Source organism: Bos indicus, chromosome 18, assembly GCF_029378745.1.
Source record: "Bos indicus isolate NIAB-ARS_2022 breed Sahiwal x Tharparkar chromosome 18, NIAB-ARS_B.indTharparkar_mat_pri_1.0, whole genome shotgun sequence".
NCBI lineage: Eukaryota > Metazoa > Chordata > Mammalia > Artiodactyla > Bovidae > Bos > Bos indicus.
Window position 1 is genome coordinate 63,142,253 of NC_091777.1, and position 228,030 is coordinate 63,370,282.

General features: G+C 45.3%; 7 protein-coding genes, 1 long non-coding RNA gene, 1 other non-coding gene and 4 pseudogenes across 18 annotated transcripts; 1 reads left to right on the plus strand and 12 right to left on the minus strand.

Annotated features, from left to right (window-relative positions):
* Positions 1-8,055: 8,055 nt before the first annotated feature.
* On the minus strand, positions 8,056-44,387 carry LOC139176997 (leukocyte immunoglobulin-like receptor subfamily A member 6). The gene is made up of 17 exons (XM_070770261.1): positions 44,093-44,387; positions 38,323-38,622; positions 32,077-32,211; positions 31,940-31,975; positions 31,479-31,763; positions 30,926-31,225; positions 30,652-30,696; positions 29,266-29,442; positions 14,797-14,861; positions 14,592-14,715; positions 14,455-14,490; positions 13,994-14,278; positions 13,442-13,741; positions 13,143-13,187; positions 9,953-10,084; positions 8,586-8,638; positions 8,056-8,506 (listed from the first exon to the last, which is right to left on the minus strand). The coding sequence occupies exons 1-17, from the start codon at positions 44,241-44,243 to the stop codon at positions 8,366-8,368; spliced, it is 2,610 nt and encodes an 869-aa protein (XP_070626362.1). The 5' UTR covers positions 44,244-44,387; the 3' UTR covers positions 8,056-8,365.
* On the minus strand, positions 16,043-25,294 carry LOC139177216 (uncharacterized). 4 transcript variants are annotated; one of them, XR_011561717.1, is made up of 5 exons: positions 25,158-25,294; positions 25,021-25,056; positions 24,560-24,844; positions 17,656-24,306; positions 16,043-16,173 (listed from the first exon to the last, which is right to left on the minus strand). It is a non-coding gene; the product is annotated as an uncharacterized lncRNA (long non-coding RNA). The 4 variants fall into 4 exon arrangements; XR_011561716.1 differs by having other exon boundaries at positions 24,420-24,844; XR_011561714.1 differs by having other exon boundaries at positions 17,656-20,880; positions 23,565-24,844.
* On the minus strand, positions 38,617-39,596 carry LOC139177215 (leukocyte immunoglobulin-like receptor subfamily A member 6). Its single transcript, XM_070771769.1, has 3 exons — positions 39,474-39,596; positions 39,337-39,372; positions 38,617-39,160 (listed from the first exon to the last, which is right to left on the minus strand). The coding sequence occupies exons 1-3, from the start codon at positions 39,505-39,507 to the stop codon at positions 38,757-38,759; spliced, it is 474 nt and encodes a 157-aa protein (XP_070627870.1). The 5' UTR covers positions 39,508-39,596; the 3' UTR covers positions 38,617-38,756.
* An 8,930-nt stretch (positions 44,388-53,317) lies between the features above and the next one.
* Positions 53,318-67,707, plus strand: LOC139177219 (NACHT, LRR and PYD domains-containing protein 7-like). Its single transcript, XM_070771777.1, is given in 7 exon segments — positions 53,318-55,266; positions 55,665-55,836; positions 59,349-59,519; positions 61,161-61,331; positions 61,998-62,168; positions 65,254-65,421; positions 67,187-67,707. Coding segments are annotated over 7 exon segments (2,868 nt in total). The 5' UTR covers positions 53,318-53,555; the 3' UTR covers positions 67,491-67,707.
* Positions 61,778-61,850, minus strand: TRNAG-CCC (transfer RNA glycine (anticodon CCC)). The gene has a single exon. It is a non-coding gene; the product is annotated as a tRNA-Gly (tRNA).
* A 1,561-nt stretch (positions 67,708-69,268) lies between the features above and the next one.
* NCR1 (natural cytotoxicity triggering receptor 1) lies at positions 69,269-79,892 on the minus strand. 7 transcript variants are annotated; one of them, XM_070771772.1, is made up of 9 exons: positions 79,727-79,890; positions 79,609-79,644; positions 79,148-79,432; positions 76,786-77,064; positions 76,464-76,517; positions 75,895-75,942; positions 73,436-73,554; positions 71,945-72,001; positions 69,269-71,684 (listed from the first exon to the last, which is right to left on the minus strand). In XM_070771772.1, the coding sequence occupies exons 1-9, from the start codon at positions 79,758-79,760 to the stop codon at positions 71,643-71,645; spliced, it is 954 nt and encodes a 317-aa protein (XP_070627873.1). In that variant the 5' UTR covers positions 79,761-79,890; the 3' UTR covers positions 69,269-71,642. The 7 variants fall into 7 exon arrangements, 6 of the variants coding, with proteins under 6 accessions (XP_070627873.1, XP_070627871.1, XP_070627875.1 ...); XM_070771770.1 differs by having other exon boundaries at positions 69,269-72,001; positions 79,727-79,891; XM_070771774.1 differs by lacking the exon at positions 71,945-72,001.
* Positions 79,893-90,626: 10,734 nt separating this feature from the next.
* On the minus strand, positions 90,627-102,140 carry FCAR (Fc alpha receptor). Its single transcript, XM_070771778.1, has 5 exons — positions 101,432-102,140; positions 100,528-100,563; positions 96,188-96,472; positions 93,865-94,152; positions 90,627-91,081 (listed from the first exon to the last, which is right to left on the minus strand). Exons 1-5 carry the CDS (start codon positions 101,463-101,465, stop codon positions 90,852-90,854), a joined length of 873 nt encoding a protein of 290 aa, XP_070627879.1. The 5' UTR covers positions 101,466-102,140; the 3' UTR covers positions 90,627-90,851.
* A 3,143-nt stretch (positions 102,141-105,283) lies between these two features.
* On the minus strand, positions 105,284-126,368 carry LOC139177221 (killer cell immunoglobulin-like receptor 2DL5A). Its single transcript, XM_070771779.1, has 8 exons — positions 125,577-126,368; positions 125,319-125,354; positions 123,797-124,081; positions 121,683-121,982; positions 120,980-121,030; positions 117,136-117,240; positions 107,253-107,305; positions 105,284-107,154 (listed from the first exon to the last, which is right to left on the minus strand). Exons 1-8 carry the CDS (start codon positions 125,608-125,610, stop codon positions 107,008-107,010), a joined length of 1,011 nt encoding a protein of 336 aa, XP_070627880.1. The 5' UTR covers positions 125,611-126,368; the 3' UTR covers positions 105,284-107,007.
* Positions 126,369-127,346: 978 nt separating this feature from the next.
* On the minus strand, positions 127,347-135,122 carry LOC109571857 (putative killer cell immunoglobulin-like receptor like protein KIR3DP1; annotated as a pseudogene).
* Positions 135,123-159,413: 24,291 nt separating this feature from the next.
* LOC139177224 (putative killer cell immunoglobulin-like receptor-like protein KIR3DX1) lies at positions 159,414-167,715 on the minus strand. Its single transcript, XM_070771788.1, has 9 exons — positions 167,553-167,715; positions 167,375-167,410; positions 165,983-166,249; positions 164,807-165,106; positions 163,161-163,460; positions 162,853-162,903; positions 161,991-162,108; positions 161,182-161,234; positions 159,414-161,071 (listed from the first exon to the last, which is right to left on the minus strand). Exons 1-8 carry the CDS (start codon positions 167,584-167,586, stop codon positions 161,183-161,185), a joined length of 1,158 nt encoding a protein of 385 aa, XP_070627889.1. The 5' UTR covers positions 167,587-167,715; the 3' UTR covers positions 159,414-161,071; position 161,182.
* A 12,303-nt stretch (positions 167,716-180,018) lies between these two features.
* LOC139177225 (putative killer cell immunoglobulin-like receptor-like protein KIR3DX1) lies at positions 180,019-183,221 on the minus strand (annotated as a pseudogene).
* An 8,152-nt stretch (positions 183,222-191,373) lies between these two features.
* On the minus strand, positions 191,374-201,083 carry LOC139177227 (putative killer cell immunoglobulin-like receptor like protein KIR3DP1; annotated as a pseudogene).
* Positions 201,084-208,266: 7,183 nt separating this feature from the next.
* Positions 208,267-217,162, minus strand: LOC139176998 (putative killer cell immunoglobulin-like receptor-like protein KIR3DX1; annotated as a pseudogene).
* Between the last annotated feature and the right edge of the window lie 10,868 nt (positions 217,163-228,030).

The following is a 228,030-nucleotide window of genomic DNA, read 5'->3' on the forward strand; positions in this document are numbered from 1 at the left end:
CCCTGTCGTATTCCCTTCCCGATCTTGAACAGCCAGTTGTTTCATACAGGGTTCTGACTGTTGCTTCTTGACCTGCATGCAGGTTTCTCAGGAGACAAGGCCCCCTGCTGCTGCTAAGTCACTTCAGTCGTGTCCGACTCTGTGCAACCCCACAGATGGCAGCCCACCAGGCTCCCCAGTCCCTGGGATTCTCCAGGCAAGAACACTGGAGTGGGTTGCCATTTCCTTCTCCAATGATGAAAGTGAAAAGTGAAAGTGAAGCCGCTCCGTCATGTCCAACTCGCAGCGACCCTAGGGACTGCAGCACCAGGCTCCTCCATCCATGGGATTTTCCAGGCAAGAGTACTGGAGTGGGGTGCCATTGCCTTCTCCCAAGGCCCCCTAGATGACTGTAATTGCAGTCAAGCTTGAGAACCACTGCTTAGAACCTTCAGCTGTTGATCAGCTGCCTATCCCATCGAACCAGATACATTAAAATCCATCCACATTTCACGTTCAATGTAAATAACACAAGAAGTGCATCAAGAAACAGGTTCATCAGTTTTACACTATTTCATAAAATATTAATATTTACAATATTAATTTCTATAGATTTATATTAAGACTTCAAAATTTTGTGTTTTGAAGCCTTCATCTTTTAGAACCAATATATCTATATGTCCATCTCTCTCTCCCCACCTCCGCCTATCTGCTCAAAATTGAAATCTTACGGTGAAAACAATATACTATACAATAAATTGAATACAATAAAATAGCTTAACATACTAAAGTAATATTTTAAACATGTAATATTGACCATGCTTGTAATGTAAAATTTTCTACTTTTCAATATTGTATTTAATAATAAATAAATGATAAATGGTTAAAAAAAAAACAAACAAAAATTTTCTAATAGCCATGACAAACAAGTAAAAAGAACTAAATAAAATTGCTTTTTATAATATATCGACTCCAATATATCCAGAGTATTATTTCAACTTGTAGTCAATATAAAAACAACTGAGATATTTTCCCTTCAACATTTGGTACTGAGGCTTCAAATCCGGTATTTCATACTGGGAGGACATTTAAGCTTACATTAGCCACAGTCCTTGCTTTCAATAGCCACATGTGTCTACTGGCCACCGTATGGGTTAGGTCTGGACTAGAGGACAGGAAGGGGACCTCTGGCTTTAAACATTTTTTTAATTATTATTTTTGGATGTGCTGGGATCTTCATTGCTGTGTCTGGGCTTTCTCTAGTTGGGGTGAGCAGGGACTACTCTTTGTTGCAGTGTGTGGGCTTTTCCTTGCAATGGCTTCTCTTGTTGCAGCTCATGGGCTCTAGAATGTGGGCTCAGCAGTTGTGGCACACGGGCTTAGTCACTCTGTGGCATGTGGGATCTTCCCTGACCAGGGATTGAACCCATGTCCCCTGCATTGGCAGGTGGATTCCTAACCACTGGATCAACAGGGAAGTCAGGGACCTCTGGCTTTAAAAGAAAGGAGGTTCAAGGGATTCAAAGGTTTGGATGTCCTCTGAGCCTCAGTTTTGTGACGTGGGCTTTCCCTTTACCTTAAACCCAGAAAAGGAGAAATTGTACTTTATGCAGACCCTGAAACACTGTAGTCAGAGGCCCTTCCACACAGGTCAGGTAAGCCATATTAGTTAATAATGTGATACATAATAAACCTTTTAATGGCTAAATATTTTAGCTCTTTTAGATACTGTGAACTAGCCGTTTTGCAAAAATATATTTTTTTATGTAAGATTTTATAGACATGGAAAAATGAGGCAATGAATACTTTAAAGCAGATTTATTTTTATAGAAAGGTTATATCCTCCTGATTCTGTATCCTGCTGTTTCTCCTTAAAACTATATCCCTAACATTTCCACCTATGTCTCTATTCATATCTGTATCCATAGATGTGTGCACTCAGCAGCTTCAGTAGTGTCCGACTCTTTGAGACCCATGGACTGTAGCCCACCAGGCTCTTCTGTCCATGGAATTCTCCAGGAAAGTATCCTGGAGTGGGTTTCCATTTCCTCTTCCAGGAAATCTTCCAGACCCAGGGATCGAACCTGTGTCTTTTGTGTCTCCTGCATTGACAGGAGGATTCTTTTACCACTAGCATCACCTGGGAATGCCCTCAGACATCTATAGATATCTAAATAAAATGTATGAACATGAGTTATATGTAGAATCATGTGAATGACAAATGGAAAACTACTCAATCATTTAAATTATGCACATGCACATATAAAAATACATTCTAAACAATAGATTATCATAATATGTTACATGTATAATATACTATATACAAAATAAATATATAAACATGAATATTCAAATATATGCATATATAATTCTTTCTATGTTAGTATATATAATGTGTATAACAGATATTATATAAATACATAAATCTATGCATGATTTAAGTAACTGAAGAGTTTTCCATTTGGTCATGTACATAATTATCTTTATTATTCCCAAGATCTTATTCCCGAGATCTGCTGCTAAGTCACTTCAGCCGTGTCCGACTCTGTGCGACCCCATAGACAGAAGCCCACCAGGCTCCCCAGTCCCTGGGATTCTCCAGGCAAGAACACTGGAGTGGGTTGCTGTTTCCTTCTCCAATGCATGAAAGTGATAAGTGAAAGTGAAGTCGCTCAGTCGAGTCCGACCCTCAGCGACCCCATGGACTGCAGCCTACCAGGCTCCTCCATCCATGGGATTTTCCAGGCAAAAGTACTGGAGTGGGGTGCCATTTCCTTCTCCGTCCCAAGATCTACCTTTATGTAATTTTTGTGTTTGGGTACATGTTCGTGTGTGCATACATATGCTTCTAACTGCGTGTTTGTGAGTGCGTGTAAAAAACAGAAACCTCAATTAACTGGAGTTGGGAGAGACCAGAAGGGGGCGCTCCCACACCCTGAGCTGATAGCTCAGCATGATAGGAAGAAGGAAGACCCCCTCTTCTCCGTAGCAACTCAACCAATGAAAAGCCACGGACTGTTTACTACAGACCTCCAGCTTCCTGCTGCTGCTGCCAAGTCGCTTCAGTTGTGTCCGACTCTGTGCAACCCCATGGACGGCAGCCCACCAGGCTTCACCGTCCCTGGGATTCTCCAGGCAAGAACAATGGAGTGGGTTCCAGCTTCCTCAGTTCAGTTCAGTTCAGTCGCTCAGTCGTGTCCGACTCTTTGCGACCCCATGAATCGCAGCACGCCAGGCCTCCCTGTCCATCACCAACTCCCGGAGTTCACTCAGACTCACGTCCATCGAGTCAGCGATGCCATCCAGCCATCTCATCCTCTGTCGTCCCCTTCTCCTCCTGCCCCCAATCCCTCCAAGCATCAGAGTCTTTTCCAATGAGTCAACTCTTCGCATGAGGTGGCCAAAGTACTGGAGCTTCAGCCTCAGCATCATTCACTCCAAAGAAATCCCAGGGCTGATCTCCCCCAGGTCCCTAGTCCCCTCTATAAAAGTGGTCTTCTCCTGCCCTTTGGGAACATGGGTCCCCGTGGTCATAGACCCTAAACTGCAATTCTCTAATTCTGAGTAAACACATTTTTGCCATTGAAATAACTGGCAGCCTATTTGTTCAGGTTAACATGTACGGTTTTCCTCGCCCCTGTTTTCTTTTTTTAAATTTATTTTTAATTGGAGGGTAATTGCTCATTTAAAGGACACTGAACTGAGAATTTCCTGGGAAAACAGTTCCATGTGGTGTAATGACCTCCTGAAGTCAAGTTTCTAAAATGGATTTGTGAGTCAAAAGTGACCCACATCTTCAGTTCTGAGACACATTGCAAACTGCTCTCCAGAAATTGACGCTTCCCCCAACTTCTTCCTCTGACTCAACCACAGGAACCAGTCAGGTGGTGCAGCTTCTGTTTGCCACCTTCTGGGAAGCTCTGAAATCTACTTCTTCCTTTCTGTGTGGGCTCAGATCTGACCTCTGACATGGATTCCCTCCATCTTTAAAGAGCTTCGCTTCTTTCAGTTCCTCCCCTCCTGTCCAGTCTCCATGGTGACTTCCAGGAAACTCTTTCTCACATGCAGTTCTGATCTTGTCACTTCTCTATTCAAACCGCACCTTGATTCCCAATCCCCCTTTCTGTAAAATCCAGACTGAATGTAATTTTCAGGATTTGTTTGAATCTGGTTTCAGCTAATTCTTTTCTCTTTTCACATTTCTATCCACTTGGTGCTCAACCCAAGCAAAGTTTTGTGGTTCCTAACATCATGAGAAACGCTGGGCTGGAAGGAGCACAAGCTGCAATCAAGAATGCCAGGAGAAATATCAATAACCTCCGATATGCAGATGACACCACCCTTATGGCAGAAAGTGAAAAGGAACTAAAAAGCCTCTTGATGAAGGTAAAAGAGGAGAGTGAAAAAGTTGGCTTAAAACTCAACATTCAGAAAACAAAGATCATGGCATCTGGTCCCATCACTTCATGGAAAATAGATGGGGAAACAGTGTCAGACTTTATTTTTTGGGGCTCCAAAATCACTGCAGATGGTGACTGCAGCCATGAAATTAAAAGACGCTTACTCCTTGGAAGAAAAGTTATGACCAACCTAGATAGCATATTGAAAAGCAGAGACATTACTATGCCAACAAAGGTCTAGTCAAGGCTATGGTTTTTCCAGTGGTCATGTATGGATGTGAGAGTTGGACTGTGAAGAAAGCTGAGCATTGAAGAATGGATGCTTTTGAACTGTGGTGTTGGAGAAGACTCTTGAGAGTCCCTTGGACTGCAAGGAGATCCAACCAGTCCATTCTGAAGGAGATCAGCCCTGGGATTTCTTTGGAGGGAATGATGCTAAAGCTGAAACTCCAATACTTTGGCCACCTCATGCGAAGAGTTGACTCATTGGAAAACGCTCTGATGCTGGGAGGGATTGGGGGCAGGAGGAGAAGGGGACGACAGAGGATGGCTGGATGGCATCACTGACTCGATGGACATGAGTCTGAGTGAACTCCGGGAGTTGGTGATGGACAGGGAGGCCTGGCGTGCTGGGATTCATGGGGTTGCAAAGAGTCGGACATGACTGAGCGACTGAACTGAACTGAACATGTGGGGCAATGTTGCAATAACTTTTAATCAAAAGTTACAATAACTTTTTATCAAAGGGATGGTGGGTTTTTAAATTTTCACTTTAAAAATAGAAGTTGTGTATATAATATATAAGGTGTACATAATGATGGGGGTTCCTTTGGCGGCTCAGTGGTAAAGAATCTGCCTGCCAATGCAGGTGACTCAGGTTCCATCCCTTTATGTAATTTTTGTGTTTGTGTACATATTTGTGTGTGCATACATATGCTTCTAATTGTGGGTCGGGGAGATTCTCAGCAGAAGGAAATGGCAACCCACTCCAGTATTCTTGCCTGGGAAATCCCATGGACAGAGGAGCCAGGTAGGCTACAGTCCATGGGGTCACAAAAGAGTCGAACATGACTTAGTGACTAAACAAGAATAACAACCACCACGTGATGATGACTGAATACTGGGATTATATCTTCTCTCTGCATTTTATGCCCACAGGCCCTCTGTTATGGTCCCTGTGACTGATTTCTGTTCATCCTAATTCCCATGACCCCAGTTTTAAAAATCACTTCCAGATAACCTGACTCAATGCACGTGTCATTCTCCTGTTTCTGTAAATAAAGATTTACTGGAACACAGTCATGCCATTCCTTTACATATCAACAGTCTGCTAACTGCTGCATTACATCACAGGTTTGGAGCCTTGGCTGCTTATGGGAATAACCTGGGAGACTTAAGGAATTTTACTACTGGGGTCCCATTCCAAGAGATTTTTCCAGGGGGTGGGAGAATGGGGAATCTGGTTCCCAGGATTTAAAATAATTCTTTAATTGATTTGAATATGTAACCAAATTTGAAATCACAGTACCAGAGTCACATCTCTTTAACTGGGTGTGTCTTAATTGTCTGTATTAGAAATAAGTGGGAATTTTTATAAATGATAACCATTTCCTGAGTACTGTCCTTGGTTGGCTGAAGAAGCCATAGAACCAACCTTTAATCCTCCTCCTCCATGCCCTCTTCCCATCCCAATAATTCTTATTGAAACTGAAGTTTTGGAACATTTGCAGTAAACCAGCAGCTGAAAGATGTTTTCTTCGAGGGCCAAAGAGTAAATATGTTAGGTTTTGAGAGCCATCTGGTCTCTGCTGCAATTCCTTGATGCTACAGGAATTACAGCGGGGGAATAGCCACAGGTAATAAGTAAATCAACGTGCTTGCCTGTGTTCCAATAAACCTTTATTTGTGGAGGTTGAAGTCTGAATTTCAAATAGTTTTTACATGTCATAAAATATTACTTTTTTCATCCTATTTGGGGTCCTTTGGGCTTCACGGATATGGTTATGGCTAGTTGGGCTTCCCCTGTGGCTCAGCTGGTAAAGAATCTGCCTGCAATGTGGGAGACCTGGGTTGGGAAGATCCTCTAGAGAAGGGAAAGGCTGCCCACTCCAGTATTCTGGCCTGGAGAATTCCATGGACTAGTCCACGGGGTCTCAAAGAATCGGACACAACTGAGCAACTTTAACTTCACTTCAGTGCCTTGATTGTGGTGATGATATCATGTCATTTGCATTTATCCAAACTCATCAAATAGTACCCACTAAATATGTGCAGTTCTTTCTAAATCAGTTATACCTCACCAAAGCAATTAAAGTATTCTTTTGATTTTTTCAACCATACAAAATGCAGTGGTGCTGACTGTTGTAAAACAATGTGAATGTATTTAATGTCATTTAACTTTATACCTAAAAACTTTTTTTTTCTTTTTTATTTAGCCATGCCCTGCAACATGCAGGATCTTAGTTCCCCAACAAGGGACTGAACTCATGACCCCTGTCGTGGAAGTGTGGAATCTTAACCACTGACATCCAGTAGGTCCCTAAAAATGGTTAAAAAGGTAAATTTTGTGTCATGTGTATTTTAGCTGCTCGGTCATGTCCAACTCTTTGCGACCCCATGACTGTAGCCTGTCAGGCTCCTCTGTCCATGGGATTCTCCAGGCAAGAATACTGGATACTGGAGTGGGTTGCCATGCCCTCCTCCAGGGGATCTTTCCAGCCCAGGGATCAAACTCAGGTCTCCAGCATTGCAGGTGGATTCTTTACCTTCTGAGCCACCAGGGAAAAAAGCAAAAAAAAAGTATTGAAAAGTGTAAAAATGTAACATGTATGGAACAAAACTGGTGACTTGCCAGGTTTGACCTGTGGGTTCTAGTTTATTGACCCCTGCTAGACAACAAACTCTTCAACAAGAGGGATGGTTTTAGGATCTTTCCTGTGCCCCTACATATAGTCAATTTGCAAAATAAAGCACCAATCATACAGAAACAATGTGAGTGAGAGTATTTATCTCTTAGGACTTATCTGAACTGGAAACCCGATTTCAAATTTATTTTCATGGACCTTCAGTTAATTGGCACCCATTAGCCTCTAAGTGGAGACTTTTAGAGAAAACGTCAAAAAACTATCAGAATTTCCTGTCACTCACTCAAGACTCCTGATAGATTCCGTAAAAGCCAATGTTCAGTCCTTTCTCATTCCTTTATATAGATTCAAATTTTCATCTGGTATATTTTTTTCTTCACTTAAAGAACTTCCTTTAGTATTTCTTATAGTAGGTTATGAACATTCTCAGCTTTTGTTTTCAGAAGGCTGTAACATAAAACCTGGTACCCAAGAGGATTTAAGTACACTTACTTATTAATTAATCCCCTTCATGGATCACAGCCTTGTCATGGCAAAAGAAAACCAACCCTGAATATTCACTGGCAGGACTGATGCTGAAGCTGAAGTTCCAATACTTTGGCCACCTGATGGGAGGAGCCGACTCAATGGAAAAGACTGTGATGCTGGGAACGACTGAGGGCAGGAGGAGAAGGGGACGTTAGAGGATGAGATGGTTGGATGGCATCACCGACTCAATGGACATGAATCTGAGCAAACTCCGGGAGACAGTGAAGGACGGGGAGTCTGGCGTGCTGCGGTCCATGGGGTTGCAAAGAGTCGGACATGACAGAGACTGAACAACAACATTTAATTAATGAATAATGAAGACTTACAAAACATTACCCTGTCACTCTTCTGGTGACTTCAGAGGGTCTCAGGAACTCCTGGGCAACTAGAGATTCTGGGACTGACTGGCTGATGTTGCTGAGGTCTCTAGATTTCCGGGTGTGTGTGTGGGGGCGCATCAGGACCTTCTGAGGAATGTGGGCTCCCTCAACCAGGCTGACTGTTAGGTTTGGAGCCTCAGTTCTAGAGGAGGGAGCTACCAGAGGTAGCTGTGAGTTCTGCTGCCCAGATGAAGTGCTGGCCCTGGTGCCTGGCTTATTTGAAGGCCAGCGTCACATACTCGCTGCTCTGGGTCTGTCTGGGCACCCAGGAAGGGGTCCCAGCTGTCCCCTGGTGGGGGACATGGCAGGTCACCTGGGAATAGGTGACGTCCTGTGGGTCTGCAGCTTCAGAGGCCTGAGGAAGGAAGGGAGAATATGAGATGGGGTTGTGACAGGAGGCATCCAAGGGACAGTCTAGGGGAGGAAGCCCTCACCTGTCCATTCACCCAGCCAGCTGCCTCTGGGTGTCCCTCTTTCCTCTCAGCATCTAGAGGGAAAGGGGAGGTTGTTATGGACCGTGTATCTGTGTCCCCACTCCCCCTTCCCCCAGATTCATCTGCTGCAGTGGGGACCTGCACGTGATGGTGTTTGGAGATGGTGCCCCTGGGAGGAACTGAGGTTTTGATGGGGTCCTGAGGGTGGGATTCTCATGGTCAGCCAGAGCTCTTGCTCACTCTCTCTGCCAGGAGAGGTGACCATCTGCAAGAGAACCCTCACCAGGAACTGAATCCCAGCACCTACATCTCAGACCTCCCAGCCTCCAGAATTGTCAGAAATGAATGCTGGATGTTTGAAGCACCTGGTCTATGGTGTTCTGTTAGAGCAGCTCGAACAGACAAAGAGAGGGTCATTTCTTAAAAAACTGAAGTACTGTTGAATGTACAATATAAGTTACAGGTATACAGTATAATGATATACAGTTTTAAAAGGTTAAACTCCGTTTATAGTTATTATAAAATATTGCTTTATTCCCCATTTTGTTGTTGGGGCACTTGAAATCTTTTTTTTTTCCCCCTAGTTGTGGCATGTGGGATCTAGTTCCTTGACCAGGGATCAAACCTGTACCCCCTGCATTGGGAATGTGGAGTCTTAGCCACTGGACCACCAGAGAAGTCCCATCCTTGTAGATTATTTTATACCTACTAGTTTGCACCTCTTAATCCCCTACCCCTTAATTGCCCCTCCCCTCCCCATTGGTCACTGCTAGTTTGTTCTCTATATCTGTAATTTTAAACACAACATTATAGCCTCAATATTTCTCTTTGTCACTAGAGGTGTTTCCTAAACAATTTTTTAAATGGCTACGTTAGTTGTAGCATTGTGTATAGTTTATATCTTCTGTTTTATGACACCATTTTGGTATATGGGTTATATACTGTTTTATGACATTGTTTTGTAGTATTGTAAATAATGCCATGGTGACTATGTTTGTGAATTCGTGTATCCTTCCACCAGCAGCTTAAGAGAGTGTTTACATCTCATCTTCCCCGATTGAATTTTCTCATTTTTCATCTTTGATAATGAAAAACGACACAGCAACAACAACAACAACAATCTCGTGAACATAACAAAGAGAGGGTCATGTTTTCGGGAGGGTGGCTGTCGATTCCCTCCAGCCCTGTCGTCTGGAAGGCAGTTACCACAGTCACAGTGTGAACAAGCAAAACAGCCCACCCCTTATTGCTTCTCGACCCCTCAGCCCCTCCTCCTCCCCCAGCAAGTGCCCTGCCCCATTTCCCCAGTGGGATTTGCGTCCCAGGGATCTCTGCACAGGCTCCCCCTCCTGCTGTCAAGAACCTACTGTTTTTGGCTTTGCGAAGACAGTAGAGGATGAAGAAGACAAGGAAGACTAGGAGCAGGAGACCCACGGCCACCGGGACACCGATCCAGATGCCTAGGCGTTTGTCTTGGGAGGCTAGGTTGCCAGACGGGGCTGCAAAGAGGACATAGTGCTGGAGCAGGCACCCTGTGTAAAGAGCCTTCACACACAGCATGGTTTCTGAGTATTTCCTCAGACCCCAGCACAATCCCCAAGCTCAGAATTGCTGACCCCGTTTCTTAGAAAAGGAATGAGCTTTGACCACCTCGTTTGCTTGCTGCATGAAGTCATAGATAACAGAGCACTTGGAGGGATGTCTTTGGAGATCCAGTGCTGAAGACTTCCCCTTCAATGCAGGGGGTGCTTGTCCCATCCCTGATCGAGGAGCTAGGATCCCACATGCCTCATGGCCAACCCCCCCAAAAAACATAAAACAGAAGCAACATTGTAACAAATCCAATAAAGATTTAAAAGAGAAGCCACTCAGAAATGGAAATTTGTATCCTTATAGAGACCAGCACATGATGACACACAGATCAACCCCCCGCCCACCTGTGTTTTCCTGTGGCCCTCGAGCTCAGAATAGACTTACATTTAAAAACTGTAATCCAATAATAATAATAATAATAATAAAAAGAAAGAATGAAATTTGCGACAAGTGCAAACGAACTGAAATTCAAGCTTCAGTGCCTGTATCTATCGTTTCATCAGAGCTCGACCTCGGCTCACTTGCTTCTGCATATTGTCAGTGGCTGCTTTTGTGCACAGGGTCAGAGTTGAGCAGTTGAGAAAGAGACCAGCTATCCGGCCACTGAGTAACTGGCCTATTACAGGAAATATTTACTGACTGCTGGCGCGGAGGAAGCACAGCTCAGAAAAGAGCCAGCGGTGGTGAATCAAGAATATGGTGTTAGCCAAGCTCAGGGGAGGGCTCATTCCAAGAACTGACTTGAGCCATCATATGGAAATGTGTAGGAAAAGTATGCATTTCATTACACAAAAGCAACCATGGACAACAAAAAGAATTCTTTCTGTGTTGGCTAGATTCCAATACAGAAAAAAAATATATGTTTTTAAAAACAAATAGGCTGTGAGGTGGATAGAGCACACGTTTCACACCCCCATCCCCCCACCCCGCCCCCAGTTTTCCAATCAAGTTTCTATCCATCTCATAGGTGATAGGGCCCAAATGGGGTCTCATTGATAAGGCAGCTCATTATGTCGACCTCGAAAACAAAGAATAAAGTTTCACAGCAATCTGTGAGACTGACCAAATTGCCCATATGGCACCCTATTATCTCACTGGTGCCCATCTTCTCAAAGCTGTGAGACCACCAGATTCCAGACCTCTGGCTACATGACCATCCCTTCAGAGAATTTTTCATTGGTGGGGTATAAAAAGGACTCCGTAGGAAAGGGAGGAGGCTGGTTCTCCTTAAGAGCCAGTCACCCCTCTTTTCCCTCTAATAAATTTCCTTTTCTTGCCTGACTGCCTGGTTCACTCTCTTTTTCTCTGCACTCGCCTTAATTCTGGTGCTGAAACCCAGGAGGGAAGATCCGCTGCAGCTGGGTGGGCTCTTCTCCCAAGCCCACCTCCGGTGGTCCCCTCTTTTGCCAAGAAACTGAGACGAGCTCTGGGATGGGACCCTCCACTTGCCTTGCTGGACTGACATCCACATACCGGCCTGCTTTTCATCCATCGGTTACAAGGGTGAGTGAAACCCCATCCCCTCGGATCCTCTCTCTCTCTCTCCCCACGGCCCTCGGGCCCTCGGCCTTGTGCCCCGTCTGACTTTGAAATAGGGGATGCCCATTTCAAAGCAGACTATTATTACTCTCTGAGAAAGTCCTGAGAATGGGGGCACCTTTTCTCTTGGACCCTTTTTTCTCCTCGCTTTCTTTTGCCCTTGTCTAACCTCTAGGAGGGCATGGTCAACTCAAGAGCAAGGAGTCCAAGAGCAAACCCTCCTCTTGAGGACCCCTCCAGTTTTGGAAGCTCCTTATAGGCATCTGTCTATGAATGGCCCCCCCCAATACACACACACTCATGCACGCACACACACACAGTACAGACTCTGAGACATGTCTTGGGACAGGAAGCAAGTTCATACTGCTGCTGCTGCTAAGTCGCTTTAGTCGTGTCTGACTCTGTGCAACCCCATAGACAGCAGCCCACCAGACTCCCCCATCCCTGGGATTCTCCAGGCAAGAACACTGGAGTGGGTTGCCATTTCCTTCTCCAATGCATGAAAGAGAAAAGGGAAAGTGAAGTCGCTCAGTCGTGTCCAACTCTTTGCGACCCCATGGACTGCAGCCCACCAGGCTCCTCCGTCCATGGGATTCTCCAGGCAAGAGTACTGGAGTGGGGTGCCATTGCCTTCATCTAAGTTCATACTAAATTCTTCTCAAGACGTAAGAAAGAAGTGACAGTGGTCACAACCACTGCCTTAACCCAACAGACCTTAATCCTGTACAGAAGGAAATGAGGCTCAGAGGAGGGGAAAGACATTGACAGGGAATTTGTTGTAGGAACAGCTCTCATAATCTGTGTGTACTCAGTGCAGTCTAGGGATGAAGTCACCAGAGAACAAGGTTATCTGATCATCTGGATTATTCTGAGCTGATATTGAGAGACTAACCCTTCTGGGAGAGAGCTCCGTGGAAAATGAAAGTGAAAGTGAAGTCATGTCCAACTCTTAGTGACCCCATGGACTGTAGCCTACCAGGCTTATCCGTCCATGGGATTTTTGAGGCGAGAATACTGGAGTGGGTTGCTATTTCCTTCTCCAGGGAATCTTCTCCACCCAGGGAATGAAACCAGGTCTCCCGCATTGTAGGCAGACGCTTTACTGTCTGAGCCACCAGGGAAGTCCAGAATATTGTCAATTACGGATCACTGATAAATGAATTTTAGAATACTGTCAAATATGGATCACTGATAAATGGTATCTATGGATCCTATTGGTTTTATCTGCAATCTGTAGACTGTCTAATCTTCTTTCCCTTAGGAAGAGCAGCCCCACCTGCTATATCTGTGTTCTCCATTCCCCAAGACATCAGAAACCTTCTTAAAAAGCTGGCCCTGTCTGTAGTAAGCCCCGTTCCACTCCAGGTTAGAGAGAAGGGAATATAGAATCTCTTTTCAGTTTTCCACCTAAACTCAGTTACTCACCAGTTGAACATCTGGGCTGTGGGCTGCTGGGAGAGTCAGTAGTTCCTGAAAACAGAGGTGAAGTGGGAGAGGTCTTTCTTATTTCCGCTCAGTCAGGCTCTCACCTCCCAGAGTCCCAGGGACCCACACGACCCGTCCCCAGCCCTTCCCTCAGAGATGCGTGTCTAAGCTGATGGTGCTCACACCTCCCCCCCCACCCCCCGCCCCCCTTGCAGTCCTCTTCCCCAGCCAGTGCTTTAACCGCACAGAGTCAGCCCCCAGGGCGGGGAGCAGGTGGGTGGTCTGGGTTTCTTCCTCACCTTCAACCTGAAGCTGCAGTGGGTCACTGGGCTGAGACCACACATAGGGGTTGTCTCGGAAGGCACCGTAACATCTGTAGGTCCCTGCATGTGTGGAAGAGACTGGATTCATGAGGAAGATGGTCTGGCGTCCTCTGTCCTGGGGGATGGAGCTTTGGTTCTGGGTGATGTGATCTCCATCTTCTTTGGTGAGGATAAATACATCATGGTTGATATTGGAGAAACACTGCAACTTCACATTCTCCCCTGGAGCCACCACTGTGCCAGCCATGCTGGACAGGGAGGGCTTGTCATAAGCTCCTAAGAAAGAAGGAAGTTCAGCGATGAAGGGAAGGGTCACGTAGGCACTGTCCCTTTTGTCCCCTGGGAGCAGATGTGGCTCTGGTCTCTCTCCCCTCCTCGCCCCGCTCACCCTTGAGGAAGTCTCTCGGCATCATCCCTGAGACCTCCCCAAGGACAAGGCTTGGTCCTCCTGCTTCCTGTCCCCAAAGCCTGGTCCTTCCCTCGGCAGAGGGGTCAGTCCCGGCTCCGCTGCCTCTGTGTCCCCCTCACCGGTCATCACCAGCTGCAGGGGGTCACTGAACTGGGACCAGTGGCCTCCTCTCTGATAGGAGCAGTGGTACAGCCCTGTCTTGTCAAATGTCATCTCTGCGATACTCAAAGCGTTGGTCTTCCTGGACGTGATCTGTTCCTCTTTGTCCATGGGCTCAGGACTTCCCACTCTTGATATCCTGTACCTCTCAGCTCGTTTAGGTCCTTGACACAGGAGGGTCACATGACTCTTCCATGGAACTGTGGATCCAGGCAGAGCTGTCATAAGAGGCGGGGGGAGATTTCCTAGAACACAGGGAACAGGTAATAGACACACAAGCGTTTCTCCCTCCACCCTTCTATTTCTCCCCCTCTTACAGCCCCTGCTCTAAAGTCTGAGTCCCCTCTTTCCAGCGGCCAAGAGACTTGATATCTGGCTTAAACCCTGCTTGGTCCTCAGGAGTATCACACAGAACACTCACCCTTCTGTGCCCAAGTGCTCTGGCTCAGACACAACCCTAGAAAGAAACACCCGGTAAGGACAGCTCAGCCTTAAAGAACCACCAGCCCTGCCCTCCTTAGCCATCTATTTGTACCCAACCCTCTCTCCCCAACTGACCAAGACAGAGCAGCGAGGGAGGAACCATGGACATGATCCCACGTTCAGGCTGCCCACTGGCCTCAGCCCTGCTCCTCTGATGAAGGGCACACTGCTCTGTCGAGTGACCCACACTTACAGGAAGCTGTGCAGTTGCTTTCAGTTCTCAGCCCTGTAGTGAAGGCAGTTCACATCCTCTTCCTCCTGGGTTGGGAGTGGGGCATACAGACGTCGCTGACACCATGAAGACACTGTACTGAACTTCTCGTCTGTGGTCATACTGGGTCATGGCTGGGTGGAGAGAACCGTGGTGTTGGGTTGAAACTTCAGAGGCCTGTGGCTCAGGAGGGCTTCCCTCAGGACTGAGGAGATGACGGAAGGTTCCAACTCAGAACAAGAGGTTGTTGTTGTTCAGTCACTCAGTCGTGTCTGACTCTTTGAGACCCCACGGGCTGCAGCATGCCAGGCCTCCCTGTCCGTCACTGTCTCCCAGAGTTTGCTAACCCTAACCTCCATGTCAAAAGGGACACTGCCCCACTCCAGTACTCTTGCCTGGAAAATCCCATGGACGGAGGAGCCTGGTGGGCTGCAGTCCATGGGGTCGCGAAGAGTCAGACACGACTGAGCGACTTCCCTTTTACTTTTCACTTTCATGCATTGGAGAAGGAAATGGCAACGCACTCCAGTGTTCTTGCCTGGAGAATCCCAGGGACGGGAAAGTCTGGTGGGCTGCCGTCTATGGGGTCACGCAGAGTCGAACACGACTGAAGTGACTTAGCAGCAGCAGCAGCAGATGTGGTGAAATTAAGGGTCTTGGGTGGGAGCTTATGGCAGGTTGTCATGGGGGGGGGGTGCCCCAGGTAGTCACGGGTCTTTTTTAAATATAATTTTATTTTTATTTATTTATTCATTTGGTTGCTGCTCATAGGCTTAGCTGCTTTGCAGCCTGAGGGATCTTAGTTCCCTGACTGGGTATCAAACACACATCCCCTGCATCGCAGGGCAGATTCTTAACCACTGGACCACCGGGACGTCCCCAAAAGTGTTCGCTAAAAGGGAAGCAGGAGGGTGGGGGTGTGTGAGGCAAGAAGGGAGGAAGGAAGCAGAGGTCAGAGAGGAGAAGAGGCGCTCCCCTCCTGGGTCTGGAGGATGGAGTCCAAGACAGGGAGCACAGGCAGAGTCTAGAAGCTCGAAAAGGCAAGAACACCAACGGGAAAGTAGCAAGTAGTGCAGGCTTGGGGACAGGGTTTAGACTTCTGCTCTCTAGAACTGAAAGAGAATTCACAATGGGCTGCTCTAGTCCACGGTGCCTCTGGTATGTTGTTTCAGGTTCGACAGGAAACGAGTAAACTGCTGCATTGGATGGGTGACCCAGACAGGGCCCTGGAACCGCCGCCCCCACAAGTGAGCACAGTGCTTTGATGCCAGCGGAGGGTCATCGGTGCTTGTCAGTCCACTGGGGTGGGGGCTCATCTGACTTCACTGAGGGACCCCCCCCGGCTGCACCAGGCTTCAGCCAACAGGATGACCATGACCAGGAGAAGCAGGGCAGCCAGGCTCAGGCGGACTTGAGTCTCCACGGAAGGATGCCAAGCCGTAGGCGCTGAGAGAGAGGAGGTAGAAGGGCTGATTCCCGTTGGTGGTTGTTGATTAGTCACTCAGCTGTGTCCTTGTGACCCCATGGACTGTGGCCCACCAGGCTCCTCCATCCATGGGATATCCCAGGCAAGGGTATTGAGTGAGTTGCCATGCCCTTCTCCAGGGCATCTTCCTGACCTGGGGATTGAACCTGGATCTCCTACTTGGCAGGTAAATTCTTTACCACTAGCTACCAGGGAAGCTGTCGATGCCTCTAAAGGACCCTAAAACTCAAGCTCATTTCTGCAGACCTCTGGACCTGGTGGGAAGCCTGCCCAGCCCACTCCCTCGGGGTAAGCATTAAACAGCTTTCTTTCCTCCTGTCATTATGGGCACTGTGCTGATACTGGACTTCTGGAGTCAAGAAAGACAGGACTGGGGTGTTGGAGGCTGCCAGTCCCTGCCCAGAGCCTGGCCTGCTCCTCGCTCCGTATCTCCTGTGATTTGACCATTCCCCAGCAGCAGACATGCTGGCCTCTGTTACCCATGGGCTCCTGAGTGGGTCTCTACGTCTGGGTCTTGGCCCAGGGCTGGTTCCTCTGTGTGTCCTGCACTCTCTACAAGGATCACCCCCTGATTTCATCCCAGTGTTTGTTAAAAACACACCCATGAGGGACTTGCTTGTTGAGCCCTCTTCTAAACCACTAGCCCCTTCTGTCAGTCTTGTTCTGTTACACTGTGTGACTCTGTTTTTCCCAATCAGTCATTATGTGACACATTTTTATTCTAACAAAAATGAAAATACATATAACACATGTATTAATATAGTGTATATAAATATTTTTCTGCAAAGCATATATGATATTTAATAATAGTTACATACATATAAAATACATATATATGCATGGAGTTCCCTGTAGCTCAAACAGTAAAGAATCTGCCTGCTATGCGAGAGACCAGGGTTCAATCCCTGGGTCAGGAAGATCCTCTGGAGAAGGGAATGGCAACCCACTCGAGTGTTCTTGCCTGGGAAATCCCATGGACAGAGGAGCCTGGTGGGCTACAGTTTGTGGGGTCACAGAGTTGGACACGACTGAGTAACTAACACACACATATATCCATATAATATATAACATATACATCTGCATCCATGTGGTTAACACTCGAGGTCAGAGAGAAGGGAACACAGAATCTCTTTTCAGTTTTCCACCTAAACTCACTCACCAGTTGAACGTCTGGGCTGTGTGCTGCTGGGAGAGTCAGTAGTTCCCGAAAACAGAGGTGAAGTGGGAGAGGTCTTCCTTATTTCCACCCAGTTAGGCTCTCACCTCCCAGAGTCCCATGGACCCACATGGCCTGTCCCCGGCCCATCCCTCAGAGATGCGTGTCTAAGCTGATGGTGCTCACACACCCTCCCTCTTGTGGTCCTCTTCCCCAGCCAGTGCTTTAACCGCAGAGTCAGCCCCCAGGGCGGGGAGCAGGTGGGTGGACTGGGCTTCTTCCTCACCTTCGACCTGAAGCTGCAGTGGGTCACTGGGCTGAGACCACACGTAGGGGTTTTTGCGGAAGGCACCGTAGCATCTGTAGGTCCCCACCTGTGTGGAGGAGACTGGATTCAAGAGGAAGATGGTCTTGAAAGGTTGTTGTTGAATCACGCGAATACACCGGGATTCTTGGCCCCTGGAGGAGAAGAATTCAATCCGGGGCCAGAGACGAGGCTTGATCGCTCAGAGCTTTTGTGTAGTAAAGTTTTATTAAAGTATAAAGGAGATAGAGAAAGCTTCTGACATAGGCATCAGAAGGCGGCAGAAAGAGTACCCGCTTGCTAGTGTTAATAATGAGGTTATATAATCCAAAGAATGTCTGGAGGTTGTAAAGACCTCCTCCGACCTACTCCCATAATTTACATTTTAAGATAACACTGTCCTCAGGCAAGATACGTCCTTGTAAAGACCAGGTATACTCCCATAATTACTATTTTAAAATAACAGAAGGTTGAATCCAAAGACTGTCGTTAGGCAGGATACATTATTGGTATATAATCCTAAGGAATGTGGAGAAAGAAAAAAGTTTGTCCTTTCTTCCTCCTTGAGAATTTCAGACCCCTCTCTCCTTGGGGACCCCTAGACTCCCTATCAACCTGCCTAGGAACTGACTCTCTCATTCCCCCCTTGTCTTTTAGGAGAATTATGTTGCCTACGGAAAAGGGGCATCGTTTTCGTTCCATAACTGCTTCCGAGCTGACAAGGGGCGTTGTCCCTAAATTGGTGAGGCAACATATTCTCCTAATCCTCATATTGAGGATATCTGATCCAGGGGCCCCAAATAGTAGTTGGAGGAAGCTACAGCAGTAGCAGGAGTTTGAGCAACTATTTGTAACTTAAAAGCTTTCATGCGGCTAGAAACAAATCCAGTTATACAATTACAGATGCAGGGAGCAAACAGCAAGAACAAAACAACCAGAATCAAAATTAAAAGTCACAGTATGTCCATAGTTAAAGTGCAAAGTGTTGCACCAGTCCATTTTAAGGTTGGTAAATGTCATCAGATGAAGAAGAGGCATCGCATGTGATTGTTGTCGAAGGTATTCACAGACTTGGAGAAAGTCTTTTCCTTGAAGTGGGGATGTCCACCACGGGAAGCCTTCCACTGACGAAGAGGGGAGCGCTCCGCAGACCCAGCAGTTAGACCGATTGTGGAATGCAGCATAGGAGTGAGCCCAGGACAGGAATATATTGTCTTGAGGATCCAACGGCAGACTCAGGATATTTGGAGTCAGCAGAAGTAAGCTCACATAAGTTATCAGGCCCATCCGCTGCCCTGTGCTTAACTCTAGAGCTCGGGTCAGGGCCACAAGCTCCGCTAACTGAGCACTGGTTCCCTGGGGGAGAGATTTTGCTTCCAAAACCTGTTCAGCAGTCACCACGGCATAACTTGCTTTACGCTTTCCATCCTGAACAAAAGAACTGCCATCTGTAAATATTTCCATGTCAGGATTGTCTAATGGGATATCCTTTAGATCCTCCCGAGCTGCATAGTTTAAAGTTAGGAATTGAGAACAATCGTGATCAGGTGTTTCATTTTCCTTCTCAGGAAGGAAAGTGGCAGGATTTAAATTTCCACAAACTTTAAGTTTAGTTACTGGTCCTTCTAACAACAATGACTGATACTTAAGAAGCCTACTGTCTGTCATCCAAATATTAACCTTAGAATTTAAGATTCCACTCACATCATGAGAAGTCAGTACAGTAAGGTTTCGTCCATTAATTATTTTTAAAACTTCAGGTGCTAATAAAGCCGCTGCCCCAATTACTCTTAGGCAGTGGGGCCACCCACATGAAACTACATCTAATTCTCTGCTTAGATAAGCAATAGGTTGCTGGTGAGGCCCTCGGGGTTGTGTCAAAACTCCCAATGCCACACCTTTTCTTTCAGTGACAAACAAATTAAATTCTGACCCTGTGGGCAAGCTCAGAGCTGGAGCTTGCAGGAGAGCAGTCTGAAGAACCTTAAAAGCCTTTTGAGTTTCTGGAGACCAAACCAGTTTGTCGGTTTGGGCCTGCTGAGTTTCAGCTATAAGTTTATATAAAGGCCGGGCAAGTTTCCCCATAACCCGGAATCCAAATGCGACAGTAACCTGTGATTCCCCAAAATCCTCTCAATTGTCTTAAAGTCATAGGTAGGGGGTGATTTAGTATAGGTTTAATTCTCTCAGGGCCTATGGCCCTAGTCCCTTCTGATATGATTAGGCCCAGATATCTAACTGATTGTTGACAAAGCTGAGCCTTTTCTCTTGATGCCTTGTAACCACAGTCTGCCAGAAAGTTTAAGAAATCTTCTGAGGCTCGCGAACAAGCTTCCTCTGTCTCAGCACAGAGCAAAATATCATCTACATATTGTAACACCACTGCTTCAGAGCTATTAAAATTTTGTAGATCCCGTGACAAACTTTGTCCGAGTAAGTGAGGACTGTCACGAAATCCCTGGGGCAAAACTGTCCAGGTTAACTGAGAAGCTGGCTGCGTAGGGTCTTCAAAGGCAAATAGGAATTGACTTTCTTCCGCCAAAGGCACTGAATAGAAGGCATCCTTTAAATCAATTACTGAGAAATATTTGGCCCGTTCAGGAATTTCAGACAATAGAGTATAAGGATTAGGCACCACGGGGTGTAAAGGAACTACAGCCTCATTTATTATTCGTAAATCTTGAACTAGTCTCCATTTACCATTTGATTTCTTTATACCCAAAACAGGAGTGTTGCAAGGACTGTTACAGGGAATTAATAGTCCCTGCTCCTTTAAATTTTCAATGATGGGTTTTAACCCTTCTTTAACTTCAGGTTTCAGTGGATACTGCTTCTTATGTGGAAATACGTGTGGGTCTTTGAGCTTAACAACTACAGGAATAGCATTTTGTGCTCGACCCACAGATTTTCCATCAGCCCATACTCTAGGATTTACATTTTGTTCAACTAAAGGGAGAGAAAGGGAGGGCTCCATATTCATGAAAACAGAGGCATGGACCTTGCTCAGTATATCCCTTCCCAAAAGGGGTGAGGGAGATTCTGGCACAATCAGAAACTCGTGTGAAAACAGCACAGAATCCCAGTTGCAAGATAAAGAATAACTGAAATAATACCTTTTGGCTCGTCCAGACAGTCCCATTACGGAAGCGGATTGGGAAGAAAGTGGGCCAGGGTCTTCAGTAAGCACAGAATAAGTTGCCCCAGTATCTAAAAGGAAATCGACGGATTGGACCCCCACAACTATTAATACCCGGGGTTCCTCAGGTGTAATTAGGACGGGAGCTTGTGTGGGGACCCCCGGGCACCTTCAGTCCTGATTGTCTTGAGAGTCCGACCCCGGAGACCTACGCCTCTGGGGGCAGTCTCTCTTCCAGTGTGGTCCTTTGCAGACCGGACATGGAGCCGGGGGCGGCTTAGATGCCTGAGGGCAATCCCGCTTGAGGTGCCCCTCCTTTCCACAGCAGTAGCAAGCCCATCCCTTTTAACCTGGGCCCCTCTGGGCATTTTTCTCAGGCTGTTTAAGAATGTTTTTCATAGCCATGGCGAAGGCTTCCGCCTTTTCCTTTGTCTTTTTTTGCCTTTCTTTCTTTTCCTCGTATTCCCTACTATAATAGACTGTCTGAGCCAGTTGTAACAGAGTATCTAAAGACTGATTTGGTCCATACGCCTGTTTTAATAGCTTACGGCGGCTATCTGGAGCCGACTGAGTGAGAAATCTATCCTTTAAGATCACTTTTCCCTCTTCACTTTCGGGATCAATCTCAGTGAATCTGCGAAGGCCTTCTCTCAGTCTATCTAGGAATTTACCAGGAGCTTCCTTCTCCTCCTGTTCTATGTCTGCCAATTTGCCGTAGTTTAAAGGCTTAGAACGCGCCTGCCTAAGTCCCTCAAGAATACATCTAACAAAATGACTCTGATCCCATCTTCCTTTAGCTGTGTTGTAGTCCCAGTCTGGTTCTATAGTTGGGACCGCCTGATTCCCAGTGGGGAGGGCCCCTATCTCGTTCTCCCTCTTCCCTACTGATTCATTACCAAGCCATTCATCTCCATAAGCAACCGCTTTTCCCAAAACTCGAGTCTTTGACTCGGGAGTCAGCGTTTGTCCCAAGATATACATCACATCCTTCCAAGTGAGGCCATAAAGCAAAGTAACACCCTTAAAAGCTCTGATATATTTTTCTGGGTCCTCTAAATAGTCTCCCAGATCCTCCTTGATTCTTTGTATTTCTTGACAAGAAAAAGGCTTATTAACTCTCACAGACTGATTATTTCTCCCTGTGGGTGTTTCATAAAGAGGCAACAGCTTGTGTGGCTGTTCCTCAGTCTCTCTGGCTGCTCTGCGCATATGATCCCAGGGATAGATTGGAGAAACCTGTTTTTCCTCTTCTTTTTGTCTCCTGTCCTCCATCTCATCTCTTACTTCGATGGTCTGAGTTTCTACTGAAACCAGAGTAGTCTGAGGTCGTACTGAGACAGGAGTTGTTTGGACCTCCATGTGGGCAGTTTGAATCCCAGTTTGGAGTCCCAGGTACAGGGGCAAAGTAAGAGGATAGGAGGGAGCTGAAGGTTTCACGCCCAAATCTATACCCTTAGGACATAAGTTTGGCATATTTCACAGAGAGAAAAAGGGCAACACATATGCTACTTCTACCCATTTCCCTTGTTCCTTACAGAACCGGTCTAATTGTAGAACAGTATTATACTTAAGAGACCCTCCAACTGGCCACCATTTGCCGTCCTCCAATGGATACTGTGGCCATGCAGTATCACATAGGAAGACCAGGTGTGTCTTCTTTAAGCCCTGGGGATCAAATCTATCCCAGTTTTTCAGGATAGAGTTCAAAGGAGTGAGGCTGGCATTGTTAGCTCCCATCTGTAAGAGAGAAAAAAAGCGACCAGCGCCATTTTTTCTACCGGAGGCGTCCCTCCCTGCTCTAGATGGGGGTGTAGACAGACGTTACACCAAAAGCTTTTCCTTCCTGGTCGGACTTAGTCTGTCCCTTACCAACGCAGGGGCCGTACTCGTCCCTCCCGGTTCTACCACCGAGATGGGGTGGGGATGTACCAGGGGTAGACTTGATAGCATCCCTACTTGACGTCCAGCCCTTCACCCTTAACCTTGCTTGCCTCTGATGTCACCCGGGGTGAATCAGAGTAACCTTCCGGAATGCCTCCCAAGCTAAGACCGCTGTAGGAAACATTCATCACCTGAGTGCCTGTGCACGACCCTGAGTATTTCCTGACCACAATAAGACCGACGCGAACATAAAACTGAGATGTTCTTTCCAAGCATCACCACACCACTATAACAGCCTCTTCTGATCCACTAAGAGCTGGCATTACCAAAGAAAAAAACCCATCGCAGTCCCAATCTGAGTAACCTTTAACCTCAGAGATGTTCTGGGAGCTAGAGCTCCATCTAGCTTCCGAACTTTAGATTCCTAGTGAGGCTAGACACTTTCTTGACTACCAATCCAAGTTTGGGACCTAAGCCACAGTACACAATAACAGTATAGATCACAAGTCCCTTGAAAGTCTATGATCCGATAGATTAGGTTAGTACTTCTAATTCCCAAGGAGTTATGAAATGGTCAAAGAGACCGAAAAGTTTGACCGAGAAAGGAGAGTTCGGTCCACACGCTTTGCCCATTTCTGGTCGGTTCCCGAAGGAGACATTGGATGCCTCTTGGCATTGGCAGGTCGGCATAACGCCCCAACAGGTTTCTGCCATAAGCCCTATGAGATCACCGTGGAACCGCAGAGCAGGGCTCTTTACTTGTTTCACGCAGTGCATGCCATTCATTCACACAAGCACACGGTAGAGTTAGTAAAGCATAGCAGAAAACGTGTTCGCTAAGAGAACAAAGAACTAAAGCTCCAAGCATCCTTACCTTTTCCAGAAGGATCCCGGACGAGCCCCCAAGATGAAAGGTTGTTGTTGATTCACGCGAATACACCGGGATTCTTGGCCCCCGGAGGAGAAGAATTCAATCCGGGGCCAGAGACGAGGCTTGATCGCTCAGAGCTTTTGTGTAGTAAAGTTTTATTAAAGTATAAAGGAGATAGAGAAAGCTTCTGACATAGGCATCAGAAGGCGGCAGAAAGAGTACCCGCTTGCTAGTGTTAATAATGAGGTTATATAATCCAAAGAAGGTCTGGAGGTTGTAAAGACCTCCTCCGACCTACTCCCATAATTTACATTTTAAGATAACACTGTCCTCAGGCAAGATACATCCTTGTAAAGACCAGGTATACTCCCATAATTAACATTTTAAAATAACAGAAGGTTGAATCCAAAGACTGTCGTTAGGCAGGATACATTATTGGTATATAATCCTAAGGAATGTGGAGAAAGAAAAAAGTTTGTCCTTTCTTCCTCCTTGAGAATTTCAGACCCCTCTCTCCTTGGGGACCCCTAGACTCCCTATCAACCTGCCTAGGAACTGACTCTCTCAGTCTGGCGTCCTCCATCCTGGGGGGTGCAGCTTTGGTTCTGGGTGACGGGATCTCCATCTTCTTTGGTGAGGATGAATACATCATGGTTGATTTTGGAGAAACACTGCAACTTCACATTCTCCCCTGGAGCCACCACTGTGCCAACCACACTGGAGAGGGAGGGCTTGTCATAAGCTCCTGAGAAAGAAGGAAGTTCAACGATGAAGGGAAGGGTCACATAGGCACTGTCCCTTTTTGTCCCCTGGGAGCAGACGTGGCTCTGGTCTCTCTCCCCTCCTCGCCCCGCTCACCCTTGAGGAAGTCTCTCGGCATCATCCCTGAGACCTCCCCAAGGACAAGGCTTGGTCCTCCTGCTTCCTGTCCCCAAAGCCTGGTCCTTCCCTCGGCAGAGGGGTCAGTCCCGGCTCCACTGCGTCTGTGTCCCCCTCACGGGTCATCACCAGCTGCAGGGGGTCACTGAACTGGGACCAGCGGCCTCCTCTCTGATAGGAGCAGTGGTATAGCCCTGTCTTGTCTGTTGTAACCTCTGCAATACTCAAAGTGTTGGTCTTCCTGGACATGATCTGTTCGTCTTTGTCCATGGGCTCAGGACTTCCCACTCTTGATATCCTGTACCCCTCAGCTTGTTTAGGTCCTTGACACAGGAGGGTCACATGACTCTTTCATGGAACTGTGGATCCAGGCAGAGCTGTGAAAGGAGGCGGGGGGAGAGTTCCTAGAACACAGAGAACAGGTAATATACACACAAGCGTTTCTCCCTCCACCCTTCTGTTTCTCCCCCTCTTACAGCCCCCGCTGTAAAGTCTGAGTCCCCTCTTTCCAGCGGCCAAGAGACTTGATATCTGGCTTAAACCCTGCTGGGTCCTCAGGAGTATCACACAGAATACTCACCCTTCTGTGCCCAAGTGCTCTGGCTCAAACACAACCCTAGAAAGAAACACCTGGTGAGAACAGCCCCGCCTTAAAGAACCACCAGCCCTGCCCTCCTTAGCCATCTATTTGTACCTAACCCTCTCTCCCCAACTGACCAAGACAGAGCAGTGAGGGAGGAACCATGGACATGATCCCGTGTTCAGGCGGCCCACCGGCCTCAGCCCTGCTCCTCTGATGAAGGGCACACTGCTCCGTTGAATGACCCACACTTACAGGAAGCTGTGCAGTTGCTTTCGGTTCTCAGCCCTGTAGTGAAGGCAGTTCACATCCTCTTCCTCCTGGGTTGGGAGTGGGGCATACAGACATCGCTGACACCATGAAGACACTGAACTGAACTTCTCCTCTGTGGGCAAAGTGGGTCATGGCTGGGGGGAGAGAACCATGGTGTTGGGTTGAAACTTCAGAGGCCCGTGGCTCAGGAGGGCTTCCCTCAGGACTGAGGAGATGACTGAAGGTTCCAACTCAGAGCAAGAGGTTGTTGTTGTTCAGTCACTCAGTCGTGTCTGACTCTTTGAGACCCCATGGGCTGCAGCATGCCAGGCCTCCCTGTCCATCACTGTCTCCCAGAGCTTGCTCCCTCTCGTGTCCATTGCGGTTAGACAGGGCTTTCTTTATTCTGACACTGTGGAGAATACACATATCCATGTCTATCTATCATTATCTGTCATTTTATTGTCTACTTATTTATCATCTATCAATCATGCGTTTATTATCTATTGATCATTTATTATCATCTACCTGCTGCTCCTGCTGCTAAGTCGCTTCAGTCATGTCCGACTCTGTGCAACTCTGTATGGCAGCCCACCAGGCTCCCCCATCCCTGGGATTCTCCAGGCAAGAATACTGGAGTGGGTTGCCATTTCCATCTAGCTACCATTTATTTGTCTAATTCTATCATCTATCTACAGCCTTCCATGGTGGCTTGTGGTGAAGCATTGCCTGCAACGCAGAGGACGTGGGTTCTATCCATGGGCCGGGAAGATCCCCTGCAGCAGGAAATGGCAACCCACTCCAATGTTCTTGTCTGGAGAATCCCATGGACAGAGGAGCCTGGTGGGCTACAGTCCGTGGACTCAAAAAGAGTCCGACACTACTTAGGGACTAAACAACAGCAACAATAATCACTTATCTATATCTACCTCTAGATGTCATTTATCTATTAATAATCTGTTTGTATCTATCTACCATCTATTCATTCTCTACATTCTATCAAGCAATCATCTATTATTTTATTTTAAATATCCAGTTATTTGTGTGTTTATCTGATGGTACCAGATTTTACTTGTGGTCCACGGAATCTTCAGTTGCAGCAGGCAAACTCTTAGCTGCCACAGGTGGGATCTAGTTCCCTGACCAGAGACCAAGCCCAGGTCCCCTGAATTGGGAGCAAGGCGTCTCAGCTACTGGACCACGAAGGAATTCCCTATTTTTATTTTTTAAGACAGCCTGGAAATAGACTATTTTATTTATTTAACTTTGGCCATGCCCTGTGGCATGTGGGCTCTTAGTCCCCTGGCCAGGGTTGAACTCATGCCCTCTGCATTGGAAGCATGGAGTCTTAGCCACTCGACCACCAGGGAAGTCCCTATCTATCGTTTATACATATCATTTTTTGCTTACTTATCTACCTATCTGTCAATGTCTAATGTCCTCTATTTTGTATCATTTCTCTCCCTCCTCCCACCTCTTTCCCTCCATCCAGGGCATTGAAAGGGAATCCCGAGAAAATCTCCATCACTGCTTTCTAGGAGAACCATCTCCAGATGCTTTGTTTAGCTTGTCTTTGCTCTCAAGTTACTTGGACTCAACGGTTTGGAGGAAAGATTGTAAGAGAGGATCACTGAGTTCTAAAACCCACTGTCTGTTTTTGCATGGCCTCAGGATTTTTAAATGACTGACAAAAAACCCAAAGAAAATTAGCCTTTTGTAACCCATGAAATGAGTTAAAATTCACATTTTGCTTTTTCAAACTAAGTTTCAGAGGATTATGGCCTTGCTCATAAGGTCATACATCACGCTCCTGCTTTTGTGCTGTATGTGCGCTCAGTCAGGTCTGACCCTTTGTGTGACCCGTGGACTGTAGCCCAGCAGGCTCCTCTCTGTCCATGGGAATTCCCAGGCAAGAATACTGGAGTGGGTTGGCAGTTCTTTCTCTAGGGGGTCTTCTTGACCTAGGGATTGAATGTGGGTCTTTCCCATCTCCTGCATGGGCAGGTGGGTTCTTCAGCCCTAGTGCTCCCTGGGAAGCCCTTGAGAGCACAACTGAGTGCCTGCAAAGAGAGCGAATGGCTCACTATATACTTACCGCTTTTCAGAACTCAGCTGTCATTTAGAACATGACAGGGACACCTAGCCGACTCTGAGAAGGCATTCAGAGAAAACACCCAAGGAAAGTTAGGTCTATGCTGACACAGAGAAAGAGGTAAGGAACAGGCAGAAGGAGGGGACATTGGTGAGGGAACAGCAGCCAATGGCAGCCAGCTGAGTCGAGTCTTGGGGCAGAGGTGAGACGGAAGAGCACGTGATCAGTTAGTGTCTCTGTTTTTCTGTGAAGTATCCACGGAGGTTTAAGTGCAAGGGTATTTATTATTTACTTAAACAGCTTGGAGCTAAGAAGTCGCCAAACTATTTCATCAGCTCAACTGTAACAGGGGGTGAGTTAGCCTTTCTGTGATTTTGTTGTTTTAGTCTCATGCTTTGAAAGCTGTTTCTTCTCAGAAACAAAAAACCAAACCCCAAACCCAAAGAGGAAAAATTGCTAACATCACAATTATCTGTGTAACTTAAATCCCCAAACCAACCAACCAATATGAATGTTCATGCTTTTATACTTGCTTTCTGCTGCCGCTAAATCCCTTCAGTCATCTCTGACCCTGTGAGACCCCATAGATGGCAGCCCACCAGGCTCCACCATCCATGGGATTTTCCAGGCAAGAATACTGGAGTGGGGTGCCATCGCCTTCTCCACTTGCTTTCTAGAATTTTTAAATTCCGCAGAGTGGGACACGCCTGAGCAAGTTTCACTTTCACAAGGGCTATATTGAAGGAAAAACATTCAGCATTTCTAGCCCTAGATCCATTTCCCATCCTGCAAGAACAACCACTCTAAGGAATTTACACATTACACATAAGCAAAATTTATTAAGTATCATCTCTGTTTGAATCACATCCTGTTCTAAAGTGAAAAGAGTGTTAAAACATTTATTCCCAAGTACTTCCCTGGCAGTCCAGTGGTTAAGACTTCATCTCTCAATGAGGGGCTGTGAGTTCAAATCCTGGTCGGGGACCTACGATCCAACGTGCCGCATGGCCCAAAAAACCAAAACGTAAAACAGAAGCAAAATTGTAACAAATTCAATAAAGACTTAATATTAAAGCAAAACAAAAACCCATGCGTATTTCCGAGTGTCTTCTGTGAGACAGTGCATAAAAGTAAGGATTTCTGGCTCAAAGATCAGACTCAGTGATCTCCAGGAGGCAGGGTGAGTAATATCCTCTAATTACAGTGTTGCAACCCTACCCAGAACATCCATGTCAAAAGGGACACTGCAGATGTGGTGAAATTAAGGGTCTTGGGTGGGGGCTTATCGCAGGTTGTCACCGGCTGGGGGGGGGACAATGTAGTCACGTGTTCTTTTTTTAAATACAATTTTATTTTTATTTATTTATTCATTTGGTTGCTGCTCACAGGCTTAGCTACTTTGCAGCCTGTGGGATCTTAGTTCCCTGACCGGGCATCAAACACACATCCCCTGCGTGGCAGGGCAGATTCTTAACCACCGGACCACTGGCAAGTTCCCACAAGTGTTCGTTAAAAAGGAAGCAGGAGGGTGGGGGTGTGTGAGGCAAGAAGGGAGGAGGGAAGCAGAGGTCAGAGAGGAGAAGAGGCACTCCCCTCCTGGGTCTGGAGGATGGAGCTCCACGACAGGGAGCACAGGCAGAGTCTAGAAGCTCGAAAAGGCAAGAACACCAACGGGAAAGTAGCAAGTAGTGCAGGCTTGGGGACAGGGTTTAGACTTCTGCTCTCTAGAACTGAAAGAGTTCACATTGGGCTGCTCTCATCCACGGTGCCTCTGGTACGTTGTTCAGGTTCGACAGGAAGCGAGTACACTGCTGCATCGGATGGGTGACCCAGCCAGGGCCCTGGAACCGCCACCCCCACAAGTGAGCACAGTGCTTTGATGCCAGCGGAGGGTCATCGGCACTTGTCAGTCCACTGGGGCGGGGGCTCATCTGACTTCACTGAGGGACCCCCGCCCCACCTCCCCCCTCCCCGGCTGCACCAGGCTTCAGCCAACAGGATGACCATGACCAGGAGAAGCAGGGCAGCCAGGCTCAGGCGGACTTGAGTCTCCACGGAAGGATGCCAAGCGGTAGGCGCTGAGAGAGAAGAGGTAGAAGGGCCGATTCCCGTTGGTGGTTGTTGATTAGTCACTCAGCTGTGTCCTTGTGACCCCATGGACTATGGCCCACCAGGTTCCTCCGTCCATGGGATTTTCCAGGCAAGGGTATTGAGTGAGTTGCCATGCCCTTCTCCAGGGCATCTTCCTGACCTGGGGATTGAACCTGGGTCTCTTACTTGGCAGGCAGATTCTCTATCACTGGGAGAGTCAGCTACCCACCAGGGAAGCTGTCCATGCCTCTAAAGGACCCTAAAACTCAAGCTCATTTCTGCAGATCTCTGGACCTGGTGGGAAGCCCGCCCAGCCCACTCCCTCGGGGTAAGCATTAAACACCTTTCTTTCCTCCTGTCATTATGGGCGCTGTGCTGATACTGGACTTCTGGAGTCAAGAAAGACAGGACTGGGGCGCTGGAGGCTGCGAGTCCCTGCCCAGAGCCTGGCCTGCTCCTCGCTCAGTATCTCCTGTGATTTGACCTTTCCTGCAGCAGACACGCTGGCCTCTGTTACCCGTGGGCTCCTGAGCACGTCTCTACCTCTGTGTCTTGGCCCAGGGCTGGTTCCTCTGCCTGTCCTGCGCTCTCTACAAGATCACCCCTCTGATTTCATCCCAGTGTTTTTTAAAAGTACACCCACGAGGGACTTGCTTGTTGAGCCCTCTTCTAAACCACTAGCCCCTTCTGTCAGTCTTGTTCTGTTACACTGTGTGACTCTGTTTTTCCCAACCAGTCATTATGTGACACGTTTTTATTCTGACAAAAATGAAATTAATATAACACGTGTATTAATACAGTCTATGTAAATATTTTTCTGCAAAGCTTATGATATTTAATAAGTTACATATATATAAAATACATATATATGCATGGAGTTGCCTGTAGCTCAAACAGTAAAGAATCTGCCTGCTATGCAGGAGACCACGGTTCAATCCCTGGGTCAGGAAGATCCTCTGGAGAAGGCAATGGCAACCCACTCCAGTGTTCTTGCCTGGGAAATCCCATGGACAGAGGAGCCTGGTGGGCTACAGTTTGTGGGGTCACAGAGTCGGACACGACTGAGCAACTAACACACACGTATATCCATATACTACATAACATATACATCTGCATCCATGCAGTTAACACTCGAGGTCAGAGAGAAGGGAACACAGAATCTCTTCTCAGTTTTCCACCTAAACTCAGTTACTCACCAGTTGAATGTCTGGGCTGTGTGATGCTGGGAGAGTCAGTAGTTCCTGAAAACAGAGGTGAAGTGGGAGAGGTCTTCCTTATTTCTGCTCAGTCAGGCTCTCACCTCCCAGAGTCCCAGGGACCGACATGGCCCGTCCCCGGCCCGTCCCTCAGAGATGTGTGTCTAAGCCGATGGCACTCACACACGCGATCCTTTTCCCCAGCCAGTGCTTTAACCGCACACAGTCAGCCCCAAGGCGGGGAGCAGGTGGGTGGACTGGGCTTCTTCCTCACCTTCAACCTGAAGCTGCACTGGGTCACTGGGCTGAGACCACACGTAGGGGATGTTGAGGAAGGCACCGTAGCATCTGTAGGGCCCCACCTGTGTGGAGGAGACTGGATTCAAGAGGAAGATGGTCTGGCGTCCTGCGTCGTGGGGGACGGAGTTTTGGTTCTGGGTGACGTGATCTCCATCTTCTTTGGTGAGGATAAATACATCATGGTTGATTTTGGAGAAACATTGCAACTTCACAGTCTCCCCCGGAGCCACCACTGTGCCAGCCATGCTGGAGAGGGAGGGCTTGTCATAAGCTCCTGAGAAAGAAGGAAGTTCAGCGATGAAGGGAAGGGTCACGTAGGCACTGTCCCTTTTTGTCCCCTGGGAGCAGACGTGGCTCTGGTCTCTCTTCCCTCCTCGTCCCCCTCCCCCTTGAGGAAGTCTCTCGGCATCATCCCTGAGACCTCCCCAAGGACAAGGCTTGGTCCTCCTGCTTCCTGTCCCCGAAGCCTGGTCCTCCCCTCGGCAGAGGGGTCAGTCCCAGCTCCACTGCCTCTGTGTCCCCCTCACCGGTCATCACCAGCTGCAGGGGGTCACTGAACTGGGACCAGCGGCCTCCTCTCTGATAGGAGCAGTGGTACAGCCCTGTCTTGTCAAATGTCATCTCTGCGATACTCAAAGCATTGGTCTTCCTGGACGTGATCTGTTCGTCTTTGTCCATGGGCTCAGGACTTCCCACTCTTGATATCCTGTACCCCTCAGCTTGTTTAGGTCCTTGACACAGGAGGGTCACAGGACTCTTAGCTGGAACTGTGGATCCAGGCAGAGCTGTGATACGAGGCGGGGGGAGAGTTCCTAGAACACAGGGAACAGGTAATAGACACACAAGCGTTTCTCCCTCCACCCTTCTGTTTCTCCCCCTCTTACAGCCCCCGCTGTAAAGTCTGAGTCCCCTCTTTCCAGCGGCCAAGAGACTTGATATCTGGCTTAAACCCTGCTGGGTCCTCAGGAGTATCACACAGAATACTCACCCTTCTGTGCCCAAGTGCTCTGGCTCAGACACAACCCTAGAAAGAAACACCTAGTAAGGATAGCTAAGCCTTAAAGAACCACCAGCCCTGCCCTCCTTAGCTGTCTATTTGTACCCAACTCTCTCTCCCCAACTGACCAAGACAGAGCAGTGAGGGAGGAACCATGGACATGATCCCACGTTCAGGCTGCCCACCAGCCTCAGCCCTGCTCCTCTGATGAAGGGCACACTGCTCCGTCGAGTGACCCACACTTACAGGAAGCTGTGCAGTTGCTTTCGGTTCTCAGCCCTGTAGTGAAGGCAGTTCACATCCTCTTCCTCCTGGGTTGGGAGTGGGGCATACAGACGTCGCTGACACCATGAAGACACTGTACTGAACTTATCCTCTGTGGTCATACTGGGTCATGGCTGGGCGGAGAGATCCGTGGTGTTGGGTTGAAACTTCAGAGGCCTGTGGCTCAGGAGGGCTTCCCTCAGGACTGAGGAGATGACGGAAGGTTCCAACTCAGAACAAGAGGTTTTTGTTGTTCAGTCACTCAGTGGTGTCTGACTCTTTGAGACTCCACGGGCTGCAGCATGCCAGGCCTCCCTGTCCGTCACTGTCTCCCAGAGTTTGCTCCCACTGGTGTCCATTGCGGTTAGACAGGGCTTTCTTTCTTCTGACACTGTGGAGAATACACATATCCATGTCTATCATTATCTGTCATTTTATTGTCTACTTATTTATCATCTATCATCTATCAATCATGAATTTATTATCCATCGATCATTTATTATCATCTACCTGCTGCTGCTGCTGCTGCTAAGTTGCTTCAGTCGTGTCCAACTCTGTGCAACTCCAGAGACGGCAGCCCACCAGGCTCCCCCATCCCTGGGATTCTCCAGGCAAGAATACTGGAGTGGGTTGCCATTTCCACCTAGCTACCATTTATTTGTCTAATTCTATCATCTATCTACAGCCTTCCATGGTGGCTTGTGGTGAAGTATTGCCTGCAACGCAGAGGACGTGGGTTCTATCCGTGAGCCGGGAAGATCCCCTGCAGCAGGAAATGGCAACCCACTCCAATGTTCTTGTCTGAAGAATCCCAGGAACAGAGGAGCCTGGTGGGCTACAGTCCGTGGACTCGAAAAGAGTCCGACACTACTTAGGGACTAAACAATAGCAACAATAATCACTTATCTATATCTACATCTAGATGTCATTTATCTATTAATAATCTGTTTGTATCTATCTACCATCTATTCATTCTCTACTTTCTATCAAGCAATCATCTATTATTTTATTTTAAATATCCAGTTATTTGTGTGTTTATCTTACCACACCAGGTCTTAGCTGTGACCCACGGGATCTTCAGTTGCAGTAGGCGAACTCTTAGCTGTCCCAGGTGGGATCTAGTTCCCTGACCAGAGACCAAGCCCAGGTCCCCTGAATTGGGAGCAAGGCGTCTCAGCTACTGGACCACGAAGGAATTCCCTATTTTTATTTTTAAGACAGCCTGGAATAGACTATTTTATTTATTTAACTTTGGCCATGCCCTGTGGCATGTGGGCTCTTAGTCCCCTGGCCAGGGTTGAACTCATGCCCTCTGCATTGGAAGCATGGAGTCTTAGCCACTCGACCACCAGGGAAGTCCCTATCTATCGTTTATACATATCATTTTTCGCTTACTTATCTATCTATCTGTCAATGTCTAATGTCCTCTATCTTTGTATCATTTCTCTCCCTCCTCCCACCTCTTTCCCTCCATCCAAGGCATTGAAAGGGAATCCCGAGAACACCCCCATCACTGCTTTCTAGGAGAACCATTTCCAGATGCTTTGTTTAGCTTGTCTTTGCTCTCAAGTTACTTGGACTCAACGGTTTGGAGGAAAGATTGTAAGAGAGGATCACTGAGTTCTAAAACCCACTGTCTGTTTTTGCATGGCCTCAGGATTTTTAAATGACTGAAAAAAAAAAAAAAGAAAATTAGCCTTTTGTAACCCATGAAATGAGTTAAAATTCACACTTTTGCTTTTTCAAACTAAGTTTCAGAGGATTATGGCCTTGCTCATATGGTCATACATCACGCTCCTGCTTTTGTGCTGTATGTGCGCTCAGTCAGGTCTGACCCTTTGTGTGACCCGTGGACTGTAGCCCAGCAGGCTCCTCTCTGTCCATGGGAATTCCCAGGCAAGAATACTGGAGTGGGTTGGCAGTTCTTTCTCTAGGGAGTCTTCTTGACCTAGGGATTGAATGTGGGTCTTTCCCATCTCATGCATGGGCAGGTGGGTTCTTCAGCCCTAGTGCTCCCTGGGAAGCCCTATGAGAGCACAACTTAGTGCCTGCAAAGAGAGCGAATGGCTCACTATATACTTACCGCTTTTCAGAACTCAGCTGTCATTTAGAACATGACAGGGACACCTAGCCGACTCTGAGAAGGCATTCAGAGAAAACACCCAAGGAAAGTTAGGTCTATGCTGACACAGAAAAAGTAAGGAACAGGCAGAAGGAGGGGACATTGGTGAGGGAACAGCAGCCAATGGCAGCCAGCTGAGTCGAGTCTTGGGGCAGAGGTGAGACTGAAGAGCACGTGATCAGTTAGTGTCTCTGTTTTTCTGTGAGGTATCCACGGAGGTTTAAGTGCAAGGGTATTTATTATTTACTTAAACAGCTTGGAGCTAAGAAGTCGCCAAACTATTTCCTCAGCTCAAGTATAAGAGGGAGTGAGTTAGCCTTTCTGTGATTCTGTTGTTTTAGTCTCATGCTTTGAAAGCTGTTTCTTCTCAGAAGCAAAAACCCAAACCCCCAAACCCAAAGAGGAACAGTTGTTAACATCACAATCATCTGTGTAACTTAAATTCTCCAAACCAACCAACAAATATGAATGTTCATGCTTTTATACTTGCTTTCTTCTTCTGCTGCTGCTAAGTCACTTCAGTCCTGTCCGACTCTGTGCAACCCCATCGAGGGCAGCCCACCAGGCTCCCCCATCCCTGGGATTCTCCTGGCAAGAACACTAGAGTGGGCTGCCATTTCCTTTTCCAATGCATGAGAGTGAAAAGTGAAAGTGAAGTCGCTCAGTCGTGTCCAACCCTCAGCTACACCATGGACTGCAGCCTACCAGGCTCCTCCATCCATGGGGTTTTCCAGGCAAGAGTACTGGAGTGGGGTACCATCATCTTCTCCACTTGCTTTGTAGAATTTTTTTTTTTTTTCGGTGAACAAGGCCCACACTTTATTTTCCAAAGTAGTTTTTATACCTTAAGTTTGCTTTCTAGAATTTTTAAATTCTACAAAGAGTCAGACATGCTTGAGTGACTTTTACTTTCACAAGGGCTATATTGAAGAAAAAAAAAATCAGCATTTCTAGCCCTAGACCCATTTGCCACCCAGCAAGAATAACCACTCTACAGAATGTACATATTACACATAAGCAAAGTTTATTAAGTATCATCTCTGTTTGAATCACATCCTGTTCTAAATTGAAAAGAGTGTTAAACATTTATTCCCAGGTACTTCCCTGGCAGTCCAGTGGTTAAGACTTTGTCTCCCAATGAGGAGGCTGTGGGTTCAATCCCTGGTCGGGGACCTACGATCCAACATACTTCGTGGCCAAAAAACCAAAACGTAAAACAGAAGCAAAATTGTAACAAATCCAATAAAGACTTAAATATTAAAGCAAAACAAAAAACCTGCTTGTTTCAAAGTCTCTCCTGTGAGACAGTGCATAAAAGCAAGGATTTCTGGCTCAAAGATCAGACTCAGTGATCTCCAGGAGGCAGGGTGAGTAACAGCCTTCTAATGATAGTTTTGCAGAGCTACCCAGAACCTCCATGTCAAAAGGGACACTGCCCCACTCCAGTACTCTTGCCTGGAAAATCCCATGGACAGAGGAGCCTGGTGGGCTGCAGTCCATGGGGTCGAGAAGAGTCAGACACGACTGAGTGACTTCCCTTTTACTTTTCACTTTCATGCATTGGAGAAGGAAATGGCAACCCACTCAAGTGTTCTTGCCTGGAGAATCCCAGGGACGGGAAAGTCTGGTGGGCTGCCGTCTATGGGGTCACACAGAGTCGAACACGACTGAAGTGACTTAGCAGCAGCAGCAGCAGATGTGGTTAAATTAAGGGTCTTGGGTGGGAGCTTATCGCAGGTTGTCATGGGGGGGTGCCCCACTAGTCACGGGTCTTTTTTAAATATAATTTTATTTTTATTTATTTATTCATTTGGTTGCTGCTCACAGGCTTAGCTGCTTTGCAGCCTGCGGGATCTTAGTTCCCTGACTGGGCATCAAACACACATCCCCTGCATCGCAGGGCAGATTCTTAGCCACTGGACCACCGGCAGGTCCCCATAAGTGTTCGTTAAAAGGGAAGCCGGAGGGTGGGGGTGTGTGAGGCAAGAAGGGAGGAAGGAAGCAGAGGTCAGAGAGGAGAAGAGGCGCTCCCCTCCTGTGTCTGGAGGACGGAGCTCCACGACAGGGAGCACAGGCAGAGTCTAGAAGCTCGAAAAGGCAAGAACACCAACGGGAAAGTAGCAAGTAGTGCAGGCTTGGGGACAGGGTTTAGACTTCTGCTCTCTAGAACTGAAAGAGTTCACATTGGGCTGCTCTCGTCCACAGTGCCTCTGGTATGTTGTTTCAGGTTCGACAGGAAGCGAGTACACTGCTGCATCGGATGGGTGACCCAGCCAGGGCCCTGGAACCGCCGCCCCCACAAGTGAGCACAGTGCTTTGATGCCAGCGGAGGGTCATTGGCGCTTGTCAGTCCACTGGGGCGGGGGCTCATCTGACTTCACTGAGGGACCCCCCTGGCTGCACCAGGCTTCAGCCAACAGGACGATCATGACCAGGAGAAGCAGGGCAGCCAGGCTCAGGCGGACTTGAGTCTCCACGGAAGGATGCCAAGCCGTAGGCGCTGAGAGAGAGGAGGTAGAATGGCTGATTGCCGTTGGTGGTTGTTGATTACTCACTCAGCTGTGTCCTTGTGACCCCATGGACTGTGGCCCACCAGGTTCCTCCATCCATGGGATTTCCCAGGCAAGGATATTGAGTGAGTTTCCATGCCCTTCTCCAGGGCATCTTCCTGACCTGGGGATTGAACGTGGGTCTCCTACTTGGCAGGTAAATTCTTTACCATTAGCTACCAGGGAAGCTGTCCATGCCTCTAAAGGATCCTAAAACTCAAGCTCATTTCTGCAGACCTCTGGACCTGGTGGGAAGCCCGCCCAGCCCACTCCCTCGGGGTAAGCATTAAACACCTTTCTTTCCTCCTGTCATTACGGGCGCTGTGCTGATACTGCACTTCTGGGGTCAAGAAAGACAGGACTGGGGCGCTGGAGGCTGCCAGTCCCTGCCCAGAGCCTGGCCTGCTCCTCGCTCAGTATCTCCTGTGATTTGACCATTCCTGCAGCAGACACTCTGGCCTCTGTTACCCATGGGCTCCTGAGCGGGTCTCTACCTCTGGGTCTTGGCCCAGGGCTGTTCCTCTGCATGTCCTGCGCTCTCTACAAGGATCACCCCTCTGATTTCATCCCAGTGTCTGTTAAAAATACATCCACGAGGGACTTGCTTGTTGAGCCCTCTTCTAAATCACTAGCCCCTTCTGTCAGTCTTGTTCTGTTACACTGTGTGACTCTGTTTTTCCCAACCAGTCATTATGTGACACATTTTTATTCTAACAAAAATGAAAATACATATAACACATGTATTAATATAGTCTATGTAAATATTTTTCTGCAAAGGATATATGATATTTAATAATAGTTACATATATAAAAAATACATATATATATACATGAGGTTCCTTGTAGCTCAAACAGTAAAGAATCTGCCTGCTATGCAGGAGACCAGGGTTCAATCCCTGGGTCAGAAAGATCCTCTGGAGAAGGGAATGGCAACCCACTCCAGTGTTCTTGCCTGGGAAATCCCATGGACAGAGGAGCCTGGTGGGCTACAGTTTGTGGGGTCACAGAGTCGGACACGACTGAGCAACTAACACACACGTATATCCATATAATATATAACATGTACATCTGCATCCATGCGGTTAACACTCCAGGCCAGAGAGAAGGGAACACAGAATCTCTTCTCAGTTTTCCACCTAAACTCAGTTACTCACCTGTTGAACGTCTGGGCTGTGTGAGGCTGGGAGAGTCAGTAGTTCCCGAAAACAGAGGTGAAGTGGGAGAGGTCTTCCTTATTTCGCTCAGTCAGGCTCTCACTTCCCACAGTCCCAGGGACCCACATGGCCCGTCCCTGGCCCATCCCTCAGAGATGCGTGTCTAAGCTGATTGCACTCACACCTCCCCCCCCATTTCGGTCTTTTTCCCCAGCCAGTGCTTTAACCGACTAGAGTCAGCCCACAGGGCGGGGAGCAGGTGGGTGGACTGGGCTTCTTCCTCACCTTCAACCTGAAGCTGCAGTGGGTCACTGGGCTGAGACCACACGTAGGGATATTCGCGGAAGGCACCGTAGCATCTGTAGGTCCCCGCCTGTGTGGAGGAGACTGGATTCAAGAGGAAGATGGTCTGGCGTCCTCCGTCGTGGGGGACGGAGCTTTGGTTCTGGGTGATGTGATCTCCATCTTCTTTGGTGAGGATAAATACATCATGGTTGATTTTGGAGAAACACTGCAACTTCACAGTCTCCCCCGGAGCCACCACTGTGCCAGCCATGCTGGAGAGGGAGGGCTTGTCATAAGCTCCTGAGAAAGAAGGAAGTTCAGCGATGAAGGGAAGGGTCACGTAGGCACTGTCCCTTTTTGTCCCCTGGGAGCAGACGTGGCTCTGGTCTCTCTCCCGTCCTCGCCCCGCTCACCCTTGAGGAAGTCTCTCGGCATCATCCCTGAGACCTCCCCAAGGACAAGGCTTGGTCCTCCTGCTTCCTGTCCCCGAAGCCTGGTCCTTCCCTCGGCAGAGGGGTCAGTCCCGGCTCCGCTGCCTCTGTGCCCCCCTCACCCGTCATCACCAGCTGCAGGGGGTCACTGAACTGGGACCAGTGGCCTCCTCTCTGATAGGAGCAGTGGTACAGCCCTGTCTTGTCTGTTGTAACCTCTGCAATATTCAAAGTGTTGGTCTTCCTGGACGTGATCTGTTCGTCTTTGTCCATGGGCTCAGGACTTCCCACTCTTGATATCCTGTACCCCTCAGCTTGTTTAGGTCCTTGACACAGGAGGGTCACAGGACTCTTAGCTGGAACTGTGGATCCAGGCAGAGCTGTAATACGAGGTGGGGGGAGATTTCCTAGAACACAGGGAACAGGTAATAGACACACAAGCGTTTCTCCCTCCACCCTTCTGTTTCTCCCCCTCTTACAGCCCCCGCTCTAAAGTCTGAGTCCCCTCTTTCCAGCAGCCAAGAGACCTGATACCTGGCTTAAACCCTGCTGGGTCCTCAGGAGTATCACACAGAACACTCACCCTTCTGTGCCCAAGTGCTCTGGCTCAGACACAACCCTAGAAAGAAACACCCGGTGAGAACAGCCTAGCCTTAAAGAACCACCAGCCCTGCTCTCCTTAGCCGTCTATTTGTACCTAACCCTCTCTCCCCGACTGACCAAGACAGAGCAGCGAGGGAGGAACCATGGACATGATCCCAGCTTCAGGCTGCCCACTGGCCTCAGCCCTGCTCCTCTGATGAAGGGCACACTGCTCCGTCGAGTGACCCACACTTACAGGAAGCTGTGCAGTTGCTTTCAGTTCTCAGCCCTGTAGTGAAGGCAGTTCACATCCTCTTCCTCCTGGGTTGGGAGTGGGGCATACAGACGTTGCTGACACCATGAAGACACTGAACTGAACTTCTCCTCTGTGGGCATACTGGGTCATGGCTGGGGGGAGAGACTCATGGTGTCGGGGTTGAAACTTCAGAGGCCCGTGGCTCAGGAGGGCTTCCCTCAGGACTGAGGAGATGACTGAAGGTTCCAACTCAGAGCAAGAGGTTGTTGTTGTTCAGTCACTCAGTCGTGTCTGACTCTTAGAGACCCCATGGGCTGCAGCATGCTAGGCCTCCCTGTCCATCACTGTCTCCCAGAGTTTGCTCCCTCTTGTGTCCATTGCGGTTAGACAGGGCTTTCTTTCTTCTGACACTGTGGAGAATACACATATCTATGTCTATCTATCATTATCTGTCATTTTATTGTCTACTTATTTATCATCTATCAATCATGCATTTATTATCTATTGATCATTTATTATCATCTACCTGCTGCTCCTGCTGCTAAGTCGCTTCAGTCCTGTCAGACTCTGTGCGACCCCATAGACGGCAGCCCACCAGGCTCCCCCATCCCTGGGATTCTCCTGGCAAGAACACTAGAGTGGGCTGCCATTTCCTTCTCCAATGCATGAGAGTGAAAAGTGAAAGTGAAGTCGCTCAGTTGTGTCCAACCCTCAGCTACACCATGGACTGCAGCCTACCAGGCTCCTCCATCCATGGGGTTTTCCAGGCAAGAGTACTGGAGTGGGGTACCATCGTCTTCTCCACTTGCTTTCGAGACTTTTAAAATTCTACAAAGAGTCAGACACGCCTGAGTGACTTTTCCTTTCACAAGGGCTATATTGAAGGAAAAAAAATCAGCATTTCTAACCCTAGACCCATTTGCCACCCAGCAAGAACAACCAGTCTAAGGAATGTACACATTACACATAAGCAATGTTTATTAAGCATCATCTCTGTTTGAATCACATCCTGTTCTAAATTGAAAAGAGTGTTAAACATTTATTCCCAGGTACTTCCCTGGCAGTCCAGTGGTTAAGACTTTGTCTCCCAATTCGGGGGCTGTGGGTTCAATCCCTGGTCGGGGACCTACGATCCAACATACTTCGTGGCCAAAAAACCAAAACGTAAAACAGAAGCAAAATCGTAACAAATCCAATAAAGACTTAAATATTAAAGCAAAACAAAAAACCTGCTTGTTTCAAAGTCTCTCCTGTGAGACAGTGCATAAAAGCAAGGATTTCTGGCTCAAAGATCAGACTCAGTGATCTCCAGGAGGCAGGGTGAGTAACAGCCTTCTACTGATAGTTTTGCAGAGCTACCCAGAACCTCCATGTCAAAAGGGACACTGCCCCACTCCAGTACTCTTGCCTGGAAAATCCCATGGACAGAGGAGCCTGGTGGGCTGCAGTCCATGGGGTCGCTAAGAGTCAGACACGACTGAGCGACTTCCCTTTCACTTTTCACTTTCATGCATTGGAGAAGGAAATGGCAACCCACTCCAGTGTTCTTGCCTGGAGAATCCCAGGGACGGGAAAGTCTGGTGGGCTGCCATCTATGGGGTCACACAGAGTCGAACACAACTGAAGTGACTTAGCAGCAGCAGCAGCAGCAGATGTGGTGAAATTAAGGGTCTTGGGTGGGAGCTTATCGCAGGTTGTCATGGGCAGGGGGTGGTGCCCCATGTAGTCACGGGTCTTTTTTAAATATAATTTTATTTTTATTTATTTATTCATTTGGTTGCTGCTCACAGGCTTAGCTGCTTTGCAGCCTGTGGGATCTTAGTTCCCCGACTGGGCATCAAACACACATCCCCTGCATCGCAGGGCAGATTCTTAACCACTGGACCACCGGCAGGTCCCCATAAGTGTTTGTCAAGAGGGAAGCAGGAGGGTGGGGGTGTGTGAGGCAAGAAGGGAGGAAGGAAGCAGAGGTCAGAGAGGAGAAGAGGCGCTCCCCTCCTGGGTCTGAAGGACAGAGCTCCATGACAGGGAGCACAGGCAGAGTCTAGAAGCTCGAAAAGGCAAGAACACCAACGGGAAAGTAGCAAGTAGTGCAGGCTTGGGGACAGGGTTTAGATTTCTGCTCTCTAGAACTGAAAGAGAATTCACAGTGGGCTGCTCTCGTCCACAGTGCCTCTGGTACGTTGTTGAGGTTCGACAGGAAGCGAGTACACTGCTGCATCGGATGGGTGACCCAGCCAGGGCCCTGGAACCGCCACCCCCACAGGTGAGCATAGTGCTTTGATGCCAGCGGAGGGTCATCGGCGCTTGTCAGTCCACTGGGGTGGGGGCTCATCTGACTTCACTGAGGGACCCCCCTGGCTGCACCAGGCTTCAGCCAACAGGACGACCATGACCAGGAGAAGCAGGGCAGCCAGGCTCAGGCGGACTTGGGTCTCCACGGAAGGATGCCAAGGGCTAGGCGCTGAGAGAGGAGGTAGAAGGGCCGATTCCCGTTGGTGGTTGTTGATTAGTCACTCAGCTGTGTCCTTGTGACTCCATGGACTGTGGCCCACCAGGTTCCTCCATCCATGGGATTTCCCAGGCAAGGGTATTGAGTGAGTTGCCATGCCCTTCTCCAGGGCATCTTCCTGACCTGGGGATTGAACCTGGGTCTCCTACTTGGCAGGTAAATTCTTTACCACTAGCTACCAGGGAAGCTGTCCATGCCTCAAAAGGATCCTAAAACTCAAGCTCATTTCTGCAGACCTCTGGACCTGGTGGGAAGTCTGCCCAGGCTACTCCCTCGGGGTAAGCATTAAACACCTTTCTTTCCTCCTGTCATTACGGGCGCTGTGCTGATACTGGACTTCTGGAGTCAAGAAAGACAGGACTGGGGTGCTGGAGGCTGCCAGTCCCTGCCCAGAGCCTGGCCTGCTCCTCGCTCAGTATCTCCTGTGATTTGACCATTCCCGCAGCAGACACGCTGGCCTCTGTTACCCATGGGCTCCTGAGCGCGTCTCTACCTCTGTGTCTTGGCCCAGGGCTGCTTCCTCTGCCTGTCCTGCGCTCTCTACAAGGATCACCCCTCTGATTTCATCCCAGTGTCTGTTAAAAATACACCCACGAGGGACTTGCTTGTTGAGCCCTCTTCTAAATCACTAGCCCCTTCTGTCAGTCTTGTTCTGTTACACTGTGTGACTCTGTTTTTCCCAACCAGTCATTATGTGACACATTTTTATTCTAACAAAAATGAAAATACATATAACACATGTATTAATATGGTGTATGTAAATATTTTTCTGCAAAGCATATATGATATTTAATAATAGTTACATATATAAAAAATACATATATATACATGGAGTTCCTTGTAGCTCAAACAGTAAAGAATCTGCCTGCTCTGCAGGAGACCAGGGTTCAATCCCTGGGTCAGGAAGATCCTCTGGAGAAGAGAATGACAACCCACTCCAGTGTTCTTGCCTGGGAAATCCCATGGACAGAGGAGCCTGGTGGGCTACAGTCCATTGGGTGGCAGAGTCGGACACGACTGAGAGACTAACAGACATATACATCCATCTAATATATAACATATACATCTGCATCCATGCGGTTAACACTCCAGGTCAGAGAGAAGGGAACACAGAATCTCTTCTCAGTTTTCCACCTAAACTCAGTTACTCACCAGTTGAATGTCTGGGCTGTGTGCTGCTGGGAGAGTCAGTAGTTCCTGAAAACAGAGGTGAAGTGGGAGAGGTCTTCCTTATTTCTGCTGTCAGGCTCTCACCTCCCAGAGTCCCAGGGACCCACATGGCCCGTCCCCGGCCCGTCCCTCAGAGATGTGTGTCTAAGCCGATGGTGCTCACACACCCTCCCTCTTGTAGTCCTCTTCCCCAGCCAGTGCTTTAACCTCACAGAGTCAGCCCCCAGGGCGGGGAGCAGGTGGGTGGACTGGGCTTCTTCCTCACCTTCGACCTGAAGCTGCAGTGGGTCACTGGGCTGAGACCACACGTAGGTGTTGTCGCGGAAGGCACCGTAGCATCTGTAGGTCCCCGCCTGTGTGGAGACTGGATTCAAGAGGAAGATGGTCTGGCGTCCTCCGTCCTGGGGGGTGCAGCTTTGGTTCTGGGTGACGGGATCTCCATCTTCTTTGGTGAGGATAAATGCATCATGGTTGATTTTGGAGAAACACTGCAACTTCACAGTCTCCCCTGGAGCCACCACTGTGCCAGCCATGCTGGAGAGGGAGGGCTTGGAATAAGCTCCTGAGAAAGAAAGAAAGAAGTTCAGCGATGAAGGGAAGGGTCAAGTAGGCACTGTCCCTTTTTGTCCCCTGGGAGCAGACGTGGCTCTGGTCTCTCTCCCGTCCTCGCCCCGCTCACCCTTGAGGAAGTCTCTCGGCATCATCCCTGAGACCTCCCCAAACACAAGGCTTGGTCCTCCTGCTTCCTGTCCCCAAAGCCTGGTCCTTCCCTCGGCAGAGGGGTCAGTCCCGGCTCCACTGCCTCTGTGGCCCCCTCACCGGTCATCACCAGCTGCAGGGGGTCACTGAACTGGGACCAGCGGCCTCCTCTCTGATAGGAGCAGTGGTACAGCCCTGTCTTCTCAAATGTCATCTCTGTGATACTCAAAGTGTTGGTCTTCCTGGGCGTGATCTGTTTCTCTCTGTCCATGGGCTCAGGACTTCCCACTCTTGATATCCTGTACCCCTCAGCTTGTTTAGGTCCTTGACACAGGAGGGTCACAGGACTCTTAGCTGGAACTGTGGATCCAGGCAGAGCTGTGATAAGAGGCGGGGGTAGATTTCCTAGAACACAGGGAACAGGTAATAGACACACAAGCGTTTCTCCCTCCACCCTTCTGTTTCTCCCCCTCTTAGAACCCCCGCTCTAAAGCCTGAGTCCCCTCTTTCCAGCGGCCAAGAGATCTGATATCTGGCTTAAACCCTGCTGGGTCCACAGGACTATCACACAGAACACTCACCCTTCTGTGCACAAGTGCTCTGGCTCAAACACAACCCTAGAAAGAAACACCCAGTGAGAACAGCCCCGCCTTAAAGAACCACCAGCCCTGCCCTTCTTAGCTGTCTATTTGCACCCTAACCCTCTCTCCCTGACTGACCAAGACAGAGCAGTGAGGGAGGAACCACGGACATGATCCCGTGCTCAGGCTGAGGGGTGGCCTTGCTGATGCTGAATGGACTTGTTAGAAGAGACACAGCCCTCCAGGAAGTAAGGTTGTGGCCCACTCGTGAGAACAAAGGCAGTCAGCGTCCTCTTTCCCCCTACTTCCTCTGGGTGAGGCTTGAAGTTCTGTCCTTAAGAAGACGTTCATCATCTGTACTTCAGCCTGAGGGATCTTTCTTGTATCATGTGGCATGTGGGATCTGAGTTCCTGGACCAGAGATCAAACCCACAACCCCTACATTGCAAGGCGGGTTCTTAACTGCCACACCCCCAGGCACGTCCAATCACCTTTGCATCAGATTATCACTGGTCTAATCTGATTCCTCTCTTTCTTCGCCAATCCCCTGTCAGCATTTTAATCTTTACATAATGCAAGGGGTAAGAGACTCTCAGTGTAAACACAGGAGGGAAATAAATTCCGCTGTGGGGATTGCTCTGAAATCTCAAGTGTATTAAGGGCCCTGGCCTCTTAACGCTGCATTCCAGTTCTTTGTATGCAAATCTGGGGGAGTGTTGAAGAGTTCCCAAAGCTACAATCACATGGTATATGGAAATTGTCCAAAACAGACCTTGGTAGAGAGATCATTGCAGAGTCACTAGGAGAGCAACTCTTCTGCCCTTTCCTGTTTGCCCATTCTGGTTTTCCCCAATCCTAGAAGGACCTATGAGTAATGACAGAAATGAAATCACTAGCCAATTTAACCTAACTGCTGATTTACGCTCTACTGAATGCCCACCGTGTCTTGCCAACCCTGTATATTCTTTTCCAGATTAAAGGAAGAATGAAGAATTTTTAAAGAGTGACTAGCTCTCTACTCCCTTAGGGATCCCTCAGGCTGATCACACGGGCAAGATAACTTCTGAAGAAAAATTGCATGGGAGTCCCTGGTGGTGTAGTGGTTGGGATGTCACCTTCCAATACAGGGGCTGTGGGTTTGACCTCTGAAGGGGGTAGCTAAGATCCCATTTGCCTTACAAAGCAATATTCCCTTTCTACCAACACTTGCCTCTCCAATACATTATTTTTAAACATATTGTTTGATGTGGACCATTTAAAATGGTCTTTAGTGAATTTGTTACAATATTGATTGTATGTTTTGGTGGTTGTTTTTGGCCATGAGGCATGTGGGATCTCAGCTCCCTAACCAGGGATGGAACCCACACTCTCTGTGTTGGAAGATGAAGTCTTAACCACTGGACCAGCAGGGAAAGCCCTCCAGTACTGGTTTTAGAGTGGAGAGCAGCTGAATCTGAGCTTGGTAACAATTATTCCACCATCCCCACCCACTTCTGCAATATTCCCAACCTTATGTCAGCATTGATTATCCACTGGTGTCAATTTTGAACCTAAATGAGATACCCACACACCAGGTGGCTCAGTGGTAATGATTCTGCCTGCCAATGCAGGAGACACAGGAGATGCAGGATCGACCCCTGGGTCGGGAAGAGCTCCTGGAGGAGGAGATGGCAACTCACTCCAGTAGTCTTGGCTGGAGAAGCCTATGGACAGAGGAGCCTGGCTGGCTGTATAGTCCATGGGGTCACAAAGAGTCAGACGGGACTGAGCGACTGAACACACACACACACACGTAAGGTTAAGTCACGACTTTGTTCTTAAACTTTCATTCTGGCTGAACCGAACTGAATAGTTATGGCACCTATTCTGGATACACACATACCATTGATTTAAAGTATTCCCTATTATATTGTCATAATGCTATCTTTGCAAAAATCTAAGATAACTTAAGACACCCTGGGCTTCCCAGGTAGCTCAAACAGTAAGGAGTCCGCCTGCAATGCAGGAGACCTGGGTTCAATCCCTGGAGTAGGAAGATCCCCTGGAGGTGGGAATGACAATCCACTCCAGTATTCTTTCCTGCAGAATCCCATGGACAGAGGAACCTGGTGGGCTACAGTCCCTGGGGTCACACAGAGTCAGACCGGAGTTAGCACGCATGAACAGACACACGTAGTCACACTGTAGATCTAAACCTTTTCCAGTTGCAATTCCCTCAGGACTTAAAGGCTACCGTGACATGGCATACAGGTTTTATTACAGGGATTGGACTTGACTGTGATCACAGAGAAAGAAATTTGTGGAAGGCCACTGTGACAGCATCTGTGGTCCTCCTGATGTCATGAAAAGTCAGGCAGACTGGGAGCTGAGAGGCGAACCTGGGTGTGTGTGGCAGGGGGCAGCGGGGTAGATCGGGTCAGAACTGGAGCGCTCGAGAAAACCAGTGTCAACCTGTCCATCTCTGGCTCCTGTCTCAGTGAAGCCTAGGGCTCTTTATCATAGGTCTTCAAAAAGGCGGCACAGGTGCTGGCCTCGTTGAAGGAGCTGGGGGAGTTGGAGGCACTGGGCTTGGCTGTGGGCTCGCACCAGTGGGTGGGCCGGCAAGTCCATATAAGGTGTGTGGGCTGAACACAGGCCCCCTGGGTGTGGTCACATTCAGCATCTGGGTGTCAGCAGGCCCGCAGCTTCACTTCCACCTTCAGTGCCTTGGGTCAGTTCCTGTTGTGGTTGCTCCTAACCCAGAGCTGGAGGGGGAAGAAAATTCTAGGAAATGTAGTACAAATTTAGCTAAACTAACAGACAGGAAAGCCACAGTCACGGTTTCTCATCAACCTGGCTTCCAAAACACATCCTTTAACCATACTCTGGGCTTCCCCGATGGCTCAGTATGTAAAGAATCCGCCTGCAGTGCAGGAGACACGGAGATGCAGGTTCGATCCCTGGGCCAGGTAGAGCTCCTGGAGGAGGAAAATGGCAACCCACTCCATTAGTCTCACAGGAAACATCCCAAGGACAGAGGAGCCTGGCGGGCTACAGTCCATGGGGGGCACAAAGGAGTTGGACACAACTGAACGACTAAGCACAAAAGCACACAACCACACTTCCCTTTTGGATACAGACATGGAAAAACCAGGGTTTCACTTGACATGATAATGCCAGTATTCTTCATACTGCTGGAAGCATGCCAGTCATCCCCCAGTAGAGGATACAATGGCTTTTATCCATCGTGGGGTGAGGTTCAGTCCTTTCCTAGTCAAGTCATGCTCTTAGTTTGGTAACCGGTCAGGTATCAGAATCACTGATGTTTGTGGCTTTGACCAGTGTCTCCCTTTTCCCCACCTCCCCAGCCCCTGGGAACCACCGTTCTACTCTCTTGTCTCCACAAGTTCAACTTTTTTTTTCCTATTCTTTTTTTTAAAAATTTTAATTGGAGGCTAATTACAATATTGTATTGGTTTTGCCATACATCAACATGAATCTGCCATGGGTGTACATGGGTTCCCAATCCTGAACCCCCCTCCCACCTCCCTCCCCATACCATCCCTCTGGGTCATCCCAGTGCACCAGCCCCAAGCATCCTGTATCCTAAGATTCCACATATAGGTGATACCTTTCACCATGTGACTTTCTCTGTCAGGCTTAATTTCACTTAGCAGAATGCCCTCCAGGTTCATCTATGTGGTCACCAATGGCAGCATTTGGAGACCCAAATTAGAAGAAATTTATTTCTTTTTCAACTTTTTATTTTGTATCGAGGGTTACAGCCAATGAACACTGTTGTGATCATGTCAAGTGGATAGTGAAGGGACTCAGCCTTACCTTTACACGTATCCGTTCTCCCCCAAGCCCCTCTCCCATCCAGGCTGCCACCGAACAGGGAGCAGAGTTCCCTGTGCTCCACAGCAGGTCCTTGTTGGTTCTCCATTTTAAATACAGCAATATGTATATGTTGATCCCAAACTCCCTAACTATCTTTCCCCCAGTCCCTCCCCGTGGCCACCATAAGTTCATTCTCCAAGCCTGTGAGTTAGAAGCAGGTGATTTAGATGGTGGGTTTTATTTCTCCTTCTCAGGGTAACAGTCCTGCCTTGTCTGTGACCTTCACCTGCCTGTTTACAGAGACCCACGGCCTGGCTTAAGTCAGTTGTAACAGCACTGGACATGCTGTTGAAGTATTTTGGAATTGTGGCTTCTTATCAACTTAACCAGTGCTATGTTCTGGCCAAAAGAGTTCCTCTTTTGAATATCCGACCACCTTTGTGGGCTTGGTCTACCCTCCCCAAACTCAATTATTCAGAAGGCTGTTTAATTGCACCCCTCTCCCCTGCCACCCACGAGTTATATGAACTTCGGGATGTTAGCTGACATTTCAGTCTTAATTTCTTCACTCGTAAATGAGAATGTTCAGAGCCCATGTAGGGTTATGGGATGATTAAATAAAATCATGTAAAGACTGGCTCACAACACATATGATTCCAAGGATATATATGGGATTGTATTTTTTCCAGTGGGTTTTCTGAATTCTGAAATATGTGTGTGCATGTGTGAGAAACCGGAAAAGACCCTGATGCAGGGAAAGATTGAAGGCGGGAGGAGAAGGGGATGACAAAGGACCAGATGGTTGGATGGCATCACTGACTCAATGGACATGAATTTGAGCAAGCTCCAGGAGATGGTGAAGGACAGGGAAGCCTGGCGTGCTGCAGCCCATGGGGTTGCAAAGAGTCGGACATGACTGAGCAACTGAACAAAGACAGCAACAAATGTGTGAGTAAACAACTATATACTTGGTGATTTAGTTGGTTAGTTAGCTATTGGCCTTAGCTAATAGTTCAAGGCACTGACTGACAAGCCTTATTGTCTTGATTTGAACCCTGGATCAGCCAATTATAATCCTATAGCTAATTGAGCGTTACTTAAAAAAATGTTTTTTTTTTGGCTGCAATGGTTGGCATGTAGGATCTTTGTTCCCTGACCAGGGATAAAACCAGTGCCCGCTGCATCATTGGAAGTCCAGAGTTTTAACCACTGAACCACCAGGGAATTCCCCTGAACATTACTGTTTAGCATTCAAAAGACTGAAATAATCATAGTAACTACTTCATAAATTTTATGAGATTTAAAGGGTGTAATATGTGCAATGTTGTTACAATGGTTCTAAGCAATAGTTTGTTCCACAATTTTATTGTTATTAACAAAATAATAGTTTTATTATTAATAAAAATTAATACTATTATTAATTTTCATTTAAAAACCAATCATTGATACTTCCCTTTAATTATACAGGCTGTTAAACCATCCTTTAAAATGCTGAATGGCACTGCAGGCCATGGCTAACATAACCTGTTTTGGTAGCTATTAGTTTTCTCGGGCATTTGTTTAATTTGCACAGCTGTCATCTCTCCTAGGAGTACATGAACGTGTCCCCATTCTTTATGAGATAGGCTTCCAATAAACACCATTTTTGGTTTAATTTGTACCCACTGTTTATTGGTGAAGTTAATTGTCAATACATTGACTGGATTTGTATTTCAACATTTCTGAATCATAAGTGTGAGTGTTGAAAAGAAGATGAGAGATGCAACTTTTTACAGAGTGAAAGAGAAATACATTCTCAGCGTTTGTATTGTACGTGTGTGCATAGAAACATCGAATTGCCAGATACTGCTTATAAATAGTAGGTTGATACATGGCAAGATGGGATTTCAATTCCCATTTGCTTAGGCTTATTGATTGATAAGACTAAACAAAATACTATGTAGTTTATTTTGTGGGGAAACAGAAAGAAACGTTGACAACAGTAATCAAGGCTTTTCTCCTATGTTTTGAGTGAAAATATCCAGAAAGTCTCTGGCCAAAGATCTTCCAATTTCAGCAAATCAGGGCAAAATAGAAAATACTTCTTACACACACACACACACACACACACACACACACACAGTGTGTGTGAAGTGATGGATGTGCTAGCTTGATGGCGGTGATTATTTCACAGTGTAAACATATATCACATAGTACACCTTAAATATATAAAATGTCTATTTGTTAATTATGTTTTCAAAAGCTGGTAAAAAAAACCCAACAAACCTGACTCATGAAAAAAAATCATCAACAACAACACAAAGACCAGAAAGAAACTTGTGTGCGTGCTTAGTTGCTAAGTCAAGTCTGACTCTCTGCAGGCCCACAGACTGCATCAGGCTCCTCTGTCCATGGGATTTCCCACAAGAATACTGGAGTGGGTGCCATTTCCTTCTCCAGGGGATCTTCCCGGCCCAGGGATTGAACCTGGGTCTCCTGTGGCTCCTCCTTTGGCAGGGGGATTATTTACCACTGAGCCACCTGTGGAAGCCACAAAGAAACTATATGGGACTAAAAATAACCGTGTACATGTGCAGTTGGGGCAAATTCTGGACAAAAGAAACAAAGAGACCCAAAAGCCCAACTGCCAATTTTGAAGAGCCTGGAGCAAAAGCAGAGTCCTGTGTCATGCCCCCTACACTCAACACCTCCTTAGAAGGGGCCAAACCATGCAAGCTGCCCCTCCAGCCTGACCCCTGGACACCCCTACCCTCTCCCCATATAAGGAACCAGCTCACCCTCCCCTCCTCAGGAATAAGCAAGCTGTCCAGGGAAACTGTTTCCTGTTCTCACTTCCCCCTGCTGCAGCAGGGACCCTGGTTAAGCCATGCCTGAATTACCTGTCTGGCTTCTGATCAGTTTCTGTTAACTGCGGAAGGTCAAGGACTCTGGTGGATGTAAGAATCACCTGAGGAAGCCTCCTGGCTTCCTAAAGCCCCACCCCAGACCAATTCAATTAGGATCACCAAGGGTAGGACCTGGGTGATTGCAATGTGAGTCGAATTTTCAAGATTGAGAACAAGCCACTGTTGGTAGGAGGGCCATTTCACCCTGGGCAGGAAGTCCAGCCCTCACCCTGGGGCCTGTGGGCCAATCCCAGAGCATGGGCTGGCGGGGGGGCTTTTCTTATTGGAGATTTCATTTGTGTGAAATACCCACAGGCTGCAACTGAGTCCTAGCTGGAGGGAGGTGAGTACCGACTCTCCAGTCTGTTTCTCTGTCTTGTCTTTTAAGTCAGTGGCGATTATTGGTGGAGTCTGTAGCACTGAACATTGCAAGCTTTAATGGCTGGCATGAGGCTTTTATTATTTTTTGGCCAAGCAGCAGCCTGTGGGATCTTGGAACCCATGACCCCTGTAGTGGAAGCACTGAGTCCTAACCACTGCAGTGCCAGGGAAGTCCCTTAGAAGGATTTTTTGAAGTCCTCAGGCTGAACTCTCTCTTTATTAGGTGGAGAAAAGACTTGGATGGGGGTAGCTGCCAATGACTTCCTATGGAATTTTCCCCCTTCTGGTTGTCTTGCTTTAATTGGCACATTTCAGGTGTGGTGATGTTTTTCGATTATTGTGCTCCTCTGATTTAGCATTTTAGCATGAACATTTTAATTTTTTTTAAGTTTTTTTTTTGATGTGGACTATTTTTAAGTCTTTATTGAGTTTGTTACAATATTGCTTCTGCTTCTTTTTTATGTTTTGGTTTTTTTGGCCATGAGGCGTGTGGGATTTTAGCTCTCTGACCAGGGATTGAACCTGCAACCCCTGCATCAGAAGGCAAGGTCCCAGTCACTGGACCACCGGGGAAGTCCCTGCATGAGTGTTTTTATGTTAAATATCTTTTATGTTAAATAATGATCATGAGCCCTTATCATACATTGTGTTTTGAAATATTTTGCATAATAAATCTTCTGATTGGGTGTACCTCCACCCCACCCCACCCCACCAAGTACTTACTAAACTGTGTTTTTCATCTTGTGAATCATCCCTGAGTGTTGCCCATTTAATGCAGGAGGATGTAAGGATTTTTGTTTATTTCCTTCTTGTTTCACTGAGGCTTCCCTGATAGCTCAGTTGGTAAAGAATTCACCTGCAATGCAGGAGACCCTGGTTTGATTCCCGAGTTGGAAAGTTCTGCTGGAGAAGGGAAAGGCTATCCACTCCAGTATCCTTGGGCTTCCCTGGTGGCTCAGCTGGTACAGAGTCCTGCAATGTGGGAGACCTGGATTCGATCCTTGAGTTGGGATGATCCCCTGGAGAAGGGAAAGGCTACCCACTCCAGTATTGCGGCCTGGAGAATTCCATGGACTATATAGTGCATGGGGTTGCAAAGAGTCGGACATGACTGAGCGACGTTCACTTCAATGAGGAAATGTCAGTGATTGAGAGCACAGATTTTTGAGTTAAACTCCTGGATATAATCTTGGCTTCAACTCAAGCAACTGGGAGAACCTGCGTCTTTGTTTCCCTATGCCCATGATCCTGTAACTAATATTTATCATAATCACCTGGAAGGTTTGTTAAAAACAGTTTCCTGAGCCCATCTCCAGGGTTACTGATTTTATAGGCCTGGGATAGGGCCTAAGAGGAGAAGGGCATGGCAACCCACTCCAGTGTTCTTGCCTGGAGAATTACATGGACACAGCAGCCTGGTAGGCTATAGTCCATGGGGTCGCAAAGAGTTAGACACGACTGAGCGACTAAAACAACAACCATCATTCTGGGAACAGGGTCTCTATCATCAGAGATGTCTGCAAAGAACATGGGTGGAGGACAGTGGGAGAAACCAGCAGGACTTGGTGCTCAGAGTCTGCCCTGAGTCCCATCGTCTCTGCTGGCCCCCCAAACGATGCTTTACCAAACATTTGCTTTTCCATCTTCACCTGTATTTCCCTCCTCCCCTTTGAGTTCAAAGCTATTACCTTCAGCAGCCTCTTTTTGTTTAAGCTGAAGATAATTTTTAAGTGGAGGGTTTCAGCCATTTTGTTGAGTTAATTCAGTTTTCCTGGGTTCTCGTTCTTGTTATTAAAATGCTTTTTTTATTCTCTTGTTAATTCATCTGACGTCAATTTAATTCTTAGACCAGTCAGAAGAACCCAGGAGAGGGGAAGCCCATTTCTTCCTCCCTAATGCTGGTCCTTTACAGTATGAATGTTCCAGTTGAGTATAATCACTTTCACCTCAATGCTCTTCCCTTGCACATCAGTACAGGAGAAGAGGAGATACACAAACACGATGGAGAAATTCTCCGTCTGGAAGGATATACTGTGGTCAGGAGATGACGGTGGTTTCCACTACAACATTACCCAGAGAAGCCCCAAGCTGATAACATACCTGAACCCGCAGGCACCCACACAGTCCACCCCACTCACGATGGTGCTGTATGGTCCTGCTGGCGTCGGGAAAACCACACGGGCCAAGGAGCTGATGCTGGACTGGATGCAGGATGACCTGGCAGAGACCTCCAACTCTGCCTTCTACCTCAGCTGCAAGGGGCTCAACCACAGGCGGACGTGCACCTTTGCAGAGCTGATATCTGCCAACTGGCCACATGTGCAGGAGGACATACCGGCGATCCTGGCCCAGGCACAGAAAGTCCTGCTCATCCTCGATGGTTTTGATGAGCTGAAGGTCCCCTCGGGGGCACTCATCCACGACATATGTGGCGACTGGAAGAAGCAGAAGCCGGTGCCCGTCCTCCTGGGGAGTTTACTGAAGAGAAAGATGCTACCCAAGGCCACCTTACTCATCACCACCCGACCGGGAGCCCTGAGGGAGCTGCGGCTCTTAACAGAACAGCCGCTCTTCATAGAGATGGAGGGGTTCTTGGAGGAGGACCGGAAGGCGTATTTCCTGAAACACTTTGAAGAGGAGAGTCAGGCCCTGCGAGCTTTCAACTTGATGAAGAACAACGCGGCTCTGTTCCAGCTGGGCTCGGCGCCCTCCGTGTGCTGGATGGTCTGCACCTGCCTAAGACAGCAGATGGAGAAGGGGGAGGACCCCGCCGCCACCTGCAGGACCACCACGGCCCTGTTCCTGCGCTTCCTCTGCGGCCGCTTCACCCCGCCGCATGGCGGCGGCCCCAGGCGGGGCCTCCAGGCTCCGCTCAAGCCCCTGTGCCTCTTGGCTGCTGAGGGCGTGTGGACGCAGAGCTCTGTGTTCGATGGGGAAGACCTCAGGCGACTTGGCGTGGACCCGTCTGCCCTCTGTCCTTTCCTGGACGGGAATATTCTCCAGAAGAGCGAAGACGGTGAGGCCTGCTACTCTTTCATCCATCTCAGCGTCCAGCAGTTTCTGGCCGCCATGTTCTATGTGTTGGAGCCAGAAGAGCAAGAGGAGGAAGGGCTGGGCGGCCGCCGGTGGCACATTGGGGATGTGGGGAAACTGCTGTCCAAGGAGGAAAGGCTGAAGAACCCCAGCCTGACCCACGTCGGGTACTTCCTGTTTGGCCTCTGCAACGAAAGAAGGGCCATGGAGCTGGAGACGACTTTCGGCTGTCTGGTATCAACGGAGATCAAGCGGGAGCTACTGAAACACACACTGATGCCCCATGGGAAGAAATCCTTCTCGGTGACGGACACGAAGGAGGTTCTGAGCTGTCTGTACGAGTCTCAGGAGGAGCAGCTCGTGAAAGATGCCATGGCCCATGTCAAGGAGATGTCCATTCACTTGATGAATACATCCGAAATGATGCAGTCTTCCTTCTGCCTTAAACATTGTGCCAACTTACAGAAGATCTCACTCCAGGTAGGAAAGAAGATATTCCTGGAGAATGATCCCGCATTGAAATCAGACCCTCAGAATGAAACGTAAGAACTCAGTTGTTGTTGTTGTTGTTTTACTTTCCTGGTTCTCCCATCTTCAGCTTCACACTGTTTTAGGAAGAGGACAGAGTCTCCTATGACTCCTTCTGGGTTAGGGTCTGAGTTCTCACTGAAATTTCTTCCTGCCGCGTCACCATTAAAGCTGAGAAACACGATATTCAGATGAGGAATGGGGGCTTTGGAACCTTACTTTTAGTGTCATTGTTGACATGTGGGCTCGCATGTTCTAGACATCTCATATAATTTCCTCCCCTGCCAGTTCTTTTCAAAAATTTTGTTTTCATAAATAGTCACCATGCCATCCATTACATCCCAGGGCTTTGTTATCTTACAACCAGATGTTTGTACCTTTTGAAGAGCTCACCATTTTTTCCACCACCCCTGCCCTTTTGTTGATGGTTCTCTTTCATAGACTTTCCTGTCTGCTTTTCTCCTAGGTCACAGCACGACCATCATTCTCTCCAACTCTGGGCAGATCTCTGCTCTGTGTTCAGTTCAAATGAGAACCTGAACTTTCTGGATGTGAAGGAAAGCTTCCTGAGTCACTCCTCGGTGAGGATTCTTTGCGAGCAGATAACCCACGTCACCTGTCATCTCCAGAAAGTTGTGTAAGTGGCAGCTGATCCTGCAGTTCAGTTCAGTTCAGTCACATCTGACTTTTTGCAACCCCATGGACTGCAGCACACCAGGCCTCCCTGTCCATCACCAACCCCGAGAGTTTACTCAAACTCATGTCCATTGAGTCAGTGATGCCATCCAACCATCTCAGCCTCTGTTGTCCCCTTCTCCTCCTGCCTTCAATCTTTCCCAGCACTGGGATCTCTTCCAATGAGTCAGCTCTTTGCATCAGGTGGCCAAAGTATGGGAGTTTCAGCTTCATCATCAGTCCTTCCAATGAATATTCAGGACTGATTTCCTTTAGGATGGATTGCAATGGGCATTTAAAATGTGAAAGCAGTATTGGAATGTCAAATCAGGCTCCATCCAGTCAGGTGGTCAGAATACAAAGAATTGGAATAGTTGCCTAAAAAAAAAAAAAAGATGTACTTATTTATGGCTATCATGGGTCTTTGTTGCTGTACAGGCTTTCTCTAGTCGTGCAGATTGGGGGCTTCTCATTGCAGTAGCTTCTCTTGTTGCAGAGCATGGGCTCTAGAGTGCAGGCTCAGTAGTTGTGGTGCGTGGGCTTAGTTGTCCCATGGCATGTGGAGTGTTCCTGGACCAGGGACCAAACCTGCGTCCCCTGCACTGGCAGGTGGATTCTTGACCACTGGACCACTGGAGAAGTCCTCCATGCAGCCTTTAATGGTCCATATGTTCAAGGAGTCTGTAACTTATTTGCTGACTTATAGTCCATAACTTACTGTAGCTTGAATGAAAACTGTGTATGGAAATGCAAATGACTACATGGGGATATGGTAGGAAGTGATTTATTTTTTTTCCAGAAAAAGTCAGGCATTGAGGAGGAGGAAAAGCTGTGTGTGGACTTAATGCTGAAAGAAATAAAGGACATAATACTGTCTGAGAGGAAGAAAATTCTCTCTATACTTCTGGCTGGTTGGAAAATGAAATTGATATGAGACAGATTAGGAAAAGAAAATCAAACATTTAATAGCATCTATACATGGGAGAGACCCAGAAAAACTGAGCAACTACCCCAGTGACTGAAATCTTCATGTTAACTACAACCTTCTGTTAAAGAGAATAAAGGATGATAAGGGTTGTGGTTTGGGACTTCAAAGGGGAGGAAGGCAAATCACTTGGAGATGGAAATCAAATGTTTGGTAGACGAAGGATCAGATCTGTATCTCCTGCATTGGCAGGTGGATTCTTTACCACTGAGCCACCAAAGGAAGCTTGGTTACAGGAACAGAACTATCTAAATTCTTCAGGAAGTTAGGGGAAAGATCAAAATGTCTTCCCAAGTGTTTTCAGTTCTTGTTTATTCTCAACTTGAAATAATCTTCACATCAAAGAGACATTTTGGGGTGACAAATTTTGTTCCCCTACAATAAAAAAAAAGGATAGAGAGAGTTTCTCAGAAGATCAGCATAAGCAAAGAGCATCAAACCCTTTACCATCGAATTCCATCTTCCTTCTCATCATCATATACTGCTTCCCCTAGTGGTCTGTCCTTCTCTTCTTTCCACATATCACTCCATTGACTAATTCTACAAGTAAGTTCAGTTCAGTCACTCAGTCGCGTCTGACTCTCTGTGACCCCATGGACTGCAGCACTCCAGGCTTCCCTGTCCATCACCAACTCCTGGAGCTTGCTCAAACTCATGTCCATTGAGTCAGTGATGCCATCCAACCATCTTATCCTCTGCCATCCCCTTCTCTTTCTGCCTTCAATCTTTCCCAGCATCAGGGTCTTTTCCAAGGAGTCAGTGCCTCACATCAGGTGGCCAAAGTACAGGAGTTTCAGCTTTAACATCAGCCCTTCCAATAAATATTCAGGGTTGATTTCCTTTAGGATTGACTGGTTTGATCTCCTTGCAGTCCAAGGGACTCAAGAGTTGTCTCCAGCACCACAGTTCAAAAGTATCAGTTCTTCAACATTCAGCTTTCTTTATAGTCCAACTCTCACATCCATACCTGACTACTGGAAAAAATCATAACTTTGACTAGATGGACCTTTGTTGGCAAAGTAATGTCTCTGCTTTTTAATATGCTGTCTAGGTTGTCATAGGTTTTCTTCCAAGAAGCAAGCGTCTTTTAACTTCATGGCTGCCATCACCATCTGCAGTGATTTTGGAGCCCAAGAAAATAAAGTCTGTCACTGTTTCCATTGTTTCCCCATCTATTTGCCATGAAGTGATGGGACCAGATGCCATGATTTTCATTTTCTGAATGTTGAGTTTTAAGCCAACTTTTTCACTCTCCTCTTTCACTTTCATCAAGAGGCTCTTTAGTTCTTCTTTGCTTTCTGCCATAAGGGTGGTGTCATCTGCATATCTGAGGTTATTGATATTTCTACCGGCAATCTTGATTGCAGCTTGTTCTTCATCCAGCCTGGCATTTTGTGTGATGTACTCTGCATATAAGTTAAATAAGCAGGGTGACAATATACAGCCTTGATGTACTCCTTTCCCAATTTGGAACCAGTTTGTTGTTTCATGTCCAGTTTTAACTGTTGCTTCTTGACCTGCATACAGATTTCTCAGGAGGCAGGTCAGGTGGTCTGGTATTCCCATCTCTTTCAGAATTTTCCACAGTTTGTTGTGATCTACACAGTCAAAGTCTTTGGGTTAATCAGTAAGGCAGAAGTAGATGTTTTTTTCTGGTATTCTCTTTGCTTTTTTGATGATCCAATGGATGTTGGTAATTTGATCTCTGATTCCTCTGCCTTTTCTAAATCCAGCTTGAACATCTGGAAGTTCATGGTTCACGTACTGTTGAAGCCTGGCTTGGAGAATTTTGAGCATTATTTTGCTAGCGTGTGAGATGAGTGTAATTGTGCAGTAGTTTGAGCATTCTTTGGCATTGCCTTTCATTGGGTTTGGAATGAAAACTGACCTTTTCCAGTCCTGTGGCCACTGCTGAGTTTTCCAGATTTGCTGGCATATTGAGTGCAGCACTTTCACAGCATCATCTTTTAGGATTTGAAATAGCTTAACTGGAATTCCATCACCTCCACTAGCTTTGTTCTTAGTGATGCTCCCTAAGGCCTACTTGACTTCTCATTCTAGGATGTCTGGCTCTAGGTGAATGATCACATCATCATGGTTATCTGGGTCATAAAGATCTTTTTTTGTATAGTTCTTCTGTGTATTCTTGCCACCTCTTCTTAATATCTTCTGCTTCTGTTAGGTCCATACCATTTCTATCCTTTATTGACCCCATCTTTGCATGAAATGTCTCCCTATCCCAATCTTGACTTATGACTTATCCTTGTACTTTGTGTTCCCAGCACCATCCATCTACAACACACAAAACAGAACCCCTTCTTTTTATATTCCCTATCCCCAGGTCAGGAAGATTCCCTTAGAGAAGGGAATGGCTACCTACTCCAGTATTCTTGCCTGTAGAACCCCATAGACAAAGGAGTCTGGCAAGGTAGAGTCCATGGGATTGCAGGAGTCGGACACAACTGAGTGACTAACACTTTCACTTTCAGGATTAAAAATGTCTCTCCTGCCAGTGCTTACCGGGACTTCTGTCTGGCTTTCATTGGTAAGAAGACTCTGACACACCTGGTTCTGGAAGGCAGTGTCCGTGGTGATAAGATCCTGCTGCTGCTGTTGTGTGAGATCCTGAAACATCCTAGATGCAATCTTCAGTATCTGAGGTAGATCTCATGTCATTGCTGTCCTCAGCATAAGGATGCTGTGAGTTCTGAACAAAACAGCAGATTGCTATGCTGATCGGGCACCATGCTAAACAGGGGAGCATATTCCCAGATATTAATAGAATATTGATGGTATGTCAGCCAATAATCTTCCCCCAGCCAGCTAGTCTTCTGGACTGACTAGTAAGCCCTGAATGCAAAGAAACACTCAGAATTTCATTAAATTAGAAAAAAAATCTATTACTCTGTTCAGTTCAGTTGCTCAGTTGTGTCCAGCTCTTTGTGATTCCATGGACTGCAGCATGCCAGGCTTCCCTGTCCATCACCAACTCCAGGAGCTTATTCAAACTCATGTCCATTGAGTTGGTGATACCATCCAACCATCTAATCCTCTGTTGTCCCCTTCTCCTCCTGCCCTCAATAAATGATGTTTCTAAGTGGATTACCAAATCTTCAAAATGACAAATGGCTGGTACACAGTCTCCTAGTTTTGCTTATTGACTTGAGACACTTTACATTTTGCCTTGTATTCAAATTATTTAAGTTAACTTACAGTGTCCTTTTTATAGGTTAAACTTTGAGGGAGGAAAGGCACTGGTTTTTAAGAGCTCCAGGTTTACTTATGACATATATTCTAGTAGGCAGAGTATGGATTGATTATATTCTTTATTTGATTGACCTAAAAGGTATCCTCTCTCCCCAAAGTACAGATGAAAGAAAAAAAGAATATTAAAAAGTTCAACTAACTTGTGAACTTGAGCAAACTCTGGGAGATAGTGAAGGACAGGGAAACCTGGTGTGCTGCAGTTCCTGAAGTCTGAAAGAGTCAGGCATGACTTACCGACTGAGCAATAACAACAAAAACTTGTAAATATTGCGAATGTAGTAAGGGGCAGAGCCATGATTCAAACAAGCTTGTCCTAAAGTCCTGTATTCTGATCTGTATCTACAAGAGCAGCTGAGCTTCAGACCCCATGTGATGGATTAATGGATTGCCCCGATGTTCTCTAAAATAGCTGTATCATATTCATTTTGATCCACAGAAGTTTCCAATTATTCTGGCAACACAAACTTCAAACTTTGGACCCAGCTGCCTAAGTATTCAATTGTTCTTCCTTGTTTTAGTTAGCATATTCCCTAATAACTTCTGAAGTTGAAGTTTGAGTATCAGGCATCAACTTTTTTCTATTAGAATCATGTTTAAATTTAAGTGGAAGGTGAGAATATATGGATATGTGTCATTGATTCATTTTGTCATACAATAGACTAATATAACATCATAGAGGCCACTATATTCTAAAAAAGATTGATTAAAAAATATTAAGTGGAATTAGGACAGACTTAGTTCAAGAAAAATGATGATGTAAAAGGTGGGGTTTGAGAAAATAGCAGACCACGTTGGCAAAACTTCACACAGAATTGTATCATGGAGTTTCTCTCTTCTTAGCGATGAGGCTGTGTGCTGACCCAATGGGCATGGAGATACTTGAGGAAACAAAGGAGCTCTGTTTCAGGCCAGGGTTTGACACGTGTTGGAGTAGAATGAGATGAGAGTCAGAGGTAGAGTCTTCAGGGAAGGATAATAAGCTGACAGGGTCTCTGCCCTCCCAGAAGAATGACTTGCCCCCATTTATCCCACAGGTTGGGGTCTTGTTCTGACACCACTCAGCAGTGGGCTGACTTCTCCTCGGCGCTCAAAGTCAACCAGTCCCTGAAATGCCTGGATCTCACGGCCAGTGAGTTCCTGGATGAGGGTGTCAAATTGCTGTGTTTGACTCTGAGACACCCGAAGTGCGTCCTGCAGAAATTGTCGTAAGTCCCTCTTTTCCCGGGGAGCATCTTCATCTTAGGTCTGGAGTCACATAGAGAAGAGCAGTGGTAAGACCAGACTTACAGGGCAAATCTTATGGGACTTCTTACTGGGGGAGAGCCCTGATTCCCTTTTTTGGTCCCAGGTGGGTGATGCATGCTTAAAAAAAGTGTGTGTGTGTGTGTGCGCACAGTTATGTCTGATTCTTTGCAACCAATGGACTATAGCCGACCAGACTCCTCTGTCCATGGGTGTTTCCTGGCAAAAATACTGGGGTGGGTTGCCATGCCCTCCTCCAGGGGATCTTCCAAGGGATAAAATCCACGTCTCCTGCATTGGCAAGTGGATTCTTTACCACTGAGCCACCAGGGAAGCCCACATTTAAAAAATATTATTAATTAATTAGGCTGTGCTAGGTCTTAGTTGCTTACAGCGTGTGGAATCTTAGTTTCCTGACCAGGGATCGAACCCGGGCCCCTAGCATTGGGAGTGCAGAGTCTTAACCACTGGACCACCAGGGAAGTTTGCCTGCTTTTCTCTCATTCCTGGTCCTTTGGGCTTTGATCACTAGCATAGGATAGAGCAGGTGGGGACTCTCAAGAAGGGCTGTCAGCTGAGAAGTTTGAACTTTGGAAATGTCTTACCACGTATGTGGTGCTTTTTCACAGGTTGGAGAACTGTCAGCTTACACAAGCCTGTTGTAAGGAGCTGTCTTCTGCTTTGATTGTCAACCAGAGGTTGACCCACCTGTGCTTGGCCAAGAATGACCTTGGGGATGGCGGGGTGAAGATTCTGTGCGAGGGCTTGCGTTACCCTGAATGTCAGCTGCAGACTTTGGTGTAAGTCCCTGCTGGCTTTTGTGTGTGTGTGTGTCTGTGTGTTGTATGTATACATACACACCTGGATTCACGTAGGACAGACCCTGGAGCACTTGATAATTCCTCTTGAATGAAAGCAGCAAGATCCTGGTGGAAATTAGGAAAAGAACAGGTAGAAACAGATGCTAATGCCTGCATGTTTTTAAAGAGTAAGGTTGACCTGCCAGCCTCTTTCTCCTGAGAATTCAACATAAGCAGTTAATTCTCAGGCCTGATGTTCTGTGTATATTCTGAAAATTCGCATGAAATCTGCCAGTAATTAGGAGTGGATTGAGCTACACAGTAGGGTTTAAGACTGGAAAGCAGAATCAGAAATTCAGTTTATAGTGACAGAGAGAGAAAAGGAAAATGTCATTTCTCCCTCAATAGTGTTCATTAGAAGAATATAAAACTTCCTGTATGATGTCACACAGATTGCTGTTTTTTTTTTAATTTTTAAGACTTCATCATTTTCATTTTTAAAAATGTATTATCATTTTCATTGTGATTACTAATTTTATTGTAAGACTGCTTAACATGAGATCTAGCCTCCTGGATTTTTACTTTTAAACTTTATTCTATATTGGAATATCGCCAACTAACAATGTTGTGATAGTTTTTTTCGAAACTTTTTATTTCATATTGGGGGTTATAGCCAATTAACAATGCTGTGATAGTTTCAGGTGAACAGTGAAGGGACTCAGCCATACATACACATGTATCCATTCTCCCAAACTGCTCTCCCATCTAGGCTGCTGCACGACACTGAGCAGAGTTCCCTGTGCTGTACAGTAGGTCCTTGCTGGTTGTCTGTCTTAAATATTGCAGCACTTACATTAGACTTTCCTATTCTAAAGGCAGAGTTGATTTAGGTGTCTAATCAACAAAAAATGTCTGATACTTAGTACTTACTGTGCATCAGGTATTCTACTAAATTTTACAAGAATTAAAATCCTTACAAGCACATGCCATCAGTTCAGTTCAGTTCAGTCGCTCAGTCGTGTCCGACTCTTTGCGACCCCATGAATCGCAGCACGCCAGGCCTCCCTGTCCATCACCAACTCCCGGAGTTCACCCAGACTCACATCCATCGAGTCAGTGATGCCATCCAGCCATCTCATCCTCTGTCGTCCCCTTCTCCTCCTGCCCCCAATCCCTCCCAGCATCAGAGTCTTTTCCAATGAGTCAACTCTTCGCATGAGGTTGCCAAAGGACTGGAGTTTCAGCTTTAGCATCATTCCTTCCAAAGAAATCCCAGGGCTGATCTCCTTCAGAATTGACTGGTTGGATCTCCTTGTAGTCCAAGGGACTCTCAAGAGTCTTTTCCAACACCACAGTTCAAAAGCATCAGTTCTTCGGCGCTCAGCCTTCTTCACAGTCCAACTTTCACATCCATACGTGACCACAGGAAAAACCATAGCCTTGACTAGATGAACCTTTGTTGGCAAACTAATGTCTCTGCTTTTGAATATGCTATCTAGGTTGGTCATAACTTTGCTTCCAAGGAGTAAGCGTCTTTTAATTTCATGGCTGCAGTCACCATCTGCAGTGATTTTGGAGCCCCCCAAAATTAAGTCTGACACTGTTTCCACTGTTTCCCCATCTATTTCCCATGAAGTGATGGGACCGGATGCCATGATCTTCGTTTTCTGAATGTTCAGCTTTAAGCCAACTTTTTCACTCTCCACTTTCACTTTCCTCAAGAGGCTTTTTAGTTCCTCTTCACTTTCTGCCATAAGGGTGGTGTCATCTGCGTATCTGAGGTTATTGATATTTCTCCCAGCAATCTTGATTCCAGCTTGTGCTTCTTCCAGTCCAGCGTTTCTCATGATGTACTCTGCATATAAGTTAAATAAGCAGGGTGACAATATACAGCCTTGATGTACTCCTTTTCCTATTTGGAACCATTCTGTTGTTCCATGTCCAGTTCTAACTGTTGCTTCCTGACCTGCATATAGATATAGTTACCTTTATTTCAGTTGTGCTGATATTAGCTAATTAGAAAACCAAAGTTTAGTCACTGAGTTTGCCCATGGTCACATCTTTGTACATCGAGTTGTCAACGATCATTATCTTAAAAACATAAAGGCATTGTTTGACCAAACCTTCATTTTGTAGGCTGTCAAAACTGGGAATTTTAGATTTTGCTTTGGCTCCTCTCCCCAAGCTCCCCAGGTTCAAGTATGAGTTTTTTAGGGTCTCACACAGTACAGAGCATGGCATCTTTTGGTCCAGTTACCATCCACCTGCTCATTGTCTTGTCAATTCAGACTCTGTTGCTATTACGCCATGCTTGGGGCACAAGGTATTCAGGGGAGATCTGTCTAGTTGTATCATGGGAACACCTTTCTCTGTGGTCAGGAGGATTTGTAGGCATCTAAGCTTCTTGGTGAGTCTACAATGTTTTAATGAGAAACACAGCCTCTCAAAGTCAGGAATGTGAAGATTTTGGTGTACTGAGTTATGCTGGGACAAATACAGGGCTTGAAATAAAACACGAGACAAGGAGCATGGAATCCCAAAGACCTGATTGTGCAGGAAAGAAAGGAGGCTTCACATTCTGTCTCAGATCTGTCTGAACCCAGATCCCTTCACCTGCATGACATGCTGTCATGGAAGGAAAACCTGTATCTCGGGTGTGTGTCTTTTTCTCCAAAATGAAAGGGGGCAGATGAAGGCCAGCTGAACACTCTACCACCTAGGCAGGGTGGAAACACTCATCATTCCATGCGTGTTTTTTTTTTTTTTTTTAATGCATTAATTTGGCTGCATCATGGAGCGCAGGCTCCATAGTTGCAGTGTGGGGTGGGAGGGCTAGTTGCTCCACAGCATGTGGAATCTTAGTTCCCCCGACCAGGGATCGAGCCTGTGTCCCCTGCATTGCAAGACAGATTCTTCTTGGGCCATCAGGGAAGTCCTTCCATTTGCATGTCTTTATGTACAAGCTTACCCGAGAGCATGTGACTAGACATAGAAAATAAGTATTAATAGCTGGACGTAACTGCCACATCACAGGGTGTATGTCACAGAGGGATAATCGAATTTCTTCATACAACTGTCTTGGCAGACTGCGTCATTGCAACATAAACAGACATGGCTGCAAGTACATCTCAAAGCTTCTCCAGGGAGACTCCAGCCTCACCAGCCTGGACCTGGGTTTCAACCCCATAGCCACCGGACTGTGTTTTCTCTATGAAGCTTTGAAGAAACCAAATTGTAACCTGAAATGTCTAGGGTAAGTTGTTTTCTTCATTTTAAAGATGTTTGAAAATATTTTTGGTTTTTCTTTTTTGCCAGCAGTGAACAACTGAAATTTTGTCTTTTCATGGCATTATGGCTCATTTTCTTTCTTTTTTTAAATTATTGGAGTATAGTTGATTTACAATGTTGTGCTAATGTCTACTCTACAGCAAAGTGAATCAGTTACACATATATCCCCTCTTTTTTAGTTATCTTTTCCCATATAGGTTATTACAGAGTATTGAGTAGAGTTCCCTGTGCTATATCCAGTAGGCCCTTATTATCTATTTTATATATAGTAGTGTGTCTGTATCAATACCAAGCTCCCAATTTAAACCCCTGCAGCCTTCTTCCCCTCTGGTAACCATAATTTATTTTCAATATCTGTGGCTCAACCTCTGTTTTGCATAGGCCCTTTGGTACTATTTCTTTGGATTCCACATAAGCATTATCATATGATATGTCTTTCTCTGACTTGCCTCAGTCAGTGTGTCATAGAGATTATGCCATTGTCTCTGAACTAGTCTGTGGGTTTTGATTCTTGATTTCCTGATGTTGGGTCTCAACCCATCACCCTTAGATGTTTTTTAGCTTGCAAGCCAGGCCACAGCACGTGTGTTTCAAGACACAAAAGTTCCTTGGGTCACTGTGGATAAAAATCTGAAGGTTTTTTTGTGTTGGCTTTTTTTCACTTGGGTTTTTTCATAACAGCTTTCAGAAAAATCCAAATAAACTCTTTTGGCCTACCCAACATAATAGCCTACAAAAGTCTATGTGCTCAGTTCCTAAGTTGTGTCTGAATCTTAGTGACCCCATGGACTGTAGCCCACCAGGCTCAGACTCTGTCCATGGGACTTCCTAGTCAAGAATGCTGGAGTGGGTTGCCATTGCCTTCTCCAACAAGAGTCTATGGGATCCTATAATTAGTTATGAGCCACTCTTTCTTTTTTTAAATTGTTTATTGAATACTTTAAAACTTTTATTTTTAATTTGAGGATAATTGCTTTACAATATCATGTTTGTTTCTGCTATATATGAACATGAATTGGCCATAGGTATATATATGAACCTCCCTCCCACCTGCTAGCCCATCCCACCCCTCTAGGTTATCACAGGGCACCGGATTTGAGCTCCCTGTGTCATATTGTATATTCTCACCGGCTGTGTAATTTTACATCCCGTAATATACGTTTCAATGCTGCTACTCTCCATTCGTCCCATTCTCTCCTTCCTCCACTGTGTCCACAAGTCTGTTCTTTGCCTGCGTCTCCATTGCTGCCCTGCAAACAGGTTCATGAGTACCACATTTCCAGATTCCATATATATCGATGTGTTAATATACGATATTTGTCTTTCTCTTTCTGACTTACTTCACTCTGTGTAATAGTGGGCCATTCTTTCTGCTGCCCTGTGAACTTGGCATCTCAGCTACACTGACTTCCACCTGCTCAGTTATCATCATGGTTCACTCTGTATTCTACTTCTTTTTTCTCATATCGTCTTTCCAATGTGGAATTCATGGACTACCACCAATCTACCTAACCCTCCTCTGTTTTAATAATCCTATTTATTTTATTCTAATACCGTTATCCCATCTTCAAGACAACATGACCTGATGTGGCTAAAATAAGCTCCACGAAGAGAATAACGTTCATGTCTTCCCTACTAGGTCCCCAGGGAGTAAGGGTGTGCCTGGCCACCCAGTAGGTTCTCCATTAAGAACACGCTTACATGAGTGGCTTTCTCTACTTCCTCTACAGGCTCTGGGGCTGCTCCATCACCCCTTTCAGTTGTCAGCATCTCGCCTCCGCTCTAGTCAGCAGCCGGAGCCTGGAAACACTGGACTTGGGCCAGAACGCCTGGGGACAGAGTGGCATCGTGGTGCTCCTTAAGGCTTTAAAACAGAACCATGGCTCCTTAAAGACGCTTAGGTTGAAGATGGACAAATCTACCGTGGAAATCCAGAGGCTGTTGAAGGATGTGAAAGAGAACAATCCCAGACTGACCATCGAATGCAATGATGCCAGAACAACCAGATCCTCATGTTGTGACTTCTTTTCCTGAACGCGCTGAGATATTTCTCTTACGTGTCCCCAAAGGGGGTGACCCGATATCTCTAAGACATCTCGTTCATGAAGGCCAGAATGCCACATGTCAATCACTGGATCAGAATGTAGAACTAAACACTGGGTTTTCACTCTCTGGTTTCTGGGAATATCCACACAAGTCACATACCCACTTGATGTTAAAATGTTCTCTCTCACAAGGATAATAAAAGGCAAGGCACTTTGTTTGATGCTGTATTTATTCACACACCCAACAGCTTACTTAGAGTAAACTTCATTTCTGGCATACTTAGTCTAGGAAAAAATATTACAAAGTTCAGAGATGATTATGTGCGTTCCTTCTGTTTTTCTTCCCTATGCCTGTGTGCTCAGTCGTGTCCGCTCTTTATGACCCCATGGACCTTAGCCCACCAGGCTCCTTTGTCCATGGGATATCCCAGGCAAGAATTCTGGAGTGGGTTGCCATTTCCTCCTCCAGGAAATCTTCCCCACCCAGGGATCAAACCTGCATCTCCTGCATTGGCAGGTGGATTCTTTACCACTGAGCCACCAGGGAAGCCCCCATAGTAACTTTAAGACTTTTGGATACCAGTATTTAGTGGGACATGTCTAGGTAAGGATTTCAAGGGAATAATGATGGAAGAATTGAGTATGGATAGGAGTGCTCAGGTTATTTGAGGCAAGGCTGATTGAGTCCAAATTCAGCCTTCTTCCTGAGTACAAAGCTCACAGGTAGGATTTACATTTTTATTTTTTTATTATTTTTTATTTACTTTAATTGGAGTAAGCCAGAAAGAAAAACACCAATACAGTATACTAACGCATATATGTGGAATTTAGAAGGATTTACATTAAAAAAAAAATGATACAAACATAATCAAGGGAAGTTGTGTTGGACAGTGTCTGGGTCACACCCTCTGCTGGGCATTTTAAATACATTATGATGGACACTTTGTGGCACTTCATCCCCCTCCCAGCTATCTTGTTATTTTTATCTATTTATAAATAAGGAAACAGTAAGAGGACTCAATGACCCTATATGGCATGGCCTCTGAGAAGCAGGCTGAGTTTTGAAAACAAAGTTCTTACAAATTGGAAAGCCTGTGGCTTGTCTTATAGCTCACTTTGTGCAGAAAATTTTAAAAAGTCTTATGGAGTTTAGGACATTGAAGATTAGTGGTTCTCACTAGGGGACCCAGGGATACTGGGCAATGTTTGTAGGTATTTTTTGTTGTTGTTACAACGAGGGGGCGCTCCTGACATTTAGTGGGTAGATATCTCACCATGCACGGAACAGCCCCACCACAACAAAAAACTACCCTCTCCCCCGAGAATTTCAATAGCGCTGAGATTGAGAGAGCCTACAGTCTAGCCATTCATTGCTATAGAATAAGACAGTGGTCCTCAACTAAGCCTGATTTTGCCATGCCCCCACCCCAATCTGGCAAGGTCTGGAGACTTAAAACATTGTGGGGCAATGCACATCACATCAACATTACCATTTTCATCATCTTAAAGTACACAGTTGAGTGGCATTCTGCCGGGGTCCAGCCCCGGCTGATCCAGGGTATTCGAAGGAGAGATGGCATAGGCGACCTATATATTTAAATATTTATCAAAGATATAAAGAGTAATAGGATGAGGATAGCTCAGTAGGAAAATTCAGTGAAGAAAAGAGGCTGAAATAAGGATAGCTCAGTGAGGAAATTCAGTGGAGAAAAGAGGCTGAATAATTCAGCCAGAAGGTGAGAGAAAGAACGACATGGGGAGACCAAGTTTCAGTGAACAAGGCCCACACTTTATTTTCCAAAGTAGTTTTTATACCTTAAGTTATGCAGAGAAGATAATGGGGGAAGGGGTAGAGTCATGCAGCAAGCCAGGCTTTCTTCCTGCAAACTTATCATATGCAAAAGCTTAGGTGATTTGCATCATCTTCTGGCCTGGAGGCCTGTTAACATTTTAAGACCCTTTCTTCAGAAAACTTATTTTTCTCTAAAGGTGACTGGTCAGGAGCCACCCTCCAAAAGCATTAGATAAAGTTGGATTTCTACAGAGCAAAGGTGTGGTGGGCTATAACAAGAAAAAGAATTAACTCAAGGGTCCCAGGTTACAAACATTAAAGCTACTATTTACACCAATTATATTAATCAATACACTGCCAGGGACACAGCAGGTAAGGGATATGGAAACTTAGCAGCAAACATTGGCCCAACAAGTGAAAATCCCTTCACCAATACAATTTCTAATCAATCTTTTAACTGCTCAAAGGAATCTGTATTTAGACAGTTTAGAACATCTCCTGCCTCTCACAGTTGGGAGGCTCTGAGCAACTGTGGCCGGAACTCACATGTGGCCGGAAAAACCTATTCAGGCAGGCTAGAGGACTTCCAAAGGAGTTTGTAGGTTGAAACACTGTCACACCCAGGAATTTTTAACTGGAGCTGTAAGCTAACTCTTTTTTCAGAGAGAGGTAGTGGGGGACAGCCCCCCGTTAAGTCAGAGGTGTAGGTGAAAGCACAAAGCAGAAAGTAGGCAGACTCTGGTTTTGGGGGTAGATGCTCGAGAATTTCCAGGGAGACTCCTGAGGCTTGATCCTGCCTTTGCGTATGCCAGGCCTCCTTCCTCAAGACCTTTGCCAGGGGCGGAGCTCGCTCTGAGCAGCATTCAGGGTGTTTACACCATTGTGACCATCACCACCATCTAGTTCCAGAATGTCTCAGTTCAGTTCAGTTGCACAGTCGTGTCTGACTCTTTGCAAACCCATGGACTGCAGCACACCAGGCCTTCCTGTCCATCACCAACTCCTGGAGTTTACTCAAACTCATGTCCGTTGAGTTGGTGATGCCTTCCAACCATCTCATCCTCTGTCATCTCCTTCTCCTTCTGCCTTCAATCTTTCCCAACCTCAGGGTCTTTTCAAATGAGTCAGTTCTTTGCATCAGGTGGCTAAAGGATTGAAGTTTCAGCTTCAGCATCAGTCCTTCCAATGAACACTCAGGAATGATTTCCTTTAGAATGGACTGGTTGGATCTCCTTGCTGTCCAAGGGACTCTCAAGAGACTTCAACACCACAGTTCAAAAGCATCAATTTTTTGGCGCTCAGCTTTCTTTATAGTCCAACTCTCACATCCATACATGACTACTGGAAAAACCATAGCCTTGACGTCTACATCTCCCCAAAAGGAAACCCTATACTGATTCATCTACTTTGTCTCTACGAATTTGACTACTCTGGATTTTGGTGGGAGGTCACAACTGGCTCTGCTTTGAGCTTCTCTTGGGCACAGACCAAGGGTGCTGTGAAACCTTCTACAGCACACACCACAGCCCCACAACAGTCATCACCCAGAGGTTGAAAACCCCACAGCAGAGGGAGACTGAGCGTTGTCTTCAGGATGTCGCACCTCCCACGGGTCCCCGGTTGGGTAGAGATCTAAGTGGGGGCGTGACTCTTCCTTCCACAGGCGTTAAAAACCTCAGCCTCATGGTATTACATGGGCTTCTCCCTCTCCATCTGGTTCCTCTCCTGGACCCCTCCCCCTCAGCCTCAGTCCCATTGTAGCTCAGCTCTGCTGGGGCCAGAGGACCGGGATGGTTCCAGAATCATGTCTCCTCCTCTCACCCTCCTGCTGAGCCTTAGTGAGTCCCAGAGAGAAGGTGGGAGCCCCTTGATGCCTCGAAGTGGAGGCAAACTCTTGACTTTGGGGTTCACCTCACCAGGGCTCTCTTCCAGGGCTCTGTGTGTGAGCCAGGAGATCCAGGTTTGGGAAGGCGAGTCCCTCCTCTGAAGTTATAATTATTTAACTCTCGTTTTGCACAAGGTGATGGCAAACGGCAAATCTGGGGTTCAAAAGTCGCTTCTGGGTCCTTCTCTGGTGGTGTTAAGCATGTTAAGAAACTGCCCTCCAATGCAGGGGATGTGGGTTTGACCCTTGGTTGGGGGACTGAGATCCCCATGCCACAGGGCAACTAAGCCTGCGCACCCTAGAGCCCGTGCTCCACACCTGGAGATGCCTGCGAGCCATAACAAAGAGCCCCTGTGCCACAGTGAAGACCCAGTGCAACCAGAATGAAAAATAAAGACCCCTGGGCTCACCTTTCAGTCGGGTTTCCCCTGGCTCGCTCTGTCCCAGTCATGCAGGGTGTTCTGTCACTCCTCTGCCTCGAGCCCTGCACCTCTGGTGGTTTCTGCCTGGGGGGTGAGGGTCCGGGAGGCGCTTCAGTGTTTCACGTGGCCATCCTTCTCAGCACAGTCAACACATTCTCACCTAGCTGACCACTGGATCTCATGGAGGTCCCTCCCCCATCACAGCCACGTTCTTCCATCACCCCTATTTATATCCTTCCAAGCCAGGGTTTCTTAACCGGGTAGTTCCTCAGTTTGTCCTCAGGGGGACATTTGGCAATGTTCATGGAGACTTCTCCCATGTGGCATGGTGATAAAGAACCTACCTGCCAATGCAGGAGATGCAGGAGATACAGGTTCGATCCCTGGGTTAAGAAGATCCCCTGGGGAGAAGGAAATGGCAACTAACTCCAGTATTTTTGCCAGAAAATCCCATGGAAGGAGGAGCCTGGTGTGCTCCAGTCGATGGGGTCACAAAGAGTTGGCCACGACTGAGCACACATGCACACTCGACTCAGCTCATGGAGGTTTTCTGGTTGTAATAGGTTAGGTGGGTGGTGGTCTGGGTAGATAGTGGATAGAGGCCAGGGGTGCTGCTCAACACCAAGCTCAGGACAGTCCCTGCTATGGGCTAAATTATGTCCCCCTCAAATATACATATTGAGGCCCTAACTACCCGCCCCCCACTTCCCCATCCCCACCCCTACCCACACCAATGTGACTGTAATCAGAAGAGAAACAGATTTTGGCATCTGATTGTAGAGAAATCAAAACCGTGGTGTTAAATGAAGTCAACCCAGACTTGTGTCCAGAGAAACACTAAGTCCGCCATAGAACCTCAAAACTCTGGCCATGGAGAGCCCCCCAAACCCAGTGGTGTAGGGAGAGTCCGAGTGAGTAGGAGGAGGGGTCAGAGAAAGCCAGTGAGGTGATTTTTTCAAGGAGGAAGTGGTCATATATAATTAACAGAAGAGCAAAGATAAGGGCTGAGAGGTGTCCACTGAGAGTTCCAGGAAATTTATTAGGTTACAAAAACAGCTTCAGAGGAAGTGAGGGGTGAGAACCAGTTTCTAGTGGTTGAGGACTGAGCCTGAAGGGGTAGAGTATAGCCTTGCCCAGGTGGGTGATGTGTCAGGGCGATCAGTCACCCCATCTACAGACCAGGAAGAGTGGAAGGGGGTGGACCTTCTCCGAAAGATCATATCCATGCTCTGAAGATTTTGTTCCTGTTCCTGACTCAGGGTGAGAGAACTCTGGTACTGATGGTGATGTAATACTGTGGAGCGCTGATAAATTCCTAGAATGAGGACTTCCCTGGTTAAGGCATCACCTTCTAAAGCTGGGGGTGTAGGTTCGGTCCCGGGTCAGGGAGCTAACATCCCACATGCCTTGAGGCCAAAAAATAAAAAACATAAGACAGAAGCAATATGGTAACAAATTCAATAAAGACTTAAAAGTGGTCCACATTAAAATTAAAAAAAAATCTGTAGAATGATATCATGAGCTTATGCATTACTGAGAAGGAGTTATCAACCCCTCCTTTTGGCCAATGGAAGGTGAAAACAGAAAGGACATAGTTTGCCTCAGGAACACAGATGTTCATGGAGCTCAAATTCCGTCCTTTCTCCCTGCCTCCTGATTCTGCAGCGCACCTGTTGTATGAGATGGGATGAAGAAAGTAGACAGGAAAGGCAGACCGGAGATCCTGTCTTATTGTTGTAATTGGGAAAATGGAAGAAACTGGGGGTAAACAAAGAAGGAAGAGAGGCTGAGCTGAGGGAGGAGAATGAGATGCCCTCTCAGTCTTCAAAGCTCACCTTTCCTGATCTCCATGAGACCAGCATCAACCGGCAGAAACGGATCTCCAAGCACATGGGCGCCTTGAGAAGTGAAGATGGGTTACACTGGTCCTGGGCTGGAGTGATGAATGCGCCCCCTTAAAAATATAGATTTTGTTGGGATTGTTCAGTCGCTACGTCATCTGTAAATCTGTGGCCCCATGGACTGTAGCATGCCAGGCTACTCTGTCCTCCACTATCTCCTGGAGTTTGCTCAAATTCATGTCCACTGAGTCAGTGATGCCATCCAACCATCTCATTCTCTGCTTATCCTTTTGCCTTCAATCTTTCCCAGCATCAGGGTCTTTTGCAATGAGTCAGCTTTTGCATCAGGTTGCCAAAGTATTGGAGCTTCAGCTTCAGCCTCAGTCCTTCCAATGAATATTTGGGATTGATTTCCTTTAGGATTGATTGGTTTGATCCTAAAGTCCTTGCTGTCCAAGGGATTCTCAAGCATCTTCTCCAAAACCACAATTAGAAAGCATCAGTTCTTCAGTGCTCAGCCTTCTTTATGGTCCAACATAAAGGTATATTTAGTAAAAATGAGAAAGAAAGGAATCTTCCCATTTTTTTTTACAATAAGGATGGACCTTGACAGCATTATGCTAAATGAAATAGATCAGAGAAAGACAAATACTGTGTGATATCACTTAAAGTTGGAATCTAAAAACAAAGCCAAGCTTGTAGAAACAGAGAGCAGAATGGTGGTTACTAAAGACTGGTGGGTGGAGGAAATGGAGAGATGACATTTAAGGGAATAAACTAGTAGACGAGTAAGTTCTGGAGCCCTAATGATCAGTATGGTAATGATACACCACAGTGTCACATGATAATCATAAAACTTGCTAACAGACCAGATCTTAATTATTCCAAGCACAAAAAAGAAATGTTGATAATGTGATGTGAGAGAGGTGTTGGCTAACACTATAATGGCAATTGTTTCACAATAGATTAATGTATCAGATCAACAGATTAAATGCCTTAAACCTACAGAGAGTTCTATGTCAAAAATATTTCAATTAAAAATTTAAAAACACTTTTAGTTTGGGATGACAAAGGTTCTCTGAAGTCTGTGGATGTTGCCCCAAATGTATCCTTTTCATATCACACCTGTCATGGTTCATCTACAATAGCAATGGGTGGGACTTCGCTACTGGGTTGTTACCTCTTTAGCTCTTAATCCTATTGATAAATATGCATTTTCTGTACTGGTGGTTAAATATTTTGAATGTCTCTCATCTGCAGAGACAGCAAAGAATAAAGAGGGATAAATAGCCAGGATGTGGAAGCAACCTAGATGTCTGTCGACAGATGAATGGAAAAGAAGTTTTGGTACATATATACAAAGGAATATTACTCAGCCATAAAAAGGAATGAATTTGAGTCAGTTCTAATGAGATGGATGAGCCTAGAGCCTGTTATACAGAGAAATAAGTCAGAAAAAGACAAATTTCATATAGTAAAGCATATATACGGAATCTAGAAAAAATGGTACTGGTGAGCCTATTTGCAGGGCAGGAATAGAGATGCAGACACAATGGACATGTGAACACAGCAGGGGAAGGAGAGGGTGGGACGAACTGAGAGAGCAGCACCAAAATGTGACTACCATGTGTATAAGAGATCCCCAGTCGTAATTTGCTGTATGATGCAAGGAGCTCAATATGGTGCTCTGTGACTACCTAGAGGAGTGGGAGGTGGGAGGGAGGTTCAAAAAGGAGGGGACTTATGTATACCTATGGCTGATTCATGTTGATGTATGACAGAAACTATCACAACATTGTAAAGCAATTATCTTTCAGTTAAAATTAGATAAATTTATAAAAAGAAGTAAGGATAAAGACAAAAGGAAGAAGGAAATATTCCCGTGGCCGTGATGTTAAAGCTGTTTTCAGGAAAGATGGGGGTGGTTGAAAATTTGGCTTGCAGGAAGGAAGCACAAGAGTCCTTTGAACCTGGAAGAGACAACAGGCTTGGTCTGCAGGAGAAACGTGCCATCTTCATCTTCCTCCTGCCCAACTGCACGCAGTCCTCCCTTAGTTCTCTGCAGCAACTCCCTTCCTCCATGGGTTCCACACGGAGCTCCCACAGCCCAAGATTGGGGCCACTTTCAGCTCCACCTGCGGCTGCTGGGTCTCTTGATCATGTTTCCAGGGCTCTCTGTGCTCGGAGCCTTCTCTTGCACCCCCGACGTGAAGCCCTATGGGCTCTCTCTTGAGACTTTCTCCTGTGAAGCCAGTCTTCAAGCAGGAACCCCATGAGGGCCACTAGGACCAGGACAGCCAGGCCAAGCCGGATGAGATTCTGGATCATGTGATTCCAGAGGAGATGGTCTGGGTCAGAAGAACAGAGCAATTGCTCATGGGGAGCTACCAAGACCACCTCACCCCATCTGTCTCCCCTTTACTAAGGGCCCACAGCCCCTGCTGCCAGCTTACCTTTCTGCGATTGGGTCCCTGTGGTTAACTCGTAGGAGTCCCAGTAGTCTGCAGAGAGTAAAGAAAGTGAGGAAAAGAGATGGTGTGACGGACTTCCCTCGTGGTCCAGTTACTAAGATTCCATGCTCCCAGTGCAGGGGGCCTGAGTTTGATCCCTGGTAGGGGAACCAGATCCCGTTTGTCCCAACTAAGAGTTCCCTGATGCTTGGAAAGGTTGAGGGCAGAAAGAGAAGGGGACGCCAGAGGATGAGATGGCTGGATGGCTTCACCGACTCCATGGACACAAATCTGAGCAAATCTGGGAGATGGTGAAGGACAGGGAAGCCTGGTGCGCTGCAGTCCATGGGGTTGCAGTCAGGTTGGACCTGACTAAGTGACTGAACAGCAACGACTTTGACTATAGGTTATGAGTGCCATCCAAGCAAGGGTCTTCGTCTGGTTGGCTGACAGAAATGCAGTTCATGGCTTGCTCTGTGCACTCAAGGGATATTGTGAACGAATGCCAGCTTTTTAGTGTGGTTGGGAGGCTTTGAGTCCTTCCCCTGAGTTTAGAAGTATCTGTTACTCACCAGAAGAGGTGTGCTCAGTGGGTGCGAAGGTGGTGTCCCCGGCATCTCCTGGCACTGGAGACAAGGAGAAGATCAAGGGGTCTGGTCTTCCCACCTATTCCCTCCCCCATCCCCGATCCTCCATCCTCCATCTCTGTGGCAATGGTCCTCATGCTCTCGCTAGCTCCTGGACCTCTGGGAATCGATGTGGATGAGAGCATTGGTGCAAAGCACCTTCTCTGCATCGCCCCACCTGCCTCTCTGCTGCCATCCTCATCGCTGTTTGGTGGTCACTTAGAGATCCAGAAAGGACATGGGGCAAAATTGGGGGGGAGGTCCTCACCTTTGACCAGGAGCTTCACAGGCTTGCTGGGGAAAGACCATGCATGGTTGTTGTAGGAGCCAAAGCATCTGTATGTCCCTCCATGTGCTGGGGTCACAGGGCCCAGGTGGAACTCTGCCCGCAGGTTCCCGTATCTGAGCTGGGGGCGGCTGGATCGTCCCTTCTTGAGCAGGAAGAACGTGCTTGTAGCTGTTGCCAGCTGGCAATGGAAGGTCACATTCTCTCCTGAGGTCACCTCAGACCTGGGTTCGACTGAGAGCGTGGGTGTATCATACAGTCCTGTGAGAGAAGGTGGCGAGTAGGTTAAGAGTATCTTTTTTGTTTTTTTTTTGGCCACGTGCCACATGGGATCAGAGTTCTCCCACCAGGGATCGAACCCAAAACCTTTCCACTTGAAGGGTGGAGTCTTCACCAATGGATCACCAGGGAAATCCCAGTACAGAGCATTTGTATCCTGCTTGCTGCATCTCCTAGCGTCCCTCTAGTCCTTAGGGCCAGGATATCACTGCTTGGAATCTTGGTCTCTTCTTCTATTTCCTAGATTTGTCTTGGTCATGGACACACCCTCCCTGAATTCTCCCTTAAAGACTGAGACAGTCCCTCCACCAGCTGCCAAGAGAGTTAAGAGGAATCTCTTTCTGGGAATTTTCCTACATCAATGGTCCTCAGCATTTGGTCCTTGGGACCAGCAATGTCAGCATCTTGGGGAAGCTTGTTAGAAAGGCAAATTTCCAGGCTCTATCCCCGAACTATTGCATCAGAAACTTGGGGGAGGGGCAGCCACCTGTGTTTTAAAATCTTTTTGGTGGGACTTCCCTGGTGGTCCAGTGGTTGAGACTCCGCCTTCCAGTGCAGGAGGGTGCAGGTTCTATTCCTGGCTGGGGAGCTAAACCCCATATGCCTCGTGGTGGCCAAAAATCCAAAACATAAAACCCAAAGCAGTATTTTAACACATTCAGAGAAGACTTTAAAACTGGTCCACATTAAAAAAAAATCTTTAAAACCTCATTGCTACTTTTAGTTGTAGTAAAATATACATAAATTTACCACCTTAACTATTTTTAATTGTATAATCCCATGATATTAAGTACATCCACATTGTTGTACAATTGTCATCCTTGTTAATCCCCAGAATGCTTTTCATCTTGCAAAACTGAAACTCTATACGTTAAACATTAACTTTTCATTTCCCCTTTCCCCAGACCCTGGCAACCACCATTCTACTTTATGCCTTTGAATTTGACTATTTTAAGTACCCCATTTAAGTGGAATGTACACTTACTGATCCTTTGATGGTGGGCTTATTTCACTCAACATAACATCCTCAAGTTACCAAGTGTCAGGATTTCCTTCCTTTTTAAGGCTGAATAATGTTCAGTTGTATGAATAGACCACATTTTCTTCATCCATTCATTCACTGGCAGGCAAACTTGTTTCTACCTTTGTCTGTTGTGAATATTGCTTACATGAATGTGGGTCTACTAAAGTCATCTGCGCTTCTGCAAGTCCAGAGGTGACTCTGATATTGATTTAAACTTGAGACCCACATCCCTCAATGGAAGGGAACCACCTGACCCAAGATTACCTGGCCACCTCAATCCTAATTACCTTGCTTTTTCCATACTGCCATTTCACCCTCACATGCTGTGTAGCTGATTTGAATTTCCTGACTTTGACTCATAGTCTGTCTTCTGCTAGAACCCAAGAACCACAAAAGCAAGACTATTTGTCTGGAATCCCCCTAGGAGTGGTTCTCATCCAATCCCTGCCTGATAGGAACACAGAGCTTCTAGCCTCAAGACTACGCTGAAAGGCCAGCCAGGTCCAGAGTTCCACATTTGTTCAGTTGAAGTCTCTGTACTTAAATTTTTTATTTTTTTAAAAAATTTTGGCCATACCACATGGCATGCAGGATCTTAGTCCCCTGTCCAGGGATTGAACTCTCATCGCATGCATTGGAAACATGGAATCTTAACCACTGGACTGACCACCAGGGAAGTCCCTGAGGTCTCCCTTGGAGTTGCACTGCTGTTCAATTGCCCTTTCTGTGAGCAGTGAGGGCCTGTGCCCCTCACTTATCACAGGTGCTGTTTTTAAGGACACTCCATGGTGATTCCCTCTGGGCACAAACATCCATCTTAGAGTCTCTTTTCTGAAGAACTAAAGACCAATCTGCTTCTAGGACATAGAGACAATTCTCTAAAGATAACCCCATAGGCATTAACCAACCCCCTGCATTGCCCCCGAGACAAACTAATATCTGAGCAAGGCTTGGGAGAGATGGAGGGAGACGAGCAAGTGAGGACTTTCTGGAGGACTCAGGTTGATGAGATGACCTATAGCTGCACCACGGGACAGTTACCTGTTACCACCAGCTCCAGAGGGTCGCTGAGCTCTGACCAGAGCTCCCCACTTCGGTAGGAGCACCTGTATTGCCCTGCGGTGTGAGAGGTCATGGCTGGGATGGGGAACTTCACCCAGTTCATCACTGGGGATGACTTCGGTCTCTTCAAGGCAGAAAGGCCCCCCTCAAAATGCAGTTGGTATTCCATGGCCTCGCCAGCTCCCCGACACCCGATGGTAGCCGATCTTCCCTTTGGGATCATGAAACTCGGTCTGACCCAGATGGCAGGTTTCGAGAGCATCTCTGGAAGGGAATCAGAGGCGGGAGTTCCCAAGAAAGCCCCCTTTCCAGCCTACCATCCACCCAACTGCTGGCCGTGAGCCTTCCTAGCCAGTCAGAGTCCCTGGCCCTTCCTCTAGCTGTTCTCAAGCAGATACAGTGGCTGAACCTAACTTGGAGGCTTTGAAGGAAGGACTTACGCTTCTGGGTGCTGCTCCTCTGGCTCAGACCCAGCCCTGGAAGACAGGAATGATGAGATATGTTGCCCTATCCGTGCTAGACCCCTCAATTCCAGCTCTCTTCCACGCGAGAACTCACCAAGGACAAGAAAGACAGCAAGTGTGGAAGGCATCGCTCAGATTCTGCCTGGTAAATGTGGACAGCTGGGTGGAGATGGAGCCCCGCGGGCCAGGGGGATGCTCAGGATGTGGTGAGTGAAGCTCGGGAGCAGTCGCCCAGAAGCTTTCACACCAACTTGTTTACTGATGATTCAAAGGTCTTCCTCTACCTCTGGCCATTGGCAGTAAGGAAAAGACGTAGTTCCCATGATGCATCTGAGTGTATCTGTGGTTTCTAACTAGAGCCTCTGACCATGGTCTGGTTCCTGGCAGAAACTCATTTCTAGGTCAACTGGTAAATTTTGAAATGGGGACTTTATGCCCAGGGAAGGCATAGGGCAGTGTACAGAGCAAAACCCTTAAAGTCATTTTAAAAATATGTGTTTGACTTTGGCTCCTCTGTGTCCAGCATTCATGTGCTGGGATGTTAATTGGTTTCATCAGAGTGATAGAGGGACTTCTCTGGTGGCTCAGTGGTTGGGACATCACATTCTGACATGGAGGATGTGGATTCCATCCCTGGTCAGGGAGCTATGATCCATGCCACATGCCACATGGTCAAAAAACCAAAATATGGAACAGAAGCAATATTGTAACAAATTAAAAAAAACTAAAAAAAAAAAAAGAATAAAATGATAAAACTGTCTTCTTCAGGTTTATTACAATGTTTTAATAAAATACTATTTTAAGCAAAAATATATTTTTTACATAATGACATTCCTTTAGCCTTCTATAAAGCAGAATATTAAAATATTAAGTACATTAATATATTTTAAATGCAAAATGTGTCCATTGTTCTTTTTTTAAGGGTCTAAATAATTTTTAAATAAATAAGTTATTTAATTGAAGTATAGTGAAGGAAATGGCAACCCACTCCAGTATTCTTGCCTGGAGAATCCCAGGGACAGAGGAGTCTAGTGGGCTGCTGTCTATGGGGTCACAGAGTCAGACACGATTGAAGCGACTTAGCAGCAGCAGCATAGTGGATTTGCAATATTCTATTAGTTTCAGGCATATAGCAGTGATTATAGTCCATAATAATTTATTACAAGATAATGACCATAATTCCCTGTGCTATATAGTCTATTCTCTTTTTAATATTATTTTCCATTATGGTTTATTACAGGATATTGAATATATTTTCCCTGTACTATACAATAGGACCTTGTTGTTTATCCACCCTATATACAATAGTTTCTAATTTGTATTTGTTTTATTTATTTATTTTTTAAATTTTATTTTTAAACTTAACAATATTGTATTAGTTTTGCCAAATGAGAAAGATAAACACTGTATGACATCACTGATATGTAGACTAAAAAATAATATAAATGAATGTATAAGCAAAACAGAAGCAGACTCACAGATAATAGAAAATAAACTTGTGGTTTCCAAATGGGAGAGGAAAGTGGGTAGTCACAAATTAGGGATTAGTTTGTATCCCTTACTCCCATATCCCTAATTTGTGACTACCCACTTTCCTCTCCCATTTGGAAACCACAAGTTTATTTTCTATTATCTGTGAGTCTGCTTCTGTTTCGCTTATACATTCATTTATATTATTTTTTAGTCTACATATAAGTGATGTCATACAGTGTTTATCTTTCTCTGTCTGACTGATCTTACGAAGCATAATGCCCTTGAGGTCCATCTATACCGCTGCACAAGGCAGAATTTCATTCCTTTTTATGGCTGAGTAGAGATGTTCAAGCTGGTTTTAGAAAAGGCAGAGGAACCAGAGATCAAATTGCCAACATCCGCTGGATCATCAAAAATGCAAGAGAGTTCCAGAAAAACATCTATTTCTGCTTTATTGACTATGCCAAAGCCTTTGACTGTGTGGATCACGATAAACTGTGGAAAATTCTAAAAGAGATGGAAATACCAGACTACCTGACCTACCTCTTGAGAAACCTATATGCAGGTCAGGAAGCAACAGTTAGAACTGGACATGGAACAACAGACTGGTTCCAAATAGGAAAAGGAGTACGTCAAGGCTGTATATTGTCACCCTGCTTATTTAACTTATATGCAGAGTACATCATGAGAAATGCTGGGCTGGAAGAAGCACAAGCTGGAATCAAGATTGCTGGGAGAAATATCAATAACCTCAGATATGCAGATGACACCACCCTTATGGCAGAAACTGAAAAGGAACTCAAAAGCCTCTTGATGAAAGAGAAAGAGGAAAGTGAAAAAGTTGTGTTAAAGCTCAACATTCAGAAAACGAAGATCATGGCATCTGGTCCCATCACTTCATGGGAAATAGATGGGGAAACAGTGGAAACAGTGTCAGACTTTATTTTTTTGGGCTCCAAAATCACTGCAGATGGTGATTGTAGCCATGAAATTAAAAGACGCTTACTCCTTGGAAGGAAAGTTATGACCAAGCTAGATAGCATATTGAAAAGCAGAGACATTACTATGCCAACAAAGGTCTGTCTAGTCAAGGCTATGGTTTTTCCAGTAGTCATGTATGGATGTGAGAGTTGGACTGTGAAGAAAGCTGAGCACGGAAGAATTGATGCTTTTGAACTATGGTGCTGGAGAAGACTCTTGAGAGTCCCTTGTACTGCAAGGAGATCCAACCAGTCCATTCTAAAGGAGATCAGTCCTGGGTGTTCTTTGGAAGGAATGATTGTAAAGCTGAAACTCCAGTACTTTGGCCACCTCATGCAAAGAGTTGACTCATTGGAAAAGACTCTGATGCTGGGAGGGATTGGAGGAAGGAAGAGAAGGGGATGACAGAGGATGAGATGGCTGGATGGCATCACTGACTCGATGGACATGAGTTTGAGTGAACTCCGGTAGTTGGTGATGGACAGGGAGGCCTGGCGTGCTGCAATTCATGGGGTTGCAAAGAGTTGGACATGACTGAGCGACTGAACTGAACTGAAGTATTCCATTGTACGTGTATATACCCCATCTTCTTAATCCAATCATCTTTTGATGCGCACTTGGGTTGCTTCTATGTCCTGGTTGTTGTAAGTAGTGCGGCTATGAACATTGGGATGCATGTATCATTTTGTTTCTTTTGCATTTATTTCTGCCCTAATTATTAAGATTTCTTTGCTTCTACTAACCCTGGGGTTCGTTATTTCTTCCTTTTCTAGTTGCTTTAGGTGTAGAGTTTGGTTATTTATATGACTTTTTTCTTGTTTCTTGAGGTAAGCCTGTATTGCTATGAACCTTCCCCTTAGCACTGCTTTTCCAGTGTCCCATAGGTTTTGGGTTGTTGTGTTTTCACTCATTTCTATACATATTTTGATTTCTCCTGTGATTTTTTGTTTACTCAGAAGTGTGTTATATAGCCTCCATATGTTGGAATTTTTAATAGTTTTTTTCCCCTGTAATTGACATCTAATCTTACTGCATTGTGGTCAGAAAAGATGTTTGGAATGATTTCAACTTTTTGAATTTACCAAGATTAGACTTACGGCCCAGGATGTGATCTATCCTGGAGAAGGTTCCATGTGCACTTGAGAAAAAGGTGAAATTCATTGTTTTGGGGTGAAATGCCCTATAGGTATCAGTTAGGTCTAACTGGTCCATTGTATCATCTAAAGTTTGTGTTTCCTTGTTAATTTTCCATTTAGTTGCTCTATCCATAGGTGTGAGTGAGGTATTAAAGTCTCTCACTGTTATTGTGTTATTGTGAATTTCCCCTTGTGTACTTGTTAGCATTTGCCTTACATATTGTGGTGCTCTTATGTTGGGTGCATATATATTTATAATTGTTATATCTTCTTCTTGGATTGATCCTTGGATCATTATGTAGTGTCCTTCTTTGTCTCTTTTCATAGCCTTTACTTTAAAGTCTATTTTATCTGATATGAGTATTGCTACTCTTGCTTTATTTTGGTCTCCATTTGTGTGAAATATCTTTCTCCAGCCCTTCACATTCAGTCTGTATGTGTCCCTTGGTTTGAGGTTGGTCTCTGTAGACAGCATATATAAGGGTCTTATTTTTGTATCCATTCAGCCAGTCTTTTGTCTTTTGGTTGGGGCATACAACCCATTACATTTAAGGTAATTATTGGTAAGTATGATCCCGTTGCCATTTACTTTGTTGTTTTGGGTTCGAATTTATACACCCTTTCTGTGTTTTCTGTCTAGAGAACATCCTTTAGCATTTGTTGACAAGCTGGTTTGGTGGTGCTGAATTCTCTCAGCGTTTGCTTGTCTGTAAAGCTTTTGATTTCTCCATCATATTTTTTTTAACCATTTATCATTTATTTATTAGTATTATTATTTTTTACTTTATAATATTGTATTGGTTTTGCCATACATCAACATGAATCCACCATGGGTGTACACGTGTTCCCCATCCTGAACCCCCCTCCCACATCCCTCCCTGTACCATTCCTCTGGGTCATCCCAGTGCACCAGTCCCAAGCATCCTGTATCCTGCATCGAACCTCATATTTGAAAGAGATTCTTGCTGGGTACAGTCGTCTGGGTTGTAGGTTTTTCTCTTTCATCACTTTAAATATGTCCTGCCATTCCCTCTGGCCTGAAGAGTTTCTATTGAAAGATGAGCTGTTATCCTTATGGGAATCCCCTTGTATGTTATTTGTTGTTTTTCCCTTGATGCTTTTAATATTTGTTCTTTGTGTTTGATCTTTGTTAATTTGATTAATATGTGTCTTGAGGTGTTTTGCCTTGGGTTTATCCTGTTTGGGACTCTCTGGGTTTCTTGGACTTGGGTGACTATTTCCTTCCCCATTTTAAGGAAGTTTTCAACTATTATCTCCTCAAGTATTTTCTCATGGCCTTTCTTTTTGTCTTCTTCTTCTGGGACTCCTATGATTCAAATGTTGTCCCAGAGGTCTCTGAGGTTGTCCTCATTTCTTTTAATTCTTTTTTCTTTTTTCCTGTCTGCTTCATTTATTTTTTTTTAAATTTTTTTTAAAAAAATTTTATTTTATTTTTAAACTTTACAATATTGTATTAGTTTTGCCAAATATTGAAATGAATCCGCCACAGGTATACCTGTGTTCCCCATCCTGAACCCTCCTCCCTCCTCCCTCCCCATACCCTCCCTCTGGGTCATCCCAGTGCACCAGCCCCAAGCATCCAGTATCGTGTATTGAACCTGGACTGGCGACTCATTTCATACATGATATTATACATGTTTCTATGCCATTCTCCCAAATCTTCCCACCCTCTCCCTCTCCCACAGAGTCCATAAGACTGATCTATACATCAGTGTCTCTTTTGCTGCCTCGTACACAGGGTTATTGTTGCCATCTTTCTAAATTCCATATATATGCGTTAGTATACTGTATTGGTGTTTTTCTTTCTGGCTTACTTCACTCTGTATAATAGGCTCCAGTTTCATCCACCTCATTAGAACTGCTTCAAATGTATTCTTTTTAATGGCTGAGTAATACTCCATTGTGTATATGTACCACAGCTTTCTTACCTATTCATCTGCTGATGGACATGTAGGTTGCTTCCATGTCCTGGCTATTATAAACAGTGCTGCGATGAACATTGGGGTACACGTGTCTCTTTCCCTTCTGGTTTCCTCAGTGTGTATGCCCAGCAGTGGGGGAAACAATTCCATTCACGATTGCAATGGAAAGAATAAAATACTTAGGAATATATCTACCTAAAGAAACTAAAGACCTATATATAGAAAACTATAAAACACTGGTGAAAGAAATCAAAGAGGACACTAATAGATGGAGAACTATACCATGTTCATGGATTGGAAGAATCAATATAGTGAAAATGAGTATACTACCCGAAGCAATTTATAGATTCAATGCAATCCCTATCAAGCTACCAACGGTATTCTTCACAGAGCTAGAACAAATAATCTTACAATTTGTATGGAAATACAAAAAACTTCGAATAGCCAAAGCTATCTTAAGAAAGAAGAATGGAACTGGAGGAATCAACCTACCTGACTTCAGGCTCTACTACAAAGCCACAGTCATCAAGACAGTATGGTACTGGCACAAAGACAGAAATATAGATCAGTGGAACAAAATAGAAAGCCCAGAGATAAATCCACACACATATGGACACCTTATCTTTGACAAAGGAGGCAAGAATATACAATGGATTAAAGACAATCTCTTTAACAAGTGGTGTTGGGAAAACTGGTCAACCACTTGTGAAAGAATGAAACTAGAACACTTTTTAACACCATACACAAAAATAAACTCAAAATGGATTAAAGATCTAAACATAAGACCAGAAACTATAAAACTCCTAGAGGAGAACATAGGCAAAACAATCTCCGACATACATCACAGCAGGATCCTCTATGACCCACCTCCTAGAGTATGGGAAATAAAAGCAAAAATAAACAAATGGGACCTAATTAAACTTGAAAGCTTCTGCACAACAAAGGAAACTATTAGCAAGGTGAAAAGGCAGCCTTCAGAATGAGAGAAAATAATATCAAATGAAGCAACTGACAAACAACTAATCTCAAAAATATACAAGCAACTCCTACAGCTCAACTCCAGAAAAATAAATGACCCAATCAAAAAATGGGCCAAAGAACTAAATAGACATTTCTCCAAAGAAGACATACAGATGGCTAACAAACACATGAAAAGATGCTCAACATCACTCATTATCAGAGAAATGCAAATCAAAACCTCTATGAGGTACTATTTCACGCCAGTCAGAATGGCTGCGATCCAAAAGTCTACAAGCAATAAATGCTGGAGAGAGAGCATTGCCCCAGGGAGAAAAGGGAACCCTCTTACACTGTTGGTGGGAATGCAAACTAGTACAGCCACTATGAGATGTCTATGGGTTTGGTGTGACTTTGGGCAGCCTGTATATTGAAGCTCAGGGCTATGTTTCTGCATTGGTGGAGAATTTGCATGATATGTCTTGCTCTGGAACTTGTTGGCTCTTGTTGGTGCTTGGTTTCAGTAGGTATGGAGGCTTTTGGATGAGTTCTTATCAATTAATGTTCCATGGAGTCAGGAGTTCTCTGGTGTTCTCAGGCTTTGGACTTAAGCCTCCTGCTTCTGGTTTTCAGTCTTATTCTTACAGTAGCCTCAAGACTTCTTCATCCATACAGCACTGATGATAAAACATCTAGGTTAATGGTGAAAAGATTCTCCACAGTTAGGGACACCCAGAGAGGCTCATAGAGTTACATGGAGAAGAGAAGAGGGAGTAGGGAGATAGAGGTGACCAGGAGGAGAAGAGGGGGAATCAAAAACGTGGGAGAGCAATCTAGCCAGTAATCAATTCCCTATGTGCTCTCCACAGTCTGGAACCCTCAGAGAGGTTCATGGAGTTACATAGAGAGGAAAAGAGGGAAGGAGATAGAGGTGACCAGGAGGAGAAAAGGGGGAATCAAAAGGAGAGAGAGAGAGATCTAGCCAGTAATCAGTTCCCTAAGTGTTCTCCACAGCCTGGAACACACAAAGAGATTCACAGAGTTCGGTAGAGAAGAGAAGGGGGAGGGAGGAGATAGAGGTGACCTGGGGGAGAAAAAGGAAAATCAGAAGGGGGAGAGAGTAATCAAGCCAGTAATCACACTCCTAAGTAAAAATGGGTACTGAAGATTGGATTCTTAAAGGTACAAAATTGATAACAAATACCAAAAAGCAAAGGTTAAAAATCTAGAGTAGAGGTTAGACTCTCAAAAATACACTATTAAAAAAACAAAATAAAATCACAAAATTATAAAAAATATATATGAAGTTTGCTTTAAAAATAGTTTTTTTTTTTTTTGCAAGGTAGTAGTTCAGTTCAGTTCAGTTCAGTCACTCAGTTGTGTCCGACTCTTTGAGACCCCGTGAATCACAGCATGCCAGGCCTCCCTGTCCATCACCAACTCCTGGAGTTCACCCAGACTCACGTCCATCGAGTCAGTGATGCCATCCAGCCATCTCATCCTCTGTTGTCCCCTTCTCCTCCTGCCCCCAATCCCTCCCAGGATCAGAGTCTTTTCCAATGAGTTAACTCTTCACATGAGGTGGCCAAAGTACTGGAGTTTGTAGGTTGTAAAAATGAAAATTAAAGGATTAATTGAGGACTTAAAAATAAGAAAAAAATTTAAATAAAAAAAATGTTAATAGTAAAAGTATATCTAAGAATTTCTCTGGAGCTGTTGTGGGCAGTATGGGGACAGTTCAGTTTCAGATAGTTCATTGTTCCATCTTTAACTTCTCAAGATTTATAGGCCCCTTTCAATGTATTTGGTTGTAACTACAGGGTTTTAATCTGTTGCACCTGTCACTTCCAAAGCAGTTCCCTCTGTTTATTTTGGCTTCTTCTGTTTTCAGGTCTCTTCAATGTCTAATTTCTGCCCTGACACAAAGGGGCAAAGGTGGTCACTTATTTAGGCTCATTTGTTCAGGTGTGCTGTGGGGAGGGAGGAACACTGCAAACAAATATCACTGGCGTGTATGGGGAGTGCTCGCAGTGTCTGGGCCACACTGGGTTTGCCCCGCTCATGGCGTGTATGCTTTCCCAGTCTACACTGCTCAGTCTCCAGGTTGCTCTGCAAGGGAACTTTCTGAGGTGGACCTTGGGTTGCGTGCACTTCCCAGGTCTAAGCCGCTCAGGTTCAGGTTCTTGGGTACTTCACAAAGGCGCAGACTCTGCTGGGCCTGTGTTTTGTGCCGTTCCCAGGTCCGAGCAGCTCAGGCAACCAGGTGCTTGGCAAGCGCAGTCTCTTCAGGTGGGGGATGCATTTTATCGCCTACCCCATCCCAGCTGCTTGGTTTTCTGGGTGCGCAGTGGGCGCGCCTTCTCAGGTGTGCTGTGTGTCTCTTCTGGGGAGCTTATCTCTGGCTGCGACCCTGCCGGCACATGTCAACCGTCCAGAATCCCAGGTTTTGGTTAGCAACTGGGAGCTTTCTCACAGTTTGGTAGAGGATGCCATCTCTGGGGCCAAGATTGCCCCTTTCCGGCTCTGGGTGCCCCCCCCGCCTCCCTCCCTGCCTCTGGCGGGGGATGGGCCGGTCCGCAGCAGGCTAGCTCTCCTCTGGTATTCGCTCAGTCCTTTGTTCTGAGAGCAGGCCAGCAGTGCCCTGCTGCTGCTGCTGCTGCTAAGTCGCTTCAGTCGTGTCCAGCTCTGTGCGACCCCATAGACGGCAGCCCACCAGGCTCCTCCGTCTCTGGGATTCTCCAGGCAAGAACACTGGAGTGGGTTGCCATTTCCTTCTCCAATGCATGAAAGTGAAAAGTGAAAGTGAAGTTGCTCAGTCGTGTCCGACTCTTAATGACCCCATGGACTGCAGCCTACCAGGCTCCTCTGTCCATGGGATTTTCCAGGCAAGAGTACTGGAGTGGGTTGCCATTGCCTTCTCCTAGGTTAGGGCTTTTCACGGGATAGTTCTCTCTCTCTCTGGCTACCACACAGTTTGTGTTGCTATCTCACATTAGCTCCCTCAGATTTCCCTCTGGGCATTCAGGCCCAGTCCTTACCCTAAAAAATGCAGCCCACGCCTCCCTGTCCAGCCCCTGCTTGCTGGTGGCAGACGAGGGTGTCTGGGCTACTTTTCTGCTGGGAGTTGCCATTAGGCACATCATCTGTGGGTTTTATTTATTTTTTCCTGCTGGTTATGTTGCCCTCTGAGATTCCAAAACTCCCCACAGACCTGGCAGTGAGAGGGTTTCCTGGTGTTTGGAAACTTCTCCTAAGACTCCCTTCCCGGGATGGGTCTCTGTCCCTAACTGTTTTGTCTCTCTCTTTGTCTTTTTTTTTTTTGGCCTATCTCCTTTCAAAAACAATGGGCTGCCTTTCTGGGTGGCTGATGTCCTCTGCCAGTGTTCAGAAGTTGTTTTGTAGAATTTCTTTCCATGAATTTGTGGGGGAGAAAGTGGTCTCTCCATCTTATTCCTCCACGAACTTAGGACCCCTCTAATCCTTCTCAATGCTTGAAAAATCCCAACTGTATTGAGATATAATTGACATACTCATACATTTACCATCTAAAGTGTATAATTCTATGTTTTTAATTATATCTCCACAGTCACTCAACCATCACCACAATCTAATTTCAGAACTTAAAAAACCCCCAACCCCCCAAAAAACCCTATTACCCACTATCACTCACTGTACAATACCCCGCCTCTCTCCCAGTATTGGGAAACCACTAACCTACTTTCAGTTTCTATAGACCACAAAGAACTTTTAAAAAATTGTGGTAAGATGTACATGACCCAAAATGTACCATTTTAACCATTTTTTAAAAGTTTTTTCATTATTATGATAACCACCCCCCCACATACATGAAATATAATGTCTTAACCATTTTTAAGTGTACAGTTCAGTTGTGTGAAGTACATTTCCATTGTTGTGAAGCAAATTTATAGAACTTTCTCATCTTGTAAAACTGAAACTCTATACCTCCAAAGGAGAGTTGCTATTTAATGAGCATAGAGTTTCATTTTAGCCATTTTAAAGTATACATTTCAGTGGCGTTCTGGACATTCATATCATCATGCAACCAACATGACCATCTATCTCCAGGACTTTTTCATCTTCCCAAACAGAAACTCTGTATCCACACATTTTATCATTATTCAAATTATATGATTTCTGAACCTCTGCTTGCTCATGTGATATAATTGGTTATCATAGGATTGACTGAATTAGAATTGATTAAATTCAAATTCATAGGGTTACAGTGTGTGTGTGTGTGTGTGCCAAGTCGTGTCTGAGTTTTTGCGACCCCACAGACTGCAGCCCTCCAGGCTCCTCTGTCCTTGGGATTTCCTGGGCAAGAATCCTGGGATGGGTTTCCATGCCTTCCTCCAGGAGATCTTCCTGACCCAGGGGTGGAACCTTCGTCTCCCGCATTGGCAGGTGGATTGCTTACCCACCGAGCCACGTGGGAAGCCCAAAAGTCTATAGAGGGAGGGTGAAAAACAGCAAGGAGAACTGAGAATACTTTTCATTATTTTTTATCACAGGAAATGAGTTCAGCCAAGATGATACTGAGAATGTTCTCAACTATGTCTAGAAAGGTGGAATGCAAATATATCAGATGCATATAAGAAAATACCATTTGATTGGTTTGAAAGGGGATCCAAGCTTCTTAATACCTCCGTCTCCCTTGTGCTCTCCAAGCAGCTGCATAGGACTCCACAGATGCTGGCTCTTTTAAGAAGCATCAGCTCCAGGAGTCTCCCTGGTGGTCCTTAGGAGTTAGTCCAAAGGTCCGTTCTGTCTGACTTCTCTGCCAACTCCAGCTCAGGTCAGGCAGATCTTGCTGGTCTTCCTGGTGTGGAAGCTGAGGGCCCAGTCGATTTTCAGCCAGGATGGCCAAGAGGGCCAGTAGGACCAGCCCCGCCACGCCCATCCGAACCCAGTTCTCTGTCGTGTGATCTTGGCTAGTGGTATCTAGAGATGTCATTAGAAGGAAATGAATGATTGCTGGTCACATTTCATTCCCTCCCGACCAAGAGCCCCGGGAAGGGAGCTCATTTCCCTAGTTTGTGGGTTCGCTGGGACCCCCTCCTCAGGCAACGCATGCATTCGTGAGCGCCATACTTCATCTCAGGCTTCCCTGATGGCTCAGTGGGTAAAGAATCCACCTGCAATGCAGGAGACACAGGAGATGCGGGGTTGATCCCTGGGTCAGGAAGATCCCTGGAGAAGGAAATGGCAACCCACTCTAGTATTCTTGCCTGGAAAACCCCGTGAACAGAGGAGCCTGGTGGGCTATAGTTCATGGGGTTGCAAAGAGTTGGACACGACTAAGCACGCAGGCACCACATGGCACTGCTAAGCTGGTTACCACTGTTTGTGAGTCTCTATACATCACTTTAAACCTGAGTCCAAAGCTGGTATCTTGTACCAGCTGAGTCCCCAGAGGTATCTTGTAAATGGGGGAGGAGGTGGTTATGAGGATGTTCTGTTTGCTCGTCATCCCCTCCCCACGTGGCAGTTTCACTGAATATTTAATCATATCCTCGAAACATCTTCATAGATCCAGAGCCCCAAACTCTCTCCTCTACATAGTCTCACCCCACGGAACCATATGTGTTCCTTTCTCATACAATGATTGGTATCTGGGAAGCAAGTAGGAAAAAAAAAGTTTAGACAAACCTAGGGAAAATTTGGGGCTTTCCTGGCAGTCCAGAGATTATGACTGAGCACTTCTACTGCAGCAGACATGGGTTCAATCCTGGTCAGGGAACTAGGATCTCTGAATGCCATGTGGTGTGATAAAAACACAAAAAACTTAGGGAAGCTAACTGTGACCTTGGTTCACTGGTGTGTGGCCTTTCACTAGTTATTTCTATTCATTGTACCCTTAAAAAATTTATCCACTTGTTTTATGGACCTCATGGGCTCAAGGATATAATAAAATATTGTGAAATTACAATGCTCAGAAATCCTAGTAACTCTCTTCTGTTAAAACATAGAAATCAGTTCCAAGTGGATTTGGGCAAATGGATTCTTTACCATCTGAGCCACCAGGGAAGCCCAAGAATACTGGAGTGGGTAGCCTATCACTTCTCCAGGGGATCTTCCTGACCCAGGAATCAAACTGGGGTCTCCTGCATTGCAGGTGGATTCTTTTTTTTTTTTAATATAAATTTATTTATTTTAATTGGAGGCTAATTACTTTACAATATTGTACTGGTTTTGCCATACATCAACATGTGCAGGTAGATTCTTTATCAACTGAGCTACCAGGGAATCCCTGGAATTCACCATGAATTCCTAATTGCAAAGTGCAAAATATTTCAAGTCTGGAGACATAATATAAGAAAGGGTCATCCTGACATTGGGATAGGAGGTGATTTCTAAAACCAGATACAGTGACTGTCTACATTAAAGGAAAACGCTAATAAATTCAGCCCTCCTCCACAGGTGCCCAGTTGACCCTGTATCATTAGTTGAAAAGACCATTTGGCCACAGGAGCTTATAAGGCTATGACTTCTACATTCACTTAGCTTGTAGAATGACTGGACGAGACAAATGTGAGAGACAAATGTGGTCATCCCACTCAGTCACTAGCAGTTGATTTCCTCTGCTATAACTCATGTTTGCTCCCTCTGGGCAGAGTGATGCATGCAAACAATATAAAAATGAAGCTGTTTTTGAATTTTTTTGTTACACCTCAATGTGGCTTATGGGATCTTAGTTCCCCAACCTGGGATGAAACCAAGGTCCACAGTAATGAAAGCCTTGAGTCTTTATATATATATACACACACAATTTTATTTATTTATTTATTTTTGGCTATGTTGGGTCTTTCTTGCTGCTTGGGCTTTTTCTTGTTGGGGTGAGTGGGGTCTACTCTCTAGCTATGGTTCTCGGGCTTCTCATTATGGTGGCTTCTCTCATTGTGGAGCACAGGCTCAGTAATTCTGGCACAGGCTCTTTGTTGCTTCGAGGCATGTGGGATCTTCCCAGATCAGGGATGAAACCCATATCTCCTGTATTGCTAGGCAGATATTTTACCACTGAGCCAGCAGGGAAGTGTCCCTCCCCTTTTTTTCTTAAATATTTGCTTATTTATTTGGCTGTACTGGGTCTATAGTTGTAGCATGTGAGATCTTCAGTTGCAGCACATGGAATCTAGTTCCCTGATCAGGAATTGAACCCAGGGCCCCTGCATTGGGAGCTCGGAGTCTTAGCCACCAGACTACCAAGGAGGTCCCAAAGCCCCGAGTCTTAATCCCTGGAGTGCCAGTGAGTTTCCCTAAATGAAGCTCTTGATAGAGTTTTTTAGAGTCTTCCTGATGAGTGATTAAGTTACCAGTCAACCTCTCTGAGTGGCTTCTATATTAGAGGTTAATGTCAGGATTCCCCATTACGACTAAGCATGTGATGAAAGAAAGTGAGTTCATCATAGGTTGTGTCTGGTATCTGCTGACTCAACGACACCCCTAAAGATGATTCTGAATGCGGGCCTCTCCTTTCTTAACAGGCCATGTATCTTTAAGGACACTGGAGAGCTCGGGGACACGCTGTGAAAGTCACATGTCACATAGGTGAGAAGGTCTTCTCTGTTGTCCTCTGAGCCACGAGTCTCTCCTGCCCCATTCTTCTTTCTCAGTGCCTCTGTTCTCCTACCTGATGCCAAGGCCCTGGACAGCTGGCTAGAGCCTCGAGGAGGAGGACAGAAGTCTCTGGCAGTGGGGGGTGGGGTGGGGTGGGCTGCCCTTACCTGTGACCACCAGCTCCAGGGCATTGCTGGGGGCTGACCATACATAGGGGTGGCCACTGTGCCAGCCATAGCACCTGTAGACTCCTGAGAAGCTGAGGTTCACAGGACCCAGAGTGAAGTCCCCCTGGAGTCTCGCATCTCGGTGCCGTGACAGGGTGGCCCCTCCCGGCCTGCTCAGTGAAAATCTGTCAAACGATATGTATGCTGAACTGCACTGGAAGGAAATATTCTCCCCTGGCATCACCACGTGGCCCCCATCAGTGGAGAGAAAGGGTTTGTCATACAAGCCTGGAAGAGAAGAGAGTGAATTGTTGGCGAGATTTCTGTCTTTCCCTGTTTCCCCGCCACTCATTTTGGGTCCATGGTAAGAGAAGAGCAGAAGCTCATGTTTTCCTGATGCAAAGGAACGGGAGGTGGTAACATTCCATTTCACCACTACAGGACCCGTGTGCATGTGCTCAGTCATGTCCAACTCTTTGTGACCCTAAGGACTGTAGCCCCCCAGGCTCCTCTGTCCATGGGACTATCCAGGCAACAACACCAGAGTGGATTGCCATGCCTTCCTCCAGGGGTTTTCCCCGACCCAGGGATCGAACCCTCATCTCCTGGGTCTCCTGCATTGCAGGCAGATTATTTACCACTGAGCCATCTGGGGAGCCCCCTGCAGGACCTGTCCTCTGTCCCAAATTCTTGTAGATGGAGCTGAGTGAACAAGCAGATGAGCAGCTATCTTCCAGCGACAGTGATATAGTCTCTAAAGCCAGATGGGCCACATGGTTCTGTTCCCAGTTCCAACCTGTGGGTTTCCTCCCTAGACCGCTGAGCAATTCTGAGACACCAGCTGGGTGTCCCACACGTCACCTCAATTCTGACACTTTCTACCTGGCAGTAACGTCAGATCCTGCGGTTTGGGGCTCTGGGTTAACAGCTCAGTCCTAGAAGTCCCTCCCACTTCAGAGCCCATCAGAAGTCCAGGCTGTCACCTGTGCTTCTGACTGAGTGGCAATAAGTCGGAAGTTGTTGGGTCGCAGTTCCTGTGTTCAATTCATTTGTTAGACTGGCAGACAGAACTCAGGGAGCCAGCTTGCTTACTAGATTACTGGCTTATGAAAGCATGTGTCAGGAACAGCCAGAGGGGAGAACTGGAAGAGTACAGGACTTTATTTCCTAGGTGAGACTGATTGATTATTTCATCACTGGCCATTGGTGCTGGATTCAACCTCCTGCCTCTCTGCCTACCCCGGAGATCAGGTAGGGGTAGGGCAGGGCTGAGTATTCTAACCCACCTATTACTTGGTTGGTTCTCCTGAAAACCAGCTCATATCCTTAGGTGCTTTCCGAAAGTCACCTTATTTACATAAAATCAGGTGTGGTTGAAAGGGATTTCTTATGAAAGTGAAGATATTTTAATTGTTCACTGCTTAGGGAATCCCAGGAGCTTTCTCTGGTGGCTCTGATAGTAAGAAATCCATCTGCCAATGAAGGAGACCAGGGTTCGATCCCTGGGTTGGGAAGATCCCCTGGAGGAGGAAATGGCAACCCACTCCAGTACTCTTGGTTGGGAAAACCCATGGACAAAGGAACCCAGCGATTTTTATTTTGGCAGATCAGAAATTAATTCTGTTATTTCATAAGACTTTGCAGGTTATTACATTCAACAGTTACACCTGACACACCTGTAAAGTTCTCCAGCACTGTGGGTTTCATTTTCACTTTCTGTATCAGAATCAATCACTAAGGTTTTTTTTTTTTTTGGTCTTTTTGCTGATCTAATATTCACCTTGTCTGAATCAGAACTTTATGCTGAAGAACTATCATCTTCTGAGATGCTAGTATATGTGCTGCTCGGACAAACAGAGAAAGTAACTGCAAAAAATGCACTGAAAAATTCTTCACTCAAAATTTCTCGATGCATCATTTTTGAAAATTCTACAGTAATAAACTTGCATTTATAATATGCACAAGGTTAGAACAAAAACCTAATGGAGCAAAATGTAAATGATAATGTCAATCATAAGTTGTGGAGTGAATCCTTGATAAATTCTAACCTCTAACAACTTTGCACCAGTGATGTTAATTGTATCATTCTCTAAAAATGTGTTGACACGTCTGCAGTCAATAACGTTTGGGTAACAAAAGACCTATTAATAAGCCTTTGATCAACAGTGTTAAGAATAGGGGAAACGGGGTGCGAGGTATATGGGCACTGTCTGTTGCATCACCTTAATTTCCCTGGAAATTTGAGACTGTTCTAAAAATAACATTTCTGAAAAACTAAGAAAGGAAAAAGACTGGAGGGTCGGAGACCTGCACACAGCCTCACCTGTCACCACAAGCTCCAGGGCTTCACTAGGTGCTGACCAGCGATGTTCTCTCCTGTATCGGCACTGATAGCGCCCTGTGGTGTTTGTATCCATGTGGTTAATGATGAACTCCGCCACCTCCTGAAATCCCAACTTCTTCTCCACCTGTTTGTAGGTGAGGTTTTCCAGGATCTCCAGTTGGTACAGGTAAGACTCAAGGGTTCCCTGGCACAAGATCTTCACTGACCCATTCCAGGGAATCACAGAACTGGGCGTAGCAGATATGATAGGAATGGGAAAGTTCTCTAAAAGGAAACAGGGCCCATACTCAGTTGGCCTGCCATGCAGAAACCATACTTTTTTCTTTTTCTGTGGGGGGAAGAACTAAATGAAGGGTGTGACAGACTTATAGCTCCTTCCTTAAAATTTTTTGGGGGTAATTTCTAATTGTGCCAAAAATGAAATGTGTTATATAAAGATTAAATTTATCATTTAAACCATTTCTAAGTACACAGCTAAGTGGCCTTAATTACACTCACTATATGTGTGTGTATATCTATGTATCTATCTAGATGGACAGATACAGGTATAGGTATGCTGCTGCTGCTGCTAAGTCGCTTCAGTCGTGTCCGACTCTGTGCGACCCCATAGACGGCAGCCCACCAGGCTCCCCTGTCCCTGGGATTCTCCAGGCAAGAACACCGGAGTGGGTTGCCATTTCCTTCTCCAATGCATAAGAGTGAAAAGTGAAAGTGAAGTCGCTCAGTCGTGTCCAACTCTCAGCGACCCCATGGACTATAGCCCACCAGGCTCCTCCATCCATGGGATTTTCCAGACAAGAGTACTGGAGTGGGGTGCCATTGCCTTCTCCAGTATAGGTATAGATATGGATAGGTAGATGTGGAGTATTTTTTTTTAAGTCTTTATTGAATTTTTTACAATATGGCTTCTGTTTTATGTTTTGGTTTTTTGGTCACAAGGCATGTGGGATCTTAACTCCCAGACCAGGGATCCAACTTGTATCCCTTGCATTGGAAAGTGAAGTCTTAACCACCGGGCCATGGGGGAAGGCCCTATACTCACCATATTGTGCATCTATTTCCAGGACTTTCTCGGGATTCCAAACAAAACCCCTATAACCACTAAGCAATAACTCTTCACTCTCTCTTTTTAGGCCCTTGTCATTTCTAATTGACTTTCTGTCTCCATGAATTTTCCTATTCTAGATACCTTGTATCAGTGGAATAACACAGTATTTGCCTTTCTGTGTCTGGAGTTTTTTTACTTAGTGCAATGTCATCAAGATTCATCCATGTTGTAGCATGTATCAGAATACGTTTCCTTTTTATGGCTGAATAATATTCCGCTGTACATACAGACTACATTTTGCTTATACATTCATGTCAATGGACATTTGAGTTTTTTCCACCTTCTGGCTATTGTGAATAAAGTTGCTATGAACATGGAGGTACAAATATCTTGTTAGAATCTCTTGTTTCGGTTTCTCTTGTTACATGTATAGAAATGGAATTGCTGGGTTGGGCATTTAGGTTATTGAGGAACTGAAAGATTTTTTGAGGAACAAAATTCCTTCCTTTATATATATATATATATGTATATATATATTTATTTATCAAGGTTAAATTTATATAACATAAACTTAACCATGTTGAAAGTATACAATTCAGTGGAATTTAGTACATTCACAATCTTGTGCAATCATCATCTCTGTCTATTCCATTTTCATTGCCCTCAAAGCAGACCCCATACACATTAATTCTACCCTCTTCCCTGATGGCTCAGACAGTAAAGAATCTGCCTGTAGTATGGGAGACCTGGGTTCAGTCCCTGGGTCTGGAAGATCCCCTGGAGAAGGAAATGGCAACCCACTCCAGTATTCTTGCCTGAGAAATCCCACGGGCAGAGGAGCCTGGTGGGCTACAGTCCATGGGGTCACAAAGAGTCAGACACGACTGAGCAACTAAGAGTGCTGGAGAGTGCCCGCTAGTCTGCCAGGCAGTTTGCTTGGTGTTTTGTTGCCATGGTAACCCTTATCCACATGCAGTTCTGCTTTTCACCCTAATGTGAGGGTGCTGAAGCTTGGAGTAACCATGCCAGTTGCTCAAGACCACAAACTGAAGAGTGCTCCAAACTGGTTTGGAAACTAAGACTATCTTACCCCAGATTCTCTGCTCTTTCCTCACCATATAGGGAGAGCTGTCTTCTAAAGCAGTTAGAGAAGCCAAACAAATAAATAACTTTTTAAAAGAAGGTAATAAATCAAGGGATCAAATCGCCAACATACGCTGGATCATCGAAAAAGCAAGAGAGTTCCAGAAAAACATCTATTTCTGCTTTATTGACTATGCCAAAGCCTTTAACTGTGTGGATCACAATAAACTGTGGAAAATTCTGAAAGAGATGGGCATACCAGACCACCTGACCTGCCTCTTGAGAAACCTGTATGCAGGTCGGGAAGCAATAGTTAGAACTGGACATGGAACAACAGACTGGTTCCAAATAGGAAAAGGAGTTCGTCAAGGCTGTATATTGTCACCCTGCTTATTTAACTTATATGCAGAGTACATCATGAGAAAAGCTAGGCTGGAGGAAGCACAAGCTGGAATCAAGATTGCTGGGAGAAATATCAATAACCTCAGATATGCAGATGACACCACCCTTATGGTAGAAAGTGAAGAAGAACTAAAGAGCCTCTTGATGAAAGTGAAAGTGGAGAGTGAAAAAGTTGGCTTAAAGCTCAACATTCAGAAAACGAAGATCATGGCATCTGGTCCCATCACTTCATGGCAAATAGATGGTAAAACAGTGGAAACAGTGGCTGACTATATATTTTTGAGAGCCAAAATCACTTCTGATGGTGACTGAAACCTGAAATTAAAAGACGCTTACTCCTTGGAAGGAAAGTTATGACCAACCTAGACAGCATATTAAAAAGCAGAGATATTACTTTGCCAACCAACGTCCATCTAGTCAAGGTTATGGTTTTTCCAGTGGTCATGTATGGATGTGAGAGTTGGACTGTGAAGAAAGCTGAGCACTGAAGAATGGATGCTTTTGAACTGTGGTGCTGGAGAAGACTCTTGAGAGTCCCTTGGACTGCAAGGAGATCCAACCAGTCCATTCTAAAGGAGATTAGTCCTGGGTGTTCATTAGGGGGACTGATGTTGAAGCTGAAACTCTAATACTTTGGCCACCTGATGCGAAGAGCTGACTCATTTGAAAAGACCCTGATGCTGGGAAAGATTGAGGGCAGGAGGAGAAGGGGACGACAGAGGATGAGATGGCTGGATGGCATCACTGACTCAGTGGATGTGGGTTTGGGTGGACTCCAGTAGTTGGTGATGGACAGGGAGGCCTGGCATGCTGCCATTCATGGGGTCGAAAAGAGTCAGACACGACTGAGCGACTGAATTGAACTGAACTGAACTGGACTGAATGAATCAAGGAAAGTGGAGACTGGGTCATACACAGACTTCAGAGACTTTTTTTCCTCGTGTTCACCACCATCATCATCAGAGGTATCTCTAGTGCTGAACCACCTGAGAAGCCCATCACAGGTAAAACACTTACCGTGTACATAATTCACATGCCTTATCTCCATTAATCCCCCAAATTGTATCACATGATCCCATCCTCCCATGGTCCAATCTGCTTTCATTGTTATTTTTATTTCTCTTTTGAAAGTGAAAGTGTTAGCCTCTCAGACACATTGGACTCTTTGCAACCCCATGGACTGTAGCCCACCAGTCTTCTCTATCCATGGGATTTTCCAGTCAAGAATACTGGAGTGGAAAGCCAGTATTCTGGAAGGATAGCCATTTCCTTCTCCAGGGGATCTTCCCGACCCAAGGGTCCAACCCAAGTCTCCTGTATTGCGGGCAGATTCTTTACCATCTAAGTCACCTTTATAGACAAAGAAATTGGTTCTGAGAATTGAAGCCACTTACATAAAGTTCTCTAAGGCAGTGTCCCTTTAAGTGAAGAAATGTGGATGGACTGCGGAGAATTAAGATTGTGAGAACATTTGATGTAGGAAGAATGTTGGGCAATGGAAGGTGGTTCCTGACTTCCTCATCCCTGCCATTGTGAACATTCAGTAAAACACGCATCTTGGATGGACAGTCAGCCTACCGGAGGCAAAGGCTAAATCCTGGTCTGAGCATGAATTTGAGGGATCCAAAGATTCCAAAGTGAGGTAGAAGTTGTGCAAAAGGAACGCAGCAGAGACAGTGATCAACAGAACAGGAAATACATTGGAATCCCTTTGAGCTTCAGACTTTTCTATCCCAGAGTTGCCGTGAGGATGCAAGGGGATTGGAGGAGACTTAGAAACACTTACCATCCTGTGCCTGAATCTTCTGGCCAAGACAGAGCACTGGAAGAAAGACATTCATGAAAACTCCACCCATCAATTTCCAACCTTTATTATAAATTACTCAACAGAAATACTCTCACTGGAAAACACCCTGATGTTGGGAAAGATTGAGGGCAAGAGGAGAAGGGGGAAACAGAGTATGAGATGGTTGGATGACATCACTGACTCAATGGACATGAGTTTGAGCAAGCTCTGGGAGATAACGAAGGACAGGGAAGCCTGGCATGCTGCAGTCCATGGGTTTCAAAGAGTCAGACACGACTGAGCGACTGAACAACAACAACAACATAAAGACATACAGGTACCATTTGTTCTCTTCAACAGCAAAAAAGGCTCATCTCTTAGTTTTATCTTCCAGATTCCAGCCCCTAAGGCTCTCATCTGCAGGAACTCTGGAACCATTGTGGACTGCCAGACAGCATGGCATGGGCTGAACAAACCCGGCAAGGCCAACTTGACAACTGAGCCAGCATGGGCTTACAAGCCAGCATGGGCTTGGGCAAACACATATCTGGGCAAAGACCATCTCTCCACTCAGGAGAGCAGAGTCTTCTTGGCAGTCACTGAAATCACTAAGTTCTTATGTTAAGAGAAAGTGAAAATGTTAGTCGCTCAGTAATATCCGACTCTTTGCCACCCTATGGACTGTAGCCCACCAGGCTCCTGTGTCTATGCAATTCTCCAGGAAAGAATACTGGAGTGGGTTGCCATTCCCTTCTCCAGGGGAACTCCCCAACCCAAGGATTGAACCCAGGTCTCCTGCACTGCAGGCAGATTGTTTACTGTCTGAGTCACCAGTTAAGAGAGACCTTGACTATTTTGGATTCCCCCATCTTCCCCTCTAACCCACCTGCATTTGGGGACTCACCGAGACAGAAGAGGGTGATGTCTCTGGGGGCCATGGTTCTGCACGGCCAGCCTCAGCCCACGTAGCCTCTTGACAGTGAACATCAACAGATGACAGAGTCTCATGAGACGGTGAGACCCACAGGAAGTATGAACTCAGAGGTCCTCGTCAGAGAATTTCTACATTTATTGCCCCAGAGGAATGGTTCCTTCCCGAAGAACTTCATTCTGGGGGGGCCCTGAGATAGTCTAAGAGGAGATCAACCTTCCTGTTTATGTTTCAGATGAGAAGTGAGCATTTTCTTCCACCAGTGTTGAATGGGGCTCAAATCCTCCTTCAGACAAGATCCCACATCCAAGGGGAAGGGCTGGGCACAGAAAATTATTAGATGTGTGCCATACAGACAGAGCTTTTCCTTCATTGATCCATCAGTCCAAAGCCATGTGGCTTTGATGGCTATGGATCCACATAACCTCCACGGAATTCATGGACCAAATATATCCATTTGGTCTTTTTTTTTTTTTTTTTTCTTCCAATTTTATTTTATTTTTAAACTTTACATAATTGTATTAGTTTTGCCAAATATCAAAATGAATCCTCCACAGGTATACATGCGCTCCCCATCCCGAACCCTCCTCCCTCCTCCCTCCCCATACCATCCCTCCGGGCCGTCCCAGTGCACCAGCCCCAAGCATCCAGCATCATGCATCGAACCTGGACTGGCAACTCGCCTCCCACATGATATTCTATATGTTTCATTGCCATTCTCCCAAATCTTCCCACCCTCTCCCTCTCCCACAGAGTCCATAAGACTGTTCTATACATCAGTGTCTCTTTAGCTGTCTCGTACACCAGGTTATTGTTACCATCTTTCTAAATTCCATATATATGCGTTAGTATACTGTATTTATGTTTTTCCTTCTGGCTTACTTCACTCTGTACAATAGGCTCCAGTTTCATCCACCTCATTAGAACTGATTCAAATGTATTCTTTTTAATGGCTGAGTAATACTCCATTGTGTATATGTACCACAGCTTTCCTATCCATTCATCCGCTGATGGACATCTAGGTTGCTTCCATGTCTTGGCTATTATAAACAGTGCTGCGATGAACATTGGGGTACACGTGTCTCTTTCCCTTCTGGTTTCCTCAGTGTGTATGCCCAGCAGTGGGATTGCTGGATCATAAGGCAGTTCTTCCATTTGGTCTTGATCAGGCAGGCAGTGTACTCTTATGTTGGGAATTATCTCAATGGTGGCATGTAGAGGAATGTTTTTTTCATTCATGTCTAAAGAATAATCTTCCTATAATTATATCTAAACCTGTAATCTATGAATAGATGATGGATTGATAGAGAGTATAGATTAGATAGATAGATAGTCAGGTAGGTGGTAGACAGACAGATAAACAGATGGATGGATAGATAAATTTGGCTATAGACACCTACCTGGCTATCACTAGTTCTTCAAGTATAAGAAGTCAAATATTTCACATCAAACTTTCTACTGGCTATCTCATTTTCATTGCAAGACATCACCCTTTGTTTTCAACTTTATTGAGGTGTCATTGACATAACATCATGTGAGTTTAAGGTGCACAACAGGTTGACTTGATACACTTCCTTGCTGCACAGTGATGTTCATTGTGGCATTAGCTAATAGATACGCCAGCTTGCATAATTACCATTTCCTTTTTTCTGTTTTTTAAAATATTATTTTTTTTGTGTGTGGTGAGAACATTAAGATTTACTCTCTCAGCAACTTTAAAAAGATTTATCTATTTGTTGGACCATCAGGGAAGTTCCTCTCAGCAACTTTTAAGTATAGAACACAATACCGTTAATTATTCTCACCTTGCTATACATTGCTGTTGTTTAGTTGCTCAGTCGTGTCTGACTCTTTTGCAACCCCATGGACTGTAGCTGGCCAGGCTCCTCTGTCCACGGGGATTCTCCAGGCAAGAATGCTGGAGTGGGTTGCCATTTCCTTCTCCAGGGGATCTTCCCAACTCGGAGACTGAATATGCATCTCCTGCTTGGCGGGTGGATTCTTTATCACTGAGCCATGCACTGACGTCAGAGATACAGACAGAGACTGACCAGTTAGGGTCTTTCCTCTCTTGCATTTAAAGAAAAATTATTTTTATTTTTTGGCTGCGTCACTTCTTAGTTGCTGCACATGGAATCTTTTCTTGCGGCTCACAGGCTCTAAAGCTCCAGCTCAGTAGTTGTGTGCGGGGCCCAGTGGCATTGGAAGGCACTCTTCACCACTGGACCACCAGGGAAGTCCCCTCTGTTGCATTTTTTGAAGGTAATTTATCCCCGATTAGAGTATGTGTCTGAAGCTGGTTGTGTGCTAGAGAGTACTCTTCACCTGGGAGTGAGCCCGGCATGGATGCCTGAAAATCAAGTTGAAACTTAGAGTTTTGAGAAGTGTTTAAAGATGCTTTTCTTGGTATATTTTGATATTTATACCAAAGAATAAAGGGAAGTATGACTTACGATGTATATATCTTAAGATATATATTTTATATATGATATGTGTGTATGTGTATATTTCCATGTATGTATTCCTCTCACAAATATGATTATATATATACAGTCCAACTCTAGTCAAAGCTATGGTTTTTTCCAGTAGTCATGTATGGATGTGAGAGTCTGACTATAAAGAAAGCTGAGCATCAAAGAATTGATGCTTTTGAACTGTGGTATTGGAGAAGACTCTTGAGAGTGCCTTGGACTGCAAGGAGATCCAACCAGTCCATCGAAGAACTGACTGATTTGAGAAGACCCTGATGCTGGGAAAGATTGAAGGTATGAGGAGAAGCGGAGGACAGAGGATGAGATGGTTGGATGGCATCATCAACTTGATGGACATGAGTTTTGAGTAAACTCTGGGAGTTGGTGATGGACAGGGAGGCTCGGCAAGCTGCTGTCTGTGGGGTCGCAAAAAGTCAGACATGACTGAGCAACTGAACTGAACAGTCCAACTCAGTGACTAAACAACAGCAACATATGTATATGTATATATATGCATGCACATCTATCTGTCTATCCATTCATCTAATAAAATATGACTTTGAGGACTTCCTGGTGGCCCAGTGACTAAGACCCTGCACTCCCAATGCAGGGGTTGCCAAGGTTCAATCCCTGGTCGGGGAACTGGATCCCACATGCCAAAACTAAGATCCCTCATGAGCAATGAAGACCTGGTGCAGTCAAATAAATAAACAAACAAACAAATAAAATTTAAAAAACAAACAAAAAAATCATGGCTTTGTCATTGTAAAAAATGAGCCTATCCCAGAATATGCTCCATGTTGCAGGGGGTCATGGCACACTGAACAGCTGGTTCTACAATACTGAGAGAGGCACAGACATTACATCCTAGACAAGGGCTTCTCAACCTCAGTACTCCTGACATCTGTGGCTAGACGATGATTCTCTCTTGGGGGTGGTGGGCTGTCCTTGCATTGAGGGTGCTGAGTAGCACCTCTGCCTTTACCCACAGGTGCCCCAGCAGCCTCCCCCACGGTCATGACAAGCAAAAACCATCTCCAGACACCGACGAATGGCCCCTAGTGGGCAACGTTGCCCCAGCTGAGAACCATTGTCTGTAGCGTCTGCTGACACGTACAGGCTGAAGAACCAGAGACATCACAAACCTCTGTGCACCCCGCAGCATCTCACGTCCCTTTCTTGGGACATGTTATAAGGTTCTACAGGACATGGACACAAAGATCAGCCCGGGAGAAGCTCCCTAGAACATATTTCCAGGCACAAATCTCCGAAGAATTCCTTTAATCTGATGTGACCCAGAGTCTGAACAACCAAGTACCCACCCCCTCCCCCCACCCCCACCAACACACACACACATACTCAGAAACAAACCCAGCCTAGACACACTTCTCTTTCCTTCCAGCTCCTGCAGGAGCCCCTTGCTGCTCTGACAACAATGAGGACCTTGCGGTTTGGAAAAAGAAATTACTTTGTCATACTGATTCATAACGCTGTCAGCAACCCACATGGAAATTTAACTTCCCTCCAAAACTCATGTCTTTTTCTTTTTTCATAACCCATTGGTTAATATGTTTGAAGGACTTTAAAAAAAAAAAAAACAATACAATATTGTAAAGTAATTAACCTCCAATTAAAATAAATAAATTTATATTTAAAAAATCTCCTAAACTCTGATGCCTTAATTTCTTGTATTCTTCTGTTCTTCCAACATCATCCAGATACAGCTAGCCCTTCATACTGGAGCTTCTTGTTTTGAGCCTTGGGGATAATTATCAGTAACGAATAGAGACACAGGGTCCACTGGGCCCCCTACAGTGCACCCGGAGGTGGTGGCTGTGAATGTGGTGAGAGTCACACCCCACGTTGGCTGGGCCAGCAGGGCCCTTTCCGGCAGTCAGGGGTCTCTCATCTGAGGATGCCCAGGCCTGCCTGTGCATAACCTCTGAGATCCCAGTAGACATGGGAAGATCTTTACGGAGAATAGACATGAATTTGAGCAAACTCCAGGAGATAGTGGAGGACAGAGCAACCTGGCGTGCTGGAGTCCATAGGGTTGCAAAGAGTCAGACACGACTGAGAGGCTGAATGACAACAATTCTGGAAGATTCTAACAGGACAAAAGAGTACATGAAATTAAGACATCAGAGTTTGGGAGACTCATCAGGACTGGACGTACAGTTGTGACATGTTCATACAATGGATTCTTACATAGGAGGGAAAAGAAAAAATAGACTCACATGTAAAGGTATGATTATATCTCAAACATACAATGCTGAATGAAAATGTCTGGTCATGAAAGCACAGATTATATAATTTTATGCAGATGAAAATTCAATAACAACAGGGAAGGGAGATGATAGATAGATATGTGGGTGTTCAGTTGCTCAGTCATGTCCGACTCTTTGTGACCCCATGGACTGCAGCCTGCCAGGTTCCTCTGTCCATGGGACTCTCTAAGAAAGAATACTGGAGTGTGTTGCCATTTCTTCCCCCAGGGGATCTTTCCGACCCAGGGATCAAACCTGCATGTCTTGCATTGGCAGGTGGATTATTTACCGCTGCGCCATCTGGGAAGACCCTTTTTCTCCTATAGATAGCTTTCAATGGTTTTACGTGTTTGCATCTCCCACTGGACCAAGATCCACAACAAGATGAAGTTTTCTTCACTAATATTTGCTTAGAGACTTAGAATAGGCTATGCCGTACAGAAAACTATTGGAGGAATTAATTCATTGATTAAATATATCATGATTTCTAGGAGTTTATCAGCTGAATGTCAGAGAAAGTGTGTTATTTATGGTTTGCTTTCTAGAACACTTCGGTGATTTTGTTGATAACATTGGAAATGACTGAATCATCATGATAACCCCCTAGAATGGCTGGGGGAGGTTTCCAAGGGATTCTGAGGCTTTAGAGATAATCCTCTGATGAAGAGGGATGACCCTAAAGATGTTTATGTCTTCAGATTCCAGCTGTTGTTAGGATGGAGCTCTCAAGATGAGTTTGAGAAAGTGTTACAGCTTCCATTGAAGACCTCCTGGGCATGTTCCAGGGATAGGATTCAAGTTTGAACTGCTCTTAGCATGTTGCAAGATCCATGTACACACTGGCATTAGTTGAGGGCTCTCTGGGCCTCTGGGACATGGGACTAATGATTTTCTGTGTGAAAACTGAACAATCCAAGTCAGTGTATGTCACCTCCTTCAGTTCCTCTGCATCAGGGTCCTGCATAAAAGGGAATGACGAGTGAGGGTGTGCAAACACTTAGGGGAATGATGGGGGAAATGAGACTGCATTCAGAGGTTGTACCAAAGAGAACCTACCTCCCGATTCACCCTTCTGCCCACCTCAGGCTGGCTGTTCATTATAACAGCATCTGTGGGTGATAGAAGTCATTAAGACACTTGGTGGGGGGGGGGCACTTCTGGATTCTCACTTTATCCATACAACACCAGTGGACAGAGAGAGACAGTGGATGTCTGAGATGACTCATCCTCCCCACAGTGTCGCTCAGTCGTGTCCAACTCTTTTCGACCCCACGGACTGCAGCACGCCAGGCTTCCCTGTCCACCACCAACTCCTGGAGTTTACCCAAACTCATGTCCATTGAGTTGGTGATGCCATCCAACCATCTCATCTCCCGAATGCAGAGTCCGAGATTTTACCTCTTTGAAGTTCAAACGCCCACCGCATTGATAGCTCACCCCCCAATCTTTTAAAATATTTTTTGATGTGAACCATTTTTAAAGTCTTTGTTGAATTTGTTACAATTTTGCTTCTGTTTTGTGCTTTGGTTTTTTGGCCACCACGGGGCAGGTGGGACCTTAGGTCCCCGACCAGGGATCGAACCTGAAACCACTGCACTGCAAGGTGAATTTGTAACCACTGGACCACCAGGGAAGTTCCAACAACTGCCTATCTCTATCTCACTGGTTCTCTCCCCTGATTTCTCCCTTATGTCGATCCCTTCTCTAAATATTACTGGCTGCACTGGACCAGTGGAGAAGTATGCAACGACCTGTAAGCTGAGAGGAGGGGCAAGGGCATTGATGTTCCCTCTTGAAAGCTCTATCCTGGGACTTCCCTGGTGGTCCAGTGGTTAAGAATCTGCCTCTCGGGGGAGGAGCCAAGATGGCAGAGGAGTAGGACGGGGAGAACACTTTCTCCCGCACAAATTCATCAAAAGAGCATTTAAACGTCGAGTAAATTCCACAAAACAACTTCTGAATGCCGGCAGAGGACATCAGGCACCCAGAAAAGCAACCCAACTCTTCGAAAGGAGGTAGGAAAAAATATTAAAAACAAAAAAAAAGAGACAAAAGAGGGAGGGACGGAGTTCCGTCCCAGGAAGGGAGTCTTAAAAAGAGAGAAGTTTCCAAACACCAGGAAACCTTCTCACTGCTGAATCTGTGCCGAGCTTTGGAAGCACAGAGGGCAACATAACAGGGAGAAAAAATAAATAAACAATTAAAACTCGCAGATTGCGAGCCCTACGGTAACTCCCCCAGCGGAGAAGCAGCGCAGACGCCTGCATCCGCCATTAGCAAGCCGGGGCTGGGCAGGGAGGCGCGGCGCAGGCTGCATCACTGAGAGTAAAAATCTGGCCTGAATACCCTGAGCGCTATCTGAGCAAAATAATTTGGGCTAGCAAACCAGACTGTGGGATATCTACCACGCGAAAAGCCAGCCCTAACCTAAGACCGCCAGGCCCGCCCACGGAACAAAGGACTGAACAGAGATAGCCGGCTGCAGATCTTCCCCCTCCGGTGACAGGCAGCCAGAGCTGGAAGGGGGCAATCGCAGCCCCAGAGAGACATTATCTATAAAACTGTCAGCAGGCTTCTTTGCTAACTAAAACTTCTTGGGGGTCTGGACGGTCAACATCTGCCTGAGAAGGTGCGCCGGTTTTACACCCAGATAACCGAGTGGCGGGGAGGTTATAAGTCGCAGCATTGGCGCTCGCCAAACACCTCATCACCTGAGCTGCTCGGACCTGGGAAGAGCACAAAACGCAGGCCCAACTGAGTCTGCGCCTCTGAGGACTACCCGAGTGCCTGAACCTGAGCGGCTTGGACCTGGGAGGTGCATGCAGCCCAGGCCAGCCTCGTATTGTTCCCGGTGGAACAACCTAGAGTCCAAGCAGTGTGGACAGGGAGGCTACACGCGCCGTGAGCGGGGGCATACCCAGGGTGGCTGAGGCACTGCGAGCCCACGCCAGTGTTATTTGTTTGCAGCATCCCTCCCTCCCTCCCCACAGCGCGACTGAACAAGTAAGCCTAAAAAAAAAAAAAAAAAAGTGTCCTCCACCGTGCCCTTTGTGTCAGGGCGGAAACCAGATACTGAAGAGACTAGCAAACAGAAGAAGATATAACAGAGGGAAACGCCTTGGAAGCTACAGGCAATAGATCAAAACCCTGTGGTTACTACGGACTACATAGGAAGGGGCCTATAGATCTTGAGAAATATAAATCTGACCAAGGAACTAGCCAAAAATGAACTGAACCCACAACACCCACACACACACACACAAAAAAAGTCCTAGATATATTTTTATTATTTTTACGATCATTCTTTCTTTCTTTTTTTTTTTAATTAAAAAAAATTTCTAAGTCCTCTATTGTTCCTTTAATTTTCACTTTTATAACCTATTACTTTGCAAAAAAAAAAAAAAAAAAAGACCCTATTTTTTTCTTCTTCAGCAAACTTCATATGTATATATTTTATAATTTTTTGACCTTGGTTTTTTTTTTGTTTGTTTTTTTTGTTTTTGTTTTTGTTCTTTTCTTCTTTTCTTTAACATTATATTTTTGAAATTCCAAACTCTACTCTAGATTTTTAATTTTCGCTTTTTGGTATATGTTATCAATTTTGTACCTATAGTTTTTTTTAATATAATTTCTGTGACTTTTTTTTTCTTCTTCTCTGTTTCTTTCTCTTCTTCTTTTATATAACATTGTATATCTGAAATTCCAAACTTTACTCTAGATTTTTAATTTATGCTTTTTGGTATTTGATATCAATTTTGTACCTGTATTTTCTTTATAATTTTTGTGACATTGTTCGTATTTGTTTGTTTGTTTTCTCTCTTTATTTTTCTTCTTCTTTTTTTTTTTTTTTAACATTGTATTTTTGAAATTCCAAACTCTACTCTAGATTTTTAATTTTTGCTTTCTGGTATTAGTTATCAATTTTGTACCTGTACTTTCTTTATAATTTTCGCGACCTTGTTTATTTTTGTTTGTTCGTTTTTTCTCTCTTTCTTTTCCTTCTTTTCTTTAACATCGTATTTTTGAAATTCCAAACTCTACTCTAGATTTTTAATTTTTGCTTTCTGGTATTAGTTATCAATTTCGTACCTGTACTTTCTTTATAATTTTCGCGACCTTGTTTGTTTTTGTTTGTTCGTTTTTTCTCTCTTTCTTTTCCTTCTTCTTTTCTTTAACATCGTATTTTTGAAATTCCAAACTCTACTCTAGATTTTTAATTTTTGCTTTCTGGTATTAGTTATCAATTTTGTACCTGTACTTTCTTTATAATTTTCGCGACCTTGTTTGTTTTTGTTTGTTCATTTCTTCTCTCTTTCTTTTCCTTCTTCTTTTCTTTAACATCGTATTTTTGAAATTCCAAACTCTACTCTAGATTTTTAATTTTTGCTTTTATGTATTTGTTACCAATTTTGTACCTTTAAGGACCCAATCTTCAGGACCCATTTTTCACTAGGGAGTGAGATTACTGGCTTGACTGCTCTCTCTCCCTTTGGACTCTCCTTTTTCTCCACCAGGTCGCCTGTGTCTCCTCCCTAACCCCTCTCTACTCTACCCAACTCTGTGAATTTCTGTGTGTTCCAGACGGTGGAGAACACTTAGGGAACTGATTACTGGCTGGATCTGTCTCCCTCCTTTTCATTCCCCCCTTTTATCCTTCTGGCCACCTCTGTTACTTCCTCCTTCTTCTCTTCTCTGTATAACCCCGTGAACATCTCTGAGTGGTCCAGTTGTGGAGTGCACATAAGGAAGTGACTACTGGCTAGCCCACTCTCTCCACTATTGATTCACCTCATCTCATTTGGGTCACCTCTAACTCCCTCCTCCCTCTTCTCTTCTCCATGTAACCCTGTGAACCTCTCTGAGTGACCCTCACTGTAGAGAAACTTTTCATCTTTAATGTAGATGTTTTATCAATGGTGCTGTATAGAAGGAGAAGTTTTGAAACTACTGTAAAAATAAGACCGATAACCGGAAGCAGGAGACTTAAGTCCAAACCCTGACTCCAGGGAACTCCTGACTCCAAGGAACATTAATTGACAGGAGCTCATCAAATGCCTCCATACCGACACTGAAACCAAGCACCACACAAGGGCCAATAAGTTCCAGGGCAAGACATACCAAGCAAATTCTCCAGCAACAAAGGAACACAGCCCTGAGCTTCAAGATACAGGCTGCCCAAAGTCACCCCAAAACTATAGACATCTCATAACTCATTACTGGACATTTCATTGCACTCCAGAGAGAAGAAATACAGCTCCACCCACCAGAACACCGACACAAGCTTCCCTAACCAGGAAACCTTGACAAGCTACCTGTACAAACCCACACACAGTGAGGAAACGCCACAATAAAGAACTCCACAAACTGCCAGAATACAGAAAGGACACCCCAAACTCAGCAACTTAAACAAGATGAAGAGACAGAGGAATACTCAGCAGATAAAGGAACAGGATAAATGCCCACCAAACCAAACAAAAGAGGAAGAGATAGGGAATCTACCTGATAAAGAATTCCGAATAATGATAGTGAAATTGATCCAAAATCTTGAAACTAAAATGGAATCACAGATAAAAAGCCTGGAGACAAGGATTGAGAAGATGCAAGAAAGGTTTAACAAGGATCTAGAAGAAATAAAAAAGTCAATATATAATGAATAATGCAATAAGTGAAATTAAAAACACTCTGGAGGCAACAAATAGTAGAATAACAGAGGCAGAAGACAGGATTAGTGAATTAGAAGGTAGAATGGTAGAAATAAATGAATCAGAGAGGATAAAAGAAAAACGAATTAAAAGAAATGAGGACAATCTCAGAGACCTCCAGGACAATATTAAATGCTACAACATTCAAATCATAGGGGTTCCAGAAGAAGAAGACAAAAAGAAAGACCATGAGAAAATACTTGAGGAGATAATAGTGGAAAACTTCCCTAAAATGGGGAAGGAAATAATCACCCAAGTACAAGAAACCCAGAGAGTCCCAAACAGGAAAAACCCAAGGAGAAACACCCCAAGACACATATTAATCAAATTAACAAAGATCAAACACAAAGAACAAATATTAAAAGCAGCAAGGGAAAAACAACAAATAACACACAAGGGAATTCCCATAAGGATAACAGCTGATCTTTCAATAGAAACTCTTCAAGCCAGGAGGGAATGGCAAGACATACTTAAAATGATGAAAGAAAATAACCTACAGCCCAGATTATTGTACCCAGCAAGGATCTCATTCAAGTATGAAGGAGAAATCTGAAGCTTTTCAGACAAGCAAAAGCTGAGAGAATTCTGCACCACCAAACCAGCTCTCCAACAAATACTAAAGGATATTCTCTAGACAGGAAACACAAAAACGGTGTATAAACTCAAACCCAAAACAATAAAGTAAATGGCAACGGGATCATACTTATCAGTAATTACCTTAAACGTAAATGGGTTGAATGCCCCAACCAAAAGACAAAGACTGGCTGAATGGATACAAAAACAAGACCCCTACATATGTTGTCTACAAGAGACCCACCTCAAAACAGGGGACACATACAGACTGAAAGTGAAGGGCTGGAAAAAGATTTTCCATGCAAATAGGGACCAAAAGAAAGCAGGAGTAGCAATACTCATATCAGATAAAATAGACTTTAAAACAAAGGCTGTGAAAAGAGACAAAGAAGGTCACTACATAATGATCAAAGGATCAATCCAAGAAGAAGATATAACAATTATAAATATATATGCACCCAACACGGGAGCACCACAGTACGTAAGACAAATACTAACAAGTATGAAAGGAGAAATTAACAATAACACAATAATAGTGGGAGACTTTAATACCCCACTTACACCTATGGATAGATCAACTAAACAGAAAATTAACAAGGAAACACAAACTTTAAACGATACAATGGGCCAGTTAGACCTAATTGATATCTATAGGACATTTCATCCCAAAACAATGAATTTCACCTTTTTCTCAAGCGCACATGGAACCTTCTCCAGGATAGATCACATCCTGGGCCATAAATCTAGCCTTGGTAAATTCAAAAAAATAGAAATCATTCCAAGCATTTTTTCTGACCACAATGCAGTAAGATTAGATCTCAATTACAGGAGAAAAACTATTAAAAATTCCAACATATGGAGGCTGAACAACACACTGCTGAATAACCAACAAATCACAGAAGAAATCAAAAAAGAAATCAAAATTTGCATAGAAACGAATGAAAATGAAAACACAACAACCCAAAACCTGTGGGACACGGTAAAAGCAGTCCTAAGGGGAAAGTTCATAGCAATACAGGCACACCTCAAGAAACAAGAAAAAAGTCAAATAAATAACCTAACTCTACACCTAAAGCAACTAGAAAAGGAAGAAATGAAGAACCCCAGGGTTAGTAGAAGGAAAGAAATCTTAAAAATTAGAGCAGAAATAAATGCAAAAGAAACAAAAGAGACCATAGCAAAAATCAACAAAACCAAAAGCTGGTTCTTTGAAAGGATAAATAAAATTGACAAACCATTAGCCAGGCTCATCAAGAAACAAACAGAGAAAAATCAAATCAACAAAATTAGAAACGAAAATGGAGAGATCACAACAGACAACACAGAAATACAAAGGATCATAAGAGACTACTATCAACAATTATATGCCAATAAAATGGACAACGTGGAAGAAATGGACAAATTCTTAGAAAAGTACAACTTTCCAAAACTAAACCAGGAAGAAATAGAAAATCTTAACAGACCCATCACAAGCATGGAAATTGAAACTGTAATAAAAAATCTTCCAGCAAACAAAAGCCCAGGTCCAGACGGCTTCACAGCTGAATTCTACCAAAAATTTAGAGAAGAGCTAACACCTATCCTGCTCAAACTCTTCCAGAAAATTGCAGAGGAAGGTAAACTTCCAAAGTCATTCTATGAGGCCACCATCACCCTAATACCAAAACCTGACAAAGATCCCACAAAAAAAGAAAACTACAGGCCAGTATCACTGATGAACATAGATGCAAAAATCCTTAACAAAATTCTAGCAATCAGAATCCAACAACACATTAAAAAGATCATACACCATGACCAAGTGGGCTTTATCCCAGGGATGCAAGGATTCTTCAATATCCGCAAATCAATCAATGTAATACACCACATTAACAAATTGAAAACTAAAAACCATATGATTATCTCAATAGATGCAGAGAAAGCCTTTGACAAAATTCAACATCCATTTATGATAAAAACTCTCCAGAAAGCAGGAATAGAAGGAACATACCTCAACATAATAAAAGCTATATATGACAAACCCACAGCAAACATTATCCTCAATGGTGAAAAATTGAAAGCATATTTCCTCTAAAGTCAGGAACAAGACAAGGGTGCCCACTTTCACCATTACTATTCAACATAGTTTTGGAAGTTTTGGCCACAGCAATCAGAGCAGAAAAAGAAATAAAAGGAATCCAAATTGGAAAAGAAGAAGTAAAACTCTCACTATTTGCAGATGACATGATCCTCTACATAGAAAACCCTAAACATTCCACCAGAAAATTACTAGAACTAATCAATGACTATAGTAAAGTTGCAGGATATAAAATCAACACACAGAAATCCCTTGCATTCCTATACACTAATAATGAGAAAACTGAAAGAGAAATTAAGGAAACAATTCCATTCACCATTGCAATGGAAAGAATAAAATACTTAGGAATATATCTACCTAAAGAAACTAAAGACCTATATATAGAAAACTATAAAACACTGGTGAAAGAAATCAAAGAGGTCACTAATAGATGGAGAAATATACCATGTTCATGGATTGGAAGAATCAATATAGTGAAAATGAGTATACTACCCAAAGCAATTTATAGATTCAACGCAATCCCTATCAAGCTACCAACAGTGTTCTTCACAGAGCTAGAACAAATAATTTCACAAATTGTATGGAAATACAAAAAACCTCGAATAGCCAAAGCGATCTTGAGAAAGAAGAATGGAACTGGAGGAATCAACCTACCTGACTTCAGGCTCTACTACAAAGCCACAGTTATCAAGACAGTATGGTACTGGCACAAAGACAGAAATATTGATCAATGGAATAAAATAGAAAGCCCAGAGATAAATCCACTCACATATGGACACCTTATCTTTGACAAAGGAGGCAAGAATATACAATGGGTTAAAGACAATCTCTTTAACAAGTGGTGCTGGGAAATCTGGTCAACCACTTGTAAAAGAATGAAACTGGACCACTTTCTAACACCATACACAAAAATAAACTCAAAATGGATTAAAGATCTAAACATAAGACCAGAAACTATAAAACTCCTAGAGGAGAACATAGGCAAAACACTCTCCGACATACATCACAGCAGGATCCTCTATGACCCACCTCCCAGAATATTGGAAATAAAAGCAAAAATAAGCAAATGGGACCTAATTAACCTTAAAAGCTTCTGCACATCACAGGAAACTATCAGCAAGGTGAAAAGACAGCCTTCAGAATGGGAGAAAATAATAGCAAGTGAAGCAACTGACAAACAACTAATCTCAAAAATATACAAGCAACTCCTACAGCTCAACTCCAGAAAAATAAATGACCCAATCAAAAATGGGTCAAAGAACTAAATAGACATTTCTCCAAAGAAGACATACAGATGGCTAACAAACACATGAAAAGATGCTCAACATCACTCATTATCAGAGAAATGCAAATCAAAACCACTATGAGGTACCATTTCACGCCAGTCAGAATGGCTGCGATCCAAAAGTCTACAAATAATAAATGCTGGAGAGGGTGTGGAGAAAAGGGAACCCTCTTACACTGTTGGTGGGAATGCAAACTAGTACAGCCACTATGGAGAACAGTCTGGAGATTCCTTCAAAAACTGGAAAAAGAACTGCCTTATGATCCAGCAATCCCACTGCTGGGCATACACACTGAGGAAACCAGAAGGGAAAGAGACACGTGTACCCCAATGTTCATCGCAGCACTGTTTTTAATAGCCAAGACATGGAAGAAACCTAGATGTCCATCAGCAGATGAATGGATAAGAAAGCTGTGGTACATATACACAATGGAGTATTACTCAGCCATTAAAAAGAATACATTTGAAGCAGTTCTAATGAGGTGGATGAAACTGGAGCCTATTATACAGAGTGAAGTAAGCCAGAAGGAAAACATAAATACAGTATACTAACGCATATATATGGTATTTAGAAAGATGGTAACAATAACCCGGTGTATGAGACAGCAAAAGAGACACTGATGTATGCAACAGTCTTATGGACTCTGTGGGAGAGGAAGAGGGTGGGAAGATTTGGGAGAATGGCAATGAAAAATGTAGAATATCATGTAGGAAACGAGTTGCCAGTCCAGGTTCGATGCACGATGCTGGATGCTTGGGGCTGGTGCACTGGGACGGCCCAGAGGGATGGTATGGGGAGGGAGGAGGGAGGAGGGTTCGGGATGGGGAACACATGTATACCTGTGGCAGATTCATTTTGATATTTGGCAAAACGAATACAATTATGTAAAGTTTAAAAATAAAATAAAATTAGAAAAAAAAAAAAAAGCAGAGACAAAAAAAAAAAAAGAAAGATAAACAATTAAAAAAAAAAAAAAGAATCTGCCTCTCAAGGCAGGGGATGCAGGTTTGATCCCTGGTCCAGGAACTAAGATCCTACATGCCTTGGAACAGTTAAGCTTATGCACCAAACTAGAGAGCCCAAGTGCCAGAATGAAAGATTCCGTGTGATGCAGCCAAGTTCCCTGGTGCTGCAATGAAGACCCTATGCAGCCAAATAAAAAAGGAAGGAAGAAAGGAAGGAAGGAAGGGAGGAGAGAAAGACAGCTCTGTGTCTGTGGCTCTTGCCTTGAGCACATACCTGTACACTGTCTTCTCCCTTCCCCACTTTGCCCAGATGCACTGGCCTCTCTTCCTGAGACTTACCCTTTGCATCAGGGCACCAGTGATGGACGAGGAAGGAGATAAAGCTGACAAGGAATACGAAGGCCACGGAGGGTCCAACCAGAGCATGCAGGTGCCTGGGGTTACCTGGAGGAAGACGTGAATCCATTACAAAACAAACCATAGCAGCTCTTCTTTACTGTTTGCCGGGTAAATGAATGCAGTATCTCTACCTTCACAATACCCTTGAGTCAAACAAATTAAATTATCCAGTGGAAGAAAAAAGCGAAATAAAGATCAAAGTAAGGGCAGTTGTCTTATGTCACATGCCCAGGAAACGACAAGACAGTTGAGCCCAGGGCTGCAGAACGCAGCTTGGCTGTGGTCTCATGAGCTATATTTAGGCTGATGCTCTGCGGGTGAGGGAGAGAGAAAAGACCAACCCCTCTGCCAGCTATTGCCGGACATACTTTGTTGTCCATCCCCCGACCAACAAAACCAGTCCTTTCAGAAATTAGGAGGAAAGTTGATTGGGAGGTTGTGCTGTTTCCCACCTTTGAGTCCAAGATCTGAACTCACTCAAAAGAATACTGGCAGCCTTCCTCGATGGTCCAGCAGTTAAGAATACACCTGCCGACGCAGGGGACATGGGTTCCATCCCTGGGCCAGGAAGATTCCACGTGTCCCAGAGCGACTAAGCCTGTACTGAACTACTGAAGCCTGTGTGCTGCAACTACAGAAAGCCCACGCACAGCAACAGAGACCCAGAGCAGCCAAAAATAAATAAAGACATAAAATAACAAAAAAGAACATTGGCATTCACCTTCCAGAATCTATCTGCATCTACACATACAATTGGAATTGGGGTTAAGTAAAGGTTTTGGGGTGGGGAAATGGACAGGGGGAAGTTTTGTACCATGTATACAGCACTTTCTTTGATCCAGGACCTGTGCTGTGTGGGGTGGCGGTGTGGGGAGTAATGTTTTCACCTTTTTGATTTGATCCCATCCTCATAGACAGCCTCAAAGGGAAGAGGTTCAATCTGGCTCTATTGTGGATAAAATAGAGGGTCAAAGAGGTAATCTTACCAAAGTAGACTAATGATGGTTTGAACCCAAGTATGTTTGGCATTCTAGTGTTTTATAAGACGGGCTTCCCAGGTGGCTCAGTGGTAAAGAACCTGCCTGCCAGTGCAGGAGACATGGGTTCAATCCCTGAGTGGGGAAGATCCTTTGGAATAGGAAATGGCAACCCACTCCAGTATTCTTGCCTGGAGAATCCAATGGACAGAGGAGTCTGGTGGGCTATAGTCCATGGGGTCGCAGAGTCGGACACAACTGAGTGACTAAACCACCACCACAAGCTGCTAAGACTCCAGGCTTCCAATGCAGGGGGCGCAGATTTGATCCTTGGTCAGGGAAACTAAGATCCAACATGGAGCAGCCGATTTTTTAAAAAAAGGTTTAAAATAGGGAGATTATCCTAGATTATTTGGATGATCCCAGAGTAAACATGAAGTTCTTATAAGAAAAGAGAGAGGGAGAAGAAGAGAGTTGGAGAGAGATGTGATGAAAGAAAGTGGGTCAGAGTGAGGCACTGGCAGGTAGACACGACCAACCACTGTAGCTGTGAAGTTGGATGACGCGACCATGAGATGTAGGGAAATGTAAGAAGCTTCTAGAAGCTGGAACAGGCAATGGATTCTTCCCCAGAACCTCCAGAAGGAATGCAATCCTCCTGTCATCTTGATTTTAGCCCAGTGTCACCCATTCATTTTAGAGGGCTTCCTTGGTGGCTCAGATGGTAGAGTCTGCCTGCCATGTGGGAGACCTGGGTCCAATCCCTGGTTCAGGAAGATCCCCTGGAGGACGGCGTGGCAACCCACTCCAATATTCATGGACAGAGGATCCTGGCAGGCTACAGTCCATGGGGTCACAAAGAGTCAAACACCCCTGAGCAACTAACATTTTCACTTTTATCCATTTCAGACTTCCCATTTATAGAACTGTAAATACTTTAAAACACCATGGTGTTATTATCCCCTGAGCCTGTGGAAATTTGTTGAAGCAGCATAGGAAAGAATGTCCAATGCATATTGTACATCACTTAAACGAGTACTTAATGAGTAAGAACTTAAACTGGAACAGTACTTAAATGAGTAGGTTAATGAAGGAACCCTAAACATGGATGGATTCAGTTCTTACTGTAGCTTTTGTGCTACTGGGAACTTTTGGTTTCATCCCGACAGACAAGAGCTCATTTCTTTTTATTTTTAAAGATTAAAAAATTTTTTTTGATGTGGATCATTTTTTAAAGTCTTTATTGAATTTGTTACAATATTGCTTCTGTTCTATGTTTTGCTTTTTTTGCCATGAGGCAAGTGGGATCTTAGCTTCCCAACCAGGGATCGAACTCACACCCCTGCATTGGAAGGTGGGTTCTTTTTTTGTATATACATCCAAATGTATTCATTTATTTTTAAAAATTTATTTTTGATTGTAAATAATTGCTTTACAATGTTGTGTTGGTTTCTGCCATTCATCAACATCAATCAGCTGTAGGTATGCATATATCCCTTCCCTAGTGAACCTCCCTCCCACCTCCCACATCCCACGCCATCCCACCCCTGTGGGTTGTCATGGAGACCTGGTTGAGCTCCCTGGGTTACACAGCCACGTCCCATTAGCTGTCTGTTTTACATCCGGTAATGGGTATGCTTCAGTGCTACTCTCAGTCCATCCCACCCTCTCCTGGCCCTGCCAAAGTCTGTTCTCTACGTCTGTGTCTCTATCCCCACCCTGCAAATAGGTTCCTCAGTATTGTCTTTCTAGATTCCATGTATAAGCATTGCTATATGAACTTTGTTTTTCAGAACTGATTCAAATGCCTTCCTTTTTATGGCTGAAGGAAGGTAGATTCTTAACCACTGGACCACCTGGGATGTCCCAGTGCTCATTTCTTGGCAGACAGAACTTCTCAAAGAACTGGGCCATCGCCCCCACCAGTTGCTGCCTTCTTTTCCCTTCCTGAAGCCTTCACAGTTCTCATCTCCAGTTAGCAATGCAGAGAGATTAGTCATGGCATTATTCCTGGTGGGGAGGGGTGGCGTGGGGTCAAGTTTATTCTCACCCTCCTCTCTTCTCCTCTCCTCTCTGAGGAGGAGACCTCAGCTACAGAAAATTAGAGATTAAGAGCCCTTGCTGGGGAAAAATGTATATATGTGTATAACTGAGTCACTTTGCTGTATACAGCAGAGATCAGCACAATGCTGTAAGTCAACTATACTTCAATTAAAAAAATATTGAGTCCTAACTGGACAACAGTCCACGGGGTCGCAAAGAATTGGACATGACTGAATGACTGAACTGAACTGGGCCAACTGCACACAGACCCTTTGGGGCACCCCCTTTTGATGTGGTAGAATCTGGGGATCAGACAGGGTAGATGACAAGTGCAAGAGCACAGAGCTGGAAAGGTGGCTGACTCAGCACCTGCAGGCTCAGTCACTCAGTCATGTCTGACTCTTTTTGACCCCATGGGGTGTAGCCCGCCAGGCTCCTCTGTCCATGGGATTCTCCAGGCAAGAATACCCGAGCGAGTTTGAGTAAACTCCAGGGGATAGTGAAGGACAGGGAAGCTGGCATCCTACAGTCCATGGGGTTGCAGAGTCAGACACAACTTAGCAACTGAACAATACTGGAATGGGTTGCTGTTTCCTCCTCCTGGGGATCTTCCTGACCCAGGGATCAAACCTGTGTCTCCTGCCTTGGCATGCAGGTACTTTACCGCTGAGCCACCTGGGAAGCCCAGCTGAGTCCATAATCTATTCAAGAGTTTCTCCCTCCCAGGGTTCTGCAAGCAGAGATCAGAGGAATCAGTTACTCACCGCTGTTGGAGTTTGGTTTTGTGTGTAGTGGCTGACTACTTGAAGAGTTTCCTAGAAAGAGGAACAGGAGAGAGGTGAGGGAAGGAGGCTGCCTTTTATTTCATGGAAGCTTCTTTGTCATCTAATGCTGAGGTCCTGAGAGTCTTAGCATCCCTTCTCCTAATCCCTGGGGACTTGACTGCCTCCCTGAGCTTCAAGATGCCGAGAGGTGGACTTCCCTGGTGGCCCTGGCGGGTAAGACTTGGCCTTCCAATGCAGGGGGTGTGGGTTCCATCCAAAGATCCCACATGCCTCGAGGCCAGAAAACCAAAACATTTTAAAAAAAGAATCAGGGCTTCCCTGGTGGCTCAGAGGTTAAGAATCCGCCTGCCAATACAGGAGACAGGGCTTCTATCCCTGATCCAGGAAGATCCCACATGCCTAGGAGCAACTAAGCCCATGCCCCACAACTACTGGGCCAGCGCTCCAGAGCCCGGGAGCCACAAGTACTGTGCCCATGTGCTGCAACGACCGAAACCCGCACACCCTAGAGCTTGTACTCCACAACAGGAGAAGCCGCCACAAATGAGAAACCTGTGCACTGCAGCTAGAGAGGAGCCCCCGCTCCTGAGAAAAGCCTGTGCAGCAACAAGACCCAGTACAGCAAAAAATAAATAAATACAATTTGAAAAAAACATTTAGTTTGAATCAAGAGGTTCCTCACCTGTGACAGACAGGTACAGTGGGTCGCTGGAGTCTGACCATGAGTAGGGAGAGCGAGTGAAAGAGCCATAGCACCTGTAGACCCCGCTGTGGTCTGGGGTCCCAGGACCCAGAGGGAACTCTGCCTGGAGTGCTCCGCGGGGGCCCCGCCCTCCAGCCAGCGGGCGCCCAAGGTTCACCCCCTCCCTGAGCAGATGGAACTGGTCAAAGGTGCTCTCGGAGCTGCAGACCAAGGTCACGTTCTCCCCTGACCTCACCACGGGTCCTCCCTGGGCTGAGAGAGAGGGTTTCTTGGACAGACCTGGAAGGAGAAGAGGCAGTTTCGTGAGACAGGCTTTTCCCGAATCCCATGTCCTTCACCCCTGAACTGAGAATTCACACCCGCAGTTCTTCTCAACTCTCTCTCTCTTGCTCTCACTCTCTAATTCTCCCCTATCTCTCTCCTACTTTCTCTCTCTAGGTCTCTGAAATTGCCTCCCTCCTAATTTTTTTCCTTCTTGTATTTTTTTTTTAAACACTCTGTACTTCTCCTTGGATTGGTTGATTTGATCTGTCTTCTTTAATTCTGCGGCTTTCATTCTCTATCTCGTCTCTATCTTTCAGCATTATTCATCTATCTATTCTGTTATCTGTCTATATCTCCATCCACCATTTGATCTACCCATCTTATCATCTATCTATATATCCATCCATCGTTCCACCATCTACCTTTCTATGTATGTATCTATCTACCTATTTTATCATCTATGTGTATGTTCATCCATCATTTTACCTATCTATCTATCATCTATTTCCACTTCCATGACTTCCTCAGCTTCTCTGTCTCTCTGGGTCTCTTTTGTAATCCCTATTATCCACCCCCAGATCACCATCTTTCTCAATCTTTGCACCCATCCACCTTCCCAAGTCTCTTATTTTTAGGGCTTTTCTGTCCACTCCCTTCTTTCTCATTAATTCTCTATCCCTTTTTCTTTCTATTTACCTTTATTTTTTTCATGTTTCTCCCACCGCCCCCAGTCCCTCTGGCTTATTTTCTGCGTGTGCGCACAGCAACTGTGTTTCTGCCTCTGCTTTTTGATGACTCTGTTTTCTCTCTGATTCCATGTCTCTGTGGGCTTTGACCTCCATAATCTTACAATGTTTAGTGTGACCTTGCACGTGCGCCTGAGTATACAGCATGAGAACCCATGAAACACACAACATACAGGAGCTGGCGTTTGGCTCTGTCACCAGGGACCTTGGTGTCCTGGGGCACAGTGTGGCTCAACCACCTGGAACGAAGCCATATCTGAGTGAACACAGTATCTGTGCATCACCCAGGGCATGAGGACACAGGGCTCCTGGAGAAACAGCCTGAGCAAGATCAACCTGGTCATGAAGTCCTGGGTAGATACATGGTGTATCCTTGGGTTCTTTGAGTAGAGAAGAGAGTGTAGAGTTGAAATGGAAACAAGGCTCCTAAACTGTTTCTGGTCTCTGCTACCTGCCTTTCTGTCTGTGTCTCTCACTTCATTCTTTATCTCCATCTCTATCTCTGAGTTCCTCTGTCTCTGCCCCTGCACCTGTCTTTTCTGTTATAACAGGTGGTCTGTACTTGTTTCTCCTCTTTCTTTGTCTCTTGGATGCAACTCTCACCAAGTCAGTTTCTCCCCATGAAAAGCACCCCTCTCTCATCTCCCACACCACCACCTGGGGCTTCCACGTCCTGGTACATCCAGTCTGTATGCCAGCCCTTGACATTCTCACCTGTGATCACCGTGTCCAGAGGGTCACTGAGGGGCTGACCACTCAGAGTGGGAGAGATTGAAAGCACAGAAACGTCTGCAGGAAAACCTCTTCATCTCAAGGTCACCTGCTTACCAACCTTAGTTCCACATGCGGTTTCATTTCCCTGGAATGGGACGTAGCAATCGTAGATTTGGGATTTTAGGATGCGGGCATCACGGGGCACCATGATTCTGCCCACTGTGGGACCCAATTTCCTCTATTAAATAGGTTTTTATCTAGAATGCCTGGAGAACTTCCTGTCGTTCTGACTGGACCCTGACTCAAACTCCCACTGGGATCCGGGAGACCGGGACAACGGGTGCCCTCTCTGGACAAGAGCTCTCTGACCTGTGACCACAATCTCCAGGGGGTCACTGGGTGCTGACCACACAGTGGGGAGGTGACTGTAGTGACCATGACATCTGTAGGTTCCTGCATGTGCTTCGGTCACAGGGCCCATGAGGAAGTTCTTCCAGAATATGATGCCCTGGAGCTCAGGGACATTGGTTCTGTCATCCTTGTGCAGCCTGAACCTGTCAAATCCGAGAGGGGACTGACACCGGAGAGTCACATGCTGTCCTTGAGGAACTACGGGGCTTGGCCAGGCTGACAGGGAGGGCTTGTCATGACCACCTGGGGGAGAAGAATGCACGGTTTACAGTAGAAAATGGGGAACCCCTTCCCCTCGATGGACTCAGAGGACCCTCCCTCTTCCCACATCTCTAAGGCTCCTTTTCAAACCAGGGGAACCCGTGCTCCATGGAGATTCCCACACCACAGGGGCATAGCACACCCTACATGAAAAACATCTGCTGAGAATTTTGAGTGTGTGTGTATGCTCAGTCATGTCTGACTCTTGTGACCCCATGGACTGTAGCCCTCCAGGCTCCTCTGTCCATGGGGATCTCCAGACAAGAATACTGTAGTGGGTTGCCATTTCCTTCTCCAGGGGATCTTCCAACCCCAGGATTGAACCCACATCTCCTGCAGCCCCTGCATTGCAGGCATGTTCTACACCACTGAGATACCTGGGAAGCCTGAGAATTTTGGGCAAGTGTTGACTAACAGACTCTTCCTGGATGTTGATAATGTAAAATTTGTTTTATAAAACAAGACGGAATAGACACCCAATGGAAGAACAACCTGTGTGAGTGAAATGATGTCAGCTCACATGAGAAACACAGGACATGATGGAGCCTGTGGTAGAACCTTCTGGAATCTCAGGGGGCAGGGCATAGGTTCTCCCCTTATTCTGAATGGAGGCCAGCAGCAGCAGTTCTCTGCAATGCCTATCCATGGAACTGCTGGAGAGTTTGAGTCATCACCTTGTCCTCCAAGGGTCTGTGGTCCCTGGCCCTGCTGCCTTCCCTCAGTCTACAGATAACACCAGTCCCTCGCAGTCACCCCCGCTCTGAGCATCACAGTCTCCTGTAGGTGCCCATAGAGCCTGGCTCAGCAGAGGGAAGAGTGTCTGGGGGAGGGTCTCTGGGCCAGAACTGGGGGCTAGACTTCCCTGAAAATGTTAGTCAACCAGTCACGTCTGACTCTTTGTGACCCCATGGGCTATAGCCCACCAGACTCCTGTATCCATGGAATAGTCCAGGCAAGAATACTGGAGTGGCTTGCCATTTCCTTCTCCAGGGGATCTTCCCAACCAAGGGATCAAACCCAGGTCTCCCTCACTGCAGGCAGACTCTTTACCATCAAAGCCACCTTGGGCTCCCATTTTCTACTTCCAAAAGACCACCCTCATATGGTTATGACTTCCCATGGTTGACCCATCACCCTACCTTCTGCGCCATCTCCCCTCCTATTACAAGAGAGTCTTACTTGAGGAGGATGGCAACCACGGTTTGGGGGAAAGACTCACCTTCTTGTGCCCAGATGCTCTGGATCAAGAAGAAACCTGGAAGAGAGACTCATGATGGACGATCCATCTCATGTCAGACCTGGCTTCCTACTCCCCTGGCCTGGTGTGTGGGCCTCGTTGGCAAGGATGTTGCTCGGCCTTGATGAACCCAACCATCAAGGTCCACTTGGCCCCTGTGGAGGCAGGGCTCTCTGTTAAGGTGGACCCAACCCTCCTGGTCAATATTTGCACCAGGCTTTAATCCCTTCCAGGACTCACCAAGACATGCCAGGCTGACGATGGCAGACAGCATGGCGCTGCTCCTACTGAGCAGCAGGCAGCAGCTTTGCAGACCTGAAGAGTACACAGGATGTTATGATGACGCCCCAACTAACGTCGTGTGCAAGCTGACCACGGGACAGAAAGGTGACTCACACAGGCTCTTCTTACCTTAAAAAAAGCAGTGTGTGGGGGCCCGGCTGAGGGAGGAATTGGGCTTCCTGGAAAATTTTAAGGCCAGTGCTGTCTCTTCAGATTGTTTAACAAACTTGAACCACAACCTCTGGCCCAACCCACCTTTGGCTACATTTTCAAGTTTACCAAAAATGTATGCTGCAATATCTAATCTGCTATGACTTTGAGGCACTGAATTATTTTCTGTTTTCATTCTTGATATGATTTTCATAGAATTTCTTATTTCATTCCTATATTAAAAATTTTCCCAGCATTATATTTTATCTTTAATGTTCAACCATCTCTATGACATCCACAGTAAAAATGTCTTTACTTAAAATGCTAATTTCATGATTTTTAAAAATTTATGGATTTTCCTATATTGTATTTTCTTTTCCCTGTATGTATGCACTGCCAAGTTCCTGGAACATGTAACAATTTTTAAAAATTTATGAATTGTTGGCTTACAATATTATATTAGTTACAGGTGTATTACATAGTGATTCAGCATTTTCAGAGATTACACACATTACAAAATATTATACAATATTGACTATATTCCCTGTGCCAGACATTATAGCCCTGTGACTTAATTATTCTATAAATGGTTGTTGGTATTTCTTAATCCAGTCTACATACTTTGCTGCCCCTCACACCCACCCCATTCCCCTCTCCCCTCTGGTAACCACTAGTTTCTCCTTTGAATCTGTGAGCCTGATTCTCTTTTGTTATATATGCTCATTTATTTTTATTTTCTTAGTACTTATTATTGTTTATCTGGCTGCATCAGATCTGAGTTGTGGAATGTGGTATCCTTTTAGTTGTAGCTTGTGGGATCTAGTTCTCTGACCAGGGATTGAACCTGGACCCCCTGCATTGCAAACCCAGAGTCTTAGTCACTTAGTCACAATCAAGGAAATCACTATTTTGATTTTTAGATTCTACATAGAAGTGAAAATATACAGCATTTCTCTTTCCCTGTCTGACTTTTTTCACTAAGCATAATGACCTCCAAGTCAATCCATGTTCTCAACAGTCAGGATTTTGTTCTTTTTAGAAAACTGAGAGGGCTTCTCTGGTGGCTTAGTGGTAAAGAATCTGCGTGTCATTGCAAGAGACCTGAGAGACCTGAGTTTGATGGGTCGAGAAGATCCCCTGGAGAAAGGAATGGAAACCGATTCCAGTATTCTTGCCTGGAGAATCCCATGCACACAGGAGCCTGGGCGGCTACAGTCCATGGGTCGCAAAAATGACTGAGTTGACTTAGCATGCATGTATTCAGCCTAATATGGTTAGTGGCACCATACTGGCTATCTCAGAGTATACTTCATCTTTTTATTTTGCCAACTAGCATTATTATTTTTTCATGGAAAGCATTTTATTTTAAATATAATGGTGTGCACATGTCAATCCCAAACTTCCCTCTATCTGTCCCCCACTCCTCCCCTCTGGTAACTCTAAGTTTGTTCTCTAAGTCTACAAGTCTGTTTCAGTCTTGTAAATAAGTTTACCCTTGTAAAATGTTACTGAATAAAGGGGTTTACTTTTATTCATTTTGTTTTATTTTAAACGGAATAATTTGAAGAGTCAACTGGCAAATTTTTTATGCTTTATTGGAATTTTATAAAAAGTAGGGTGATCATGATAAGCTACCTAGTATGAGCGATTGATTATAGCATCTCCCCAAAAGGTGAGTTAGTTACAATAGAGTCCTAGAATAGCCAGGAGATCATTAAGAGGTGGTGGGACTTTTGAAGATGATACTGTAGTTCTTGGACTCCACTCCTCACCTCAGAGCTGCTGGGCTGCTTTGGAGGAGGAGTGTCCATGAGGAACCCCTTTAACAAGAGATCTAGGTCCTTGATTTGTAAGACTCTGTGTACTCAGAGGATGGGGCCAGGTCAGGGCTCAGCACGGTCTTGGTTTATGTTGAATTACTCATAGATAATGGGCTCGGCGGAGGTGTGCATGGGCCTCAGGGGAGTGGGAGTGAACCGTCTCTCGGAGAGGGTCCTGAGGTCCAAGTGAGCGTATATCACGTCTTCTGCTGCAGAGTCCTGAGAGGAGAGAAGTGAGAATGATGGACTGAGATGTGGTCTTCAAAGGCTGGGGCATTGGGCATTGGAGGGGCTCAGACTATGGCAAGGGTTTGGGCTGGGAGGACTCACCTCGCCATTCACTATTCTGGCTTCCATGGGCTCTCCTTCCATGATGGCAACATCTGAAAATGGAAGAGAGTCAAGGCTCTTCGGGGTGGAGGCAGTTATTCCAGACCTCCGTAACTTTGATAGTTACATCAAAGCCAGAAAAAGGCAGGGGTGTGCCCCAGGTTGCTGAGCCTGTCTACTCTACTAAATGAAAACAAAACAAAACAAAACATTCCATATACATGCCCAGTCATCATGGACTGTCTGAGGAACCTGTGCAAACCCACAGACCCATCCTATGTCTTCTGTTATGGACCATCCTCTTCTACATATCAGCAGATTCCCAAGATCATGTAGGGGAGAAAAATGGATGGTTGTAGTTGAAGGGAAGAACAGGGTTTGGAATGTCCCTGGCGGCCCAAGGATTAAGAGTCAACCTTCCAGTTCAGGGAATGTGGGTTCTATCCCTGGTGGGAGAACTGAGATCCCACATGCTTTGAAGAAAGTATCCTCGATGCTGCAAGTGCTGAGCCCATGAGCTCTGGAGCCTTGAACTGCACCCCAGCACCACAATGAGGATCCCCCATGCTGCAGCCAAGACCTGATGCAGCCAAGAATAAATCAACACATAGTTTCATAAAAAGAACAGGGTTCCATGGGTCTCTGGAAGATGTTCCATCAGGGATTACAACAACGGAAGTCAGTTTTTAACCTACAGGAAGTGAACATGCCATTCTCTGCTATGAGCCCACCTCCCCCTGGGTCAGATGATGCTGAGCTCACCACCTTCAGACTTACGGTTTTGGGTAGAACACCAGTGACAGACAAGAGCAGCGAGGATGATGCTGGTAGAGGTGAAGGCTATGACAAGCCCAAGGACAATGTACCACGTGCTGGAGTGTGCTTGAGAAAGCTGTGCTTCTGCCAACAAGCAAACGGTAGAAGGTCTGGGTATTCATTGCACACGCTGTGCCCCAACACACTGGGTTTAATGTATCCTTGTGTCAAACTGTCAGCAGCTCTCAACCTGATAAGTATGGTCTCCACTCCCAGGAGGTACCAAAGCATCCAGGAGAGATGCTAGCAGTGGATGAAGTAAAGAGGCCACGCAAGACCAGCAGATGTCTGAACCAAGGTCCCCCAGGCACCGAAGCAGTTTTTCTCTGCTGCCCCATATGACATGGCATGGTGATTTTGCATGAATGGAGAACCTTTAATCCACAATACATTTCCCCCTCCATCCACATAGACCTGGAATGGAATCCTCAAGAAGATATGACACTTTTATTTCTGACCTGTGGAATGCTTAGTTCACAAAATACTAAGAGGAATAACATATATAAGGCGCTCCCTAAAATTCTCTGCTTGCCCTGCCATCCATCCCCAAAGATCCTGGTGGAGGGAGGGTGAGTATCTCCCTTAAGCATGGGGTTATGTCACTCTGACCTGCTTTGTTCAATTTAGAAAATTTCAGTCACAGAACATGAGCAGCTCAATGCCCTCTCTGGTTCTAGGCAGACCACGGTCTCAAATGCTGACATGACAGGGACGTTGAGGAGCCCAAAGTCACAGACCTGGGAGGTGGTAGAACTAACACTCACACAGGAACCCTCTGTCTTCTCAGAAATTTGCTGAGATAGGAGACCATCTTGCTTACCTTCTGTGGTGTGTGGATCCAAGGTTGACGGGCAAGTACTCGTAGTGGATCCTAGGGGGAAAAAGACAGAAGGGGTGAAGAAGTAAACGTCCAAATACTGACTGAATGAGGACTATTCTTTCTGGAAGGTTGACTTCCTGCCTGTCCTTGACTCTGTCATCTCTCAGAGCCTTGATGGGGGAGGGCAGAGCTTCTGGTTCCTCCCCGTGAATGCACTGAGTAGAACCTCCATCCTGGAGAAGGGATGGTGGAAGGAGGCAGGAAGAATATGCCTGGTGAAAGACAGCTGTAAGCAAGAGACATTCTCTCTGCTACGGGAATGAGTATTTATGCTCCTTAATTGCGATATCACCTGTATGTCAGAGGTGCTTCTGGGAAAACATTAAGAGCAAGTGGCCAATGTAATCTCTGATCTTCCCGAATGAGCCCAGCCTCTCCTCCCCCTGGGTCTACCCTGACCCTTTTCTTTATTGCCTGGATAGACAGGACTGTGATGTGGAGCATCCATACAGGAAGTGGAAGAGAGTTGAGATGCCATCTACCATCTCTCTTCCTCTCTGGTTCTCATTGCCTCCATTTCTCCAGAAGCCCTAAGGTTGCCCTGACACCAGCATGGAGCCCTTGATATAGAGTTCATGATACAGTAAGCTGTTATGCAAAAACCCAAATGGGCTTTTTGCCCAGTGCAATCTCATTGTGTATATTGTAAAGCATGGGACTCTTCATGAGTTCTGCAGGCAAGAATACTGGAATGAGTTGCCATTTCCTCCTCCAGGGGACCATGTTTTGTCAGGACTCTTCACTATGATCTGTCAGGCTTGGGTGGCCCTGCATGACTGGCTCATAGCTTCACTGAAGTACGAAGGCCCCTTCACCACTACAAGGCTGTGATCCATGTGGAGGAGATAGTGAAGGATAGAGGAGTCTGTTGTGCTGCAGTCCTCAGGGTGGCAAAGGGTTGGACAACATAGCGTCTGAACAGGAACAACAAAGCATGGGCCAGGAAGAGGTTGCTCACCTGTGACAGACAGGAACAGTGGGTCGCTGGAGTTTGACCACGAGTAGGGAGAGCGAGTGAAAGAGCCGTAACACCTGTAGACCCCGCTGTGGGCTGGGGTCCCAGGACCCAGAGGGAACTCTGCCTGGAGTGCTCTGCGGGGGCTCTGCCCTCCAGCGAGATGGCGTCCAAGGTTCACCCCCTCCCTGAGCAAATGGAACTGGTCAAAGGCACTCTCGGAGCTGCAGACCAAGGTCACGTTCTCTCCTGACCTCACCATGGAGCCCCCCTGGGCTGAGAGAGAGGGTTTTTTGGACAGACCTGGAAGGAGGAGAGCTTGATCTTAAAGCACAAAGTAACTCTACTCCTAAGTAGAGGACTAAAGCCTGAAGTGTGCAACAAGAGCAGCACTGCAATGAGAAGGCCGCCCACCGCCAGGAGAGAAAGCCCCACAGTAAGGGGTACCCAGCACAGAGAGGGTGGGTTGATTTGGGAGAATGGCATTGAAACATGTATAATATCATATATGAAACGAGTCACCAGTCCAGGTTCGAATCTCGATACTGGATGCTTGGGGCTGGTGCACTGGGACGACCCAGAGGGATGGTATGGGGAGGGAGGAGGGAGGAGGGTACAGGATGGGGAACACATGTATACCTGTGGTGGATTCATGTTGATATATGGCAAAACCAATACAATATTGTAAAGTTAAAAAAATAATAAATAAAAAAAGAAAACTTAGAAATAACTTTAAAAATGGAGTGTCATTTAAAATCCTTTTAAAAAATAAATAATTTTTAAAATGGATTGTCATTTAATATTCTTTTTTAAAGAAAGAATATATGTATATGAATAACTGAATCACTCTGTTGTACAACAGGAATTAACAACATCTGAAATCAACTAGACTTCAACAAACATAAATAAGATAAAATAAATTATAAAAATCAACCAGATGTGCCATTCTCTTGAAATAAGCAGACTACTACTAAATAGACTACTAACTACTGCTGGGGACCATCAGCAAACATGGCATTGACCCAGAAGAAGAGATTATGGAGTGAAAATTGCCAGAATCTCATTAATCTTTGACCACCTCTTTCTTGAGGGCGTGTTCAGCGCTGCCCTGCCCACCCCCAAGGGCTGGAAGGGATGGTTTAGCGGGGATGGTTGGAGGGACCACTCCCCCCGCCCCTTTGTGCAGAAGGACGCGTTAAACCGCGACGCTGAGCAATGTCAGGGTGTCAACCTCCATCACGATCACCCAGGGGCTGGACAGCAAGGGCGTCTGGTACCACAATGTGCTGCTGACAGAGGAAGGGAGCTCTGACATGAAAGCAGGAAACCAACCCCTTAACCAACCATCGTTGGCTGCCTGAGCGGGGAATTTCCTGGGTCCCTGCTCTGGTTCATTTTTCTCTATTGGTCGTTCTTTCATGTTCTTGGTCCTTCAGTCTGTCACCAGCTGTGTCTTCTTAGCACATGGCAGGGACTCGGTTCTCTTTTCCCTTCCGTGTTCACACCTCCTCTCTCTCTGGTTTGTTCCCTCTCCTGAGTTTGTGAGTGTCTCTGCACGCCTGTCATTCTCTCCCAGTACTGATGCTGGACTGGACACCAGACCTTCTGTGACACAGAGAGCAGAAGGGATGTATGGCCACACTCACCTGTGATCATGATGTCCACGGGGTCGCTGGGGGCTGACCACTCATAGGGGGATCTTCTGAGAGAGCCGTAGCATCTGTAGGTGCCGGCACTCGCCAAAGTCATGGGGCCAATGGAGAAGTCAGCTGGGGCATACCCACCAGTGAGCATCTCTCCATGTCTCTGGAAATGCCCTGTGCTGTTTTCATGGTGCAGGATAAACTTGTCAAACATCACCAGTGAGTGACAGCGGAGGGTCACATTGTCTCCCTGCTGCACGAGGGGCCCTGGGTGGGCTGAGATGGAGGGTTTTTTGAACACACCTAGGAACAAAAGGTTGTGAGCTTCAGTGAGTCACCCACCTTGGCCCTTCCGCTGACATCTGAAGGTGTAAAACTCCTCCCCATTTACCAGCGGAGCCAATTACCCTTCCTGTGTGTTTTGTTGCATTCTCTTTAGCCTTGTTCTTGGACTTTGGCTCATGTTTCTTTTTGTTCAAGACCTCTGCCTCCTCTGTGCTCATTCTAAGCTCTTTAGCTGTTGGATCTGCTCTGGGGTTCATGCATGCTTACTCAGTCACTTCAGTTGAGTCCGACTCTGTGCAACTCCATGGACTGTAGCCAGCCAGGCTCCTCTGCCCATGGGATTCTCCAGTTGAGAATACTGGAGTGGGTTACCATGCTCTCAGCTTCATCCCATCCCTAATATGCGTGGTGGCGGCTGGGGTGGGTCTGAGGATGCATACCCTGGCTCCCTTCACACTCATCTAGAATGTGGGCGCTGACTGCAGGACATTGGGGTGGAGGTGGAGAAAAGGGAACATTTTCCCATCTGTGTCCCCACCTCATGCCTCTGAGACATTCCTGGGACTTTTCCCTGGGGCTCCAGCTCCTTCAAATGGGATTATAGCTCCCTACCAGGTGGCAGGTGCTGGATCAGGGTCGTGCCCCATCCTCCCTGCTGGCAGGCAGTGGCAGCATCCTGTCTAACTCATGCCTAGGGAGGCTCCTCCTTCCTGCCCTGGGGCACCCCATCCCTCTATTCGACACCCTGAGTTTAAACTCTCAGAGTGGGTTCTCTTTCCCTGGTTTGGTCCTGGCTGGGGGTCCTGAGGAAGTCTTGCTCTGCACGGGCAAGTGGACCTAGGGTAGGATTACCTGCAGGCACGGCTGTACTGGGCTGGGCTGGACCCCTCCTACCTGAGACCACAATCTGCAGGGGGTCACTGGGTGCAGACCAGTAGGCTTCAGAACATGTGTAGGACCCGGCATGTTCTCCGGTCACCGGGCCAAGGGTGAAGTTATTGAAATGATCTCCTTGGAGCTCAGGCAAACGCCTTTTCCCATCTCTTTTGAACAGTCTGAATCTCTCAAGTGGGGAATGGGAGTGACACTGAAGAGTCACAGTCTGTCCTAAGGGAACCACGGGGCTTGGCCAGGCGGACAAAGACAGCTTCTCCTATTCACCTAGGAGAGAAGGAGACACAGGCTTTGAGTAGAAAATGGGAACAGTCAGCTCTCCCCACAGCCCTCGTGGGTGGGCTTCCCCTTTAATTCTTTGAACTCTCCTCCCCTAAAGTGCATCACCCTGATGCTCAAGGACACCTGGGGCTTGGGGACAGACAGAGATACAGTCAATCCAGGATGGACATCATGGAAATTCTCAGGACATGAATCACTCCTTGGGTTGACAAAATGTTGAGAACCTTTCTCTCAAAACACAAAAAACCTGGGCTGTACAGTGGTTAGGACTTGGCACTTTCTCTGCCAAGGGCCCAAGTTGAAACCCTGATCAGGGAAAGATCTCACAAGCTGCATGATGAAGGCAAAATAAAATACCACAGAAAAATTGATGCATGGACAAGAAGCAAAAGGACTTCCCTGTTGCATTTGTTGTAGCTCAAAATGGTAAAGAATCTTCCTGCAAGGCAGGAGACCAGGGTTCAGTCCCTGAGATGGCAAGATCCCCTGGATAAGGAAATGGCAACCACCTCCATATTCTTGCCTGGAGAATCCTATGGACAGAGGAGCCTGGTGAGCTACAGTCCATGGGGTCAAAAGGAGTAGGACATGACTGACTAACACTAACACAACAAAGCAGTGAAAAAGCCACTAGACTAAAAAGAAGGAAGTAAACCTTGAACCTCGCTCCTTTGTTAACTAACCTACATCAAATGTGTGACAAGGTCCAAGTGGCCCTGCCTGATGACCAGACGCTTCCCTGGGGTCAGGTCTAGTGGGCGGTTCTGTAGATCCTGTTGTTAAGGGCCAGTTGGAGATGCCAGGAGCCAGCTTGTGGGGGAGGGTCTGTGGGCTTCAGCCTCTTGCTCCCCTCTCATGATAGAAATGGCACTCAGTGGGCCTAGCTCCCAGCTCCCAGACTTCACACTGTGCCTTCAGGTCCAGAGTCCAGAGCTGGACTAACCTCTAGGGAGAGCGAAGATGACTATCAAGGCCAATAGGAGGACCTGGGATCCACAGGACACACGGCTCTCGCTGTACTGACAGGGGTCTCACCCCGGCCCCCAGTGTCATCTGCATCAGCCCCAACTACTTTGCTCAACAGAGAAATAAGGGATGGGGAGGACTCACCCACAGCTGCCCAGTTCCAGACTCACATAGAATCCTAGAAGGAAAAGCATGTCAGAGAAGGCTTGTCCTGATGGACCTCACGCTCCTTGCACCCTCATCCAGGGAACCTGGTCAGTGGTGTGAAGACCCCCCGGTTTCCACCATAACCCTCTCCGACTGTGTCTTTCTGGACTCACCGAGACTCAGGAGGCTGAGGAGTGTGGGGCACATGGCTCTGCTTCTGTGAGACAGGAGGCAGAACTGAGCAAAGCTGACAGAGGCACAGGATGCGGAAGCAGGCGGTGTTGTTGTTACAGTCAGCCTGGGTCATGTCACATGGGAAGATGGCCAGCCTTTTCTCACTCCAGGGATGGAAGTCTGACCTGAGCCGCATCACGGAGCATGCCTCATGACCCGATCGTCACTTTCTGTTTCCCTAAACACTATAAACCTAAGAGGATTCAGACAGATCTTACTGCCTTTAGGAAGTAGTAACGGTGATTCAGTGTATACCATGCAGGATGCTTTTCCCAAGCTCATGATAAATCTCATTAACCTTAACTCTTCAAAGAAGAGAAATCACATGTTCCCACCTCATATGTCAGGCTCAGTTCAGGTTGCCAATTAAAGACTCATTAATACTTTTATTCTGCATTCTTTTTTTCCCCTATTTTTCCCTTTATTTTCTTTTATTTTTAAACTTTACAATATTGTATTGGTTTTGCCATATATCAACATGAATCTGGCACAGGTACACGTGTTCCCTATCCTGAACCCTCCTTCTCCCCAAACCATCCCGCTGGGTTATGGGAGGACCAGAAATGCATATTATGGCTCTTTGAACATATGAAAAAATTCTATATTGTAATATATGTGATTAAGAAACTAACTGTGTTAGTTTCAGATGTACAACAAAGTGAATCAGTGATACATATACATGCATCTATTGCTTTTCAAATTCTTTTCCCACTTAGGTAGTTACAGAATATTATGTAGAATTCTCTGTTTTATACAGTAGGTCCCTGTGGTCATGCGTTTTTAATATAGCCTTGTGTATACGTCAGTCCCAAACTTCCAATCTAACCTCCCCCTGACACTATTCCCCTGGTAACCGTAAGTTCATTCTCTGTGAGTCTGTGTTGTAAATAAGTTCATTTTTTTTAGATGTCACAAATAAATGATATCATGTGATATTTGTCTTTCTCTGACTCTTCTTCATCTGAAATTATTTCGTGACTGTGAGTGGAAACTTTGCACACACAACACTCTCTATCTCTCTCTCTTCCTCCCTTTCCAATCCAAGGACCACACATGTACACAAAGATAATGTGTGTAAAGATGACTGTGGTGTTTTTTTGGGAGGGGGATTTGTTCTGCCTGAAAAGGTGGACAACCTTACTTCCTAGATACTCAAAGGTACACAAATATGTCAAGTAGAGACTTCCAAGCTCCAAAATGCTTGAGTGAGGAGTGTGTCCAGAACAATCAACTCCAAACTGGGGCAAAATGGCCCAGCTGTTTCAGGACTCCAAGGGCAGACATACACCCAGTTCAGCTGTTGTTCATAGACAGGAAAGAACCTCAGTAAGGGCAGCGATTCCACACCATTTTACTGGGGGTGGGGGTCGTTAAGATTAGTGATGCTTTGTAAGTAATAAATCTGGTCTCCCCTTGATCATTATGTATGTAATGGAGTAACAGTACAGTCGCTTTTCTTAAAATTTCCTCTTATTTACTTAATATCATGTTTCAGAATTGGTCTGTATTCTTTGTCATTTCAGTTTGTGCATTTTTACTGCCATTAATGTTTCATTGCAGATGTCGAAACCACAAATTTTTAAAAATTAAAAAAAATTATTGTAGTATAGTTCATTTCTGCTGTACAGCACAGTGATTCAGCTCGACATATATATTCTTTCCTTTATGATTTATGCCAGGATACTGAATAAAATTCCCTGTGCCATACTGTAGGACCTCATTCTTTATCCATTCTATGTATAAACAGATTTCATCTGCTAATCCCAAGCTCCCGGTCCTTCTCTCCTTGGCAACCACAAGCCTGTTCTGTATGTCTGTGCCTGTTCTCTATGTCTGTGAGTCTGTTCCTGTTTCATTGATATGTTCCTTTTAGATTCCACACATGGGTGATATCACAGAAAATTGTCTTTCTCTTTCTGTCTACTTCACTTAATATGTTAATCTCGAGGTTCATCCATGCTGCTGAAAATGGCATGATTTCATTTTTTTAATGTCTGAGTGGTATTCCATTCTCTGTCTGTATAAGCATATACATCTTCTTTATCCAATCATCTGTCAGTGGATAATTAGGCTGTTCCCATGTCTTGGCTATTGTAAGTTTTGCTGCTATAGGCATAGGGGTGCATGAGTCATTTCAAGGTATAGTTTTTTTCCAGGTATATGCTTGGTACTGGAATTGTTGGATCATATGGAAACTCTGTTTTTACTTTTTTTGAGGAACTTCCATACTGTTTTCTGCAGTGGCTGCACCAGTTTCCACTCCCCCCAACAATGTAAGAGGGTTTCCCTCTTCTCCACACCCTCTCCAGCATCTATTATTCGGCAACTGTCTAATGTTGGCCATTCTGATCGGTATGAGGTGGTACTTCCTTGCAGTGTCGATTTGCCTTTCTCTACTAATGAGCAATGCTGAGCATCTCTTCATATGCCTGTTGGCCATCTGCGTATCTTCTTTTAAACCACAGATATCAATTGTGAGAGTGACGTCTATGGATTTTCGCTAAAATGAACGACACCTCTGCCAATGTCTCATGAATGTGCTCTGAGTCCAACCTCACGTTGTTTGTCAAGGGACAGAGTGATGAGGTCTTCAGGAAAGGAATAGTGACTTTATTGGAAAGCCAGCAGGCCAAGGATATCATGAACTTGTGCCCCATAGAATCATCTTACCTGACTTAGATGGGCTTTTTGGGGAGTGAGAGGGATGGTCAAACAGTGTTTACTGAATGTAAAATAACCCTAGCCCATGGGGAAGAAAATTCCAAGAAAAGAGAACAATACACATTAAACACCCATGTGTGAACTCACACTTTCACACTTACACACACACACAGACACACACACACTAAAACAGGAGGAGGTGTTGCTGGTTGTTGCAGTGTTTTAATTAACTAGTTAATGGCTGTGCTGGGTCTTCTTCGCTGTGCACAGGCTTTCTCTAGTTGTGGGAAGTTGGGCAGCTCTTTGCTGTGTGCACGGTCTCTTATCGCTGTGGCTTCTCTTGTTGTGGAGCACCCGATCTAGGCACATGGGCTTGAGGCCCACTGGCTTAACAGCCCCAAGGCATGTGAAATCTTCTCGGTCCTGGGATACGGCCCATGTCCCCCACATGGGCAGGCAGATTCCCAACCAGTGGACCAGCAGGGAAGCCCTGTTGCAAGCTTTTTCCCCCCTTAGTTTATTTATGTTTAATTAAAGGGCAATTACAATACTGTGATGGTTTCTGCCATACATCGACATGGATCAGCCATAGCTATACTTACATCCCCTCCACTGTGGAAATCTTTTCATCCTGGAATCCTTTGTTCTCCAAGCTGTCCATGCAGATCTGGTCATTAAGCCTCTGACAATGCAAAAGGTTCTGTCTGTTCTGTCACTTTTTATCTCTATATGAATGGGAAAGTGTTATACCTTTTAAGTTCAGAGCCTTGAGAATAGTTTAGGCCCTTTGTCATGTCTGACTCTTTGTGATCCCATGGGCTGCAACCCACCAGACTCCTCTGTCCATGGGGGTTCTCCAGGCAAGAATGCTGGGGTGGGTTGCTATTTCCATCTCCAGGAGATCGTCCCAACAGAGGGATCGACTCAGGTCTCCTGTGTTGCAGGCAGAGTCTTTATCATCTGAGTCACCAGGAAAGCCCACCAGTAACATAACGTGATTCAATATTTCCTCCCACAATTAACATTGCCACTGTTTTCCATTTACTTTTATCATGGACATGGTGGGATTTGGGCATCATGCTTTCACTCTCAGTGTAGCATAACACTGATGTGGCATATACCATATGTTTAAAAATAGAAGAATCAATACAATGCTAGATTTCTAATTTTTTAAAAAATGTATGCAACAAGCAAAAAAGATTTACTGTATAGCATGGAGAACTATAGTCAATATCTTGTAATAACCTAAAATGGAAAATAATTTGAAAAATAATGTATGTGTGCTTGTATAACTGAAAATCACCTTGCTGTGCACCTGAAACATTGTAAGTCAACTACACTTCAATAAAATATGTATATGATGAGATTAAAAAATGGAACCAGTAAAATAAATAAATTTTAAAACAAGATGAAAGAAAATGAAGTCACTCAGCCATGTCTGACTCTTTGCAACTCTATGGACTGTAGGCTGGCAGGCTCCAATGTTCATGGGATTTTGCAGACAAGAATACTGGAATGCATTGCCATTTCCTTCTCCAAATAATGCAGGCCAACTGCAGCATACTCCCTGATGGTCTGTGTACTCACTCTCACATTCCAACTCTGCCTAGGGTGTATTCACATGGGCACCCTGAGCTTTCCAAAAGAGTCTCAGCCCATATGGTGGGTTTGTGGGTGGTCCCTGGAAGGAAATCAGAGGCTGAGTCCCAGGACTTCCCCACCCCTCACTCCCCAGCTCAGCTCCTGAGCCCTTCCAGGTTTCACCAGCATCACTCTAGAATCCCAGTGCCCTGACCTTGCCCCCTACCACCTTCCTGGGACTCAAGTGAGATATGGGTCCCAGGAGACCCAGGAGGAGTCACCTGCAGGGTTAGGGGTCCTCTGGCCCAGACTCAGCCCTGGAAGTGAAAGATTTGCCACTGAAAGCTTGGGCTAATTCTCTCCCCATCAGGATCCCTGGCCCCTCACGGTGTCTGAACCCTGAGGTTCCCGTGAACTGGGGGCAGGGTGGGCATCATGTGCCCTCCTGCAGTGCCCTCCCTGCTCTGCACAACTGGCCGAGGAGGAGAAGCTCAGAGAAGATGGAAGGCATGTCTACAGCTCTGAGTGCCCAGCTGCCCCCGTCCCTGCCCTGTACAGATGAGGACACCACGGGGCCCTAGAGGACAAACAGGATGTGGTCCCTGGGGGGCTGCCGCCACCCCTCAGGGTTCCCACGGCCATGGACTCACAACAGGGTGCAGCCCCTCCGTGGACCTGGCTCTGATGTCTCCAGGCAGGGCTCAGGAGGCATCTCAGCCCAGACATGAGGTCTCAGCTCTTTCTCTTTCTGCCTGGTCTAACCCCCTGCTCCAGAGGGTGGGACCCATGTTCTCGATCTTAATCAGCCCTGGACAGTTTGGCTCCAAATAAGACTCAGACTTTATTTTCCTAGTCCCCTGCAGAAATGGAATTTACTTCTCATCTTTGATCAGTTCATAAATTATTGCAGAGCACCTACTCTGTACCAGGCATTGGTGCCACACAGCAGAAATACACCCATGACCCAGGTAAACCCATGTTCTATAGTTGGCTGAAGAATTGAGATTCTGCAGAATGCAAGAATTGAGATTCTGCAGAATGCAGGCATCAAATGCTAACATTCAATTATTTTTTTAAAAGAAGATATATAAGAATAACTGGGGTTCATGTCTACACTGTGAACATGCAGAAGAAGGAAGATTATGACATCTGGTCCCCGAACCTAAAGGCCAAAAGCAAATAAGGCTAATTAGGGGAAAAAATGGAAACAGTGACAGTAGCAACACAGGAGCCCCAGAATGTCTTCACTTTAAGCGATCCTGACATTTCTTGGTAAAAGAGTTCTTGGGCGGTTTAGTTCTAAGCCAGGAGAGACATCACACACAGAGAGCTCAGTGAGCAACTAAGGCTCCGTGGACCTTGATTTTCACCCCATTGGCCAGCTCAGTTCACACTGGGGTCCTCATGGTGTTATCCTCTTCAGCCCTCTGCTTGGTTGAGCCAAGCCACATTGTGCCAACAGTTGATAAGTTAAAAGGCACAAGATTCTCAAACCCTTGGCTTTGGTGAAAAGAAGCAAAAAAGACAAAACACACAAATATCAATGGATTAACACAACATTTGCAAAGCCTCCCTGGGGCAAATGTTCTGTCTGCAGCCCTCAGTCATCTGGAGTGGAATATCCAGTAGAATTCTCTGTGATGAGGGGACTTTTTAAACATCTGCTCTGTCCAGCACCATGGCACCTGGCTGCATGATGCTCCTGAGCACTTGAAATGTGGTGGGTGTGACTGAAGAACTGAATGGTTTACTTCATATACATGTAGAGTCATTGTCTGTACGGTGTGGCTGGGTAACTACTTTATCGGTCAGTGTGGATCCAGACTGAGGGGGATCTTATTGTCCTGTTTGTACCCCTGGAACCCCAGCACACTTAGTGCCCACGACTGGAAAAGGGTTGAGGGGTCTTCCCCGATGGCTCAGTGGTAAAGAATCTGCCTGCCAATGCAAGAGACATGAGAGACATGGGTTCGATCCCTGGGTCAAGAAGATTCCCTCGAGAAGGGAATGGCAACCCACTCCAGGATTCTTGCCTGGAGAATCCCATGCACAGAGGAGCCTAGCGAGCTACACAACGTCATGGGTTCGCAAAGAGTCAGACATGACTGAATCGACTTAGCACACAGACACACAGCCTCCTGTGGCAAGTGGCACCACACTGGATATCTCAAACAGAATATACTTCATCTTTTTATTGGCCAACTTGCATTGCTTTTTCTTTCTTGCATTGCTTTTATTATTGTTTCATGGAAAGCACTTTGTTTTAAATATAGCAGTGTGCACATGTCACTCTTAAACTTCCAATGTTTCTCTCCCCTCATCCTTCCCCTCTGCAACTCTAAGTTTGTTCTCTAAGTCTACAAGTCTGTTTCTGTCTTGTATACAAGTTCATTTTAGTAAGCTATTACTGAACAGAGGTTTTTTAAAATTGGCTTTATTTTATTTTAAACTGAATAGTTTGAAGACTCAAATTGCAAATTGTTATGCTTTACTGGAATTTTTGAAAAAGTAGGATGATCACGGTAACCTACCCAGTAAGTGCAATTGATTAGAATAACTTCCCCCCAAAGGTTAGATAGTTAAAACAGAGTGTTAGAATAGCCAGGGATTACTAAGAGCTGGTGGGATTTTTGAGGATGATCCTATAATTCTTGGACTCCACTCTTAACTTCAGAGCTGCAGGGCTGCTTTGGAGGAGGAGAAGGAGTGCCCACGGAGGAACCCCTTTAAAAAGAGGTCTAGCTCTTCAATTTATAACACTCTGTGTGCTCAAAGGATGGGGCCAGGTCAGGGTCAGCATGATCTGGTTTACATCAAATTCCTCATAGATACTGGTCTCGGCGGAGAGGTGCATGGGGCTCAGGGGAGTGGGAGTGAGCAGTCTCTCAGAGAGGGTCCTGTGGTTCAAGTGGGCGAATATCATACACTCTGCTGATGGGTCCTGAGAGGAAGGAGATGTGAATGATGGAATGAAATGTGATCTTTGAAGGCTGGGGCATTGGGCATTGGAGGGGCTCAGGCTATGGCAAGGGTTTGGGCGGGAGGACTCACCTCGCCATTCACTGTTCTGTCTCCTTTGGGCTCTCCTTCCATGATGACAGCATGTGCGAATGGAAGAGAATCAAGGCTCTTGGGGTTGGGGCGACTCTTCTAGACCTCCATATCTTTGGTGGGGACATCAAAGCCAAAAAAAAGCAGGGGTGTGCCCCAGGTTGCTGAGTCTGTCTACTCCACCTAATTAAAAAAATAAAAAAATAAAAGCATTCCATATATAAGACCAGCCAGTGACGAACTCTCTCAGGAATCTGTGGAAACCCATGGAGCCCATCCTACATCTTCTATTATGGACCATCCTCTAATGTGTATCAGCAGATTCCCAAGATCATAAAGTGGAGAAGAACAGATGCCTGTGGTTGAAGGAAAGAACAGGGCTTGGAATGTCTCAGCTGGCCTAGGGATTAAGGGTCAACCTTCCAGTGCAGAGAGTGTGGGTTCTATCCTGGGTGGGAGAACTGAGATCCCACATGCCTTGAAGCAACTATCCTCAATATTGCAACTGCTGAGCCCGCGAGCTCTGGAGCCTTGAACTGCACCTCAGCACCACAATGAGGATCCCCCATGCTGCAGCTGAGACCTGATTCAGCTAAGAATAAATTAACACATATTTTCATGAAAAGAATAGGTTTCCATGGTTCTCTGGAAGATGTTCATTCAGGGATTACAACAATGGAAATCAGTTTTTAACCTACAGGAAGTGAAAACGCCATTCTCTGCTATGAGCCCGACTGCCCCTGTGTTGCATGATGCTGTGCTTCCCTCCTTCAAACTTACGATTTTGTGTAGAACACCAGTGACAGTTTGACTAAAGCCCAAAGTGTGCCACAAGAGCAGCACTGCAATGAGAAGCCCGTCCACTGCCAGGAGAGAAAGCCCCACAGTAAGGGTACCCAGCACAGGGAAAAGTTCAGAAATAACTTTAAAAATGGAGTGTCCTCGCTCTGTGAAAAATGCCGTTGGTAGCTTGATAGAGATTGCATTGAATCTATAGATTGCTTTGGGTGGTATACTCATTTTCACTATATTGATTCTTCCACCCATGAACATGGTATATTTCTCTATCCATTAGTGTCCTTTTTGATTCCTTTCACCAGCGTTTTATAGTTTTCTATATATAGGTCTTTAGTTTCTTTAGGTAGATATATTCCTAAGTGTTTTATTCTTTTCATCGCAATGGTGAATGGAATTGTTTCCTTAATTTCTCTTTCTATTTTCTCATTGTTAGTGCATAGGAATGCAAGGGATTTCTGTGTGTTGATTTTATATCCTGTTACTTTACTATATTCAGTGATTAGCTTTAGGAATTTTCTGCTGGAGTCTTTAGTGTTTTCTATGTAGAGGATCATGTCATCTGCAAATAGTGAGAGTTTTACATCATCTTTTCCAATTTGGATTCCTTTGTTTTCATTTTCTGCTCTGATTGCTCTGGCCAAAACTTCCAAAACTATGTTGAATAGTAGTGGTGAAAGTGAGCACCCTTGTCTTGTTCCTGACTTTAGGGGAAATGCTTTCACTTTTTCACCATTGAGGATAATCTTTGCTGTGGGTTTGTCATATATAGCTTTTATTATGTTTGAGGTATGTTCCTTCTATTCCTGCTTTCTGGAGAGTTTTTATCATAAATGGATGTTGAATTTCGTCAAAGGCTTTCTCTGCATCTATTGAGATTATCATATGGCTTTTAGTTTTCAATTTGTTAATGTGGTGTATTACATTGATTGATTTGCGAATATTGAAGAATCCTTGCATCCCTGGGATAAAGCCCACTTGGTCATGGTGTATGCTCTTTTTAATGTGTTGTTGGATTCTGATTGCTAGAATTTTGTTAAGGGTTTTTGCATCTATGTTCATCAGTGATATTGACCTGTAGTTTTCCTTTTTTGTGTGTGTGGCATCTTTGTCAGGTTTTGGTATTAGGGTGATGGTGACCTTATAGAATGAGTTTGGAAGTTTACCTTCCTCTGCATTTTTCTGGAGGATTTTGAGTAGGATATGTGTTGGCGCTTCTCTAAAATTTTGGTAGAATTCACCTGTGAAGCCATCTGGACCTGGGCTTTTGTTTGCTGGAAGATTTCTGATTACAATTTCAATTTCTGTGCTTGTGATGTGTCTGTTAAGATTTGCTGTTTCTTTGTGGTTCAGTTTTGGAAAGTTGTACTTTTCTAAGAATTTGTCCATTTCTTCCACCTTGTCCATTTTATTGGCATATAATTGTTGATAGTAGTCTCTTATGATCCTTTGTATTTCTGTGTTGTCTGTCGTGATCTCTCCATTTTCATTTCTAATTTTATTGATTTGATTTTTCTCTGTTTGTTTCTTGATGAGTCTGGCTAATGGTTTGTCAATTTTATTTATCCTTTCAAAGAACCAGCTTTTAGCTTTGTTGAGTTTTGCTATGGTCTCTTTTGCATTTATTTCTGCCCTAATTTTTAAGATTTCTTTCCTTCTACTAACCCTGGGGTTCTTAATTTCTTCCTTTTCTAGTTGCTTTAGGTGTAGAGTTAGGTTATTTATTTGACTTTTTTCTTGTTTCTTGAGGTATGCCTGTATTGCTATGAACTTTCCCCTTAGCACTGCTTTTACAGTGTCCCACAGGTTTTGGGTTGTTGTGTTTTCATTTTCATTCATTTCTATGCATATTTTGATTTCTTTTTTGATCTCTTCTGTGATTTTTTGTTATTCAGCAGCATGTTGTTCAGAATGGGAGAATTAATAGCAAATGAAGCAACTGACAAACAACTAATCTCAAAAATATACAAGCAACTCCTACAGCTCAATTCCAGAAAAATAAACGACCCAATCAAAAAATGGGCCAAAGAACTAAACAGACATTTCTCCAAAGAAGACATACAGATGGCTAACAAACACATGAAAAGATGCTCGACATCACTCATTATCAGAGAAATGCAAATCAAAACGACAATGAGGTACCATTTCATGACAGTCAGAATGGCTGCGATCCAAAAGTGTACAAGCAATAAATGCTGGAGAGGGTGTGGAGAAAAGGAAACCCTCTTACACTGTTGGTGGGAATGCAAACTAGTATAGCCACTATGGAGAACAGTGTGGAGATTCCTTAAAAAACTGGAAATAGAACTGCCTTATGATCCAGCAATCCCACTGCTGGGCATACACACCGAGGAAACCAGAATTGAAAGAGACACGTGTACCCCAATGTTCATCGCAGCACTGTTTATAATAGCCAGGACCTGGAAGCAACCTAGATGTCCATCAGCAGATGAATGGATAAGAAAGCAGTGGTACATATACACAATGGAGTATTACCCAGCCATTAAAAAGAATACATTTGAATGCATTCTAATGAGGTGGATGAAACTGGAGCCTGTTATACAGAGTGAAGTAAGCCAGAAAGAAAAACACCAATACAGTATACTAATGTATATCTATGGAATTTAGAAAGATGGTAACGATAACCCTGTATACGAGACAGCAAAAGAGACACAGATATACAGAACTGTCTTTTGGACTCTGTGGGAGAGGGAAAGGGTGGGATGATTTGAGAGAATGGCATTGAAACATGTATAATATCATATAAGAAAAGAATCACCAGTCCAAGTTCGATGCATGATACTGGTTGCTTGGGACTGGTGCACTGGGATGACCCAGAGGGATGGTACAGGGAGGCAGCAGGGAGGGGGGTTCATGATGGGGAACACGTGTACACCTGTGGTGGATTCATGTTGATGTATGGTAAAACCAATACAATATTTTAAAGTAATTAACTTCCAACTAAAATAAATAAATTTATATTAAAAAAAGAAATTGCAAAAAAATTTAAAAATGGAACATCATTTAAAAAATAAATAATTTTTATAAAATGGATTGTCAATTAATATCTTTTTTTAAAGAAAGAATATACGTATATGAATAACTGAATCACTCTGTTGTATAACAGGAATTAACAACATCTGAAATCAACTAGACTTCAACAAACATAAACAAGATAAAATAAATTTTATTTTATTTTTTTAAATTTAATTTAATTTTATATTATATATATATTTTTTAAATTTTATTTTATTTTTAAACTTTACATAATTGTATTAGTTTTGCCAAATATCAAAATGAATCCACCACAGGTATACATGTGTTCCCCATCCTGAACCCTCCTCCCTCCTCCCTCCCCATACCATCCCTCTGGGTCGTCCCAGTGCACAAGCCCCAAGCATCCAGTATCGTGCATCGAACCTCGACTGGCAACTCGTTTCATACATGATATTTTACATGTTTCAATGCCATTCTCCCAAATCTTCCCACCCTCTCCCTCTCCCACAGAGTCCATAAGACTGTTCTATACATCAGTGTCTCTTTTGCTGTCTCGTACACAGGGTTATTGTTAGCATCTTTCTAAATTCCATATATATGTGTTATTATACTGTATTGGTGTTTTTCCTTCTGGCTTACTTCACTCTGTATAATAGGCTCCAGTTTCATCCACCTCATTAGAACTGATTCAAATGTATTTTTTTAATGGCTGAGTAATACTCCATTGTGTATATGTACCATAGCTTTCTTATCCTTTCATCTGCTGATGGACATCTAGGTTGCTTCCATGTCCTGGCTATTATAATCAATGCTGTGATGAACATTGGGATACACGTGTCTCTTTCCCTTCTGGTTTCCTCAGTGTGTATGCCCAGCAGTGGGATTGCTGGATCATAAGGCAGTTCTATTTCCAGTTTTTAAAGGAATCTCCACATTGTTCTCCATAGTGGCTGTACTAGTTTGCATTCCCACCAACAGTGTAAGAGAGTTCCCTTTTCTCCACACCCTCTCCAACATTTATTATTTGTAGACTTTTGGATCGCAGCCATTCTGACTGGTGTGAAATGGTACCTCATAGTGGTTTTGATTTGCATTTCTCTGATAATGAGTGATGTTGAGCATCTTTTCATGTGTTTGTTAGCCATCTGTATGTCTTCTTTGGAGAAATGTCTATTTAGGGCGTGTTTAGCGCTGCCCTGCCTACCCCCAGGGGCTAGAAGGGACTCCTTAGTGGGAGGGATGGAGGGACCACTCCCCCATCTTTGTGCCGAAGGACGCGTTAAATCAAGAGGCTAAGCAACTTCAGGGTGTCAACATCCATCTCTATCACCCAGGGGCCAGACTGCAAGGGCGTCTGGTACCACAGTGTGCTGCTAACACAGCAAGGGAGCTCTGACATGAAAGCAGGAAACCAACCCCTTAACCAACCATCGTTGGCTGCCTGAGCGGGGAATTTCCCGGGTCCCTGCTCTGGTACATTTTTCTCCATTGGTCGTTCTTTCACGTTCTTGCTCCTTCACTCTGTCACCGGCTGTGTCTTCTCCTTAGCACATGGCAGGGGCTCTGTTCTCTTTTCCCTTCCGTGCTCACACCTCCTCTCTCTCTGGTTTGTTCCCTCTCCTGAGTTTGTGAGTGTCTCTGCAGCCTGTCATTCTCTCCCGGGACTGATGCTGGACTGGACACCAGACCATCTGTGACACAGAGAGCAGAAGGGACTGGTCTGGCCACACTCATCTGTGATGATGATGTCCACAGGGTCGCTGGGAGCTGACCACTCATAGAGGGAGTGGCTGAGAGAGCCAGAGCAGCTGTAGGTGCCCGGTCTTGCCAAAGTCATGGGGCCAATGAAGAAGTCAGCTGGGGCATGCCCACCAGTGAGCATCTCTCCACGTCTCTGGAAATGCCCTGTGCTGCTTTTTTCCTGCAGGATAAATTTGTCATGCAGCATTGATGAGTGATAGCGAAGGGTCACATTCTCTCCCACCTGCATGAGGAGCCCTGGGTGGGCTGAGATGGAGGGTTTTGTGAACACACCTAGAAGCAAAGAGCTTGTGAGCTTCAGTGAGTCACCCCGCCTCAGTGCTTCCCCTGACATCTGAAGGTGTGAAAAACCTCCCCATGAAGCAGCAAAGCCAATTACCCTTCCTGTCTGTTCCTTTGCATTCTCTTTAGCCTTGTTCTCGGGCTCTGGCTCATGCTTTTCTGTTTCTCTTTGCTCAAGACCTCCAGCCTCCACTGTGTTTATTCTAAGCTCTTTAGCTGTTCGATCTGCTCTCAGCTTCCATACGTACTCAGTCACTTCAGTTGTGTCAGACTCTGTGGGGTCCCATGGACTGTAGCCCACTGTGCTCTTCTGTCCATGGGATTCTCCAGTTGAGAATACTGGAGTGGGTTGCAGTGCTCTTAACTTCATCCCATTCCTAATATGCATGGTGGGGGGCTGGGGTGGGTCTGCTTCTCTGGTAGAATACATACCAGGTGTAATACGTACCTTGGCTCCTTTCACACTCATCTCCTAGAAAGTTGGTGATGATTGGCAGGAGGTTGGGAAGGAGGTGGAGAAAAAAGGGAACATTTCCCCACCTGTGATTCCCACTTCACACCTCTGGAAACATTCCTGGGCTGACTTGGTCTTAACTGGGACCCTAGCTCCTTCATATAGGATTACAGCTCCCTATTGGGTGGCAGGTGCTGGATCAGGGTTCCTCCTCCGCCTCCCAGTTGACAGGTAGTGGCAGCATCCTGTCTAACTAATGTCTAGGGAGGGTCCTCTTTCCTGAGCCAGGGGAACACATCCCTCCATTCAACACCCTGAGTTTAAACTCTCAGACTTGGTTCTCTTTCCTTGGTTCGGTTCTGGCTGGGAATCCTGAGGACGTCTTTGGCTGCACTGGCAGGTGGACCTAGGGTAGGATTGCCTGCAGGCACAGGTTTCCTGAGCTGGGCTGGACCCCTCCTACCTGTGACCATAAACTGCAGGGGGTCATTGACATCGGACCACACAGAGAGAGACATGTGTAGGACCCGGCATGTTTTCTGGTCACTGGCCCAGTGGTGAAGGTGTTGAAATGATATCCCTGGAGCTTGGGCAACATGGTCCCATCTCTTTTGAGCAGTCTGAATATCACAAATGGAGGACTGAAGTGACACTGAAGAGTCACAGTCTGTCTTAAGGGAACCACAGGACTTGGCCAGGCTGACAAAGAGGGCTTCTCATATTCACCTAGGAGAGAAGGAGACACAGGCTTTGAGAGAAAAATAGAAATGATCCCCTCTCCCCACTGCCCTCATAGGTGCTTCCCCTTCAATTCTTCCAACTCTCCTCCCCTAAAGTGCATCACCCTGATGCTCAGGGACGTCTGGGGCCTGGGGACAGACAGAGACACAGTCAACCCAGGACGGACATCATGAGGATCTAAGAATACGATTCTTGGAAGTGATTCTTTGGGTTGACAAAATGTTGAGAAACTTTCTCTGAAAACACAAAACACTGGGGATTCCAAGTTGATCCAGTGGTTAGGACTCAGTACTTTTTCTTCCAAGGGCCCGAGTTGAATCCCTGATTAGGGAACTAAGATCCTGCAAGCTGCACAATGCAGGCAAAAGAAAACATCAGCAAAAAATTGATGCATGGACAAGGGGAAGGGCTTCTCTGTTGCATTTGTTGTAGCTCAAATGGTAAAGAATCTTCCTGCCGTGCAGGAGAGCAGGGTTCAGTCTCTGAGTTGGCAAGATCTCCTGGTCAGGGAATTGGCAACCCACTCCTGCATTCTGGCCTGGAGAATCCCATGGATAGAGGAGCGTGGTGAGCTACAGTCCATGGCGTCGCAAACAGTCAGACTCGACAGAGCGACTAACACTAACACAACTAAGCAGTGAAAAAGCCCCTTGCCTGAAAAGAAGGAAGTAAACCTTGAACCTCGCTCCTTTGTTAGCTAACCTACATCAAATCTGTGACAAGGTCCAAGTGGCCATGCCTGATGGCCAGACCCTTCCCTGGGGTCAGCTTTAGTGGGTGCTCCTGCTGATCCTGTTGTTAAGGGCTGGTTGGAGAGGCCACGAACCACCTTGTAGGAGAGGGGTCTGTAGGGTGCAGCCTCTTGCTCCCCTCTCATGATTGAAATGGCACTCGGGGGCTCAGCTCCCAGCTGACAGACTTCACACTGCCCCTTCATGTCCAGAGTCCAGACATGGGCTAACCTCTGGGGAGAGTGAAGATGAGTATCAAGGTCAAAAGAGATAAGGGATCCACAGGGCATGCCGCTCTCACTGTACTGACAGGGATCTCACCCTGGTCCCCCAGTGTCCTCTGCATCAGCCCCAACTGCTCTGCTCAACAGAGAAATAAGGGATAGGGAGGACTCAGCCACAGCTGCCCAGATCCTCAGACTCACACAGAATCCTAGAAGGAAAACCCTGTCAGAGATGGCTTGTCCTGATGGATCCCACGTTCCTTGCACCCTTATCCAGGGAACCTGGTCAGTGGTGCGAGGACCCCCCAATTTCCACCATAACCCTCTCTGACTGTGTCTTTCTGGACTCATCGAGACTCAGGGGGCTGAGGACTGTGGGGCACATGGCTCTGCTTCTGTGAGACAGAAGGCACAACTGAGCAAAGCTGACTGAGTCACAGGATGAGGAAGGTGGGCGGTGCTGTTGGTACAGTCAGCTGGTTCATGTCACATGGGAAGATGGCCAGCCTCTTCTCACTCCAGGGATTAAAGTCTGACCTGAGCCACATCACAGAGCACGCCTCATGACCCGACCGTCACATTTTGTTTCCCTAAACACTATCAACCTCAGATATGCAGATGACACCACCCTTATGGCAGAAAGTGAAGAGGACCTCAAAGGCCTCTTGATAAAGGTGAAAGAGGAGACTGAAAAAGTTGGCTTAAAACTCAACATTCAGAAAATGAAGATCTTGGCATCTGGTTCCATCAGTTCATGGCATCTGGTCCCATCACTTCATGGCAAATAGATGGGGAAACAGTGGAAACAGTGTCAGATTTTATTTTGGGGGTTTCCAAAATCACTGCAGATGGTGACTGCATGAAATTAAAAGATGCTTACTCCTTGGAAGGAAAGTTATGACCAACCTAGATAGCATATTGAAAAGCAGAGACATTACTTTGCCAACAAAGGTCCATCTGGTCAAGGCTATGGTTTTTCCAGTGGTCACATATGGATGTGAGAGTTGGATTGTAAAGAAAGCTGAGTGCCAAAGAATTGATGCCTTTGAACTGTGGTGTTGGAGAAGACTCTTGAGAGTCCCTTGGACTGCAAGGAGATCCAACCAGTCCATTCTGAAGGAGATCAGCCCTGGGATTTCTTTGGAAGGAATGATTCTAAACTCCAGTTTAGAATCCAGCTGAAACTCCAGTACTTTGGCCACCTCATGCTAAGATTTGCCTCGTTGGAAAAGACCTTGATGCTGGGAGGGATTGGGGGGAGGAGGAGAAGGGGATTACAAAGGATGAAATGGCTGGATGGCATCACTAACTCGATGGACGTGAGTCTGAGTGAACTCTGGGAGTTGGTGAGGGACAGGGAGGCCTGGCCTGCTGCGATTCATGGGGTTGCAAAGATTCGGACACGACTGAGCAACTGAACTGAACTGAACTGAACTGACACACTATCAGCCTAAGAGGATTAGAACAGATCTTGCTGCTTTTAGGAAGTAGTAATGGTGATTCAGTATATCATGCAGGATGCTTTTCCCAAGCTCATGATAAACCTGATTAACCTTAACTCTTTGTAGAAGAGAAATCACATGTACCCACATCATATTTCAGGCTCAGTGCAGGTTGGCAATTAAAGACTCATTAATAGAGACTTTGTGTCTGCATTCTTATGAGAGGAACAGACATGCATATATGGCTCTTTGAAAGTATATTGTAATACATGTGATTAAGAAACTAACTATTAGTTTCAGGTGTACGACAAAGTGATTCAGTTATACATATACAAGCATCTATTGCTTCTCAAATTCTTTTCCCACTTAGGTAGTTACAGAATATTAAGTAGAATTCTCTGTTTTATACAGTAGGTCCTTCTTGCTCATCCTTTTTTTTTTTATGTTGAAGATCTTCTTTATTTTTTTATTTTATTTTTTAACTTTACAATATTGTATTGGTTTTGCCATATATCAAAATGAATCCGCTGCAGGTATACATGTGTTCCCCATCCTGAACCCTCCTCCCTCCTCCCTCCCCATACCATCCATTTTAATACAGCCGTATGTATATGTCAGTCCCAAACTTCCAATTTAACCTCCCCCTGACACTATCCCCTCTGGTAACCATAACTTCATTCTCTATAAGTCTGTTTTGTAAATAAGTTCATTTTTCTAGATGTCACAAATAAATGATATCATGTGATATTTGTCTTTCTCTGACTCTTCCTTATCTGAAATTATTTCGTGACTGTGAGTGGAAACTTTGCACACACAACACTCTCTCTGTCCCTCTCTCTCTCTTCGTCCCTTTCCAATCCAAGGACCACACATGTACACAAAGATAATGTGTGTAAAGATGGCTGTAGTATATTTTTGGATGGGGATTTGTTCTGCCTGAAAAGGTGGACCACCTTGCTTCCTAGATACTCAGATGAACACAAAATATTTCAAGTAGAAACTTCCAAGCTGCAGAATGCTTGAGTAAGGGGCGTGTCCACAACAATCAACTCCAAACTGGGGCAAAATGGCCCAGCTGTTTCAGGACTCCAAGGGCAGACATACACCCAGTTCAGCTGTTGTTCATAGACAGGAAAGAACCTCAGTAAGGGCAGCGATTCCACACCATTTTTCTGGGGTTGGGGGTCGTTAAGATTAGTGATGCTTCGCAAGTAATAAATCTGGTCTCCCCTTGATCATTACTTATGTAATGGAGTAAGAGTACAGTCACCCTTCTTAAAATTTCCTTTTATTTACTTAATATCATTTTTCAGAATTGATCTGTATTCTTTGTCATTTCAGTTTGTGCATTTTTACTTTCATTGCAGATATATAAACCAGAACTTTTTAAAAATTAAAAAATTTAATTTTATTATTTTTATTATTATTTAAAATATAAATTTATTTAATTGGAGGCTAATTTCTTTACAGTATTTGTACAGCAAATTGATTCAGCTCGACATTTATATTCTTTTCCATTATGATTTGTGGCAAGATACTGGATAGAATTCCCTGTGCCATACTGTAGGACCTCATTCTTTTTTTTTTTTCATATTTAAAGGTAGGTTTTATTTTTATTTTTTTTAATTTATTTATTTTAATTTGTGCTCATGCTTTACTCCGGAGAAGGCAATGGCACCCCACTCCAGTACTTTTGCCTGGAAAATCCCTTGGATGGAGGAGCCTGGTGGGCTGTAGTCCATGGGGTCGATAGCGTCGGACACGACTAAGTAACTTCACTTTCACTTTTCACTTTCATGCGTTGGAGAAGGAAATGGCAACCCACTCCAGTGTTCTTGCCTGGAGAATCCCAGGGATGGGGGAGCCTGGTGGGCTGCCATCTATGGGGTCCAACAGAGTCAGACACAACTGAAGTGACTTAGCAGCAGCAGCATGCTTTACTCATTTTATGTATAAATAGATTTCATCTGCTAATCCCAAGCTTCCAGTTCTTCCCTCCTTGGCAACCACAAGCCTGTTCTCTATGTCTGTGAGTCTGTTTCTGTTTCATTGATATGTTCCTTTTAGATTCCACATATGGGTGATATCACATGAAAATTGTCTTTCTCTTTCTGTCTTCTTCACTTAATATGTTAATCTCCAGGTTCATCCATGCTGCTACAAATGACATTATTTCTTTTTTTTTACATTTTATTTTATTTTTAAACTTTACATAATTGTATTAGTTTTGCCAAATATCTAAATTAATCCGCCACAGGTATACCCGCGTTCCCCATCCTGAACCCTCCTCCCTCCTCCCTCCCCTACCCTCCCTCTGGGTCGTCCCAGTGCACCAGCCCCAAGCATCCAGTACCGTGCATCGAACCTGGACTGGCCACTCATTTCATACATGATATTATACATGTTTCAATGCTATTCTCCCAAATCTCCACACCCTCTCCCTCTCCCACAGAGTCCATAGGACTGATCTATACATCGGTGTCTCTTTTGCTGTCTCGTACACAGGGTTATTGTTACCATCTTTCTAAATTCCATATATATGTGTTAGTATACTGTATTGGTGTTTTTCTTTCTGGCTTACTTCACTCTGTATAATAGGTTCCAGTTTTATCCATCTCATTAGAACTGATTCAAATGTATTCTTTTTAATGTCTGAGTAATACTCCATTGTGTATATGTACCACTGCTTTCTTATCCATTCATCTGCTGATGGGCATCTAGGTTGCTTCCATGTCCTGGCTATTATAAACAGTGCTGTGATGAACATTGGGGTACACGTGTCTCTTTCCCTTCTGGTTTCCTCAGTGTGTATGCCCAGCAGTGGGATTGCTGGATCATAAGGCAGTTCTATTTCCAGTTTTTTAAGGAATCTCCACACTGTTCTCCATAGTGGCTGTACTAGTTTGCATTCCCACCAACAGTGTAAGAGAGTTCCCTTTTCTCCACACCCTCTCCAGCATTTATTGCTTGTAGACTTTTGGATTGCAGCCATTCTGACTGGCGTGAAATGGTACCTCATAGTGGTTTTGATTTGCATTTCTTTGACAATCAGTGATGTTGAGCATCTTTTCATGTGTTTGTTAGCCATCTGTATGTCTTCTTTGGAGAAAGAAAACTACAGGCCAATATCACTGATGAACATAGATGCAAAAATCCTTAACAAAATTCTAGCAATCAGAATCCAACAATACATTAAAAAGATCATGCACCATGACCAAGTGGGCTTTATCCCAGGGATGCAAGGATTCTTCAATATCCACAAATCAATCAATGTTATACACCACATTAACAAATTGAAAAACAAAAACCATATGATTATCTCAATAGATGCAGAGAAAACCTTTGACAAAATTCAACATCCATTTATGATAAGAACTCTCCAGAAAGCAGGAATAGAAGGAACATACCTCAACATAATAAAAGCTATATATGACAAACCCACAGCAAACATTATCCTCAATGGTGAAAAATTGAAAGCATTTCCTCTAAAGTCAGGAACAAGACAAGGGTGCCCATTTTCACCATTACTATTCAACATACTTTTGAAAGTTTTGGCCACAGCAATCAGAGCAGAAAAAGAAATAAAAGGAATCCAAATTGGAAAAGAAGAAGTATTTCATTTTTTAACTGTCTGAATGGTATTCCATTCTCTGTGTGTATAAGCATATACATCTTCTTTATCCATTCATTTCTCAATGGACAATTAGGCTGTTCCCATGTCTTGGCTATCGTAAGTTTTGCTGCTACGAACATAGGGGTGTATGAATCTTTTCTTTTCTTTTTTTAAAATTTTATTTTATTTTTAAACTTTACATAATTGTATTAGTTTTGCCAAATATCTAAATGAATCCGCCACAGGTATACCCGCGTTCCCCATCCTGAACCCTCCTCCCTCCTCCCTCCCCTACCCTCCCTCTGGGTCGTCCCAGTGCACCAGCCCCAAGCATCCAGTACCGTGCATCGAACCTGGACTGGCGACTCGTTTCACACATGATATTACACATGTTTCAATGCTATTCTCCTAAATCTCCCCACCCTCTCCCTCTCCCACAGAGTCCATAGACTGATCTATACATCAGTGTCTCTTTTGCTGTCTCGTACACAGGGTTATTGTTAGCATCTTTCTAAATTCCATATATATGTGTTAGTATACTGTATTGGTGTTTTTCTTTCTGGCTTACTTCACTCTGTATAATAGGTTCCAGTTTTATCCATCTCATTAGAACTGATTCAAATGTATTCTTTTTAATGGCTGAGTAATACTCCATTGTGTATATGTACCACAGCTTTCTTATCCTTTTCAAAAGTATAGTTTTTTTCACAGATATATGCTCGGGATTGGAATTGTTGGATCACATGGAAACTCTGTTTTTGGTTTTTTGAGGAACTTCCATACTGTTTTCCATGGTGACTGCACCAGTTTCCACTCCCCCAACAGTGTAAGAGGGTTTCCCTCTTCTCCATACCCTCTCCGGCATGTTATTCATCAACTGTCTAATGATGGCCATTCTGATTGGTATGAGGTGGTACCTCCTTGCAGTGTCGATTTGCCTTTCTCTACTAATGAGCAATGCTGAGCATCTTTTCATATGCCTGTTGGCCATCTGCATATCTTCTTTTAAACCACAGATATCACCTGTGAGAGTGATGTCTATGGATTTTTGGCTAAAATGAATGACACCTCTGCTAATGTCTCATGAATGTGCTCTGATTCCAACCTCATGTTGCTTGTCAAGGAACAGAGTGATGAGGTCTTCAGGAAAGGAATAGTGACTTTATTTGGAAAGCCAGCAGACCAAGGTATGGCGAACTTCTGCCCCAAAGAATCGTCTTATCTGAGGCAGATGGGCTTTTGGGGGAGTGAGAGGGATGGTCCAACAGTGTTTACTGAATGTAAAATAACCCTAGCCCATGTGGAAGAAAATTCCAAGGAGAAGAGAGAAGAATACAGATTAAACACCCACATGTGAACTCACACTTTCACACTTACACACACACTTACACACACACACACACACTAAAAGAGGAGGAGGTGTGGCTGGTTGTTGCAGTGTTTTAATTAACTAATTAATGGCTGTGCTGGCTCTTCATTGCTGTGCACAGGCTTTCTCTAGTTGTAGGAAGGGGGCTGCCCTTTTCTGTGGTTCAGGGTCTCTCACCACCGTGGCTTCTCTTGTTGTGGAGCACCTGCTCTAGGCACATGGGCTTGTGGCCCACGGACTTAACTATCCCCGCGGCATGTGGAGTCTTCCCAGTCCCGGGATTGGGCCTGTGTCCCCCACATTGACAGGTATTTCCCAACCACTGGACCACCAGAGAAACCCTGTTGCAAGCTTTTTTCCCCCCCTAATTTATTTATTTTTAGTTTAAGGACAACTACAATATTGTTAGTTTCTGCCATACATCAACATGGATCAGCCATAGCTATAGTTATGTCCCCTCCACTGGGGAAATCTTTTATTTCTGGAATTCTTTTTTCTTGAAGCTGTCCATGCAGGTCTGGTCATAATGTCCCTTTAAACCCCTGAAAAGATAAAAGGTCTGTCTGTTCTGCCACTTTTTATCTCTATATGAATGGGAAAGTGTTATACCTTTTAAGTTCAGAGCCTTGAGAATAGTTTAGTCCCTCAGTCATGTCTGACTCTTTGTGATCCCATGGGTTGCAACCCACCAGACTCCTCTTTCCATGGGGGTTCTCCAGGCAAGAATGCTGGGGTGGGTTGCCATTTCCTGCTCCAGGAGATCTTCCCAACTCAGGGATCGACTCAGGTCTCCTATGCTGCAGGCATATTCTTTATCATCTGAGTCACCAGGAAAGCCCACCAGTAACATAATGTGATTCAGTATTTCCTCCCACAATTAACATTGCCATTGTTTTCCATTTACTTTTATCATGGACATGGTGGGATTTTGGCATCATGCTTTCACTCTCAGTGTAGCATAACACTGATGTGGCATATACCATAGATTTAAAAATAGAAGTATGAATACAATGCTAGATTTCTAATAAAACAATAAAGATATGCAACAAGCAACAAAGATTTACTATATAGCACAGGACCTATATGCAATATCTTGTAATAACCTAAAAAGGAGAATAGTCTGAAAAATTATGTATGCATGTTTGTATAACTGAAAATCACCTTGCTGTGCACCTGAAACATTGTAAGTCAACTATACTTCAATAAAATATATCTATTATGAGATTAAAAAATGGAACCAGTGAAATAAATAAATTTTAAAACAAAATGAAAGAAAATGAAGTCACTCAGTCGTGTCCAACTGTTTGCAACCCTATGCGCTGTAGGCTGGCAGGCTCCAATGTTCATGGGATTTTCCAGGCAAGAATACTAGAGTGCGTTGCCATTTCCTTCTCCAAATAGTACATGCCAACTGCAGCATACTCCCTGATGGTCTGTGTACTCACTCTCACATTCCAACTCTGCATACGGTGTATTCACATGGGCACCCTGAGCTGCCCCAAAGAGCCTGAACCCAGATGGTGAGTTTGTGGAAGGCCCTGGAAGGAAGTCAGAGGCTGAGTCCCAGAATCTCCCCACCCCTCACTCCCCAGCTCGTCTCAGGAGCCCTTCCAGGTTTCACCAGCATCACTCTAGAATCTCAGGTCTCCCACCTCGGCCCCTACCAACTTCCCGTGACTCAAGTGACATATGGGTCCCAGGAGACCCGGGAGGACCCACCTGCAAGGTTCTGGGCCTCTCGCCCAGACTCAGCCCTGCAAGTGAGAGATTTGCCACTGAAAGCTTGGGCTGATTCTCTCCCCATCAGGATCCCTGGCCCCTTAAGCTGTCTGAGCCCTGAAGTTCCCGTGAAGTGGGGGCAGGGTGGGGGTCCTGTGCCCTCCTGCAGTCCTCTCCCTGCCCTGCACATCTGGCCAAGGAGGAGAAGCTCAGAGAGGATGGAAGGCATGTCTGCAGCTCTGAGCGCCCAGCCACCCCCGCCCCCACACTGTACAGATGAGGAGACCATGGGGCCCTAGAGGACAAACAGGATGTGGTCCCTGGAGGCCTGCTGCCACCCTTCAGAGTTCCTACCGCTGTGGACTCACAGCAGGGGGCAGGCCCTCCGTGGACCTGGCTCTGATGTCTCCAGGCAGGGCTCAAGAGGCATCTCAGCCCAGACCTCAGGTCTCAACTCTTTCTCTTTCTGCCTGGTCTGACCCCCTGCTCCAGAGGGTGGGACCCAGTTTGTCGTCCTGAGTCAGCTGTGACAGCCTGGCTCCAAGTAAGACTCAGAACTTTATTTTCCCAGTCCCCTCCAGAAATGGAATTTACTTCTCATCTTCAGTCAGTTCATAAATTATTGCAGAGCACCTACTGTGTACCAGGCATTGCTGCCACACAGCAGAAATACACCCATGACCGAGGTACACCCATCTTCTGTGTGTGGTTGAAGAACTCAGATTCTGCAGAATGAAGGCATCAAATGCTAACATTCAATTATCTTTTTTTTTTTTTTTAAAGAAGTAATCTGAGAACAACTGGGGTTCAAATCTACACTGTGAACATTCAGAAAAATGAAGATCATGACTTTGGTCCCTCACCTAGAGGCAAGAAAAAAAAAAGAAAAAAAAACCACACAAAACCAATGGATAATTAGGGGAAACATGGAAACAGTGACAGTAGCAACACAGGAGCCCCAGAACGTCTTCACTTTAAGCGATCCTGACATTTCTTGGTAAAAGAGTTCTTGGTCGGTTTAGTTCTAAGCCAGGAGAGACATCACACACAGAGAGCTCAGTGAGCAACTAAGGCTCCGTGGAGCTTGATTTTCATCCCATTTGCCACTCAGTTCACACCGGGGTCCTCATGGTGTTATCCTCTTCAGCCCTCTGCTTGGTTGAGCCAAGCCACATTGTGCCAACAGTTGATAACTTAAAAGGCACAAGATTCTCAAATCCTTGGCTTTGGAGAAAAGAAGCAAAAAAGACTAAACATGTGAATATCAATGGATTAACACAACATGTGCAAAGCCTCACTGGGGCAAGTGTTCTCTCTGCAGCCCTCACTGATCTGGCGTGGAATGTCCAGTAGTATTATCTGTGATGAGGGCCTTTTAAAACATCTGCTCTGTCCAGCACCTTGGCACCTGGCCACATGATGCTCCTGAGCACTTGAAATGTGGTGGGTGTGACTGAAGAACTGAATGCTTTACTTCATAGAGTCATTGTCTGTACCTCGTGGCTGGGTAAGTACTTTATCGGCCAGTGCAGATCCAGACTAGGGGCATCTTGTTGTCTTGTTTCTACCCCTGGAACCCCAGCATCCTCAGTGCACACGGCTGGGAAAAGGCCGAGGGGCCTTCCCCAATGGCTCAGTGGTAAAGAATCTGCCTGCCAATGCAAGAGATACGAGAGACGTGGGTTCGATCCCTGGGTCAAGAAGATCCCCTTGAGAAGGGAATGGCAACCCACTCCAGGATTCTTGCCCGGAGAATCCCATGCACCTAGGCGCCTAGAGAGCTACACAACGTCATGGGGCCGCCACGAGTTGGACATGACTGAATCGACTTAGCAGGCAGACACACAGCCTCATGTGGCAAGAGGCACCACACTGGATATCTCAAACAGAATATACTTCATCTTTTTATTTGGCCAACTTGCATTGCTTTTGTTATTGTTTCATGGGAAGCATTTTGTTTTAAATATAGCAGTCTGCACATGTCACTCTTAAACTTCCAATCTATCTCTCCCCTCATCCTTCCCCTCTGTAACTCTAAGTTTGTTCTCTAAGTCTACAAGTCTGTTTCTGTCTTGTAAACAAGTTCATTTTTGTAAGCTATTACTGAACACAGTTTTTTTTTAATTGATTTATTTTATTTTAAACTGAATAATTTGAAGACTCAACTTGCAAATTGTTATGCTTTACTGGAATTTTTGAAAAAGTAGGATGATCATGGTAACCTACCCAGTATGTGCAATTGATTAGAATAACTTCTCCCAAAAGGTTACATAGTTAAAACAGAGTATTAGAAGACCCAGGGGATTACTAAGAGGTGGTGGGATTTTTGGAGACTATCCTATAATTGTTTTACTCCACTGTTCTCCTCAGAGCTGCAGGGCTGCTTTGGAGGAGGAGAAGGCGTGCCCATGGAGGAACCCCTTTAAAAAGAGATGTAGCTCTTCAATTTTTAACATTCTGTGTGCTCAAAGGATGGGGCCAGGTCAGGGTCAGCATGGTCTTGGTTTGCATCGAATTCCTCATAGATAGTAGTCTCGGCAGAGAGGTGCATGAGGCTCAGGAGTGAACACTGTCTCAGAGAGGGTCCTGTGGTTCAAGTGGGTGAATATCACATCCTCTGCTGATGGGTCCTGAGAGGAAGGAGATGTGAATGATGGAATGAAATGTGATCTTCGAAGGCTGGGGCATTGGGCATTGGAGGGGCTCAGGCTATGGCAAGGGTTTGGGTGGAAGGACTCACCTCACCATTCACTGTTCTGTCTTCTTTGGGCTCTCCTTCCATGATGGCAACATCTGTGAATGGAAGAGAGTCAAGGCTCTTGGGGTGGGGGCGATTCTTCTAGACCTCCATATCTTTGGTGGAGACATCAAAGCCAAAAAAAGCAGGGGTGTGCCCCAGGTTGCTGAGTCTGTCTACTCCACTAAATTAGAAAAAAATCCCCTATACAAGCCCAGCCACTGACAGACTCTCTCAGGAATCTGTTGAAACCCAAGAAGTCCATCCTACATATTCTGTTATGGACCATCGTCTAATGCGTATCAGCAGATTCCCGAGATCATAAAGGGGAGAAGAATGGATGGCTGTGGTTGAAGGGCAGAACAGGCCTTGGAATGTTCCTGGGGACCCAGGGATAAAGGGTCAACCTTCCAGTGCAGAGAGTATGGGTTCTATCCTAGGTGGGAGAACTGAGATCCCACATGCCTTGAAGCAACTATCCTCAATGCTGCAACTGCTGAGCCCACGAGCTCTGGAGCCTTGAACTGCACCCCAGCACAGCAGTGAGGATCCCTCATGCTGCAGCTGAGACCTGATGCAGCTAAGAATAAATTAACACATATTTTCATAAATAGAACAGGGTTCCATGGGTCTCTGGAATATATTCATTCAGGGAGTACAACAATGGAAATCACTTTTTAACCTACAGGAAGTGAAAACGCCATTCTCTGCTATGAGCCCACCTCATCCTGTGTCAGATGACACTGTGCTTCCCTCCTTCAGACTTATGATTGTGGGAGAACACCAGTGACAGCTTGGCTCTTCATACTTACTTTATGGGTAACCAGTGACAGACAAGAACAGCGAGGAAGATGCTGGTATAGATGAAGGCTACGGAGAGCCTAAGGAGAAGGTGCAGCTGGCTGGAGTGGCCTTGAGGAAGCCGTGCTTCTGCCAACGATCAAAGGGAAGAAGGTCTGGTTATTCGTTGCATACACCCTGCCCCTACACACAGGAGTTATTGTATCCTTGTGTCAAAGTGTGTCAGCAGCTCTCAACCTGATCAGTATGGTCTCCACTTCCCAGCAGGTACCACAGCATCCAGGAGAGATGCTAGCAGTGGATGAAGTAAAGAGGCCATGGAAGACCAGCAGCGGTCTGAAACCAGGTCCCCCAGGCACCAATGCAGTTTATCTCTGCTGCCCCATGTGACAAGGCATGGTAATTTTGCATGAATGGGGACTGCTTTAATCCTCCATATATTTCCCCCTCCATCCACATATACCTGGAATGGAATCCTCAAGAAGACATGACACTTCTATTGCTGAACTGTGGAATGTTAAGTTCATAAAACACTAACAGAGGAATAGCACATATTGAAGGTGCTCCCTAAAACTCTCCCCTTGTCCCCTGCATCCTTCCCCAAAGATACTGGTGGAGGGAGGGTAAGCATCTCCCTTAAGCATGGGGTCAAATCACTTGGTCTCGCTTTGTTCACTTTAGAAATTCCCAGACCCAGAGAATGAGAAACTCAATGCCCTCTCTGGTTCTAATACAGACCATGATCTCAAATGCTGACATGACAGGGATGTTGAGGAGCCCAAAGTCACAACTGGGAGGTGGTAGAATGAACACTCACACAGGGACCCTCTGTCTTCTCAGAAATTTGCTGAGATAGGAGACCGTCTTGCTTACCTTCTGTGGTGTGTGGATCCATGATTGATGGGCAAGTACTTGTAGTGGATCCTTAGAGAAAAAAGCCAGAAGGGGTGAACAGTAACTATTCACTATGATCCGTCAGGCTTGGGTGGCCCTGCATGACTGGCTCATAGCTTCACTGAGGTACGAAGGCCCCTTCACCACTACAAGGCTGTGATCCATGTGGAGGAGATAGTGAAGGACAGAGGAGTCTGTTGTGCTGCAGGCCTCAGGGTGGCAAAGGGTTGGACAACATAGCGTCTGAACAGGAACAACAAAGCATGGGCCAGGAAGAGGTTGCTCACCTGTGACAGACAGGAACAGTGGGTCGCTGGAGTTTGACCACGAGTAGGGAGAGCGAGTGAAAGAGCCGTAACACCTGTAGACCCCGCTGTGGGCTGGGGTCCCAGGACCCAGAGGGAACTCTGCCTGGAGTGCTCTGCGGGGGCTCTGCCCTCCAGCGAGATGGCGTCCAAGGTTCACCCCCTCCCTGAGCAAATGGAACTGGTCAAAGGCACTCTCGGAGCTGCAGACCAAGGTCACGTTCTCTCCTGACCTCACCATGGAGCCCCCCTGGGCTGATAGAGAGGGTTTTTTGGACAGACCTGGAAGGAGGAGAGCTTGATCTTAGAGCACAAAGTAACTCTACTCCTAAGTAGAGGACTAAAGCCTGAAGAGTGCAACAAGAGCAGCACTGCAATGAGAAGGCCGCCCACCGCCAGGAGAGAAAGCCCCACAGTAAGGGGTACCCAGCACAGAGAGGGTGGGTTGATTTGGGAGAATGGCATTGAAACATGTATAATATCATATATGAAACGAGTCACCAGTCCAGGTTCGAATCACGATACTGGATGCTTGGGGCTGGTGCACTGGGACGACCCAGAGGGATGGTATGGGGAGGGAGGAAGGAGGAGGCTACAGGGTGCGGAACACATGTATACCTGTGGTGGATTCATGTTGATATATGGCAAAACCAATACAATATTGTAAAGTTAAAAAAATAATAAATAAAAAAAGAAAACTTAGAAATAACTTTAAAAATGGAGTGTCATTTAAAATCCTTTTAAAAAATAAATAATTTTTAAAATGGATTGTCATTTAATATTCTTTTTTAAAGAAAGAATATATGTATATGAATAACTGAATCACTCTGTTGTACAACAGGAATTAACAACATCTGAAATCAACTAGACTTCAACAAACATAAATAAGATAAAATAAATTATAAAAATCAACCAGATGTGCCATTCTCTTGAAATAAGCAGACTACTACTAAATAGACTACTAACTACTGCTGGGGACCATCAGCAAACATGGCATTGACCCAGAAGAAGAGATTATGGAGTGAAAATTGCCAGAATCTCATTAATCTTTGACCACCTCTTTCTTGAGGGCGTGTTCAGCGCTGCCCTGCCCACCCCCAAGGGCTGGAAGGGATGGTTTAGCAGGGATGGTTGGAGGGGCCACTCCCCCCGCCTCTTTGTGCAGAAGGACGCGTTAAACCACGACCCTGAGCAATGTCAGGGTGTCAACCTCCATCACGATCACCCAGGGGCTGGACAGCAAGGGCGTCTGGTACCACAATGTGCTGCTGACAGAGGAAGGGAGCTCTGACATGAAAGCGGGAAACCAACCCCTTAACCAACCATCGTTGGCTGCCTGAGCGGGGAATTTCCTGGGTCCCTGCTCTGGTACATTTTTCTCTATTGGTCGTTCTTTCATGTTCTTGGTCCTTCAGTCTGTCACCGGCTGTGTCTTCTCCTTAGTACAGGGCAGGGACTCTGTTCTCTTTTCCCTTCCGTGTTCACACCTCCTCTCTCTCTGGTTTGTTCCCTCTCCTGAGTTTGTGAGTGTCTCTGCACGCCTGTCATTCTCTCCCAGTACTGATGCTGGACTGGACACCAGACCTTCTGTGACACAGAGAGCAGAAGGGACGTATGGCCACACTCACCTGTGATCATGATGTCCACAGGGTCGCTGGGGGCTGACCACTCATAGGGGGATCTTCTGAGAGAGCCGTAGCATCTGTAGGTGCCGGCACTCGCCAAAGTCATGGGGCCAATGGAGAAGTCAGCTGGGGCATACCCACCAGTGAGCATCTCTCCACGTCTCTGGAAATGCCCTGTGCTGTTTTCATGGTGCAGGATAAACTTGTCAAACATCACCAGTGAGTGACAGCGGAGGGTCACATTGTCTCCCTGCTGCACGAGGGGCCCTGGGTGGGCTGAGATGGAGGGTTTTTGGAACACACCTAGGAACAAAAGGTTGTGAGCTTCAGTGAGTCACCCACCTTGGCCCTTCCGCTGACATCTGAAGGTGTAAAACTCCTCCCCATTTACCAGCGGAGCCAACTACCCTTCCTGTGTGTTTTGTTGCATTCTCTTTAGCCTTGTTCTCGGGTTTTGGCTCATGTTTCTTTTTGTTCAAGACCTCCCCTTCCTCTGTGCTCATTCTAAGCCCTTTAGCTGTTGGATCTGCTCTCGGGTTCATGCATGTTTACTCAGTCACTTCAGTTAAGTCCAACTCTGTGCAACTCCATGGACTGTAGCCAGCCAGGCTCCTCTGCCCATGGGATTCTCCAGTTGAGAATACTGGAGTGCGTTACCATGCTCTGAGCTTCATCCCATCCCTAATATGTGTGGTGGGGGCTGGGGTGGGTCTGAGGATGCATACCCTGGCTCCCTTCACACTCATCTAGAATGTGGGCGCTGACTGCAGGACATTGGGGTGGAGGTGGAGAAAAGGGAACATTTCCCCATCTGTGTCCCCACCTGATGCCTCTGAGACATTCCTGGGACTTGTCCCTGAGGCTTCAGCTCCTTCAAATGGGATTATAGCTCCCTAACGGGTGGCAGGTGCTGGATCAGGGTCATACCCCATCCTCCCTGCTGGTAGGCAGTGGCAGCATCCTGTCTAACTCATGCCTAGGGAGGCTCCTCCTTCCTGCCTTGGGGCACCCCATCCCTCTATTCTACACCCTGATTTTAAACACTCAGAGTGGGTTCTCTTTCCCAGGTTTGGTCCTGGCTGGGAGTCCTGAGGAAGTCTTGCTCTGCATGGGCAAGTGGACCTAGTGTAGGATTACCTGCAGGCACGGCTGTACTGGGCTGGGCTGGACCCCTCCTACCTGAGACCACAATCTGCAGGGGGTCACTGGGTGCAGACCAGTAGGCTTCAGAACATGTGTAGGACCCGGCATGTTCTCCGGTCACCGGGCCAAGGGTGAAGTTATTGAAATGATGTCCTTGGAGCTCAGACAAACGCCTTTCCCCATCTGTTTTGAACAGTCTGAATCTCTTAAGTGGAGAATGGGAGTGACACTGAAGAGTCACAGTCTGTCCTAAGGGAACCACGGGGCTTGGCCAGGCGGACAAAGACAGCTTCTCATATTTACCTAGGAGAAAAGGAGACACAGGCTTTGAGAAGAAAATGGGAACAGTCAGGTCTCCCCACAGCCCTCGTGGGTGGGCTTCCCCTTTAATTCTTCGAACTCTTCTCCCCTAAAGTGCATCACCCTGATGCTCAAGGACACCTGGGGCTTGGGGACAGACAGAGACACAGTCAATCCAGGACGGACATCATGGAAATTCTCAGGACATGAATCACTCCTTGGGTTGACAAAATGTTGAGAACCTTTCTCTCAAAACACAAAAAACCTGGGCTGTACAGTGGTTAGGACTTGGCACTTTCTCTGCCAAGGGCCCAAGTTGAAACCCTGATCCCGGAAAGATCCCACAAGCTGCACAATGAAGGCAAAATAAAATACCACAGAAAAATTGATGCATGGAGAAGAAGCAAAAGGACTTCCCTGTTGCATTTGTTGTAGCTCAAAATGGTAAAGAATCTTCCTGCAAGGCAGGAGAACAGGGTTCAGTCCCTGAGATGGCAAGATCCCCTGGATAAGGAAATGGCAACCACCTCCATATTCTTGCCTGGAGAATCCTATGGACAGAGGAGCCTGGTGAGCTACAGTCCATGGAGTCGAAAGGAGTAGGACATGACTGACTAACACTAACACAACAAAGCAGTGAAAAAGCCACTAGACTAAAAAGAAGGAAGTAAACCTTGAACCTCGCTCCTTTGTTAACTAACCTACATCAAATGTGTGACAAGGTCCAAGTGGCCCTGCCTGATGACCAGACCCTTCCCTGGGGTCAGGTCTAGCGGGCAGTCCTGCAGATCCTGTTGTTAAGGGCCAGTTGGAGATGCCAGGAGCCAGCTTGTAGGGGAGGGTCTGTGGGCTTCAGCCTCTTGCTCCCCTCTCATGATAGAAATGGCACTCAGTGGGCCTAGCTCCCAGCTCCCAGACTTCACACTGTGCCTTCAGGTCCAGAGTCCAGAGCTGGGCTAACCTCTGGTGAGAGCAAAGATGACTATCAAGGCCAATAGGAGGACCTGGTATCCACAGGACACACGGCTCTCGCTGTACTGACAGGGGTCTCACCCCAGCCCCCAGTGTCATCTGCATCAGCCCCAACTACTCTGCTCAACAGAGAAATAAGGGATGGGGAGGACTCACCCACAGCTGCCCAGATCCTTAGACTCACACAGAATCCTAGAAGGAAAAGCCTGTCAGAGAAGGCTTGTCCTGATGGACCCCACGCTCCTTGCACCCTCATCCAGGGAACCTGGTCAGTGGTGTGAAGACCCCCCGGTTTCCACCATAACCCTCTCCGACTGTGTCTTTCTGGACTCACCGAGACTCAGGAGGCTGAGGAGTGTGGGGCACATGGCTCTGCTTCTGTGAGACAGGAGGCAGAACTGAGCAAAGCTGACAGAGGCACAGGATGCGGAAGCGGGCGGTGTTGTTGTTACAGTCAGCCTGGGTCATGTCATAACATGGGAAGATGGCCAGCCTCTTCTCACTCCAGGGATGGAAGTCTGACCTGAGCCGCATCACGGAGCATGCCTCATGACCCGATCGTCACTTTTTGTTTCCCTAAACACTATAAACCTAAGAGGATTCAGACAGATCTTACTGCCTTTAGGAAGTAGTATCGGTGATTCAGTGTATACCATGCAGGATGCTGTTCCCAAGCTCATGATAAATCTCATTAACCTTAACTCTTCAAAGAAGAGAAATCACATGTTCCCACCTCGTATGTCAGGTTCAGTGCAGGTTGCCAATTAAAGACTCATTAATACTTTTATTCTGCATTCTTTTTTCCCCCTATTTTTCCCTTTATTTTCTTTTATTTTTTAACTTTACAATATTGTATTGGTTTTGCCATATATCAACATGAATCTGGCACAGGTACACGTGTTCCCTATCCTGAACCCTCCTTCTCCCCATACCATCCCGCTGGGTTATGGGAGGACCAGACATGCATATTATGGCTCTTTGAACATATGAAAAAATTCTATATTGTAATATATGTGATTAAGAAACTAACTGTGTTAGTTTCAGATGTACAACAAAGTGAATCAGTGATACATATACATGCATCTATTGCTTTTCAAATTCTTTTCCCACTTAGGTAGTTACAGAATATTATGTAGAATTCTCTGTTTTATACAGTAGGTCCCTGTGGTCATGCGTTTTTAATATAGCCTTGTGTATACGTCAGTCCCAAACTTCCAATCTAACCTCCCCCTGACACTATTCCCCTGGTAACCGTAAGTTCATTCTCTGTGAGTCTGTGTTGTAAATAAGTTCATTTTTTTAGATGTCACAAATAAATGATATCATGTGATATTTGTCTTTCTCTGACTCTTCTTCATCTGAAATTATTTCGTGACTGTGAGTGGAAACTTCGCACACACAACACTCTCTCTCTCTCTTCCTCCCTTTCCAATCCAAGGACCACACATGTACACAAAGATAATGTGTGTAAAGATGACTGTGGTGTTTTTTTGGGAGGGGGATTTGTTCTGCCTGAAAAGGTGGACAACCTTACTTCCTAGATACTCAAAGGTACACAAATATGTCAAGTAGAGACTTCCAAGCTCCAAAATGCTTGAGTGAGGAGTGTGTCCAGAACAATCAACTCCAAACTGGGGCAAAATGGCCCAGCTGTTTCAGGACTCCAAGGGCAGACATACACCCAGTTCAGCTGTTGTTCATAGACAGGAAAGAACCTCAGTAAGGGCAGCGATTCCACACCATTTTACTGGTGTTGGGGGTCGTTAAGATTAGTGATGCTTTGTAAGTAATAAATCTGGTCTCCCCTTGATCATTATGTATGTAATGGAGTAACAGTACAGTCGCTTTTCTTAAAATTTCCTCTTATTTACTTAATATCATGTTTCAGAATTGATCTGTATTCTTTGTCATTTCAGTTTGTGCATTTTTACTGCCATTAATGTTTCATTGCAGATATAGAAACCACAAATTTTTAAAAATTAAAAAAATTATTGTAGTGTAGTTCATTTCTGCTGTATAGCACAGTGATTCAGCTCGACATATATATTCTTTCCTTTAAGATTTATGCCAGGATACTGAATAAAATTCCCTGTGCCATACTGTAGGACCTCATTCTTTATCCATTCTATGTATAAATAGATTTCATCTGTTAATCCCAAGCTCCCAGTCCTTCCCTCCTTGGCAACCACAAGCCTGTTCTCTATGTCTGTGAGTCTGTTCCTGTTTCATTGATATGTTCCTTTTAGATTCCACACATGGGTGATATCACAGAAAATTGTCTTTCTCTTTCTGTCTACTTCACTTAATATGTTAATCTCGAGGTTCATCCATGCTGCTGAAAATGGCATGATTTCATTTTTTTAATGTCTGAGTGGTATTCCATTCTCTGTCTGTATAAGCATATACATCTTCTTTATCCAATCATCTGTCAGTGGACAATTAGGCTGTTCCCATGTCTTGGCTATTGTAAGTTTTGCTGCTATAGGCATAGGGGTGCATGAGTCATTTCAAGGTATAGTTTTTTTCCAGATATATGCTTGGTACTGGAATTGTTGGATCATATGGAAACTCTGTTTTTACTTTTTTTGAGGAACTTCCATACTGTTTTCTGCAGTGGCTGCACCAGTTTCCACTCCCCCAACAATGTAAGAGGGTTTCCCTCTTCTCCACACCCTCTCCAGCATGTTATTCATCAACTGTCTAATGATGGCCATTCTGATCACTATGAGGTGGTGCCTCCTTGCAGTGCCGATTTGCCTTTCTCTACTAATGAGCAATGCTGAGCATCTGTTCATATGCCTGTTGGCCATCTGCATATCTTCTTTTAAACCACAGATATCGATTGTGAGAGTGACGTCTACAGATTTTCTCTAAAATGAACGACACCTCTGCCAATGTCTCACGAATGTGCTCTGAGTCCAACCTCACATTGTTTGTCAAGGGACAGAGTGATGAGGTCTTCAGGAAAGGAATAGTGACTTTATTGGAAAGCCAGCAGACCAAGGAGATCATGAACTTGTGCCCCATAGAATCATCTTACCTGACTTAGATGGGCTTTCTGGGGAGTGAGAGGGATGGTCAAACAGTGTTTACTGAATGTAAAATAACCCTAGCCCATGGGGAAGAAAATTCCAAGAAAAGAGAACAATACACATTAAACACCCATGTGTGAACTCACACTTTCACACTTACACACACACACAGACACACACACACACTAAAACAGGAGGAGGTGTTGCTGGTTGTTGCAGTGTTTTAATTAACTAGTTAATGGCTGTGCTGGGTCTTCGTCGCTGTGCACAGGCTTTCTCTAGTTGTGGGAAGTTGGACAGCTCTTTGCTGTGTGCAGGGTCTCTTATCGCTGTGGCTTCTCTTGTTGTGGAGCACCCGATCTAGGCACATGGGCTTGAGGCCCACTGGCTTAACAGCCCCAAGGCATGTGAAATCTTCTCGGTCCTGGGATACGGCCCATGTCCCCCACATGGGCAGGCAGATTCCCAACCAGTGGACCAGCAGGGAAGCCCTGTTGCAAGCTTTTTCCCCCCTTAGTTTATTTATGTTTAATTAAAGGGCAATTACAATACTGTGATGGTTTCTGCCATACATCGACATGGATCAGCCATAGCTATACTTACATCCCCTCCACTGTGGAAATCTTTTCATCCTGGAATCCTTTGTTCTCCAAGCTGTCCATGCAGATCTGGTCATTAAGCCTCTGACAATGCAAAAGGTTCTGTCTGTTCTGTCACTTTTTATCTCTATATGAATGGGAAAGTGTTATACCTTTTAAGTTCAGAGCCTTGAGAATAGTTTAGGCCCTTTGTCATGTCTGACTCTTTGTGATCCCATAGGCTGCAACCCACCAGACTCCTCTGTCCATGGGGGTTCTCCAGGCAAGAATGCTGGGGTGGGTTGCTATTTCCATCTCCAGGAGATCGTCCCAACAGAGGGATCGACTCAGGTCTCCTGTGTTGCAGGCAGAGTCTTTATCATCTGAGTCACCAGGAAAGCCCACCAGTAACATAACGTGATTCAATATTTCCTCCCACAATTAACATTGCCACTGTTTTCCATTTACTTTTATCATGGACATGGTGGGATTTGGGCATCATGCTTTCACTCTCAGTGTAGCATAACACTGATGTGGCATATACCATATGTTTAAAAATAGAAGAATGAATACAATGCTAGATTTCTAATTTTTAAAAAAATGTATGCAACAAGCAAAAAAGATTTACTGTATAGCATGGAGAACTATAGTCAATATCTTGTAATAACCTAAAATGGAAAATAATCTGAAAAATAATGTATGTGTGCTTGTATAACTGAAAATCACCTTGCTGTGCACCTGAAACATTGTAAGTCAACTACACTTCAATGAAATATGTATATGATGAGATTAAAAAATGGAACCAGTAAAATAAATAAATTTTAAAACAAGATGAAAGAAATGAAGTCACTCAGCCATGTCTGACTCTTTGCAACCCTATGGACTGTAGGCTGGCAGGCTCCAATGTTCATGGGATTTTGCAGATAAGAATACTGGAATGCATTGCCATTTCCTTCTCCAAATAATGCAGGCCAACTGCAGCATACTCCCTGATGGTCTGTGTACTCACTCTCACATTCCAACTCTGCCTAGGGTGTATTCACAGGGGCACCCTGAGCTTCCCAAAAGAGTCTCAGCCCAGATGGTGGGTTTGTGGAAGGTCCCTGGAAGGAAATCAGAGGCTGAGTCCCAGGATTTCCCCACCCCTCACTCCCCAGCTCATCTCATGAGCCCTTCCAGGTTTCACCAGCATCACTCTAGAATCCCAGTGCCCTGACCTTGCCCCCTACCAACTTCCTGGGACTCAAGTGAGATATGGGTCCCAGGAGACCCAGGAGGACTGACCTGCAGGGTTAGGGGTCCTCTGGCCCAGACTCAGCCCTGGAAGTGAAAGATTTGCCGCCGAAAGCTTGGGACAATTCTCTCCCCATCAGGATCCCTGGCCCCTCATGCTGTCTGAACCCTGAGGTTCCCGTGAACTGGGGGCAGGGTGGGCATCATGTGCCCTCCTGCAGTGTCCTCCCTGCTCTGCACAACTGGCCAAGGAGAAGAAGCTCAGAGAAGATGGAAGGCATGTCTACAGCTCTGAGTGCCCAGCTGCCCCTGTCCCTGCCCTGTACAGATGAGGACACCACGGGGCCCTAGAGGACAAACAGGATGTGGTCCCTGGGGGGCTGCCGCCGCCCCTCAGGGTTCCCATGGCCATGGACTCACAACAGGGTGCAGCCCCTCCATGGACCTGGCTCTGATGTCTCCAGGTAGGGCTCAGGAGGCATCTCAGCCCAGACATGAGGTCTCAGCTCTTTCTCTTTCTGCCTGGTCTAACCCCCTGCTCCAGAGGGTGGGACCCAGGTTCTCGTTCTGAATCAGCCCTGGACAGTTTGGCTCCAAATAAGACTCAGAACTTTATTTTCCCAGTCCCCTACAGAAATGGAATTTACTTCTCATCTTTGATCTGTTCATAACTTATTGCAGAGCACCTACTCTGTACCAGGCATTGGTGCCACACAGCAGGAATACACCCATGACCCAGGTAAACCCATGTTCTATAGTTGGCTGAAGAATTGAGATTCTGCAGAATGCAGGCATCAAATGCTAACATTCAATTATTTTTTTAAAAGAAGATATATAAGAATAACTGGGGTTCATGTCTACACTGTGAACATGCAGAAAAAAGATTATGACATCTGGTCCCCGAAACTAAAGGCCAAAAACAAATAAGGATAATTAGGGGAAAAAATGGAGACAGTGACAGTAGCAACACAGGAGCCCCAGAATGTCTTCACTTTAAGCGATCCTGACATTTCTTGGTAAAAGAGTTCTTGGGTAGTTTAGTTCTAAGCCAGGAGAGACATCACAGACAGAGAGCTCAGTGAGCAGCTAAGGCTCCGTGGACCTTGATTTTCACCCCATTGGCCAGCTCAGTTCACACCGGGGTCCTCATGGTGTTATCCTCTTCAGCCCTCTGCTTGGTTGAGTCAAGCCACATTGTGCCAACAGTTGATAACTTAAAAGGCACAAGATTCTCAAATCCTTGGCTTTGGTGAAAAGAAGCAAAAAAGACAAAACACGCAAATATCAATGGATTAACACAACACATTCAAAGCCTCCCTGGGGCAAATGTTCTGTCTGCAGCCCTCAGTCATCTGGAGTGGAATATCCAGTAGAATTCTCTGTGATGAGGGGACTTTTTAAACATCTGCTCTGTCCAGCACCATGGCACCTGGCTGCATGATGCTCCTGAGCACTTGAAATGTGGTGGGTGTGACTGAAGAACTGAATGGTTTACTTCATATACATGTAGAGTCATTGTCTGTACGGTGTGGCTGGGTAACTACTTTATCAGCCAGTGTGGATCCAGACTGAGGGGGATCTTATTGTCCTGTTTGTACCCCTGGAACCCCAGCACACTTAGTGCCCACGACTGGAAAAGGGTTGAGGGGTCTTCCCCGATGGCTCAGTGGTAAAGAATCTGCCTGCCAATGCAAGAGACATGAGAGACATGGGTTCGATCCCTGGGTCAAGAAGATTCCCTCGAGAAGGGAATGGCAACCCACTCCAGGATTCTTGCCTGGAGAATCCCATGCACAGAGGAGCCTAGCGAGCTACACAACGTGATGGGTTTGCAAAGAGTCAGACATGACTGAATCGACTTAGCACACAGACACACAGCCTCCTGTGGCAAGTGGCACCACACTGGATATCTCAAACAGAATATACTTCATCTTTTTATTTGGCCAACTTGCATTGCTTTTTCTTTCTTGCATTGCTTTTATTATTGTTTCATGGAAAGCATTTTGTTTTAAATATAGCAGTGTGCACATGTCACTCTTAAACTTCCAATCTCTCTCTCCCCTCATCCTTCCCCTCTGTAACTCTAAGTTTGTTCTCTAAGTCTACAAGTCTGTTTCTGTCTTGTAAACAAGTTCATTTTTGTAAGCTATTACTGAACAGAGGTTGTTTTAAATTGGCTTTATTTTATTTTAAACTGAATAATTTGAATACTCAACTTGCAAATTGTTATGCTTTACTGGAATTTTTGAAAAAGTAGGATGATCATGGTAACCTACCCAGTAAGTGCAATTGATTAGAATAACTTCTCCCAAAAGGTTAGATAGTTAAAATAGAGTGTTAGAATAGCCAGGGATTACTAAGAGCTGGTGGGATTTTTGAAGATGATCCTATAATTCTTGGACTCCACTCTTAACTTCAGAGCTGCAGGGCTGCTTTGGAGGAGGAGAAGGAGTGCCCATGGAGGAACCCCTTTAGAAAGAGATCTAGCTCTTCAATTTATAACACTCTGTGTGCTCAAAGGATGGGGCCAGGTCAGGGTCAGCATGATCTGGTTTACATCAAATTCCTCATAGATACTGGTCTTGGCGGAGAGGTGCATGGGGCTCAGGGGAGTGGGAGTGAGCAGTCTCTCAGAGAGCGTCCTGTGGTTCAAGTGGGCGAATATCATACCCTCTGCTGATGGGTCCTGAGAGGAAGGAGATGTGAATGATGAAATGAAATGTGATCTTCGAAGGCTGGGGCATTGGGCATTGGAGGGGCTCAGGCTATGGCAAGGGTTTGGGCGGGAGGACTCACCTCGCCATTCACTGTTCTGTCTTCTTTGGGCTCTCCTTCCATGATGACAGCATGTGCGAATGGAAGAGAATCAAGGCTCTTGGGGTTGGGGCGACTCTTCTAGACCTCCATATCTTTGGTGGGGACATCAAAGCCAAAAAAAAGCAGGGGTGTGCCCCAGGTTGCTGAGTCTGTCTACTCCACCTAATTAAAAAAATAAAAAAAGAAAAGCATTCCATATATAAGACCAGCCAGTGACGGACTCTCTCAGGAATCTGTGGAAACCCATGAAGCCCATCCTACATCTTCTGTTATGGACCATCCTCTAATGTGTATCAGCAGATTCCCAAGATCATAAAGTGGAGAAGAACAGATGCCTGTGGTTGAAGGGAAGAACAGGGCTTGGAATGTCCCAGCTGGCCTAGGGATTAAGGGTCAACCTTCCAGTGCAGAGAGTGTGGGTTCTATCCTGGGTGGGAGAACTGAGATCCCACATGCCTTGAAGCAACTATCCTCAATATTGCAACTGCTGAGCCCGCGAGCTCTGGAGCCTTGAACTGCACCCCAGCACCACAATGAGGATCCCCCATGCTGCAGCTGAGACCTGATTCAGCTAAGAATAAATTAACACATATTTTCATAAAAAGAATAGGGTTCCATGGTTCTCTGGAAGATGTTCATTCAGGGATTACAACAATGGAAATCAGTTTTTAACCTACAGGAAGTGAAAACGCCATTCTCTGCTATGAGCCCGACTGCCCCTGTGTTGCATGATGCTGTGCTTCCCTCCTTCAAACTTACGATTTTGTGTAGAACACCAGTGACAGTTTGACTAAAGCCCAAAGTGTGCCACAAGAGCAGCACTGCAATGAGAATCCCGCCCACTGCCAGGAGAGAAAGCCCCACAGTAAGGGTACCCAGCACAGGGAAAAGTTCAGAAATAACTTTAAAAATGGAGTGTCCTCGCTCTGTGAAACGTACCGTTGGTAGCTTGATACAGATTGCCTTGAATCTATAGATTGCTTTGGGTGGTATACTCATTTTCACTATATTGATTCTTCCACCCATGAACATGGTATATTTCTCTATCCATTAGTGTCCTTTTTGATTCCTTTCACCAGCGTTTTATAGTTTTCTATATATAGGTCTTTAATTTCTTTAGGTAGATATATTCCTAAGTATTTTATTCTTTTCATCGCAATGGTGAATGGAATTGTTTCCTTAATTTCTCTTTCTATTTTCTCATTGTTAGTGCATAGGAATGCAAGGGATTTCTGTGTGTTGATTTTATATCCTGTTACTTTACTATATTCAGTGATTAGCTCTAGGAATTTTCTGCTGGAGTCTTTAGTGTTTTCTATGTAGAGGATCATGTCATCTGCAAATAGTGAGAGTTTTACATCATCTTTTCCAATTTGGATGCCTTTTTTTTTTTCTTTTTCTGCTCTGATTGCTGTGGCCAAAACTTCCAAAACTATGTTGAATAGTAGTGGTGAAAGTGGGCACCCTTGTCTTGTTCCTGACTTTAGGGGAAATGCTTTCACTTTTTCACCATTGAGGATAATCTTTGCTGTGGGTTTGTCATATATAGCTTTTATTATGTTGAGGTATGTTCCTTCTATTCCTGCTTTCTGGAAAGTTTTTATCATAAATGGATGTTGAATTTCGTCAAAGGCTTTCTCTGCATCTATTGAGATTATCATATGGCTTTTATTTTTCAATTTGTTAATGTGGTGTATTACACTGATTGATTTGCGAATATTGAAGAATCCTTGCATCCCTGGGATAAAGCCCACTTGGTCATGGTGTATGATCTTTTTAATGTGTTGTTGGATTCTGATTGCTAGAATTTTGTTAAGGGTTTTTGCATCTATGTTCATCAGTGATATTGGCCTGTAGTTTTCCTTTTTTGTGTGTGTGGCATCTTTGTCAGGTTTTGGTATTAGGGTGATGGTGACCTTATAGAATGAGTTTGGAAGTTTACCTTCCTCTGCATTTTTCTGGAGGATTTTGAGTAGGATATGTGTTAGCGCTTCTCTAAAATTTTGGTGGAATTCACCTGTGAAGCCATCTGGACCTGGGCTTTTGTTTGCTGGAAGATTTCTGATTACAATTTCAATTTCTGTGCTTGTGATGTGTCTGTTAAGATTTGCTGTTTCTTTGTGGTTCAGTTTCGGAAAGTTGTACTTTTCTAAGAATTTGTCCATTTCTTCCACCTTGTCCATTTTATTGGCATATAATTGTTGATAGTAGTCTCTTATGATCCTTTGTATTTCTGTGTTGTCTGTCGTGATCTCTCCATTTTAATTTCTAATTTTATTGATTTGATTTTTCTCTGTTTGTTTCTTGATGAGTCTGGCTAATGGTTTGTCAATTTTATTTATCCTTTCAAAGAACCAGCTTTTAGCTTTGTTGAGTTTTGCTATGGTCTCTTTTGCATTTATTTCTGCCCTATTTTTTAAGATTTCTTTCCTTCTACTAACCCTGGGGTTCTTAATTTCTTCCTTTTCTAGTTGCTTTAGGTGTAGAGTTAGGTTATTTATTTGACTTTTTTCTTGTTTCTTGAGGTATGCCTGTATTGCTATGAACTTTCCCCTTAGCACTGCTTTTACAGTGTCCCACAGGTTTTGGGTTGTTGTGTTTTCATTTTCATTCATTTCTATGCATATTTTGATTTCTTTTTTGATCTCTTCTGTGATTTTTTGTTATTCAGTAGCATGTTGTTCAGAATGGGAGAATTAATAGCAAATGAAGCAACTGACAAACAACTAATCTCAAAAATATACAAGCAACTCCTACAGCTCAATTCCAGAAAAATAAGCCACCCAATCAAAAAATGGGCCAAAGAACTAAATAGACATTTCTCCAAAGAAGACATACAGATGGCTAACAAACACATGAAAAGATGCTCAACATCACTCATTATCAGAGAAATGCAAATCAAAACGACAATGAGGTACCATTTCATGACAGTCAGAATGGCTGCGATCCAAAAGTCTACAAGCAATAAATGCTTGAGAGGGTGTGGAGAAAAGGAAACCCTCTTACACTTTTGGTGGGAATGCAAACTAGTACAGCCACTATGGAGAACAGTGTGGAGATTCCTTAAAAAACTGGAAATAGAACTGCCTTATGACCCAGCAATCCCACTGCTGGGCATACACACCGAGGAAACCAGAATTGAAAGAGACACGTGTACCCCAATGTTCATCGCAGCACTGTTTATAATAGCCAGGACCTGGAAGCAACCTAGATGTCCATCAGCAGATGAATGGATAAGAAAGCTATGGTACATATACACAATGGAGTATTACCCAGCCATTAAAAAGAATACATTTGAATGAATTCTAATGAGGTGGATGAAACTGGAGCCTGTTATACAGAGTGAAGTAAGCCAGAAAGAAAAACACCAATACAGTATACTAATGTATATCTATGGAATTTAGAAAGATGGTAAGGATAACCCTGTATACGAGACAGCAAAAGAGACACAGATATACAGAACTGTCTTTTGGACTCTGTGGGAGAGGGAAAGGGTGGGATGATTTGAGAGAATGGCATTGAAACATGTATAATATCATATAATAAAAGAATCACCAGTCCAAGTTCGATGCATGATACTGGTTGCTTGGGACTGGTGCATTGGGATGACCCAGAGGGGTGGTACAGGGAGGCAGCAGGGAGGGGGGTTCATGATGGGGAACACGTGTACACCTGTGGTGGATTCATGTTGATGTATGGTAAAACCAATACAATATTTTAAAGTAATTAACTTCCAACTAAAATAAATAAATTTATATTAAAAAAAGAAATTGCAAAAAAATTTAAAAATGGAACATCATTTAAAAAATAAATAATTTTTAGAAAATGGATTGTCAATTAATATCTTTTTTTAAAGAAAGAATATATGTATATGAATAACTGAATCACTCTGTTGTATAACAGGAATTAACAACATCTGAAATCAACTAGACTTCAACAAACATAAACAAGATAAAATAAATTTTATTTTATTTTTTTAAATTTAATTTAATTTTATATATTATTTTTTAAATTTTATTTTTAAACTTTACATAATTGTATTAGTTTTGCCAAATATCAAAATGAATCCGCCACAGGTATACATGTGTTCCCCATCCTGAACCCTCCTCCCTCCTCCCTCCCCATACCATCCCTCTGGGTCGTCCCAGTGCACGAGCCCCAAGCATCCAGTATCGTGCATCGAACCTCGACTGGCAACTCGTTTCATACATGATATTTTACATGTTTCAATGCCATTCTCCCAAATCTCCCCACCCTCTCCCTCCCCCACAGAGTCCATAAGACTGTTCTATACATCAGTGTCTCTTTTGCTGTCTCGTACACAGGGTTATTGTTACCATCTTTCTAAATTCCATATATATGTGTTAGTATACTGTATTGGTATTTTTCCTTCTGGCTTACTTCACTCTGTATAATAGGCTCCAGTTTCATCCACCTCATTAGAACTGATTCAAATGTATTTTTGTAATGGTTGAGTAATACTCCATTGTGTATATGTACCATAGCTTTCTTATCCATTCATCTGCTGATGGACATCTAGGTTGCTTCCATGTCTTGGCTATTATAAACAGTGCTGCGATGAACATTGGGGTACACGTGTCTCTTTCCCTTCTGGTTTCCTCAGTGTGTATGCCCAGCAGTGGGGTTGCTGGATCATAAGGCAGTTCTATTTCCAGTTTTTTAAGGAATCTCCACACTGTTCTCCATAGTGGCTGTACTAGTTTGCATTCCCACCAACAGTGTAAGAGGGTTCCCTTTTCTCCACACCCTCTCCAGCATTTATTATTTGTAGACTTTTGGATCGCAGCCATTCTGACTGGTGTGAAATGGTACCTCATAGTGGTTTTGATTTGCATTTCTCTGATAATGAGTGATGTTGAGCATCTTTTCATGTGTTTGTTAGCCATCTGTATGTCTCTTTGGAGAAATGTCTATTTAGGGCGTGTTTAGCGCTGCCCTGCACACCCCCAGGGGCTAGAAGGGACTCCTTAGTGGGAGGGATGGAGGGACCACTCCCCCATCTTTATGCCGAAGGACGCGTTAAACCAAGAGGCTAAGCAACTTCAGGGTGTCAACATCCATCTCTATCACCCAGGGGCCAGACTGCAAGGGCGTCTGGTACCACAGTGTGCTGCTAACACAGCAAGGGAGCTCTGACATGAAAGCAGGAAACCAACCCCTTAACCAACCATCGTTGGCTGCCTGAGCGGGGAATTTCCTGGGTCCCTGCTCTGGTACATTTTTCTCCATTGGTCGTTCTTTCACGTTCTTGCTCCTTCAGCCTGTCACCGGCTGTGTCTTCTCCTTAGCACATGGCAGGGACTCTGTTCTCTTTTCCCTTCCGTGTTCACACCTCCTCTCTCTCTGGTTTGTTCCCTCTCCCTGAGTTTGTGAGTGTCTCTGCAAACTGTCATTCTCTCCCGGGACTGATGCTGGACTGGACACCAGACCATCTGTGACACAGAGAGCAGAAGGGACTGGTCTGGCCACACTCATCTGTGATGATGATGTCCACAGGGTCGCTGGGAGCTGACCACTCATAGAGGGAGTGGCTGAGAGAGCCAGAGCATCTGTAGGTGCCCGGTCTTGCCAAAGTCATGGGGCCAATGAAGAAGTTAGCTGGGGCATGCCCACCAGTGATCATCTCTCCACGTCTCTGGAAATGCCCTGTGCTGCTTTTTTCCTGCAGGATAAATTTGTCATGCAGCATTGATGAGTGATAGTGAAGGGTCACATTCTCTCCCACCTGCATGAGGAGCCCTGGGTGGGCTGAGATGGAGGGTTTTGTGAAGACAGCTAGAAGCAAAGAGCTTGTGAGCTTCAGTGAGTCACCCCGCCTCAGTGCTTCCCCTGACATCTGAAGGTGTGAAAAACCTCCCCATGAAGCAGCAAAGCCAATTACCCTTCCTATCTGTTCCTTTGCATTCTCTTTAGCCTTGTTCTCGGGCTCTGGCTCATGCTTTTCTGTTTCTCTTTGCTCAAGACCTCCAGCTTCCACTGTGTTTATTCTAAGCTCTTTAGCTGTTCGATCTGCTCTCAGCTTCCATACATACTCAGTCACTTCAGTTGTGTCAGACTCTGTGGGGTCCCATGGACTGTAGTCCACTGTGCTCTTCTGTCCATGGGATTCTCCAGTTGAGAATACTGGAGTGGGTTGCAGTGCTTTTAACTTCATCCCATTCCTAATATGCATGGTGGGGGGCTGGGGTGGGTCTGCTTCTCTGGTAGAATACATACCAGGTGTAATACGTACCTTGCCTCCTTTCACACTCATCTCCTAGAAAGTTGGTGATGATTGGCAGGAGGTTGGGAAGGAGGTGGAGAAAAAAGGGAACATTTCCCCACCTGTGATTCCCACTTCACACCTCTGGAAACATTCCTGGGCTGACTTGGTCTTAACTGGGACCCTAGCTCCTTCATATAGGATTACAGCTCCCTAATGGGTGGCAGGTGCTGGATCAGGGTTCCTCCTCCGCCTCCCAGTTGACAGGTAGTGGCAGCATCCTGTCTAACTAATGCCTAGGGAGGGTCCTCTTTCCTGAACCAGGGGAACACATCCCTCCATTCAACACCCTGAGTTTAAACTCTCAGACTTGGTTCTCTTTCCTTGGTTCGGTTCTGGCTGGGAATCCTGAGGACGTCTTTGGCTGCACTGGCACGTGGACCTATGGTAGGATTGCCTGCAGGCACAGGTTTCCTGAGCTGGGCTGGACCCCTCCTACCTGTGACCATAAACTGCAGGGGGTCATTGACATCGGACCACACAGAGAGAGACATGTGTAGGACCTGGCATGTTTTCTGGTCACTGGCCCAGTGGTGAAGGTGTTGAAATGATATCCCGGGAGCTTGGGCAACATGGTCCCATCTCTTTTGAGCAGTCTGAATATCACAAATGGAGGACTGAAGTGACACTGAAGAGTCACAGTCTGTCTTAAGGGAACCACAGGACTTGGCCAGGCTGACAAAGAGGGCTTCTCATATTCACCTAGGAGAGAAGGAGACACAGGCTTTGAGAGAAAAATAGAAATGATCCCCTCTCCCCACTGCCCTCATAGGTGCTTCCCCTTCAATTCTTCCAACTCTCCTCCCCTAAAGTGCATCACCCTGATGCTCAGGGACGTCTGGGGCCTGGGGACAGACAGAGACACAGTCAACCCAGGACGGACATCATGAGGATCTAAGAATACGATTCTTGGAAGTGATTCTTTGGGTTGACAAAATGTTGAGAAACTTCCTCTGAAAACACAAAACACTGGGGATTCCAAGTTGATCCAGTGGTTAGGACTCAGTACTTTTTCTTCCAAGGGCCCGAGTTGAATCCCTGATCAGGGAACTAAGATCCTGCAAGCTGCACAATGCAGGCAAAAGAAAACATCAGCAAAAAATTGATGCATGGACAAGAAGGGGAAGGGCTTCTCTGTTGCATTTGTTGTAGCTCAAATGGTAAAGAATCTTCTTGCAGTGCAGGAGAGCAGGGTTCAGTCTCTGAGTTGGCAAGATCTCCTGGTCAGGGAATTGGCAACCCACTCCTGCATTCTGGCCTGGAGAATCCCATGGATAGAGGAGCGTGGTGAGCTACAGTCCATGGCGTCGCAAAGAGTCGGACTCGACAGAGCGACTAACACTAACACAACTAAGCAGTGAAAAAGCCCCTTGCCTGAAAAGAAGGAAGTAAACCTTGAACCTCGCTCCTTTGTTAGCTAGCCTACATCAAATCTGTGACAAGGTCCAAGTGGCCATGCCTGATGGCCAGACCCTTCCCTGGGGTCAGCTTTAGTGGGTGCTCCTGCTGATCCTGTTGTTAAGGGCTGGTTGGAGAGGCCACGAACCACCTTGTAGGAGAGGGGTCTGTGGGGTGCAGCCTCTTGCTCCCCTCTCATGTTTGAAATGGCACTCGGGGGCTCAGCTCCCAGCTGACAGACTTCACACTGCCCCTTCATGTCCAGAGTCCAGACATGCGCTAACCTCTGGGGAGAGTGAAGATGAGTATCAAGGTCAAAAGAGATAAGGGATCCACAGGGCATGCCGCTCTCACTGTACTGACAGGGATCTCACCCTGGTCCCCCAGTGTCCTCTGCATCAGCCCCAACTGCTCTGCTCAACAGAGAAATAAGGGATAGGGAGGACTCAGCCACAGCTGCCCAGATCCTCAGACTCACACAGAATCCTAGAAGGAAAACCCTGTCAGAGATGGCTTGTCCTGATGGATCCCACGTTCCTTGCACCCTTATCCAGGGAACCTGGTCAGTGGTGGGAGGACATCCCAATTTCCACCATAACCCTCTCTGACTGTGTCTTTCTGGACTCATCGAGACTCAGGAGGCTGAGGAGTGTGGGGCACATGGCTCTGCTTCTGTGAGACAGAAGGCACAACTGAGCAAAGCTGACTGAGTCACAGGATGAGGAAGGTGGGCGGTGCTGTTGGTACAGTCAGCTGGTTCATGTCACATGGGAAGATGGCCAGCCTCTTTTCACTCCAGGGATTAAAGTCTGACCTGAGCCACATCACAGAGCACGCCTCATGACCCGACCGTCACATTTTGTTTCCCTAAACACTATCAACCTCAGATATGCAGATGACACCACCCTTATGGCAGAAAGTGAAGAGGACCTCAAAGGCCTGTTGATAAAGGTGAAAGAGGAGACTGAAAAAGTTGGCTTAAAACTCAACATTCAGAAAATGAAGATCTTGGCATCTGGTTCCATCAGTTCATGGCATCTGGTCCCATCACTTCATGGCAAATAGATGGGGAAACAGTGGAAACAGTGTCAGATTTTATTTTTGGGGGCTCCAAAATCACTGCAGATGGTGACTGCATGAAATTAAAAGACGCTTACTCCTTGGAAGGAAAGTTATGACCAACCTAGATAGCATATTGAAAAGCAGAGACATTACTTTGCCAACAAAGGTCCGTCTGGTCAAGGCTATGGTTTTTCCAGTGGTCACATATGGATGTGAGAGTTGGACTGTAAAGAAAGCTGAGTGCCAAAGAATTGATGCCTTTGAACTGTGGTGTTGGAGAAGACTCTTGAGAGTCCCTTGGACTGCAAGGAGATCCAACCAGTCCATTCTGAAGGAGATCAGCCCTGGGATTTCTTTGGAAGGAATGATTCTAAACTCCAGTTTAGAATCCAGCTGAAACTCCAGTACTTTGGCCACCTCATGCTAAGATTTGCCTCATTGGAAAAGACCTTGATGCTGGGAGGGATTGGGGGGAGGAGGAGAAGGGGATTACAAAGGATGAAATGGCTGGATGGCATCACTGACTCGATGGACGTGAGTCTGAGTGAACTCTGGGAGTTGGTGAGGGACAGGGAGGCCTGGCCTGCTGCGATTCATGGGGTTGCAAAGATTCAGACACGACTGAGTGACTGAACTGAACTGAACTGAACTGACACACTATCAGCCTAAGACTATTAGAACAGATCTTGCTGCTTTCAGGAAGTAGCAATGGTGATTCAGTGTATATCATGCAGGATGCTTTTCCCAAGCTCATGATAAACCTGATTAACCTTAACTCTTTGCAGAAGAGAAATCACATGTACCCACATCATATTTCAGGCTCAGTGCAGGTTGGCAATTAAAGACTCATTAATAGAGACTTTGTGTCTGCATTCTTATGAGAGGACCAGACATGCATATATGGCTCTTTGAAAATATATTGTAATACATGTGATTAAGAAACTATTAGTTTCAGGTGTACGACAAAGTGATTCAGTTATACATATACAAGCATCTATTGCTTCTCAAATTCTTTTCCCACTTAGGTAGTTACAGAATATTAAATAGAATTCTCTGTTTTATACAGTAGGTCCTTCTTGCTCATCCTTTTTTTTTTTATGTTGAAGATCTTCTTTATTTTTTTATTTTATTTTTTAACTTTACAATATTGTATTGGTTTTGCCATATATCAAAATGAATCCGCCACAGGTATACATGTGTTCCCCATCCTGAACCCTCCTCCCTCCCCCCTCCCCATACCATCCATTTTAATACAGCCGTATGTATATGTCAGTCCCAAACTTCCAATTTAACCTCCCCCTGACACTATCCCCTCTGGTAACCATAACTTCATTCTCTGTAAGTCTGTTTTGTAAATAAGTTCATTTTTCTAGATGTCACAAATAAATGATATCATGTGATATTTGTATTTCTCTGACTCTTCCTCATCTGAAATCATTTCGTGACTGTGAGTGGAAACTTTGCACACACAACACTGTCTCTGTCTCTGTCTCTCTCTCTTTGTCCCTTTCCAATCCAAGGACCACACATGTACACACAGATAATGTGTGTAAAGATGACTGTAGTATATTTTTGGGAGGGGGATTTGTTCTGCCTGAAAAGGTGGACCACCTTGCTTCCTAGATACTCAGATGAACACAAAATATGTCAAGTAGAAACTTCCAAGCTGCAGAATGCTTGAGTAAGGGGCGTGTCCACAACAATCAACTCCAAACTGGGGCAAAATGGCCCAGCTGTTTCAGGACTCCAAGGGCAGACATACACCCAGTTCAGCTGTTGTTCATAGACAGGAAAGAACCTCAGTAAGGGCAGCGATTCCACACCATTTTTCTGGGGTTGGGGGTCGTTAAGATTAGTGATGCTTCACAAGTAATAAATCTGGTCTCCCCTTGATCATTACTTATGTAATGGAGTAAGAGTACAGTCACCCTTCTTAAAATTTCCTTTTATTTACTTAATATCATTTTTCAGAATTGATCTGTATTCTTTGTCATTTCAGTTTGTGCATTTTTACTTTCATTGCAGATATATAAACCAGAACTTTTTAAAAATTAAAAAATTTAATTTTATTATTTTTATTATTATTTTAAATATAAATGTATTTAATTGGAGGCTAATTTCTTTACAGTATTTGTACAGCAAATTGATTCAGCTCGACATTTATATTCTTTTCCATTATGATTTGTGGCAAGATACTGGATAGAATTCCCTGTGCCATACTGTAGGACCTCATTCTTTTTTTTTTTCATATTTAAAGGTAGGTTTTATTTTTATTTTTTTAAATTTATTTATTTTAATTTGTGCTCATGCTTTACTCCGGAGAAGGCAATGGCACCCCACTCCAGTACTTTTGCCTGGAAAATCCCTTGGACGGAGGAGCCTGGTGGGCTGTAGTCCAGGGGGTCGATAGAGTCGGACACGACTAAGTGACTTCACTTTCACTTTTCACTTTCATGCGTTGGAGAAGGAAATGGCAACCCACTCCAGTGTTCTTGCCTGGAGAATCCCAGGGACGGGGGAGCCTGGTGGGCTGCCATCTATGGGGTCGCACAGAGTCGGACACGACTGAAGTGACTTAGCAGCAGCAGCATGCTTTACTCATTTTATGTATAAATAGATTTCATCTGCTAATCCCAAGCTTCCAGTTCTTCCCTCCTTGGCAACCACAAGCCTGTTCTCTATGTCTGTGAGTCTGTTCCTGTTTCATTGATATGTTCCTTTTAGATTCCACATATGGGTGATATCACATGAAAATTGTCTTTCTCTTTCTGTCTTCTTCACTTAATATGTTAATCTCCAGGTTCATCCATGCTGCTACAAATGACATTATTTCTTTTTTTTTACATTTTATTTTATTTTTAAACTTTACATAATTGTATTAGTTTTGCCAAATATCTAAATGAATCCGCCACAGGTATACCTGCGTTCCCCATCCTGAACCCTCCTCTCTCCTCCCTCCCCTACCCTCCCTCTGGGTCGTCCCAGTGCACCAGCCCCAAGCATCCAGTACCGTGCATCGAACCTGGACTGGCGACTCATTTCATACATGATATTATACATGTTTCAATGCTATTCTCCCAAATCTCCACACCCTCTCCCTCTCCCACAGAGTCCATAGGACTGATCTATACATCAGTGTCTCTTTTGCTGTCTCGTACACAGGGTTATTGTTAGCATCTTTCTAAATTCCATATATATGTGTTAGTATACTGTATTGGTGTTTTTCTTTCTGGCTTACTTCACTCTGTATAATAGGTTCCAGTTTTATCCATCTCATTAGAACTGATTCAAATGTATTCTTTTTAATGTCTGAGTAATACTCCATTGTGTATATGTACCACTGCTTTCTTATCCATTCATCTGCTGATGGGCATCTAGGTTGCTTCCATGTCCTGGCTATTATAAACAGTGCTGCGATGAACATTGGGGTACACGTGTCTCTTTCCCTTCTGGTTTCCTCAGTGTGTATGCCCAGCAGTGGGATTGCTGGATCATAAGGCAGTTCTATTTCCAGTTTTTTAAGGAATCTCCACACTGTTCTCCATAGTGGCTGTACTAGTTTGCATTCCCACCAACAGTGTAAGAGAGTTCCCTTCTCTCCACACCCTCTCCAGCATTTATTGCTTGTAGACTTTTGGATTGCAGCCATTCTGACTGGCGTGAAATGGTACCTCATAGTGGTTTTGATGTGCATTTCTCTGATAATGAGTGATGTTGAGCATCTTTTCATGTGTTTGTTAGCCATCTGTATGTCTTCTTTGGAGAAAGAAAACTACAGGCCAATATCACTGATGAACATAGATGCAAAAATCCTTAACAAAATTCTAGCAATCAGAATCCAACAATACATTAAAAAGATCATACACCATGACCAAGTGGGCTTTATCCCAGGGATGCAAGGATTCTTCAATATCCACAAATCAATCAATGCTATACACCACATTAACAAATTCAAAAACAAAAACCATATGATTATCTCAATAGATGCAGAGAAAGCCTTTGACAAAATTCAACATCCATTTATGATAAGAACACTCCAGAAAGCAGGAATAGAAGGAACATACCTCAACATAATAAAAGCTATATATGACAAACCCACAGCAAACATTATCCTCAATGGTGAAAAGTTGAAAGCATTTCCTCTAAAGTCAGGAACAAGACAAGGGTGCCTACTTTCACCATTACTATTCAACATAGTTTTGGAAGTTTTGGCCACAGCAATCAGAGCAGAAAAAGAAATAAAAGGAATCCAAATTGGAAAAGAAGAAGTATTTCATTTTTTAAACGTCTGAATGGTATTCCATTCTCTGTGTGTATAAGCATATACATCTTCTTTATCCATTCATTTCTCAATGGACAATTAGGCTGTTCCCATGTCTTGCCTATCGTAAGTTTTGCTGCTACGAACATAGGGGTGTATGAATCTCTTCTTTTCTTTTTTTTTAAATTTTATTTTATTTTTAAACTTTACATAATTGTATTAGTTTTGCCAAATATCTAAATGAATCCGCCACAGGTATACCCGCGTTCCCCATCCTGAACCCTCCTCCCTCCTCCCTCCCCTACCCTCCCTCTGGGTCGTCCCAGTGCACCAGTCCCAAGCATCCAGTACCGTGCATCGAACCTGGACTGGCAACTCGTTTCACACATGATATTACACATGTTTCAATGCTATTCTCCTAAATCTCCCCACCCTCTCCCTCTCCCACAGAGTCCATAAGACTGATCTATACATCAGTGTCTCTTTTGCTGTCTCGTACACAGGGTTATTGTTAGCATCTTTCTAAATTCCATATATATGTGTTAGTATACTGTATTGGTGTTTTTCTTTCTGGCTTACTTCACTCTGTATAATAGGTTCCAGTTTTATCCATCTCATTAGAACTGATTCAAATGTATTCTTTTTAATGGCTGAGTAATACTCCATTGTGTATATGTACCACAGCTTTCTTATCCTTTTCAAAAGTATAGTTTTTTTCACAGATATATGCTCGGGATTGGAATTGTTGGATCACATGGAAACTCTGTTTTTGGTTTTTTGAGGAACTTCCATACTGTTTTCCATGGTGACTGCACCAGTTTCCACTCCCCCAACAGTGTAAGAGGGTTTCCCTCTTCTCCATACCCTCTCCGGCATGTTATTCATCAACTGTCTAATGATGGCCATTCTGATTGGTATGAGGTGGTACCTCCTTGCAGTGTCGATTTGCCTTTCTCTACTAATGAGCAATGCTGAGCATCTTTTCATATGCCTGTTGGCCATCTGCATATCTTCTTTTAAACCACAGATATCACCTGTGAGAGTGATGTCTATGGATTTTTGGCTAAAATGAATGACACCTCTGCTAATGTCTCATGAATGTGCTCTGATTCCAACCTCATGTTGCTTGTCAAGGAACAGAGTGATGAGGTCTTCAGGAAAGGAATAGTGACTTTATTTGGAAAGCCAGCAGACCAAGGTATGGCGAACTTCTGCCCCAAAGAATCGTCTTATCTGAGGCAGATGGGCTTTTGGGGGAGTGAGAGGGATGGTGCGACAGTGTTTACTGAATGTAAAATAACCCTAGCCCATGTGGAAGAAAATTCCAAGGAGAAGAGAGAAGAATACAGATTAAACACCCACATGTGAACTCACACTTTCACACTTACACACACACTTACACACACACACACACACACTAAAAGAGGAGGAGGTGTGGCTGGTTGTTGCAGTGTTTTAATTAACTAATTAATGGCTGTGCTGGCTCTTCGTTGCTGTGCACAGGCTTTCTCTAGTTGTAGGAAGGGGGCTGCCCTTTTCTGTGGTTCAGGGTCTCTCACCACCGTGGCTTCTCTTGTTGTGGAGCACCTGCTCTAGGCACATGGGCTTGTGGCCCACGGACTTAACTACCCCGCGGCATGTGGAGTCTTCCCAGTCCCGGGATTGGGCCTGTGTCCCCCACATTGACAGGTATTTCCCAACCACTGGACCACCAGAGAAACCCTGTTGCAAGCTTTTTTCCCCCCCTAATTTATTTATTTTTAGTTTAAGGACAACTACAATATTGTTAGTTTCTGCCATACATCAACATGGATCAGCCATAGCTATAGTTATGTCCCCTCCACTGGGGAAATCTTTTATTTCTGGAATTCTTTTTTCTTGAAGCTGTCCATGCAGGTCTGGTCATAATGTCCCTTTAAACCCCTGACAAGATAAAAGGTCTGTCTGTTCTGCCACTTTTTATCTCTATATGAATGGGAAAGTGTTATACCTTTTAAGTTCAGAGCCTTGAGAATAGTTTAGTCCCTCAGTCATGTCTGACTCTTTGTGATCCCATGGGTTGCAACCCACCAGACTCCTCTTTCCATGGGGGTTCTCCAGGCAAGAATGCTGGGGTGGGTTGCCATTTCCTGCTCCAGGAGATCTTCCCAACTCAGGGATCGACTCAGGTCTCCTATGCTGCAGGCATATTCTTTATCATCTGAGTCACCAGGAAAGCCCACCAGTAACATAATGTGATTCAATATTTCCTCCCACAATTAACATTGCCATTGTTTTCCATTTACTTTTATCATGGACATGGTGGGATTTTGGCATCATGCTTTCACTCTCAGTGTAGCATAACACTGATGTGGCATATACCATAGATTTAAAAATAGAAGTATGAATACAATGCTAGATTTCTAATAAAACAATAAAGATATGCAACAAGCAACAAAGATTTACTATATAGCACAGGACCTATATGCAATATCTTGTAATAACCTAAAAAGGAGAATAATCTGAAAAATTATGTATGCATGTTTGTATAACTGAAAATCACCTTGCTGTGCACCTGAAACATTGTAAGTCAACTACACTTCAATAAAATATATCTATTATGAGATTAAAAAATGGAACCAGTGAAATAAATAAATTTTAAAACAAAATGAAAGAAAATGAAGTCACTCAGTCGTGTCCAACTGTTTGCAACCCTATGCGCTGTAGGCTGGCAGGCTCCAATGTTCATGGGATTTTCCAGGCAAGAATACTAGAGTGCATTGCCATTTCCTTCTCCAAATAATGCAGGCCAACTGCAGCATACTCCCTGATGGTCTGTGTACTCACTCTCACATTCCAACTCTGCATACGGTGTATTCACATGGGCACCCTGAGCTGCCCCAAAGAGCCTGAACCCAGATGGTGAGTTTGTGGAAGGCCCTGGAAGGAAGTCAGAGGCTGAGTCCCAGAATCTCCGCACCCCTCACTCCCCAGCTCATCTCAGGAGCCCTTCCAGGTTTCACCAGCATCACTCTAGAATCTCAGGTCTCCCACCTCGGCCCCTACCAACTTCCCGTGACTCAAGTGACATATGGGTCCCAGGAGACCCAGGAGGACCCACCTGCAAGGTTCGGGACCTCTCACCCAGACTCAGCCCTGCAAGTGAGAGATTTGCCACTGAAAGCTTGGGCTGATTCTCTCCCCATCAGGATCCCTGGCCCCTCAAGCTGTCTGAGCCCTGAAGTTCCCGTGAGGTGGGGGCAGGGTGGGTGTCCTGTGCCCTCCTGCAGTCCTCTCCCTGCCCTGCACATCTGGCCAAGGAGGAGAAGCTCAGAGAGGATGGAAGGCATGTCTGCAGCTCTGAGCGCCCAGCCACCCCTGCCCCCACACTGTACAGATGAGGAGACCATGGGGCCCTAGAGGACAAACAGGATGTGGTCCCTGGAGGCCTGCTGCCACCCTTCAGAGTTCCTACCGCTGTGGACTCACAGCAGGGGGCAGGCCCTCCGTGGACCTGGCTCTGATGTCTCCAGGCAGGGCTCAAGAGGCATCTCAGCCCAGACCTCAGGTCTCAACTCTTTCTCTTTCTGCCTGGTCTGACCCCCTGCTCCAGAGGGTGGGACCCAGTTTCTCGTCCTGAGTCAGCTGTGACAGCCTGGCTCCAAATAAGACTCAGAACTTTATTTTCCCAGTCCCCTCCAGAAATGGAATTTACTTCTCATCTTCAGTCAGTTCATAAATTATTGCAGAGCACCTACTGTGTACCAGGCATTGGTGCCACACAGCAGAAATACACCCATGACCGAGGTACACCCATCTTCTGTGTGTGGTTGAAGAACTCAGATTCTGCAGAATGAAGGCATCAAATGCTAACATTCAATTATCTTTTTTTTTTTTTTTTTAAAGAAGTAATCTGAGAACAACTGGGGTTCAAATCTACACTGTGAACATTCAGAAAAATGAAGATCATGACTTTGGTCCCTCACCTAGAGGCAAGAAAAAAAAAAGAAAAAAAAACCACACAAAACCAATGGATAATTAGGGGAAACATGGAAACAGTGACAGTAGCAACACAGGAGCCCCAGAATGTCTTCACTTTAAGCGATCCTGACATTTCTTGGTAAAAGAGTTCTTGGTCGGTTTAGTTCTAAGCCAGGAGAGACATCACACACAGAGAGCTCAGTGAGCAACTAAGGCTCCGTGGAGCTTGATTTTCATCCCATTTGCCACTCAGTTCACACCGGGGTCCTCATGGTGTTATCCTCTTCAGCCCTCTGCTTGGTTGAGCCAAGCCACATTGTGCCAACAGTTGATAACTTAAAAGGCACAAGATTCTCAAATCCTTGGCTTTGGAGAAAAGAAGCAAAAAAGACTAAACACGTGAATATCGATGGATTAACACAACATGTGCAAAGCCTCGCTGGGGCAGGTGTTCTCTCTGCAGCCCTCACTGATCTGGCGTGGAATGTCCAGTAGTATTATCTGTGATGAGGGCCTTTTAAAACATCTGCTCTGTCCAGCACCTTGGCACCTGGCCACATGATGCTCCTGAGCACTTGAAATGTGGGTGTGACTGAAGAACTGAATGCTTTACTTCGTAGAGTCATTGTCTGTACCTCGTGGCTGGGTAAGTACTTTATCGGCCAGTGCAGATCCAGACTAGGGGCATCTTGTTGTCTTGTTTCTACCCCTGGAACCCCAGCATCCTCAGTGCACACGGCTGGGAAAAGGCCGAGGGGCCTTCCCCAATGGCTCAGTGGTAAAGAATCTGCCTGCCAATGCAAGAGATACGAGAGACGTGGGTTCGATCCCTGGGTCAAGAAGATCCCCTTGAGAAGGGAATGGCAACCCATCTCCAGGATTCTTGCCCGGAGAATCCCATGCACCTAGGCGCCTAGAGAGCTACACAACGTCATGGGGCCGCCATGAGTTGGACATGACTGAATCGACTTAGCAGGCAGACACACAGCCTCATGTGGCAAGAGGCACCACACTGGATATCTCAAACAGAATATACTTCATCTTTTTATTTGGCCAACTTGCATTGCTTTTGTTATTGTTTCATGGGAAGCATTTTGTTTTAAATATAGCAGTCTGCACATGTCAATCTTAAACTTCCAATCTATCTCTCCCCTCATCCTTCCCCTCTGTAACTCTAAGTTTGTTCTCTAAGTCTACAAGTCTGTTTCTGTCTTGTAAACAAGTTCATTTTTGTAAGCTATTACTGAACACAGTTTTTTTTTAATTGATTTATTTTATTTTAAACTGAATAATTTGAAGACTCAACTTGCAAATTGTTATGCTTTACTGGAATTTTTGAAAAAGTAGGATGATCATGGTAAGCTACCCAGTATGTGCAATTGATTAGAATAACTTCTCCCAAAAGGTTACATAGTTAAAACAGAGTATTAGAAGACCCAGGGGATTACTAAGAGGTGGTGGGATTTTTGGAGACTATCCTATAATTGTTTTACTCCACTGTTCTCCTCAGAGCTGCAGGGCTGCTTTGGAGGAGGAGAAGGAGTGCCCATGCAGGAACCCCTTTAAAAAGAGATGTAGCTCTTCAATTTTTAACATTCTGTGTGCTCAAAGGATGGGGCCAGGTCAGGGTCAGCATGGTCTTGGTTTGCATCGAATTCCTCATAGATAGTAGTCTCAGCAGAGAGGTGCATGAGGCTCAGGAGTGAACACTGTCTCAGAGAGGGTCCTGTGGTTCAAGTGGGCGAATATCACATCCTCTGCTGATGGGTCCTGAGAGGAAGGAGATGTGAATGATGGAATGAAATGTGATCTTTGAAGGCTGGGGCATTGGGCATTGGAGGGGTTCAGGCTATGGCAAGGGTTTGGGTGGAAGGACTCACCTCACCATTCACTGTTCTGTCTTCTTTGGGCTCTCCTTCCATGATGGCAACATCTGCGAATGGAAGAGAGTCAAGGCTCTTGGGGTGGGGGCGATTCTTCTAGACCTCCATATCTTTGGTGGGGACATCAAAGCCAAAAAAGCAGGGGTGCTGAGTCTGTCTACTCCACTAAATTAAAAAAAAATCCCCTATACAAGCCCAGCCTCTGACAGACTCTCTCAGGAATCTGTTGAAACCCAAGAAGTCCATCCTACATATTCTGTTATGGACCATCGTCTAATGCGTATCAGCAGATTCCCGAGATCATAAAGGGGAGAAGAATGGATGGCTGTGGTTGAAGGGCAGAACAGGCCTTGGAATGTTCCTGGGGACCCAGGGATAAAGGGTCAACCTTCCAGTGCAGAGAGTGTGGGTTCTATCCTAGGTGGGAGAACTGAGATCCCACATGCCTTGAAGCAACTATCCTCAATGCTGCAACTGCTGAGCCCACGAGCTCTGGAGCCTTGAACTGCACCCCAGCACAGCAGTGAGGATCCCTCATGCTGCAGCTGAGACCTGATGCAGCTAAGAATAAATTAACACATATTTTCATAAATAGAACAGGGTTCCATGGGTTTCTGGAATATATTCATTCAGGGAGTACAACAATGGAAATCACTTTTTAACCTACAGGAAGTGAAAACGTCATTCTCTGCTATCAGCCCACCTCCCCCTGTGTCAGATTACACTGTGCTTCCCTCCTTCAGACTTATGATTGTGGGAGAACACCAGTGACAGCTTGGCTCTTCATACTTACTTTATGGGTAACCAGTGACAGACAAGAACAGCGAGGAAGATGCTGGTATAGATGAAGGCTATGGAGAGCTGAAGGAGAAGGTGCAGCTGGCTGGAGTGGCCTTGAGGAAGCCGTGCTTCTGCCAACGATCAAAGGGAAGAAGGTCTGGTTATTCGTTGCATCCACCCTGCCCCTACACACAGGAGTTATTGTATCCTTGTGTCAAAGCGTGTCAGCAGCTTTCAACCTGATCAGTATGGTCTCCACTTCCCAGGAGGTATCACAACATCCAGGAGAGATGCTAGCAGTGGATGAAGTAAAGAGGCCATGGAAGACCAGCAGAGTACTGAAACCAGGTCCCCCAGGCACCTATGCAGTTTATCTCTGCTGCCCCATGTGACAAGGCATGGTGATTTTGCATGAATGGGGACTGCTTTAATCCTCCCTATATTTCCCCCTCCATGCACATATACCTGGAATGGAATCCTCAAGAAGACATGACACTTCTATTTCTGAACTGTGGAATGTTTAGTTCATAAAACACTAACAGAGGAATAGCACATATGAAGGTGCTCCCTAAAACTCTCCCCTTGCCCCTCCCCCCCCATCCTTCCCCAAAGATACTGGTGGAGGGAGGGTAAGCATCTCCCTTAAGCATGGGGTCAAATCACTTGGTCTCGCTTTGTTCACTTTAGAAATTCCCAGTCCCAGAGAATGAGAAACTCAATGCCCTCTCTGGTTCTAATACAGACCATGATCTCAAATGCTGACATGACAGGGATGTTGAGGAGCCCAAAGTCACAACTGGGAGATGGTAGAATGAACACTCACACAGGGACCCTCTGTCTTCTCAGAAATTTGCTGAGATCGGAGACCGTCTTGCTTACCTTCTGTGGTGTGTGGATCCATGATTGATGGGCAAGTACTTGTAGTGGATCCTTGGGGAAAAAAGCCAGAAGGGGTGAACAGTAACTTTCCTTGCCACCCGCACCCCCATAGGAGGACTTTTGTTTCTGGAATGTTGACCTCCTGCCTGTCCTTGACTCTGTCATCTCTCAGAGCACTGATGGGGGAGGAGAGAGCTTCTGGTCCCTCACCATGAATGCGTTGAGTAGACCTTCCATCCCAGAGAAGAGATGGTGGAAGGAGGCGGGAAGGATATGCCTGGCGATGAGAGACAGCTGTAAGCAAGAGACATCCTCTCTGCTCTAGAGTATCAATGCTCCCTAATTGGAAAATCACCTGCACATCAAAGGTGCTACTGGGAAAACATTAAGAGCAAGGGGCCAATACAATCCTGATCCTCCCGAATGAGCCCAGCCTCTCCTCCTCCTTGTTGTGCCCTGACCCTTTTCTTTATTTTCTTGGATAGCCAGGACTCTGATGTGGAGCATCCATACAGGAGGTGGAAGAGGGTTGAGATGCCATCTACCATCTGTGCTCCTCTCTGGTTCTCATTGCCTCCATTTCTCCAGAAGCCCTAAGGTCCCCTGACACCAGCACAGAGACCTTGAGATAGAGCTCAGTGATACATAAGGTACTGTGGAAAAAGCCAAACAGCCTTTTGGGCCACCGCAATGTGATTTAGTGTATTGTAAAGCATGGTACTCTTCATGGGTTCTCCAGGCAAGAATACTGGAATGGGTTGCCATTTCCTCCTCCAGGGACCACATTTTGTCATGAATCTTCACTATGACCCTTCAGGCTTGGGTGGCCCTGCATGACTGGCTCATAGCTTCACTGAGGTATGAGGGCCCCTTCACCACTACAAAGCTGTGATCCATGAGGAGGAGAGAGTGAAGGACAGAGGAGTCTGTCGTGCTGCAGTCCACAAGGTGGCAAAGAGTTGGACACAACATAGCGACTGAACAGGAACAACAAAGCATAGGCCAGGAAGAGGTTCCTCACCTGTGACAGACAGGAACAGTGGGTTGCTGGAGTCTGACCACAAGTAGGGAGAGCGAGTGAAGGAGCTGTAGCACCTGTAGATCCCGCTGTGGGCTGGGGTCCCAGGACCAAGAGGGAACTCTGCCTGGAGTGCTCCGCGGGGGCCCTGCCCTCCAGCAAGAAGGTGCTCAAGGTCCTCCCCTTCCCTGAGCAGATGGAACTGGTCAAAGGTGCTCTTGGAGCTGCAGACCAAGGTCACAAGGAGCTGCAGACCTCACCACAGGGCCCCCCTGGGCTGAGAGAGAGGGTTTCTTGGACAGACCTGGAAGGAGGAGATCTTGATCTTAGAGCACAAAGTATCTCTAGTCCTAAGTATAAGACTAAAGCCCAAAGTGTGCAAAACAAGAGCAGCACTGCAATGCGAAGGCCGCCCACCGCCAGGAGAGAAAGACCTACCGTAGGGGGTACCCAGCACAGGGAAAAGTTCAGAAATAACTTTAAAAAGGGAGTGTCATTTAAAATCCTTTTAAAAAATAAATAATTTTTAAATGGACTGTCATTTAATATCCTTTTTTAAAGAAAGAATATATGTATATGAATAACTGAATCACTCTGCTGTACAACAGGAATTAACAACATCTAAAGTCAACTAGAAAAAAAAATAAAATCAACTAGACTTCAACAAACATAATAAGATAAAATAAGTTTCAAAAATCAACCAGATGTGCTGTTCTCTTGAAATAAACAGACTACTAACTAAATAAACTGCTAGGTCACTTCAGTCCTGTCTGACTCTGTGCGACCCTATAGATGGCAGCCTCCAGGCTCCCTGGGATTCTCCAGGCAAGAACACTGGAGTGGGTTGCCCTTTTCTCCTCCAATGCATGAAGGTGAAAAGTGAAATAAACAAACTACTACTAAATAAACAGACTACTAACTACTGCTGGGGACCATCAGAAAACATAGCATTGACCCAGAAGAAGAGACTATGGAGTGAAAATTGCCAGAATCTCACAGGATCTTTGACCACCTCTTTCTTGAGGGCGTGTTCACTGCTGCCCTGCCCACCCCCAGGGGCTGGAAGGGACTCCTTAGCTCAGAGGGCTGGAGGGACCTCTCCACTCTCTTTGTGCAGAAGGACATGTTAAACCGCGAGCTGAGCAATGTCAGGGTGTTGACCTCCATCTCGATCACCCAGGGGCCAGACTGCAAGGGCGTCTGGTACCACAGTGTGCTGCTGACAGAGGAAGGGAGCTCTGACATGAAAGTGGGAAACCAACCCCTTAACCAACCATCACTGGCTGCCTGAGCGGGGAATTGCCTGGGTCCCTGCTCTGGTACATTTTTCTCCATTGGTCGTTCTTTCACGTTCTTGCTCCTTCAGCCTGTCACCGGCTGTGTCTTCTCCTTAGCACATGGCAGGGACTCTGTTCTCTTTTCCCTTCCGTGTTCACACCTCATCTCTCTGGTTTGTTCCCTCTCCCGAGTTTGTGAGTGTCTCTGCATGCCTGTCATTCTCTCTCGGTACTGATGCTGGACTGGACACCAGTCCATCTGTGACACAGAGAGCAGAAGGGACTGGTCTGGCCACACCCACCTGTGATGATGATGTCCACAGGATCGCTGGGAGCTGACCACTTATAGGGGGAGTGTCTGAGAGAGCCATAGCATCTGTAGGTGCCTGCACTCGCCAAAGTCATGGGGCCAATGATGAAGTCAGCTGAGGCATACCCACCAGTGAGCATCTCTCCACGTCTCTGGAAATGCCCTGTGCTGTTTTCTTGGTGCAGGATAAACTTGTCAAACATCACCAGTGAGTGACAGTGGAGGGTCACATTCTGTCCCTGCTGCACAAGGGGCCCTGGGTGGGCTGAGATGGAGGGTTTTGTGAACATACCTAGGAGCAAAGAGGTTGTGAGCTTCAAAGTCACCCACCTTGGCCCTTCCCCTGACATCTGAAGGTGTAAAAGTCCTCCCCATTTACCAGCGGAGCCAACTACCCTTCCTGTGTGTTTTGTTGCATTCTCTTTAGCCTTGTTCTAGGGTTTTGGCTCATGTTTCTTTTTGTTCAAGACCTCTGCCTCCTCTGTGCTCATTCTAAGCTCTTTAGCTGTTGGATCTGCTCTCAGGTTCATGCATGCTTACTCAGTCACTTCAGTTGAGTCCGACTCTGTGCAACTCCATGGACTGTAGCCAGCCAGGCTCCTCTGCCCATGGGATTCTCCAGTTGAGAATACTGGAGTGCGTTACCATGCTCTGAGCTTCATCCCATCCCTAATATGTGTGGTGGGGGCTGGGGTGGGTCTGAGGATGCATACCCTGGCTCCCTTCACACTCATCTAGAATGTGGGTGCTGAGTGCAGGACGTTGGGGTGGAGGTGGAGAAAAGGGAACATTTCCCCATCTGTGTCCCCACCTCATGCCTCTGAGACATTCCTGGGACTTCTCCCTGGGGCTCCAGCTCCTTCAAATGGGATTATAGCTCCCTACCAGGTGGCAGGTGCTGGATCAGGGTCCTGCCCCATCCTCCCTGCTGGTAGGCAGTGGCAGCATCCTGTCTAACTCATGCCTAGGGAGGCTCCTCCTTCCTGCCTTGGGGCACCCCATCCCTCTATTCTACACCCCGAGTTTAAACGCTCAGAGTGGGTTCTCTTTCCCTGGTTTGGTCCTGGCTGGGAGTCCTGAGGAAGTCTTGCTCTGCATGGGCAAGTGGACCTAGGGTAGGATTGCCTGCAGGCACGGCTGTACTGGGCTGGGCTGGACCCCTCCTACCTGAGACCACAATCTGCAGGGGGTCACTGGGTGCAGACCAGTAGGCTTCAGAACATGTGTAGGACCCGGCATGTTCTCCGGTCACCGGGCCAAGGGTGAAGTTATTGAAATGATGTCCTTGGAGCTCAGGCAAATGCCTTTTCCCATCTGTTTTGAACAGTCTGAATCTCTTAAGTGGAGAATGGGAGTGACACTGAAGAGTCACAGTCTGTCCTAAGGGAACCACGGGGCTTGGCCAGGAGGACAAAGACAGCTTCTCATATTTACCTAGGAGAGAAGGAGACACAGGCTTTGAGTAGAAAATGGGAACAGTCAGCTCTCCCCACAGCCCTCGTGGGTGGGCTTCCCCTTTAATTCTTCAAACTCTTCTCCCCTAAAGTGCATCACCCTGATGCTCAAGGACACCCGGGGCTTGGGGACAGACAGAGACACAGTCAATCCAGGATGGACATCATGGAAATTCTCCAGACATGAATCACTCTTTGGGTTGACAAAATGTTGAGAACCTTTCTCTCAAAACATAAAAAACCTGGGCTGTCCAGTGGTTAGGACTTGGCACTTTCTCTGCCAAGGGCCCAAGTTGAAACTGTGATCCTGGAAAGACCCACAAGCTGCACAATGAAGGCAAAATAAAATACCACAGAAAAATTGATGCATGGAGAAGAAGCAAAAGGACTTCCCTGTTGCATTTGTTGTAGCTCAAAACGGTAAAGAATCTTCCTGCAAGGCAGGAGACCAGGGTTCAGTCCCTGAGATGGCAAGATCCCCTGGATAAGGAAATGGCAACCACCTCCATATTCTTGCCTGGAGAATCCCATGGACAGAGGAGCCTGGTGAGCTACAGTCCATGGGGTCGAAAGGAGTTGGACATGACTGACTAACACTAACACAACAAAGCAGTGAAAAAGCCACTAGACTAAAAAGAAGGAAGTAAACCTTGAACCTCGCTCCTTTGTTAGCTAACCCACATCAAATGTGTGACAAGGTCCAAGTGGCCCTGCCTGATGACCAGACCCTCCCTGGGGTCAGGTCTAGCGGGCGGTCCTACAGATCCTGTTGTTAAGGGCCAGTTGGAGATGCCAGGAGCCAGCTTGTAGGGGAGGGTCTGTGGGCTTCAGCCTCTTGCTCCCCTCTCATGATAGAAATGGCACTAAGTGGGCCTAGCTCCCAGCTCCCAGACTTCACACTGTGCCTTCAGGTCCAGAGTCCAGAGCTGGGCTAACCTCTGGTGAGAGCAAAGATGACTATCAAGGCCAATAGGAGGACCTGGGATCCACAGGACACACGGCTCTCGCTGTACTGACAGGGGTCTCACCCCAGCCCCCAGTGTCATCTGCATCAGCCCCAACTACTCTGCTCAACAGAGAAATAAGGGATGGGGAGGACTCACCCACAGCTGCCCAGATCCTCAGACTCACACAGAATCCTAGAAGGAAAAGCCTGTCAGAAATGGCTTGTCCTGATGGACCCCAGGCTCCTTGCACCCTCATCCAGGGAACCTGGTCAGTGGTGTGAAGACCCCCTGATTTCCACCATAACCCTCTCCGACTGTGTCTTTCTGGACTCACCGAGACTCAGGAGGCTGAGGAGTGTGGGGCACATGGCTCTGCTTCTGTGAGACAGGAGGCAGAACTGAGCAAAGCTGACAGAGGCACAGGATGCGGAAGCGGGCGGTGTTGTTACAGTCAGCCTGGGTCATGTCACATGGGAAGATGGCCAGCCTCTTCTCACTCCAGGGATGGAAGTCTGACCTGAGCCGCATCACGGAGCATGCCTCATGACCCGATCGTCACTTTTTGTTTCCCTAAACACTATAAACCTAAGAGGATTCAGACAGATCTTGCTGCCTTTAGGAAGTAGTAACGGTGATTCAGTGTATCCCATGCAGGATGCTTTTCCCAAGCTCATGATAAATCTCATTAACCTTAACTCTTCAAAGAAGAGAAATCACATGTTCCCACCTCGTATGTCAGGCTCAGTTCAGGTTGCCAATTAAAGACTCATTAATACTTTTATTCTGCATTCTTTTTTTCCCCTATTTTCCCCTTTATTTTCTTTTATTTTTTAACTTTACAATATTGTATTGGTTTTTGCCATGTATCAACTTGAATCTGGGACAGGTACAAGTGTTCCCTATCATGAACCCTCCTTCTCCCCATACCATCCTGCTGGGTTATGGGAGGACCAGACATGCGTATTATGGCTCTTTGAACATATGAAAAAATTCTATATTTTAATATATGTGATAAAGAAACTAACTGTGTTAGTTTCAGATGTACAACAAAGTGAATCAGGGATACATATACATGCGTCTATTGCTTTTCAAATTCTTTTCCCACTTAGGTAGTTACAGAATATTAGGTAGAATTCTCTGTTTTATACAGTAGGTCCCTGTGGTCATGCGTTTTTAATATAGCTGTGTGTATATGTCAGTCCCAAACTTCCAATTTAACCTCCCCCTGACACTATTCCCCTGGTAACCGTAAGTTCATTCTCTGTGAGTCTGTTTTGTAAATAAGTTCATTTTTTTTAGATGTTACAAATAAATGATATCATGTGATATTTGTCTTTCTCTGACTCTTCTTCATCTGAAATTATTTCGTGACTGTGAGTGGAAACTTCGCACACACAACACTCTCTATCTCTCTCTCTTCCTCCCTTTCCAATCCAAGGACCACACATGTACACAAAGATAATGTGTGTAAAGATGACTGTGGTGTTTTTTTGGGAGGGGGATTTGTTCTGCTGGAAAAGGTGGACAACCTTACTTCCTAGATACTCAAAGGTACACAAATATGTCAAGTAGAAACTTCCAAGCTGCAGAATGCTGGAGAGAGGGGCGTGTCCACAACAATCAACTCCAAACTGGGGCAAAATGGCCCAGCTGTTTCAGGACTCCAAGGGCAGACATACACCCTGTTCAGTGGTTGTTCATAGACAGGAAAGAACCTCAGTAAGGGCAGTGATTCCACACCATTTTTCTGGGGTTGGGGGTCGTTAAGATTAATGGTGCTTTGTAAGTAATAAATCTGGTCTCCTCTTGATCATTATGTATGTAATGGAGTAACAGTACAATCGCTCTTCTTAAAATTTCCTCTTATTTACTTAATATCATGTTTCAGAATTGATCTGTATTCTTTGTCATTTCAGTTTGTGCATTTTTACTGCCATTAATGTTTCATTGCAGATATAGAAACCACAAATTTTTAAAAATTAAAAAAATTGTTGTAGTATAGTTCATTTCTGCTGTATAGCACATTGATTCAGCTCGACATATATATTCTTTCCTTTATGATTTATGCCAGGATACTGAATAAAATTCCCTGTGCCATACTGTAGGACCTCATTCTTTATCCATTCTGTGTATAAATAGATTTCATCTGCTAATCCCAAGCTCCCAGTCCTTCCCTCCTTGGCAACCACAAGCCTGTTCTTTATGTCTGTGAGTCTGTTCCTGTTTCATTGATATGTTCCTTTTAGATTCCACACATGGGTGATATCACAGTATATTGTCTTTCTCTTTCTGTCTACTTCACTTAATATGTTAATCTCCAGGTTCATCCACGCTGCTGAAAATGGCATGATTTCATTTTTTTAATGTCTGAGTGGTATTCCATTCTCTGTCTGTATAAGCATATACATCTTCTTTATCCAATCATCTGTCAATGGACAATTAGGCTGTTCCCATGTCTTGGCTATTGTAAGTTTTGCTGCTATAGGCATAGGGGTGCATGAATCATTTCAAGGTATAGTGTTTTTTCTAGATGTATGCTCGGGACTGGAATTGTTGGACCACATGGAAACTCTGTTTTTACTTTTTTTGAGGAACTTCCATACTGTTTTCCGCAGTGGCTGCACCAGTTTCCACTCCCCCAACAGTGTAAGGGGATTTCCCTCTTCTCCACACCCTCTCCAGCATCTATTATTCATCAACTGTCTAATGATGGCCATTCTGATCGCTATGAGGTGGTGCCTCCTTGCAGTATCGATTTGCCTTTCTCTACTAATGAGCAATGCTGAGCATCTTTTCATATGCCTGTTGGCCATCTGCGTATCTTCTTTTAAACCACAGATATCAATTGTGAGAGTGACGTCTATGGATTTTCTCTAAAATGAACGACATCTCTGCTAATGTCTCATGAATGTGCTCTGAGTCCAACCTCACGTTGTTTGTCAAGGGACAGAGTGATGAGGTCTTCAGGAAAGGAATAGTGACTTTATTGGAAAGCCAGCAGGCCAAGGAGATCGTGAACTTGTGCCCCATAGAATCATCTTACCTGACTTAGATGGGCTTTCTGGGGAATGAGAGGGATGGTCAAACAGTGTTTACTGAATGTAAAATAACCCTAGCCCATGAGGAAGAAAATTCCAAGAAAAGAGAACAATACACATTAAACACCCATGTGTGAACTCACACTTTCACACTTACACACACACACACAGACACACACACACTAAAACAGGAGGAGGTGTTGCTGGTTGTTGCAGTGTTTTAATTAACTAGTTAATGGCTGTGCTGGGTCTTCTTCGCTGTGCACAGGCTTTCTCTAGTTGTGGGCAGGGGGGTTGCTCTTTGCTGTGTGCAGGGTCTCTTATCGCTGTGGCTTCTCTTGTTGTGGAGCACCCGCTCTAGGCACATGGGCTTGAGGCCCACTGGCTTAACAGCCCCAAGGCATGTGGAATCTCTGTCCTGGGATCGGGCCCATGTCCCCCACATGGGCAGGCAGATTCCCAACCAGTGGACCAGCAGGGAAGCCCTGTTGCAAGCTTTTTTCCCCCTTAATTTATTCACGTTTAATTAAAGGGCAATTACAATACTGTGATGGTTTCTGCCATACATCAGCATGGATCAGCCATAGCTATACTTACGTCCCCTCCACTGTGGAAATCTTTTAATCCTGGAATCCTTTGTTCTTGAAGCTGTCCATGCAGATCTGGTCATTAAGCCCCTGACAATGCAAAAGGTTCTGTCTGTTCTGCCACTTTTTATCTCTATACGAATGGGAAAGTGTTATACCTTTTAAGTTCAGAGCCTTGAGAATAGTTTAGGCCCTTAGTCATGTCTGACTCTTTGTGATCCCATGGGCTGCAACCCACCAGACTCCTCTGTCCATGGGGGTTCTCCAGGCAAGAATGCTGGGGTGGGTTGCTATTTCCATCTCCAGGAGATCGTCCCAACTGAGGGATCGACTCAGGTCTCCTGTGTTGCAGGCAGAGTCTTTATCATCTGAGTCACCAGGAAAGCCCACCAGTAAAATAATGTGATTCAATATTTCCTCCCACAATTAACATTGCCATTGTTTTCCATTTACTTTTATCATGGACATGGTGGGATTTTGGCATCATGCTTTCACTCTCAGTGTAGCATAACACTGACGTGGTATACCTGTGGTGGATTCATTTCGATATTTGGCAAAACTAATACAATGTTGTAAAGTTTAAAAATAAAATTAAAAAAAAGAAAAAAAATAGAAGTATGAATACAATGCTAGATTTCTAATTTTTTAAAAACTGTATGCAACAAGCAAAAAAGATTTACTGTATAGCATGGAGAACTATAGTCAATATCTTGTAATAACCTAAAATGGAAAATAATCTGAAAAATAATGTTTGTGTGCTTTATAACTGAAAATCACCTTGCTGTACACCTGAAACATTGTAAGTCAACTACACTTCAATAAAATATGTATATGATGAGATTAAAAAATGGAACCAGTAAAATAAATAAATTTTAAAACAAGATGAAAGAAAATGAAGTCACTCAGCCGTGTCCGACTCTTTGCAACCCTATGGACGGTAGGCTGGCAGGCTCCAATGTTCATGGGATTTTGCAGACAAGAATACTGGAATGCATTGCCATTTCCTTCTCCAAATAATGCAGGCCAACTGCAGCATACTCCCTGATGGTCTGTGTACTCACTCTCACATTCCAACTCTGCCTAGGGTGTATTCACATGGGAACCCGAGCTGCACAAAAGAGTCTCAGCCCAGATGGTGGGTTTGTGGAAGGTCCCTGGAAGGAAATCAGAGGCTGAGTCCCAGGACTTCCCCACCCCTCACTCCCCAGCTCATCTCATGAGCCCTTCCAGGTTTCACCAGCATCACTCTAGAATCCCAGTGCCATGACCTTGCCCCCTACCAACTTCCTGGGACTCAAGTGAGATATGGGTCCCAGGAGACCCAGGAGGACTCACCTGCAGGGTTAGGGGTCCTCTGGCCCAGACTCAGCCCTGGAAGTGAAAGATTTGCCGCCGAAAGCTTGGGCCAATTCTCTCCCCATCAGAATCCCTGGCCCCTCACGCTGTCTGAACCCTGAGGTTCCCGTGAACTGGGGGCAGGGTGGGTATCATGTGCCCCCCTGCAGTGCCCTCCCTGCTCTGCACAACTGGCCAAGGAGAAGAAGCTCAGAGAAGATGGAAGGCATGTCTACAGCTCTGAGTGCCCAGCTGCCCCTGCCCCTGCCCTGTACAGATGAGGAGACCACGGGGCCCTAGAGGACAAACAGGATGTGGTCCCTGGGGGGCTGCCGCCACCCCTCAGGGTTCCCACGGCCATGGACTCACAACAGGGTGTGGCCCCTCCGTGGACCTTGCTCTGATGTCTCCAGGCAGGGCTTAGGAGGCATCTCAGCCCAGACATGAGGTCTCAGCTCTTTCTCTTTCTGCCTGGTCTAACCCCCTGCTCCAGAGGGTGGGACCAAGGTTCTCGTTCTGAATCAGCCCTGGACAGTTTGGCTCCAAATAAGACTCAGAACTTTATTTTCCCTGTCCCCTACAGGAATGGAATTTACTTCTCACCTTTGATCAGTTCATAAATTATTGCAGAGACCTACTCTGTACCAGGCATTGGTGCCACACAGCAGAAATACACCCAGGACCCAGGTAAACCCATGTTCTATAGCTGGCTGAAGAATTGAGATTCTGCAGAATGCAGGCATCAAATACTAACATTCAATTATTTTTTTAAAAGAAGATATATAAGAATAACTGGGGTTCATGTCTACACTGTGAACATGCAGAAGAAGGAAGATTATGACATCTGGTCCCCGAACCTAAAGGCCAAAAACAAATAAGGATAATTAGGGGAAAAAATGGAAACAGTGACAGTAGCAACACAGGAGCCCCAGAATGTCTTCACTTTAAGCAATCCTGACATTTCTTGGTAAAAGAGTTCTTGGAGGGTTTAGTTCTAAGCCAGGAGAGACATCACACACAGAGAGCTCAGTGAGCAACTAAGGCTCTGTGGAGCTTGATTTTCACCCCATTGGCCAGCTCAGTTCACACTGGGGTCCTCATGGTGTTATCCGCTTCAGGCCTCCGCTTGGTTGAGCCAAGCCACATTGTGCCAACAGTTGATAACCTAAAAGGCACAAGATTCTCAAATCCTTGGCTTTGGTGAAAAGAAGCAAAAAAGACAAAACACGCAAATATCGATGGATTAAGACAACATGTTCAAAGCCTCCCTGGGCAAGTGTTCTCTTTGCAGCCCTCAGTGATCTGGAGTGGAATATCCAGTAGAATTCTCTGTGATGAGGGGACTTTTTAAACATCTGCTCTGTCCAGCACCATGGCACCTGGCTGCATGATGCTCCTGAGCACTTGAAATGTGGTGGGTGTGACTGAAGAACTGAATGCTTTACTTCATATACGTGTAGAGTCATGGCTGGGTAACTACTTTATCGGCCAGTGTGGATCCAGACTGAGGGGGATCTTGTAGTCCTGTTTGTACCCCTGGAACCCCAGCACACTCAGTGCACATGACTGGAAAAGGGTTGAGGGGCCTTCCCTGATGGCTCAGTGGTAAAGAATCCGCCTGCCAATGCAAGAGACATGAGAGACATGGGTTCAATCCCTGGGTCAAGAAGATTCCCTCGAGAAGGGAATGGCAACCCACTCCAGGATTCCTGCCTGGAGAATCCCAGGCACAGAGGAGCCTATCGAGCTACACAACGTCATGGGTTTGCCAAGAGTTGGACATGAATGAATTGACTTAGCAAGCAGACATACAGCCTAATGGGACAAGAGGCACCGCACTGGATATCTCAAACAGAATATACTTCATCTTTTTATTTGGTCAACTTGTATTGCTTTTGTTATTGTTTCATGGAAATCATTTTGTTTTAAATATAGCAGTGTGCACATGTCAATCTTAAACTTCCAATCTATCTCTCCCCTCATCCTTCCTCTCTGTAACTCTAAGTTTGTTCTCTAAGTCTACAAGTCTGTTTCTGTCTTGTAAACAAGTTCATTTTTGTAAGCTATTACACAACAGAGTTTTTTTTTAAATTGGCTTTATTTTATTTTAAACTGAATAATTTGAAGACTCAACTTGCAAATTGTTATGCTTTACTGGAATTTTTGAAAAAGTAGGATGATCATGGTAACCTACCCAGTAAGTGCAATTGATTAGAATAACTTCCCCCAAAAGGTTAGATAGTTAAAATAGAGTGTTAGAATAGCCAGGGATTACTAAGAGCTGATGGGATTTTTGAAGATGATCCTATAATTCTTGGACTCCACTCTTAACTTCAGAGCTGCGGGGCTACTTTGGAGGAGGAGAAGGAGTGCCCTTGGAGGAACCCCTTTAAAAAGAGGTCTAGCTCTTCAATTTATAACACTCTGTGTGCTCAAAGGATGGGGCCAGGTCAGGGTCAGCATGATCTGGTTTACATCAAATTCCTCATAGATACTGGTCTCGGCGGAGAGGTGCATGGGGCTCAGGGGAGTGGGAGTGAGCAGTCTCTCAGAGAGGGTCCTGTGGTTCAAGTGGGCGAATATCATACCCTCTGCTGATGGGTCCTGAGAGGAAGGAGATGTGAATGATGAAATGAAATGTGATCTTCGAAGGCTTGGGCATTGGGCATTGGAGGGGCTCAGGCTATGGCAAGGGTTTGGGCGGGAGGACTCACCTCTCCATTCACTGTTCTATCTTATTTGGGCTGTCCCTCCATGATGACAGCATGTGCAAATGGAAGAGAATCAAGGCTCTTGGGGTGGGGGCGATTCTTCTAGACCTCCATATCTTTGGTGGGGACATCAAAGCCAAAAAAATGCATGGGTGTGCCCCAGGTTGCCGAGTCTGTCTACTCCAACCTAATTAAAAAAAAAAAAAAGAAAAGCATTCCATATATAAGACAAGTCAGTGACGGACTCTGTCAGGAATCTGTGGAAACCCATGGAGCCCATCCTACATCTTCTATTATGGACCATCCTCTAATGTGAATCAGCAGATTCCCAAGATCATAAAGTGGAGAAGAACAGATGCCTGTGGTTGAAGGTAAGAACAGAGCTTGGAATGTCCCAGCTGGCCCAGGGATTAAGGGTCAACCTTCCAGTGCAGAGAATGTGGGTTCTATCCTGGGTGGGAGAACTGAGATCCCACATGCCTTGAAGCAACTATCCTCAATATTGCAACTGCTGAGCCCGTGAGCTCTGGAGCCTTGAACTGCACCGCAGCACCACAGTGAGGATCCCCCATGCTGCAGCTGAGACCTGATGCAGCTAAGAATAAATTAACACATATTTTCATAAAAAGAATAGGGTTCCATGGCTCTCTGGAAGATATTCATTCAGGGATTACAACAATGGAAATCAGTTTTTAACCTACAGGAAGTGAAAACGCCATTCTCTGCTATGAGCCCGCCTCCCCCTGTGTCACATGACGCTGTGCTTCCCTCCTACAAACTTATGATTTTGTGTAGAACACCAGTGACAGTTTGACTAAAGCCCGAAGTGTGCCACAAGATCAGCACTGCAATGAGAAGCCCGTCCACCGCCAGGAGAGAAAGCCCCACAGTAAGGGGTACCCAGCACAGGGAAAAGTTCAGAAATAACTTTAAAAATGGAGTGTCCTCGCTCTGTGAAAAATACCGTTGGTAGCTTGATAGGGATTGCATTGAATCTATAGAATGCTTTGGGTGGTATACTCATTTTCACTATATTGATTCTTCCGACCCATGAACATGGTATATTTCTCCATCCATTAGTGTCCTTTTTGATTCCTTTCACCAGTGTTTTATAGTTTTCTATATATAGGTGTTTAGTTTCTTTAGGTAGATATATTCCTAAGTATTTTATTCTTTTCATTGCAATGGTGAATGGAATTGTTTCCTTAATTTCTCTATTTTCTCATTGTTAGTGTATAAGAATGCAAGGGATTTCTGTGTGTTGATTTTATATCCTGTAACTTTACTATATTCAGTGATTAGCTCTAGGAATTTTCTGGGTGGCATCTTTAGTGTTTTCTATGTAGAGGATCTTGTCATCTGCAAACAGTGAGAGTTTTACATCATATTTTCCAATTTGGATTCCTTTTTTTTTCTTTTTCTGCTCTGATTTCTGTGGCCAAAACTTCCAAAACTATGTTGAATAGTAGTGGTGAAAGTGGGCACCCTTGTTTTGTTCCTGACTTTAGGGGAAATGCTTTCACTTTTTCACCATTGAGGATAATGTTTCCTGTGGGTTTGTCATATATAGCTCTTATTATGTTGAGGTATGTTCCTTCTATTCCTGCTTTCTGGAGAGTTTTTATCATAAATGGATGTTGAATTTTGTCAAAGGCTTCCTCTGCATCTATTGAGATAATCATATGGCTTTTATTTTTCAATTTGTTAATGTGGTGTATTACATTGATTGATTTGCAGATATTGAAGAATCCTTTCATCCCTGGGATAAAGCCCACTTGGTCATTGTGTATGATGTTTTTAATGTGTTCTTGGATTCTGATTGCTAGAATTTTGTTAAGGGTTTTTGCATCTATGTTCATCAGTGATATTGGCCTGTAGTTTTCCTTTTTTTTTTTTTTTGTGGCATCTTTGTCAGGTTTTGGTATTAGGGTGATGGTGGCCTTATAGAATGAGTTTGGAAGTTTACCTACCTCTGCATTTTTCTGGAAGATTTTGAGTAGGATATGTGTTAGCGCTTCTCTAAAATTTTGGTAGAATTCACCTGTGAAGCCGTCTGGACCTGGGCTTTTGTTTGCTGGAAGATTTCTGATTACACTTTCAATTTCTGTGCTTGTGATGTGTCTGTTAAGATTTGCTATTTCTTTGTGGTTCAGTTTTGGAAAGTTGTACTTTTCTAAGAATTTGTGCATTTATTCCACGTTGTCCATTTTATTGGCATATAATTGCTGATAGTAGTCTCTTATGATCCTTTGTATTTCTGTGTTGTCTGTTGTGATGTCTCCATTTTCATTTCTAATTTTATTGATTTGATTTTTCTCCCTTGGTTTATTGATGAGTCTGGCTAATGGTTTGTCAATGTTATTTATCATTTCAAAGAACCAGCTTTTGGCTTTGTTGATTTTTGCTATGGTCTCTTTTGCATTTATTTCTGCCCTAATTTTTAAGATTTCTTTCCTTCTACTAACCCTGGGGTTCTTCATTTCTTCCTTTTCTAGTTGCTTTAGGTGTAGAGTTGGTTACTTATTTGACTTTTTTCTTGTTTCTTGAGGTATGCCTGTATTGCTATGAACTTTCCCCTTAGCACTGCTTTTACAATGTCCCACAGGTTTTGGGTTGTTGTGTTTTCATTTTCATTCATTTCTATGCATATTTTGATTTCTTTTTTGATCTCTTCTGTGATTTTTTGTTATTCAGCAGCATGTTGTTCAGAATGGGAGAAAATAATAGCAAATGAAGCAACTGACAAACAACTAATCTCAAAAATATACAAGCAACTCCTACAGCTCAATGCCAGAAAAATAAATGACCCAATCAAAAAATGGGCCAAAGAACTAAATAGACATTTCTCCAAAGAAGACATACAGATGGCTAACAAACACATGAAAAGATGCTCGACATCACTCATTATCAGAGAAATGCAAATCAAAACGACAATGAGGTACCATTTCACGACAGTCAGAATGCCTGCGATCCAAAAGTCTATAATCAATAAATGCTGGAGAGGGTGTGGAGAAAAGGAAACCCTCTTACACTGTTGGTGGGAATGCAAACTAGTATAGCCACTATGGAGAACAATGTGGAGATTCCTTGAAACACTGGAAATAGAACTGCCTTATGATCCAGCAATCCCACTGCTGGGCATACACACAGAATTGAAAGAGACATGTGTACTCCAATGTTCATCTCAGCACTGTTTATAATAGCCAGGACATGGAAGCAACCTAGATGTCCATCAGCAGATGAATGGATAAGAAAGCTGTGGTACATATACACAAGGGAGTATTACTCAGCCATTAAAAAGAATACATTTGAATCAGTTCTAATGAGGTGGATGAAACTGGAGGTTTTTATACAGAGTGAAGTAAGCCAGAAAGAAAAACACCAATACAGTATACTAATGCATATCTATGGAATTTAGAAAGATGGTAACGATAACCCTGTATGTGAGACAGCAAAAGAGACACAGATATATAGAACAGTCTTTTGGACTCTGTGGGAGATGGAGAGGGTGGGATGATTTGGGAGAATGGCATTGAAACATGTATAATATCATATAAGTAAAGAATCACCAGTCCAAGGTCAATGCATGATACTGGTTGCTTGGGGCTGGTGCATTGGGATGACCCAGAGGGATGGTACAGGGAGGGAGCAGGGAGGGGGGGTTATGATGGGAACACGTGTACACCTGTGGTGGATTCATGTTGATGTATGGCAAAACCAATACAATATTTTAAAGTAATTAACCTCCAACTAAATAAATAAATTTATATTAAAAAAGAAATTGCAAAAAAATTTAATAAAAATGGAATATCATTTAAAAAATAAATAATTTTTATAAAATGGATTTTATTTAATATCTTTTTTAAAAGAAAGAATATATGTATATGAATAACTGAATCACTCTGTTGTATAACAGGAATTAACAACATCTGAAATCAACTAGACTTCAACAAACATAAATAACATAAAATAAATTTTAAAATCAACCAGATGTGCCGATCTCTTGAAATAAACACAACCTACTAACTACTGCTGGGGACCATCAGAAAACATGGCATTGACCCAGCAGAAGAGATTATGGAATGGAAATTGCCAGACTCTCATTTAATCTTTGACCACCTCTTTCTTTTTTTTTTTTTAACCCATTTTTTAAAAAGTTTTATTTTATTTTTAAACTTTAGATAATTGTATTAGTTTTGCCAAATATCAAAATGAATCCGCCACAGGTATACATGTGTTCCCCATGCTGAACCCTCCTCCCTCCTCCCTCCCCATATCATCCCTCTGGAGGGCGTGTTTAGTGCTGCCCTGCCCACCCCCAGGGGCTAGAAGGGACTCCTTAGTGGGAGGGATGGAGGGACCACTCCCCCCTCTTTGTGCAGAAGGACGCGTTAAACCAAGAGGCTGAGCAACTTCAGGGTGTCAACATCCGTCTTGATCACCCAGGGGCCAGACTGCAAGGGCGTCTGGTACCACAGTGTGCTGCTAACACAGCAAGGGAGCTCTGACATGAAAGCAGGAAACCAACCCCTTAACCAACCATCGTTGGCTGCCTGAGCGGGGAATTTCCCGGGTCCCTGCTCTGGTACATTTTTCTCCATTGGTCGTTCTTTCACGTTCTTGCTCCTTCACTCTGTCACCGGCTGTGTCTTCTCCTTAGCACATGGCAGGGGCTCTGTTCTCTTTTCCCTTCCGTGCTCACACCTCCTCTCTCTCTGGTTTGTTCCCTCTCCTGAGTTTGTGAGTGTCTCTGCAGCCTGTCATTCTCTCCCGGGACTGATGCTGGACTGGACACCAGACCATCTGTGACACAGAGAGCAGAAGGGACTTGTCTGGCCACACTCATCTGTGATGATGATGTCCACAGGGTCGCTGGGAGCTGACCACTCATAGGGGGACTGGCTGAGAGAGCCAGAGCATCTGTAGGTGCCCGGTCTTGCCAAAGTCATGGGGCCAATGGAGAAGTCAGCTGGGGCATGCCCACGAGTGAGCATCTCTCCAGGTCTCTGGAAATGCCCTGTGCTGCTTTCCTGGTGCAGGGTAAACTTGTCAAACAACAGCAGTGAGTGACAGCGGAGGGTCACATTCTCTCCCACCTCCATGAGGGGCCGTGGGTGGGCTGAGATGGAGGGTTTTGTGAACACACCTAGGAGCAAAGAGGTTGTGAGCTTCAGTGAGTCACCCCACCTTGGCCATTCCCCTGACATCTGAAGGTGTAAAACTCCTCCCCATTTGCCAGAGGAGCCAGTTACCCTTCCTGTGTGTTTTGTTGCATTCTCTTTAGCCTTGTTCTCGGGCTCTGGCTCATGTTTTTCCTTCTGGCTCATGTTTCTCTTTCCTCAAGATCTCCAGCCTCCTCTGTCCTCATTCTAAGCTCTTTAGCTGTTGGACCTGCTCTGGGGTTCATGCATACTTACTCAGTCACTTCAGTTGAGTCTGTGCAACTCCATGGACTGTAGTCAGCCAGGCTCCTCTGCCCATGGGATTCTCCAGTTGAGAATACTGGAGTGGGTTGCCATGCTCTCAGCTTCATCCCATCCCTAATATGTGTGGTGGGGGCTGGGGTGGGTCTATGGATGCATACCCTGGCTCCCTTCACATTCATCTAGAATGTGGGTGATGACTGCAGGACGTTGGGATGGAGGTGGAGAAAAGGGAACATTTCCCACCTGTTACCCCACCTCATGCCTCTGAGACATTCCTGGGACTCCTCCCTGGGGCTCCAACTCCTTCAAATGGGATTATAGCTCCCTACTGGGTGGCAGGTGCTGGATCAGGGTCATGCCCCATCCTCCCTGCGGGTAGGCAGTGGCAGCATCCTGTCTAACTCATGCCTAGGGAGGCTCCTCCTTCCTGCACTGGGGCACCCCATCCCTCTATTCAACACCCTGAGTTTAAACGCTCAGAGTGGGTTCTCTTTCCCTGGTTCAGTGGTGCCTGGGAATCCTGAGGAAGTCTTGGGCTGCACTGGGACATGGACCTAGGGAAGGGTTGCCTGCAGGCATGGCTGTACTGGGCTGGGCTGGACCCCTCCTACCTGAGACCACAATCTGCAGGGGGTCAACTGGGTGCAAACCAGTAGGTTTCAGAACATGTGTAGGACCCGGCATGTTCTCCGGTCACCGGGCCAAGGGTGAAGTTATTGAAATGATGTCCTTGGAACTCAGGCAAACACCTTTTCCCATCTGTTTTGAACAGTCTGAATCTCTTAAGTGGGGAATGGGAGTGACACTGAAGAGTCACAGTCTGTCCTAAGGGAACCACGGGGCTTGGCCAGGCGGACAAAGACAGCTTCTCATATTTACGTAGGAGAGAAGGAGACACAGGCTTTGAGTAGAAAATGGGAACACTCAGCTCTCCCCACAGCCCTCGTGGGTGGGCTTCCCCTTTAATTCTTCGAACTCTTCTCCCCTAATGTGCATCACCCTGATGCTCAAGGACACCTGGGGCTTGGGGACAGACAGAGACACAGTCAATCCAGGAGAGACATCATGGAAACTCTCAGGACATGAATCACTTCTTGGGTTGACAAAATAATGAAAACCTATCTCTCAAAACACAAAAAAATTGGGATTTCTGGGCAGTCCAGTGGTTAGGACTTGGCACTTTCTCTGCCAAGGGCCCGAGTTGAAACCCTGATCAGGGATCTAAGATCCCGCAAGCTGCACGATGAAGGCAAAATAAAACCCCACAGAAAAATTGATCTATGGAGAAGAAGCAAAAGGACTTCCCGGTTGCATTTGTTGTAGCTCAAAATGGTAAAGAATCTTCCTGCAAGGCAGGAGACCAGGGTTCAGTCCCTGAGATGGCAAGATCCCCTGGTTAAGGAAATGGCAACCACCTCCATATTCTTGCCTGGAGAATCCCATGGACAGAGGAGCCTGGTGAGCTACAGTCCATGGAGTTGAAAGGAGTCGGACACGACCCACTAACACTACCACAACTAAGCAGTGAAAAAGCCACTTGATTAAAAAGAAGGAAGTAAACCTTGAACCTCGCTCCTTTGTTAGCTAACCTACATCAAATGTGTGACAAGGTCCAAGTGGCCCTGCCTGATGACCAGACCCTTCCCTGGGGTCAGGTCTAGTGGGCAGTCCTGCAGATCCTGTTGTTAAGGGCCAGTTGGAGATGCCAGGAGCCAGCTTGTAGGGGAGGGTCTGTGGGCTGCAGCCTCTTGCTCCCCACTCATGATAGAAATGGCACTCAGTGGGCCTAGCTCCCAGCTCCCAGACTTCACACTGTGCCTTCAGGTCCAGAGTCTAGAGCTGGGGTAACCTCTGGGGAGAGTGAAGATGAGTATCATTGCCAATAGGAGGACCGGGGATCCACAGGGTAGATGGCTCTCGCTGTACTGACAGGGGGTCTCACCCCGGCCCTCAGTGTAATCTGCATCAGCCCCAACTGCTTTGCTCAACAGAGAAATAAGGGATGGGGAGGACTCACCCACAGCTGCCCAGATCCTCACACAGAATCCTAGAAGGTAAAGCATGTCAGAGAAGGCTTGTCCTGATGGACCCCACACTCCTTGCACCTTCATCCAGGGATTCTGGTTAGTGGTGTGAAGACCCTCTGATTTCCACAATAACCCTCTCCTACTGTGTCTTTCTGGATTCACCGAGACTCAGGAGGCTGAGGAGTGTGGGGCACATGGCTCTGCTTCTGTGAGACAGGAGGCAGAACTGAACAAAGCTGACAGAGTCACAGGATGTGGAAGGTGGGAGGTGCTGTTGGTACAGTCAGCCTGGGTCATGTCACATGGGAAGATGGCCGGCCTCTTCTCACGCCAGGTATGGAAGTCTGACCTGAGCCACATCATGGAGCACACCTCATGACCCAATCGTCACCTTGTTTCCCTAAATATTGTAAAACTAAGAGGATTCAGACAGATCTTGCTGCCTTTAGGAAGTAGAAATGGTGATTCAGTGTATACCATGCAGGATGCTTTTCCCAAGCTCACGATAAATCTCATTAACCTTAACTCTTCAAAAAAGAGAAATCATGTGTTCCCACCTCGTTTGTCAGGCTCACTGCAGGTGGCCAATTAAAAACTCATTAATAAAGACTTTTATTCTGCATTCTTATGAGAGGACCAGACATGCATATTATGGCTTTTTGAAAATATGAAAAACTTCTATATTGTAATGTTTGTGATTAAGAAACTGTGTTAATTTTAGGTGTACAACAAAGTGAATCAATTATACAGATACATGCCTCTATTGCTTTTCAAATTATTTTCCCACTTAGGTAGTTACAGAATATTAAGTAGAATTCTCTGTTTATACAGTAGGTCCTTGTTGGTCATCCATTTTTTTTTATCTTAAAATTTTTTTAAATTTATTTTTGGTTGTGCTGGGTCTTCATTGCTGCACTGGGTTTTTGCTACTTGCAGTGAGTGGTAGTTACTTTCCAGCTGTGGTGTGCGGGCTGCTTATTGCAGTGGCTTCTCTTGTGGAGCACAGGCTCTAGGGTGCGTGGGCTTCAGTGGTTGCAGCAGGTGGTCAGTAGTTGAGCTCACAGGTTCCCAGAAATCCCACTGCTGGGCATACACACTGAGGAAACCAGAAGGGAAAGAGACACGTGTACCCACGTGTTCATCGCAGCACTGTTTATAATAGCCAGGACATGGAAGCAACCTAGATGTCCATCAGCAGATGAATGGATAAGGAAGCTGTGGTACATATACACAATGGAGTATTACTCAGCCATTAAAAAGAATACAATTGAATCAGTTCTAATGAGGTGGATGAAACTGGAGCCTGTTATACAGAGTGAAGTAAGCCAGAAAGAAAAACACCAATACAGTACACTATTGCACATATATGGAATTTAGAAAGATGGTAACGATAACCCTGTATGTGAGACCGCAAAAGAGACACAGATGTGTAGAACAGTCTTTTGGACTCTGTGGGAGAGGGAGAGGGTGGGATGATTTGGGAGAATGGCATTGAAACATGTATAATATCATATAAGAAACGAATCACCAGTCCAGGCTCAATGCAGGATACAGGATGCTTGGGGCTGGTGCACTGTGATGACCCAGAGGGCTGGTACGGTAGAGAGGTGGGAGGGGGGTTCAGGATGGGGAACACGTGTACACCCATGGCAGATTCAGGTTGATGTATGGCAAAACCAACACATATTTTAAAGTAACTGTCATCCATTTTTAATATAGCCGTGTGTATATGTGAGTCCCAAACTTCCAATCCAGTCTTCCCCTGACACTATCCCCCCTGGTAGCCATAAGTTCATTCTCTGTGAGTCTGTTTTGTAAATAAGTTCATTTTTTTAGATGTCACAAGTAAGCGATATCATGTGATATTTGTCTTTCTCTGACTCTTCTTCATCTGAAATTATTTTGTAACTGTGAGTGGAAACTTTGCACACAGACACTCTCTCTGTCTCTCTCTCTTCCTCCCTTTCCAATCCAAGGACCACACATGTACACAAAGATAATGTGTGTAAAGATGACTGTGGTGTTTTTTTGGGAGGGGGATTTGTTCTGCCTGAAAAACCTTGCTTCCTAGGTACTCAGATGAACACAAAATATGTCAAGTAGGGACTTCCAAGCTCCAGAATGCTGGAGTGAGGGGCGTGTCCACAACAATCAACTCCAAACTGGGGCAAAATGGCCCAGCTGTTTCAGGACTCCAAGGGCAGACATACACCCAGTTCAGCTGTTGTTCATAGACAGGAAAGAACCTCAGTAAGGGCAGCGATTCCACACCATTTTGCTGGGGGTGGGGGTTGTTAACATTAGTGATGCTCCCTAAGTAATAAATCTGGTCTCCTCTTGATTATTATGTATGTAATGGAGTAACAGTACAGTCACCCTTCTTAAAATTTCCTCTTATTTACTTAACATCATGTTTCAGAATTGATGTGTATTCTTGGTCCTTTCAGTTTGTGCATTTTTACTGCCATGTAATGTTCCATTGCAGATGTAGAAACCACAAAATTTAAAAAATTAAGACAAATTATTGAAGTATAGTTCATTTCTGCAGTACAGCAAATGGATTCAGCTTGACATGTATATTCTTTTCCATTATGACTTATGGCAAGATACCTAATAGAATTCCCTGTGCCATACTGTAGGACCTCGTTCTTTATCCATTCTATGTATAAATAGATTTCATCTGCTAATCCCAAGCTCCCAGTCCTTCCCTCCTTGGCAACCACAAGCCTATTCTCTGTCTCTGAGTCTGTTCCTGTTTCATTGATATGTTCCTTTTAGATTTCACATATGGGTGATATCACCTGAAAATTGTCTTTCTCTTTCTGTCTTCTTCACTTAATATGTTAATCTCCAGGTCCATCCATGCTGCTGCAAAAGGCATAATTTCATTTTTAAAATGCCTGAGTAGTATTCCATTGTGTGTGTGTATAGGCACATACAACATCTTCTTTACTCATTCATCTGTCGATGGACATTTAGGTTGTTTCCATGTCTTGGGTATTATAAGTTGTGCTGCTATGAACATAGGGGTGCATGAATCTTTTCAAGGTATAGTTTTTTTTTCCAAATATATGCTCTGGATTGGAATTGTTGGATCATGTGGAAATTCTGTTTTTGGTTTTTTGAGGAACTTCCATAATGTTTTCCACAGTGGCTGCACCAGTTTCCACTCCACCAACAGTGTAAGAGGGTTTCCCTCTTCTCCACACCCTCTCAGCATCTATTATTCATCAACTGTCTAATGATGGCCATTCTGATTGGTATGAGGTGGTACCTCCTTGCAGTGTCGATTTGCCTTTCTCTACTAATGAGCAATGCTGAGCATCTTTTCATATGCCTATTGGCAATCTGTATATCTTCTTTAAACCACACATACCAATTGTGAGCGTGACGTCTATGGATTTTGTCTACAATGAATGACACCTCTGCCAATGTCTCATGAGTGTGCTTTGAGTCCAAACTCACGTTGCTTGTCATTGGGCAGAATGATGAGGTCTTTGGGCAAGGAATAGTGACCTTATTTGGAAAGCCAGCAGACCAAAAAGATGGTGAACTCGTGCCCCAAAGAATCATCTTATCTGAGTTAGATGGGCTTTTTTTTGAAGGGGTGGGATGGTCCAACAGTGTTTACTGAATGTAAAATAACCCTATGGGGAAGAATTTTCCAAGGAGAGGAGAGAAAAATACAGGTTAAATACCCACCTGTGAACTCATACTTTCACACTTACACACACACACACACACACACACACACACACTAAAAGGGGAAGAGGTGTAGCTGGTTGTTGCAGTGTTCTAATTAACTAATTAATGGCTGTGCTGGGTCTTCATCACTGTGCACTGGCTTTCTCTAGTTGCAGGAAGGGGGGCAGCTCTTTGCTGTGGTGCAGAGTCTCTCATCGCTGTGGCTTCTCTTGTTGTGGAGCACCCACTATAGGCACATGGACTTGTGGCCCACGGGCTTACTTGCCCCATGGGATGTGGAATAGTCCCATTCTGGGGATTGAACCAGTGTCCCCTACTTGGGCAGGCAGATTCCCAACCACTGGACCACCAGAGAATTCCTGTCCAAGCTTTCCCCCCCCTTAATTTATTTATTTTTAATTAAAGGACAATTACAATACTGGGATGACTTCTGCCATACATCAACATGGATCAGCCATAGCTATACTTACGTCCCCACCACTGTGGAAAACTTTTAATGCTGGAATCCTTTGTTTTCGAAGCTGTCCATGCACATCTGGTCATAATATCCCTTTAAGTCCCCAACAAGACAAAAGTTTCTGTCTGTTATGTAACTTTTTATCTCTATACGAATGGGAAAGTGTTATACCTTTCAAGTTCAGAACCTTGAAAATAGTCTTAGTCCCTCAGTCACGTCCGATTCTTTGCGACCCTAAGGATTGTAGGCCACCAGGCTCCTTGTCCATGGAATTCTCCAGGCAGGAATATTAGAGTGTGCTGCCATTTACTTCTCCAGCCTTGAGAATGGGTTCTCCTATATTACAAGCTCTAGGCAACATTCTTTTACCAAAGAGTCAGCATGACTAAGCACAGACAGCAGAGCGCAAGGGTTAGAGCTGAAGGAACAGATGCAATGGGAAGTCAGGTCCAGAGATGTGTGGCTCTCCCTTTGAACGGATAAATGTTATCGACTCCCCAACTACTGCAATCACTTGTCCTCCCACCAGTAACATTGTGCTTGTGCTTGGTCGCTCAGTCGTGTCTGACTCTCTGTGATCCCATGGGCTGCAGCCCGCCAGGCTCCTCTGTCAATGGGGATTCTCCAGGCAAGAATACTGCAGTGGGTTGCCATTTCCTTCCATGGGGGATCTTCCCCAACCGAGGGCTTGAGCTCAGGTCGCCCACATTGCAGGCGGATTCTTTATCATCTGAGTCAACAGGGAAGCCCACCAGTAACATAATGAGATTCAATATTTCCTCCCACATAACATTGCTATTGCTTTCCACTTACTTTTAACGTGGACGTGGTGGGATTTTGGCATCATGCTTTCACTATCAGTGTAGCATAACACTAATGTGGAATTTATATCTTAAATTTTAAAATTGAAGTATGAATAGCATGCTAGCTTTCTAATTAAACTAAAAATTGATATGCAACAAACAACAAAGATTTACTGCATAGCACAGGGTACTATGGTCAATATCTTGTAATAACCAAAATGGAAAATAATCTGAAAAAACTATGTGTGTATATGTATAACTGAATCACCTTACTGTGCACCTGGAACATTCTAAGTCAGTTACACTTCAATAAAATGCATATATTATGAAATTTAAAGATGTAACTAGCAAAATAAATTAATTTTAAAATGAAATGAAAGAAAGTAAAGTTTTCTGGTTGTGTCTGACTCTTTGAGACCCCATGTACTCTAGCCTGGTAGGCTCCTCCATCCATGGGATTTTCCAAGCAAGAATACTGGTATGCCTTGCCATTTCCTTCTCCAAATAGTGCAAGCAAACTACAGCATACTCCCTGATGTCCTATGTGCTTACTTGTACATTCCAACTCTGCATACAGTGTATTCACATGGGCATCTTGAAACTGCCCAATACTGGCTCAGCCCAGATGGTGGTTTGTGAAAGGTCCCTGGAAGGAAGTCAGAGGCTGAGTCCTAGGACCTCTCCACCCCTCAGTCCCCAGCTCAGCTCAGGAGCCCTTCCAGGTTTCACCAGCATCACTCTAGAATCCCAGTAACCCCACCTCACCCACCACCAAGTTTCCAGGGCTCAAGTGAGACATGGGTTCTGGGAGCCCCAGGAGGACTTACCTGCAGGGTTCGGGGTCCTCTGGCCCAGACTCAGCCTTGGAAGTGAGATTTCCCACTGGAACCTTCGGCTGATTATCTCCCAATCAGGGTCCCCAGTTCCTCCAGCTGCCCAAGCACTGAAACAGGTTGAGTGCTGAAGAACTGATGCTTTCGGACTGTGGTGCTGGAGAGGATTCTTCTTCTTCTTCTTCTTTTTTTTTAATTAGTTTATTTATTTTCAGTTCAGTTCAGTTCAATTGCTCAGTCATGTCTGACTCTTTGTGACCTCATGAATCACAGCACGCCAGGTCTCCCTGTCCATCACCAACTCCCGGAGTCTACCCAAACCCATGCCCATTGTAGTCAGTGATGCCATCTAACCATCTCATCCTCTGTTATCCCCTTCTCCTCCTGCCTTCAATCTTTCCCAGAATCATGGTCCTTTCAAATGAGTCAGCTCTTCGCATCAGGTGGCCAAAGTATTGGAGTTTCAGCTTCAACATCAAGCCTTCCAATGAACACCGAGGGCTGATCTCCTTTAGGGTGGACTGGTTGCATCTCCTTGCAGTCCAAGGGACTCTCAAGAGTCTTCTGCAACACCACAGTTCAAAAGCATCAATTCTTTGGCGCTTAACTTTCTTTATAGTCCAACTCTCACATCCACACATGACTACTGGAAGAACCATAGCCTTGACTAGATGGACCTTTGTTGACTAAGTAATGTCTCTGCTTTTTAATACGCTGTCTTTGTTGGTCAGAACTTTCGTTCTAAGGAGTAAGTGTCTTTTAATTTCATGGCTGCAATCACCATCTACAGTGATTTTGGAGCCCAGAAAAATAAAGTCTGACACTGTTTCCACTATCTGCTTATCTATTTGCCATGAAGTGATGGGACCAGATGCCATGATCTTAGTTTTCTGAATGTTGAGCTTTAAGTCAATATTTTCACTCTCCTCTTTCACTTTCATCAAGAGGCTCTTTAGTTCTTCTTCAATTTTGGCCATAAGGGTAGTGTTATCTGCATATCTGAGGTTATTGATATTTCTCCCAGAAATCTTGATTCCAGCTTGTTCTTCCTCCAGCCCAGTGTTTCTCATGATGTACTCTGCATATAAGTTAAATAAGCAGGGTGACAATATACAGCCTTGACATACTCCTTTTCCTATTTGGAACCAGTCTGTTGTTCCATGTCCAGTTCTAACTGTTGCTTCTTGACCCGCACACAGGTTTCTCAAGAGGTAGGTCAGGTGGTCTCATATTCCCATCTCTTTCAGAATTTTCCACAGTTTATTGTGATCCACACAGTCAAAGGCTTTGACATAGTCAATAAAGCAGATGTTTTTTCCTGGAAGTCTCTTGCTTTTTCAATGATCCAGCAGATGTTGGCAGTTTGATCTCTGTTTCCTCTGCTTTTTCTAAAACCAGCTTGAACATCTGGAAATTCACAGTTCATGCATTGCTGAAGCCTGACTTGGAGAATTTTGAGCATTACTTTACTAGTGGATGAGATGAGTGCAATAGTAGTTTGAGCATTCTTTGGCATTGCCTTTCTTTGGGATTGGAATGAAAACTGAACTTTTCGAGTCCTGTGGCCACTGCTGAGTTTTCCAGATTTGCTGGCATATTGAGTGCAGCACTTTCACAGTGTCATCTTTTAGGATTTGAAATAGCTCAACTGGAATTCCATTGCCGGAGCCAGCCGGCAAAGTCAATCAGGTCCCGAGAACGTGCACGGCGTGGCTGAGAAAGAAAACTACAGCAAAAGAAATTCTACAACAAAGATGCGGTCGAGAGGTTCAGACAGGTCTCCACAAAGGGAAGCAGTCTGACCACGACTTTATTCAGCATCTCATATTTATACAGGAGAGCGTGAGAAAGACAAGACAGTTAACTTTTTTCTTGGTTGACCTATACATCTTACAAAAAGTCACAAGAAATCTTGAGAGCATGGGAATGGCACCCTGCTATTATTTCTTACACCAGATAACATTTCCCTGTGCATGAGAAGTTTGCCCAGAACTCCAGGTGTCTGCAGTAGATAGTCGCCTAATCTCTGGGGTGGCGGGACAGAGAGCTATGTTTGCAAGCAAACCCTCAAGGACTGAGGCAGCTCCCAGAGCTGTGTCCTTCAGACAAAGGACCCCGTTCTCACGGGCAGCTCCCCGCATTCCATCACCTCCACTAGCTTTGTTGATAGTGATGCTTCCTAGGGCCCACTTGACTTCACATTCCAGCATGTCTGGCTCTAGGTGAGTATGAGTGATCACACCAGCATGATTTTCTGGATCGTGAAGATCTTTTTTTTCTACAGTTCTTCTGTGTATTCTTGCCACCTCTTCTTAATATCTTCTGCTTCTGTTAAGTCCATACCATTTCTGTACTTTACCGAGCCCATCTTTGCATGAAATCTTCCCTTGGCCTTTCTAATTTTCTTGAAGAGATATTTAGTCTTTCCCATTCTGTTGTTTTCCTCTATTTCATTGCATTGATTGCTAAGGAAGGCTTTCTTATCTCTCCTTGCTATTCTTAGGAACTCTGCATTGGAAGCTAATTACTTTACAATATTGTGGTGGTTTTTGCAAAAAATTGACATGCATCAGCCATGGGCGCACATGTATTCCCCATCTGGAACCTTCCTCTCACCTCCCTCCCCATCCCATCCCCCAGAGTCATCCCAGTGCACCAGCCCTGAGCACCCTGTCTCATGCATCAAGCCTGGACTGGTGATCCACTTCACATATGATAATATACACGTTTCAACATTACCCTCTCAAAGCATCCCACCCTCACCCTCTCCCACAGAGTCCAAAAGACTGTTCTTTACATCTGTGTCTCTTGCTGTCTCACATATAGGGTCATCATTACCGTCTTTCTAAATTCCATGTTTGTGTGTTAGTACACTGTATTGGTGTTTTAGTTTCTGACTTACTTCACTCTGTATAATAGGCTCCAGTTTCATCCATCTCATTAGAACTGATTCAACTGCATTCTTTTTAATGGCTGAGTAATACTCCTTGGTGATGGACACGGGGGCCTGGAGTGCTGCAATTCATGGGGTCGCAGAGTCGGACACGACTGAGCGACTGAACTGAACTGAATAATATTGTTAGTTTCTGCCATACATCAACATGGATCAGCCATAGCTATACTTACGTCCCCTCCACTGGGAAATCTTTTAATCCTGGAATCCTCTGTTCTTGAAGCTGTCCATGCATGTCTGGTCATAATGTCCCTTTAAGCCCCTGACAAGACAAAAGGTTCTGTCTGTTCTGCCACTTTTTATCTCTATATGAATGGGAAAGTGTTATACCTTTCAAGTCAGAGCCTTGAGAATAGTTTAGTCCATCAGTCGTGTCTGACTCTTTGTGATCCTATGGGCTGCAATCCGCCAGGTTCCTCTGTCCATGGGGCTTCTCCAGGCAAGAATGCTGGGGTGGGTTGCCATTTCATTCTCCAGGAGATCTTTCTGTGCTGCAGGCAGATTCTTTATCATCTGAGTCCCCAGGAAAGCCCATCAGTAACATAATGCGAGTCAATATTTCCTCCCACAATTAACATTGCCATTGTTTTCCGTTTACTTTTAATGTACATAACATAAAACATTACTTTTAGTGTAGCATAACACTGATGTGGAATATACCATAAATTTAAAAATAGAAGTACGAATACAATGCTAGATTTCTAATTAAAAAAAAAATATGCAACAAGCAACAAAGATTTACTGTATAGCATGGGGAACTATAGTCAATATCTTGAAATAACCTAAAATGGAAAGTAATCTGCAAAATAATGTATGCATACTTGTATAACTGAAAATCACCTTGCTGTGCACCTGAAACATTGTAAGTCAACTACACTTCAATAAAATATAAATATTATGAGATTAAAAAATGGAACCAGTAAAACAAATAAATTTTAAAATAAAATGAAAGAAAATGAAGTCACTCAGTAATGTCCAACTCTTTGCAACCGTATGGACTGTAGGCTGGCAGGCTCCAATATTCATGGGATTTTCCAGGCAAGAATACTGGAATGCATTGCCATTTCTTTCTTCAAATAGTGCAGGCCAACTGCAGTATAATCTCTGATTGTCTGCGTACTCACTCTCACAGTCCATCTGTGCATATGGTGTATCACATGGGCACCCTGAACTGCCCAAGAGATTCTCAGCCCAGATGGTGAGTTTGTGGAAGGTCCCTGGAAGGGAGTCAGAGGCTGAGTCCAAGGACCTCCCCACCCCTCACTCCCCAGGTCAGCTCAGGAGCCCTTCCAGGTTTCACCAGCATCACTCTAGAATCCCAGTGCCCCCACCTCCTCCCCCACCGATTTCCTGGGACTGAAGTGAGACATGGGGACCCAGGAGCCGTGGGAAGACTCATCTGCAGGGCTTGGGGTCCTCTGGCCCAGACTCAGCTCTGAAAGTGAGAGATTTGCCACCAAAAGCTTGGGCTGATTCTCTCCCCGTCAGGATCCCTGGCTCCTCCAGTGCTCAAGCACTGAGGTTCCCATGAACTGGGGGCGGAGTGGGCATCCCGTGCCCTCATGCGGTTCCCTCCCTGCCCATCACATCTGGACAAGGAGGAGAAGCTCAGAGAGGATAAAAGTCATGTCTGCAGCTCTGGCCTCCCAGCTGCCCCCGCCCTGTGCAGATGAAGAGACCACAGGGCCTTAGAGGACAAACAGGATGTGGTCCCTGGGGGGCGACTGCAACCCTTCAGGGTTCCCACAGCTGTGGACCTGCAGCAACAGGGCTGCCCCTCCATGGACCTGGCGCCGATGTCTCCAGGCAGGGCTCAGGAGGCATCTCAGCCCAGACCTGAGGTCTCAGCTCTTTTTCTGCCCAGTCTGACTGCCTGCTCTAGAGGGTGGGACCCAGGTTCTCGCCCTGAGTCAGTCCCGGACAGTCTGGCTCCAAATACAACTCAGAACTTTATTTTCCCAGTCCCCTCCAGAAATGGAATTTACTTCTCATCTTCAGTCAGCTCACAAATTATTGCAGAGCACCTACTCTGTACCAGGCATTGATGCTACACAACAGAAATACACCCATGACCCAGGTAAACCCATCTTCTGTAGGTGCTCGAAGAACTCAGATTCTGCAGAATGAGGGCATCAAATGCTAATAATCAATTATTTTTAAAATAGAAGAAACAAGAAAATAACTGGGTTCCATGTCTACACTGTAAACATTTTAAAAAATGAAGCTCCTGAACTCTGGTCCAAGAACTTCATGGCAAAAAAAGAAAAAAAAATATTAGGGAAAAAGTGGAAACAGTGACAGATTTTCTTTTCTTGGGCTCCAAAATTACTGTGGACAGTGACAGCAGCCATGAAATTAAAAGACCCTTCTCCTTTGATGAAAAGCTGTGACAAACCTAGACACTGTATTAGAAAGTGCTGTGCCAACACAGTTCCTTATAGTCAAAGCTATGGTGTGTCTAGTAGGCATATATGGATGTAAGAGTTGGACATAAAGAAGGCTGAGCACTGAGGAACACGTTTTTAGACTGTAATGCTGGGGAAGACTTTTGAGAATCTCATGAATAGCAAGGAGACCAAACCGATCAATCCTAAAGGAAATCAACCCTGAGAATATTCATTGGTAGGACTGATGCTAAAGCTGAAGCTGCAATAATTTGACCACATGATGCAAAGAACTGACTATTGGAAAAGACCCTGATGTTGGGAAAGATTGAGGGCAAGAGGAGAAGAGGGCGACAGAGGATGAGATGGTTGGATGACATCAAGACTCAATGGACTTGAGTTTGAGCAAACTGTGGGAGATAGTGAAGGACAGAGAAGCCTGGCATGCTGCAGTCCATGGGGTTGCAAAAGTCACACATGACTTAGTGACCGAACAATGACAACAACGTCTACACTACTTGAGAGAACAGCTGCTTGAGGAGCTGGAGAGCCATGGGTAGGAGCAGGTACATTCTAGAGAGAAAAGAACATTCCATAGAACCCTGGGACACAGGGGCTTACTGAAGGGGACAGGGGGAATTGATGTGGTCATGTACAGTGCTGTCCACTGTTCAAGGGTGATGATTTTATTTTTAAGAAAAAATGGAAGATATAAGCAAGAAACTGTATGATAAGAAAACTTTATGAAGGTCATATTATATTAGATGCTATAGAGAAAAGGGAAATGACAGTATAAATTTGATTTTTTTAATTAAAAATAAATAATTTTGACCTTCAATTATTCTGATATGGGTGTGTCAACCAGCATTCTAAATGATTTATGTGGATTTTTCTTATGAAAATTGCCCCTTAATAAGGCAAAAACCCATTAACAAGTGATGGAAATGATAGTGTCTACCTTTGTGTCTACTTTCGATTGGGAGTACAAAAGGAACTTGTTGAGTCTGAGTGTTCTCAGAAGAGCTGATATGAGAGAGCACACAAATGTTAAATGGCCCATTTTCCGTGTGTGTGTGTGTGTGTGTGTGTGTGGTGTAATTGTACCAGTATCATTTGGAAGAAAAGGTGCAAGCTGAGGTTGGGGGTGGGGGTCAACTCTGGAGGACCATGAACAGGATTGAATTTAGATAGAAGAGTTTGGAGTTTGCCCTGAAGATGTGGGCACCATGGAGGGATTTGGGGGCAGAAAGCAGATTCTGAAATGTGAGTTAGAAAGATGAAATGTGGAGGGTGAACTGGAGATGGGAGTGTGGGTCTGGAGCTCAGAACCCAGGGAGGTTGTGGCTGGAATCCAGGTGTGGCTGTGGGTGGACTCTGTGGA

Bases quoted from the DNA above. Each gene is read 5' to 3' on its own strand.
- NCR1 (XM_070771770.1), bottom strand. From the start codon at position 79,760: ATGCCTTCCACACTTGCTGTCTTTCTTGTCCTTG. The intron at 79,433-79,608 runs GTAAGTCCTTCC...ATTCCCTTCCAG, and splicing joins GAGGAGCAGCACCCAGAAGC to AGATGCTCTCGAAACCTGCC. The intron at 76,518-76,785 runs GTGAGGACCTCC...CCTTGTCTCCAG, and splicing joins TGTGAAGCTCCTGGTCAAAG to TGCCAGGAGATGCCGGGGAC.
- LOC139177221 (XM_070771779.1), bottom strand. From the start codon at position 125,610: ATGCTGTCTGCCATCGTCAGCCTGGCATGTCTTG. The intron at 125,355-125,576 runs GTGAGTCCTGGA...TCTCTCTTCCAG, and splicing joins CGTCAGCCTGGCATGTCTTG to GTTTCTTCTTGATCCAGAGC. The intron at 124,082-125,318 runs GTGAGTCTTTCC...CTTCTCCCCCAG, and splicing joins GAGCATCTGGGCACAAGAAG to GTGGTCATGACAAGCCCTCC.
- FCAR (XM_070771778.1), bottom strand. From the start codon at position 101,465: ATGGCCCCCAGAGACATCACCCTCTTCTGTCTCG. The intron at 100,564-101,431 runs GTGAGTCCCCAA...TCTTTCTTCCAG, and splicing joins CATCACCCTCTTCTGTCTCG to TGCTCTGTCTTGGCCAGAAG. The intron at 96,473-100,527 runs GTAAGTGTTTCT...GTTTCCTTTTAG, and splicing joins GAAGATTCAGGCACAGGATG to AGAACTTTCCCATTCCTATC.
- LOC139177215 (XM_070771769.1), bottom strand. From the start codon at position 39,507: ATGTCCATGGTTCCTCCCTCGCTGCTCTGTCTTG. The intron at 39,373-39,473 runs GTCAGTCGGGGA...GTTTCTTTCTAG, and splicing joins TCCCTCGCTGCTCTGTCTTG to GGTTGTGTCTGAGCCAGAGC. The intron at 39,161-39,336 runs GTGAGTGTTCTG...CCTGTGTTCTAG, and splicing joins GAGCACTTGGGCACAGAAGG to GAAATCTCCCCCCACCTCGT.
- LOC139176997 (XM_070770261.1), bottom strand. From the start codon at position 44,243: ATGGACAGAGAGAAACAGATCACGCCCAGGAAGACCAACACTTTGAGT. The intron at 32,212-38,322 runs GTGAGGAAGAAG...GAGAACCGAAAG, and splicing joins ACTGCAGCTTCAGGTTGAAG to CAACTGCACAGCTTCCTGTA. The intron at 13,188-13,441 runs GTGAGGAAGAAA...CTCTGTTTTCAG, and splicing joins ACTGCAGCTTCAGGTTGAAG to GAACTACTGACTCTCCCAGC.
- LOC139177224 (XM_070771788.1), bottom strand. From the start codon at position 167,586: ATGTGCCCCACACTCCTCAGCCTCCTGAGTCTCG. The intron at 166,250-167,374 runs GTGAGTCCTCCC...CTTTTCTCCTAG, and splicing joins AAGGATCTGGGCAGCTGTGG to GTAAATATGAGAAGCTGTCT. The intron at 162,904-163,160 runs GTGAGCAACCTC...TTTTTCTCTAAG, and splicing joins ACTGTTCCTGTCTGTCACAG to GATCCACTACAAGTACTTGC.